Below are 207,500 nucleotides of genomic sequence, written 5' to 3'. Positions count from 1 at the left end.
ACATTAAGATGGAACTTGTACGCGGTTAAAACATTTAATAGAGGGGAAAATGCATTCCTCAAGCATCAGGTAACAAAGTCAAACGGAAAAGGGGGGAAACGAAAGTATCTTAAAATAACAAAGACCTCTATATAATTTGGAAAAGCTTTTAATACTCCCTTCCTCCCCAAGGAAAACTTGAGGCTCTTTGAGAAGCGGGTGTTAGCGAGTGCAGGAGGAGGGAGTTTGTGCTGGGTGGGGAGAGCTGCATTGGTGGGAGCCCAGCCCTCTTTGGAGACCAAATGCAAGGGGGGACATCTGCAGTGACCAACTGGTGACCACTGGTGTAGCCTGTGCTAGGACAAAGACATTGCGGCATCACAATATTCCAGAAACATGGGGGTTGGAAGCTGTGTCTGGAAAGCTCTGGTAAAACCTCTGCTCTAGGCAAGGCCAAGTTCAGAGTGAATCCAAGCTGACCACAACCTTGTGATGCAGAGATGAACTGCATTCCCCAGGGATGGAGGTCCCAGGACCTCTCTGAGTTCTGTCCTGGTGCTGCACCACGTTAATCCTGGTTTGTTTTCCCACTCAGGTCTACCTGTGCATCCCCTGGCTTGCCTTGGGATGCCTAGTCCCATGCAAACACACCAAATTGTGATTGCATCACAGGGAACAGCAAAATCTTTGATTTCTGCTGGAGAAGGAGGAATATTAAGACCTGCTCACCTCTGCCCTGTGAATCCACTTGGTTTGATCAATTTGCCAGGCAGAGGACAGACGCAGTTATGCAAAAATACTCTCTTAGCAGAGTTTTTTAAGTATCAGTCTACTGGGGAGAAAATTACAAAGCACTTATTTAAACTACAGTCCACACTTTGATTATTGCAAAAGCCTTTTCTTTTTTTTTTTTTTCACCTTTGTTTTCAATTAAAAACAGTCAGGATTTAGGTTTTTGCTTTTCACTACAATAAAAGTAATTTGCAAAGATAACAGTATTGTGGGAATGAAGGAACCTTTCAGCTGATCACTAGAAGAAGCAAATATTTACCAAATGGCTCTGATGATGAATTGGAGACTGATGTGGAGAGTATGATCTTCATCCTGGCTACAGCTTTGCTGACTTCATCAAATCTGACCATCTTGGGTTTACAGTTATTTTTTCTCTGAAATGTAGTTTTCCTGGGAAGAAAAAATGTCTTCTGAAGCTTGCACTACTGCATAATTTATTTAAAAGAAACACTGCCTGGCTGATGCCAAGGATTCACGTAGGTCATTCAAGCTCCAGTCTGACCAGTTAGTTCATGTTCCCTGCCCCAGGTTCCCTCCTTCCGTGTCTTTTCCTTCAGGAAAGTTGCACGTGCAAAGCCACTCCCAGGGTAGATCCTCTGCTAAGTTCACAGCTGCATCAAAGCCGTGCATCACAGGAAGATGTGAATTCACTTTCACCAAAACTAGAGAAGATGGAGAGGAAAATGGATGCAGAACAGGTCACTGAGGGGCCAATGCCAGTAGAAGTGTCACTGTCCCGTGCTGTCCCGTGTTGGAGGTTACACACCTGTGGGTGCTGCTGAGGGTGCTCCCTGACCCACACTGAAAGGATCAAGTCAGATCAGCAAAAGCTTTGTGTTTAACTTCAGCTCATTCTGATGGAGCTGAGTAGGGACCAAGCACTCAGTCCAACAGGCAGATCTGCAGGGACATGGATCGTTTAGCAGCAAGGATGAGTGTTGGCAAGCAACCTCTTCAACTGGGAGATGCGTGTTGGTTGCAGCCTCTTGCCCTTCCCACAGCCTTGTCTCCCAAAAATCTCCCCATGACATGCTCAAACTTGGCTCTGTAGCAAGTAACAATGCAGTGATGACATGACACAGAGCAGTGGATCAAAGTAGAAGAATAACGACCAAGAAAAGTTTGTGTGTTTAATTCTCCTTCTCTCTTTTCCCTCACTCTCTGCTGTTATTGTGATATTAGTTAAAGTTGAGGACATCAAGGAAAATGAGGACCCTTCAAACAGCTGCTCAGCTGGAGCCAGCATAATGAGAGCTGAGAGGCAGCTTGCCCCTAGGACTGTTCCCAGCTCTGCTGCTGGAGGTTTATGTGGGTAAAGGTGACCTTTGTGTCCTCTCCCACCCTCGTCACCTTGTCTAGTCTGTGTCCAACATCTCCTGGGGGAGACCATCTCACCATGCACAGAGAGGCTCAGCCCTGCAGGCAAAGGGGCTTTGTCAGTGTGGAGGCTCCATCAGCACAGGGGCTTCACCAGTGAGCGCTGTGGAATCAACTGTAATGCAGATAAAGAGGTAGGAATAGGAAAAACCAGAAAAAACAGCTGCTGAAATTGAGCAGTGGGTGACACTGAGGGAGGAAGAAAAAGCCTCAAACTTTAAAGGCAGTATTAAAAGAGGGCATGCAGAAAGTGAAGTCAATTAGCCAAAAGAATCGTTTGCTGATGGAGGTCGTTCGGCTGAATTCCTAAAAGGATTCATGAATCGACTAAAAATACTCTTGGGATAGCTTGAATATGGACTGAGTTACTGAAGGGCAATGCCCCAGATGACCCAGGAGACCCTTTGCAGTCCTACAATATAAACAATGATGCCATTAACATTTGTACTAAGTACCTGCTCGGGCTCCTCGAAGCGCTCCGGCTCCCATCCGGAGCAGGAGCTGAGCCTGAGAGATGCGCTCTGTTCCCTACCTTAGCCCAGAGGGCATCCTTTAGGTACCACCCCAGTAGTCAGGGAATTATGGAAAACCCTCTTGACAATGGAGGGAGCATGGAGAGGCCACAAAGATCAGTGGAAAAGCCTGATGGGAACTGCAGTGCTGAAAAGAACAGTGGGAAGGCTGGAGAAAATCATTGGCGAGCACAGAGACCCAGGGCACGGGGCCCTTAATGTAATGCTGGGGAGCCACTTGCAAGGTACAGGGGGACAGGGACAGTCTGGGGAATCTGCAGGCGTATAACTGTGGAAACAAAGCTAACTACATACCCAAAAACCCAGATGGAGTTTGGGCACATTAGGAAATACAGCAGGACTGTGTGTCCCACCAAGATGTCCCACCAAGATGCTCCAGGTGACCCTTGCCATTGGGATGTGCCATCCAGCTGTGGAGCAGTGTACAGACCCCACATGGACCAGGGATTGTGTGTTGTACCGACTGTGGTAGGGGAAAAACCATTTTGTCATTAACTGTTTCTCTTCCCCTGAACATCCCTGATGATTAGACCTGACTGAAATGACACCCATGGTGTCACCGCTGGACATTGTCCTGGGAGGTGGCAGACCACTGTCACACCTCACATACATGCACAGGCTTAATGTGAAGGCAAACCTGCAGCCCTAAATCTCTAACTTGTAATTCAAGTACTGAGGATAATAACGAAAACAAGGTTAGATAAAAACATTCACTATCAAAATTTAATTATGCATCCACAGCTGAGGCTCATTATTCATCCTCCAACCTGGAAACAAATTAGTCTAATGAAGCCATGAGTTAAAATGGAGAAAGGATGTAAAGGCTGGAGAATATTTATGTCTGTGCTCGTGTGTCAAAAGCAGCGCTGAGCTCTGGGTGCTACATTTGTCACTGGAATCAGGTGCTTCCTAGACGTGGTGGCGAATCCAGGACCTGGATTTTGCCATGAGCAGAACAGTCGCTCCTCAGTGGAAATCTGAAGCAGTTAGAGATTGGTGAGATGTGGGGGCTCAGTACAGGTGTGGGGGCTCAGTACAGATATGAGGGCTCATCAAAACCAGATGTAATCAGAGCCCAGAGGTCTAAAGAAACCCAAATACCAGTGTCAGCTGCCTCTGAGTCACTCTGACTGGAGGAACACATTTTGTGCTGGCACAAGCTCCCTGGTGACAACCAGAGTAGCCCCATGGAAAGTTTGGCTCCAGTGACCTCTAGTAAATGGGAAACCAAATCTCAGGGGTTGGGAAGAAAAGAAATTGGTAACTAAGTATAGCGGGATGGCAGCTCTCTGTGGGTTTATTGTGCAAGTGTTTAAGTAGACAAAGGCTATAATTAAACTGCCCAGGAATGTTTAACCACAGCAAGGAAGGTCTTTTGCCCTGCTCCTTCCCTGCAGAATTTGGGCAGAAATGAAATTACATCGCAGGAAGGGGAATTGGTCCCCACTTAACCCACGCCCTCTGCCACACCCCCCAGGCCTGGGCTGGTTGCTTTTGCCACCTATAAAAGTCACCCACGAACTGTAACTCCTGGCACAAGTGGGTTTGAGGATAGCTACAGGCTTTTCCACTGCACACCATAGCAAGTCTGCTGATATATAGCCCAGGTCTGAGCTCTGCAGCAGAGTGCAAAAGGTTCAAGCGACCTAGTAAAGACCGTGCCAGTACCAGAGAACAAGTCCCCGTAGGCCCCCGCCTGAGCCATTCTCACCGCTTTATTCTCTCGCTCCCATCCTAATGTGCTTAACTATAAATGACCCCTTTATTTTTTATATCTCCATTTCATTTTTCCCCTTCTTCCAAGAAAGCAGTAAAAGCAGGGAAGCCGAGAAGCAGAGCTCTTATTGTAAAGTGAGTGCTGACACGGAGCAATTCTGGGGACCTCGCAGCTCACGTTGAACATTTGTAACATCACCAGAAGCCTCTGGGCTTCTCCTCTGAGAACCAAGCCCTAATCCTACTCCCAGCTGCCCAGAAGAAGCCTATTAGGATCACACAGGCAGAGGTGAGCTGCTTCTGCTCTGGAGGCCCTGACATTCACCTGCTGAGCTTGGCACTATTTTATTTCCAGTTTTGCTGGGCGTTTTATTCCATGCTGTCCCAGGGTTCTACACAGGGATGGCAGACTGGGGGTGAAGACAACTCGGCTGAGCAGGCCCCCCTAAGCACAACCCCCTCTTTTGTGCTCTTTGTCTCTGATATGCAGAAGATGCTCAGCCACCCCGGGCAGAAGCACAACATCTTGCTGTTTATTAGTATAATTTTTAAAGGTGCCTCATTGTATTTATTTGCTGTGTGGTTAAACATTTATTATTTATATTTAATTTTCCCAGATTCAAAGGGGCATCACTAGTGGCTGAGTGCCTGCAGATTCAGTGCTGCTCCTTCACACACTTATTTATGTAACCTTGGCCTCCGCCGAGGGGCTCCCGTTTCACTATGTGCCATCGGCCTCTTAATTGGCCTCACAGATCACGCCTTCTCCTTTGGCTCACCCAGGTCCCTGTGACTCATAATTTCTAAGATATTAAATGTGGTTGAAACAAAAGAGTTCAGTGAATTAAAGCCAGGAAGTTTCTTACCCCTCCTAAACCTCTGCTGCCAATTCCCTCTCCAGGATGATGGCCAGACTGGGGTCATCACCATTGGTCTGGAGGGCTCAGGGAAGGACCAGGCTGTGTCCTGGGCAAGGGGTGGACATCCCAGCCATTGCAGTGCCTGGCTTTGCACCCAGCTGTGTCTTCTTGATAAGAGCATTTGGCGCTAATTAGTCTCCAAGCAGCTGATTAACCCACGGGGATGTATGGAAGCTGGTTTTGCTATAAGATACTACAAGAGAGGCAGGACTCTCCTTGGGACAGCTTTGCACAGCCAGTCCAGCCCCCTTGGATGGACAGTGGGTGGTGGGATGGGGGAGGCCCATCCTCTGCCTCTGAGCCACCCCAGAGCCCCCTTCCCCACTCCCTAGCACTGTAACTCTCACCCAGCTAAAGGGTGGGGTACCAAACTTGCAGGGGCACCCATGCTGGGCCCCTTACAAAGACACAGACTCTGGGTTCTAAAAAATGCAGTTTCCAGAGCCATGGAGACTAGGAACTGTCAATGGCATTTCCTGAGAAACAAAACCACATTGAGGCGACGGCTTTGGATGTTCCTTTTGTGACACACCTTCCTGCCAATGCACCCCAAGCATCTTAGGGGCACATCTGACCCAAAGATGCTGCATTTCACTTCCAGCCACCAGCCCTGATGCTTCATGAACAAATGAAAATGCACTTAAAGCTAATAAACTTTATTTTAGACAATACAGGTCCTGTAGCAAGGAATTCCACGTGTCAGCAACAAGGCAAAGACATCTGGACAACTCAACCACGTGAGGTTTTCAGTAGCATAACTAAACATCTGGGTGAAGGGGGCTGATAACCCCAGTACATTTTTATCCAGTTGCCAGCTGTTAGAGAAACTTCACTGTCATAGGTAAAGCTATTTCAACATTAATGGTTTTATACCTTCTCCTTAAATATATCACAGGCTATACTTGGAGATGGAGTTTGAGAGTAAACATTGTTATGCTGGAGCTGTCATCTGTGAGTAATCACAGACCTAATTGAAGCTGCCCAGCCTATTAAATAAACATTCTGCATAAACGAGGGAGCAAAGAAATACCCTTTAGTTTGGTAATAGTAGAAATGATGGAAACCAGTACCTGAGTCAGGAACCAGGGGGATGAGGTTGGAGTAGCAGGAGAGCCAGGGAGGGAGGTTTTCCCCAAGCAGCTCACAGCAGCGTGCTGCAAAGCAGCAAGAACCAGAAAGCACCAGCACCCAGCTTTGGAAGGGAGAGCAAGGAGAGTGCTTCCCTGGGTCAGGCCTGGATTTTGGGCACTGCAGTCTGGAGGAGTCTGGTTTTGTTGCATCCAGGCAAACATGACTTCCCACCACCTACTGTTAATAGCCAGGCTAAGGCTCGCAAAATTGCCTAATAGAAATCATCCTCCCAGCATCAACTACTGCCTAATCACCCCACCAAAATGGGCAACAACACAATCTTACAGCGTTTCTTGTGTTCCTTGGGGAACCACCTAATCCTCCCTGTTGTCTGCCAGTTTTTCCTTGTCCTTGAGAATTTCATGTCTAGAAAAGGCTACAGTTTTCGAGAGCTTTCAGCACTCGCTGCTGGGGGCTCTCCTCCTGCTGCAGTGCCAGGGGTGGCACAGGGGCATCCCGGGCTGTGCTCTGGGGCTCGTGCTGCACAGTGGGCAAATCTTCACCCCAGTGAATCTCGCAGCACCCTGCCCCTCCTCGCCCTCTCGCCAGATGCTGCGCGGCTGCGTGCGAGCGGCGCTGCCTCTTTGGGAGGTGATGAGAAGAGGGTGATGCACTGAAGTGACATGCTCAATTTCCCTCAAAGATGGGGCAGCCACAATAACATTTCTCCTGCTGATGGCGTCCATGTGTCTCTCCCTTTTCACTGGAGCTCTGTTACACACCGGGACGTGGTAGGACTGTGTGTGCACCTTCTGTTCCCTGAGCCACCCCTGCCTTTCTGGGCAGGACGAGGCCTGGCCTTCTGTGGTTAGTTTAAGAAAAACACTCTCTCAGTGATCAGGGCCTGTATGAAGTAGATGTATGGTTTCAATTCTGTCCTTGAGCCATGGATCATTTAATGTTGTCAACACATATACATCCTTCTCAAACATCCCACTGAGAATTTCTAGGGACTGTAGACAGCTTAAAGCTAGCGTTACAGCAGCAGTAGCTTCATATTTGCTTTCAGATCCACGTGCATTTTTTAATACTAAAGCTTGCATAATTGCTGCTGAATTTCTAAGCAACTTCTTCAAAGGGGCAGAGGCACATTAGCAGTAGAGAACTGCTGGTGGAGCAGAAACAAGGCTTGTTGTGGGCTTATGGCTTGCCGGCAGCTGCTCAGAGATGGTGTTGGAGGAGCCCTGAAGAAGGGCTGGGTTGGGACCTCCCAGCTCGCCGTGTGCTTGAGCAGGTTTTCTTCCTGACCATCGGGGCACTTGGCGTGTGCTGCCAAGCAGCCACGGATGCTGCCTGCATTAAAAGCATTTTAGTAATGTACTTATTTTGCCAGGGAAGCTTGCACTGACATCCTGCTTTGAAAAAAAAAAGTAGGATATGGCTTTGCCACCTTTTTCCTTTTATTTTCTTTCTTGCGAGTGAGGTCTGGATGTGACTAGAAGCACAGTGAGGTGCTACATGCAATGAACATACCCTGCCAGGCGAAGGGGCCATCACAGGGCTGATTGAGGCAGGGCTATAAAAGGGGAGACAAGGTGGTTCCTCACTACACGAGAAGGATTTTCTGGTCTTTTCCAGCTGGTGGAAATGGAGTTGTAGCTGGGTGAGGGCCAGTATCTTCTGGTTTTGGGTGTTGCAGTCTCTCTCTGATGCCCCTCTGATGTGTGCTGCTGTTGCATGGGAAGGACATCGAGCTCAGGCTGGGATGCCCATCACCACAGGCTCAGTTTCCCCTGGGTAAAGGGCAGTGACTACCTCAGGGAGAGGGTCATCCTCCTCTTTTAGTTGCCAGCTGCTCTTTTGGGTGCTGGGGGAAGGGACCAATGTCTGCTGGCTGGAGCGGGAGAACAGGAGGCTGTGGGTTTGCTGGAGAACCTGCACCAGGCTTCTCCTGAGGGGTATGGATGGGTGTCCAAACACTCCTCTGCCTTTGGAAATGTAGAAGGGCTGTGGGTGATGATGGCTCCCTGCACATGCAGCATCTGGGTTTGGGGATGCAGGGCTCTGCTGCGGGCACGGGAGGCAGCTCCTTCCTTCCTCCCCTGAGAAAGGGCATTTCTGGGGGTGACACCAACCTGACACGTTCCCCTGTACTGAGGGAGCTGTCACGTCTCCACCACCCCAGCTGCTGCAGGGCCTTGCACAGTGCTACCTCCAAGGCACCTGGTCAGCCAAACTCCATTTACTGTGTCTTTATTTATTATATTGGAGCCCAGGGTAATTACTTTACAACTCTGAACATTAAATATCATTTGTCTTTTTCCAGTAGGTCCAAATCTTTATGAATTTTATCTGACGCCTGCTCCCTTCAATTATCTGTCATTAGAAAAAGTTTACTGCTGCTGCAAAAATATCAATTTGCCAGAGGTTGCAATACATTTACTCTCCACCTCTGTAATTTACAAACTTACATTCTATGATTAGAAAGAAAAATGGCTAATAGGAGAAATATTCATGCAAAATCGATACTGAATAAGATGCTGCCACCTTTTGGCTTAACCTAATTCTACATCTGGGGCCAAATTCACTCCTGGTGTAACTGCTTTCCTGGGAGAACAGCTACAGCTGTCCTGGAGCTGGCTGTGAGGGGCGGAGTGGGACGAGGAGACGAAGCATGATCCGGGGGGCCCAGCCCCTGACTGTGAATGGGGTATGGGAAGCTGAGGTTGTGGGGTTTGCAGGCTTTGGTGAGAGGAAATTCTCCGTAGCTCCACGTCTGCAACAGAAATTTCCTTCTTACACACCGAGAGCCAAAGTGGAGGTTCCTGGCAGGTTTGTCTCTCCCTCCAGCCATCCAGGAGGCTGTTCTTGGAGCTGTGTCCTGGATACAGGGACCAGTCTTGGGCTATGGGCTTGTGTCTGTGCTGATACGCTGGGAAAGGGGGACTGGGATGCGCTGAGGCTCAGCACATGGCTGAAGTTGTTTAACCAAGCTCTGAACTGGTTTGATAGTTCATCTTAGCTTGTAGGCAGCCTCCTCCCTGCCTGACAGCGTGCAACACAGCGGGACTGGCAGCACTGTCAGTCTTGGGAGCTCCTGAATGCACTTATTCTTAAATTACATGTCACTGCGACGGGCCGTGGAGCCCAAGTACTGCTGTGCTTTCAAAAGAAAACAAACCAGCGTTTAATTTTCATAGCAAAGATATTCCAAAGTGCTAAGTGCTGCAGCAGAGCAATTGCAACGCTGCTCTGTCTCCTTGCCCAATGACACAGGGGTTTTTCAGCTGAATACCAGCAAGCATGTGATTAAAGGCTCTTAGGATTCTGCCATTGTGGGATTTCCAGCAGAACTTGCTATTTCTCTCATATCTTGCCCCTTTGTTTCCCCGAGTTCAGGGCAGAGTCTGAATTTGGTAATTGCCACCTGGATTTGCTTTGCTGTCTTCCCAAGGAACTTGTTTGAATAAATTGAATTGGCAAATGTATTGTTCAGCTGCAAAGCATTGTGTCAGGAATAATGCAGGTATTTCCAGGCGCTCTATTACTGTTCTGAGCACACTGCCAGGGACAGCGAGCCCAGGCAGGAGAGCTCCCTTTGAGATGCTCCCTCTGCTTCCTCTTCAGAAAGAGGCACAGGTTTTTTTGGTTGGTTGTTCCATCCTCTAAAGCAAGAGCAGAAGGAGCTGTTGGAGCTTCCCTGGCATGTGCAAAACCCCTCATCCAGTGGGGAATTTTCATTTAATAGGACCCTATGGCTTGCACTCATGTTTCCTTCACTAAAGCAGACTTGGGTGCAGCAGTCACCTTGTTTTCCATGGAGCACCTGAGCAGTCAGTCCCACAGGTGTCAGCATTAGGTCTGTGTCAGTAGAGCTCAGGGCAGTGTGGTGGGGACAGACAGGTCCTGGGAGTGAACCCCCCTGAGAAGAATAGGGAATTAAGCTGCAGGATGGGGTTAGGCTGTGGAAACTCAGCATTCAGGAGCTCAGGAGCCTAATCAAGGCACTAACCAGGTGCTGGGCAAGTTCTTTGTGTTTGGGGCTGTCACCCACTGCATCTCTTTTTTGCACTGGTGCTTCTAAGATGGAGGTGATCTGAACATGCCAAGGCATGAAGTTTAAAGTTCCTCAGCGATATAGGCTCACCTGAATCCCTCCTAGGATGTCATCACAATGCTAAATGTTTGATATTTCAAGATAAAGATACTGGTGCACAGCTTTCCCTTTTTCACTGACTTACGGGCATGACTTAGTGCTGGGTCAATGGCTGGACCTGATGAGCTTAAAGGTCTTTGCCAACCTAAAGAATTCTATGATCTGATGACCAAACTCTTTGTGAGAAATGAGCTCTCCTGCCTGCAGCTCCCTGGGGGGCGGAGGCACAGCCAGTGCACACCACCAGGTCAGACCCACCAGCCAGGCACAACCATCATTGTGACACTGGCATCTCTCCCAGTGCCAACAAAGCAGGGACAGGAGCCCAGGACCCCCTTGAGGAGAGCTGTCACCAGTGGGAGATGGCACCACAACCCTGCAAACCTCGTGCCTGTGCTTTCAGGTGACCAGATGTCCCCAGGAGATGCAGGGGGCTCTCACAGGTGAGTGGTCTCACTGCGAGGATGCTCCATGGGACAGGGCACCACCTCCTGCCTCAGCTGGGTCTTACAGAAGGGAGAGCTGCCCAGCTATTTAAACCCCCCCAAAATCTCAGTGTGAGGATTTCAGCGCTCTGCCAGGTGCGCAGGGCCCTGCAGCAGCTGCGTGGCCACAGAGGTGACCCCGCCGTGCGGGTTAGCAGGGACATGGTGCCACCTCGTGGCACGCGGCTCCGAGCCTCACGCGTCCCTGTCCTTGTGGGATGGACACCTTTCCAACGGGAGCGTCACCCCGCGGGTGCTCCACCACCTCCCAGGGCTGCTGGTGCTGAGTGCACCGTGGGCTGGTAAAGGCCACCAGTAAATGGGTGGTTGGGACTGGTGGGTGGGGGGAAACAAGCAGAACAGCCAAAACTCTTGTCCTATCCTCCTAGTTCCAGTATGGTCTGCAGAGCGGCTATGACCCAAATCAGAGTCATCACTTTTGGAGATGATTTCTTTAGAGCTGTCTGCCCACTATGGGATTCATGACCTAAGGGGTCCCTCTCCCCTGTCCAGCTATTCCCCCCTGGATCTGTCCTTTTCCTTCTGGCTCCCGAGCTCTGCCAGGACCCCCCTGCTCATCCTCCCCTGCTGACCTGGGGAAGGCCCACTCCTCCGTACCAAAAATGGCTTTGGTCCCCTCATGTGCTGACAGCATAAACCAAACCCCACTTATGAGGGTTTCAGGTCTATTTCTTAATGCTACAAATCAGGAAGAAAGATGGCTCCATTTATCTACACAAAAATAGGAATATCAAAGGCGTTTGTTACTAAATCATCATCAGCTGAAATGCTTAAGGAATAGAGTCTTGGTTTTCAGTGAAACGCTTTAATTCAGAACCAGCAATGCAATGAGTAAGAAGTATTTGGGGTCTAACTTCCCTTGATGCCTAGGAAATCTGGGGCTCAGTATTGCTGGGTCCTGCCATGCTGTTTGCAGTAGGGACTCAATAAAAAGACAATTGTTATCTCAGGAAATCTGCCATGGAGACCCTGAACCTGTTTTCTGCTAGGTAAGACATTAGTGTTTGATCAGCGAGCAGAAATCACCTGATAAGGGATTTATTTTTCCACTACTATTAGAAAGGCTGTTGCAATGACTCCCACCCTTTGAGTTAGCATTTTCAGAGCTACCCTCTGTACCCATCCCACTGCCAGCTTGACTGCTCTCTGTGCTCCTTCCTTTTGAGCTGGGGCATTCCCAAACAGCAAAGCAAATGGATTAATTCTGCTGATTTTTTTGTTCCTCCTGTACAGATCCTTCCTGGGTGCTCTAAAAGGGGGTTGGAGACATAGTGGGTACCCGAGTCAGTGGGAAATATGATGGGGTTTACCTCTAAAACACCAAATATGAGATTTTCCCCAGAGGCCCAAGAGCTGGAATTGGGAGCATTTTGTCTCTGAAGTTCAGCCGACAAAGCCAAGGGTTTTTTCGTATAACCCAAGGAGATGAGATAACATTCTTTACAGGTATATATCACCAAAAATTAGCCATCAGAGGTGATCCTTTCCAGTTTATTTCATAGTTTAGGGAGAGGTTTTTTAAAGAAGAGACTGTTCTACTGAAGAAGTGAGCTCCTGCTGGTACAATGGTATCTGTGTAAATCCGGCAGCAGAACGGGGGCTGCCGATGAGCCCTTAGGCACTTAGCAAGGATTTACCAAGGAGCCTAAGGGCTGATACACACTTGAAACTCAATGGGATTTAGGTGCCTAAATGCAGTAGGCTGCTTGGAAAATCCCAGCCTTTGAAGTTAAAGTATGCACTGACAAAAAAATGGCTAAAACCCCTTAAAATAATAAACGTCAGACTAATGCCACCATGAAGGCAGTGGGTGCTTGGAGTTGTGCACCCGAAACAAGGCAGTGGGAGGTGGCCACTGAAGGCAACCAAGAGGCTCCACCAGCATGAAGAGCTCCATCCCTGGTGTCTCCCGCTCCATCAGGAATTGCAGTAGGGTTTCTCCAAATAATTTCCCTTTCTGACAGATATCTCCTTGTGTGGGAATGATCCAGGATGTTTGGCTGGGGACATCCAATGTATGGGGAAGACATTAAAAATGCTTTTCTATTTTTTTGTGGAGAAGAATCTTAGGGCATTAAAAGTTGGAGAACTCATCTTCATTACTTCTCTTTAAAGTTAGTTATGAATTGAGAATGGCTCTGCTCATATTTCTCTTTTATTTGCTATCTCCCCAGGCTAAAGTGTTGTCTATTTATCTTACAGATTAGGTTACTTTTTATGGGGTTCCTGCTATTATATTTCACCTCTAACTTTGTTAGTTTGTGTTTGCTATTAAATTATGTTGAATAAAATGGGCGGCTGAAGGACATTTATCAGCTCCATCCTGAAATGAGGTTCTTAATCCTGTTTCTGGGCCTGCCCCTGTAGCCCAGCCCACGGGGACAGAATCAGGTGTGTAAGAAGGGCAGCAGACGAGTGTTTGTATCAGCCACGGGCTTTGCAGGGTGAAGCTGCAGGAGAATCGTGCCTGTAACGCCAGTCGGTTCATGTACAGTGATTTTGGAGGCATCTCTTCAGAAGCGGGTTCTAATAATATTGACATCATCACAAGATAAGATCCAGGACTAGTTAAATCACAGCCTCGCAACTCAGTGCTCCTTTGAGGATTAGAAGAAGTCGCTGAGCTGTCACTCTAAAGCTGATCATGGACTCGTTTAACTATGTCATCCCATAAGACAGCCCTTTCAATTATGTCAACCTGTCTGCTCTCCCTAGACTCTAATTTTAGAGCAGCAGTAGCTAATATTCTTGGAAAACTGATCCGCCTCCACAGATCTCTCCTCTCTGTCTGCTGCTGTTAACGAGTATCCTGTGGGGAGATCGGACTGCTTTACTTCCCGTCCTGTAATAAACCTAATAAAAATAGGTACCATTAGGTTCCTTTGTGTGTGGTCTCTTTAAGACACTTATCTGAGCTATGTAATGGAGATGTCATGTCTCCTCCACAGAGGGATCTGGCAGCACCACAGGGTCATTGCAATAAAAATAAAATTCAGTTTTAAGAGCTTGGTAGGAAATTATGAGCTAAAAAGCAGGACATTGGGATTGGAGTTCAGAGGCCTGGAAAAGGCAAATGAGAGCTGGAGTCACTGGAATGTTAATGCCACAGCGGTGGCTCTGCAGCTGGAGCAACAAGCAGGATGCTGGTGCAGAAGGACTGCACGAGGTGGCCTTGGAGCCACCAGGGACAGTGGACTCATCTGTGTCTTCTGGACGGTGCTGGGAGGAGATTGGGGCACAGAAGGCAGAGAGGAGGTGGATGGACCTGGTTGTCTTGGCCATGGGCATCTCTGTGCTGTGCTGTCATAACCCAGGGTGGTGGGAAGGGAACAGACCCTGCTCTGAGAGACAGGATGGAACCACATCCCTGGCTCCTCATCTGTGTCGTGTCTGTATCTGGCAGTGATGTTGGACAGTTGTTCCCCTGCTGTCCCATGAATGTTCTCTTCAGAAGCCTTTTATCCCCCCTTTAGGATGCAATGTGGGTCCTAAGGCAGACCATGCTGGTGTGGTGGGGTGCATAGTAATGTTTAATACACCAACAAGAGGCAGTCCCATGGACTGGATGGAGAGGAAGGGAAAGACAAAGAGAAGAGTATGGGACATGGGGAAAAGCAATAGGCCTCCTCCCATGAAAGCTAGAAAGGAAGTAGAAGGGATGGATGGGGAAAGAGGAGGCAGAGAGTCTGTGCAGACACAGGGGAGGGAGGTGATCCCCATCCATTCCATCCAGTGTCACCATTCTGGCAGCAAAGGGGCCAGGCCTTCCCTTTGCAGATCAGGTTATGTAAAACTAACACTCCACAGGCTGCCGGGGAACGGTGCCTCCCCCAGACTCCAGCAAGTTAGTTACACATAGCTTTCCTTACACAAATCCACGTTGGCTGCCCCTAATCAAATTCTGCTTCCCAAGCAATTTCCCTTGCTAATTCCTCCCGAATCAGCCCTAACCCACCTATCCCCCTTGTCGCTAAGCTAGCCAGCCTCTAATCACACACTGCACTGTGTGATCCCTTCCCAAGTAATACAGGGTTCGGCATTTTCCTCTGGTTCTCAGCAGCCTAACCTGTCAGGAGCAACCTTCTAAAAATATCACTAAAGACCTCAGCTAATTTCTAATCCTCATTTCTATTAAGACGGCTGCCTGTACTATGTGGGTTTCCAGACTTGGGATTTACAGTCTTCCTTAAGAGCATCTAATCTGCGCAGAGCCATTTCTGTTGTTATCCATAAGCAAACTCCTCCCTTCTCCACCACAAAACATGATCCCTTTGGCAGCGGCTCTCCAGTCTGCAGGGCACTCTCAGCCAGCCAGGGAAGACACCAGCCTCTTCCTCTCTGCTTAGCTCACCCCATTACTTTTTGGCAAGCCTTCCCAGGGAGATCACTGGCCTCCCACTCCTCTCAGGTACTGGGTAGATGTTTTGTATGAAACAAATTAGCCTGTGAGCTCTGCAGGATGTGGTTTTTTTTTGCACCTCCCAAGTTTTTGAGTTGTGTAAATCGTATAAGGAAGCTGATGCATAATAGAGCCAAGCTCTTGAAGCACCTTGGATAACTAGACTTTCTCTTACTATTTGTATTTGGGTATTTTTTGCTGTTTCCTCTTCCTTTTTAAAATTCACCCGTCCCAAACTGCCAGAACCAACCAAGTCAGAAGAACAAAAGAAACAGAGGAGAGTGCTATACTCTGGCTGTCCCCTGGCACACACCAGGGATCTGGCTCAGCCCAGGCAAATGAAGTCTTTTTAATCACAGGCCACTGGCCAAAGAACCCTGGTGGAAGATGCTGCAGGATTGTATCATCGAGCGCCAGGCATGTCTGTGTCCAAAAGGAGCACTAAAGAACACCCAGAGCTCTCCCTGGGCTTGAGAGCACCAGGCTTTGCATCAAACGCCACAGTGGAGGAGGTGGAATCAGAGCCTGCCCTTCACAAACCAAAGATGTGTGGCAGAACCCAGTGCTCTGTCAGCACAGCTGTTCTGTGGAGTAAGGGTTTACATGAGGAGATTTGGTAATCTTATGGGTTCAGGAGAGAAAATTAATTGAAGAGTGGGAAGAGTGTCTAGCCGATCACATGGTATCATTTAATCCAGCAGGGAAGTGCTCCAAGTGGGTTGGCTGTCAGCTGGCACGCACAGCAGGAGTCACATGAGTGCCACGTTGGAGGGTGACGTGGAAGGTGGAGGAGTGGCACATGCCATTCCCAGAGTTTAACAGCGCAAAGTGGCCTGTGCAGGCAGTCAGCACCTGCAATCCTAACGCGCCCCTTCGACCTCATGGCTCCACTCTGCATCTGAGTCATGCACTACAGCAGAGTCAGGTGTTTTCCGGGGAGAGCAGGGGCAGAACAACACTTTGTCATTTCTCAATCCTGTAGCAAATGTCATGAAATCAATAGTCCTCCTCTGTTCCGTGTGAAGCCGGTATTGTCACACACCTCCAAGATCAGAATTTCTAAAATACACCTTGATCTCAAGGTGCCTTGCCAAAGTGAGACAAGCATTTAAAAACAGAGACTAGGTGGGAAAGTTTCTGGTTGACTTGTGCAAACCCACAGCTGCAGCTGAGGCTTGTTCACCCAAACCAGTTAGCACAGTCCACTCAAACCAGTTGCAGCCCATTGCAGCTTGTCCACCCTGACCAGTTTAGCCCATGCTGAAGTCCTGCAACAGGGCCCTGAGCACCAGCCTGCTGTGACAGAGCTCTCATTAAGCTCTCTGAATTTATTTTGAAGTTCAGAAGTACCATAATTTAAGCATTGCAATCCAGAGGGATGGTGCAGCAGCCGAAGCTGTGACGAAAAACCGAAATAAGAATGGCAGTGGCAAAGGGCTATGGCACTCCAGTGATCCCAGTCCGACGTGGGCTTTACTGTGTCCTTCACCCACATGTGTCCCATGGCTATGACAGCCCTGCACTCTGATCCCTTTGGGCACCTGCACAACAGGGAACTCACAGCAGCAGCAATGCTTGTGGATGTGATGCCTTGCGGAAGCTGGAGAGCCCTTGCCTTCATTACCAACCTGTCTCACCTCCACCCTGAACTCAACTGCATGCCCTTCCCTTTGCCCTGTTGCCCCAAGTCCTTTCTCACCCCAATCCCCATCCCCATCCCCATTCCCATCCCCATTCCTATTCCCATCCCCATTCCCATCCCCATTCCCACCCTCATCCTTACCTCCATTCCCACCCTCATCCCTATTCTCATGCTCATCCCCATCCTCATCCCCATTCCCATCCCCATCCCCATCCCCATCCCCATCCGCATCCCCATCCCCATCATCTCCATCCCCATCATCTCCATCCGCATCCCCATTCCCATCCCCATCATCTCCATCATCCCCATCCCCATCATCTCCATCCCCATCCCCATTCCCATCCCCATCATCTCCATCTCCATCATCTCCATCCCCATCCCCATCCCCATTCCCATCCCCATCATCTCCATCCCCATCATCTCCATCCTCATCATTTCCATCATCCCCATCCCAATCCCCAATCCCCCATCCCCAATCCCCAATCCCCATTCCCAATCCCCCATCCCCCGTCCCCCATTCCCCATCCCCCGTCCCCATCCCCATCCCCAATCCCCATTCCCCAATCCCCAATCCCCATTCCCCATCCCCCATCCCCCATCCCCCGGCCCCGCCCCCAGCCGTGACTCAGCCGCCCCCCGGCCTCCCATTGGCTGCCCGCCGGGCACGCGCAGCAGACGGCGGCGGCGGCGGCGCGCCATTGGCTCGGGCGGCCGTGACGTCACGGGGGCGGCCGTGCGGCGGGAGCGTGACTCGGCACGAGGCTGCGCTGAGTCAGCGCCCGGAGCCGATAAAGCCGCGGCGGCTGCGCCCGTTCCTCTGTGCCCGTCCGTGCCCGTGTTCGTGTTCCCATCCCCGGAGCGAGGGTCCCGCTGCACTATGGAGCTCCCGTGGCTGGGCGAGCACTGCTCCGAGCGCTCCTGCAAACAGCTGGGTAAGTGCGGGCTCGGACCGAAGCCCCGGGCTGAAGTCGCCGAGCAGCGCCCGCGCGGGCGGACTCGTCACGGAGGGGTAACGCGTGTACCGGGGGGCCGCTCCTGTCCCCCGAGGCTGTACGGGCTGCTGTGGGTAGTGGCACGCACCAGTGCTGCTGCTGGAGTGCCCCCTCAGTCGGTCTAGGGAAAGAGTGCTAGCTGTTGTTGCTGTGCGTGTCAAACTGCTAAGGGATGGCTTTTCATGAATAAAATTATTTTTGAAGCTGGGCTTTGGATTTGTACTTCAGCTCTTAGCTCTTGACTAGTTGCTTACTAAGGTTTCTGCGTTCGAGGAGCTCCTGAGGTGCTTATGGCTTGTGTTCGTCTTACACTGCAGATAAAAAGAGGAAAACTTATCACTCTTGGGTTTTCAGTTTTAATATTTGTGAAGAATGATCTAACCTCTTTAGAGATAATTGGATTGTGACTAGACAAAAATTTCTTTAGAATTTGTAGCCTATTGTGCGTACCCTTAGAGTTGTTAACTTTGTTCCGTGAAAATCTGTTTTCTTTTTTATTCTTCTCCCAGATTTCCTTCCTCTGAAATGCGACGCATGTGGGGAAGTCTTCTGTAAAGATCACATCCGTTATGATGACCACAAGTGCAGCTCCGCCTACAAGAAAGTGAGTTCCTGTATGACGTGAGTCAGTAATTCACCCTGCAAATTGCTAAGTCATTTGTAAGGGCTGCTCTGAACCTTCATCTGTGGTTTCAATAAAAGTGGATGGGAGAACCACAAGATGCAAGTTAATGATGCATCCAGATTTCAAACATATAGAAACATGACATTTCAGAGGTCACTACTGATAGATTCTAGTTTCTTTCTCTCATAGTACATCTCCTTAGAGAGGAGTGCTTTATATTTTAAATAATGTATTGTGGTCTAAAATTTTCTGCAGTCCAAGTCCTGTAAATTGAAGGACAACAAACATGAAACTACAGAAGAAATAAATAGAACAAGTGGCGCCAAACTTTGATCTCTGGCCTGTACTTGGGCTTTGAGGTATTCAAAGGCTGTAATTCCAGAAAAGCCAAAAGGATATTTAAAGTCAATTTACCAAATATGTTGCTACAAATTGATTTGGCAAAGCATGTCTGCATGATTTTTGGAAATTGATTTGCAGTTACTGTTGTGAAGTGTATCTTTAAAAGTATTAGCAAATGAGACCATGAAACACTTAGGAATATGCTTCTATCACCTATGGGTAAGAGAAGAGGAAAGACAGAAAAATAGGGTTGGACTTGGTTATCTTAAAGGTCTATTTCAACCTAAACAATTCTGTAATTCTGTGATTCTGATCTGTGTTGTGTGTTCTTAGAATGTGCAGGTCCCCGTGTGTCCCCTCTGTAACACACCTATCCCAGTGCAGAAGGGAGAAATCCCAGACATTGTGGTTGGAGCACACATAGATAAGGACTGCAAATACAATCCAGCACAGCAAAAGCAGAAGGTAAGAAAACTGCTGCTGAAGTCTAAACTCTCTTCCTAATGCTTGTGAAGCTGGGCCTTCTGGCAGCAGACTGTGTAAAAACTTGCTCTGCTTCATCTTAGCTCTAAGGGCACTTGAACATTTGTGCTTCAACTTGGTCATTGCTCAGAGAAAGCAAACATTGCCAACTTCCTGTCCTCTCTTACTTAGATCTTCACAAACAAATGCTTAAAGCCAGGCTGCAAAAGGAAAGAGATGATGAAGTTGGTTTGTGAACAGTGTGGTGGCAACTTCTGCATCAAACACCGGCATCCTCTGGATCACGACTGCAGAGGGAGCAGCCAGCCCATCTCCAAGGCAGGGTGAGCTGTACTTGTGGTACTTCAGCTCAAGATGAGATTTCAGGGCTGGTGTCAGGGGTTGGTGGGGAGCTTGGACAGACAGGGAATTCTGGAAACTACAGGTCATCTCAATAAAATAGCCATGAGTTCCTCTTTGCATCTCAGGCTGAATTTCTGAAATGTCAGCCTTAATTTCTGAGCCAAGAGAAAAGGCTTATCAAATGCTTTCCTGAATTTTCAAGCTTACCTGTGTCAGTCTCTCCTAATTGAGAATAATCGCTGGCCAACTCAAGCACCCTTTGAGATCTGGCTCCAAATACTAGAATCCTAAAGCTCTGTCCAGCACCTTGAAGTAACCACGAATAATCAATACCCTGACAAGCCAAGTTTAAACTTAATTTTAATAAAAGATCTGTCTCTTGCAGGCAGACATACCTTGACTGTTCTGTGCAGTAGGAGTGTGAGATGTGTGACAGATGCAGATGATCAAACTGGATGGAAGAGTGGAACTACAGAGTGCATGGGTGCTGAGCCTGGTTGTATTTGTTCCTAGATATGCAGCTCTGATGAGAGCCTCTCAGCCCACCTTCAAGTCCCCGGGAGCAATTGGAGTGCCATCTAATGGGAATCGTCAGCACAACAGGTATCAGCGGCACAAGGAGTAAAAGCAAACATTTCTTAAGACTTGGCTGCTGTCCACACGGGCACCAGTGCCACTGTCACACCTCTAACTGCTCTAGAGTTGGTAGCTGACCTGTAAATGCTGTTGGGAGTGCAGCATAGGGGCTCTGACAGCACAGGTAAATCCCTGCTTCTCCACAGTGATTAAAGTGGCCACATAGCCAAAGCATGAGGACACCAAATTGTTGTATTTGCAGCTTGGTCTCCCACCTGCTCAGTGAGTTTGGAAAAGTGGTGTGTCATCAGAATGCTGAGGAAAGCACAGCAGACACCTGAATTAAATTAAATGGCCCAAGCTCTTCCCTGGCATGTTGTAACTCCTTGTGACTGGAAGTTCGAGCTGTGTAACCAGTGCATTTTTGTCTTTCAGGTGCAGATAGTAGAGGCTCTTCACATCTGGATCAAACCTTTATTTTAGAGTTAATCTTTTCTCTCTCTCTTTAAATTTCTATGCAATTAACTTATTTTTGTATCATAATTTTGTGTGCATTCAATAAACTGTTACCCTTTCCAAGCCAATGTTACTTGTTCCTATATTTGGAATAAGAACTTCAATACTATGAAAAATATTTGATGTAGTAAACTGGGGGATGGTAGTAGGAGGACGATTACAACTGGTACAAAATACAGCCAGCTTTGCTTAGGTCAGGCCAAGCCTGAACTAGGAATCTCCCAAAATGAGAATCTGAAATACAAGCTAGTGTCATATGTCTCAATCCCTCACATCAATGTGAAGCGAGTTTATATAAGCTTCCTCTTGATTTCTGAATGTCATTGGAAGAACTTTATTTATAAAGCTATACCCTCTTTTTTTTTTTTTTCAGGCCCTGTCTGAAGGCTAGTGCTCACAGAGGCATGTGCAGTATAATTCTTCAACACTGATTGCCTCTTAGACAGAAATCTAGATTTGCAGGGATATATTTTGTGGTTTCAGGCAGAAAAGGAAGCCAGAGAAAGTAGCATTAACTGTGTCTCATGTAATGAGAATAAGGCCAAAACACAGCATTGTTTAGGGAGGCTGCTCTTGCTGTCTTCCTGAAAAGCTTGAACAAGTGCAGTCATAACAGATAATGCTCCATCTATTATCCTGATCAGCTCTCCAGGCTCTTTAAAACTGCATGAGTATCCAGCTGCTTAGCTTGAGGCCCGAAATATTGTAGGTTGATGAAATGGAAATGTGCTGTTAATGAACAATGCTAATTCCCCAGATGGGATCTAAGTAGGCCTCTCATCCAGCTAATTGTGAGAAAAATGCCAGGGCTTACTGACGGTGTCAGGGGGTCAGGACCTCAATTTCATGTGTCATTGGAGCCATTCCTCTGCATGCTGGGGCTGCTGGGCTGGAGTGCTGGCTTAGGACGAACTGGAGGGTAATTGCAGCCCCTTCAGTCCCCTGCAGCTGTGAGTGCCCAGCGCTGCTGAGGTGGGAGGAGGAGCACTTTGCAGAGCAGAGGATGCCGAGTTCCTTGACCTGGGAATAATAATCTTCGGTGATTCTGTAAGAGATGGGAGTGCAGTTAATGCATGTGCTTCGTACAGCCTTGAGGGGTACTGCAGTTGTGCCAAGGCTGTTGTGTCTCTTCTCTTTAAACAGTTTAATCCTTGGAGTTGGAATGCTTCTTAAGGAGGAAATGTGGATTTATGGACCTTCACAGGGACAGCATGTAAAAACAGTCAATGCCTTGAGTCATAGGCCTTTCTTAAGAAAGGACAGATGTAATTTCTGGCCAGCACAGAACAAGTATCTGTGCTAGCTCATATTAATGTTTGGCCCAGTGTTTCTCATGCTAGAGAAGTCTTTTTGGAGAAGATCACAGCTAGTTGGCCAAACAGGACATGTAATATAGGTATGAGTTCCAACGTTCATATAAATCTAATTTTTTGCAATCATGCAGCCAAGATTGTGATGTGACAGTATTGTAATACTGTGCTTAACCACAGGATGTCACAATAGGATATGCAATAACACAGTCTTTATTTTAGGAAGTCTAAACATAGAAAACATTCTTTCCCTAGCCACATTGGAGCAAAAGCTTAAATTACAATTTCAGTTTTAGGTACCACCACCCTCTGCTTATCCTCTGTGTGCCAATGCCCTAACTCAGCCATAGCCCATTGCTGTATTTTATATACATTTTATATCTTTTGTGTATAATTTCTAACTGGTTCCATGTACCCCACCGGTGGTTTGGGAAGGGGATTCCATGGTCACAGCCCAGGGCAGAGAGGCTCTCCCAGCCCAGCAGCAATGGCAGGGGGACGGGAGGGCACCTCAGTGTGGGGAGGAGGTGGAAGAGGAGGAAAGCAGAAGCTACCTCTTCCCATCAATGCCTGCAATGGTACAGGGACTTGTTTGCCAGCACCACCTGCTCCCACATCCAGCATCTCAGCTGCTACTGGGATCCAAGCAAAGGGAAGCAACAACGCTGTCTCAGGTTGTCCTGAAAAAAATGTGTCATCTATGTGTGTGTTTGTGGCAAAAATTCTGGCCCTTAAATTGCCAAGAGTAGGTGGAAAAGTTTGTGCATGTGGTATTTATAGAAAATGAAAGCATGGAAACCAACTTGCTGCCTGGAAATTGTCCTCGGAGGTGTTTTCTCGTCCTGTCAAACCACACCCTTGGCCTCTTCCCAAGCATTCCACCAGAGCCCATAGGGACACGGGTAACGCTGGCTCAGACTTCAGGATCTTTTAGCACCTGGCCTTTAGGATCTGCGGGCTCAAAGGGATCACAGCCGTTGTCCAGAGAGCCACACCTCAGTGTATCAGCGGCGGCCGCAGCCCCCACGCCACCCTGCTGTGACCAGCAGCACCCGACTCGTGTGGGGAGCGCCGGGCTGGCTTCCACCGGGTGTCCCACAGTGCGGGGTGGGAGCTGCCAGGCCCCAGGATCCCCGTCCGGCCGTGGGTGGATCCCGTGAGGCCCCGGGGATCCCCGTCAGGCCGTGGGTGGATCCCGTGAGACCCCGGGGATCCCCGTCAGGCCCTGGGTGAACCCAGCCAGGCGCTGGGGGTTCCTACCAGGCCACGGAACGATCACTGCCAGGGCATGGGGGATCGCAGGCAGGGTGCAGGTGGATCCCTGCCACGGTCACGGTGGATCCCGGTGAAGCCCTGGGACGGTCCCGATTTCGGGAATCTGCCAGGCAAAAGGGCGGAGCTGCAGGCGGATCTCGGCGCGGGAAGATGGCGTCATGCGCGCCGCCAGAAGCCGGTAGAGCGTTCCTCGGCACACGTGTTCCTGGTGGGCGCTTTAACTCCGAGCGGGGCTCCCTATTGGCTAGCGGGGTGATTGACAGCCCGACAGCCAACCAGGTGCCTCCATTCTGTCCCCGTAGCCAATGAGAGGCAGGGGGCGGGCGGCGGCGCCAGCGTGGGGCTCAGTTGAATGTGTGAGGCGGCGGCTGCGGGAGGTGCGTGCGGGAACGGGTGGGGGGCGCAGCCCTGGGTTTTCCCGGGGTGGCGGCGGCTCCTCCGGGGGTCCCCCTGCCCGCCCGGAGCTGCGGGAGGGGCGGGGAGGCCCGGCCCGGCCCGGCCTGGCCACGCCACATGTGTGGCGGTGGCTGAGTGGGCTGCGGCGGAGCCGGGGGTGTGCGCTGGGATGTGAACCAGGCAGGTGTGTGGGGACGCGCAGCCGGGTTCGCGTGTCGGGAAGCGAATCCAGGCGAGCTGGTTATGAAGCGGAGCCGGGTCCTGTGCAGGGGAGCTGGGGGTAGGGGCTGGCCTTGGGGTGCCCTCCTGCCCAGGGCATGGCCGTGCCCGACACGTGCCAGGTGTGGCTCCGGTGTCACTGAGGTGCCAAACCCCTCCCGTGGCAGCTTCTGCCGTGTTGGGAACCTCCCAACGTGGGTTTGTGGGTTGCTTTTATATTTCAGAGTGTGTTTCAAGGTAAATATTTGTGATTGAGACGACAGTTGCCTGTGTAGTGAAACTGACGCTGAAAGTGACAGTGTTGGGGTAACTGGGGAAAGCCACTTAAATCCGATTTTCTCACAAAGAAATAGTAGGGAGTTACAACTAGACCTGGTTTCAGAACCGTGTTTTCTGCAACTCCTTCGCCCGTATGTCAGTCTAAAATTAAAGCTAACGAGACAATTCTTCAAGCGTAGTTGTACCACGTTAACCTGTATGAAAACAGAAAAAGCCCTGCAGTTTAAACAGAAGTAGTGGCTTAAAACCTTTTAGTAATCCATTAGGCTTACTTGTGAGTGCACACCGATGTGTATTAATGAGATGACTAATAGTCACATGAATGTATTTTGCGTTGAGAGAGGTCTCATTGGTGTTACCTGAGGTAGACAGTTGATCAAACAGTTTGAATGTGGTGTGTTGTCACCTGCAGAAACCACTGCTTCAAGTATGGGGAATTCATATGTCACTGAGGCATTTTCCACAACAGGGCCCCAGAAGACAAAAGGTGTGGGGATTCCTACAGGAGACTGGCATTTGAGTTTTACAGTGCCTTAACTACAATGTATTCCTAAAGGAGACATGAACATTCTCCAAAATGACCCAAATTTCAGTGCAGACGTACATTTCACAGTTAAGCAGTCACAAATAATTACCATACCAGTGTAATTATAGTATAACTGTCTGTATGTGAGACTGCCATTTAATATTAAAAAAGGTTCTAACTGTGGTTTGAACCTTTCTGTTACAGAACAGCATTTTAGAATGCCGAAAATGATTGTGGAAAACAAAGAAAAGAAAGCAGAAAAAAGAAAAAAGCTGAAGCAACATGTGGCCCAAAAGGATGAGCTGGAAGTGGAAACTAAACCGAAGAAGAAGAAGCAAAAGCTGCAGGTTTGGCTCTTTAATTCAATATGATATGGATTTGTTGTTGCTGTAGATTCTGTTCTGAACATGAGTGTAGTGTTGCATTCAGTTGCAGTGATTCCTTGGATGCAATATGCTTAGAGTGAAAGCTAAAAGGAAAAGAGGAATTGAGCCAAATCTGGGTACAGTCGTGGCAGGCAGAGAGGTGATCTCTGTTTGTTTTGGATGTTTCTGTGACAGAGAATGGATGTGGGTGAAATGTGAACCAAGTGAGGAGCTGTCATATGGCAGTCTCAGTGTAGCTTCAGTCTTCATGTGATCCTGAGTGCCTGGGAAAGCATGAAAGATGTTTTCTTGGAAATTCTCCTGGTTTTTGTACAGAATGTCAAGTGGCCAGAAGGTGTCAGCAGTCCCTTTGTATTGCTGAACATTTTATGAATTGTTTTATGAGAATGGAATTAGGAATCTCAATTTGTTACTTAAGTGGAAACTTGGAGCTGGAAGGTTTTTTGGGGTTTTTTTTTGTGATGGAAATTATGCATAAACAGGACAATCCAATTCTGCTGTTCTTTAGTGGTTTCTGTGGAATGAGGATCAAAGAACTGGAAAGCAGTTCAAGAAGTGGAGAGGGAAAGCAGGTTTTTTTCCTCAGGAATTCTTGAGGATCACCTCAAGAAGCCATGGTCTTAATTCTCTTGTGTTTCCTGGCCTAACATAAAATAGATGTGAACACTGCTTGTTACTTCCTTTATCATGAGATGTATAGGTCAATGCAGATCATATAACTAAAAATTAGTACTTATTTTGCTGTTAGAGTTTAGTTAAGCTTATTGGCAAGAACCTATTTAAAGAACTTTTGCATTCATAAGTGTCTCTAGGTATTGCATTTAGAGATTGGGAAGCTTAAATAAGAAAAGCCAGCCTATTGGCAGAAGCTACTCAGAGGTCTGTACATTTTTGAATTTTGAACTCGGCATAAATGTTCCTAAATAGGAAAAGACTGCATCTTTGTCAAAGCAAAAATAGGAAATTTTGCATTTATAGCTGAATAAGAGGGAACGTTTCTCTTCTCCTTTGCATTATAGACTGTGGATTTGCAGTGCTAAAGTTGAATTTGAGTGAAAATAATTTTCCAGAATAAAGCAGTGTGAAATTGAAATGTCAAAATGAAAATTTTATTGCCTGTGACAGTCTGTATAACTTCATGTAAAACTGCCAAACATTCCAGGTGGGCTTCAAGCCCCTGGCAAGTGGGGCCTCTTTGGACCATCTGATGTCCAATGTTAAGTTCTTAGAACACCCAAATGAGTTTTGTGGGCTGTGCAGACTGTAGGACTGTGAAAGGAAGAGCAAATAGTCATGGAAAGAAGAATCCTTAATACTCTTAGGGAACACCAGTAAGCACAACAGTTCTTGGAATCATAAAAGTTGATGCCAGTGGGTGGCTTGAACATGTATATAGTGAGTTTTTGGGAATGCCATATAAGGTCTATGACAAGCCATTTCTTGGCATCAGCTTTATAAACTGTAACTGTTGACAGCAGGAAAGTCTAAGTTAATAGACCACTTTTTTTTTTATTTGTTTGAAATGAATGTTGAGAATGAAAAATGCGAGGCAGCTCTTAAACAATTTTACTTTAGAAGTGGTTAAAGAAAGTTAATTGCTTGGCAGTTTGGTTGTTACTCAGTGTAAGTACGCCCAGCTTTGTGGGAAATGCTTGGTTAAGGCACACTGGCAATTATGCTTTAAAGTGCTTTTGGTCATCAAACGTTGTCAGCATGGAAAGGGTAGTAGAGACCAAGGTAAAACTGCTCTGTGTGAACAGGAAGATCAGGAGGAACTCTGTGCTCAGTGTGGATGGTTCCAAGTAAGAAATTTGGAACAAAAATTAAGGCAACTGCTGAGAGGGTTTATTATGCGCCCTTACTTTCTTTAGTTTGATTTCTGTTACTTTAAAATAAGCTGGAATTTTGCTAGATCTACAGGAATTCCTGAATTATGGTGACTGGATTCTGATGAGCTCTGATTGGCTTTTAATGCAGTAACTGAATGAAAGAAAATTCTTAAAGTAAGGATGGGTAGGCTCCAGTTTTTCCTAAGGAGTCTCATATGTGGTAGGAAGAAGTCAAAGTGTTTGGTGGGATGGAGGTTTATAGGTTTATTAAGTCACTTTCCTGTGATTGACTTTTTTTTTTTTTTTCAATTCCAGTACAGCAAGTTTAATCTCCAAAGTGGAAAATACAAATCTCTAATTGATTTTGTAACAGAGCTGCAGGCAAGCTGAGGTGTGTTTTAAGTGACTGGATTTAGTGTACACTGATCATTCCTTCAAGAAATTTGTTTCAAAAATTCTTACCAGCCTTAGACTAAGGCATTTTTCCTTGGAACAACTTGACCTTTCAGAGTAATCTTGATGTTTTATTGATTTTCATCTACTCAATTTCTTCTGTTTACACTAAATAGCAGTAAGCAATTCAAGACCAATATGAATGTTTTCATGAGTGATCTTAGAACCACACAGCTCTAAATAAGACATCTCTAGTGGAGCCGAGTTTTAAAGTTTAATTAAGTTTTAGATCTTAATTCAGCCTTGTGGTTTTTCTGATAGATTTTCCTAATGTTACTGTTCTGTTTACCTACTTGAAATAATCCCACTTTTTAAACAGATTTTTTTTTTTTAAATCACTGAACATTAGTTTTACATGTCTTTTAATTACTTTTATAGTTTACTAACATACTTATATGTTGAACTACCAGAATGTTTAAGTTTCTTCTTTCAAACTGTAACATAGGTGAAGAAAAGAGATTTAAAATGTGCCATCTAGCCTGGAGGTTTGAAGCTGAATATTGGCTTCTTAGGTAACAACTTCCTGATGGATCTTTTCTGACAAGTTAATTTTGTTTCAGTTCTCTGAAAAAAAAATATTTACAGTGTCATTAACGTGTCATCTTGAAGAAGCAGAACCCTTAGAAGTGTTTCTTTGCAGTTACCCCTGTTTTGCTTCTGTTTATGGATTTTTTCAGCCTTACTTTCAGCTGCCTCAATGCCGCAAAGCTTACTGGAACAGCAGTCCTGACAGTTGTAGCTCTGTAGGTAGGGAACAACGTGTGGTTGCTTTGTTTCCCAGGGCTTTTTGAGTTCTGCCCAGAATGACCTTACTGTGTCAAAAGGATCTCGTTGTTTACGGGCAGCTCTTGTTGCTGCAGTGCTGCTTGCAGAGCTGCTGGCTCTCTGCAGAACAGTAGGAAATTCTTTCAGAACAGAACATCTATTAGGCAAGACTCAAAATTTGTAATCCGTGGAAAACAATATTAATTTCCTGTTCCTTCCCAATTTAGTCTAGTAAACATTGTAACTTCCAGGAAAATGACAATGACTAAGGGACGATCAATCTTTATAAATCAAATCCCCTTGGGTTGAAGGGTACTTTAGGAAGTGCTCATACAACCAGTGGGTACTTTCTTGTTATCTTCAGCGTTGCAAGTGGTTGGAGGAGGAGGAATCAACATTTTCCTCAGCTAAAGGCAGGATCAGTGGGAAAGGAATTTAATTTTTGAGATTCCATACAGATACTACAAACAATGGCAAATAAACAAGTAGCTCATGGTGGTTCTTTCATCGGAGTGTGCAGGTGCCCAAACAGAAATATCTGTTTACTAAATGGAAAATGGCAAAATTTGTAAAGAAAGGGTTTTTCTGTTTGGCTTTTTGGAGGTTATCATAAAGAACAATATATAATTATTAAGCTGCAAAGCAAACCACAAAAAAAAAAAAAAGATTCTTTAAAATCACTGTTTGGTTGTAGCAGTGGAAAACCCCATAAAATTATGTTTAAGCTGTGCAGATAAACATCTTGGGCATGAGCTCGGTGGAATAACTAGGAATGCTGCTTTGGTATGATCTCTAATGCTGCTTGTAATCAGGTAACTGGGGTAATAATTTGAATGTTTAATGAATGCAAACCAGACATTGGTGCAAACTGATCCAGCAGATACTGCAAAGCTGTCATCAGACAGTGTATTTATTTGTCCGACAACCCACTAATTCATCCCAAAGCTTGTTCGTGAAATAATGAGTTGTGGATGATTTGCAAACAAACTCAGTAATCCTTTATTGTTCCCTTAATTTATTTTTCTAATTAATGGGAAGCTTATCTTGTAGCCATCAAAATAACTTGGTTTATATTTTCCCACCCTAAAAAAATGCCATGAAGTTAACAACTTAGTGTGATGTTGCAGGATTTTCTTGTGATTACCAGGCTACCAATATTAACTGTATCTTATACACATTAAAAGTATATTTTGGAAACTGTTTGCATTGCAATTCCACTGTCCACTCTTCCTGCACTTGTTTGGTTTTGCTGTGCTTGCTTAATCCTCTGTTGTAAGCATTAGTGTTATCTGGGGTTATTGATTTTTTTTCAAGGAATATGTAAAAAAAAAAATCTTAAATATTGAAAAAAAAAAAGGAAATAAATTCCAAAAAGTTAATTTTATTTAGCATAACCTCCTAGAATAAGAATCTCGTCTCACACGGGGTTTTTTTTGACCAGCTTTAAAGTATCTTTAACATGCAAATAGAGTTTTGTCCATGTTATGAAGAGAAGATGACATAATCTTTCATCTTCCCCCATCCCTCCATCTCCCCCTGTGCCTTGATGGAAAGATACATCAGCAGAAAGCAGTTTCCCAGTGATAAAGGGGGGGTGGGAGCTATTTCTCCAAGTGGCCAAGCTAAATGTTAGGATGGATATTACTGTGCTCTCATTAATCTGCTGCGTTTTGTCAGTCTATAATTAAAACATTGGGCCTATTTCTCTTTGCTTTGGGCTGCCTTTCAGTTGAATGTCTATTCTTGGGTTATTTGCTTGGGCTTTTTTTACTTGCACAAAGAGACAAGTTTGCTGGTCCACTGGCTTCTAGTGCCTCTCTGTGTGGTGGCCTTCTGATAGTTATAGGAAATAATTATGAACCTCTAAATCCATGTGGCATTTATGGCTTACTGTGTGACATCTTGCTTGGTTAATCTGCTTTCTTATCTATGCAATATTTCTCAAATTAGGAAAATAAAATAAAAAAAAGCCCAACCACAAAACAACAAACTTTGAGGGCAGCTGGTTATGGGACTGAAGCATTGGTTTCCTGCTAACACTTCTTCATCAGAATATTGATAGAGTTGCTTCAGATTATTTTATTAAATTACCATACATTTATTTATTTAAAAAAGGGGTAAATTTAATTGTGACACCCATGTAGTGTTTATAGAGAATAGTAGGCCTTTTGTAAACAGACATGTCTAAGAAGGTACAGAATCTTGTCTGAAATATGGATGTGCATAGATTAGGCTGAATAATTTTACATTCCTTTGAAAATTATTTTTGTAATGGTACGAATAGATTTCCCAGGAAAGAGTATTCACAGCTGGGAAAACAGTTGCTACTTTGAAGATGGTTTTCCCAGGCGAAAGGCTCACGTCCCCAACTGTGTTTGGTATAAACAATATGTGGTGTCTTTCTTACTTGTGTTTAAAGGAATTGTGCATTCTTCATTACATATTAGCCAGCAAGAGTTTCATGCTAATTCCGGGTATTTGCCTTAATCTGTATCCATTCAAAGTTAATTCCCTACTTTTATTAATAAAGCCAGGTTATTAAATTGATGGGGAATTTGGTGGTGAAACACAGCAGTCCCTTCTTTGCTGTTAAGAAGGGAAATTCTTCCTTCTCTTCTTGGAGCACGTACTTGTTTCCTCTCAGCCCTCGTTCTCTGCTTGATGGTGAGACCTTCCTTGATGGTTCTTGCTGGATTTCCAGTATAAATCCTTGCTTTCATGCCTTAGCTGCAAATATTTAAACAAAATTGAAATTCAGGACAGGATTCTCACTTGTGGGTTGAATTTGTTGAGTGTTCAGTTGTGGAAGGAGCAAAGGCAAGGTCTGCTTGGCTGTGTCACCCAGCTCCAGTCCAGTGAGAACACTGGTTTTGCCCTTTTTCAATTATAAATTTGTTCTGGTTCTGTATTGATGACTTCTAACTCCTCATAGAGAGAGGCATCATCAATGAAAATTGCTGGAAAAGGCCCAAATTGTTCAATGTAGAAAACTTGGCACAAAACCTCAAAATATGTGTAACTTCAATTAAAAAAAAAGTCCCGTTAACATGTTTGAATTCACAAAATGCATTCACTTGGCAAGAAATTAACTTGTAAGCTTGAAAGGATGTTTGCTGCATTCTGATACAGGATAAAGAGCAGAGAAATGGGCATTCAAAGGCAATTATTCTTGACAGGGCTTAAAACTTGGAAATGTGTATAGTATAATATATTAATGGAGGCCTGATTCTTGTGGATTTGTTACTTCCTCTTTATTGCTCTTCATACTGTTTTGTTAATGTTAATTGGTTCAAAAAACCTAAAATGGCATGGATTTGGATATTTAAAATAAGCTTATTCTAAAAAGCAGCCCTGTCATTGATGAAATGCTGCTGCTTGTTTAAACAATGTGGGAGTCTGATATAATGATTTTTATAAAATATGACTTTTTGTGTGTTGATGAAATAGATTCAAAAATTTAAACCCCCCAGTGTTTTGGCCCAGATAAAAGGGAGGTGATGGCTCCTTCCATAGTATGAATGAGAAATGAGAAGTTTTCTCCTTCAAAATGCCTTTTGTGTTTAGATGCAATATTGTGGACCACATGAAAGATCAGTGTATATTTATGTATGTTAATAAATTACAGCATAGATAAAATGGCTCTTGGGTATTAGATCAAAGCCACACAGATTAATAAATACTTGGAAAGTGCTTGTCTGTTATATCCAACAAGTAATTAGAACAGAAAATTAATCTTTGACTTTTAGAACCTGCCTGAAATATCGAGGGTACAAGCATGAAGGTATTTGACAAGGGAACCAGACTCTGTCTTTGAATGCGTTTACCTGTTTCTAATTGAATCCCACAGGAGTTCTGTAGGACATCAAACGGAAGAGCATCAACCAGTGTTTTATTAAATTTCTCAGCATTATCTTAATAATTTGCATCTGTAAACCAGGCTATTGCAAACAGCATATACATAAGGGCAGACAGCTCTTCCTGCCATCTCGGAGTTTGAAAGATGTCAAAGCTGTTCAGAGAATGTACTGAGAGCTTAGAGCTGCATTGCTTAAAAGGGAGCAGAGTGGTTATGTAAAGAGAAGAGAAAATCCAAAGCATCCGTGGAAAAGACATGCTTTTAGTAACTGTTACTGCATCCTACCTTTATATTATGGACTGAATGCTAAAGGGGAGTTATTCATCCTTCCCCACTCGTAAAATAACTCGGTGGTTACAGAGCTGTTGCACTGAACTGTAATACAAAGGTCATTGAAACTGGTCATGGGCTTTTTGTAAACTTAGGAGCCTTCATGCACCTCACTGGCTCATTCTTTTTTCAAAAATACCGTCGGAATAGACAAGCTTTTCCTGTTTTATTATGCAAGTCCCATCTTTCATGGCTTTCAAGCCTGTACTCCAAAGGCATTTTTAAATAAACTTGTGAAGTTGGGTTTTTTTAATTGTAAAATTTACCATGCTTTGCTTAAACTGTGGTTGTCTTCTTTACAAGGATTTGTCTAGATTAAGTCATGATCTAGTTTGGGCTTAGAATAGAAGCAGTCAACTGTCCTGATCCAATAGGTCTTGGAATGAAATCTCTGGCCAAGACACAAAAGGTCTCACTCGGTATCTGTGAGAGTCAAGAAGAGCACAGATCAGCAGGGGACAGGGGCAGATTTCCGTGGTCCTCGTTTTGGGCTGAGGATGCTGTCAGGTTCTGTGTGTTCCAAAGTTGACTCCAGCAGTGCCTCTGCCAGCAAGGCTGGGCTTCTGATCCCACAACACTCCAACAGTGTCACCCATCATCAGGCAGCTTTAATTAGCATAAGAAAATAACGTGTCATGTTTCTCACTGTTCTGGAGAATGAACTTGTAATATCAGAAGTAATTATTCTGACTTTGTCTTTGGAAGCCAAGCAAGTTTATAAATTAAGTTCCCCTGCACGTCACTGTCTGTATCTTCCTCCCACCTTGATACTCAGTTGACAGGTGGATATTTGGAATACTATCACATTGTTTAAGTGAGCTCTTTCCTTGGTTTCTTTCTGAGTTTGCTGTGTGCACTTCAGAGCACAAGAGTTAAAAGGTTTCTGTAGTCAGGTACAGGCTATTTCTCTTTTGTAGTTCTGAATGGAGAGAGAATGAAAGGAAGAAAATCTGATTTGCCATTAAATTACTGTTTCTATTGAGGGAATGCCTGGGAAAGGAAATATTTCTGCTGCTGAGGCAGAAAACAAATCTATCTCCAGCACTATTAGGCAATTCTACCACTGAGCTCTTTCTGTAAAAATCACCTTAACTCCTATTCTAAGGACAATTCAACAATATCCTGATAATTTTCCTGTTTCTCTACTATGTCTTTTTTCTCCCCACAGTTTTTTAATAGTCCTTCCAGAAAACACATTCAATGTAATTTGGAAAGGTCTTAAACCTTTTCGGTGATTTTGCTTGCAGGTCAAGTGAACTGGGACTTGTAAGCAAAGCTGCTGCTTTGGAAAGGCTTACCCTGCTGCATTAAATATTTATTTTGAGAAGGTAGGATTTTACTTTTTGGTAATGAACAGCTCAGTAGTTTAATTCAGACCTTTGAAATGTCTGTATATACCTGTAGCAGAGTGTTTGAACAATGTGAGAAAACAGGTTGGAAACCTGAATATGGTTTTTATCGTGGGGGTTGAACAGTTTCAAAAGCCATTCTAAACAAGCAGGTAGGTGACTTTGTGAGACTCAGGCAAGCATCTTTATATTTTGTAGTGGCAGTTAGTGGACATATGTAAAATAAATGAAATAGCACGTAAGAAGGGGAGTTGAAAGTAGAGCTGATCCTGCACAGTCTGCAGTCCTGAGAGGGCATGGCTCCTGTGTTGGCACGTAGGGTGGCTCAATATGCAGCTGTTTATTCTGAGCTCCTGGCTGTGTCATGCTGCCATGTGATGGAATGGAAGTCTAAAAGGAAGCCCAAACCCAAGGGTTAAAAGTTTGTTGTATTAAATGTCACTGTGGAATAAATAGTTTGGGTAATACTGTTGAAGAAAGGACACCTAAATTATAAATATGGATGGAGGGTGTTCAGATTTTCATATCTGGTGTGTCTCTCTTTAAAACATAGCACAGGGCATGTGCCACAACACACCTCCCTGACAGCAGAGCTTAAGGGTGTAGAGAAAAGGTATTCTGTGTGCATGGCTTAAAAGTGACTTGTTCCCTATCACATGATGTTGCAATTTGAACATTAAAAAGGACAAATAAGCAGTTAATTTGGCCCTGTGCTCTTCTGTGGTGAAAACATTAAATATTTTTCTGATGGTCTGAATAGGTAAGGTAAGACTTAGAGTGAAATGGAAGGATACTGTCCCTTAAATTCAAATCAAGCCCTTATCTTCGTTGTTTTCAATCAAAATCAAATTAATTCATTGGCTCACCTTCATGAGTAGCTATTAAAATTCAAACCTGCTTCTTCATGCACTCACTTGTTTTTAGTTATGCGGAAACAAGTTCCAATGGAATTAATGATAATCAGGGTTGAACTTGACATGCTTTTACTTACGGTAAACCACTCTAACACATTTTTTATGTGACAATCCTAACCATTTAAAATTGTCCAGACAACCTTTTCCCTTTTGCAGTCTTAATAAACAGCTGAGAGAATACAGCAAAATCCTTACACGGGAAAAAATTCAGTTAGACTCTAACACAACTTGATGGCTGGAAAAAAGATTAGAGCCTGCACTGTACAGCCAGTGAATTTTGTTTGAAACACAGATACTTAGTCTGAAACTTTACAAGCATTTTCTTGTAAAACTTTGTGCTCAGGTTTTTTTTCAAGCTTTTGAAGGGAGAGGTGACTTTTCTTGCATCTTGCCCGTATTATATCAACGCCTTGCACAGAATCTGGGATCGCCTGACTCATTGATTCAAATTCTCTGTCACATGCCCTCCCATCCTGTAATGCTTTTCATAAATGAATCAAGCTTTATCTTTAGGCTGACCGACTTTGCATTTTCAAGGCGTGGATGTTGTGTCTTTGCAGTCAGTATTTAGTGTATCTCCTAAAACTTAAAAGAATGCAGTTACAGAATCTCTTCAACATGTTAAAGAGGTCTCACATAACTCTTTTGCTCATATCTTTTTACACAGCTGAGGGAAGCCTGCTGCTTTCAGTTGCACCAGGTCCAGATCGCTGCTAGTTTGTGCTGTTTGCACTGATTTTGTTTCTAGATACTCAGTTATACTCTGTGCATTCAAGGCATTCCTGTGCTAAGGTATTATTTTCAAAAGCAGTTAATGGCTTCAGGGAATTTTTGATTATTCCCTCTCTCCTCTCTTCTGTGAGCTTTTCCTAACACTAGACATTTCATGGCTGGAACTTGCTATAGACTATTACAGCAAAGATTGTAAGCATCTGTGGTAAACAGGTTTTTAAATCTCATCGTTGTCATCAGTCCAGTGTTTGAGAAAGGCATATGGAATTCTTTCCTTAAACTCAGCAATTAAACAATTTGTGAGAGACCAGAGGAAAAAAAAGTGAAGAAGTTGTATCAAAATTCTTGCTCCCATTGCCTTTTTCCTCTGCACTCTAGAAAAGGTTTTATTTACTGGTGATTATGTTCTTTGAAATTAAAGAAAATGACATACCAAGCTGAGATCTTTTTGGTCCATGGATAAGCGAGTTACTGCAAGATGGTGGCTTGCAGAAAGCATGTTGTGTACATAAACACATGGAAGTTGTATGACATTTCTGTAAATATTACTTGTACAGAGTTACTGTTAAAAAAAAGCTTTGGGAATAAATGTGCAGTTTTTTCAGCTGGGAGAGTGCTTTGCATTTAAAGTAAGAAGTATGTTTAAATTTAGTAATTTCAGGCACAGTTCATAAGCCTGTGCCAAAATATCAGCAGTAAGGAATCATCAGGTATTGTAGATTTGTAATTGGGTTTTAAACATGCCATAAGTTGTTTTGGGCTGAGTAAATATTGTTTTCTTAATGCTATAGTAATCTGATCTTTCCTAGATTTCACTATGTATTACTGAGTTTGATCACTTCGAAACAAGCTGTTTTGTAGGATGCCTGAGCAGGCGTTTGGTATTGCTGTTTGTTTATTATTTTAAGCTTCTGCACAAAGACTTTTCTTGATTTGTGTTCTGCAGGAGTAGCAGAAGGGCTTCTACCATAGCCTTGATCAAAAACATGATCACTGTATTGGAAGGAAGGAGGAGGGAAAAGGATCATATTCCGATAAAACCAAAACAAGCAAGAACTACAACTGGGAAAGTGTGTTCCTGTAACGCCAAATAAGTTCTTTATTCGTGGCAAGTGTCAGGGTTGCACAAACCTAATAAATCTGTAAGCTCAAGATGTGTCCTACTCCTCAGAATTGCATTGCCAAGACAATTATCCCTTCCTGCAGCTGGCTGTTGTCTGAAATAGCCATCCTTAATGATGTGATTAATGTCTATTGGCAATCCATGGGACCTGAGTAATTGTGGCTAATTCCAAAAGGGAAAATACTGACGAGAAAGGGCTACGTGTGATGCAGCACAGTGGTGGGAGATGACTTGCTAAGTGTTTTTTAGCAACTTGTGCTATGAGAGGAGATCTATTTGGTGTTCTACAGGGAGGATGGGACCAAAGGACATTTTTCTTTAGATTGTGATTAGCAATTGCTTGCAAATAATCTGCAGTTGCCGCAGATTCCACCCTGCAGTTCCTGCTGGAATATCCAGCTATCTATTTCAAATTCAACCATCATCGTCTTGTGGCCTTTCTGTTTATAGGTCAGGTCTTTTGTGGCCAAAACTTCCACTAGGAAACTTGAGATATTTCGTGAGAAATATGAGTGGAATCATCGTTTTCACTGTTTTCTTTATTGCTTTAGTGGCTTTAGTCATTGTTTTAAAGGTCTACATTTAAAAATCCTTTAAAATCTGTTATTGTGCTAATTAATTAATATACGACATTTGAAAATAGGACAGAGCATCTTATTCTGCTGAGCTCTGGTGCTTCAGTCAATAAGCACAGAAGTGAAATGAGTTTGTTCACTTGAGAGATGCAGCAAGTGATGTTTTAATGATCTTGCATGCTAATTTCTAGGAACTTTATAGCTTCCCCTGAACAAGTTCAGGAGTAACCTGTGCTAAACATCAATCAGATTTAAAACCCAATTATTTGCTAGAAGAAAGGAAACACTGTAGTTTTCCAGTAAGTGGTGCTATCATTTGTTTGCTTCCTGTAATTAATCTTCAAATGATCAAAGCATCCAACATGCATCTTACAGTCTTGAAAGGCTGGTGGTTTCTGGAGGTGGGATGGGTGTGCACAAAGTTCAGACCTGATGATCACTAATCACACTCTCCATTATGTGTGTTCCTCCTTTCTGAAAATTGAGGTTCCCGTCACTTTCATAAGCAATATCTACACAATACCTACAATATCTTTTGCAGAAAGTGATACTTCCTTAAAAACCACAGCATTTTGTTCTGGCAATCAGAAGAGACTCACAGAAAGTGAGGAGATCTCATGTAATGTGCACTCAAATCTGAAGGCAGGTGTGAATGTACTCAGTGTTGGTGCACTGGCATTTTTGACAAAAGGGCCAATTATGTTTGTTCTGGGAGAGATTATTTGGGTCAATCCTTAAAAGACAGAATGAAGCACTACATTGTGCTTCTGTGAAGTTCTTTGAGATGAGCATATAGTTACAGATGATTTTAGTTTTGATCAAGTACTGATGTAAACAGTAGATTACATTTAAGAGACAAAAACTCATCACTGTGCTTGATTATATTAAGATTAAAAAAACCTAATAATGGAAGACATGCTAGAATACAGTGACGATAGTACTATGTAGTTCTTGTAAGCAGAGTCATTTATCTTAACGTGTTTGGGTGGAAAAAAATCAATGTTTTATGCATCTCCACATCAATATGTTGTAATGATTTTTCCTCGCTGTTACGGCAGCTTCATTATTTCAGTGGAAGTACCTTATATACACCAGCAAAGTATCATCTCTGATAATCAGATTACATCTAGAGTCTTCCTAAATTGATAAAATTTTCTCTTATATTGTCACTCATACATGTATAATACAAAATAAAGCTTCTTCAGTGCTCAGCTTTTAATAATCCTGTTCATAATTAAATATAAATCTGACTAAAACATATTCTTCTACATTAAAGTCTTGTCATAAAAACATTTTGAATATAAACCTTCAATACTCAGTAGGGCGATACAATATATATATATATACACACACAAATGCACTTTTTTTTCTGTTAGTAGCAAGCATTTTGTTCACTATTTGCACAACTTCACAGTCATATGTTTTATACAATGACACTAAATCAGACTTCTGATTGCTCATTACTGTCAGGAATGACAGACGTTAAGGCAGCCTGACAGAAGCGATGCAGTGTTGACATTTTTGTTTTCTGTTCAATGTACAGTCGCAGTTTGTCTCTGAAGGTTTCCCCCAGAAAACTGTAAATTAAGGGGTTCAAGCAGCTATTAGAAAAAGCTGCTAGGTTCACAATATGTCCTGTTAAAGGATAATCATGCCTGAAGGATGGGCTGTTTGAAGAGACGGGCTCGCTTTTCCTCTGGAGAAGTTGGACGCTAATGAAGACGTTTTCAGGGAGCCAGCAGATAAAGAAAACCAGGACAACAACAAAAATCATGCGCAGAGCCTTCTGTCGCCGCAGACGGAGACTCCTGTGCTTGTGTGCTTTTATAAGGACTCGAACAATTAATGAGTAACAAAGACCGATGATCACAAAGGGGATAATAAAGCCCAGGGTTATCTCTAGCCACTGGATTTCTTTTACATCTGCAAAACAAAAGTAGACCTCTCCGGTGTGTTGTAAGTGCACGGCTGTAAATGGGACTAGAGCTGCCGAAATGGACGCCATCCATATGAGCCCACAGCTCAATCTAGCGTGCTGCATAGTGCGAAATAGGTTGGACCTCATTACTTTGGCCAGTGCTAGGTATCTGTCAAAACTCATCCATGTCAGAAAGAAAATGCTGCTATACATGTTGATCTGAAGGAACAAAGACATAAAGGTACAGATGATGGTGATATCGTAGTACTTCTCGTCAAGATTAAACACCTCAATGAGAGAATCAGCCACTAGAATGAGATCTGCCACTGCCAGGTTTATGAAATAAAGGTCTGGAATTGTCATTTTTTCCCGAAAGCTAATGTTGACAACCAGTATCAGAATGTTTCCCACAAAACCGATAGGAAAAAGGAATATTGTGTAAAGACACGATAAGAAAAGGCCGATAACATATTGTTGGTGTTCTGATTTATCAGCTAATCTAGAGGATATGCTTTCGTTACACAAATGGGATCCATTCAGGTTAAAAGTTGTGCTGTTACATATAACAGGTGATATTGAGGCAGAATAAGTTTCCATGGTTAAAATATCTGCAGAAAAGGTATTAGTACTCACAGTTTGGTGGCAATACCAAAAAACCCAGGTTTTTGGTTGGTTTCAACTGAATTCCTAGTAAGCATTTTTTATTGGAATTGAAAAAGATACAGACTTTTGTATAGGAAACTAAAATGCTTTAGAAGTCAGATTAATTATCTTAAAACTGACTGAAATATAATACTACAAATAGTGAACGTCTTAATTTGTTTTACAGGACACTATATACATTGCAAATGAGAGAATTTGCACTTCCTGTATGCCTTAAGATCATGTAGGAATCTTTTTACCATGGTGGTACTTGGGTCTCTTTAATACAAGCTTTTCATCAACAGTGTTTCCTCATGCAAGTTGGAAGGCTGTGGAATTCTAGCTCCATTTGTTTTCTTTTAATAATCAATGAGCATCCTTGGACCTGCAATTTGCAAATGGAAAACGATTAATCTCATATTCCAGCACTGTTCCATGTGCCATTAGCTTCTGCTAACCTAACATCACAGCTGAGGTTGTAGGAAACATCATGTTCTAATACATATGCAAAGGTTCACTTAAAAGAATTTAAATTTCTTCTAAATGATGATACATCGTGAAGGCAGGTCTGTCAAAATTGTGCACCCCCTTTAAGGTTCAGTATTAGAAAATGCAGAAACACAGAGAAATCAGATTAGTGAGTTTAGCCTATTAAAGAAAAATTGTATTTTTTCATATATAGATTATATATTTATTCTATCAGCTTGTAAGGCTAATAAATAGCAGAGTCTGTGGCTGAGAAGGCAACAGAGATGAAAAGCAGTTGGTTCCTGCTGCTTTCAGTGGGAGGGAAAGGCAAATTTTAGAAATGAAGGTAATGCAAGCAGCGTATTGATTTACACCAACATTATTATACTCTATTTGTTTTCCGTTGTGATTTATTATGTTTCACTGACTTCCGGGTAGTAATGGAAAATACCAGTTGCCAGATTTGTTTACTTCTAAATGTTGAATGTTATGCACTTGAAGCATTGCGAGAAGTTTACTTAAAAAAAGAAAGAGCCAAACAAAAGACACCCCAAACAAATAAAACAGCAAGAAAATTATAAACCACAGTATTTTGTGTTAAGGTTTAAATATTTTGAACTGCTCTAATCTTCCTCTTACCATCAAAGCCTTGATTTTTATTTACATGAAAACATATTAAAAAAATTGTTTGCTAGTAAAATTCATGCCTATTTTCACATTTTAATGACTTAAATCCTGCCAGTGTGCAGTCTGGGGGAGGAAAGAGCTGACCACTAGTGGAGTAGGAGTGTTAGAATATTTTTAGTCAAAATTATAGCTCTGAGTTTCCTTAAATGTATTCAAGTAATCAGAAATAGCTACAGATGCTTAAATAAAGATATGGATTCCAGAGCTTCTATTTCTTAATGAAACAGGCGTGAGTTCCCAGTACCTGTTGCTGTGTTTTGAATCATTTTAATAGTGTAAATCTTCTTGCTAAAATATCCATATGAAATTACACTTATTAGAAGACGGTTCGGTGTTTGTTTCAAGCATCTATGGAAGTCAGTCATAAACTGTTGTCTTTATGTAAGATCCTTTTATTTGTGAATAAGGCAGTAAAACAGATTTAAATACAATAAAAGATAAGTTAACAGCCCGAGCAATTGATTTTAAAAGGTCGGTCTGTGGTCAGATTTTAATTACATCTGAAAGGCCGCCAAAAGCCCAGCAATTAAAAGCATTACAGGTAACTATGTACTGTGAAACACTTTATTTTACCTTAATTCCATTTCTTCAGAGCTGATTTTCCTCCAGACAGCAGCAGCCTGGTCCTTGCTGGGTGCACACGTAATGGATGTGCCAACTTCCACTGTCCTCTCGGTAAAAACTTGCATTTAGGTGTGCAGAGCTGCAGTGGATGCCACCTGTTGATGATTCAGCAGTAAAACCAAAAATCATATAAAAGTCTATTCTGCTTTAGAAGGTATTAAATAAAGGATAGTTTACAAGAGCAAAATGCAGATCTTGCTGCATGTCCTTGGCAATAAAACAAGCTTTATAGATTCCCAGGGTTGTTCTAATTTGTGTGCAGTTGAAGTGCTGCTGAACAGCCTTATAAGGCTAGAATTAACCCTGTTTCTGCTGGTTTCTTTTTTACTAGAACTACTCAAGCATCTTTTCTCTCGTATTTGTCGGTTTTATTTTGCCTCCTGTTCATTGCATCCTCCTTTCTGCCTCTGGTGGTTTTTTTAAGTTTTATAGTCCGTTCAAAGCTAGAGCTCAGCTGATCAGTAATTAAGAGATTTATTTGGAAATTGCAATGAAGCATATTTTATATAGATATAAAGCAATTATTACTGTTATTTGTGCTATTTTTTTAAAAGCCTCTGGGCAGTCTAAAAGGAAATATTTGATTGAAGACATCAAGCATCTGAGAAGAGTCATTTGCTGAACTGCCAAGATAAATTTCAGTTTTCCTACCTTCAAGTCGATCCCATTTTGCTTGTGTGTATTTAAATTTTCAGGTATATGTTGTCATTCTCTTACTTCTTAGAATTGCTCAGCTCAAGATCACATGGATGAAATAAGCTTACTCTACAGAGAATGAGGAGCCTCAGTTTTGCATTAAACCACCAGTGTTGCTGGTGGAATTTTGCATTTCATCTGCAGGGGGTAAAAAAACCCTACTTGACATTTCCAGTAACACCACCTACTGGTGGCCAGGATTCTTAGAAAGGGAAGAAAGTCAAACCTTCCTCAGAAAAGAGCAATATTTTATTTGTGGAAGTTGCTTTCTGTGATTATGTTGATCTGACACCTGAACGTTTAAGTGTACATCGATGCAGCATTCTGCTGCTGCTGGAATAAGATGAATGGGATCTCAGCATTTAGGACTTCAGGAAGGCAATGTGACAGTTTCAGAAGTGTGGAGTAAGCAATTAACATGTCATTCTAATAGATGTATGACACCAATTACAGTGGTCAAATATTTTTAGATTACAAAGATTTCTGTAGAAAAGTGAAGCAGAAGTGCTTTACATGAATGGTTTGGGAGCAGAAGCACTTTGCCTTCACTGAGGCAGGTATATTATTTGCAGGTTTTTCTGTAACACGCTGTGCATAGGAACAGAGGATTTTGGCTGTGTTACTGAAAAAGTTTTTTAAGATGCTCTTGCGTGATGGCTCTTCCTAAATACTTTTGGAATCAGTTATGATTTAGATCAAAAGAATATTTGCACAGATTGGTGCTGGTAAAATTTTTCTGAACAAGAAGTTTTCCACTGTGTGTGGAATGCAGTGTTTTAATACGGGAGGATGATAAGGACAGAGCCTGAAGTGTTTCGCTTTGGGAAGTGTACAAATATGATTGCGCTGTAGGACTGGAATAATATAAATGTTAGAAAAATCTTGTGATACCAGCTTTGAAGGTCTTAATTTCTTGCTGTCATAAAAGAACAGGATTAAAGAGAGTCTTTATTGTTGTTTGTTGATCATGTGGTTTTGCTGTACTTAGTTCTGTCCTTCAGAGCTTCCACTGATCTTTCAAGGGCCTGAAGGATTTTTTACTTTTTTTCACGTATAATGTTCACTTCTGGGTGTCAGTTGTTTGTTATTGTGGGGGCTTGGATTTGATAATCAGCTGGTCTGTCTGGCCTTGCTTGTCTAGCTGTGAATATCAGCTGATTTGCTATTAAAATCTATAATTCTGAATGCTAATTTTCTTGTTTGAAACAGTAAGAAATATGTCACTTTGCCATACTTCCAGAGTTGTTAGGAAATTCTCTTTTGAAAGACCCATGAAGTAGCTGTTTTCTGTGCGAGAAGAACTATGAAACATAAGAGGTCATATCTAGTATTATGGTAATTTTGTATATTGTATTATTATACTGTAATTAATGAGTTCTGTATTTCTCTAAATATTTTATGAGATGATCGTGCAAATCCTCTGAATCCCGTTTCCTAAAACAGATCACAGCATTTTCAGGCCCTTCTTTATGCAGTGAGATTGTTATTACTGATTAATCTATCTTAATCTCACTGTTTGTCATTTCCATATTCCATAAAATGCTTCAAAGTAATTTTAGCAGCTGCTGAACGTTATACTTTTGCTCTTTCCCTGTCAGTTGCAGGTATTCCACAGGACTTCACAGTGACTGCCTTAATGATCCGTGGTCACTGTTGTGACAGTGTTGAGTCTTAAAGTTCCACCTGTCTTACCTTACTGTGATTGTTGCTGGGGACATGTGTGAAAGCAACTGGTGCAGTAGCATTTGTATCACGTCAGACCCCAATAATCCAGCATTCAGAATTTCCCTGGTTTATTTTTATGCAGCAGTCAATGTGTAAAACATTGTAAATATCTCAGTAAACATGTCTAACACCGGAGAGTCTTTCAGAAGCACTGGTGTAGTTGTGAGGTACTTCTGGTGCACCATGAGGCTGAATGTGGGGTGTCATAGAAGATAGTCTGTGTAATTTAGCAGACTTCAACATATGTGCCATTTACTGTGCTGCTAAAAGGTAGCAGCTGAGGAGGAAGAAAGTGGGAGGTGTGAGTATGGGAGAGAACAATGTTGAAAGGTCTGATGCATCACAGCTCTTGTACCAGCACTCTGTGGCAGCCTCTCCAGCTGGATAAGCAGGATAAGCCCTCTAGGATGCAAGAGACTGTTGGATTCTGTCAGAAATGTGGAAATGTTTTGGGTATGAAGCTGTTGAGTCCTGGAGAAATTAGATCAGGGCAAGGGTATATGGAGAGCTGGAAAAAAGTAAGGTATTGTATTGCATGGCAGGGAAGGAAGCATAAATTAAAATTGTGTTGGAATGCTTACACTGTAATATATCTAATCATCTGCAGAAGAAATAAGATTTGTATAAGAATCTCTCCTGGAACTATCTCTAGAGGAAATACAGATGCTGTTGTACTGTTCATGAGGTTTTGCAAGTACACTGATGTCCAAATTCTCTCTCACCTTTTTCAGCCACTGAATGACATCAGCATCCTTTACCCTGCTCTAGAGCACCCTCATACTTTATCCTGTCCAGCCTCAGTAGCAAATAATCTTTCTTGCAAATAATCAAACTTAGTTTGAGCTGGAATTAATTGTGCTTCTGTGCCTCCAGAAAACCTTGGATGGAGTGTATTTTGTGTATTTAGGTTTTTCAGTTGCCAATAATTCTGAGAATGCATTTTTCTTACTAAAAATAATTTTTAAAAGTTCAGCCTTTTCATTTTATAGGGACAACATCGGTTCAAACTCATTCAAACTATTCTGGTAAAACTTTTTTATTTTTCTTTGGTAAAACCTTCTTATTTTTCTTAAAGCATGTATTGCAAAACTCTTGAGGGATCATCTAAAAATTTTACTAAACGGGGCCACAAAATGTTGTCAAGTGAAAGATCACAGAGTCCTGGAATGGTCTGGGTTGGAAGGGATCTTAAAGACCATATAGATCCAAGCTCTCTGCCATGAGCAGGGACACCTTCCAGTAAACCAGATTGCTCAAAGCCCCATCTCAGGACTTCAGGCTCTATTCAAATGCTATTTAAAAAAATTTTGCAAAACATCTATCATTTTTATTTTAGTAACTGAGTCTGGCAGTCCTTTGCTGGACACTTTTGTACCATGGAAGTGAAATGCATTCTTTCATTCTACGCATCAGTGAATTTATTTGTTGTGCAACATATATGGTGGACTCATTATATAGAGTACTTATTTTGGCTGAATTGCTTGAGCTTTCACCCTGCCCCAAATGTTCTGCAGCTACCTCAAAATCAAGATAAATAATACTGGTGCTCTTTCAGTGCCTGTAAGTTTAATATTAGAATGTAAGTAAGGGCAGGCTTGGAAGGATGTAGCAGCTGGAGTTGTGATTCAATTGTGCACATCCAGTCTCTAGCTCAAATTGTTTGCAATGTTGTTGTTTGCAATGGGATCAGATCAAGTTTGAGCCAGCTGGTTCAGTAATGATGAGTCCTGAGTGTCTATGTGTTCTTTTCCAGAATATATTACCAACTCAGAAATTCATGCTTTAACTTCAGCAGCTTGATCATTTCTCTTCTTCTACTGAACAAAGCGGGTTTTTTTCAAATGCAGACCAAAGTTGTGGAAAGATACAAATATTACCAGTACAGAAATAAAATATTCTTCTTTGAACTTTCCAGTATATCCCTTCAGTTAATTTTGACAGCCTGCCTATAAAAATATATGCTGTATTTCTTCTGGAACATACTGTTCAAAACTGGGTGAAGCCTGGGAGAAGTAAGGGTTCAGCTGAGCTGCTGGTTGCATAAGGGAAAAAAGTCTCAGAGCATGGAGATTTTATTTTGTTCTTAAAAATACTCTTCAGATTATTAATTATTTTAAAATATTACTTTTAATCTTAGCTAAAGCTGGTCTTTTCTCCCTCATATCAGACTATATTAGAAGGATTTTGGGAGACTCTGTTCCTTCCCTGTTGCACATAGGGCTGTTTGCTCTCATATTCTAGCTGGATGCAAGTAGATTTTTCTCTAGGACCACATGTTCATTGTCCTAAACTTTAATGTAAGCTCTGACTTTATCAAGAATGATTCTATGAAAACATTTCTGTATTGCTAAAATTTACACTCATAACTATTTGAGTTATTGTTTTGCATTTTTCAGCTTCTTCCCTCCTGTTTACCTTTGTTTTCTCATACTCAGTTGCAAAGTCTTTTCATTGTACAGAGAGATTTCCTTATGGCAGTATAACCAGCCATCCAGAAAATACTCAGGTTTTTTCCACGTGGACAGGGAGGAGAGCAGAGTACGTGTACTCACATCTCACAGATGGCAGCCAGGAGCTTTACCCAGGAGTGCTCACAGACTCACACACAGTCGTTCATCCTGTCAAGGTGTGCTCACTCTCAGATCCTGGATCTAACAGTGCAGGTTTTATTGTCTGAGACACGTGGGTATGGCTCTGCTCTAGCTGGGTACCTTGCTGAGAGTATTGTGAAGCACCTTCCTGTCCTGCTCAACCTTTCCCCTTTGCTCAACCTTGTGGCACCTCACAGGTGTGTTACTGGCATTCACTTGCCATCAGACCACTTTCCAGGTCCCAGCCAACTTTTACTGACTCGATTTTCTTTTAGGCACCTTTCACTCAGGACTCAGTAACTCAGGACTCAGAAACAATACAATATTTATTCTTTCATCTTTAAATATAAAAGGTATGGAAGCTGTAAATAAAGTAGAATCATTCGCACATAATTCCCATGCTACAAAATATCCTCCTTACCCACAGTGCAGCTGAAACTCTGACTCTCTGAGCTGGGATAAACAGCTTGCATCTTCTGACATATTCTTTCAGTCTGTCAGCTTTTTCACTGATGTACAGCTCTTACAACTCATCTCTTCCAACTCATCTCTTCAAACTTCTTTCTGCAAGGCTGATCTTTGTGTTGTTTAATCTCTCTCTTCTCAGGTGCAAAACAAAACCTCTGATGCCGTCTGAGAATTCCTTTCACAAGTATGAAATTGGCTCTAGTTTTCAAAGAGATGATTCTTACCTCCGTACTTCCTTTCTGACCACGTTCTATAACGATCTGTTTATATGTCGAGTTCTTTAATTATCCATCTGTTCCTGCTGGCAGCAGAAGAAAATTGAACGGGGGAACAGGCTGAGACAATGTAATGCAGACATCTTACCCATTGATTTTTACATCTTGTGGAAATGTTGGTCCTTACAGTCATAGTGGGACTGCAGATTGCCCTTCATTTGCATGCAATACAGTCATGGTCCATACCTTTCAGGATTTGGATGTCCAAGACTAGATCCATATCTCTGGATATGAGGTCTATATTATTATTATTCTTCCATTTCTGCACTTGGCTGTTGTGTTGTGGAACGTGTTCATCTTGATCAATCAGTTCCTGCTTTTCTCTCTTAGGCAGCCCATGCTGATTTACACCAGCTCCCCACACAAATCTGGACCCCATCAGGACAATCTTTCAAAGGATACAACTGCAAAAAAACCCTCTCAGTTCTTGTTAGCACCCGGGTTTCATACAAAGGCATAGATTTAAGCATCAAAATAGCTTTTCTCAGAACTCTTCAAGTTACTTGAGCCTTCCTCATCACAGCACTGATTTTTATAACTTTGCAATCTAAGCTTACATCATTGTCCAAGTTTCAGTCTAATTTTGTGCTTTTCCTGTTTCTGTTCTCTCCACCTTTGTGAGAGGAAAAGATTAAGCCAAAGCCAAATGCCTAAGGTGGCTCCTGGCCAGATTTGGTGGCAGTAGGAATGTGCTCAAAGCAGGCATTTCCACCTTTGCACCTACATCTCAGCCTGCATCAGCTACTGATCCTGCAGGGCTTCATCCAAACTCCTGCACCACAGCTGTTTTATTCTAATTCAGATTTTTTCCTCTTCTTGCACCATTTACCCATCAACTCTCATCTAAATGTACAATGCTTCTGTCTATCTTGTCTCTAGCAGAGCCTTGATTCCTATTAGGAACTGGGGCTTGGGTTTTGTTTGCTTTCTTAAAAGCACACTTGGTTCTACTGCTTTGGGCTGGCTTTTCTCTGTTTTCCAGTTAGTGTATTACTGAATGTGACTCTTCCAACGACTTCATACTTCTGAATGAACTCATCAGGAATGGCTTAAATCAATAATTGCTGTAAGTCTAAATGCAAAGTGGAAGCTGAGAGTACATTAACAAAAAGCTTTCATTCTTGCACAAGTTTTAATTAGCCATCCTGTTGATCTTTCCAGTTCAGTGCCTCACAAAAGACCCAAAGCTTTCCTTTATGGACCCGTGTTTCCATTAATTTGATTTCCTTTTTTTTTTGGCACAGGAATTCAGACAAAAACTTCATTGCTGCTACTACTGGAATTACATACACCAGTTATATACCAATGCTATAGAAATAAGTAGTTTGTAGGTTAAGAAGTCAAAGGAGGAAGCACACCTGAGAAAATGCTCTGGCTGCAGATTTTGACCTTTGTTCAAAGTTGCTTTCTGCCACATTTTTGTTTGCAGCTTTGCTAGGGCATTGATACTACTGCACAAGCACAGTTCTATGGCAACAGTACTCATCTTTCTACCTGACTTTGAAGCAATGCTGGCAGAAAAATAGATGATTTAAATATATATGTATATGTGAGAAGAACCCCAAACAGCCCCAGACCATGGATGTTTTCTCACAGATCACTATAAGTACTAGAACTGACCACCTTTTTTCTTCCAGTACTGCTAGCTGTAAAATAGGCCAAGTTTGGGTTCTAAAGAAGGAACTATTGCCCTTTTTTTGAAGAAGTAAAAAACCAAACCAAAACCCACAAGCTAAAAAGTGAAGTGGATTGACAGTTGTTTAGAACAGATTACTGTGACCCACTTTGATGGGTCGTGACTGTTTCTGGTATTTCAAGGTGATTGTTGGCACTGGTTTTTCTTCGGCACTTTTGTATGACTTTCAGTACTTCATCCTTGCATGGTTTATGAAAACAAAGTATAACTACCAAACTAGCACAGCTCTCACAGAACAACACTATTTCTGCAATGTTCATCACAAGCTCATTCTTTGTAGTTCCAATGCTCCTCTGTAGCTTCAGTGTTGTCCTGAAGAGAACCATGATGTTATAAAAGAGGCGACAAATAAATGCTGTCACGCTGATCACGTACACGGCGGCGTAAGTGCGGATGTGCTGCTGCAAGGCTGGAGCTCCAGCAGGTGCTTCTTTAGCCAAGAGAACAGTAAAACAGAGAATCTGAAGTAGTGATGGGATTCCAAACCCAAAGGTGAATTTAACAATCTCGTATTCAGGCCATGCAAATAGTGGGTCCAACTGGCAGCGTGCTTCCAGCTGATAATTATCGGTGCCAACCAGCACTGCCTCCATCAGGGACAAACAGAAGGTATACGTGAGTACAAACCCGACACACAAGATGGGTCTTTGGGTGGCTTTGCAGAGAGCAGTCCCTGATGGAAATCTCTCCAGTAACAGTGTGAGAGATGTCAAAATGAAAACATACTGAGAATTGAAATAAGCAAAGTTGAAAAAAAAAGACAGGACACTACAGGCAAGGTGGGTTGCTGTTAAATAGTCTGGTCTAGTGATGACAGTAAATGAGAAAAAAATCATTATGATATTGCTGATGGTGAAGTGTAGAAGAAGTAAGTCCAAGCCTTGTCCTTTGTTCTGCAAATAATTCTTTATGAAAATGATCAAAATACATATGCCAGCTGTTAATCCTGTGGGTACAAAAAAGGCAATGTAACAGTGCATGAGTCTGGATATGATATTTTGAGAAGCTATGAAGGCTTCAATTTCTTCTTGGGATGTGAAAGGCTGGCTCTTGCTTGGGTAGCTGATCCACGTCATGTTGTGAGAAGTCATCCTTCTTTCCACACTGTGCTTATTTCCTGTTCAGTGGTGGTTGAACTGGAAAAGGAAGGTGAAACAAGTTTTAAAGTACAGTTTTAATGCCTTTTTTTTGCATTGAATATATTGTGTGCAGCCAGGCATATGAACCATTTGTTCAGAATAAATGCAGTAATTTCTTGGTGGGTTTTACACTCCTGTGTTATTACCCAAGTTAGCTTGAAATTATTTTTAGGCAGAGAAATCTGCCTTTTTATTTTTGATGTGGTTTCTGCTCTCACCACTCCCCCCTTTTCCTCACTTGATGCAGCTCAGTTTTGTAGACAGCCAGGATCCAGCACACTCATGTTGCCTGTGGAATATATGGAATATTGGGGGTGAGGAAGGAGCTGGCTGTGTTTAGGTGGAGCTTCTTTTCCTCTCCATCTCACCAAGAAAGGCCAAGGCAGTTTGCAGGGCAATCCAATGTGTGGGCAGCAGCTCCAGCCACAAAAAGCTCCACTGTCCTGTCACAAGGGTGGGAATTCTGTATCATTTGAACCCAGCTGCAGTCTCACACCACATACTGAGGAAAATGCTAAGATAATCACAATATGAGGCACAAGCCACATTCCTTTCTTTGTTTTAGTTTTGCTTCCTTTCTGTTCTGAAAAAAAGCCTTTCATAACTGCAGTCTGTACCGAGGAGCCCATATAAAATTAATGAGAGTGTTTAAGAACTGTTATGAACAAACTGCTTTTATACTAAAACATCTTTATACATTAATAACCCTGTCATTTCTTAGGTGTAGCTATTGCATAAAACGGCAAAAAATAATGCTGCTCTGCATGCTTGACTTTGAGAAAACGATTACTGGTGCATTATAAACCTGTTGATAAAGTTTTAGCAAGGACCATTTATTACAGCTGCATTATAAATTCCTGGAAATAGGGAATTTTGAGAGTTATATGGATAGGCTGTTAGCTGTAATGACTCTGTGATATGTAGATATAATGATTTTGCTACTGTATATATGCTTGGAGGTTCCTTTTTTTTTAAAGGCAAAAAGCTTTTATGAGAACATGATATGTACTCATGAAAAACTGTAATGGATATGGATATATACATTTTCCAGACCACCTAAAAGCATAATTAGCTCAATTTTCTAAGAGGACATTTCTGTGCACCTTGTACTGATTGACGCAGAAAATAGCACATCTTTTTAAGTTGCAAAGAATAAATATATTTAAACATAAAATAATGAACCCACTATTCCTAATTAATTTGGAACGTCTGATTAAAATGTTCCTCAGTACTGGAAACAGTTAAACAAATGGGCATTTTTACAGTGTAGGGTGTTTTGTGGGGAAAAAGAAAAATCTCTGTTCACAAAGATTCCAATTTTGTGTTAGACTTTGGTGTTTTTACTTTGTTCTGTTTTACATAAAGCTGGTCTGAACAAGCAGGCAAAGACAGGACCATGGAGTTCTCCTTACAGAAGTTTCTGTAAGTCATAGTGGTAAGAAGCTACATACTTAGTTGTACATAATGCCTCTTCCATAAAGGGATTCTAGTGATGTTAACTCTTAAAGTGAAAGTAATTTTAAACTGGTAAAAATTCATAGAGATGCATTAATGTTTTTAAGCAGTGCTCATTATAGATAAGTCAGTGTCTTAATACTGTTTGACAATTTATGGTCGTTACCTCTGACACTACTTCACATTTCTGATATTTCTAATCTCTCCTCAAAATTGGAATTCTAATACTGGTTTTAATTAGAAAAGTTGACTTATCAAAGTGGCTTTGATTAAATGTGTATATAATCTTATATAATTATAATTTCATTTCTAGAAAAGCGTGGAGTTATGTTTTGATTCAGCAGTGTTCTTTGTCCCTTTTTAAAGACAGAGTTTCTTCCTTTCTAGAAAAGGTTATTTTCTGAGAGATTCCACTACAGGAAGGACTGATGCACCCAGGGAAAACATTTTGTGTTACAGGTGCTCTTGCAGGAGGGAAAGGTTGGCTGGTCAGACTCTATGTTCCAGCCTCTGAGCTGGGGTGCACCATGTAGGAAAGAACTGATGGGCAAAACAGGCAGAAGTTTCTGAAGCAAGTTAAAAGTCAATGAAATTTTGAAGCTTAAAAATAGTTTATTAAATATGAGCAATTCTTGTCTGTAAAACTTTAAATTTCACAATTCATTTCTTCTTAAATACTTGGGTGGAGTCTCAAGAAGGAAGGAAACTGTAAATGGAGTTTTGATCTCCTGTTAGGAGAGAGATTTGAAGTGTAATCTGGTGAAGGATTGTGACCACTTGAGCATCTGAGAAAGTCTGTTATCATCCCACACTGTAGATTCAAGGTTAGGAAATATTTACATTTAAAGCTGTTCCACCAGAGCCTTCAGTGTTGCCTGCAAATTCCATCAGGCCTTTTGCAGGGCTGAGTATAAGAATTCAGTTTTGGCACTGTGAACATTTCCATTGTCTTCTCAACAACTTTTATGGGCCAACTATGTTCAGTGTCCTTGCAGGGAATCTCAGAATAATTTAGCAACATTCAGCTTTTCTGGTAACATCATTGCAAAGGAAACAGAGGGGTTTGGGGTTTCACAGGAAATCATACGGCTTTATATCAAATTACAGGAAAAAAAAAAAAAAGATGCCAAAACTTGAATAAATTTGCTCAGGACCTGGCCTTGGTACTGATACCGAGTTCAATTTTGACCACAGCAATGTATTTTAAATTTTATTTAAATACTCTTCGGGCTTTTAAGACAAAGTAAGGCTTAATGCAGCATATTCCAGTAACTGCAGCTTGCTGTGCAAGCCAGTGCATCATCTTGGTTTCTCTTCCTGTGCCCACCTGCTTGCACATTGTGATGTGTTACTGGTAAACCAGCACGGTGTTTAGCAGAGGCTAAGGATGTGTTTTGCCCTCATTTGGTGTCAAGACAGATGCCTGAAACAGTTGCAGTTGTAACCACAGACACTAACATTTTTGTTAAATAATCAACACTGATGCTTCCTCTCCTTCTAAATACTATTATCCTAACCTGAGTGTATGTCTTTTAAATTACCTCATCTGAGGAGGGAATTGAACTAAAAAATAATCTATTCAACCTAGAATTAATATGCTCACTTTGGGGAAATAACAGTGCAACTATAGGTTTATAATTATAATCAGTATAAGTATTAAAATTCTGAGCTAAGGAAAAATTTTTAGGTGTGCTGTTCTAAAGGGAATGTCCCGAAAATCACCTTAGGATTCCCACACAAACAAAATTTTACTGAAAGAGCAAGCTGTTTGCAGCTTTGCTGTGGCTAGTCAGTGTGAGTGTAATTCTTGTTTGAATTCAATAAAGTGTTTATTACAGAAGACAAAATATCTCCTAGCAGTTTGTAGCTAATTCTGAAATATTTTCAGTTTGGCGAATAAAATTAAAATCAATGCGTAGTTATTAACTTTTCCCCCTTAAATTATTCCTAGAAGCTTAAAAGAATCACAGAGATAATGTCAGAGACTCTTTTCGGATTTGGTTCTGCTGTCTCACTGTTTAAAGGAGCAAAGGGCAATTTGGAGCTCAGATTGTGGTAGGAAAGGCTTGTGTGCAGGGGGTGCCATCAGACATGCCCAGCTCTTCCTACCAGCTGATACAAGTGCACCCTTCTCTCTAAAAGGGTCACACCTACCTGTATATTTCTGACTTCCTGACAATCTAATTTTTTTTTTTTCCAATATTTTGTCTCTTCATAATGACTTCAGTGAAATTTGAGGATACATAGCACTTTCCAAGATGCATTGCCCACCACCTCATGAAGTGGCTGCATTAACGTCTTTCAGCTGGAATTATGGATTGGGCTCTGCCAGAACAGCCTGACTCCCTTGCAGCTGATGGATTGGGAATAGTCACAGATGGCACAACCTCTCTGCACGGTTGTTTACATCGGAATGGGTAGCTTTAGAGATTCCTGTGACTGTAAGATGCTCATCTATCATGTAAAGCAGCTCTAAGAAATTGTCTTTCCAGTTTGAAAACATTCCCAAAACATGAAGTTCATGCTTAGAATAACAATGGGATGAAGGAGCTCATAGCTTTTGCTGTAGTAATATTAATGTTTGCAAGTTTTTATAGACTTCTGGAAATACTAATTCAATTTAATTTAAAATAAAAATATATGCTCCGTGGGAGCAGCAGAGGGTGGTTTATTTCTCACGTGTTTTATTTCAGAGTATTCATGCAGCTGGCCACATTTTCTTTTTCAAAATACTTGGAGCTTCCATCATAAAAAAAATTAGGGAATTTATTATGTCATTTTCCTCTGCTGTTAGAAGATCTGGTATTCCCTCAGTTCTTGCCTGGTTCTTGGATTTACTGCTGGGACATAGTTTTTTTTTCAAAATGCACGTAATGTTTATGCTCTGCTGTGGTGTGGGTGGAGGGGGTGACGACAGCAGACCAGTCCTTTACTCTTTCAGTGGTGTTTGTAGCTTACAGTGCAAACACCTCAAGACCTGAATTTTTTTTTTTCTCTCACAACATAGTGTGACATAAACTGGCTTTGTTATTTCCACTTAAGTCACCGGTAACTATGGCAGGAGCCAGGTCTGTTTCTGTTTGTTTTACGATTAGTCAGTGAGGGAAATTTGCAATATGCTACTTGCATTATCTTTCCCTGTGTTGTCATGCTCCAGTATTTTGTCTCTTTATCCCAGGTCCCCCTTACTTTAACTGGCCATCAGTCATATTCCAAATCCTTCCTTAACTTCATGTGGCCTCACTTTTTCCTTGGATTTTTTTTTTCCTCTTTCTATCCCTGTTTCCCTCCTATAATTCAGCAGTTAAAGCAAATATGTTTGATTTTTACTTTCTGAAGCATGGTGAATACATTCCACTTCACTTCCAACACAGTGAGCACAGTGTTCAGAAAGCAGTTTAAAAACAGCAAGTTGTGAAAGGAGTTTCAGTACTGAGGGGACCCAGTCCCTAAGATTTCATTGGGTTTGGGTTCCTCATCCCCACTTTGATGTTTAACTGCTGCAAAAGGAGAGCTTGGTTTCAATGAGACTTGTGTTTATTTAAAGTCTAGAAGGAAAAGCTCCTAAACCAGGGGAGTTTCTCCCTGGCAGCCAGAACTCTTCCTCTATTAAAGGTTTGGTAGGGCAGTCTTTCTGCATTCTGTCACCAGCCTTTAGAAGGAAAATATTCTTTCATCCAGTCATAAAGCAATACATGTAACATTGCTTGTGAAACTGTGCTCTTGGTGGGCATGTCCTGCATCGACTTGAGAAAAACACATGATCCAGGGGGTGAAGATGTCCTTTCTGTTCACACTACGCCTGCCAAGTTAAAAGATGGAGGCAGCTTGCATTATGTAAGAGACTGAAATGTGAAATACTGTATGTTTCTTTCTTGTAAGATCACAATTCCTACTCTTGGGCAAGTATTTGAAGTTGTAAAGACTTAAGAAATCCTACCCTTAACTTACGGAAAAGTACCAGTTCCTGAGAAACCGAAAGCTTTTGGTTTTACTTTTCTAGAATATAAAGGAACTAACAGTAACTTAAACATAATCTCCAAGCAGCATCACTGACGTGTTTCCTGTCCTTTACAATTCCTGTAGTGGGGTTAAGATTATCTGACAATGTCCATCCTTTAAAAGACTGGTTTTAGGCAATGGTCGGAGTCGTTTGTCCAGACCACTGAACAGTATTTCATCATCCAGCTCCCATTGGTTCAACGGGAGTGAAGTACTGACTGGAAAACAGTCTTCACATTTTCTCTACTTAATGCCCAGCTTTAGCACAAATTTCAGCTTTATTCCACATTTCAGCTGAGGACCTTTCCCAGATACAGTATTTCAGTTTGTGTAGTTCAAATTGTGTTGTTAAAGAAGGGAAAATGAAAAGTTTTTAATTACGACCTCAGCTTCACTATTTGAGCCTCTTGAACAAAACATTGCATATTCAAAATAATATAAAGCACTTACCTTTTCAAGGAAATGTTCCACAGAAAAAACAGGCTGAGCCTTTCACTGTGAAATGTCAGTTGAAATACAATTACTGTTTGGAGCTTATAGAGCTTTCTGTTTCTGTAGAAAGCAGAGTGTGTATATTACAATAACTTCTTCAGCTGCTGTACATCACAGTGAAAAATCCGGGTGCTTGCTGACTGAAAAAACATGCAGTTCTGTAAGGGGAACAGGAACTTGGTTGAAGTCATTCAAACCATACACGTTGCATGTTTAGCAAACCTATGGTTTCATCATCATGTGACTTTAAAGTTCAGATTCTCCTCTGCAGTGAGATATTTTAGAACAGAAAAGTAGTGTTTGTCCCTGCCATTTCTAAGTATGTGAGGCCATCCAGTGGATTTTTTTTTTCCTGTTCATGAAGTAATCCTACTCTCACTGGCCAGCCTTTGCAATTGCATTTTTTCCCAGTGCGCTGTTTGAAGTGCTAGAGGTCTAGAAAAGGAAAAGCCTGTGGAATAAATACCACACCACGCCCTTTGCTTAATACAACAAGAACTCAACACAAAGCAGGGCATGTCAAAGCATTAAGATCCCTGCTTAAAAATAGGTGTATTTCTACTTTTCCGAGGGCTTTTGGAACACTCCTTTTATTGTATACATGCAATAAATTATTTTTCCAGATGCTCTGCAATGCCCATGAGGTGTTAAAAGACAAGATTTTGAGTATGGAGGATGTTTCAGGTCTGGCTCAGCATGACCATGTTGAATAGTGTTATTAAAGCCTCAGATATAAATAAGCAAGAAAGGCTTGGCTCATGATTTTTTTTAGTGCAGCCCGTCTGTCTGGGATGTATCAGTAGCATCATGTTTTCTCTTACCAGCACATGGGGAAGGGCATTTCTGTTGTCATCTTCTAGTAACCTGCAATGGCATTAGTGGGTTGAGAGGGTAATTTGTGACCAGTGTATCAGCACTCTGTTTTCATAGCTTCCTACTTGTTGTACTTTAACAAGGGTCACTAAAAACACATGGAAACTGCCAAAACACTTCAAAAAAATGAAATGAGACAAATGTATATGAGTCTAGATTTCAAAATTGAAGTTGTGGGTTACTTGGAGAAGATATTTTAGCACTTGGTCTACATTTCCACCTGCAGGTTAGCACTACTGCTCCTGAATGCTTTCTTGAGACTAGAGGTAAACTAGATGGAGGGTCTTGGGTTGCAGCTGTAGCTCAGAGACATTTTGATTTTCAGGATGAAGGTTCATGTTCTTTGTGAAGGAACTGTCCTCCAGAACAGCTCTTCAGTAGTTCAGGGGCTCTGTGAAATGTGCTTTCCAACGGCCTTTATTCAGAATACTGTAATTCACACAGAGCCTTTGGTTTTGATTATCATATGTAGCAGTTTGTTGGACTGGGTAGGTTGTTTTTTGTTTCCCTTTTATTTGCAGTAGCTCCTCCAAAACCTTGGGGACAGTGGCAGTGTAGTGCAAGTGTTTTGTATGTTGCATTTCCCTGTGAGCTGTACCCTAATCCAGGCTCATTCTGTTGATGCTAAGTTCTCATAGTTAAGAATGGTAAAGAAAAAATGTGCATTGTTGTTACGTGCAAATCAGGTGACTCTTCCCTTTTTCTGTTGGTTTTTCAGTAAAGATGCAAATTTCAAGTGTCACCTTATTCTTTCTAGGACTGAGGGCTGTACAGAGAGCACACCAAACCATGCAGGCATAGTGAAATGATTGTTTTTGAAATTACAGAAAAATTTCAGGAAGGTTTTGGTCATCAACTTAACTTTTGAGCTTCCAGAATGGATCACTTGTGCACTTGAGGCAATGCTGAACAGTTGCAGCATGGTTTTGTTGCTGTATTTTCCACTGAAGTGCTTTGAATAGGTCCTTTATTGATAACTCTGGGCCCTGCTGGGGGCAGAGGGGGGGAACTAATATTATTTATTGGCTGTGAGCCAGGAGCAAACTGCTGAGGGTTTATATCTTGTTGAATTTGCCTTGGGTGGGTGTACACACAAGGCTATTTGGCTGTGCCCTTGGTGTTTATTAGTGAAAGAAAGGCAAATCAATGACTGCACCAATTCAAGGAATATTCAAACCACTCTTTACAAAGGTTTTAGTGACTCTGAGTTAATGAGCAGTCGGGGAGCAAGGAGTAACTCCGGTGCAGATAAGCCCTGACACAGCAGTGTTGAGGCCACATTTCCTGTTATTCAGTAACCTCGGGTGTGACAATGCATGGGCTGGGTAAGCAGAGCTCCAAGGGAACTTATCTGCTGATGAGAAGATGGTATAAATAGAATCAGAAAAGTAAAAAGAGAGAAGCTATTTCTTACACTTCCCATCTTTAAAAAGAAAAAGTAATCGAAGAGAAAGCTCCCATCTTCAAAGTTGCATTCACATTTACAGGCATTAGCTCATACTTTGTCTGAAACTTCTATTAAACTTCATTATTCAGTGGTATTTAGGGAGCAAGAACATGTTTCCTACTTGGAATCAGGTGCAAGTAGCACAGCACTGTTTCAGAACTGTACACAGATTGAGAGACTCGCACATCAGAAAGCATCACGTTTATGTTTGGCTACTGAGAAATTCATTCTTCCAGGATGATGGAATAAATTGAAAGCCAGAGGAGAAATAGAGGTTAGAAAATCAAAGTTTCCCAACTCTGTATTCTTTATTCTGTTTAGACCTTGCTGATTCCCATCTCGATAGCTGCAATTCTGTCTCATCTACAGAAACAAAAACAATTTTTGAGGTATGTTAAGAGCTCCCAGGTGGAGCTTTGGCAGCAGCTTGCTGTTACTGTCACAGTTAATGCATTAGTAAAAGAAAAGCAGAAATATTGCCGTTGTGTGACCAGCTGCATCTTTCCTTAGAAAAAAACAATCAAGCAGTTTGTTTAATTTGCTTAAATGATCACAGGGTACAAGTCATATGAGGATAGTGGCAAGCAGACCAGTGCTCAGTTGTATAAGGGTTTCATAAAGCTGCAGAAAATGGTTAAGTGATTGTGTTTGGGATGATGCATAATGTCATAATTATTTTTATCAGTGATTTATGGATTTATTATTTTTTGGTGAAATTTCTTTTCATGTATTAGTTTACTTGCTCTCAGTGGAAAAGGTGGGTGTATGATAGTGATTTTCAGGATAGGATGGAGGCAGGAGAGGTGAAGTTACAGAAGTGAAATAGTTGTGAGATGCTGTGCCAATATTTCAGGATTGGCTGATAACATGTACAGCCACTAACCACCTACAGTGTGCTGTGGTGGGCAAAACTCGGGTTTATTTTTGAACACAACTGTTCATGTGGCAAAATAAATATCTCCAGTACTGGGTGACAGATGTTGCCATAAAGAAAGCAGATGTGAATGATTTTTTTTTTTTTTAACCAACACCAATAATTTCTCTTAATTGACCCATATTACTGATGTGTTTAGCAGAGCACAGATCCCTGACAGGAGGTTTAATTTGAAGTGAAGGCTCTTTCTTTCCTATCCATGTGTCCCAGATGACAGAACCTTCTCCATCTTTTCTAACAAACACCGTTCAGTGCTTCTGGCTTGTGAGATGCTGCAACCCTGGAGATTTCAGTCTTTTTATTCTCTGGCTTCAGGCATATCCATCCTGTGAAGTATTATGGAGATGGTGATCCTGTCTTGCTCACCTTCCTTCTGAATCATGGTGATCAGTTGTTCAGCAAAGAGCTGCAACGCTCAGTTGAGCATTAGAGCATTTGTTTGCTTGGTGTAACATCAAACAGCCACAGGGTGATCGAGGATCCTGGGACCAGAGGCTGCATCAATCTGCAGTTAGTCCAAGGACTGGGCTGGATTCTGTGGGGTACTGATTATTGTTAGGGAGCTAATCCTGCATGAGAAGCCCGAAGTTTCTTTTCAGACCACACTGTTGCCTTCTTCTTTCAATTAACGTATCTTTTCTTGCCTTTTGGATGTAAGGTTACTAAGAAAACCATCCCTGTGTGGAATGATAGGATTGTTTTGGAATATTAAATGACTGTTACTGCCTATACCCCAGTGTATGATGATGAAAAGCAGTTGCATTGTTACTGGAATTTTGAATCGTGCAATACACTGCAATTTTGTTTCAAAGATGTTTTTCATCAACTGTCATGTATTTCCACCTTAATTTTTCTTCTATTGTTGTTGTGTAAGAAATAACTTGAGTGTGGGATATAAGCCACTGTGCTAGTCAAAGATTGCTATTTGGCTGAGCTTAAATATTGGAAGCTTTTCTTTGTGGCATTTTAAGACATTAAAGCCACTTACATTAATACAATACCTCAAAAGTCCTGGGGGAAAAAACCCCTAATTTTTGAGAGGGGCAGCTCTTCTAAGGCTTTTGTTATATTGATGCACAGTTGCCAGTCACTCTGTAAAACTGTTCTTGTGAAAGGCCTTGCTGTTAATTTTACCTGTGTTTAGTCTTACTTGACAGCAAGCAAATTTGTGTCCTTGATTAAAACACTGTAGAACATCAGGCCTTTGATATTAAAAAGGATACCCCTCCCCCAAAAAACTCAAACCACCAAACCCCAAAACATGAGGGAAGTTGTACAGAGAACCAAGAATTGCTAGTTGGAAGAAAGTTAAAGAAATTTTGTGTATAGATTCATTTTAGAATTAAAAAACGTCGCATGGCTTTATTGTATTATATTCCCTGCATGTTTGGTTTAGGAAGGGGTTTTTTAAGTGTGGTTTTTAAAGTGGAATTCAGATGCTTCTGCTTATTTATAAGGTACACTGAGCTATGTGAAATTGTAAAATTTGATAGTCTTGCTCTCTCTACTTGGATGGGGTTAAGAAAGCCCAGGCTGGTGATGTTTATCCATAAGCACTGGTTATTAATGATTACCTGCACCTCAGAGGCCAGTTGTAAATCAGCATTTCTTCCTTTTCTCCTAGAACAGCCATGCTGGCTGCTGTGTGATTGCTGCCTTCACATCTCAGGGTTCCTTGCCTGTGGTTCACTATTAGTGATTTTATTATTGGCTTATTGGAGCACTGTTTGTAGTGTGAGTTGTTTTACTAACCAGTATTTTATTATTATTACTATACAGTAATGTTTCTATCAATCACAAAATAAATTCCTCAATACGGGTAAATCATCTGTGTAACTCAGCTACAAGAGCTCAAAAATTGCCTGTATTTCAAAATAACATTCTACTAAAGGGTGGAAAAAAGCTTTTTCTAACGGCAAGTTTTAATAAGAGAGCTGGTCTCTGCATAGCAGTGCAGGTGCTGGAATGATTATTTAACTGCACATAGGCTGGACCTGAAAAATTTCAGACTTCTCTCTTAATTAAGAAATCTATTTCATTGTGAACTAGTGAGACCATACTTAATTAGAAAGAATTACAATACTCTCGAGCTGAATGGGAATGGCACCTCCTTTGGTCTTCGAGCATCTTGTCAACCACAACGACCAGTAACAGATGTTTCATGAAACAATACAAGAAACATGTGCTTTTTAATAAATATTTCTTCCTTGTGAATAGTCAGACCTAGTAGCCTGGTTAAATATCCTTCTCTTAGGTTCAAAACTAAAATTAACCATTGTTGAGATTTGTTTCTTGCAACAGAATTGTCTCTTACCTGCCTCTCCCTCACAGCAGCAGTTGGCTGTACAAGTTGAGGTTAATGTTGTTTCCTCCAAATACTTGTAGCAATACCCTCACTGCTTGCAGACAGCACCAGCTGTACAAATCTGTGTTTAACAGAAACTGGGACTGAGTTGTTGTGGTTTTTTAGCCTAAAGATGAATTTAAATCGAACTAATTTTACTGATCTTACTGCTTTTGGGAACTGCAAGAGCATTCTGCCAGTGACCACCAGATGGAGTTTCTAAAACAGCTTTCATAAACCAATACCAGAATTCGTTTCAAAATGATCTTTTAAAGGTTTTGGACATAAGAAACAGTGCAGAAATTCTACCGACTTCAAGATAAATTCTAGCTTAAATTTACAGATTTTGGGGGACTAAAATTAGGCTTTTCAATTCACTTTGTAATTAGTAATTGTACCGGGTTTGCATGGCAAGGTTTGGATAGCAGAGGCAGGGAAGAGGGTACAGGGGTGGCTTCTGTGGGAAGCTGCCAGAAACTTCTCCATGTCCAACAGATCCAATTCCAGCTGACCCCAAGATGGACCTGCCACTGGCCAAGGCTGAGCCCATCAGTGCCACTGGCAGCACCTCTGGGATAATGTATTTAAGAAGAGGGGGAAAAGCGTGCAAGTACTTTTTAAACTAGATTAAATGGATTCACTTCTGGTTATAAATCTTGCTTTAAAGAACTTTTGATAGAAAGGGGTTTTTTTAAAATATATTTTTATACTTAATTAATAAGCACTCTAATGAGAATCTGGTGCTTTAAGGTGTTTTACTATCATGATTTGTAATTGTACGGAAATTCTGCCTGCTGCAGACTGTGAATATTTTTGACAATTCTTGCGGATGTAATTAAAGGTGCCAGTTCTTTAGAAGGAAGGAATATAAGGAAATCACATGGATTTTCAAGGTAAGGGAAAGACTTGGTGGGAAGAAAGCAGGATGACAAAGGAGATAATAGATCTGCTCTCCTGATGGAAAAAGCATGTAGTCAGCATATGTCAAAGTGTTTTGATATATAATGGAAAACTAAAGGAAATTCATCAGAGGAAACATTTCACACTTCAGATTTGTTGCCATGGCAGTCTGCACAGCTGGGTTTGTACCATTAGATTGCTTTCACTTGGAAAAGGTATTGCACGAGATACTCAAGAAATACACAAGGTTTTTGCTTATTAAGAAACAACATAAATTAATCTAGGAGCAGATGTTTCAGATCTATCAGTGTGTTGAGCACTTCACAGCTGCAGAAACTTAGGCAAGAATCAATTCCTCTCCGAGTCCCCAGCAAACAGTGGAACTGAGAGTGGCACTTGGGCGGGTTCTGCTTTTCTTACCAGTCCCATGCTGCTGCAGTGAAGCTCACGAGGTCTCCAGCCTAGACACTGGGCTGCTTTCATTTTTATTAAGCAGTGATAAATAGGGCATTACCTGTGCACATACCCACAGCACAAAAAAAAATTTAATTCAGTCTTAGTTTTAAACAAGGAAAAAAAATGGTGTAACTTCCTTCTGAGGCTTGTGGTAGCAGTGTCGAATTTTCTTTGCAACCTTGGGGCCTGTTCTCCTGTTATGCAGTAGTTGGATGAGTATTTTCTGTGACTGTTCCAAAATGTGGTTGACTTCTGAAGTCTCTGTATTGACAGATAATGGCAGATTCAGGTGCTGTGTCAGCCTGGTTTGTACTGGTGTAAACATCTTGACTTCGTTGTACCTAATCAACCCTTTTTCCTTGCATTTATGTAGTTGTTCACCCTTCAAAAACCTGTGGGCTTGTGAACTTGGTGCCTAGTAACTAACTCTGTTCTCATTGAAAATCCTTCAATCTGTATTGTATATGAGGGGGTTTACTAATCCAGCTGAGAAACAGCCTTTTTGTTGGATGTATCCAAAAGCTCTGTGGAATGAAGGATCAGAAAATCCCTGCTCTGTAGTTGTTCAGAGATGCTGGCTCTCCTATTAAAGTAGCAGAACACACCCTTTAAAACACTGTGTGAAAGTAAGGGCATCCTGTCAGATACTTGGCTTTGATTAAATGGTGTAATATTGCAACTTCCACTTTGATAGTTGCCGTTTTCATTTATTTCTGACTGAGACTTAAAACTCAGGCGTGCCTTGGACTGAGGGTTTCTTAAAAGGGTTTAGCAATAACTATTTTAAATAGAGTTTGCTGTTAGTTGCTGTCTTTCTACACTTCACAGAACACTGAAAGGGAACAAATGAATAATTTTGAAAGTACAGCCAAGAAAATATTTTCATATATGTAGGGTAAACGAATTGATCCACAGGGAGTAATCTTTTGGTTATGTGCAGTGGTTACTGCAATGAATGTGTTGTAAGGTACCTTAGATTCTTAAAAGCTGTGTTTTCTTTGGGATGCCAGAGGTGTGGGCTATTTTATGTTGTTCTGAGAACCAAGAGAATTTCTGCAGGAAACTGATTGTGGCAGCACAAAGGAAAGGAAGTTGTCAGGATGTGGCCAATGTTTGCACTGATCTCCAGGTGCACTGTTAACTCTGTCTCATTAACTGCAGGATACTTTATGCTGAAAAAAATCAGGGGAGGTATGTGCCTTTTAGCTTTTATTCCCAGCCAACTTCATGCTGATAAATAATGAGATTTTAATAATGTCAAATTATGTCCTGGAAATCTGACATCCAAATCATGCAATCTGTTATGTTTTGATTCAGTAAAGCCACACAGGTTTAAGCTTGTCTGCAACAGGTTTTTATCAAGAAAGCAAAAGCAAAAAAAAAAAAATCACACATTTTATTGACCACATATACCTGAACACTTTTTATTTAGAGTGTATTATGAGCCAATGCTTCCTTTATGAAGCTTTCCAGAAAGTCCATTTCTGTAGTATCTTGACATGATATTGGAGTCCACGTCTCTTCATCGCAATAGAACCAGGGGAATTTTCTAGTGGCTGATCACTTTCTTTAATTAACTGAAATTACATCTTCAGAGCCCGACAAAATTTGATTCTGAAATGTAAACTTTTGAAACTAGGACCTCTATGAAGTTGGTCAACAAGGACCTGTCTTGAGCTAGCTGTGTTAGTAACTCACACAGAAGCAGAGCATGACATTTTTGTTAGTTCATTGATTTGACTTAATTAGCACTTCAGCAAGAGGGCTATAAGCCATAGATCAACTCAAATATTAAGTTTAATTCTGTGAGAAAATAACACTGTTAATAATGGCACTTAACTAGTGCTTACTTTCTAGTACACATTATATACATACAGAAACATACAGTACACCTTCCTGTTCAGAGGTTTACATTTAAATGATACAGTTTAAGAAATAATTTAATAAACTCTTTGCAGATTCTTTTTACATCAGTAGGCTGATTTTTATCTTGCATATATACAGTATTTTATTCATATCTATTTAAATGTGTAATAGATAAGCCCCTATTTACAGTCACCAGAAACCTTCAGGTGTTTGAAATGGAAAGGTCCCATTCTTGAGAACTTTGTAAAGATTTGTCCATAAAAGTTCTTCCTAATTTATGATACCTTGTATTTCCTTAAGTATTTTACTGCACTTGCCCCCCTACTGTTCTTTATATAAATATTGCAAAGCTCTCTCTTTTTAGGATGCTGCTTTTTAAGAGATACCACGTGAGAGTGCTGCAATTAAGTTCAGAATTTGCTCAAGAGAACAGCAGCCAGGCAGATCCATGGCACAGTTTCTTTGAGGCAACTAATACATCAAATTAACTTTTAAAGGAGGTTGAGTGGATGATACCAGTCTTGTTCATTAAATTATCCAAGTTGTTGTATGTATGATTGCCATGACATTCAGTGTTTGTCAAGGATACAGACAAATACCCGTTGCAGTAAAAAAGATTAGGAAAAAACCAGATTTGATACCCCACGGGTAAATTACATAAAAATCTGTCTTTCTACATCTCTTAAATAGCAGCTTCCATTTTAGTACATAAATTTGTTTGTAATGTCCAATCACTGAGTAAGATTTGGATCATCGTAAAGGAGTCAGTGTGAAGAAGTAAACATGAGTATTGAATGGTACCAGGTGTGCAAGACCAAGCAGGGATGGGAGAGAAAGGAAAGTTAAATAAATTGTGCAGAGAAGTGAAAACAATGAAGAGAAATTATAGAAGAGCCATGATCTGAAACTCGGAGTTTAACACAGAGAGAAAAGAACAGAAATAAAGGCAACAGTTCTGTTAGAGACAGAAAATAAGATGCCTTAAGAGAAGGAGGAGATGGAAGTGAGGAAGCAACATGGAAGTTGAAATTGCACTTAATGCTGCCTGCTCAGCCACACCGTTCTGGCAGCGTCCCAGTTCTGAAAGCCTCTATTCACACCAGATAAGCCAGTTCCTCCCTTCCTGCATAATGGCAGAGAATTTCTTTAACAGATTTTATATGAGAGATTTAATGTGGTGCATTAAGAAACCTCATTTTCCTCAGATGGGAAGAAGGAGTCTGTTTGCTTGACAGCTGTAAGGAAAGATTTTGTTCTTAAACGCTTCTGTGTGGAAGTGAGCCTGAATGCTCAAGATGTATAGAAATTTATAGAAAATCTCACAAGGAGGGCAAAACCTAGAAAGCAGCCAGTATCATGTATGTCAGCATAGAATCACTATAAATGAGTGTGTGAGCTGGGACACAGTGATAAGGAACAGCTTCATTCCTTAACATGGCTTTCATCAACAGGCTAAAACTGAAAACACCACAGAAACAGGTTATTTACTCTGTAGGCTTTAAGGGTTAAAAAAATTCAATAAAATCTGAAAAGCTATTAAAAAAGTAAAGATTAATGGAAAGTCTTCCACCAGGATGTTGGTAACTTAGAGATGCTTGTAGATAAAGAGGATAAGCAAAGAAGACTATGGGAAGAAATTGCTTGAAGGGAAAAGGTCTGAAAGGTCTGTTCCTCACATGCTTTTCATGTAAAACTTCAGTGTGTACCTCTGCTGACAGACTAGGACCAGTTACCAGACAAGACTGTGCTCTGAGCAATGGGAAATGTTCAGTTCTGGTCTTGCTCCATACGTGAAGCTTGAAAAGTCACATTTTTTTAATGAAGTCACATGGGATTTGAGTTGTGCTGTGACAGATTAAACAACAAAATGATGCTGTAGCATGTATCAAGTGACAGAAATGTCTTGTGGCCCCACACCAGTGGGAGAGTATCAGTTTCACTTGTACCCCCCCCTCCTGTCATTAATGCAACAGCAGCACAAGAACAGGTAGGTTTTGGGTCAGTGCTTTGTAGTTTTGTTGTTGTAACTCTTTATGTGCTTCCTGCAGCATGTCTGCTTTCTTACGTATTTCATATAATCAGTAAAATTTGGTGATCTGGATTGGATTTCTTCATCCCTAGTGTGAAACTAGACTTTACTGTGTATCCAAGAATCCCAATGGAAGGCTTTTTTGAGAGGTCAGCAAAGAGCTGTTGCTGACTGGGATTCCTGTATTGGGGAATTTTATATGATTTCCAAAACTCCAGTGATGTCCTAGATTAAAGAGAGTTTAATTTATTTGTTGCAAACATATCCCTTGAAAATACAAAATGTTAATCATAAACATATTTATTTTTTAAGATAATTACTCTTGTTACATGAACATATGTGGACCATAACCCTTAGCCAGACAATCTTTACTAGTTAAATTCTGATTTAACTTTGTAAATGACTGTGTCCTTCATTTTAATATGTGGAACGAACATCTCTAAGTTCCCTCAGAATTAGTTAATAAATATTTCTAAATTCCTGAAATGTTTTAGGATACAAACAAAGCACTGGAAAATTAAAACACATTTTTGTTATTTGTTGTAGCTAAAAGAAAAATCACTTTACCATACACATTAAAACAGGTTAGTTTGTGTGAGAAAATAATTTCTGAAAATAGTAAGTTAGGCTTCTTTTAGAGGGGATTCAGTGATGGAGAAAGAAATTAAATAATTTAATTTATAATTAACATTTACTATTTGGACATGTATAATTGGATAATATGATCTTCAGTAAAGATCATCTATATAATCTTCATTGAAAAATTCTATTTACTTCATCAAGGATAGCACTATCACTTTGTACAGAAAACAACGTAATACCTTTTCCTATACAAGATACAAGGTGCTGTGTCTTCAGTCAAGACTTCAGTAAACTGCTTAGTTGATTTCTTCAGACAGGAAGATCAGAGCCATGAAAACAGAGTTTATCCTTTGTCACCAGTTCAGTGCACTAAGGTATCAGATGTCACAGGTAGTGCAGCACACAGGCCAGAGCCTCACACCACTTCAGCAAACACCTACTGGAAAATTAAGACTCTTGCATTCAACTGCAATGGAAGCTCCTTCCAGCCTCTTGGTTGGGACTCGCTAATGTCTGAGTGCCAGCACAGCAGTGTCACAGTCCCAGCACTGAGCACCCAGCGCGGCAGTCACAGAGCACCAGGGGTTGTGTCACACCTATGTCATGACCTGCTGTACCACTGTGCGCTCGTGAGAACACCCTTGATTCCCACAGTGTATCTTTTTAAGCAACCGTCGTAATTTGTTGGGGAAGTTTTTGTTAATGTATCTGTAGAGCAGAGGCATGACAAAGCTGCTGGAGAAAGCCAGGAATTTTGACAAAATCGTGGCGAAGTGTAATATTTGAATGGAATTTACAGCTGGAATTCTTCCTCGTAGGTTAGTAAACGTGCTTACCAAGAGAATAACGTAATAGGGTGTCCACAGGGTGAACTGGGTACAGACTGTGGCAATCAGCAGCCTGTGCACTGATGGATCCAAGCGCCCAGTGTCCTGATCCAGTGGCGTGGCCTCCTTGCGTATCCGCAGGATCAGCGTCAGTGCGTAGAGAACAGCGATGGCGGGTACAACGTACCCGATGAACACCATGATGGCATCTGCTGCTTCCTGGTTCTGCATCTTGGAACACTCAATTATTTTGGTGGACACGTGGTTGCAGACGTAGAACAGGAGAGATGAGAAGCTTGTGAGCATGGCACCGCCCCAGATGAACCCACAGACGTGTTTGGTGTTGTACACACTGGACATGTAAGTCCTGGGCAGAGCACGCTCAATGTAGTAGTCCAGACTGAGCAGTGTGGTAGAGTATATGGTAACTAATGATGAGACGTTGAATAAAATAAGAAAGGTAATATAAACTTCATTGTTGGAATTCCAGATGGCCCATTTTGTATTGGCAAGACCTAGCAGGTACATTGGTGCCAGAGTGTTGATGATGAGACCGGCAACGGCAATGTTGACGAAGTAAACATCTGGCATAGTCATAGTAGCTTTGTTGTAGAGGTTAACTAGGACCAGCAGGCCATTGTAACAAAGGCCAATTGGGAAACATATAATGAGGTAGAGTAGGGAAAAGATGGAAAGCACAAGGTCGAAGTCATGGCAGAGATGCTGGTCCTCACTGTTCTCAGTACTGTTGATTAAGGCTTCACAGCTCCACATAGTGATTTTAGCTTTTGTGTCTTCTTTGCTGGTTACCAGCTTTTCTGTAGAGCGAGAAACAGTGAAAGTGTTGTTAAAATATTACATTCTAAATGAAATGCAGAGTACTGTGAAGAAAACATTTTGAATTTAAAGATTACACGTGTCACATAACTGATGTTGTTAGTCTAGAAGAAAGTCAACTGTGATTCAAAATTTCATGAGACTAATACATGTTCTGAAGTTGTAATTTAAATGAAACTAGTGGTAAATTAGTTGATACAGGACACTCAACAGAAGTAAGTTGTAAACTATCCTTAAGTATTGATGTATATATGAATAGTAATACAATTTAAAAAACCTGTCAAACAGTACCTTGTATATAGCTAATAATACATAAGGATAACTACTGAAGAGTGGAAGGATATAAGCTGAAGCACAAATCTTCACAATATGATGGAAAATAGAGATCTCTTAAGATGTTAAATAAGCTTTACCTTGAAAAAAGAGTTTCTTAAGAGGCACATCCAAGGCAGTATGGTGGATGTGTACTGGATCACTGATAAAATTGACAAAGACTAGAGGATACTGGGAAATGAGGTGTAAGGAGGGGGAGTTTGGTTTTGTTTTTTTTTAAATAGGTCAGTTTGTATTCAGACTTCCAACCTTATAACCATTTAGTTTCAAAAAAACAATGGACCTCTGTAGTCCAGGGAACCTAATATCAGGGCAGTCTGAGTTTCCAAAAGGCAAGAATCAGCTATCATTTCCTCTCAAAATAGCTCGAATTCTTTAAAAAAGTATGCTACTATCAGCAGTTGTGGCCCAGCCATCTTTGCTTTATCATCAGTCAAGAGAGAGCGTTTTAACTGAAACCAAGTGAACTTCAAAGCAATTGTGTAAAGTCTCTTTCCAAAGTGCAGAAACAAGAAATAATCTCTGAAGTACAACTCAAAACAGGCACAGCCTTAAAATCATGGCTGTTACTCATGGCAGCCCATGTCAGGGACAGTGCAGAGCGGGTGCAGCAGGTGATTTCCCACGTCATGTACCCTGTCTGTCACATACTCCTGTGGTTTTGTGTGCTTCCCTTTCAGCACCTATAGCAAAGTATAAGCACACATACCTGGATTCTTTCCAAAGAGAGAGCAAGATTTAATCAATCCACAGTAAACATTGTGCAATGAAAATGAATGCTACTAGACAACATGCTACACACTCCATGGAACAGATGGCTAAATTATACTGTGTGGGGTCTGTAAGCATATGGGGACGTGACTGCATCTCCCTGGTGCTAATTCTTTTGACTCTTCAGCCATAGTACAGAATTTGTCCCAAAATCGTGTCAACTTCCATGTTTTATTTCCCACTGCAGTTGTTTTGTGTGCATTTTTCTTCTAAGTACCATAAGCTGAGCCAGAAATCAGGCTAAAAATACAGTAATTTTAGCCAGGCAAGCAAATTTTTATTCCACTGTCCTATGTTGGATTTCCTCAGAGAAGTGGCTTCTGTGACAGCACCAGAAGTTCTGTTGTTTTCAGAGCTTGTTTTCGCCTTTGTGGGAAAACTTGACTTTTTCAGTTCATTGTCTCACACCAGTTCTTCAGCTATATTGTTGTGTATGAGTGGACTGTATCATATCTATGTTGTCTTTCCATCCTCATTCTATTTTTGAGCACCAAAAACAACCCAGGTTGTTTTCAGGCAGCATCTGTTAAGTTTTTAAGAAAGAAAAAGTAAAGCTGTTGTTTTTCGCAGTTGAAGGGAACCAAAACTACACCTCATTCAACTGTTACGACTCGATTCAAGCAAAGCAGCAGACTGGAACTAGGTATTGCAAATATATGCATTCTCGTGAGTGCAAAGGTGACTAAGCACAGGCATGGATACAATCACATAATTCCATTATGTAGGTTTATCCTTTAAGCATGTAGCTTTGATTACTCCAGACTGAGTTACATCAGCCACTGAATAACTTGCCTGTATCTCAGAAGATCAACAGTCTTTGTTACCAGGCTTTGTATTTTACAGAGCAGGGGGATGTCTGGTTTCACAAGTGGTTTTAGTCACTGCCCTTTTTTTTCCTTTACGTCCTGTAAGTGCAGTTAAACACGACAATTCCGTTTTGATGATAGAAATGGCAGACGATTTGCTGTGTTAAATAGTAATCTTAGGGAAATGCCAGTATTTACCTCTGGAATGAGCAAAAATAAAATCCAAAATCAAAGCATTTTCTCAGATTTTCTTGCTGACAAAATTTTAAGTTCCGAGGTGAAGTATTTCTGCCGCTACAGCCGAAATGCCCCGTGTTTAATGCTCACTTACCAGCGAAGGCACTGAACCTGCTCGCTGCGCTGTGCTCCGCAGGCCCCGCTCAGCATTTCGCACCCAGCCGTGCCTTTTGTCCCTCCCAACCACGGCAGAGCCCAGGTCACTCCTCAGAGCCCTGCGCGCAGCACCGCGGCTCGCTCAGTCCCCGCTGCCCCCTTCCCTGCGCGGCCACCGGCAGCTCTGCAGCCCCAGGTTGCCTCTGTTGCATAAGTGTGGAGGCTGCAGCCTCTTGTTTACAGTGCCCCGGCTGCGGCGGCCCCAGCGCTGCCCAGATCCTCCCGTTCCCAGCCCGGCACCGCGCTGGACGCGCAGCCCCCGCCCGGGCAGGCAGCGGCACCGCGCGTCGCGCCCGCCGCCGGCTCCCACGGCCCCGCCGTGCTCCGCAGCCTCTCTCACCTTTAATTCCCGTGTGGCCCTGCCCCGAGCCGCCCTCCCGAGGCACGGAGCCGGCCGCCAGGCCCCGGCGTGGCTCTCCCGGGGAACATGGTGCTGGCCCGGCCAGCGCCAGGCACCGCGCTGGGAGCCGCTGCCTGCGCTGCACTTGTTTTGCCTCTCTAAGTTACTCACAAGTTTCTGCTTGGCTTGGCAGGCGCCTGGCCCCTCCCTTCCCGTGTTTACAGCCAGTTTCAAGAAGCGAGAGGCTGTGCTCGGAGCTGTTGGATCCGGCTCGCTTTGTAGTCCCTGGGTTTTCGGATTTACTGCTTAAAATGCACGCGGGTTTGTTATGGTTTTGTCATCGGCGCTGGGGTTCTCCAGGGATGATGCACAGCCCGTGCCATTCTCCGCAAGTGCAGTCAGCAGCCCTCGTTCCAGAGCGTGGGCTTTATTTTGAACTCGGGGTGAGAATGTGTAGCTTTGAGGTTTCATTTTTATAGGCCATATATCCTGAACAATCAGTATTTAAAAATTCCCATACAACAAAGTGCACAGGTGCTTGTGGTGCTGGCAGACATGAGCCAGCTTGTAAAACCAGGTAGGAAGAAAAGTTTCTGAGCGTTTACTTTGAATTTGGAGATTGTTTTGGTGTTGTGAAAAGGTGTTATGACATAACCCTCATTTTGTGATGGTGTTATGAGTTCTATTCTGCTTCCTTTTTAAAAAAGGTGATTAATCTCATGGATATTTGCATGTCACTTGCAGTTAATGGATGTGAATGTATATATTTTCCACAACTTTAAAATGGATCACTTCTTGAAATAGTTTTTGAACTGCAGATTGGTAATTCATGCCATACTGAATTTTGTACTGTGGTTGTTCCATTGTTCATATGGAAACTTCTCAGACTAATTAAATAAAGTTACTACCTTTGAAGTATGTTTTTAACTGATACTACCAAAAACAGAGAGCTGCCTTTTCCAAATAATTTGTGTTATATTTAGAAATTCCAAGGCTTTATTCCATAGCAAATAAACACCAATGTAGCATCCCTTACTGAAAAAATAAGCAGGTGTTTATGGAATAAATACCGGAAAAACACGAAACCTGAGATTAGCTCAGTTGTTTAGAGCATGATGATGATAACACCAAAGTCGTGGGTTTGATCTCTGTATGGGCCATTCACTTAAGACTTGGACTAGATCCTTGTGGGTCCCTTCCAACTCAGAATATTCTGTGAAGTCTAAAAATGGTCATCCAGTTTGTGTTGAGTTACTCTGACTGCAGTTTGTATTTGAATATTCATTACGAATATTGTAAAACCACCGCAGCTCCCAAATGACAGAAAATACCCCTGTTCCTGTTTGATACATAGTCCACAGACAGAATTGTCTGTGTGCTGCGGATAACTTCATGTTACAAACTGTAGCACCAAGTTTTTGGTGCTTCAAAACATTAGAAGGACTTTAATCATCCTAAGTTCACCAGGGAATCAGCAAAGTAGGAAAGGTATTCATGTAGAAGCACTTTTAGAGTGCTCATACTTGGCCAAAAGCCAATTTCCTTACACTCCATTAAAGCTGAAGGTGGTTTTATTTAGATAACAATGTGCATGAAGCACTTAAGAAAAAACTTATTGCAACACAGCACAAAAAGTTGAGAGCAATTGGTGGCAAAGATTATTTTAGAAAAGATGTGTAAAATGAAGTTTAAATAATGAGAAAAAAATGACAGTTCTGCTCAGTTGTATTACAGAGTCCATAGCTGCAGTCAGGCTTTTTCAGACATTTTCATTCATAATGCAGCACCAAGTTGCAGAGCAGGTTGGGTAAGAGTGTGAAGCATGACCATTCTACGCTCGGATTATTTTATTTGACTTAAAAAACCAACCCTTTATCCAGCTGCAGCAATGTCTCTTTGCTCTGCAGATTTTTTTGTTTATACAATAAATGGTTTGTCTACTTGCTCTATTATCATCTCTATGTGACGTAGCTCTTACCTGGTTTATCTGACCTCTGAATGTGTTTTCACAAGCTGTTGGTATCATTATAAACTAACAGCTAATAAAGTACATAGACAAGGTAAGTCTCTAAACATGCCAAGCACTTGCACCTTTGTCACGTCTTCTTGAGTTCCCACAGGATCTCTTCATTCCTACAGACTGACACCTGGTGCTGCCTTGGGGGAGGCTGGGCCCTGCACAGAGCTTTGCTGGGCAGCACAGATTTGCTTCAGATCTAGGCTGAGCAAACTAAAAATCATGGCCAGAAGTGCTGTTGTGCATATATAAACCATGATTTAGTAGATTGTCAGCACCTCGTCAGGGTTTGGTAGGTGCTTTTTGGAAGTGTCATGCTGAATATTACTTATGGATTGAGTCTTAAAACTTTAAATAGTGGATGATCAATATTTCTGGAAAATAACAAACCTACAGTTTGTTGTACATTAAGGGGAAGAGATTGAATTCTGAAGTGCTGGAGAGTGAAGTGTCACACTGCTGTTACCTCTCAGTCTGGGTGACATGACATTTCTTCAGGCTTACTAGCTTATATACATACCATAGGGATTAACAAGTGACTTGTTGGCTGGATATACAGAAAAGAAAAACGAAATAGCCCAGGTTAGATGTGAGGGGGAAAAAAATTGCAGCAGTGCAGGCAAGTAGGTTTCACAGTGTAGTTTCCTCATGCAGTTGCTGAGTTGCTGCTGTTTGTAAAACAATGATACAGCTCAGATAAAATGCTTATAACATGACTGGAGAAGAAAATCCTGCTTGATACTGGGGGCTGGGCTGAAAAACAGGCCCCTTCCAACCCTATCATTTATGTCTTTGTGGTGTAACCATTGACCAGTTTGGCAAGTGGGAAGTTCATAATTGATACTGGTTCCATTTGTAATGTGGTTAATTCAGTGCAATGTAAGGTGAGAGAAGGCATGATCAAACAACAAGAATACGTGATACAAAGTAGCATGGAATATAATAAGCCTGTGTTGGCTATTTTAAGAAGTACAAATCAAAAAGCAAGAGTAGGTCAGTTGAAAGAGAGGGAGCAAGGAGTTTGCCACTCGTGGCAAGTGAACTCATAGAAGAGCAATCACCCAACCTTCTGGTCCCACTCATTTCACCCATCATTAGGCTCAGGTTTTGGTTTTCTAAACCCTTTCCCTTTGCTGTATATCTTGCTTTAGTAGCAGCATAACAATAGTAAATAATTAAAACAATAAACCCAAGATCTTTGACTTACATAACCCAACTCTTGCCTACTCCTGGCTTGATTCTGCACAATTTGAATGCTGTGAACCCATTTCCAGCTCTATCAGTAATTGCCTTGCCTTGCACCAGTGTTTTTCCTTTAACATTCCTTCTATCCATGCCTAAATTCTTATGTACATTTCCTGGTTTCTTAAAATACCCCTTTAGTTTCACATCTGCCTGGCCAGTGTTTTCCTCTTTATCTCTCCCTGATGAACCCCCTTACCATGGACGTTGCACCTCCCATCGTTACTTGCTCATATGACACACACACAGTATCGTATGCAGCTTACGACAGGGCTTCCATGCATGACACACTTTCACTTCTACTTTGTGACTTTCCTGTGGGACACCTCAGGCTGAACTTTGGTATTTTGAAATCAGCAATAAAAATGACATTCTCAAGAACTGTGAGGGCGCATTTCCGTTGCACGTGGCACGAGTACAGAGATACCCGTGTTCCTGAAATTGGTCTTTGCATTTTGCTTTGGCCGCCCTTTGAGGTTGCTCACTCTGCTTTTCCAGAAATTCTGAACATGTATTGTCTTCAGAACTCCTTGTGGGCACCCTTCTCACTTGCTGGGTGAACTTTGTTACTGTTCCACAGATGTTGGCAACCTCTGTCTCATTTGTTTATCCTTTCGTTCTGTAAGCACTGTCTTTGTGGTAGATCATCTGTATAGCAGCTACCTGGTGATTCAGATCCCACCTGTGCCCTGATAATCTGCTTACTGCCCATGGCCTCTTGGCAACCTGCTAAGTAGATGCTTTTTTCCCATTTTGACCTTTTGTTGTTGTTATTTATCATTGTTGTTATTATTAAATAGATAAATAATATGTAAAACTATTAATATTAACAATGTCAGCTGCACATTTGGTTTCTGTTTAGATTGTTCAGCTCTTTGGGAATCTGAGTTCATGTAAGGCCATGTCAAAAGTAAGTCTGCAAATTGCTGCTGCTGGTCACTAAGCATCAACAAATGAGTTCAGATGGGCATTTGGTTTGGAAGAAAGAGGAAAACTTGATTTTAAGGTATGGCAACTGTTTTTTTAGGATGCACATACTCTGTAATAGGTTAGAACTGCAGAACTTTCTTCTGTTTCAGAGTTCATAGAAGGTTGCTCAGAACAACGTGTGTATCCATCAGAAATGAGTAATTGTATTTGCTTAGGTTCTCTTCCCCCCCTGCTGCCCCCCTCAATTTCTAAGCAGCCTTAAAGCTTATGAGAACAGATAATACACTCCAATAAAGAAAGACAAAAAAGATCAACTACCCTGGAAACCATAAGCAAAACTGCTAAATAGTGTGTTTAAGAGCCCTTTAGATCTGCTGGAGAGTGGCAGTGTCATGGTGCTCTGGAAGGCTGTTATAACCAAGCCCTGTGGGGTAAAAGTGCTGTGCAGAGGAGATAGCCCAGCACTGCAGCCCCTGAAGATTTGTGTGGAAGGAGTCCCTTGTTCAGACACAGATGCTATCTGCCAGGCACATCTGCCACTCCAGATAAACCCTCCTTTTTGTGCTGTTCATTTCTTTGCAGCGGAGCCTCTGGGGGAGCTGGGTTGCCAGTGGCTGTGCCCTCCTGGCAGCTGCTGGGGAACAGCTGCACCAGGGGCTCTGCACGGGTTAACTCCATAAACTCACTCATGTTTTGTTAAGTTCTCCCTGTCCCAGCATCGGATGAGTGGCACTGATGGGCTGCTCCACCTCTTCCTGACTTAGCTTTATCACTGAATTCTCTAAGAGCTTCTATGTGGAAAACATGATATTGTTTCTTTTTTAACGTTTCTGTGCAGCGAGAAAGAATTCACTCTAGAGTGAACAGTGCAGCTTTTAATACTTAAAGACTTCATCACTGCAGAAAGTGAAATACCTTGCTTTTGTGCAGTTCTAAAGGTGGGGATTCCCTCAGGCAAAATGAATTTACAAAGTGGTTACCTGTATTCATCCTTAGCTGCCAGGGGTCCTGAAATGAGATACAGTTTGGAGATGCCCAAATATCCACTAGATAATACTTTTTTTAAAAAATTAAGTTATGTGCAAAACAAAACCCCAGTAATTTTCCTAGTATTCATATTCACTTCCAGGAACTTACAGCGTATTAAATAACAGGAATAATTAGAATGAATGCAGTATTAGAAAATCAGCTTACGTATGGTGCTTTGGGTTCTGGATTTTATAAAGCTGACCAGTTGGAATACAAGAAGTGACAGTTTTTAAGCATCAGCAGAGTAGATGGCGCCGTTCAGAGTGCTGAACAGCCAGTTAGCACTGCTGCACTTCTGCTCCATGCTTTCAGAGCACTTGGAAGCTGAATTTGATGCAGCCATTCTACTTTAAAACTAAGTAGCAACAACCTTAAATAAAATTCAGTGTCAGGATGACTGGAAGTTGTTATGTATATATATTAATTCTTTTAATTGCTTCACTGAAAACAAACAAAAAAAAATTTAACCTTCGTGAGAATTTTCAGTGTGCTTATAACTGGTGAGCCACAGAAATCAAAAGAATTAATTAAAAAATACAGAAAAAGTCAGTTTCTGGGAGAGCACACAAGCAAATAATTTCCTTCAGTTTAAAACTGAATGTAAGTTGCAGATTCTTTTTGTATGAAATACTGCAACTCAGTGGATCTAAGAAAGGTTACAGACACCTTTAGCATCTTTACTGTTGTGATGTTGATGTTCAGAGCAGCTGGGACTTAGTAGACACTTTATCCCACTGTTTTTAATGACAGTATTTAGTTCATTTGTTCTGACTTCAGGAAGCTAATAGACTAGATAAATTTCGTTAATGAATCTTTCATAACTTATAATCATCCATGTTTCAATATAAGGAGTTTTGCCCCCAGTATCTACAGACACTTAAACTGTAGAGCAGCAGGTCAGTTAAGACTAGTTTTGGGGAAAAAACATTTACGAAACTTATGTGTTCCCATTTTTATCTAAAGGTCATTAGATCCTAGAAACTTCTGCTGAGGCCTTTTTAATATTTGAGATAATATAAAAGACAGTTTTATGGTAAAATTCTTTGCTTAGGTACTGTCTTTTAATAAATGCAGACAGGTCATTTGCACCTCTTCTTACAAGATAGCAAGTGCCAGGATCTCTGCATTTCCAGCATTTTGGAATTGCACAGGTTCCAGGTAAGGAATGTTTGTACTTCTGGTTCGTGTAAATCAGCATCGCCCCAGTAAAGAGGACAGATTCTCGCCAATCCAAATTAATGCAAATGATACCAATTCTGGGCTTTGCTGACTGAATTTAGTCCAGGAAGAGAGTGTCAAAGGTGCATGGACTGTGCTGGAATTACTCTGTAAATGAGTTGGCCCGGCGAGCTGGCAGGGTGGAAACAGCAGCTCTTATCTTCTCCCACTGTTTGTCAGCTTCACCCGTGCTCAGGGCTTGTGGCAGGGAACTCTGCTGAAATTTGGCAGCACGGAAACATTCCCCACAGATCTTTTGGTGCCAGTTGCAGAGACTGACAGGAGGAACAGATGGTACTTTTCCTGGAAAATATAACATAATGCTGTTTCCTATTAGAAACACTGGCGAAAGCTGTGACTCGGTGACTTATCAACCAGACCATCACGTTGGCTGGGTAGGAAACTCTTGTGGAACAGATTCTGACTGCAGGGACCAGGTTTCCAGTAAAAGCAGAAATATTGACATAGTTCTTTATCAGATAGCATATATAAGAATTATAAAACTGGTTTGAGTTTAGAGTTTGAAGGGAAAAATCAGCCCTCAGCAGAGTTACAGTAAGGCTGAAATGACTTCAAAATTTGTCACATCTGCTGGAGATAAACATATCTTTCTGTTAATTGCTGGCAAGTCTGAGACATCTTGTTCCTGACACTCCTGTGGCTTTTAATTTTCACTGCTTGGTGAAGGAAATAGCATTTTCTAGCTCCCTCCTGGATGAACTTGCATAATTACTGATTACATCTTATTCCATTTATAATGTCTGAATAAAAGATTTAAAATTTACATTTTAGGGGGTCTAGTATAATATTAATGCTGATCCAAGCTTGGTTATTATTAGATGGTAAGATTTAGAAGAAGAATTTTCATTTACCAGGGGCTTGAGGCACCTTACTGACATGAATGAGTTCTGATTTGTCCATCTCTTGCTTCTCATGTGCCACTCCCCACTCCATCAGTGACAGGGGGTTTTTACCCCTTAGTCATCAAAATGTCCTACCAATAAACTCTATTTCTTATAAGACCCCCCACTGCAGCCATATGTATATTTCAGACTTGAAAACAACCTTTAGCACATTCTGTTCTGGGATGCTGATAAAGAGTTTGACAGGTTTAAGTATTTGATGCTGTCATTTGAGTCCTTGGCCATCCTTTCACAGACCTGTGGGTGGGGATGCTTCCTTAGATACTCTTAAAGGGTGTTGTTTTTCCAGGCCAACATGAGGCTGGACAAATACTTCCCAGGGCCAAAGAACCCCTCCAGAGTAATTCTGGGGGAAGAAATGTGCAAAGGAGTACGAGACCTCTGTAAATCTGGACTCTAAACCTAAAGCCTCCCATTACAAAAACATCTGTGAAGTTACACCTGGAGTCTACTACCAGTAGCCACCTGCTGCCCACACTGTGTCCATCCCATGGTATTTTGGAAAGCCATGCTTAGGATTTGTACAAATTCGTGGGACTACAGCCACATTAATGGCATGGAAATAGATGCTAGTGCTTACTAACTACAGTGTGTCCAGTCACATGCCATACAGGAAATAACTTTTTAAATTCTGAACAGATTTTTTTGTAGAGATTTCTTAAGTGTCCTTCATAGGTAACATGCTGTTTTTAAAGTCTTGCCTGCTTCAGGAAGCAAAACCAACTTCTGTAGCAGCTTTGTTACTTCAGGAGCCCTGATATGTAAAATTACACTGGGTTTGCATGGCAAGGTTTTGGGAAGGTATTCAGTTTTATTTCTCATTACCCTACTCTAATTTGGTGGTTAAGTAATTAATTTTTCTGTAAGCTGAGTCTGTTTTGTTCAGGATGACAGTGGGTGAGTGATCTCTGATCCCTGTCCTTCTCTCAACCCACGAGGCTTGAATTTTATTTTCTCTCCCTGACCAGCTGTAGAGAGGAGTGATAGAATGGCTTTGGCGGGTACCTGGTGCCCAGCCAAGGTCATCCCACCACAAAAATAAATGTATCATCTGCTTCCTCCTGTGCTAATGGGTGGAAGCCTGAGGAGTAATTAGTTTGTCAGAGAGCCAGTTTCTTACTAATGATTGATAAATGGTTGTTTTTACAGAGCCCACACAGGCACTGGGTGCTGAGAACAGTAAAGCACAGTTTGTACAGAGGTCACTGGAGCCTGCTTGTCTGTCTTCACTTACATGAGCCGTGCTTGTTGTAGCTGTTGTGGAAAATATGCAGAATATTCTGATAAGCTCTTATCTGATGTTCAGATCCTGCATGCAGGAGTTCACATGAATGAGTCTGATGTGCAAATCACAAACATTGATGTTTACATGAATCACTTTGTCCAGACATTTGATTAACTTTGTTGCATCACTTCAGAATCGGTCTGACTTCTTTAGAAATCCGTGGAATTCTGTTTGGACTTAATTGATGGAGCCAATCAAACACGTGACAGATGTGATGCTGGCATGACAAACAGGGTGCTGCCTTTTATGCCGCTTTAGCATTTCTCTCAGAACAATGTAAAGTTCAGCTGACAGAGCCCCAAGGGAAAGTAGATGTTCTGTTATGTACGGTAGAAAACAGATTTACAAAAATCACAGTGATGAGTGTAGTTAAAAATGCTTATGGAGGCTAAAAGGGCAGCAGTCATTCTGCTTATTCCGAGCTTCTGCTGAAAGCAGTTAGGAAATGTTTGGTGCTTTGAAGTTTGCCTTTGGCTTACCTTCCCTTGTAATATAAATGAAAGTGCAACCTAATTGTGATTAATTAGTTAATTAGTTTCTGCTGTGCCTATCTGCTTTGCAGTAATATTTCACAGTATGATTTGCTGCATGTTCATTTTTATCCCATGAATAAAATATTAATAAGGATCTCACTTTCATTGAGAACTTTTTTTCTCTCTTAAAGACTAATTGGATTAACTTTTGATCAATTCCTCTGCTATACTTCTCCTCTTCTGTAATACTTCTAGATTTAATATACAGAAACATTGAGATATTGTATATTCAGAGCAATTAATAAAAAAATGTAAAAGCACGTAGTCATCACCTAAAGAAACATTGAGAAATCCGGCCTAATGTGCATGAAAATTGATATGCACAAGAAAAGCTACTGTAACTTTGTTTTGGCCGACCGGATAAAAGTGGGAGTGTGATAAATGCAAACTGTGATGTTTTCCCTAAAGAACTGTTCTCTGAAAACCAAACATTGTTTTCTAACAGTGGCACTATTCATTTTTACTGGTCCAAGGCTTAGATGCATTTATGTAAATTCTTTCTAGGCTCTTAAAAACCAAAAGCAATCTAAAAGGTGAACTGCTTAAAACCTCACCTGGCAGGCACTGCCTTGCTGTCCCTTGGTGGCCAGCAGAAACATTTTGCCCATGAAAGCCAGACCCTTTTCTGAGTGAGCTCAGCAGAGGCTGCAGTCTCTCATTCCTGTGGCAGGAGCAACCAGTGGCAGAGCCACTGTGCCCTTGGCGTGGCACTGGACCCTGTGGCTGCCCTGCACACACGGGCTCAGCATCCCCTAAGATGCAGCCACACGCTCTTATTGGCACAGGGGGCTCTGGCAAAGCCAGGGCCTGATCCTGCCCTAGGCACGGTGCTGTGTACCCTGTCCCTGCTTGTGAAAGGGTTTGGAGAGGCCTTTTTTTTTGGGAAGGACACACTGCGGTTCAGGGAACAGTTCAGCCTTTGGTGTCATTACGGAACGGGAGGCAAACAGTGGCTGCATCAAACCGGGAGAGCTTTGGGACAGGAACAGAATTTGACCATGGGAGCAGCTATTCTGTGCACATTAACAGAGTCATGGACCTGCAGCAAAATGAGCCAAGCTGACAAAAATATGATGTTAGTGAGATGTGATTTTCTTCAGAGCTGCTCATCACAGCTGTGTGTGCCGGGAGTCATATCTCTTCCCACCTTGGAAACACAAGGCTGTTTAGCAAAAGCCTGCAACATCCACTTGGCCTCTGGAGGCTTTAGACAGTAACCAACATTAGACCTGAAAGAGAGCCAGTGTGGGCTTTAAAATATACTTTACTGTAAACCTCAGAATTCTTCTAAGCATTCAGAAGAAACATTTTAATTGGGGGGAAAAAAAATCATGTAAGGAAAATGGTGCTGCTCTGTCATCTGACTTTAATGAGGTGGTAGGTAAATGTAAATTCTTTGCATTTGAATAAAAAGCCTGTAATATCATTATTCCATCTATTTAGCTTGAATACAAATAGTCCTTAAATAATTTTCCTTTTTAAACTGTAATGAAGAAATAATTTATGTGTTTTCCTTCCTCCCCAAAGCAGTAAAGTTTAATATATGATTTTACTTACGACCAAAAAGGAATTGACCCATAAAATGAATGAAGAATTTGTCATTCTTGTTAGCATGTGTATCTTCTTTGGTGTATGTAATATAAATGTTTCATTATTTTATACCATTAGTTGCTTGGTTTTAATTTTGCAGTTTCTTAGAAGCTAAAACTTCACAACAGGACTCTGAGACAGGCTCTAAGTTTAACACCTGAGAACTTTCTGAGTATTGATATTGATCTAAGTATTTCCTTACTTCCATTTTTTTTTGTTCCCTTTGGCTAAGCTTGTATTGTTTATATTAAAGTTAAAACCCCTCAAGTCTCTGTTTACAATGTCTATCACACAGCAGGTCTGCTTGTAGGTCCAATGTAAGTATTTTCCATCAGATATTCTATTGTTGGAAATTGGGCAAATTATTAAATAAACAAGCACTTCTTTAAGATCTGAAGTAACATGTCTTTGAGGAGACAGTGTGGGGCAGCCCAGGATTATGCCTTTTCCTTTTTTGATGGTTGTAATATTTCATACTTATCCCTCATTTGGTTAAGCCGTGATGTATGGTTTGTATTTTGAAACACAGAGAAGAAAACCCAAACTGTGTTGTTGATTTATATTTGATATAATACCAGTGACAGTTGGGCATGGAGTTGAAGGGGAAGTATGCTTTCCTTTTGAAATTCAGACCTCATAAACTTTAGCATATCGGCTTTTTGCAGGAGAAAAATGCAGATATTGGGAGATGGAATAGCACTCCTTTGGTCTCCAGGGAGAGCAGGAGGCAATAATGTGGCTCCTTTGAGTCTGCTGCTCTCTTGCTTTTATAGAGGCAACTGCTTGCTCTTATGGGCCCTGCCAGTCCATCACTTCTTTCAGTCTGCAGTGCCCATAACCTAATACCTTTTCCATTTGCCTGGTTGGGTTTGTCCAGCAGACTTTCCACAAGGTTTGAGTGTAGAGATACAGAATCCCTGACACAATTACGTTCTGTAACTACAGCTTGTAGTGACAAGTGGCGGTTGATCACCTGGAGTTACTTGGGGAACTTGTGGGGCTGTGATTGCTGTGCTTTGACCATAAAGGTCCACATTTTAACAATATCCATACTTACAGAACTTTCCCGGGTATTTCTTATATTTTCCTTCCTCCCCAGAGCAGTAAAGTTTGATATGCTTTTACTTATCAACCTTAAAGGAGATTAACCCTAAAATGAATGAGGAATCCGTGGGGAGACCCATGGATAGGGTTTTGTGCTGAGACTTGGCCCTGGCCACACAGCTGCAAGGGGACTGAGGGAAATGTTGAGGTTTACTTTTGTGACTTATTTTTTAACTCTGCCTCATTGCAAAGTCAGCAAGCACAAGCCTCAGTGAAGGTGGAGCCTCTTCTGTGACCTGCCAGGAAAATTAGCCCGGACCCAGAACACCTTTAAGCAGAAGCCAGATATTTTTGCTGTGCACACGGTAGAGGTTCAGCTGGACAGGAGTCTGGTGTGAGCGTGAGACACACGCAGAGAACATCATGCACTGTTTATTTGTCACCACTAAGCAGCAAGGGATCACAGAAGCCTTGAAGGTCTCCTCACAAGATTAATTTTCAGATGCAGTGTACTGTTCAATGCTTTTGGCTTGATTCATACACTGAATTAAATATGGCAGTTCCCTGTCCATCTTACCCTGAATATGTCTCTCAGTGCTGATGGTTCTGTAAAGTTAAGGCACAGCCGTAAAGTTTGTAATTACAGGTAACTTGTTAATGTGAAAGTGGGATGTGAACAGTGCAGGTTTTTGTTTACAGAATAATGGCTCAGATGTTTAAGTCACCATATGTTTAAGGTGCTGATGTCCCTAATGTGCTGCTACATCTAATTGATAGACAATTCTAGTAATATTTTTTATTTACAGAAGCTAAATAAGACCAAGACAAAGTTCTGTTCAATTTTGTTCGACATTATAGTGACTTTGAGGAGTTCACCCTTCAGGAGTGCTCTATGCAGTAACTTAGGCAGAGTCAGTGATTCAGGTGGAATAAACAAATCACAAGGTTAAAATGAAAGTAGTTTTTCAGGACTGTGGTTGCCAGAGTATTATTTTTATGAGCTGCAGTGGTTTCATTGAAGCATCACTACAGTATTAGTGAATTAGCGGGTGTGTTTCAGCCCTTCATATCCATGTGCAGAGTGTCTGTAAAGAGTGGTTATTCATATAAAGGATTATCACAAATATTCCTCAGTATACTTTTATCTTAAGCTGGTACCTTCAAAGGAATGCAAACAGTTGGTGGCTCGTGATAAAGAGACTGTGGTGTGGGGAAAGATCTCCTGGTTCATTGCACAGAATGAAGCCAATCCCCACTGACATCCCTTCTCATTTTTCAGTGTTACTGTTCTAAGTGTAAAGCAAGGTGTAATATTAATGGCATTAATTCAAGACTCTTTATTTCTGTTTCATCTTAGTGTGAATATGCAGCAAGTTCATATTTGGTCATAGCAAGTCTGAAAATGCTTTGGTAATTACATAAAAAAATGAAACTGAATGTGCAAATCAGCTGAGGTAAGCAAGACTTACTTGCAAATTTTAGATTAGCTGGCTGTAGCACTGCCTTTTATATGGGCACAGCTTTGAGTTGCTTTCATTTTTCATCTGCTATAGTATTTCAGGTTGCAAGAACTTTGACGGAAAACTTAAAAAAGGCGACCACAATTGTACCAGTGCTGCAACCCCATTAATCATACATTCATTCCTCAGAAGCAGCGTCTCTGGTTTGAGGAATTCACCCAGCTCTCCCTGAGGGCCGTTCCAGATGAAACTGGCTGTGGCAGCTGGATGTGCCATGGCCCCAGCACAGCCTCTTGTCTGCTGAGGGCTGCCAGGAAGCGAGGGGCACCTGCTTGGTGGGACCACAGAGGAGCTCATGCTAAGGGCACTGCACTCTGCCTGTGCCAGCTCCAGCATTACAGGAGTGGGAACCTCCTCCATCACAGCTCCTGCCTCTGCTGATGTGAGCTGGGATCCTTATGTAATTTTTAGTGAAAATCCCTCAGACCTGCTAACCATGCTAATTCAGAGAAGCTTTCCCAAAGTATTCTGAGCTTGTGGCTCGCGTCAGTAGCATGCCTTTTATTTATTTATTTTGGAAGGACCATGATTCTGTTTCGAAAACATGGTTCTGTGCAAAAGATCTGATAGGTGCATATCAATAGGAGTGGTAATAATGGGCCAGGCAGGAGTATTTGTGTCTTTTCTAGTCAGTAGGATTTTAAACTTGGGTTCTTTTATATTTGACCCTGGTTTGTATGGCCAAACTGCTGAAATTCCCTGTTAGGTCGTTGCCTGTGTGGATGTATTAGAGACGTTTTTTGGTGTGTCTGTGTGCATCTTTTGTCTCTGCATACTTTGGATAATTTTATTAGCTACTGTTTGAAAATGTCACTAGACATCAAATCAGTTTATTTAGCTATTGTGGGCTAATCCAAACTTACAGGATATAATACACAGCTCCTGACCTTTTCCTGTTACCAGGCTTTCAGCAGCTCTTTCCTTTGCAGACCTCAGGTGGTAGGGAGGGACGCAGGAAGGGCTTTAACCCTCTGGGTGTATTTTGCGGTGCTTACAGGACAGGCTGAAGGCACTGCAGGACAGGCTGAACGAACTACAGCTCCCTTTGCAGCACAGGAGAAGCAGGAGAAAGTACAAGCAAAGGAAAAAGTCCAGGGTATTACTGTCTTCCCTAAAAAAAGCTTGGCTGCAGTCTCCCCAGCCTTAAACCCTTAAAAAAAGCTGTAAAGCACCAAGTTTGCAAGCTCCAGACTGTGGTGGTGAGCAGGATTTTACAGCCAGCTGACCATGAAGTGCTACCAGCTTCTAAAATCTGCTTGACTGCACATTACTTCTTGAAGCCTTCTAGATTTTGGAGAAAATTGTTGCACAAAAATCTTCGAAGAGGAGGTTGCATGATTGTAGATCTATTTCATCTAAAGGTTATGGAGAATGGAAATGGAGTTAAAACAACATTTCTTCTAGCTGTCCCATTTTGCTATCGCCACTTCTGATCTATGCTCATGTGAAAAAGCAATTTATGAATAGATCTCTACCCCAAGAGGTATTTTGATAGCACAAATCTATTGTATTTGTTGTTAATAGCAAATTTTAAAGGGAAGAAGAAAACAGAGGAAGAACACAAGAAAAATGTTGACCTCAATGAATGAAAATTGGACTGTTTGTACTGTGAGAAAATGAGATAATTTGGGCTATAAAATCCCATGCTCAAAGAATGAAAATAAACAACATACACAGTGTGTGGAAATGGGAGTGAGCCATTACAGTAGGACAGATTCACTGAGATCTTTTCTCCATAGTAATTCTTAATAATGTGGGAATATTTTTTTTTCAGTTAAGGACTAGAACTGTCCTGGAGAATGTTCCTGGAGTTCGGCAGCAGTGCAAAAGGATGGTTTACAAACATTTCACACCAGGAAAATAGTTGGAAACCAGTAATATGGTGTTTGGCCACTACTATTATGAGCAGCAACAAATGCAGTTTTTGTTGCATTTGAGCCATTTGGCAGGTTAGCAGCCCATTTATCTGTTACCAAAGATTTCCTAGCCAGGAAATCTACTTTGCAATAATTCCATATTTTAGGCTGCGTCTTCTTTTGCAGAAAAGAAGTGATTAAAGAATAGCATGTCAAAACAAAGGGTTAAACCATCAGTTAAATACAGCACAGTAACACTGCAAAGTTTGACTCTGATTCTAGATTTTGGAATGAATTTTCCTTTAAGCAGTAGCTAAATGGTTTCCTTAGATTGTTCCTGTGTTGCACGAACCAGATCAGATCAGTCTTAAAGTTCATAATTTTCCCCAGAGTGTCTGAAATCCTACTACAAAGAGTCCTTTCGTCTTAAGAGTCTTGACACCAAGTAGAAATGAAAGGCTGAAATAATAACACCACTAACTTGGTTTAATTAATTGTACGTTTCTGTGCTTAAGCTTGAAGAGTGGAAAGTATTGCTTTAAAGGCTACCTACAAAACTGGTGAATGAGCAGCCACTCAGGGTGCCACTTCAAAGAGAAACACCCAAAAGACCAACAGAAGGGAAGCTCTTTTGAATTCTCTCAGTTCCTCCTGGCAGCCCAGGGCTTGCAAAGGAAAACAACCCAGAAATGGTTATTTTCTTTTGTGTTAGTTACATAACCAGCTCCCAGTAAATAAAGCTGGAGGTGGAGCAGCCATACAAAGACCCACTTTGTAACCTGTGCCTGCCATAGCTGTACAAAAGAATCTCACCTGAATTTAGGAGTTTTTCCTTCCTGGCTAAGGGAGATTCCTTACACTGTCTGCAGACAACTTGATAAAATTCAGGAGCTGGGTGTAACTCCTGGTTGCACTGGTGGATATTATGTAATTTGAGCCTTCATGGTTACTGCAGATTTGTACCTTACTGCTGAAGCAGTCAAACAGATCTTGGTTTCTACCATTTTTTTTCAGATTTGTCTGTATGCAATATTGTAGTAAGTAAAGAAGTAGAGGAAATTAACTGCAAAAGGGAAAGCTGGTTTACACAAGAGCGCTCAGTTTTCCCCTTGGGAGCAGTTGAAGCTCCAGAAATTGTGCTTTCATGTTAACCATCCTATGCCACCTTTAAACGGTGCCTTCCATAAAGCAACATTTGGGATGCAGGCTGGTACTTTGTTTATTTGGGAGGCTGGTACTTTATTGCTGCAGATGACAGCCCTGGCTGGTCAGCAGCCTTTGTTCTGGTCTTTGTTCTGGCTCTTTGTCCCCTGCTTGTCCTGCATCCCACCGACTGTCAGCTGGGGGAATCACTGGCTCTGCCTCCCTCACTGTTTCCTTCCCACAGCTCTATAATGGTCTTGGGGTTTGGAAGTTCAGTTTGTGATTTACCAGTTATAAAATCTGAGGATTACAGGTGTGCTCCTTTACTGTGCTCAGGTGTCGGCTGTAACACTGCTGCTGGGATGTTGTAGTGCCCTCATTTAAAGGGTGATTGGGAGACCAGTCTAAGAGTAGCTGTAACTGATGATGTAACAGGTAAAAAGGATCAAGGGAATTTATACATTTGGCAGTTCTAACCATTTTTTACACTTACTTTATGGACCTGGAAAGGAGGGACTTATAATAACTATGAAATTCTAAAATGTCACCTGTGCCCAGCTTCTACAAACTTTATTATCATTACCTCTGTAAGAATTAAAAGTCAGTTCATGTACTCCAGAGCAGCAAATATTGTCAGACAATGTGTAATGGAAATTTCTGAGAGCCAATATTTAACATCTTGAAATGAGAAGCATCCAGGATAACTTTTGAAATCACTCGAATTCACTATATATTACATCAAAATGTGAAGGTAAATATTAAGGTATTTTCATCAGATGGCTTTAAATTAATCTTTGGATTTCCCTTAAAAAAAGAAATGAAGACTCTTTGAGTAATGGAGAAACAGGGTGCCCCTCATATTGCTCTCACCCTGAAGTATGACAGAGAAAAATTACTTGGAAGCAATTTCATTTCCATGTTTAAACTCTTTGTTATTTGAGTCCAGAATGCTCTTAAATTATCTGATTTAGGCCTTGATACTATAAATTAACTCTGTGTAGTTAGATGCATAAACAGAGGCACAACAAACCCCACTGAAATTAATAGGTCTTGTGTGGCCTGGGGCTCTGTCTCATGGGGCTGTTTACTGGGGGGTTGTTTATTTTTTAAGTGTTTTAAAATGTTTCCCAAGTAAGTATGTGACGTTCCATAAGTGACAGATCAGTAGTAGCAAACTTCAAACTCTCTTACAAAGTGGCTTTTCCTGGCTTTGTTTAGGAAGGTCTCTTTGATTCTGCTTGTGTTTAATGTGCTGCTGGGTAACTGTGGAACACAGATCTTCTTAAACCAAATTCAGAGAGTATCGTGAACTGACACCTGCTTAAGTCTTTAATTAAAAGTGGTTTAATCTCTAACAATCTCTGTGTACATAAGCAGAAAGTATCTGTGTTTCATGTGTACTTTGAACTGCCATTCATTTAGAAATCAAAGATTTGTAAATGAAACACAGTATGCCAGACATGATGATGTTTGACTGGAATCTCTTCTTGTTGGCATAGCCAGGTTTTCCTGGTGCTGTCAGGCCCCGGGAATACATTCTTATTAAAAATTACGGAGAGAGGGTAAAATATAAAAGGAAGGCTATCTTTAAAAAAACATGTGTATCAACTATATATAAAATATATGTAAAATAGGCAAGCACACGGAGTGGGACCTGTAGTGGAGAATTGCCAGTGGGATCAGACTTCTTTAGCTGAATGTCTTGCAGGTGAGTATTTTGGAGGAGCCTTTTCTACACCAGCTCTAGGTTTTGGTGTAACAGATTTTTATTTTCTTAACAACACCCTCTGAAAGAGTGGTTGCCCATGGAGCTCATACATGTAATGGGTTTATGACTGGCCTTCAGTGGAGAATTTAAACTTAAAAGCTTGTCTTGCTGTAGCTGATATCTTACTCAAGATATCCTTTCTGTTTTTATACATAGTCTCTAAGATTAGTGTGGTTGAGTATATTGAAAGTAATAAAAAACAGACACAGAAAAATTGTTGCATGTTTAAAGAAAAAAAATCATAAAATGAAAGAGGAAGTGCATCATTTATTATAACACCATGTAGACTAATGAAAAACATACTGCAGGCTGGAAATTTGTTAGGAGCTGAGCTCAAAAAGTTTCCACTCCCAAAAAATGCCTTGGGGCCTCCAGCTGTAAGCCTGTGGCTAAAGAGGCCCTATGGTAAACTGACATAAAAAATAAGTACTCCATAAACAGTCAGCTCCTGTTTCACAAGAGTTGGAAGGGAATTTTTTTAAAGTATTATCTATTGATGCTGACTGTACTTTATCAAAGTGAAGGGAGGCAGTGCATTTATGACTAGAATGTTCAACTGAGAGTTGGACACTGGGCACCAAAATGTTACATTCACTGTACACAGGAGAACATGAGGAAGATGAAATGACTTGCTGAGAGTAACAGAACAGCAGCTGGTACTTGCAGAGCTGGAATTAACATTAAATAATTCCTGGCTTCTCATCCGTTACTCATTAGACCGAGCTGAACAAGTCCCCTGTTCCTCTCTGTGCTGAGCAGGTGCCACCCCTTGTACCCAAGCACATTCTTTTGCTGTGTGCAAATAGCCCCTCAGAGCATTGGTGGTGCTGGCACCATCAGTGCTCCCATGAATGGAATTGGCCACTTGGAGAAGACAAGATGAAGTTTTGTGTCTGTCCTTTAAATCTGAACAGATTAAGTTTAGGTTAAAAGTCTTTCTTAAAGGTGTGCATCTTCCCTGCTGCCCAACAAGGGCTTGGCTTTGCCTTTGTCTTTGCCCTTCTCCCTGATCAGCCCCTGTTAATGACACTCATTCCATGGGCCCTGGGCTTCCAGGCAAGTTTAACTGTCAGTATGCTCTTGCAGGGAGGCACTGCAGCCTCCATTCCTTCTCCACCTGGACTGGGAAGCAGTTTGCAGAAGTAATGCCCGTTAAACCTTCTGATGTGCCTCCAGTCTGTTTCTGCAGAGGTTTCCCTGCCTGGCAAAGAGCCCTGGAATGCCCCAGGGATGATGGGACATTTCCATGGAGTCCAGATTTCACAGAGTTAGAAAGATGTAGTAAATTGGATGTTAACTTTGTATGAGACTATTTAGTTGGCTGGTTTGTGATCTTTGAGAAGCACAGTCTGGGAGTTAATATTACTTATCTTAGCTAAATCTTCAGTTAGGACTTGGTAATCCAGTACCTTTTTACAGAAGTAAATAGCAGGTCTGAAAGTCCCAATTTTGGTAAGTATTTTCACAGTTTTACACTGATGAAATAAGCATGCACAACAATAATCACACTGTATTGCTACAGCTCTACTTACATGAGGTGCAGCCCAAGAAAATGTCACTCTGAGATGGAGCCACTGGGAGGAGAAAAGGAGAAAAAAAAGGTGAAACAGTTAGTTCTAGGTGATTGAAATAAATGAAAACAAAATTTAATCAAATCTGGTAAATACAGATAATTTTTACTTTTTTGTCTTTCATCTCCCTATACCATCTTCTGTGTAGCATTTACAATGCCCAGTGTTTCATCCAGTGATTAGAAAATCTGTGACGTAATTGTTCACGGTGTTTGATGTTGTAATGCGCCACAGTGGGGCTGATGGTTCTGTTTACACTTGTGAGTTGGAGATATTGAATAAAAGCTGTAGATTGATCTAAAAAGAGAACCATAACTTCCTTCTCCTCATTAAAAATGTTGTGCTTGGGGGGTTAAAACTGACATATAACAGTCCTGATGTGAAATATTTGCCCTGTAATATGCAACTATGATAAATGTCACTTTGGTTTGGCACTCTAAAAAGTGGTGGGTTTGGCACACAGTGTCATATTATTTCACTTTACTGAGTATGTGTTTGCTCCTTTGCATGCTTTGGGGAAAAAATACAGAGAATTGTATTTTATGGCATTATAAGAAGTGTAATACATTTGTCCACTCAAAATTTGTGACCGATATTTCAGTATGCAGATACAACTCATCTAAAGGAGAAGAAAAAATAAGTAAAGCACTAATTTCCATATGTATTGCAGTAGAAAAAAAAATATAAACAGGCATACATAAGGCATTAAAGAGGTTTTAGCTGAGATTGATGACTGAACAGTAATATTTGTAGAGAAAGGCAACTGTTATGAGTAGATGAGTTTTCCCCTAAAAAGAAAGATTAGCTAGTTCAAGGGTTCAATTATGACTGAATTTTGAGGTAAGCAGAATACTTTGCTTGGGAAAAAATGGTTTAAGATAGCTGCCTGTGCCACTTCATTCTTTTTTGTAATAAAGTTTTATTGAGAGATGCAACACTGGTCTGTGAAAGATCGGATCTCACTCTGATGCACTTTTTCTCCACTATTAGCACCAGTTATGGCTGTTACTACCACATTTTCCAGTCAAGGCTCCCCAGCTCCCCTGCTCTCCTTGGCCTCTCTGCCCTCTGTTTGACATCTTGTGGTTGGCATTTAAGGACCCAAGAAAAACAAACAGTGCAACCAGTATTTTGCTTGTAATTTTAGTTCCCTAGTTTTATGGAGAATAGTAAATAGAAGGACAAACTGTTACTATTTTTCTGTGGTCTTGATCTTAAGAGAAAGGGATTTTCGTGGCCAGCATGTCTTTGTGATGTGCCACACAGGTGGAGATGCCCAACACCAACTCTGGTGGCTGTAAAACCCTGCAGTAGTGGCTGGTCCATCATAGTCTCTGGCTGGCTTCTCAAGAACAAAAATAAATCTGCCACAAACCCATGCAAAGAAGGAGCAGCTCTTCTGTTCATACTTTCATGCAAATTTAAGCTGCATTCAGGGACGTAGTGGGACAGCTGCCCCATGCTTTAGAGCAGAAACTGGCTGTGGAGAGCTTCTCCTGGCTGGTGCCTCTCACTGCTGAAGTCCCACCTGGGCACAGCTGTAACACATCTGGAGCTCTGGAAGCTCCAGCTGTGTAAGGAGAGGCTGCAAGAGATGGCTTCCCCTGAGTAATGCAGTTCTTCAGGGCGTTAGTGGTGTCCTGTGGCTTCTTCTGCATGGGGGTATGGATATCACTAGAATTAGACATGGAAACTGTTGAATTCAGCTGGCAGAGTTGCACAAGTTTCTTCATATGCATAGCAAGGTGCATTACTGAGATCTGCACTCCAAGGACCACTGCTGTGTGCTCAGGGAGCTCTTAGGGCTGGGCTGGAGAAAGATTCTGTGGTCACCCAGCAGTCTCCAAAGAGAAGCTTTGCTACTGCTGACCTCCTGCAGCTTCCCAAGGACAATGTGTTCCTCCTTAGTTACTCAGGAGCCCTTCTCGATTGATTTTCTTGCTTTCTGATCCTTGCTGTTGAAGTACAATTTCTTTTATGTAGTAAACAATGTTTCAGAATTGATTAAATCACAACATGAATCATAATGGAAATGCTGAGCTATACACACAGCTTTTCACATCTGTAAGTCTGTGGAGATGAATAACAAGTTTTGTAGTGACAGCCTTAAAGTGGGTTTGCAGTTGTGCTGGGAGCAGAACTCGCTGGCTTTTTTTTTAATGTAGGCAACTTGAGTGGAATAAAATGCTGGTTAATCAGTTTGAAATGAAATTGTGGCAAGGACAGAATGAGCATAGCTATTTCTAGATAGCATAAAGAATGGAGTATGATTTCAAAGGTCACGTGTAATTACACTTTTATTCATGAGGCCTGCATTTGATATTCTAACAAATACAATTCATGTATTGTATTCATCACACAGAATTCTGAATCAGAACATAAAATTTTGCAGTGCTACAGGTAAGAAAAATGAAAGCGATAAGGAGCAGCAGCTGTGTAGCTAATGAAGGAGTTAATTCCAACGTGTGTTTTAGGCCATTAAATACTACAAAGCAAAAAGTGCTGCTTTGCCAGCACAAACCAAAGGAAGGCAGTTAAGTACCACTCCCTTCCCCAGGCAGCTTCGCTGGGAATACCGGAGAGCTCCGGCTGTAGTTCCGGCAGTAGCCTGCACGAGAAATGTGCAACAAGATAAAAATCACTGGAGCAGCTGTCGTTTAGCAAGGAAAATCTTCTGTATTCTGCATGTGGATATGAATTTTTCTCTATGCAAAATGTTTTTATCCTTTCAGGTTGGAGTAAGTTTTACAAAGTCATCAAGCTAAGGGCTCAGGTGGTTTTTTTCTGTGTGTCAGGACTCTCCAGAGGCTGGGATCTGCAGGCCATCCAGTTCATCATTGTTCACGCTGTGCTTTTCTTTGGTTTTTTTGGTTTTTTTTTAAGAAGTCTGAAGCGTTTTCCTTGTGTGGTTTCGCAACCCCATTTTCTTTTTTTCCAAACAGCAGGAGTCCTATCACTAGATCAAATTTGGAATTCACTGCTTCCAACAATTGTCTAATGGATCCACATGTTTACACAGCATGACACTGGCATCCAGATAGTGTCATGAAAGTCCCCAATCAGTACTACTGCTCCATGCTTCCTCCCTGCTTAAAAAAAAATAAAGAGGGAAAAAAAGAAAAGGAAGAAAAAAGGGAAAAGCTACAGGCACTTTTTTCTTGGTACTCAGGGGAGCAGTGAATGGTCCCGCTGTTTCAACCACCAGTACCCTCTCACAAAATTTTGGAAAAGACTTTTCCCTTCTGCTGTAACTGAAAATGCCAACTCTCAGGTGTTTTAACAGTATTTATTGTATTGATAAATAGATCTTAAAATCACAGAATCATGGAATGGCTTGGGCTCAAAGGGACCTTTAAGATCATCTACTTCCAACCCCACTGCTGTGGACACACCAGACCAGGTTGGTCAGAGCTCCAGCACACCTGGCCTTACTTCCAGGGATGAATGCTACAAAAATGGGAGACTGGAAAATAGCATTTCCAGACCCAATCCTTTCTTCCTTCCTGAGACTCCCAGCTGAATGAAAACTTTTATCTGTGTAGAAGTGTGCCCCTAACTTGCAGCACCCACACCACTACCTTGATGAAGCTCCAGCTGCTTCTCCCTGCCACTGACGTGTCCTTGAGCTGATGGGAGCATTTGCACGGCCTTATGGTGAATCAAACCACCCAAGGGATCTTTCTGAAAACCAACTTACTGAGGGGCAGGCTCAGGCACTTGGCACTTCTATAGCATGGGAAGGCCATTTGTAATTTACTTGCCCGTGTATTTTGCCAAGTGTTTGATTCCTGTTCCCGTTATTGGATGTAAATAAATCAGTAGCAATTACTTGGCAACAACCTTCCACGGTCATTTGCTCTGAAGAAGCTTAGTCCCTGGTAGCATTTAGTGAAGGAAGGGGGGCTTGGCTAGGACACCAGAACCTTTCTTTTTTTTTAATGCACTCATGGGATCTTTCACTTCCACACAAGCAGCTGCCTGAACTGGCCAAGTGGTCTTGATTTAACGTTGCTTTACGAACACGACTTGTCGCAGCTGCAGGATGTCATAACCTCTATTTCCTTAGCTTAGATTTGAAATCTGGAGCCATGTGATTCAGATGAACCACAACTGCCCTTGCTTTAACTTGATGTATTTGTTTTGAAAATACTGTTGTTCGCTCCAAGTTTTAGCTGCTAAACAAATCAAGCTGATCTTCACTGATAGATGGGGAATACTGACCAGCTTGATTAAAAAACTCCCTAAAAGCTGCAAAGAAAGCTCAGTAATCTTTAGCTTAACAGTGCTAATGAAAATATTTCATTAGTGTAAACTTAAAAAATCAAAACTTGTTTTAAATACAAAAATAATTGTATGTTGTACAGTATTTCAGGGAAGTACAGTGAGCTCACCAGAAACTGTTGCTGCAGACAGGATTCAGAGTAGAAAATGATGAGCAGAACTGGGTTGGCTTTGCATTCAAAATTTGATTTTATAGGGCTCCTGTTCTTGTGCAGCTTAGAAGCAAGCTTTTGCATTTGAAGTAAAGCCAACTGGATTTGTACAGATACTTATCTTATTCTCTGGCCCCATTCAAATCACCAGAAAAATATTAAGGCTGACAAGCCTAACTTGATATGCTTCTCAATTAATATTTTTATGTTAGATTATAGTACGCACAGATTTGCACAAATGCCAGGTTTGAAGTCACTCAGCTGGTTTCCAAGTGGCAGATGCTGCCTTCACTACCGTATGTCTGCTCTCCACAATAGCAAGTATTAATGGCAGAGTTTAGTGTCTTTCTTTGGAACTTGTTGTGTAGAGAAATCCTAATTTAGTCATTTTTGAGACTAAATTTTACAGTTCTAGGTTCACACATACAGTGAGTGTCCGCTCCCCATAACTCCTTGTTATTTTTGGCATTTTGTCTCCTGTTGAAATTCATGTGCTTATTGGCTGGGCAGGATTTTTTGGTTTTTTGTAAATGATTTTTTTAATAGTAACTTATCTAGAGTAAGCAGGCAGAATAAAAGCTGTGCCATGTCCTTTCTGAAGATACTTGATTGTGTGCTTTAGTTGTGTAAAATTAACCAAAAAAAATAAATAGAGAAGCAGTCTTTGCTATGGCTGTAGTCTGTTAAATACAAAAAAACACCAAACCTTCCCCAGCATTTGGAAACCCACCCTTTTATTGAGGAAACTGAGACACAGTAGAAGTGAAAAATCACCTAAAAGGGTTTGTCTGTGCACCCAGTCACTGAAGGTCAGTCTCAATTACTAATATGTCCAGTGAGATTTTTTGTTATTGCTTGTTATATAAATGAAGATTCATTTACAGGCTTCAACTTGTAGAATTTTTTTTTTATGATTATGTTTATAAATGTCATAATCTAATTACGTTCTTAACTTCCACTTTTTACAATTGCTTGTTTGTAGTGGTATTTTGTGAATTTTCTTATTTATTTATTCACAGATGCTCAGAGAGACTAAACAAAAAGTTTGAGAGCTGGGATGCTTTCCCAAATGTAGTTTAGAGCTGCTGGTCAGTCAATGAACTGCTTCTGCGGTCTGAAATAGAAGTGGCCCCAGCAGCACCTGCTGGAACAGCATCTGCAGGATGCTAAGTTTGGCAAATCAACATTTGTGTGTTGATAACATGCAGGTGGATCAGGCTGAGGGCACCTGCAGAGTTGCTTCTAATTGTCAGGTGTGTCTTACGGAGTGGAAGAGTGCTGAGGAAATTGTATTCAAATACTGAAAACTACCTTACAATTAACATGCAATTTCACTTGATGGATTTTAGACAATTCTGCTTACTGCCAAACTGCATGGACTGAGTGAGGTTTCTCTTCCTCTTTCTATTTCCTCTCTCTCCCAGAGTATTGCAACAAGCTGGTTCTGAGTTTAGTGTAAGGTAGTGGAGCTTTTGTGGATTTAAAAGCTGGTGTTGGTGTCTGGAGGCAGTGCTGTGGCCTGGGGACTCGGCTGAATTCCTTAGCAGTGGCTCCATGACCAGCTGGAGCAGTTTCTTGCACTTCACCATCCATTCTTTTTTTGACGTGGTCACTGAAAATTATTTATGCACCGTAAGATTTAACCCATCCCATACCAGACTTTGTGCAATGTCCCAGCCTTGGAGGCTGACCTGCCTTTATTTACACGCGCACACACACAGAGCTGACGTTTCACACGTGTCTCTGTCAGAGCTGCAGAGCTGATGGCTGAAGAGCACTTTCTGTAACCTGCTGACAGCTCCATGGCACCGTGTGTGGCCAGGCAGCTCCAAGGAGGGGACGTGTTTTGCCCCGGGTTTGCTCAGGGAGTTGAACGTGGGCACTTTCTTGCCAAGCAGCTGCGTGAACGTGACCACTCCAGGCAGTGGGATGCCTGCACTGCCTCCTGTGCTGGTACCTGCCTGATGGCACGGGGTTATCTCTCAGCTACCCTGCTGCTGGGACACAGAGCTTCGAGTGTGTCATGCGAAACTCGCACTACCAGAGGTGAGGACTGCGGAATGGAGTTTGAGGAGAGGATGGTGAGTGCTGCCGTGGTCGAGCAGGGAGAAGCTGGAGGTGGGCTGAACGTGTTGTTGAGACAGAAAAGAAGAATGGGATTTTGCAACAAGGGGGAAGTGGTGTGGTTGATTTGCCACATCACAGTTCTCAGTGGCCCACCCATTTGTTTTGACATAAATACCCACTCTTGAGCTATGTCGAGGCATGAAGACGACGCGTACCCTCACACTTGTGATCTTCAGGGTTTGTTACTGCTCTTTGAAGAGTGAGCTTGATGTTTTAATGTTTTGTTTGGAGACTCAAGCATTTAGATTTGTAATTCTGCCCTTCTAGCCATTTCCCTGATTTACCTTGCAGAGTAAACATTCTTTTGTTCCGTTTCCCAGACTTCCTTTTCCTTTTCTTTGCTGTTGGCTTAATTTTGAGATACGACACTCAAGTCAGAGGTGTCTCCTTGGGAGCAAAAAAAAACCCCAACAGCTAAGGGTTTGAGTGAGCTAACTATTTTCTCTGTTTAGAAGCAGCAGCTTACTTTCAAGTATTCTGGAAGTCCTCAAACCCAGATCCTGCCAAAGGCATTGACTTAAACAGCAGCAATGCTTAGGAGAACATGCTCAGGTTTTCTGGCAGCTGTTACAAGCTGCTTAGAAGAAACAGGCACATTGCTTGCAGCAAGCACCCCACAGTTTGGAAAGCACTGCTGAAGGTAAATTTGTAAAGAATTTCTTCTTGTGGTTATAGTTCTCCATTTTCATTTCTTCTACAGTGGGTCCAGTTTCCTCAGAGTTTGATATCTAGGCTCTTAATATCAAATCTGGAATTAATACAGCTGTATTTAGAGACATTTGCAGGGTTCATAGCAATAATTTACTGTGTGGAACTCGGTGTGTTTTAAACATTCTCCCCCTGTGCACATACAGGTTTTTACAGTTAAATTGAGAATTTATAACATGCTGGGTCTCATATTCCACGTCTGTTTGTTTCTAAATCTATACACAGAACTTGGACTAGGTCATAAATTTCTGCAGATGAAATGAAGGCTGATTAGAATTTTAATATTAAGGAAGGAAATGGCCTTGGGTAGTGCACTACCGAGCAGAACAGGCCTTCTGTTAATACACGAGAGTATTACTGTTTTCTTGAACTTTGCCTTCCAATCCAATTATTACTTGTGCCTAGAAATCATAACTCTGGTGCCTCTCATTTGATAATGTTGAATGTTATCCTTGTCCAAGCTTACACAATTTCCAGTAGTAAAAACAAACTGCTAGATAATATACCCCTAAAACTGAGTTATAGGCAATAGTACATGTCTTTGTTGACAAACAAAGCAGTCATGGTGGTATATCGACCCAGTTCTGTCTCATTCTAAATTAAATGAAATAAAGAGTTTTTTCTTGGGACATGCAGTTCCTGTGAAGGCATATTGTGTAACTCACACTTCATGATAAGAATGAGGACAAAGCTTTCAGTGTAAATTTTTTTTTTTTTTCTTTCCGAGTCAAGCAGAGTAACGGGAATCTCTGTGTTGGCTTTCATTTTAAGCACTTCTGTGATAGCATCATGCTCACAGTATGAAATGAGCTCATACAAGAGTAATTCCAGCCAGTTCCCTTATCTCAGAGTAAGGCATCGTAGCTCAGAACGTGTCCTCCCGTGTCCTCCTCCCCTGCCCTTGCTGGTAACTGGGTTGGACCAGATGCTGCATAACTCCCTGGATCTGTATTTACCATCCTTTGGCTGCACACATCTTTGCTGCACATTTACAGCAGAAAATATTATTACTGAAGTGTGGAATCACATTCCGGTGTTGTTTCATGAAAATCAATTCTGATTCCTCGCTCCTTCAGAGTATGTTATTAGCATAGTACAACTCATCATTTTCTTACAAAGGGAATGACAGTTGCATCCTTGTTTAGATGCTGCCCATGTATTTATAGGATATAAATATATGTAGCCAAATGTGGTGGCTAAACTTAGCTGCTTCTCGTGCTGGTTTCTGTGGTTTTGCTTCATTGTCCAGAAAAAGTGACAACATTCTCAACTCTCTTGCATCCATCACCAGGTTTGGTGTGATGTCCACTCTTTGGCAGAAAAAGATCAATGCATATTTGTTTATTTGGGCCTTTAAACTGTATCACAGTCTTTCATCATTTATTATCTATCTCTAAGAAGTTTTGTTTATCGTTCTCACACCATTAAAACGTCACATTAGTGGCACCGTCTGAAACATATTTATCCTGCTCTAAAGTCTCAAGGGGTTGTACACAGGCTGTTATGCAAGTAGGTTTATTTTAGACTTCTTCCCTTTTTTCTTTAATCACTTGTGTAATGTGTTTGAAATGTGTGTCTGATGTTGATTCCTCTTTGTGTTCCATTGATTTTGGGCATTTGATTTTGCAGCTAAAAGGATTGAATACTAAATGTTCTTTTTGCATGTGTACACAAGAGAGTATTTTCTTCTTTAAGTCAGAGAGAGGCATTTGTAGGTTTTAAGGCCTGATAAAGTAATAAAAAATACAGCAAACCCAAAAAGGCTAAAATAGAAATGTATTTTTATAATTTGGGGGGTTTAAACTGTAAATCAGGGCAGAAGGAACAAACTATATGAGAGATACCATTCTAAATGAAAAAATTCAAATTATTACATTGTGTCACCCACATTTTAAGAACAGTAGGGATGAACTCTGACTTCTTTAGTGATTTTTTCCCCCCTCTATTAGCCCACAACTGTTTGAGTAACCAGAAATATACAGGTTTGTGATGAATTGGTATAAGGAATCTGATGCTGAGAAAGAGAGTTGTATTCAAAGATTTTTGTTTCCCCCTTGTTTCTTGGAGTACAAAAATGCTAATGTTTCCTTTCTTTTCTGAACTTCCAGACTGGAACTGTAACTGGTCCCAGGGTAAAGTGCCCTTCACAGATCCTCTTTGTAGAGCTTATGAATTCTTTTGTTTGATTTCTTGCAGTTTTTGGGCACAGCACAGCAAGTTTAGTGTTGCTATCTGCATTAGATTTGGCATTTCAGTAACATTCCAGTTTAAAGGTTCTGGTGTGATTCAGTGCTGAAGGTGGTGTGAGTCTGCAGCCATGGAGAGATTCGTTTCTTTCTGGTGCCATATGTTATCTTTGATCAGGAAACCATTTGAACCGAGATGCCTTCAGATATAATATCAGCAAATATAGAAGTCCAGACCTTACTAGACAGTTTTGCTGCAAGGGAGGATCCAGTTGTGGTTTTGCCTACAAACACTTTTTATCTGTTGAGTTACAGTTTTTAATTACTCACAGCTGTGAGGGATTTCATGTTAGCCATGTGAGCTCTATGAGCATTCAGAACTGACTTATCATTACAAGTTTTCCATGTATTTTTAGTCCTTCCCCCTCTTCAATTCATTCCACTCAAACACTGGGGAGGAGAGAATGTGACTGAAGATCACTTTCTTCAGTAAACTGAAATGGAAAGCCTAAGCCAGTGATCCAGCTGGCATCTTATACCAGAAGCTCCTCAAATGATCCAGGCATCATACAAAATTCTGGCATCAAACCACGCAGTTGGTGACACCCAGTGCTCCAAAACTGTCCAGTACTGCTGGTAGTGACAGACATGGACAAGCCCAGTGCTCCATCATGTCCCAGGGGCAGTGTTCCTGTCACTAACCCTGGAGATCTTCCCACCCAAGGTGGTACCTGCCCTGCCCAATGTGCTCCTGAAATAACCAACCAGCTGCAGAACCAAGTGGACACACGTGTGTGTAACCCAGAGTGTCCCCATGAGCATTAAATGAATTTTGCAGCTTTGTCAGAGGTGTCTCCACCTAAGAGCTTCCAGAAGAACTGGTGGGAGTGCAGCTAACACCTTCACCCATCATTCTTCCTGAAGGATGATGCTATACCCAATGCTTGTTCAGGCAAAGACATCTTAATCTTACTGTAATAGGTTCTAATTACTCATTTCTGCAAGATCCCTGCCTGGGAGTCACCACAAGCCAGATACTCTGTGAACGATTATCCCAAGAAGTTCTTAATTACTGTGGAGTCCCTACAGCTCTTTAAAATGTATTGCCTGTACTGATACCATAAATCCATTTTCTTCTCCGCTTGCTGTGGAGCCCTTTGTACCCTGGATTCTGTGTTAATGAAGGCCCAGAAGTGCTGCTGTGGCTTACTCCTCGTGCTGCTGGTTGTCATCTACAGCTGAGCACGTGCCATGAGGACACAGATACAAAAAAAACCCCTGATGACCCAGCAGGTCAGGTATTATATGGCCTGGTTTTTAAAATTCTGATAATCACTCTGGAGGAAGAGCCACAAAAATGCTATGGAATTGTCTGTCTTTGTAGTGGATTTTGTGGCTTCCTATTTGCAACATTTGTTGCGAATAAATTTTTGCACTTTGGCCAAAACAAGACTGGTTTTATGACTTTACTTCCAAATGTGTTGAAAGCTTATGTTGCTGGGTTATTTATTGTACAGCACGTAAATAACTTTATATACTGAACATATGCTCCAGCAGAATTCACAAATGGCATCTCCCTCAGTGTAACTTCAGAAGTATTTCAGAGAACCTGCAGTTGGTGTCCTACTGCAGCTTTGCAAGGAAGACAGACGATTTAAAAGATTTTGGACAGAATGAGGAAAATTATAAATGTTTGACATTGTGACAGTACCAGGAACATTAAGCCTAATTTGAACTGAAATCCAAATACAAACCTTAATCTAAGAAGCTGAAAGGAAAGTAATGGAAGATACAAGGCTTTTACTAGGGGTGAAGGATTTCTGAAGCCTTTAGAGGTCTGTGTGCTCTTTTATATGGGTTATGTTTCTGACACCTCCCAATGTGGATGTAAAGTAGTTTTTTTATTTAAAAAGGAAAGATATACAGGCAGTTTGGCTGTAGATGTACTCTTTGAATAGATAAAAATGCCTAAAATACCCTTGACAGTTGCTTGTAAGAGGAGATGTATTAGATATTTTTCTGCTTTTATTTCTAGTAAATTTATTGGCTGATCAGCTTAGGAAGTGTTTCAGGCTAATTATCCATTTGCAAGCAACAACTGTGTCTCAAGTCTTTTGATCATGTGCCAGTTTTAAACTGAAAACAAACCTTGATATGACTACACTTTTCACTTCTTCAGACTTTGTCTTTTGTAGTTAAGTCAGAAATTTTGCACAGATTTTAATATGAGTGCTCCTACTGTCAAAAGTCTGTTCCTTTTACCTCAATGGTCCAGTGATGTAGATGTCCTAAACCACCCCTGCTTATTTAAGTGGTAAATGAAGAGTGTTTTGCATTATCAGTTCTTACAGCATGTATGTCTTCTCCTGTTAAAGCACTCCTATTCCTAAAACATTTCCCATTATCACTGGTGTCTTGACAGCAATAACCTCCTAAGCGGGGTCTAATCTGAGACCAGGTAAAAAAAAATATCCTAAAATCCTGTGAGCTCAATCTAACTTCTGTTCTGTGGTGACCAAAGGGTAAAAGAAATCCTTTTAAATAAATTTGTTCTCTTTCTAAATAGATAACTAGCCAAATGCATTTCAAGTATTTGTTCAACTGATCAAATACTGCTTTAGGTTTAGAAAACAAATTAATGTAATGTTTGAGGAATTAGACATTTTATACCTGAACACTTCTCTGTGTCATTACTTCTGCACCGATGGCCCTAAGTACTGTGGTCAAAATAAAAGACCCTTTCAATGAAAATAAGTCAGACAAATGTTTAATTTTTATTTTTTTAGGTCTTCATAAAACAGCTAAACTGGAAGTTCACACAGTCTCTCTTTTTTTTTTTTTTACCCTTTTGAGAAAGTTACACCAGTGTGTCAAATTTAAGTCCTTACTTCTTCTGTAGATACACTGATTGGCTGAAGTACTTCTAAATTACCTATATATATTTGGCAAAAATATAACCTGATAGTTCAACATTAGTTTGAATTTGAGATAAACATGTTTCTATGTGTGCGGGTTCAGAAAGCAGAACAGTCTGTCCTGACACTAAATAAACACAGTTCCCAAGTGGAAATTCTCAATTTTAGGTGTCTGATTAACTTCTAACTCAATGGCTGTGCTTCAAGATCCTGGCACTGTTTGAATCATTGGTATTAGATACCATTCCTCTTCCTGTCCTGGAAGTAGAAACTGTGAACTCCTTTTTCACACTGTTAGTTAAGATTTCCTACTAATTAGCCAGTAACAGGAGTGGACTCAGGGACACACAGGCATGTCAAAGACATTTTTCCATGTTTTGGCAGTTAAGATTTCAAACTGTCAGTTGATTTTTACAATTGCTCTGCTCTGTTCTGCTGGGGCTGTCTCCTATCACAGTGTGTGCCCGCTGGGAGCTTACAGACTTGGGTGATTATTGGATGTTCTGTTTACAGAATCGTGAACCTTTTTTAAAGGTTGCTAGAGCTTAATTCCTAACGGGGAATTTGCTTTGAGTCATTGCTGAACTGAACGGTGTCTTCAGATGTGATGCAAGTCCGAAAGGAAACGCCAAGGGAAGGACAGAGGATGGCAACACTTGCTGTTCTTTAACTGCCTCAACCACATCTTGCAATATATTTGGATTTGTACAGTATATGAAGATAACCTATGTTCTTTATTACATTAGGTATCTTAATGAAGTTATGGGTATGAGTTATTATTAGATGGCAGCATTTGTTTGTTTAATTAGTTAAATGATACAAGTAAAATTTCATTTTGAGCTCAGTCATCATCTGTTAAACTGCTGGAGCAGTTCAATAATTGACTGCTACCATTACCCACTTGAATGAGCAAGCAAACCCATGAGTTTCTGCCACAGAGGACTTGTTTCTGATGTGTTTGTTGACTACTGATGGGTAGGTAGTGAGTGAAGGGGATCTTGTTGCTCATTTGGCACTGCAGGAAGCAGACCAGCATCTTCTCTCTGGAGTTACACCTTGAAATGGCTACAAAGCCTTGACAGCTCCAGTGGCAGCTGCCTGTTTGTTCTCTGGCCGTGCCTCAGAGTTTCTGATGGGCAGGAAATCAGTGTCTGTGCTGGACAGTGAAACACTGCAGTTGAGGGAGTCACAGCTCCAGCAGCCAGAGAACAGCAGCCAAAGCAGAAACTAATCGAACCAGCAGTTCGCTTGAGAGGATGAAGAACAAAGGGGGAACTTCCCTTTTATACAAATACTCTCAGCGTTGTGGAAATGTGAGTCCTGTACACTTAAGACCTTTATTAATTGCTGTACTGGTTGTCTGTTGCCATTTAAAAAATTTACTTGTGTCTGCAAGAAATCAAAATTATGCTTTTCTTAAATAATATGAAACACCTGAGTTCAGGCCCTTGGAAGCAAAAATTATGCTTCCTGCCTTTACTAGACCTTTACCATCATTTTGAATTTAGAGGGAAATAACTGAAAGCCCAAAACAGCAATGCATGATGCTACTAAAGAGCAACAAATACCAAATGATCTGTGGTAATTTGAGAGTTGACAAGCTACAGTTCATCACCCCTGTATGTAAAAGGTAGGATACATATAGCAACATTACGTATTTTACACTTAAGGTTTTTTAAGGAATGGTGTCTTTAGGCAGAGGGTGCAAAAAATGGGATCCCACAAGCTGCACCTGCACTTTCTTGCACCTTTCTATCACCTCCTCTTTTTGCTGGCAGAAATGTTCACAGTGAATCAAATTAACAAACTGAATTGGTATTAAAGTAACCTTTGTGAAGGGACAGAGAGGTAATTTTCACCCAAATGGGTTTACAAAACTGTGCAAACACTTGTACCAAGGTGGGAGAAGAGGTGGGACAAAATGGAGAGTGTGTCTTTTGGCAGCAGTACTGACTTATCCAGGTTTAAACTGTTGCTAAAACTATTACTTGAGATTTTTATTCATAAAAATAAAATTTTTTATTCATAAGTGTAAAGCTTTCTTTGGAGCCTAAACAGAAGTATTTGGTTGTGTAATCTTTCACTGCAAGCAGAATATGCTCCATCTAATTTATAAGCATACTGTTTGTTCTGCTGCAGTCACTATGTGGCTGTATTTCTTCCATTAAGTTAATAATCTCTAGTCCATATAATATGGGTATTCTAGTGTAAGGCAGGCAAGGAAGAAATCAGAGCTCTGTGTAATGACATTAAGCTTTTAGGTTACAGACAGAGTAAAGGACTCACAGCTGCTTAACATATGCCCTCTGCCTGAACTCACTTTATCACTTGGTATCTGACTGCTCTCAACATATAAAAAGTTGATGTGATTTGTAGTCGGTTATACAGTATTTGTCAGGGTGAACTGAATCATTATGTGTATAGATTCAGGAATATAGAAAAATAAAGCTGAAAGAAGAACAACAAAAATTCTGACATCTTTTCCATTCATTAAGCTTTCCTAAGGCAACTGTTTTTGTTTGCAGGAGTTAGTGGTTGCTGGTTCTTCTAAGCAGCAATTGCTGAGTGATTTAGAGTACATCTCTGCTCTTTTGTTTGGATTTCATTTGCAAAACCATTTAGAGTTATAAAACTGTCAGCTTAAGAACATTCTATATATTTTGCCAGTGAGGGCCTCCTGTATGCAGAGTTTATGCATTTCTCTCCATTTTGCATGCTGTTTGAATTCTCAGTATGTATCACTGTTCTTCTTTGGGCTGGTTGTTAGAATAATTCCCAGTGCCTTCTTTAGAGCAGCAGAAATCCTTGAAGTAATTATGAAATTGCATCTCAGATTAGTCATTAGATATTGCTAACCACAACATCTCCCCCTTGGCTAAACCTAGCCCAGCAATGCAGTAATAGAATGTTCTGCTGATGCTTAAAAACACTTGAAATTTAGAAGCCCTAAATGCAACTGGAATTGAATCATGCACCTAAACATCAGAAAGCATAGACCAGAACTGTTAGTTATGTTAATTACAGTAGTTAAACCATGGTATGGTACCTTTCTAAACTCTCAGACGCCCTAAAATAACTCCAAGCTGGGAGCTGAAAAATGTTATGCAAACTTTGTTACCTACTACTTGCAGCTTTGCTCACTGTTTGTCTCCTGCAGAATTCCTTTGGTGGCTACGCTCAGCTTTGCATTGTGTGGAAGCTGTGGGGCCTGGGTCTCTCATCATTCTGCACAACCTTAATCTCTCCTGGCCTTGCTGCTGGCCCTGTTTCATGCACTTCATGTATTTATTTCATATTTTCTATTCCTATTGTTCATAAGGTATGGCAGATTTAAGTCATCAAGTACTTAAATTACATAGATGTGGCTGTGACAACTTTCCGTAACTTGGAAGTTGGAATCTGCCATGAATGTCACCTCTGAATGTTCCTGGATGCCCGGTTGGGCATGTACAGTGGGAGGTAAGTCAGTGCTTCAAAACTGCGTTGGAATTTTTGGAGCCAAAAGTTTTTAAGGGTCAATGACAGATGTTAGGAAAGCCTTAAATAACTGACGAGTTCACTCAGTGAATCTGGAAGAATCTATGCAGGAAGTGCAATGTTTTGTCTTTGCTATCTTGATAGAAAAACAGGTTCTGATTTTCCTGGCTTCCCTAACTTTTCCAGTGTTCCCTGTTCTCCTTGACTTTACAATTCAGTAACCATGCTTCCTGCATCCCTGGCAGGAGATCATATCTCCATTTTCTACCTTATGACCTTCCAGTACAATTTTAACTCCCTGTATTCCAAGGGAAAGTATTAATTTTTTAAATAAAGTTTAAAAAAAAAAAAAGATGAGGAAATTTCTTTGTCAAACTTGATTTTTTTTTTATTTCCTTGGAGATTGCAATTTTCCTTAACCTGTTTTAGGAAACATATTGCCTTTTAATTTATTCTTCAACAGAAAAGTATCATACCTGCTTGCTCATTTCACATTCATAATAATGGAATGTCTCTCATTAAGGTAGAATCCGTATTTTCATTTTGATTGGAGTTTAATTTTTCTGTTTCAAAGTATGTTTTGTTGTTTGCATTTACAAAAAGAAATACGAAGCTTTTCTGTTCCCATTCAACAAAGAATTCTGACATCTTGGCTTTTTTCCAGACTAGTTAATTTTTATTTAAATTTTGTTTTGAAGATCACGATTTCCCTTGAGATGGACCTTCCATTTGCTGTAAATCTCTCTCTTCCTTTGCCCTCTTTTTTTCCTGCCAGGCATAAACTACTTCACTTTCAAAGCTCTGCCATCTAATCCCACTGTAACCATTATCACTATGCACCATGGAAATGCTGACTCTTGGTTCACTAACAACTCAAACATTTACCTTTGACCATCTGCATTTTCTAATGACCATCTCCAGTCCTGTGCTGCCCTGGATGCCATGAAGAAATTCCTTGTTGTTCCTATCTTAAAACTTTCTTTTGATCCCTGCAAAATTACACAGTAACAGAACAGGTATGTGATAAACTTAATCCTCCCGTTAGTGGGTGGGTCCAGGCTTTCTTGTACTTCACATATTATCCCATCTGTAGTTACCCTCTCCATTTTGTACTTAACTTTAAAATTATGTGGGCAGCTGCTGTTTCCTGTTGTCTTTATACCTGGTTGATCATAGCTGTAAAGTGTAACTTCAGCAGGAAAAGCTTGGCTCAATCCATGTAAATTCTAGTATTTGTTTTGTACATATGCTTAAGGTACTTATTATTGAAATGTAGATTAATACAATTTTGTTCTAAGATAACTTGCTAGATGCCTTAATTCCAAAATAACAAACACCACCACCACCTTGTTTTGTGCTGCTTTTACAATGATACCTTTCAGTGTGGTCTGTTGGAATACAAACAGGTTTTATGGAGCATTTTTACTGAACAGTCAACAGGTTTTAATTTAGCTTCTTAAATCATGATTGTTTTTCAATTTTCTGCTGTACCTCCCGAATGCATAATGAAGGCACACCTGATGCTGTAAAAACCAAATGTCATTTCAGTATTTTCAGCTGTGTGATAAATTTGGAGAGCTTAAAAGTTGGTCTCATAGATGTGTAGTTACCAGAGAGCTCACAAGAACATTAGAGCGTTGCTGAATAAATAGGATTTTGGAATGGATTGCACTTTATTTTCAGAGACCTTCAAAATGCTGAAATTATGGATGGAATTTTTGTAAGGAACTTCCAGGAGACCATTTCAAACTCAGAAACAAATTCAAATTCTTTCTCCCTACCAGTCATGTTAAGTACCACTTGCACTTGCTCATGGGGATTTGAAGAGCAGCAGGCAGACTTGGAGGAAAGTTAGATTGTGTAATTCATGCCAGCTCTTAAAAACATTCCTCCTTTATCATTCTTCTTGAGAAAGAACTTCTTAAAACAGGATGTTCAGTGGCAATTGAACTGTGCCTGAGTTTTATAGTACAGCTTTATCGTACTTGTTTCTCTAAACGTTACCAAATTCAGTATACTGGTTCTGTATATTACTGGAAATTATATATATTTAGAAGAAGAATCATTTCACAGAAATTAATTGTCACAGTCTTAATCATCCATCTCTGGTTATCACTAGGCAGGAAGTCAAATGCAAAAATCAGTAATGGCCATTACATTTCTTCCTTATTTTGTGTTAAGATGTCTCTCTTTTCCCAACCAAACTGAGGGTCCAGTTCTCTGTCTCCAAAACCATTTATCCCATTGTAAAGCAAACCAAGTGGCAAGACATGAGCCGAGGTTGTTGATACCCTTGTGCTCAGGATGGAGGTGCAGGACAGCTGAGACGCTGCTCGTGTTCCAAGGGCTGCTGTGGGTGTCTATTTTAGGGTGATTGAATCATGAAATGATCACATTCTGCTAAAGAAATGAATCCTGCCCACTCTGTTTTTTGGAGTGTCTTCTCTGGGGTCTTGTTCATCACAAATTGAAAGTTGCGTGTTCCTGCCTACATGTGCGTGTGCAGCTGAGGGTATATAAATGTAGGTATGGATGAAACCCATTCTGGAATACTTAGCTAGGTTTTGAAGAAGATCTTAGTATAGCTGACTACAAATGGTGCTGGTTTTACTTAACAAGGAATTAATGAATAAAAGTTTTGTTGAGGTCTGGGAAGATACGTGGTGTTTCAGAGTACAGTGTATATATATATATCCCAGGACATTCATTCCCTGTAGCTATACATCCTGTTAACTCTGCAGCTGAAGAAGGTGACAACTCGTTGATAAGGAGGTATGAAGTTTTTTATGGGCTTTGATGACCTTGCTGTTTCTAACAAAAATGTCTTTGCTAAGTCAGATAGAAGGATTCCCGTTCGGATTGTAAGGAAAGCCACCTTTCCTAGGGATCAATAACCATTTATTTTCTATTTAATATTTAGTCTTCAGCTTCACTAGTCTTTCCCATAAATGGCAAAAATGTGCCTTCTCCAGCTGCATGTTAATTATGTTCCATTTTTAAGTCAGAACATTACAGAGAAGCTGTCAATTTGAGACTGAGCAAACTAAATATACTCAGCTGAGTGAATCCAGCACTGTGAACATGAACCACTGGTATAAATAGGAAAGGAGACACCTTGAAGCTTTACCATGTTCAAGAAGTGTCAGATCATGTTCTTTGAAAGGGATGGCAACACTCTTTTTCCACCAGTGCAGGCATGAATAATTGTTTCACCTAACACAGGCTATGCAGGTGTTCAGCAGACTCTGGTGTTGGCACCTTTACTGTTGAATTTCAGTATTTTTTGGATGGGCATTCAACTTGTTTTGCATAATCCCAGATCTTTTTCTTCATAAAGACTTATATGGGGGAGATTGAAACAAAATGTTTGTCCTTCCACCTTTAAAATACTTTCATCTACTTTGCTGACTGTTTCAAAACTTTATGGACTGTTTTCAAACAGCTCTTTTGCCAACAAGCATTGCTGTAAGGACAACTGGCAGGAACTATTAGGAGCTCTTGATTATGATGATGGTGTGTTTCATTGTTGAGGACAAAGTACTCCTGATGTTATGGGACCTCCAAGACTGGTAGAAACACGACAAATTGCTTCCCAATAGTTCTTTTTTGTTGGACCTAACTTAGCAAAGCAAGATGGGATTCTTCCAGATCTCCGTACTCCAAAGGGAGAGTCTGAAGGATAGGTCACTGTGCACAGAATCTGCTTTAATAACATTGACATGACTGAAAAACCCTGGTATGACTGCTAGGATGTCTGTATTTGATCACAGCTTCTGATTGAGAAAATGCATTTGTTTCTTACATTGTGTGTTTGAAAAGAACATATTCTGTTAAGAGTGGACACTCGTGCCACTTGGCTTCTGAAAAATGCATCACTATGAACAAAAATATCCCACGCTTTAAACATAATGTGTAAATTTTTTTGCTGAGGGAGTAATGGGGAGGAATATCACTTGAGCCTGAGAATGTCAGTGCAAGTGATACGTGTTGTGTAAGTCCCACCTAAGCTTTCAGTGTCTGAAATGTTAAATAAAGACTTTAATGAGTTCCTCTGCATAAGGATAAATTTAGCTCCAAGAGCAGAGCAAAGCAGACTTGTTGATTGGTGTGGGAATGATTGCTGTGATTCCTGAGCTATGAAGGTGCTGTCATTTCTGCAAAGGATCTTTGCAGGGGAGGCAAAACAGAGAACTGATTCTGCAAAATGAATTGTGGGTCTGTGGGTATGCCCAGAACTTTATATAGAGTCCTATTCTATTATGAATCATAACTTTGCTTTTTTGTTGTACATTATTGCTCTTTAATTACACCTTTGGCTATAATTTTGCGATTGCTTTGTGTGAAAAGTTCAAAACTGGATTAATAAATTAGTCTAGAAACTTCTTACTATTTAAATACTGCCTCAGCTATTTTCATAGCTTTATTAGAATAGTTCATGCTTCAACTTATGCCCTTTACTTTTGGTCATGGGGGTGTTCTCCAGGTCATTCTTTGAGTGGGTGAGTCATCCATTTCTGTGTGATGTGAAAATAACAAAATGACCCTTTAAAAGTGTGTGTTTTCCAAGGAAAGAGCAACACTGCACCTGCAGATGCACATCTGCACTTGCTGTACTAAATTCATGCATTCTGTCTGCTGGTACTGAGCTGGAGGAGATGCTGGGAAGTTTCTTCTCTGTACCTTCAGAGCCAGCCAGACTTTGTACCCTACAGCCTGGGGATAAAGAGGTGCCGAAATATTTAAGTGGAAGTGGAGGCATCCAATCCCTCCCCAGCTCTCTCCAGCAGTGAGCATGTGTGTTGCTGTCAACATCTAATGATGACCGGCATCAGGGGGACAAGCATTGTTGCTCTTGCTCCACAGGCACCTATTTATTATCTGTCCCAGTGAATTCCTGCCTCTGCTGGAGAAGAGATGTAGCTATCATCATTTTTGCTTGCCTTGCAGAAGGCAGGCTTTGATTTCACTCTCCATGTCTCACTGAGGTCTACATAAATCATCTGAAATTGGCCAAAATCTTGAGAACAACGTTGTGATCTACAGCTGTTATCTGTGCCTTGCCCATGTTTGTTGGGGATAAAGCCTGTTTGCATGAGGGTAACGGCAAATACACACGTGCTGCATAAACCTGTGTTGGTCATTCCTACACAACGTGCCAGAAATCCCCCTTGGCTGTGTTAACAACTAATTGCAAAGCTCTTTTTGACAAAACAATCAGCCTAGCCCCCCCCCCCCCCCCCGTGCATGTGAGTTGTGATGCAGAGCAGCACACGGAACTCGGTGCAAGTATGTTCTGTATGTGGCTGCTATGGTGATTGAAATACATAAATAAAATAGATAAATATGGACCATATTAGAAACCCATTAGTGGCGCTCTCTCAGATCGCAGGCAGCCTCCAGCGTGCGGTGTCAGCCGTGTTCCCTTGCTCCGAGCGGGCCCGCGTGGAGCGGGAGCTCCTGGGGGGGCTGGACTTGTGCAGTGGCCCTGTCCTACCTTGTCAGCTCGCAAATTCAACACAAAACGGGTAAACAAAGGGCTTTTGTGCACGGTTTATAGTTCAGTGAGGATTAGTGGCCTGACACGGTTCTCAGACGGGACAAGCTTAGCGTTAAGCCGCCCGAGGTTAACGAGGGCGGGCATGGGGCAGACTGTGCAGGCTGGAGCAGAAGGGTCTCTCGGCTTTTGGACCGGGACACAGGATTGTCAAAAGCAGGTTCTGCTTACCTGGGCCGGCGTGTCCGTCACGTGTTCCCAGCGTTCCAGGTGCCTTAGGATGCGGATGATCTCAGGCACTTGCTCGCAGTCCTTCCCGCAGCTCCGGAGGTCCCCTCTACCGGCTTGGACATCCTACCCTGTTCGTGGGCTCCGGCTGGATCAGATTCCTGCTTTTCTTCCCGCTCTCACCTTTTAGCATTCTCTGACCGTAAAATCCATCCCTTTCCTGAAATGCAGAATGATGCACTTGTCCAATGAAGTTTTTTCCAGGCGGGATTCAAATTCCAAACAAGCCTTTCATTTCCTTCGCGCTGGGGGGAGAGCAAAGGCAGGGAGGCGAAGGAAAGCGCTCGCTTCCTTTAAATCCCCACCAGTGTCTTCCCAGCGCTGGAAGCGAAGTAGCTTGTCATGGTGATCTTCGGAGTTTAACTTTAGAGGGGGAGGGAGAAAGTGGAAAGCAAACTGAATGCTGTAGTGGAGATTTCTCTCTTCCCCCACTGGGCCCCTTGCCGACTGTTTTTATTGATTTCAATCACTGGAGGCTCGCTGGCTCTCAGAAGAAACACTGTGTAATGTGTTCTTTCCTGGCTTTCATTAAAGAAACTCAATGCAGTGCGGTCACGCTGCCGAGCTCGCCTGGCAACCTGCCTACACCCTGTGGTACCTCTTTCATTGGAGGAGATCGAGCTCGTGGTTTGGGGTTGGTTTATTTATTTTTTTTCTAATTCTCCAGCAAGGATTTCAAAACAGCCTCTGCTCTGCTTCTACCTCCTCTCGCAGCCCAAAGCCTTTTTAAGCCTCGGAAGAAATTGTCAGCACCACTAAAGGGGGGGGCGACTTTGGTGGCAATGGAAGCGCCGAGTGCTGCGACAGTCTCGTGCTCCTTCTATTAAAATTCCTCTGCGTTTCTGGGGAGGGGTTAAAAGGGATGTGTGTAAGCCACAGGGATGTGGATACAAATGATTTCCAAGGGGGTTCTTTTTTTTTTTTCTTTTTTTTTAATTCCATGTTCTCCTGATTGGTTAACATGGTTTAATTAAGAGTAGGGGAGTAAGCTAAATCCTTCAACAAATATGTGCAAATTCCTGGCCCTACTGTAGTTGCAAATGAAGCAAAACTGCATTCCCCAAGCTTGCAGTTGTCTCAAGTATTTCTGTTGTACTCAGGGCTGTGATACTGGTGGAGAAAAATGAGAAATACAATACGATCCTAATTTATGCCTTAGAACTTAATCTGCCACAGCACAGGAGTATGTACTTTATAGGAGTAACAGTCTGTAAAGTGGAATTCAACAAGCTGCATTCTTTAAGTTGTGTATTCTGTGTGCCTGTAAATGCTTTCATGTAATTTAGTAAATTGTTCAATTCCTTCTTATTCAGCAGTTGCTAATGATAACATTTTATGTGTTCTTTACAGTTGGCTGTAAATCTGAGACTGCAAAGATCACACAGTTGTAAATTAAACCACATTTCAAGCTCATCAAGCTGCATCTATTCTAAATTACAGCTGCAAATTTAGGGTGCTACCTGATCACTTGTGTTCCTGAGATACAATAGCTGTATACACAAGGAGGCTTTTTAAACAACAAAAACCAACAACATTTACATGACCACAAAAAGAATCCTTTCCTGGAGCAGAAAGATAAAAATGCTGTTCTTACTTAAATCTGGTTTCCTGCAGAACTTGTTTGAGGCTTCTCTGCCTGGGTTGAATCTACAGAAAGCTTTCCAAATCAGCTTAATATAAATTGTTGCCAGTGTTTTTCTTGCAAGGAGTTGAAATTCTAAAACCACCTAGCTTTTATGAAAAATTTTATCTTTTTCTTTGAGCAGTATATAACTTCTAAAAGTTCAGTATATAACTTTGAGCAGTATATAACTTCCTCTGTAAGCACCACAGACATTATTTAAGGAGTACTTCTACATGTTGCTTTTCATTTAAAATTTGCTTTCTGCATGGTAATGAAATTTCATATGCCCTCTCTGGTCATACTTCTTCTTTTCATAGGATGCTGAATGATAGAAAATAATTATTTAAATTCATTATGGCCATGAACTGTTCTATGCAAATGCTCTAGCTGTAGTTGTAGCACAGCTCTTTGGCCAGCCTTGGATAGTAAATCATTTGTCAATCTTTCTTTTACAAACCTTGTGTCTAAGGGTCTGCCAGCCTTTCTTCTCTGTGGGTTTTGAACTGTGTTTATAGATTCCGCTTTTTGTTTTTAGGCTGGCAGATGGCCAGTTATTTATCTGGGTTCATATGTATTGTGTGAGGCAGAAACAGGACGTTTTGCATGCTGATACCGTTCACGGGGCATTTGGGGGGCAAAAGGCTACTCCTAAGCAGAGGCCATTACGTGATGTGTCAGTAGCTCTTGGTCAGTGAACAAAGCCCCTTTTGACATTTTTCCATGTAAAAAGTTATGAAATAACATGAGCTTCATGAACAAACAAGGCGATACAATGCTCCTACTATGAAATAAGCCATATAATCCATTTCCCCTCCATTTTGAACTCTCTGGAGTTCAAAAATGTGGTGCTCTTTTTATATGTTTGTCACTGGTATTTATTCCTTTGAGTTTCTGCTGTTGCTTGCCTTGCTGTTGTACAGACTTGTGGTGCTGCGCTGGGAGAAAAGGATAAAAGTGTATTGGTGTTGCAGGAGCTGGATTCACTGGTTCTAATAAATCGTGAATTTGGTGTTGTGGCTTGGTCTGTGGTTCCTTCTATAGGTTTGGCAGCAAAGCCAAAACCCTGATCAGGCAGGAAGTTCAGACCTACAGAGACGAATCCCAAAGGCAAAATTTAATAGATGAATATTCTGCTCATTGTGGCAATTCCTCAGAGTTTCTGACTCTGTCAACATTATTCTGTGCTGGCAGTGGACAACTAGGGATGCAAACGTGGAATTTTGAAGCAGTGACGAGTGCGGAGGAGGAACAGAAGTCTTTAGGAGATGTCTTCAGTTCTACTTAAGTGTGAGTCTGTCAAGGACTGGAAACAAATTTAAAAATGCACTTAGTGCTCTATGGAAGCACAACACAATTAGTGTGCTGTTATTAGTGCAGTTATTCCCCTCTTGGTGCTGCTTGCTCAGCTACTGCATTTCATAGTCCCCTGGCAGTACAAGCTTTTACGCAGATACAAAAGCTACCCTCAAAAACTGCACCTGTTTGGTTCTGCCACTCTTGTTGCAGCAGAAAAAAAGGGTCAGATATCTTCAAGAGAACCTGAGCATCTTTTTTGCTGGTTTCTCTTGCAGTTCTAGTTATTTTTCTCTGTTCTGTATTGCTTAGCAGGGCTGCTTTATACTATTAAAAGTTTCCCTTCTGTGTGAGCTGGCTCCCCATTTATGATCGTAAGCTCACTTCTGAAGATCATTCATAAAATGTTTCAAATTTGTGCAATATTTCCAGATTACAAAGAATGATGGAAAACTTTAAATGGTATCTAAAACTGCCACAGCTGAAGCCTCCAGCTATTTTGAGTCAGATGTCTTGGACTATTTAGAGCATATTGCTATATTTACCCGCAGTTCAGAAGGTTGGAGACTGGCACTGGTGAAAGGCACTGTACTGGCACTCACAGCACTTTGCCTGGAGATGGATGGGGTATGATAAAAACTTTGGGAATTTGCTCAAGGGTGCCTGAGCTCACATCTTCCTGCCCATGCAAAGCTGACATGGTCTTTTATGAGTGTAAGTGTGAAAGATTTGGGGGTCTGGCTTTTGCTCAAAAAATGGCATCCAGTGGCAATATCCCTTTTAGCACCTTTTCAGGCCTTCTGGAAAGTTTCCAAGTGGAAGACTCCCACCTCTTTAATCACAAGAAAACACTGCCTCTCCTCTGAATGTCATTCATTCAAGTGTGCTGACCTGGCCTGACCTTGTTTAGATTGAGATCTAATAAGCCCACAACCCAAGGTGGTGTGGTAGCTCTCAGCAGGCTTTGCAAATAAGCAAGTGTTGTGTTTTTCTGTGTGCATGTGGTTTAAATTTATCATGTCAATAAACAAGTGTCTCACATGCTCAAATAGAGACTTTACAATGTTGTAGTTAAGGCTAAATTGTAGTGCTACAAATTGTGATGTCACTTTATAAATATAGGAGGAGACAACCTGGAATATTTATGACCTCAAAACAATGAAGTCCTGTTGGTTGTTTTTTTTTTTTTTTAGTTTAAATAATGATATAACACTAAAACTCTTAATCCAAATGGGTCACAAACATCTTCCAGAAGAACAGTCACACCACTGGTTTTGGGAAAACAAAATTAAAAACTAAGGCTGTTGATTTAAGGAAAGGAGAGGTGCATCAACAGATTAATAAATAATAAATACTGCTAGGACTTAAACTGCAGTGGGAGGCTTGGTTTTTTTTCTTTCAAGTCCCAGGTTTGGAGGAAGGGGGTTTTTTAATACAAATTGTGATAAAATCACCCTCAGCTTCAGTGGGGACTATACCACCAAACGTAGGCATTTTCTGAAACACATAAAACCTGAGGTTTTCAAGTTAAAAACCAGTCTAGGACAGATTGTGGCCCGTCCTACTAAATTAACCAAATCAACATGGATGGATAAAAATATATTTGGAACTAGAGAAGGTGTTTGAGCTGTTGTAAGGACGGTGTCAGTACATGTGCTGGGAGTCCAAGGCAGAAGCCTGACGTATCCAGCTTTCCCTGGGTGATGCTGTGGGCCAGCAGAAGGTACCTCCAGCTGTAAATCCCGACTCTTTCCTGCCAGGACAGCCCTGCAGGAGAACAATACTCTTGTGTCAGACAGCCCACGGCCCATCCATGCTGGAAACAAATGTTGTTAGGGCTCGGTATTTACGTTGGGACTTACAGGGAGGGAGCAACTTGTTTTGTTTTTAATGGAGCGGTCAGGGAGAAGGATAAAAAGCTTTTTGATAATGCGAGGAATGTGGGGGGAAGGGGAGTTACTGAGATATGCATTTACTGTAAGTATGGAGAGGCAGAGGCCTCTTTATCAGGCTGGCTCTAATGATGTGCCACAGTCACTTTATTTGAAAGCTTCATGGCTCACAGAAAAGTAAACAAATTCATTACATTATTTTTAAAAGAAGATTAACTGTAGTGTGTCGTCTGTTGGACAGCTGCTGTAGTAATCTTTTACAAACACTTTATAAATGACCACCCTCAGTGTTTTCCAGGGCTTTGTGTGGCTGGATTGTTATTTTAGTAAGTACCAGGGTGGCTTTTCAAATGAAAACGTTGTTTCCTGTGTAACAATCCAATTCTACCTTCACCCTAAATATTATTTTGTTCTCAGCATGAACTACAGAATGTCTTCCATACAAATGCAACATATGTTGCTTTTTTTGCATGTGTTTGCAATGAATGCTGGCTTTTCCATAAAAGTAGCTAAAAAGTATTTTAAACAAGAAAAAGCAACTCCACTTTAGTGTCCTACTTCCATTTGTTCTGATTTCTGCTTCCTTAACCTTTCTTCAGTCTGTGAAAACACCAAGTTGAAAAGATGAGTCAGAGTAAGCTCAGATGATAGGTGAATTGACACTGAACAAATGTTTAGAGCCCAGCAGGTGTCTTTGGCAAGTAAGATTGTGTTCAGGTATTGTCTTGTTTAACATTCTTTGGTCGAATGTCAGCAAGAATAACCTTATTTAGCTCTCTGTCTGGATTTGAGTGTGAGAACACTCGACTGACACAAAGGAATGTAACACTAAGAACTTGTGAACTTACACAGTGGTTCTAAGCAATCTTGCCATAAAGCAGTTATCTTGTGCATTCAGGTTTCAGTTACAGGTTTTTTGAACAGGTGAGGGAGGAGCAGAGAGAGGAGGAAGAGTACTTTTTCTCACCCATCCATGGATGTCCCAGGCTCTAGCAAAGGACCTTGCCTGGCGAGTACCTCCCTCACACATCTAGGAATGCCTGGAGTGAATCCTGTCTTGCTACAGAACAGCATTTTACTTCTACACAACGTGATCTCACACTGGATATTCCAGGATAAACTCAGTGTTTATAGTCAGATAAACTATTTTAAGCTCTTCATCTGTACGTGAAATATTTATTTTCATTTGGGATATACTGATGCATATATTTATGGTAATATGGTTTCAGATGTGAATAATTAACTGTTCTGTCTGCAACCTTAAAGAAATGTCAGCCTTTGTGAGGTATGTATCTGTATGTGTTTATTGAAGATTGTCCATATGTTTCCTCGAGATTGCTAAAGGATCTCCAAGAGGTCTTGGATGAAGGTGATGGTTGTCACAGCTTTGCCCTTGGCATAATCGAGAGGAAGCCTCTGCATGGCACACAGAGGTTTTCTCAGTCCAGGGAAGTGTGTGGTTACACAACAAACAAACTGAGGATCTTAAGGAAACCCTACTGCTCCCACTGAAATGTGTGTATGCTGAATAAACATCCAAACCCTCCATCCTCTGTGAAACAGCCTCTGCTGTTCACACACCCTCCTCAGGTCTGAGTGTGGGAGAACGAACAGCAAGAAATGTTAGAAATTATGTTTAATACATAGCTGGAAGGTGCTCGGGTTCCAGCAGTGCTCAGAGCAGCAGCAGCATCTGTAGAGGGCAGTTTGACAGATCTCTCTGAGTGCAGCATTTGCAGTTCTGGGAATTGGGCAGAGCAGAGAGGTGATGGAAGTACAGTGAACAGTACAAATATGAAACCTAAACCTTCTGGTTTTGAGTATTACCTGTGCCCTTTAATTACATTTATGCGTATTTTTTTCACTTTCCTATAGAAAGGTAAACACTTCATTTAAGTGTTAATTATTTCAGGCTACAAAAGAAGAGGAAGAGCTTATTGCAGAAGAAGAGGAGGAACTTACTCCAGAGGAAAAGAGAAAACTGGAAAGAAAATTAAAAAAAGAGCGCAAGAAGAAGGAGAAACAGCTGATGAGGGAAGCTGGAATCCCCATTAAAAAGGTGGAGCCCAAAAAGCCATCGGGATCTGAGCGGGCCCTGGCCTATTTAACCAGGTAAGAACAGTAAAACCACTGCAGGTGCTGCCTACAGAGGTAAGCTGTAAACCAGTAACCCAGAACAAGCTGTACCAAGCAATAACACGTTAAAGGAAATTGGCTGCAGTTAAGTACTAAGTTAATGTTTCATCTCAGTTGACACCCTGGAGGACAGTTGATCACCCCATTGTATTTCAACAACAGAGGGAGGTTAAGTATGGTGCAAGCATTTTGTAGAAGGGCAGCTCCTGTCCTGAAGATCTTCTGGTTGTTGCATAAATATCACAGGCGTAGCTGCACTTACAGAGATGAAAGGCACAATGCAAAAAGGATTGCATTGAGCAAATGAGTTTTGTTTCTTGAGTGTGCTGTTCTAGGCAGAGGACTTCCAGTTGTTCTCTTTATATAAGCAAATTCCATGGAGTGGTTAAGCATTATGGAGTCTGAATTTAACCACCTGCAGAATGTTTGGATATTTGTAGATTAAGACAGGATTTTGCCACTATTTTAAAGTTATTAAGTGTACAGTGCCTGATTTTTGCATACCAAAGTGCACAGCAAGTATAGTGGCTGATTTCTGATTGGAAGCAATTACTTCATCCAGTTAGCACACCTATTAGAAGACTTAAAATTCCAGCACAAAGCAGAGTCTGTGGTTAAACTGAAGAACTGCAGTGAAGCACTCAGGGTACCCCACAGACAGTAAGAGGCCGTGTATAAACAGGAAGATAATGTTTATTTTTTTTCCAAACTGCAAAATACACCCTGGCTGTAAGACCTCCAGAAGACTGGCATGTTACAAATAGAGGGTTACCAGATGGAATAATTCCAGGGTTGCATCCCTGCCTGTGCTCAAAACTGAAGCATCCAGACTGTCTGAATTGTTATTTACCACTCGCAGTGGGAAGGGAGGAAATTAATTGCATTCCAGGCAGAGGGACATGTGCATCTTTGTTACATAACCCTCAGCATGCAGCGATAGCAAAATGACAATAATATTTTTGATCTGGAAAACAGCTGGAGTAGTTCACCGCTGTTTTGAACTGCAAATGGATTGACAGTTAGCTTTGAACCATCTGCTCAGCCTGTTCTCTGGTGTGTGTGCTCTGTAAGTGGTGGATCTCCAGATAATGGATTTCAGGTTTGGAAAGTAAAGGAACGAGCTGTGAGGTTTTGCTTGTTATTCCACTTCTACCTGTATTCATTTTTGTCTTGTTACGTGGGAGAATATGAAATTATATTCAAACTAATATTTGAACTAATTTGATTCAAGAGTTTCACTTAACCTGTACCAAATTACCTTGAAATAGAAAAGCAGCTCTGTCATTTGGTCTTGTAATACAGAGTCTATGGGCTGTATATGCAGCAATAGGTTGTGAAGGATTATTTCAGCAACAGACAATCTGAATTTTGTCGACTTAACAGGGATAGTTGTAAGATGTTAAACTGCCAAGCAAACACAGCCAATAGTCACCATTCTAGCCCCAACTGTGCCAGGACCATCTTGCACCATTGTAAGTTACAGAAAAACAGCTTAGTCCTCTGACACCTCAGACCTTTTTCCAACCCAGTAAGACTGCAAAAGAAATAACTGGATTTAAAGGAATCTGAGAAGTAATACACTAGCTAGGGAGGGGAAACAAAAATCCAGGTTCTGGAAACACATTGCAAGCTCTCCAGCATATTCAGTGGATGAAGGATTTCAGTCTATGTGCATTTGCAGGGCTACAGACATGTATAATCTGTGGGTAAGTAAATCATATAGATGCAAGAGATTAATATAATTGGAAGTAAACAAAAGAGTGCTGTGGATTTGTGTTTTGCCCCACCTACAATAAAAGCCTTTTATTTCATTTTATATTACATGACATAAGTGTTGGTAAGTGAAGTGGCATCGGAACTCCCTGATGCAGCATGAATCTCCTGCAGGACAGGTGGAACTCGATGTAGCATATGATAACTGAAACAGTCATCTTTATTAATTGGGGGGCTGTTTGCAGCAGGAGAGCACAGCTGTAGGAGGCACGAGGTGACTTTCACAAAGCTCTGCCTCATGCTGTCAGTCGAGGGGAGTTCATGAAGAGAGCATTGACGGGAGGGAATAAGGCACCCAGTGTGCAGGGCAGGGCTGCTCCCTGCATCCTGCTCTTCCTGCTGCTTTCAGAGCAGCCCTGCAGCACTGGAGCTGCATTCCAAGGGCTGCATCGAGGCTCTGGCTCTCTCTGGCAGCCCTGCCAGCGTGTGCCCCCTCTGCTGCAGTCCTCCCTGCTGGCACAGTGTGCCACAGGCTGAGCAGGTCGTCCGGTGTTCCAGTTTTGTTATTTGAGTCTAAAAACAAACGATGCTTTCCAGTCTCCAGAGGGATCAAATTATCATTTTATTGGAAGGCCATCCTAGCTGGGAGAGGCTTTTTTCCCCATGCACATGACATGGCCACATGCAACAGCAGCTGATGCCAGCTCAGACTGCAGCACGCAGCTACTGTACATGAGGAGCTGGAGGGTCTCCCCTGTGAGCTGGGTGACTTGGACAGCCCAGGATTTTCAGCTCCTTGCTCATTTGAACAAGACCAGGCTGAGCATGAGCAGGTTTGCACTCCTGATGGAGGAAAAGCAGCCAAATGTCTCCTGTTCCCCCCCCCCCCCTCACTTTCTCTTGGCCTGTGTGAAAAGAAAAGGGGGAGAGAAAAAAAAGTCTTTGCTTCACCAATTTTTATCTCATCTTTTCCTCGGTGAGATGAGTTCAGGTGGTTCCCAGCACAGTTCTCTTCCAAGGCAGCAGTTGGTAGAGAAAAGTCACTGCTGTCAGATCCTCATCTTACCCACGGAGCCGACAGGAAGATCTGAAGATACAGAGAGGATTAAAAGTAGGGAGCTGAAGCAGAAAGGTTATAAAACTCTGAAAAGGGAAAAAAGAAAGTGAAATAATGGAAAAACCCCAGAGTGGTACTGAACAGAAGAGAAAAAAACCCTGTACGATTACTGCAGAGGAATAGGGGAAAGCAGGAGAGAGGAAGTATTAGTGGCTAAATAAAGTGCTCAAATCTCTTCCTTTTAATGATGACATGCCTTGTTTCTTTATGATGGTAAGTGATGATTCAGATTTAAAGGAAATGTTGGATTGTCTCATTGCTGCATTTCTTGGGAAAGCTAGAATAAAAATTCATCCTTTTCTGAGTATTAGGTGACTTCAAGTGAAAAGATGTTGCAATTCTTGAGAATGGTAATTAGGTTTAATTATAACCTGACTGACCTTCTGTGGTGTTAAAATGTTGGCAGAACTTGTTTGTCTTGGCAAGCCACCCTCTCCTAGAAGCTGCTGTTCTTGTGTTTGGCTTGGAAAGTTCATTGCCATATGGATCTGCACATATGGATTTCTCCATCACCCATCAAAGGAATAGAGAGAGATCTGAAAAGAACTCACTAAAAGAATGTGAAATTACAAGATTGATATTATCTGAAGTAGAAATAATAGATTAAATTATCTGGATGTGTGCTGTGAATTACCTAAGCCTTGCAGTATTATTTATCATGTGCTAAAATTTGAAAAATAGGGTGCTGAACTACAATTTTTTAAAAAATTATTGATGTCTTACTAGTAGTATATGTCACTTTTCTTTATATAGATCTTATTTTTCTCAAGTCTAATTTGAATTCAGGCAAGATTCAGAGAATGTCAGAGGTTCCTTTAAAGTAAAAAGATGCTTTTAGAATAATAGAAACCAAGGGCATGTTACAGAAACACAAAAGTGAGAGACAGGCAGAATTTCCCATGGCGTGGGGAAATGGTCTGATTCTGCAGACCCAAGGTGGTTTTTGCTGAGTGTGGTGGCAGCACTGCTGACAGTCCTGGACAGCCCAGGGCAGTGGTTTATCTGCTGGGTTTGCAGAATGGAAACAGATCTTGGTCCTCAGTCAAACGTTGTTACAAACAGTGCCAAGCCTGGGAGATTTTAAAGCTGAAATGTTCTTCCTTTCAAAGAATACAGAAATCTGAGGGGTGTTGCTGGAAGCATTTATTTTTATAGTCTGGTATTTTTTAATATATGTCATATGTTATATAGATACAGAAACAGAAATAACATGTAGAAAGTATATCAAGTTTTTACTCTTCTGGAGCAGAGGCTGTCTGGAGAAGGGAATCAAGAGGTAGATCAGTGTTCACTCAGAAGCTGCTGATTTTTGAAGGAACGAGGAGAGGCTTGTGCTGGGCTGTAAAGCGAGCAGCAACTTTTGAGATTTGTGGCCAAACAGCTCAGATGATGGTGGCCCTTCAGGAAATCACAAACCCATTCATCCAACCCCATCTGGGGCAGGTGACTCTGTTGGAGGAGCTTCTGCACAAACACAACCATGCTCATTGATGTTGAAAACCGGTTTCTAATTTTAAAGTACCTCGAGCAGCCTTCTGTCACATTTAGTTTCCTTTGTTGATTCATAATGTTTTGAAGTTGTTTTACTGCTTACAGGTTACTTGTTTAGCCATGGTCAGTGATGGCTTTTGATGGTTGATTCTGAATTTTAGTCCTTCTCATTGCTTGCTGGCCTAAATTTGTATTCATTTCAAACTTGGCACTGGTGTTGATGTTTCACCATCAACAGTTTAAGCTTTTAGATATTAACTGATGCACTAGAAATCTAAACATACACAGGTTTTTTTTTTTTCCTTCCAGAGACTGACTCTTTGGGTTGAATAGCAACTAACATTAGCATTTAGTGGTATTTCTCCTTCCCCTGCTCTCCCAGATGGAGTTCAAGTTTGCTTCCTGACTGGAAGGTGCAGCATGTATCTAAGCTCACCAGTTACCTTGAATTTCATAAAGTATTGGAGAACTGCTCAAGTGATGAATCTCAATTAGCCAGTAACAAAAATAGTGTGTGAACTTAAGAGAAACCCTTGTAATTAGACACAGCAGCGTTCCTGAATTCCCTTCAACAACTGGGGCTTTAAGGTGTCTTGAAAGAGCCACATTTCCTCAAAGATTAGGGGAATAGTGAAGGGGAATAGTTTTGCTTTAATAATCCCAGGACTACTTTTTAAAGGTTCTGGGGCAAGCATTAACTATGGATGTAATTAATCTATTCCTACATGCTTTTAGTCATTTTGTCATATTCATTAGTTCCATAAGAAGGCTCATGAATCCAGAGTCAGATACAGGATAAATGTGCATTTGGGGTTGTTCTGTGGCTGTTTTATATGAACTTGGGCAGGCACTTGCTGCTATCTGATTTCAAAGGCTTGCACTTTTCCTAATACTCTAGAGATCAGTGAATTTGTTTTAGCACTTCTCCAAGTTTCTATATTGCTTGGCTTTTAATTTCTACCAGGGCCTGACCTGCCTCTAAGTGGGATTCCTCTCCTTGACCTAAATCAGTGTGTCTGTAAGGTTGCAAGTTTTCCATTTGATGTTAATAGTTGGGCAGATCTTCATTTTCAAGGCAGCCACTGTCTCTGTTTGTAGTAAAGGAGTCTCAGCTTACTAAGAGTGAGTTACCTTATCATTATCCTATACACCTTTGTGTAACTTCAGTTATACTGGGTGGCATCTGATGAAGCCACCTCAGTTTGTTTGCAGTTCCCTAGCAGCCCTGACATTACTCACAAGCTCTACAAAGCTCTCTGTTGCAATGCCCACACCTTTCCTATTTTTAGCCAGCAGTTATTCTGGTGGGGGTAGGTGGAGGGGGCGTATTCACTCCACAGATTTTGTGCTGCTTAGAGCTGTTCCGTTATCGTGCTCAAGCAGATTATCTTCTGCAGAAGACAGAGCTTCCTGGTAGGGTATATGAAGCAGCAAACCTATTAAGCAAGGTTTTTTAAACCATTGTATTTCCCCACAGTTTGTAAATACTTCTCCCATCCTGGTGTTTACATCCTGCTTGTGGCTGTGTTGGGTTTCTCAGTCTCACTGCCCCTCCAGTGAAGCAGCACACCCATGATCCTTCATCTGTTACTGCTCCTTCCAGACCCTCATGTGCTCTCTTGCTCTTCTTTGAATTCCTGTGCCTGTGATCCTTCTGGAAATGCAACACCTGGAAACAAATGTGGTTTTACTGGAGCTGCCTTCCAGCTCCTGCAGAAGGGACTGAGGGTCTGTGATTTCTCCCTGCTCCCTGTCACTCTGGCTTTGCTTTGTGGGCAACAGCATTGGATTCTTTGAGCCATAGAATGTTGAGATTTCACATGGACTTTTCTGAACAATAAGAGCATTTTCTTTTTTTTTCACCCCCTCAAACTGTTACTGAGTTTTGTGTTAATGACAGTGTTGGCATGAATATACCACTATAGCCACAATACATTTTTCAGGGTTTCTCATCCCACTTCAGCGTGCAGCAAGGCAGACACACTCCTGTTTCAGAGTTGGCTTTATGGTACCCATTTCCAGGTGTCAGTGTTCTCATTATCATCTGATTATTCAAACTGTGCATTTAGGATTCTGGGACTGTCACATTACACTCTCAGTAACAGCGCCATACAGCTTCTGCCTGTTTAATCAAGATGTCTGGTGGCAGCCTGAGTCGATGATTTTCATTCCCTGTGATAGAGTCTTTGACTTCTGGATTCACTTTTCTGTATCTTGATGGCAAGTGATACGGAGATATGTGTTGGAGACATGCCAGTGTTTTTCTAACCCCCACATGACATCCACAGGATGTCAGATTGTGCAGAAATTGCTTTTAAACTGTTATTAACTTCCTGCTAGGTTAGCTGCTTTTTATGGTTCTAATACAACAATTTCACTGCTTTGCAAGAAGCACATGAATATCTTACTCTTTATTTAGTGAGATCATGCAGATTACTGTTCCTTATCTATATCTCTGGTCTTTTTCCACTTATAAATATTGCAGCTATCCAGAGTGAGTGAGCCAGACTTTGTGTGAAGAGTGCACACCAAAAAAAAAAGGTCTTCTGCTCTTCCATTCAAATCCAGTTTTGCAATGCAGATGGTTAAAGAGATGCCTGCACTGGCACTGAACAGAGGAAGGTGCCTGTGCAGGAGTACTTGGGTCTGGAAACTGAGTAACCAGTTTCACACTCAGATGAGCCTGAATTAAGAAGTTGTGGCTCTCTGCAAATGAGCTCAGGCACTGCATGGTGCTGATTTTTAAGTGACTTCCAGAGCCAGAGTGGGCACCAAGGCTTCTTGAGCTGCTGCTGAAGATAAACTTGTCAGTTCAAGGTAATGCTGACAAATAATAGTATCATTTACTACACAACTCTAAAAACAGCAACCAAAAGAAGGAACAACAACAAAGCCCCCCTTTTAAGTGGCTCAGAGCCAATCTTGGCTATTTTTACCAATAATTTCTGGGAAGAAAACAAACCTTATCTGTAATACTATCCTGGAAATGCTCCAGATGGATAGAATTACTTTGTAAAATAATTTCATTCTAATAATCTCTAGCAAGTCCTCTCCATAGTCATGGATTGAATTGTGAAGATCCTGGATACTTAAAATATTTTTGGATGTATTTTGCCATTTCCAGCTTGTTGGATAAGCAGCTCTGGTTTCTAGAGACAAAATAGGTGTTTGGGAGATTCTGATATGTCAGCTTCTAAGACTTTTAAGCTTAGTTATACCTGGAAGTTCTGAGATGTTGCAAGTATTTCTGTGGTATTCTTAACTCATTCAGAAGTAAGTTTTAGAAACATTAATGATTGCATGATTTTCCAGCCAAATTAGTAAATGCTTATGATGCAACTCATTCAACTGAGCTTTGGAAAAGCAGCTGGACTAACACAACTTTCCCTGAACCAAACATTTTATGGTTTAGCTATTAATATTATCCTGCATAAACTACTTTTCTATAGGGAATGGTTTTGGAGTAGCTTTCTTTTTGATTAGCACTAATGTATGGCTTGAGTGGAGAAAGCAAGGGAAGCTCAGGTCCATGCTAAATTTCTCTCAGTCAGAGTCAGTAGCTGTTCCATCTTTCAGAATCTGCTCCTTGTCCTATTTAGTTTATGCGGAGGAAAGAGATTTCTAATTTCCATAACCATAAAAGGTGACTAAATTTAACAGAAAAATCAGAATAGGGAACTCTAATCCTGCTTTATGGCTCTAAATCAAATTATTTGTCTTTCTAAATCTTTGAATTAATTTTATGGAAGGTCACAAGTACACCTCTCAAAGCATATTTCAGTAAAAGCTGCAGAGTGATTTACTTTGGAACCTTCTGTCTCTTTGCACTTCTACCATTTTTTCAGTGTGAAACAAAGCTGTCAAAATATTTACTTGGGCATTTTGTTCAAACATTCTCATATGGAAATGCTGTATTTAATAACATCATTAACATGAATTCACAAATCCTTTCATCTGACATCTATCATTTACAGGATCAACTGAAAAATACCTGACTGCTCAGCCCCATCTTTAAAGGGGTTTTTATATGTTTTTTAAAAACCATACTGTCTCTATCTTCTCCCCACCACAGTAATGATAATTTGCTTTTCCTTAATACCCTTCCTGATAGCATATCACAACTGTGTTTTGATAAATGAAAAGTCTTTTGACACTGATTTATTTATTCTCGTTATGACAGCTTTTGAGAAAGTGCTATGTTACCCCATTTTTCAGGTGATAAATTAAACAGTGATGAAGTTTGTGACTCACCAAAGTCCCTGTACTGTCCAAAGGTCTCCTTTCAGACAAGTGACATGAGGGAAAGTAGACATAACCTTCTTCTCATCTGAGCACAGGCTCTGTTGTCTTTGGCCCTGTACCAGTGTCTGCTCCCAACAGACCTGCAGGATTTTTCTCAGTTGCTTGTTTTGAAAGTGAAGTTTGCATGGATTTTGTTCTGTAGTGGCATCTCAAGGCAGTCCTGAAGGCCACTGGTCTCTGGTGGGCATGCAGGCTTAATGGATTAGTATTCCAAACCTTTCCATGGGTGTCTTGGGAGGGGTTTCTGTCTTCCACGGTTGGGGTGTCCTTGCAGTTGTGCTCCTTCCCAGTATTGCTGCAGGTGATCAGAACAGCTTTATTCCACTTCATTGCTGCTGATAGAACTAGGAACAAAAATTCCCAGCTTTGCCATGGATGTATGGTGATACTTCAGATGACTTTATGCCTGAGGAGGCTTCCAGTGCATTGTTGGTGAATTGTTAGGGTTTTTTTTTTCCAAAATTTAGTTTGCTTTTATTTATTGATAATTTTATCAGCAGGATGGTTACAACTTCTCATAATTCTTCACATATATGTAGTCACAACTATAAGTTGTATTAGTAATTAACTGCTGGACTGTAAAGTGCTTCCTCAGACGAGGAAAATTAGATTACACGCATTAAATCCATGAATACTCAGGTAAAAATAGTTAAGATTTCTTTGTCTGATTCTCTTTCCCGTAAAAGAACATCTTGATTTCCAAACCTGGTTAAGGAAATTTAATGTCTCCTTTTTTAATAACTCATTTCCAGTAAAATAAAATTTAGTATAAATGAATTTTCTTAACAGTTTATTAAATGTAGCCATTAGATATTTATCACTGAGATCCGGCTTTCATCTTTCCATAGTATTATACAAAAGAGATTGTATCTAATTGAATGATTAAATAATTAAGCAGCTTTAATATATTATTTCATCTGATACTAATTTTAGAAACCTTGTGAGACATATTAGGGAGATTCAGAAGTCTTTAATAACAGACCAGTCTGCTTCAGGACTGGATCCTGACAGTAAGAAGACATCTTCAGTCCTCACTGAAAACCTCACACAAGCACTTTGATCTTTTCCATTTGTCTTGGGGGAGAATTTGGCACTGTTCAGGTCCAATAAAACCAGAATAATTAAAATAATCCATTTCACATATAAATATTACAACAAACTACCTCTTGATATTTTTAACTAAAAGCAGATGGCAAGGTTTATTTGCTTTATTTTGGGAAAATTTCATTTGCAGTGAGCTTGCATTGAGGGAGTGTGAGGCACAGCTTTTTCTCCAAGCTTCTGAAGTCTGCTCCCCCCAGGCTCCCCAAACTCCTTGCCTCACTCCTGGCTCCAAGCCCAGGCATCTCATCCTTAACCCTCCTTCTGGCTTTGAGAAAAGGCATTTTGTGCTCACCCATCTTCTTCCATTCAGACTAGGTTCTTGACATGGCAGAAACGCAAAAGGGAGTTTTTATGTTTTCTCTGTGTCATAAAATTCAGATCTGGGAGAATTAACACCGCTACTCACTTCCTCAAACACATTCAAACTATTCATCCAGTGCCCAAATACTCGTAGTAGTGGTGAGGAGTTTCGTAGCTCTAGGGAATCATTTAGACTAGTCAGCCAAAGCCAAAATTAAAATTTAAAATGCTGTTGGCAATGATTATTAATCAATTAGCTCCAGGGAGCTGTCAAGGCTTCCTAACCAGAGTTAGAATAACAAGAAATATTTTTGAAATAATAAAACTAGATCCTTAATAAAACTTGTCTCCTCCTTCACACATTTATTAATATGATGATGCCTAAAAAGGTATCAGTAATTACTTTCATATGAGTGAAATTGAATTGGAATGAGAGCCATCTGCAGGAAGCAGTAATTGGTAGATCCATTTCTTTAAGCATACACGACTTAAAATCTTAGTAGTGCAACACATGTCACAGGGTATTAGAAGAGGGGAATCTTACACTGTCCTAAACACCTTGGTGTGACAGCAGATTTTATTGTGCAGTGAGAGATAGCTGAATATCTCAGCTAAATTGAAAAAATGTGAGTGGGCTGTGAACTGCTGAGTGCTTTTAGGTTGATCTTGATCTTGATGTTGTCCCTTTTTAGAGCTCTTCTGCAAAAAGAAGAGTAAATCATTCTGTAAGATTACAACTTGGGAGATTCAGATGCCATGGGGTCTGCAACACTCCATCTCCATCCGCCTCTGCCATAGTTCCTAATGAATGCAGCCGTGGGATGTCCAAATTGGGATGTACCAAATGACAAGGATGGTTGACGTCTTTTTTGTTTTGGGGTTTTTTTAAGGCTTCTATTTATATTCTTGTCATTGGTCCAGAATAGCCCCAAATTGTGGTACTTCTCAGATGCACCGTAAGAGCCACTTGTGTGATGGGTCATTTGAAGAGGGCTACATTGAGTAGCAAAAATGAACTCTGCCTAACTAGCCAGTAATAAAAACACATGGATTTCATTTAAAATTAAAAAAGCCCACAAATGTAATTGCTGCAACAGTGCATCAAGGGCTGGTATCCAAATTAATAAATAGCAGTTCTTCAGTACTGTCCTAAGAGAGCTCACTTTGGTAAAGGGGCTCAGTAGGAATTTGACAGTCCAATATTTGGCAGTTTGGCAGCTGCATACCTGCAGGACATGGCCACCAGAACAGGCCAGCTCTGTAGAGGAGTTACAAGGCCAGTCCTGCAACACAGGCTCAAGGTTCAGCTTCCATCTGAGGGAGGGATTTTCCGTTTCCTGGAGGGTGCATGAGGGAATCCTTGGACACCACAAGGGATGGGATTGATTTGAGGCCAGTTCTTTGTCAGGGTTGTCAGGCAAGGAGAGGACACTGGTGGTGTCTCTTCACAGATGCTGCTGCCTGGCCATCCTCCAGACAGCTGGGCTGGGTTTCACCCCTCAGGTTCACTGAGACCATGGTCCACCCTCTAAGCAGCTCCTGTTCCTCAAGGAGGTGGGGAAACCCTATTGGGAAACGTGCAGAACAGGATTTGAATCTTGTGGGGAGGAGAGAAGGCCAGCTGGGCTCCCTGCAGCTGGGACTAGATCTGCTGGATGCTGAGCCAGAAAGGAAGAGCGTGCCTGGTTCTGGGATGTAGGGCAGCTCAGCATTTGACATCTCCTTAGCAGAACGAGAGCACTGCTTTTCTTGGTACAGTGAAATGCTGCTCTGGACTTTGGAACTGCAGAAGAGCAGTTGTTGGCTGTGGAAATCCCTTAGGCCTTCAGGAACACCCAACCTGACAAATCGAAGACATCTGGGTACAAAAAGACAGCCCATTTTCAGCAGTGCTGCTGATCAGTGGCCCAGCTGCATCAGGCACCTTCCCAGGGTGCCAGCATCACTTTGCAGCCTCAGGGCAGCCTGAAACAGCCCGTGCAGAGCTGAGGAACACAAACCTGTACTCAGTGTAACGAGCAATAAATTGGTTCTTGGGTGTCCTGGCTGGTTCAAAGCAAAATCAATCAGCCAACATCTTCAGTATCCAAATCCTCCTCCAAGTGGCCATTTCTTCATCCCTCCTCAAAAACTTTCACAGATAAAGTTTCACATGAAGTTTGTTTCTCTTCCAGCTTTTTTTTTTTTTTTTTAGCATTGCTATATGGAAAACCATGACACTTTCATACACTTCTTGTGTTTTATTAATAAAACCCAAAAGTTTGGGTGGTTTGTTGTTTGGAGTTTTTTTTTTGTTGTTGTTTTTTATTGGGGTTTTGGGGGTTTTTTTTGTTTTGTTCTTTTTGTTGTTGGGGTTTTTTTTGCGGGGGGGTTTTTTGTGGGTTTTTTTGGTGCTGGTGTGCTTTTTTGTTTTGTTTTGTTGTTTGTATGAACCTTTAAAGTTTTAGAAGCTGATTTAAAATTTTAAAAGCAATGAAAATGAGCTACTCAGCTTGAATCTGTGCCCTTGCAGGAGTGTTCTGTACCACAGTCAGAGATTTTTTGGTGTAACAGTAAGGGAGAAGAGAATTGACCATATTTGTTTTTTCTGGGTAGCATGAGGGTAGCATATCCCCCATCTGATCTTCAGAAAGCATTTATATAAATGGACTTTTGCCAACTTTTGGAAAGGATTTTACGTGCAGCTGGCTCCTTACATGCTTTTCATACAGAGTGTGAGGCCCTCTTTATCTCCTCGTACCCCCCAGGATGTTCTTCATGGGAGGGAGGCATAACAGTTGTTTTCATTTTCCCTTTCCCTTATTTCTGGTTCAGGCATCAGTGTGACCAGAATTAAGTGCAAGAAAAGATGGACATCTGGAGAGGAGATGGGACTTTGGGATAGCACTTGGTTGTATATTCCTTGCAGGGCTGTGAAGGGCTCAAATTTTTTTTTTTATTCTTCTTCGGTGATAGTTCAACTCCTGCTTTGTGTTCTTTTTATGAATGTATGTAAAATAAAAAGCACATTTAGCTTAGAAATACAGTAGTAGTAGCTATGGGCTTTCAAGCCTGACCTTTTTGTTATTACTGAAAACAACAGCAAGTTCTCAGCATGTTATTACTGCTATATATATATATATATATATTTTCAAATCAAAATGCAGTTTTGCTGCAGGTGGGCTAATGCAGATATCAGCAAGTAAATAACTGTATCAGGACAATAATTTTTAAAGAAATTATGAAGGTTTTTTCCCCCAGTGGAATGCTGTTGGCATTTGCAGGTGGGTTGGTGTCTATGAGAAGCTGAATCACAGGGAAGCACCCCACGTGTATTGTTCCAGGTGTAAGAGATAGGAGCTCTGCTCACGACCTGCTGCATGGTTTTGAGGCATTGGTACAATTTTCTGGGTCAACTTTTCTTCCCACCAGTCATCTGTCTCATCTGTTTACACTTGAAGCTTTTCAAGGGAACGTCTCACGTTGTGTTTGAACAGAGCCTGTGGTGGGGGAGGAAGAGGATTTCTAGCTTGGCTGAAGCTGCAGGATGCAAACATAATATAAAACGTTACAAATAATGGCAAGTGATAAAAGTACGTAGAATAAAAGATAAGCTGTGATGAACATTTTATGTAGATTTAATCAAAGCTTGGCTTTATGGCACAAAGGCCCCTTCCTTTCACTTTATAAATACTTTCTAAGAAAATCCTGTGACCTGTTTGCTGTACAGATACAATCTGTCCTAATGCTGGACATCAGGATGAAAATGGGACACTTAAAAGCACATTTATTTTTTCCTGCATGTGTGATTCCTAAATTGAAAAAAAAAAAGCTTCCTCCTCTTGCCTTTTCACAAGTCTATAGTTATTATACTGTGTCTAAACCAGATGGAAGAATATATTAAAAAATGTTTTTAAACCACAGATTGAAAAATGGTGCCAGGATTTTCAACCAAAAATGTGGCACCGATTCTAAAATCTGTTGACAATTTTAGAAAGTTTTCTTTTGGCAAACGAGCTCCATTAGTGTCTTTTCTCTCTTCCAAGAAAATAAGGAAAACCTTTATCTGAGTCACAATTTAGTTAGATTCCAAACTGGATTTGAGAATATCAGCATAAATATATTAACTTTCTCCAGGAGCTGGGAAATAAACAGACTCATCCATAACATGAGAAAAACACAGTTAAAGGCTACAGTTGTCTCTTATGCCTAATATTGGGTCTTGCCACAGATCTATGCTTCCAGGATTTTAACTACAGCTGTTCCAGTCTAGTCTCTGAAAATCTATTCAGAATTTAAATTTTGCCTGTTCTTTCCAAATGAGGACAATCAGCATCACATGCACCTGAACTGACATTTCTTCTTACATTGGACTGAGCGATGAAGTTCACCATGAGGCAGCTTTCTGGGCATGCAGTTTTGTGTGGAAAACCAGACTTTCAAAAAACACCTTTGTAAAAGTAAATCCCTTTTAAATGCCCCTTAGAGAAATAGAAGAAACTCTGAGTACCCCCAATAAAAATAAATACTTTTACATTTCCCTTTAAATAATTGTATGTGTTATAACTGGAGGAAAAATTATTATTCCTGCTTCACTCTATGCACTGTTGGGGCATATGTTAAGCTTCCATGCATATCCATATATTTTTTATATATCTATATAAAACCTTCATCCACAAAGTGCCTCTTCTCCCACAAGAGCGAGCTTATGCCAAATTTTTGCTCCCTCCATGCTGCTTGCAGGGGTTCCAGGGAGCCTCTTTGAGGTGCAGTGTTCCCTGCTCACCTGTTGGCCATATGTGCATTGGGCTCACCTCTGGACTGACCTGATAACAGCATTCAGAGTTTCCAAATTCGGGCCTTATAAGGGCAGTGAGTTGCCTTAAACACCAGGGCATGGGGTTTTAAAGGGGCTGCTCTTGTATGCACTGCACTGTGAAATATTCCAGCAGATCCCTTGAGTGCCAAGTGTTTCAGCAAGGCTTTAAATATCTTTAAGGGAATTTTTTGGAGTATGGTTGTTCTTTATTGAGGAAACACCTGTTATCCACATTTTACAGGTAGGGCAATGAGCTCAGAAATGATGCTGTTTGCAGAGAGTTTGGGGAATAATGCACCTAACCTGATTCCTGCAAGCCTTAATCGTGTGCCATAACTCCTGTTCAGCCTTCCTTGGGGGGTTTGTAGAAGAACACAGGTGATCCTTAAGGACAGGTTGCAGGCTGGTGAATAACTGGTGTATCAGCACAGAAAAGAACCCAGATGAATGAGGTGGGAAGAATGGGACCATTTTTGTGTAGTGTAGAATGCTGCTTTTAACGTTTTCCATAGATCTTTTCAGTTTAAGCCCTGACTTTGTTGTAATGGGCCAGACCCATGGCTTTGTCTCTCCTTTGAGGGAAACTTGGGAATGTCAGGCATGGGATAAATCACAGGAGAGCAGCAGGAGGCTGTGCTCTGAGCTGGTCCTCAGGGCTGGAGAAACCTTTCAAGTTAATTCCCTGATGCTAAACCCGGGCTGTATGCTGGTGAAATCCCAATTTGGTGGCAATCTGCTTTTCCTTGGATAGATAGCCAGGCTGAAAGGTGTATCCAGGGTGGGCTGCTCTGCCAGGGGCACTCACCTGGAGCAGTGGATGTATGTGAGGCTACGTGTCCTTGCATCTGGCAAGCTGCAGTGCTCTCGTGTGCTCTGGAAGGTGTCAGCAGTCACATCCCTGTTAGTCTTTCTGTTTTCTTGAAACTTGTCTCCTACCCAATGATAATTTTTTCAGGTTGAATCAGTAAAAGGGTTGGTTCTCAGCACAGAGCTTTTCTGCACTCAGTGATTATTTGCCAGTTGTGACAGCTCTGGAGAGCTTTGTCCTGGCCAGTAGTCTCAGCAGATGCATTGTGTTGACTTCCTGAATCCAATTTAAAACAATAATGTTTTTCTCATACTGTGTCTCTGGAACCAATTTTCCTGCTTTCCCTTCCCCATCTCCTTCTCCCTGGACATCCCAGCGAGAGCTCTGCCCTGCACACCACCCGTTGCCTTCTGTTTGCCTACTTACACTGCCTCAATTTCTGTGTTTTGGGAATAGATTTATGGGAGATGCCTGTAGACACTAAAAGTCATTTATGAGATAGACTAATGAGAATCTTGGGCAGCTTTTCTACATAAGACTCTCCTGCTAAAAAACAAAAGCCCAAATGTAAAATTTCCTAAGCTGCTTGATTTATTTGATTCATTTCCTCTGTCTATTCAATTTCAAAGCCATTTAGGATGATCATTTGCACAAACATTTAAGTTCTCTTTAACTAAAGTCAACCAGTGTGTTTTTTCAATGAGCGGGAGCTCATGAGAAAGATTCAAACATTAGCTGTTTAAAGAAGGCGATTAGCGTTTGTACAATGGATTGAAAATTAGCCCGAGGCACACTGGAAAAATACATGTTTTACACATGTATATTTTTCATCCAATTCCATAGTTTGTATTAGATCCTCACACAGATAATTCTAGAAGCTACCAAGTGAATTCAAACTGCGAAAGAGGTTGTGATTGTCTATAAAAACAGGGGGTTTAACTGTAACGTAGTTGGTCTTGCTCTGTATATTTGATCAGTCAAAGGAAAAGCCTTTTCTCCTGCTGTAATATGTCAAGGAAGCTTATCTGCATGTAAACAGCAAAATGAGACCTCTCGTGTGTTGCAAGGGTTGAACTTCTCTAGTTTAAAAGTTGAGCATTTCTAAAAATGTACAAATGATGTCATCCTGATAAAAAGAGATACTGCTCTCACTTTGTCATGGAGCGATACTTTCCATAGATTTTAAAGCTGTCACAGGAGTAGGAAAAAGCTGTCATAATCAGAGGAATCAGTGGAAAAGTTTTATTTTAATAACTGTTTGGGGGAGCAACTGTCATGGTATCTGCATTAAAGATTGTGCACCCATTATCAGGAGTGTTTTGCCCACAGTTTGATAGGAATTCGGGTCAAGAGAAGGACCATTTTTCTGAAGAGGAAGAAACAGGAGTTGTTGATACAGCCGTGGTTGGCGTACCAGTTAAAAACTTAGGAGTATTTTCTGAAAATACAAGTACACCTATAGCTATTAAGGAAAATACTGGTTTTTCTTGTTGTAATAATTTAGTGTTTGATTCTAATAGGACAGGTCACAAAATGAAAGAAATGGCTTGTGAGGCTCTGGTGCCCTAATGGACACAAATGTACTTTCTGCAGTTGATTATGGTAAAGTATTTGTTGTTTATGTGAATTATTGTGGTGTATACAGAGCAGAACCTTTCAGGAAGACATACTAAAGCTTTTGTTTGTTTCTACAAGAGAATTCACAGGAGTGGAAGTCCATATGGAGTCTTGGATGCAGGAGTACAACCACTTGCCTTAACACGTAGAAGAGAGCATATGGTTTTGGTAATAGGTTAATAAGAGCAATTAACCTTATAGTGCACTCATTTGTTGGTCTCAGTTGTTTATAAACTAGGTAATAAAGATATTTTAACATCCTATAGTTTTATAGGAGATTAAATGAAATCAGGCTGTATTTTTCAAGTTTTAATGCCAACAGTACTCAGGTGATACTGTGATAGAAACATAAAATTAGCAGAGAGCAGAAGATTCAGAGTACTCTGTGGTGTGTCTGACCAATGGATATCATCACAAAGGTTGAAATACATAGAATGGTTTAGAGAAATAGACATATTTTAAAGGTTTCCATTAGCAGAGGGCCTGTTTTCCTGGGATGCAGTCACAGATCTGTCACTCAGCTTGTTCTTGTCACCTTGCAAAGACCGTAATGTGAACTGTTTCCAGGCTTTATTCATGTAGAAAAGAATTTTAAACTTACCTCCTTCTTCTTGAGGATGAACCTCATGAAAGAACACGCTAAAAAAATCAGCAAGTGCTGTCATTGCTTTATTTTGTTTCTTGTGAAGGACTGGTGGCAGAAGTCCCAGTTGCTCAGTTAGGAGTTGCTGTGTTTGCCTGGTACAGATGAGCAGGTGGTTGTTGACCCCACGAACTGCACCCACAAGAAAAGCCTTTTTTACCTCATTCTCTGTTGGCTCCTCTCACTTCAGGTGGTGCCATTTGTTGTCCAGTTGGGCACTTTGCTGCAAAGACAAGTGACACCAAGGGTTGTGTGATTTTGCTTTGCAAGTACTGTGGTTTCTAGCTGGGTGGCAGTGGGAGAAGGGATGGTTTCACCATAATAGTAGTTTTTTATTTAATTCTGTAACATTTTCAGTCAGCTTTTTGGCCTTTTGCTTTTGTGCAATATTGGTTTTTCAAACTTCTGCCTATTTATTGACAGAGTTCCAAAAGAAGCCTCTAAATCAGCTCATCTGTAGGTTTAACTTGAGCATGTAAAGGATGATATATTGTGGTTTTTCATGTTTTGTCTGTCCTTCCTGGTTTACTGTTAATTGTCTGATTTCTACCTTATATTTTGGTTATAAGCTATTTTATTATGTTTAACTAATGATAAGCTGTGGTTCTTTATCTTGAATTTGAACATCAAGACAATAATCTTTTTCTTTAGATTTTCTTCAGAGGCTTCCATGAAACCTTTCTGTACAAATTTGTTGTCTCATTTTGTTCTCTTTCATTGAATTGGCTGAACAATGTATTTGCTGGTGCAGCATTCACCAGAGATGAGGACTCTTTTGCTTTATTAGACTTGACAGTGTTTAAACAATACTAATTCTCCTACCCAGCTGGCTTTTCAACTGATCTCTGTGCTCTCTATTGCTGTGTAAAACAAGCTGGAACATTAATGGCATCTTGCATGCTACCCTCTGGAGACCTACTTTTCTTTAGAGAAAAATCAAATAAATGTGAAAGTTTCTGGGTTTTTTCCTTATATTTTTTTTCTTTCTTTTCAAGTGATACTTTAGCATACTGTCAGATTTTGTATGTGTTACAATACATATTTTCAAGCACATAATTTTAAAAAGTAGTCTTCATTTTATAGCGAGATTTACTGGTTTGCTCATTTTTTTATAGAAATAAATGCCTCTTTCTTCATCTAAACCAGAATATACCAGCTTTAAAAACATGTTCAAGATGCACATAAATGTGCTATTTTAACCCAGCTAAAATTTTGCATATTGAAAATGTGTTTGCTGAACAGCCAAAAAACATTTGCAGATGTTAATAATTTGTTTAGCCTCTCACTTTTAACAGTATTCAAGTATTCCTCATGAAAGACATAACCCCCCCATTTTTCCAGCCTATAAATATAAGCATTTAAGTCACACATTTAGACAAGCCCAAGCCTTAAAACATTTGCTCCTGAAGGATGAATTTTGTCTGCTCTAGAAGAGCCATCTGTGATGGGCTGCAGCCATTGCTGAGGTGACCATTGTAGCACAAGTCTCTCAGAGGCTGCTTAATTTCATATAAATTTCTGATAAATGTGAAATACCAACTTTCTGAAGCCCAAACTTGATTCCTGTCCCCTCCACCTCCCCAGATACTGAGCCCTGCAGCAGGGGTAAAGATTTGGGGTGCTCAGTTGTCCTGGTCAAACGAGGGCAATGACCTCTCTTAAAGGATGGGCCAAAGCTGGGGAGTGGGACTTGATATTTAACTTCAAGGAATCACTGCTTTCTGAGGAAAATTTATAACCTTCTTGGCTATGATATCTTCCTATGATTTTTTGGCACAGAAGCCAGGTGGCCTTGTACAAAACACGTGCCAGTATCTGTGTCCCACAGTGCCATGAAACTCCGTGTCGTGCATACAAAGAGTCACTTGGAAGAATTGTAGGGAATATTTTCTAAATAAAGAATGGTTTGATATCACAGTTTAAGCAATTTTTTTTCCTTATTTTCTACAGCTGGTCTAAAAACCCAGAAGAATGGAAGTTTCAAAAGACAAGACAGACGTGGCTTCTCCTGCACATGTATGATAAAGACAAGGTTTGTATTCATGCTGCTTTTTCTCAGAACAAACATGACATAGTCTTATTCATTAGTTATAGCTATTCTTTATTAACCAAAACTTCCTAGTACTAGCCATGCACTTGTCTCATAATTTTTTAATAATTTACAAATTAGTTTGTTTTTAACCAAGATGCTGAAGCATTTTAATTGCTTATCATTGATCTTTTTATTTTGTTGGTGTTCATTGTCCTGTGTATGCTAGATTTTTATACTTGATGGATATCAAGCATAAAGAGAGCAGATTCATGTTTTATTTAAATCTGGATTTTGCTGAGAATTTGAGTCATATCCTTAATTTGAATTTCCTAATGTGGAACCCAATACTGCAAACCGCAGCTCTCATATTGTTTCAGATATCTCTGGCTCCACAGAAGATGTACATCCATATTGCCAAGATGTTAAAATAGCTCTCTCATTTAAATATAAGTGAAACCCGATGTTGATTGTGAAGAGCATAAAGTATAACCAGAAGCCAGGCTTGCATCCATACAGAAATCCATTCATTTCATAACTTAAAAAACAACATAAATTGAATTTCCAATAAGTGTCTGACCGTTGTGGTATCAAATGAGGATTTCAGGTCATTCATTTTGTTGTGCAATAGAACAAACATCTGCCCATTTGCACAGTGCCTAACTTATTGGTTCATTTTGTTGATATTCAGTTAGGTTTTGCTGATTTTTTTGTGTGCACTTGAACATTTACTCATACCAATCTTCCTGACTCAAATTAGTCAGCAGCTCTTAAGCCAATCACCTGACTCTGGGTGTTACCTTTTTAGACAGCCAGATAATTAACAGCAGAGTTTCATGAAGGCAAAAATGTTCACATGGTGTAAATACTTTAAAAAGATGAGTTGCAGAGTACAAATTTGATTTTGGTTTCTGCGTTGTTTGCTCTGTCTTCTGTTTTTTAAGTTTCTCCTTTAAAAGTCTTTATCAACCTCTCAAAATCAATGTATGCTCTTCAAAGCTACCTAGAAATTGTTTGGCAGGCAGAGGGATGATTTTGCTTTTTTTACCTGTTTACTTTGGGGTTTGTGTTGAAATACACTGGGACACAATGAACTGTAAGTAGCATTTGTTTTATGTATCAAAACACAGATTATCTCCTTATTTCTCAACATTGAAATGAAATTTCCTTTTATTTTAAATTCTGATGGAAGTGCTCTGGTTAATTTAAATTCACATATTTTGTAGTTTAATAATCAGAGAAGCATTGAATATGAGCTTCAGAGAATGATTAACATCTGCATCCAGATTCAGTGAAGTTAGTACAACTGCTCAAGTGCTGATAATTAAGCGTATGATGAAGTCTCTTTCTTCATCAGGACCATAGGGAGGGCACACCCAGCTTCTTTTGAATATTTTTTTATACCCAAATTCAGCTTCCTGTCCATTACAGAATAAAATCTGTTGGTAATCCAAGCATGACTAAAGTACAAAAGGAGACATAAGTTTCTTTCCTTCCTAAGCCACATCTTTGATCTCACGGTGTCACTTGGATGCCTACTGAAGAGCCATGCAAAGGCCTGAATTGAGTTTCCTGTACTGATAGGCCTCTTTCTCTAAGACATAAGTTGAGGTTTTGAAATTGTTTGCTAGATGAATGGTTTTTTAAGCTCCTTTAAAATCCATCTGGTGGTTGGCTGACAGCTTCCCAGCCAGGCCTGTGTACCTATGGTGTGTAAACTTCTCCAGCACCCAGAATAAAATAAGCACTAGGTCATTTGTTGGTCTTTATCATCTGGCACAGCATTTTTAGGACGTTACTAGAACAGTCTTCAGCTTCTGGACTTCAGGGCCTGGAGGGGTGTCTGAAGCTTCTACAGAAGGTGGCCCAAAATGCAGCCTGGAGGCAACGAGCTGAGCTGCTCTGGGCTGGTGTCTGTGTTTGCTTTGCAAAATATGTGGGTGTCTGCAGGTCTCCAGGTCTGAACACTTCAGAGTTGCACAGGATAATTTAAAAGTGATAACTGTTCTTTTCCTGGTACTCTTTTGTAATGTTTCCTGCCTTTTCCCTAAGACAGGAATTATTTCACTTGGGGTTATTTCCATATTTATTTCACTTGGGGTTATTTCCATATTAATCAGCTCTAGTGCATATTAGGAAGTTAGGACAGAGGCAAGATTTGGTGTGTGAGAGAGAAGAAGACACAAGAAAATGGTCAAAACAGTTTAACAAAAGAATAATAACAAAATCCCATAAGCCTTGCTTCAACTGCCAATGCTGTGGTGGGAGATCTTGATCTCCAATTTCAAACCAGCCTTGAACTGACCCTGGAGCAAGGATTGTGTTCCTCCTTGAAAAACCTCGCCAAGACCCCTGAAATGACTGCTTTTGTACTACTGTATTTGAGGAACTAGAATTTGGATTTCATTAACTTTCTTTGCTGGTACTTTGTGTGTTCCAGTCCTTGCTGTGGCTCTACTGTCTGTGTAAGCCAGGAGGAAATACGATCTTACCTTGCCCATAGGGTGCTGTGTTCTGAGCTCCTGATGAAATAAACCTCAGAGCTGTGTTATGTTAAAGGAAAAAATCAGACTTTTTGAACACTTGAGCACCCTCAGGGCCAAATGCTAAATGTTTTCTAGGCTTCAGGCAGCCACATGTTAAGTCTGCACACTTAGTATTTCTAAATTTAGAGCAGGCTTTCAATTGCCCCCTCAAGCATTTAGCTTAAATGATATAATAATAACTGTAGTTCCACAGGTATGTCTGTGCCATGAGGTCTGAGAACAAGAGTTGTAAATTACAGAGATAACTTGGCCAAGGTTTGAAACATGGAAATGTTGCTGAGCTTTAAAAGCTTAGTACTGAGTATGTGTATTAAAGGAGCGCTGTCACACTGGAATTGTTTGTGTCTAAATGGGTTCATCTGTTATTAGTACCAGCTTACTGTGAGCGAAAACTTCCAAAAATACAGATATCTTTCACTGTGTTTGATTTGTATAGCATAGCAACGCTTCATATATCATCCATTTCAGTGTTAATCATTGTAAAATTAATATTTCTTTTGTAACTGTATTGTTTCTTTAATGCAAGAGTGTTTGTGTGAAGAATTAGAAGGTTTTCCATAGTGTACAAGTTAGGAGGCTGAACACAGACTTTAGTTTTGATTTATTACTTTGTAATACCCCTGATTGATGAAGGCAGTGTTGGAATATTCTTTCTTCCTCTTCTTTTGGAGTGATAGAAGTTTTTAGTGATCAAAGTTCTGCTGCCAAATGTCCATGGAGAAGTAAGTTGTAAATTAAGTGTCTGTTGAAGCTCTGTCTTCTCTGAAATGTTGGTACTTTGCAGAATTGAAACCGCCCTCGAATAATTAGTCTCGAATCCTTTAAATACTTACGTATGTGTTTAACTTGACTCATGTCAAGTTATATGTGTAAAGTTAAACATGGAGAAACATATTTGCAGGATGAGATCATTTTAACATCTCATGATTCACAGCAAAAAATACCCTGTTATTGGCTGGAGCCTGTTCCACAGATACACAACACAAAGTTAAGATCAGCGTAGGTTTGCTCACCTATTTTGAAAGCACTTCAGTATGAAGTACTGAATAAATCATTCCAAAGTCTTTGCTAAGTTATTGTCAAGATTAATATAATGATCATTTAAATTGTATGTTGTACAAGATAAGCTAAAACTTAAATCTCTGACTAGTTAATTAGAAAGGGAGTGAAACAGGGGTAAGGCAATTGTAGATGACTAAAGTGCTTTTAATGTTGGACACGGTGGTAGAGCCTATCAGTTTTAGTCAGCATGATTTAAAAATTATTTCCATATGTCTGAATTTCAGTTTGCTTTTCAAATTAAGTTCTATTCCTTTGTATAAGCATTCTGTCAAAGTGTGCAATGGTGGGTGGTATCTCAGCAAACAATTTTTGGGTAAGGGCAAGGGGAATTCCAGCAAAATTCTTTCTTCAGACATTTGCATGCAATTCTCACCGATTTTAGTAAGATTTGCATCTGTGTTTCCAAAAGGAGGATTTGGCTAATGTGTTTTGGTTTTTTTTTCCACCAACCCTCAGAGCCTTGGGCTCCCTGTCAGGCAGTGTTTGCATTTGCTGATGAGCATTTCCACATCTGCTGAGCATTTCCTCTCAGATGCTTTGCCCATCCAAGCACATGACAGTCCTCTCACCAGGGTCCTTCCCTCCTGGTAGCTTGAACCTTGGCAGGAAACATTTCCACTTGGATTTCCACTTGGAGTTGGACTTTGGCAAACACCAAAGCCCATGCCGTTTTCCTAGTTGTCTTTCAGGTGTTGCTGTGATGTGATTGTAAATAAGTATTGAGAGGGGAGAAAATAAAGCTGGTTTTCCTTCCTTTTGTTTTTTCTTTTAAGGTTCCAGACAAGTATTTCACCATTTTACTGGATTATCTGCAAGGGCTTCAGGGCAATGCACGAGACAAAACTGTGCAGAAAGCAGAAGCTTTTATGAAGGAATTTGATGGTTCTGATGGAGAAGACCCAGACCTGCTGGAGAAGTGCGAGCGCATCAGACAAGTTCTGCAACTGCTGTCCTGAGAGTATTTTTGTGTCATAATTGTTGTCTGGTGGAGGGAAGGAGAGGATGTCACATACAGAGGCTGTAAAGGATTTATAAAGATAATACTAAATTTTATACTCATAATTTTTTCCAATTGAAAATATTTATCGTGTTTGGAGGTGATGAAATAAAAATAACATATATAGCCCATAGTCTTGCTATTAATCTTACTGCACCTCTTTAAAAAAAGAAACCTCTCTCTGTCTCATTAGTTTTTCTCCATCTCCCCCTGTAATTACTGTTAAATATGAGGAACTTTGCAGCTCTTAATAAGAAGAGCAAAGAAACCCAACATCAAGCCTGGAGAGTCTTTTACAATGGCAGCTTTTAAAATGAATGTACAGTACAGTGTGTGCTCAGCCAGCTGTAATCTCTCACTTTCAGCTTCAGAAGGATGTCATTTGGATTTGGGAAAGATCATTTTCAGTCTGTTGAACACGGGTTGTATAACACAGTTGCTTATTAGTACTTCACACAGTGATCTGGAGATACCATCAGCTTTGTTAGTTTTCTTTTTATATTTTAAAGTTTTCAGATGCATTAGGGCAATTGTTTAGATACTCAGATAATGCACAGATGGGAACAGATCAAATCCTTGACTGTATGTGCTGTAATCATCAGACTGTAGCTAAACTTGCCCTATGATCAGAAGCACTGTGCTGTATCCAGCCTGCCAATATTGCATTTTCCTCTTCTCCTGCACTTGGCATCCAAAAGAGTTAATTCAGGTTCATTCCTTTTGGCATGGGACATTTGTCTCTTATGAACGTGCTGAAAATGAGGCTTTCAAGTAAAAACCAAGGACATTAACTACTGAAAAGTTGGATGATTGGCTTATTTAATAACACTGGTATTCAGACAGAGTTCTTGACCTGATTCTTTAATATTTCTGCAAACATTGTTCATACTTTATTAATAACAACTATATGAAATGTGTGGTGTTTCAGAAGAGTGTCTGTCTTTGGGAATTACAGCTTTAATTTGGGTGGGTGAAGGAGGGGAGGATCTATGGATATGCAGGCCTGATTTTTCAGTAAGAAGCATTTGAGTGGATTTGACAGTCTTCCTAGTCATGGCTTAGTACAAATCATAAAAAAGTATGAAATATATTACTAATAACAAATAACTTACGCTTTTTGACTTGCTGGGGAGGATGTTTTCAGCCAAAAAAAGACTAAAAACCAGCATGCCCTGCTCTAAAAGAATAACTGGGATGGAGTTTAGCACAAGAATGGGCAGAATTGAGCAGCAGTGTCCAGGTTCTTCACTGAGCTGTTGACAGTGCCTCGGGGCACAGTCAAAGCCTTTCTGAGCTGTATAGCATTGATCTTGCAGTGAGAAACCTGGTGTAAAGGATCTGTAATAAAAAGAAGTGATCCTGACATTTAGTGAACTCGTAAAGATCATTGGGTCATATATTTTACACGGGAGAATATGCAGCTGGGAAAACCTGCTGTCACTCCAAGCAGAAGCTGATACTTTTTTCTTTTCATGAGGGAAAATAGGAATTTCTCAGGGATGAAGTTTGCAAAGTGGCTTTTTGTGAGTTTATCATTGCATGTTAGATGTCAGAGAAGAATTTTTGTTCTCCCTCAAGATATTTGAATGTCACCGCTTTTGATTTCTCTGTCACACAAAAATCTGGGTCCTCGTTGTGCACTTGAGACACCTTGTAGCTCAAAAGCACAAGCACATTGCAAGTGCACTTTGGAAGAGAATTGTAAAGAAGGTGATAAAGGTAAGGTCTGGGCAAAAATGTGGGAACCTTCTATGATTTTGACATATTTGGTGAGATACGCCTTTCTTGGATCTTAGTTCTGACAGTGTGTAAATGCTGACAAATCTGTAAGAAAAGAAGCTTTGTAGATCAAGAATGTCATAGTTAATTTTATATCAGTTGATATGAAAAGCACACAAGGCCTGTCAATCTGGAGTCCATGTGGACAGTAGTATTTGGAGAAGAACATTGAGAGGCTCTCACCAGCACCAGGTAATAGACCTCTGGGAGTAGGTCCTGCTTGTCTCTCCTCTTCCTCAGCTGCAATTCCAGCTTTCCCTTCAGTCCCACCAATTGCTGGGTGAAGATCATGGTCTTGGGGTTCTGCTTCTTGCAGTTACAGAAAATCCAGAAGCTACAGTTGGAGGTAATTGCTGCTGTGGTTGTGTTTGGCAGAGAAAGCAAGGCATGGTGCTTTCTGCCACGTGCTTCTTGGTGTGGGTACTGTCCAAGGGTCAGAGGGGTCTTGAAACTGGGTAAAAGATTTGTAAAACTGCTGCTTGGTGGGGTTGTGTCTCGCATGTCAAAGCTCAATATGAAATATTCTAAGAGTTGTCTAATACTTGATGTTGTAGTACAAATAGAAAAGGGCACTTTAATTCCATTTCATTTATTTTACTTCACACCTTTTCTTCAAGAATCTTCAGCTAGTGGGCAAACAAGTAATCTTCAAAACAGGCAGGAGATGCAAGAACCCACATTTTTGGGGGATCTGTATTGCTAGGCCCATTGTAAAGAAAAGATTGTGAGGACCCAGACAGCTTATCCACAGACTATGCAAATGCTGTAGTGCCTCTGGCAAGCAAATCTTGCCTTGTCCATGTACTATCCACCACACCAGCCTCTGCTTCCTGCTCAGCTTGGCATTTTCATCCCTAAATTTACATTATGTGATGAGTAAGTATAGAAAAACCTCCTCCATCATGCATTTAAAATTATTTATCTTAAATTATTAAGTGTGCAGTCAGTTACTGAATTCCTGTAGCTGGTTGGAGCTGTGTGGGAAGATGTAATCTGGCACTTCATTCACATTTTGTCGTTTGGTCATGTCCAATTTTCAAATCTCAACATTGCTGGTATCTTAGACAATCATCTGGGTACAGATAGGACAAAATCGTGTCTTTGCCTCTGTTTGAATCAGTCTGCTGTGTTACATAAAATTGCATCCCAGGCTGGAAGTAGCAGTGGGTACAGAATGACAAATTACATCTTCATCTGCCTGTGCTAATCACCTTCTAGTCAAGTTAATCTGCATTGTGTAGCTCTGGCTAGCAGAATGCATGTCCTAAGAGAATGCTGAAGTCAGGACTTCCAGGCAAAATAAAGGAACATTAATTACTTAGAATTGCTTAAAGCTGGAAGTGTGCCTCTAATGGAAGTACTAATTACTCAAAATTTGACAGTGTAAGAAGTTCCCTTTAATTTGGCTCATCCTTGCTATGGGTTGTGTATCTATTTGGTTCTCCACTGTCTGCCCACAATTTTAATTTGTTATCACCGTTGTAAAATTACTGGGTAAATGGATTCTGTTTGTATTGGGAAAGGGCATCTTGTAGTTGTTGAATGTGTGGTTTATTTCCTTATTTCCTCTTACTGGAGAACTGCTCTGCTGTGTTTCTCTTGATTTTAAAGCAAAGTGACTATTGACTCCTCTCCCATTATTTCAAATAGCTCAGAAATGCACATCTTTGGTTTGAACTTGGGGGTTTTGGTTTTGTTTTGTGCGTTTTTCTAAACCTTGCCACCAAGTAAGGCAGAATAACAAACGTTAAAATCTGCTCCCATTTCTGCAAATCAGTGTCAGAAACAACAATCATAAAAGAGATTTAAGTTGCAAAGTCAAGCAGTCAGAAAATTAGAAAGCATAAGAATGGAAATTGTCCGTGTAATTTAAATTTTAGTCCTTCATGCGTATGTGCTGTGATGCAACTTCTTAATTATGTCATCAGGGCTGTGTTTTCCTTTGTGTGCAACTGATAAGTCATTTATTCAGTGTTTTCCTTGCAGTTCTGCTGCTCTTCTCATTTTCAAAATGTAGATCTACAAAGCAGTCCCAAAGCCAGAGAAGTAACTTTGCAGTTGGGCTTTGATCCTACACAGAAATAAGTAGTAACTTTCCTATCCCTTTGGTGTAGGAACCAGTCATAGATGTTTCATCAAAAATGTTCCCTTTAAAACATGTTTTAATGTTCTGATTCATTTACAGTCAAAATAGCAAATTGATGTTACTTAATTTAAATCCAGTTTTGTTGACATAAAACTTTCCAGTGGCTTCTTCTGGTTTGGCCTTTGGTTTCCTTTTATGTCTCCCTTTCTGTACAGCTGAATGAGCTTGTTATTTCTGTCTCTGCAAATAGGAATATTAGTTGTTTACAGTGATTCCAGTCATACAAGGACACAATTAAATGTCCTTGCCTGTGTAGGACGAGCTCATTTTCTCAGTGATTTATAATTATGTTCTATTTTAAATTCTTTGTAAGAACCTACATAGTCAACAACTTAATGTGGTTTAAAATAATTATTTTTTTTAAGTATGGGTTTTTTTCCCCTGCAAGGAGCAGGGAATAGCAAACTAAATAAAACTAATTAGTAAATGGTGGGGGAAGGGCAAAGCAAAACAGTGGTTTATCTTTCTTTGTCAAAACAAAGCTGAATAAGAAGCTTGTGCTACTGAGAAACTTTAACTGGTGTCACAGACGTAGAGGGAGGCCCCTCTGGGTACAAACAGAAGAACACTCATACAGTTGCTCTTATTGATTTCTTTTGCCTTACATGCAGAAAATTTTTGGCATTCCCCAACAAAACCCACAAAAACACCTACGTCAACAAGTCAAATAGGTTTCAAAATCAAATACTTAAAGGTCAAGAAATGCCACATGTATATAAATGGCCAGAAGAATTAAAATTCTACCTCTCTGTGCCTCCAGCCTTGAGACTGAATGAAGGGGGATTGTGTTAGAGGCAAACAAGCAAAAACCCTGAAATTATGTGAGCATATAGTTATAATTACCAGTTACCCTTCTGTTCACTGGAAGGTGGAGTTACATTCCCTATTAGCTTTAGTTATTCTGATTTTTTAATGAGTATTTGCTGCTAATTGAAATACCACATCTGTGACAACTTACATCTATTCTCCTCATGGTCCCATGTGTATTTTATAAAATTGTAAGCCATGGGACACAGGATCCTTCGCTCTTACTTGCTTACAAAGAGCCAGACCAGCCATGGCACTGTGAAAATCATCATTTGCTGTTGAGCTCCTTTGGACCCAAAGGATGTTGGCACTGCTGTTTCCCTGGATTGGTCTGGAGGTACAACAGGCTTTGGCAGCGTCCTTTGCATGAGCCAGGCTTGCTTAAGCTCCATGAAGTTGCCCAGATCTGGCCCGGTGATGCTGCTGATGGAATTTGCCAGGCGAGCAGTGACGTGAGTCCGTGGAGCGCCGGGAGCTGGGAGGCTGCGGGATCCCAGCTGCTCAGGATGCTCAGCCCATGGCTCAGTGCTCTCCATGGCCTTTGCTGCCTCTTCTCACTCTTGTGCTGCGGGGAGTTGCCACCATTTTATTTGTCTGCTTTCCATGGGCTTAATTGGACTAAACAAGATGTTTTAAAGCTATCTGGAGAAATTGAAAACTACAGCTACAGCGATGGTGTTTCTCTGGTAGCATAGATCCGTGGAAACAGACTTCATGGGTTTCACATAGACAGGACCCTTTATGAGAAGCAGAAGCTCTTGCAGGATCCTGGAAGGACTGATCAGCATCCTGACTTACCTTGTTCAACAGGACTGGTATTTCTGTGAGCTGTCACAAATAAATGCTCACAGATAGGCACAAGGACAGGCAGCCAGGAAACCATGTATGGGCATCGACTGCCAGAGGGCAGGGATGACAGCAAGGAATGTAACCTCCTGAAGTTCCTTGGTTAAGGCAGCACGCCACCTGGCACAAATCCTGGCTGCCATAAGGTTAAAAATAACAAATAGCATCTCTATTACATAAGGAAGTCTTTTGTCCTTGTTTAATGGGGCACTATGATACGCCACAAAGAATAAATATGGAGCTTCTCTGAAGTCTTACTTGTGGTTAGTGCTTAGGGCCAAGGCAGCTGAAAATACCAGGGCTGATTGCAAGCAGGGTCCTGTGTATGAACTGCTGGCATTAAACAGGCAAAATCTGGATGAAATTCCAGTGTCTAAGCGTGCTCAGCAGCAGCCTCAGCCCAGTTCACTGCACTGGTGACATCTCAGTGCCAGGAAGGACTTAGGGTCCCATTTTGTGATGATGCCGTGACTACAGCATAAATAGAGAGGATTTGTGTGTTCAGAGCAGCCTCAGAACCCTCTGGAGGGCTGCAGTCCATGGGCCACCTTCTGGGCTTCTTGCAGTAAAATGGAGCAGCTGTGGAAGTTACTGTGGATGATGTTCAAACTCAGGCCAGCAGTGCCATCGTTGTCACCCACCTGACCTGCCTGCAGCTCCCTGCCAGTCCCATGAAGGAAGTGCCTGCTTTGGTTTCAGTTAAAGAATGAACCTGAAGCGATGGTAAAGCTCAGGTTTTCCTTTGCATCCCATGAGACGCTGTCTGTGATTATCCTGCAGCCTGTGTCCAAGGTTCTCCTGTTTCAGTGGCAGCTTGCAGGACTGTCAAAGGCTATGCTTACTTCCAGTTTGACTGCACAGCTTTGCCTGAACCATCCTTTCTTTGGCTGTGATCCCTCTCAGGTCAGTACAGCTGTTACTTGTAACCCTTACCAAAAATTTTTGGCAGCTTTCAGTGCCTGCTGGAAGCAGGAGCATTCATCAGCAGATGTTGCTCACACTTCCCTTTTAGGTCCCCAGCTGTACCCATACCACCTCCATGACCCCAGCTGTGCTTCCACTTTCTGTCTTTGTGTGAAAAGTTCCCTGGGGACATGTCCCACCAAACAAATTCAGACCTTGCATCTGGACATGCTTTTGTTTGGAAGAGATGAGGCCACTCTGAACCTCATCCCAGACTGTGTGTCCTGTAAAAATTGAGTGAGATGGTAGAAATTATTTAAGCACTTGAAAAGTGTCTGAGATGACTGAAAAGAAACTTTCAAACAGATGGTTGTCAGTGCCTTGGTAAGGCCTGTGAGGCTCTGCCTCTTGTTTGGGGAATGGCACGTGTGTTGGTGCTTTCCAGCATCCAGTCTGTGTGTGTGCCTCCTCTGGCTCCTGGGTGCAGGTGCCAGGCAGGATCATGGAGGGTCACTGTCACTCTCTAGGCTGTCCTTTCCTGTAAACAAACTCTCACTGGCCGAATTACAGGGTTGCTCATCAGCCCCTCAGCAGTGGGAAGCGTGAGCACGGTGAAGGAACAGTGGCATGGAGATGCTGCTCTTAGAAATTACTAATTCCTTGCAGAGGACACACACCTCAGTCAGAACTCAGACCACTGCCAGATATTTTTATGATTGAAAAGAAGAAAACACTTTAGATAGTTTGAATTTCCAGTGCTTTTAACATGCTGTTTTAATCTCAGAGATGGACATTCTGCAGTGGGCAGATGGTTGCATTATGAATATTGCACCAGCATCCTTCTTGCCTTCCTGTGCAAGCTCCTGAGCAGATTATCATTTACTTTACCTGATAGATGGAAAAGTTCAGCTGGCTAAATTAGCAACGATGAGGAGGAAGACAGCTTATCAAAGTTAGGAGATGCATAAACTTAAAATAGGACAGGTATTGCTGTCTGGATTCTGAGTCTGATAAAACTCATTCAAAAATTACCCCCTGTGCAGCATTGTGCACTTTATTGTGTTACTTTTCTTTTGAGCAGCCAGGTCTGCCAACTGTAGAGCACAGAATGTGGAAGGAAAACTACAGTGAACTTGACAATTATTTCCAGAGATTGGTTCAGTCCTAGAAAATACTCATTGGCTCACTAAAAAAACCAGGGGTTTGCCTGTTGTTTGCTAAATCCATTTTTTATTATTGCAGCTGTCTTTGGACAAAGGGAGGGGGGAAAAGTGACCGCAGAGAGCTCAGGAGTACATCTCTGACATTGTTTAATGAGAAAACAGTGACTCTTGTTGAATCACCCCACTAACACAGAGCAGACAGAGCGTCTCAGTTCGGTTTTGTTTGGCTTTTGTTTTGAGGGGTCTCAGCAGAAGCTGAAAGGGTGGCAGGTGAGCCTGGCTTTGTGCTCTTCCCCACATGGGTGCTGCAGGTGGTTGCTGCTCCAGGGGAATGAGGGGAATGTGACCAGTGCTGTCCTTCTGCAAACAGCACGTCCTCACTTTCCTGCCCTGCTGGTGCCAGTGCTCCCTCCCCCTCCTTGCTAATGGAACGGGATTGCAGCCGGCAGAACGGATCAATCCTTTAAAAACCTTTATCTGCATCGTTGCTGTGGCCGTGGGTCCTGTCTCCCTTATAAAATTGCTTTAATGGTCAAAATAAACTTTTGACCCACTCTGCAGCTGAAGGCACTGGTGGTTTGGATTGTGCACAGGAACAATCCAGAGGGTGCTGGGTGGGCTCTGTCACTGGTCCTGGAAAAGGGCACCTGAGTGCAGGTAATGGGGAACAGAAACTTCACATGTTTTAGACAGGAAGCCAATTTCACTAACGTGGAACTGTGTGTAGCAACAGCAGCCCACGTGCCTTGGAGTGGGGTAACAGAAGTTGCTGATACTTGTATTTTGAAATTTGTTTTGTTTTGTTTTGAGAACTGAAAGGTATTTCCAGTTCAGCCAGTTACAGGAAGGTAATTGTTGATCCCATAAAACTTTTTACCACTGAGATTTGAAAATGACAAAATACCACGTACTGCTACTGCAGCCCCACGGATTAAAATGTGCTGTAGCATTTCAGAGTGATTTTTTTTAACATGTGGAAATAATCAAATAATTGTCTCAGAGGAAAGCAGACAGATGTCCCAGCTGGCTTATCTAGAAAACCCTGCCATTTCTCTCAGACATGACCTTTACCTAGGTCATCCTGCCTTTCTTGCAACTCAGCTAGATCATTCTGATGGGCACCAGCTTGACATAGCCTTGAAATGGGTTCAAAATCCGGCCCAAGCTGTTTTGTGGATAGAAGAAAGTAAAAAGCTTGTAGTCCCTTTCTGATTGTCAGGATGCTCAGGCTGTAATTCAAGTCATTAGGCTTAGTACATAAAGCCCTTCGTAATCCAAGTCTTAAGAACCCGAAAGGTCGCTTGTGGTCCAATAATCCTGAATAGTAAATGTGATGAGCTAGCAGTGACTGTCCTGATCCTAAAGCATCTCTCAAAATAAATGCTGGTCTCTGCCCCAAAAGCATATGCCCCTTATTTCGAGATGAGCCAAGAGGCTGTGCAAGGAATAAGCAGCTTGACTGCTGAACAGTGTTGGGCAACACTGATTTGTTTGAAATGATTTCATTAACTGGACTGAAGGAATAGACAAGAGGATGCTGAAGGTTTTAAAGACACACCCTCCTCTGTCTGCAGTGGTCCACTGGAGAGATCTCTGCTCATCACCAAGATCCCTCAAATCCTCCCCAAAATCTGCCACTGCAGCTGCTCACGTGAATGAAATGAGCAAAGGTTGCTTATGATAGGAATGGCTCCTGCCCTGGTCTGAGAGTGGTGTCAGAGGTCGTTCATGTTCACACGAGGGATGGGGACAGTGGGAGTGGAACATCTGGCCAGAGGTGCCACAGCTGGCATTAAGCAGGCAGAGAAGATCTGGCAGATCCCAGGTAGCCATTTCCCAGCTGTAACCACTTTGCAGGGATCCAAAAGGCAGTGGCTTCATGGAACAGCCCAGAAAGGGGGTTGGTGCCTGGCAGTGCAGGATGGCAGCATTGAAGGAGCCCCAGGGTGGTTCTGTGGGAGGAAAGGACAAATGGACTGATGTGGAGGATGCAGGACTGATGGGATAATTCACAGGGTCAATTAAACATGAGCATTTAAGGAGCTCAGTCCTTTACCCACCTCCTTGACACCTCCTCAGGAAGGTGCCAGAGAGGTAAAGAAATGGAGGACTGGGAACACTGAACCACTTATGGGACCACTTGTAGGGTCTCCTCTTGGTGCCTGACACTCCTTTTCGTCCCTGATTTTGTGCTGAGGGCAGTTAGAGGTCAGCTGGGAGTAGGGCTGCATGACTTTGTTTTTCCTCTTAAATGTCTCCTTGCCTTTCAATTTGTTCAGTATTTGAACTGATTTTCATCTTTATATTGTATTTATTTAATGGTGCTCTGGATATGGTTATTTTTGTGCCCTGAAGGGCCTACTTTTCCATTCCATTTTAATATATAACTTCTATTAACATCAAAGCTTGCTGCATGCATAAAGGGGCACTGAATGGCTAAACTGTACTTAAATACCTGTGACCTCTTGGCTCTTATGTATGGAATGATTATTAATGCTTCGTCCTTGCCGTGTTTCATCAGAAGATGCTGCCACACAAGGCAGAGCTGGGGAGGTCTGATGATCCCTTTATTACAGATGGGTAAAACAGAGGAAAAGAGATTAAAAGATTTGCCAGGAACACGGAGCAATCAGTGGCTGTGCTGAAAATAGAAACCAGGCTCCTGGTTTCCATTCCCCAAATCTGGCCTCTAGACAACACGACTATATTAAAAATGTAAATGCAAACATAGACAATCTTTCCTTTTTCAAACCTTCCCTGCAAATGTTTTGTGTCCTTTTGACTCTGTTTCGCAGAATAACCTGGTAGCACTTGGATCAAAGAGCCAGGAACCAGCTGGGCTGTGCTCACAGGATACTGCAAAGGCGACTGGACTGGACCACCGAAACCTCAGAGTGACCAAAGAGCTCATGGCAGAAGGTGGGAGGAGACTCGTGTCTATTTTGAGACAGGAAAGTATTCAGTAGCTGTAGGCTACTGTTCAAAATACTTTGATTACTGTATTTAAGGAAGCCAAAAGTGATAGTGTTGTAACAGCCAGTCCCCTCAGCCTGTGTATTCTAGAGAATATTCTCTCTTGTAATGCACCGCAGATCCAAAGCTGGCAGCAGAAGGACATGCAGGCATTTTAACTGTTTGCTATTAAGTCTGCAGATGATGGGTAAATCAAACACAACTGAGGTTTGAAATGCACAACCAGAAGGGAAGAGTGAATTGTGTCTCACTGAGGAATGGCACAGCTGCAGGGCCTCCTGCTCTCCAAGCCAGAGATGCTGGCAGTGCCATTGCTGGGCTCATTCCTTTGGGCTTGGCCCAGCTTTATTTCTGTTCCCATATTCTTCCTCCATGCTGTAAACAGACTTGATGATCAAAAAAATAAAAATAGCATATGGATGCAACCCAACCAAACAGCCAGAGTAAACTTCATGGGAGAAACTGGATTTAGAAATGCACCCCTGAGTCATGCCAAAGAGTCCACGTTAAAGGCTTTTTTAAGAAGCAATTAGGAAGCAGTCTCCTTTTAAAGACACTTCCCAGGGCTTATTACAGGGACTGAACATGCAAATTAGGGCTAAATTCTGCCCATCTCCCTCACGTGCATGTCTTTGTGTGAGCAGCATTTCAGATGTGGCTGCACTAGTTCAGATCCCTGTGGAGCCAGGGACAGCCGTGTGTGGCTCACTGCTGTGTCCAGAGAAACTTTAAATCCAGAGGGAATGTGGACACATCATCACTGGAACACCTGAAAGGGAAAGTGAATGTTATTGGAGCCGCTGCAGCCTGTCCCGAATTCCTGCTGTTGTTAATGGCAAGCTTAATGTAAACTATGGGAAAACTCAGCTGAAATCAACGGGATGAGAGTTGGCCTTGCTGAAGTTGATGCATCTTCCCACATCCCAGAGTTCAGCTCCTTCTAAATCCCTTTCCACTCAACATAAGCCCAAAATAAGTGAGATGAGATGAAACGCAAATCAAGATGGCAAGCTGAGGACATCCCCTCTCTCTGGAGTTAGAAACTGCCTGGATCTGAGGAGTTGTGGGTCCAAGTGGTTGCTCATCTGCCCAGAGAGTGGGGCCGTGGTGAGGAGGTGGGAGTGTCTCCTTGAGGTTCACAGGCCTGGGGTAACAGTTCAGCTCACCTGTACAGGTGGGCTTAACCTTGAATATTTCAGTGTCTGGGAAAGCCTGTTCAGAAAAGATCTTTTGTATCATCTTCATGTTCATCATTGATATCGTAGCAAGAAAAAACCAGTTTTCATTAGCAAAACTGTTGCCTTTTGCCATTTCTGCTGGCTTAGGAGAGCAAAGTCTCACTGCTGAAGACTGAATGTGATGCAGTTTTCAATGTTCAGCCCAGCAGCTTGTGAAATACATCCACATTTTGTGAGGTTAATAACACTGTAGTGTGCACCGATGCTGAATTTTTTACTGGTTCAGGCCATATGTCTCTAACCTAATTAGACTTTTACTGGCTAATGGTTTATGGAGCAAACCTCTAAGGATTTTGTGTCTGGTTCCTGAAGAATCACTCAAGAGGGAATGCAGCTGCCTGGTGCTGTGCTCCTGCTTTGAAATGGGCAAGTGCCTCATTCACTCACTGCAGGCTGATGCCTGTCTGTGCTGTTAACCCAGGCAGATAATACTGATACATTTTAACTTGAAATTAGTGATTAGCTTAAATATTAATCTGTAACCTCCAAAGGAGCACTGTGCCCCTTTGGCTGGTGATGCCGTGCAGTGATCCATTAGCATTTCTGAGCCCCACAATTTGGAAATCCCTGAAATGCTTCCAGGGCAGTCAGGGTCTGTTTAAAGCAGCTCTCAGATGGAGATGAGCTCGTTTCTCAGTATTGCCACTGCTGAGACCACAGGTATGGAACCGCAGGCTGGATTTTGCAACTGCAAGTCACATTTCAAGTTCTTCATGGGTGATAAAATACCCAAATTGTGATAGATTGTGTAATTTATTATCTGCTGGGGGCATGTCTACTCTGTTGCCCCTTTTGATGCACCTGTTAGTGGTGACTGTGGTTCTGATCATGTTCCTGTCACTGTCTCATGTGGCCTTTGAACCAATCTTTTTTCTTTTCCATCTGGATTTTTCTTCTCTAAACCAGGGATAATGGCATCTCTTTAGCTGGAGTGCTCTTCACATTCAAGTGCTGCTGCTGGAGCAGAGCTGCCCTCCCTGAAATGTGTCACAGACCCCACGCAGTGAGAAAGAGGATGGGGCTTTTTAAAGACAATCTACACAGGACTGTAGAAGCTGGTATCACACTTAACACCATTAAAACACTTTAACCTTCCTCTGACAAATGCCTGACCTGCAGCTCTGAACAGAAAACCCAAAACCTCTCAAACCCAGTAAGAGCTGGTTCCCCCGAGCTCTGTTCTGAGACCCGAGTTCACAATAGGCAGCTCCAGCCTGGAAGGCAAAGCTTGCACATGGATTAATGGCTTAAAGGAGCCTGCTGGGTTCAGGGTCAGCAGCATTTTGGCTGTGGGAGGCTCAGAGGAGTTTGAAGGTAAGTTTGGGGGTGTGGGTTTGGGCCAGAGCTTGCTCAAGGCTGTTCTGGCTCAGCTGTGCCAGCGGTCGCGGCTGTCGGCACGTGTTAATTAGCTGAGGAGAAGGGTCTGGGGCAGCTTGTGCCGCCTCAAAGGGCCCTTCAGGGGAACATCTAAAACACAGCTTGCAAGAAAAATAAATGAAGGAGGGCTCAGTTTTTTCCTGTGGCCACCTGCGAGCTGTGGCCGTGAGCAGAGAGTGCTGCTGAGGCCACCCACGCCGGGGGGCTGCGGCTGCTTCCCGGCTGCCGTGTCCAGCAGGATCCCACCAGTGTCCCTGGCACAGCCCCCAGCACCCCTGGGCTTGCTGTGAGGCCTGTGTGGAGGCAGCAGTGGGGAGGGAAAGCCTCCTTGCAGAGAGAGGGAATGGCATCTTCTGGGATGCAACCTGACAAACCCAGGCTGGGACCTGGCCTCGTCCTCTTGGCTCCAGTTTGGAGTGCAGGAGCACGGGGCTGTGCAGGTGGGAGGCGTTGCCTGCTCGTGATTTCGGGTTTCCTTGGGAAGAACTGCCAGTCTTGGGCTCTGTCCATGCCCCCAACCCCACCTGCTCCTGGCTGGCTCCAAGGGCAGGTGCAGGGAGGGAGACCTCAGTTTTTGCTCTCTGATCCTCTTTGTCCAAGAGTGTCTGATTTGCATGGGCTCAACCTCCAAATAGTTCTACCCAACCCAAGCAATAACTTTCCCAACTGCAACCCTGTGGGTGGTTCAGTCCCAGAGCTCCCTGCCTTTTCTTCTGGGCTTCCCTTTCTGTGATGTCTCTTGTGACTTGTGACATGACCCTGCCCTGACAGGGGAAGTTTTGGGTTTTTTTGAGAGATCATTTACTCCTAGATAAACATTAATTTTCATTTTAATTTTTAACCTATGCCTCTGAGGTGACAATGCTTTTGTAGACCATCTAAGAACCTGTTATCTTTGCCCAGCTTTGCCTCTTTCGTTTGCTTCACCCAGCAGGTAATGAGTAACCTGTCCTCCTGCTGGGCAGGCTGAGGGCTGGCAGAGGTGATCTGATTGCTTCCTTCTCCATTCTCTTTGGGAATCACAAACACATTTTTAGTGTCAGAGTGACATCTCTTTGCCTCTTGCTTTTGGTAATTCTTACGTTATGTGACAATGCCATTCCTGCAGCATGTCCTGCTTTACCTCTTCTCTGCATGGACCTCCCAGAAATGCTGGTGGGGAAGGGTAGGAGCTGAGCCAGCCCTGGAGTGGGGCTCCAGGCACAAGGGCTCATTCACACCAGCCCAACACACGCCCCGGGGCTGTCCGGGGCACGGCCCTGTCTCCTCAAAGCCACACAGGCAAGTCCTTGTCCAGGCAGGGATGTGGATGTGCATATCCAGACTCCCAGTCTCCTGCTCTCACCACAGATGCTGTTGCTTGTGACACAAGTGGCTTTGGGGTGTTCCTGGGTGGTGCAGAGGACTGGTGCAAGCTGAGGTCATGTCCTTTCCAGTCAGCCCAGGCCCCTCCTGAGATGGGGAGAGGGAACAGGTTTAAATGGGTGCTGTGTCCAGTGTAGGTGTGACCCTTCCTGCCCTTTGGAACAATCCCAAAGCATCCTCAAGGCTGATACCATCTCAGAGCACGGTATGGAGCAGTACAACACCCTTGTGATTTGAAAGGACTCAAACAAAACAGATGTCAAGTGCACTTTTCCTACTGACAGGGCCATTGTGAGATCAGGGTAATTTCACTAAAATGCTGTGTCGTCCCACTTGTCAGATGCTGCCCGAAGGCCACTCTTCACCCACCCAGCAGGACTTGTCACTCGCCTTGGTGATCTCCACACTCTGCTTTTTCTCTCCTTCTCTCGGTTGCAGAGAGGCACACCCGGTGTTCACTGTCCCTCTGGGGTTCCCAGAGGTGCTGCTGGCTGGCAGCAAGGGCAGGCAGAGCAGCTGTAGCCATATTCTGTCACACGGTGCCAGCAGGTTGGGCAGATAAGGATGTGCTGGCTGTGCTGCTTCTCAGATGTGTTGTTGCAAGTGCAAGGGTTTGTAAAAGTCTTGAGCTGAGATTTGAGCTGTGTCCTTATTGTCAGGGCTACTCTTGTAGGGCTTGGGGGACATTGTTTTCTTAAGAAAAATACATCTGGGGGTCTTGTTGTTTCTCTTACCAGTATTTTTGCTTTTTAGGGGCTCTTGGGTCACATTTCAAGGCTGGGTTTTTTTGCAGTGCAGAGGGAAGGAAATGATTTTTGACAAGGCAAAGGCTGAGGTCCTTATGCAATCCCCTGTGCAGTTACTGGGAGTTCAGACAGAGCATGGATCACGATGACTCATGATAAAGGCTGCAAGAACTGGCAAGAGTGCAGCAGCACGGGCTGTTTGTACCTCAAACAATTAGTTCTGTAAACAGAATTTTGACATGTTTCTGAATTGCATGTTAAAAACTAATACACTGCCCAAGACTAGACATTGGAAAACGAAGGGAACAATCCAAGGCTGAATGAGAAAGATTTGATGACCTAATATGTATATAATGCATACAGCATGTGGGGGGGGGGGGTTCATCTTGTTGCTAAGAGGGAGGCCCAGAGTGAGGAAGGGTACCCTGTGCTATTTCCCAGTGACTGGATGAAGATCCAGGCTGTGTTCAGCCCTGAGAGCCCTCCTGGGAAGAGAGGTTTCTGCACTGTACCCAAACACCTCCGTGCCCTCTTGACTGAGCACTTTTTTTGGCTGCTGGTCAGCCAAAAGGAGGGAGTTCCCCAGCTGTCAGCACAGCTGCCTCCCTGCCTCTGCTCCTGTCCCCCTGCACAGTTCATCCTCTAAACCACAAGTTGTTCAGTGAAATCCCTTGTGCTGTTCACAACAGGGATGGAGCAGTGTCATCTGCTCCCAGCCTTGCTCTCTGAAACAGCTGGGTCATTTTTCTAAGGAAAAGCAAGTCAGCCTGAGACAAATCCCATGCATTGAGCTTCTTACTGTGTCAGGCTGCAGAGAGAGAGCTATAACCAAGCCAAACCCAGAGCTTTGGTGCGAACAGCACACAACTGCCTAAAATAATGCCTAAAATAATGCCTCCTGCCCAGAAAGACTCTGCATACCTGGGATTTTGTGGGGGCTTTTGTTTTCTTCTTTGCTTTTGTCAGTATTTTTTGCAGCAGTACCCAGAATGAACCACAAAACACCAGCATTCTCTATTTCCCAGGATTTTCAGTCCAAACTAAGGTGGAAGAGAGGAGGGATATCAGGTCTCTTCAGGGAAGGCATAGCCAGAGTTCCTTTCTTTAAAAACAGACCAATGATAAAACTACTGAAAAACTGACTTTATTTGTGGATGTAGAAAGACAATTAGCCAGGCTCATTCCAGTTATCTTCTGCTGGATGCTGTGTGAACATCCTGAAGTAACCTCCTGTCTTAGGGACAATTGCACGTGTATTTGGGGGTTTCTAGGTTCAGGTTTTGCAGCAACCAGCAGAAATTCTAGCCAGTTAGCAAGAGCAAGAGATTTGTGAATCTTATTCTGCAGCCAGTTTATCTATAACATTGAGAAATAGTGTAAGTAACTTCCCTGCACATAAAATGCAGCTGCTTATTGTGCTGTGAAATTTAACGATGCTGAGTGTAATTGATTTATAATTCATGCAAAAGATAAAATCAATATCCACCGTCAAAACAGCAGTGTTTTGGCTTACTAAACATTTGGAGGTTTCTTTGCGAAATGCTTTATCATTTTGCTTTATTACCTCTTTAAAAATGTAATTTCATTGTTTCATGAGTTTAGTATCACTTTCTCTTAATTGTATTTTTTTAAATTCATGTTTATAGGCTCTATCTAGACAAGTCTGATAGGCCCCATTTATTTCTGTAGAGAATTTTAACTAAGAGGAGGCCCTCTTAGACATTAAAATTTTTTAGTTAGCAAAAAAGAGACTCCAACCACGTCATGTGGTTCCTCACATAAATGATGTCTCCATTAAGACACTTGAGTGTTATAAGATAATGGATGAATTTATCTTTTTTTTTTTAATTTTTTTTCCTGTTTTCTTTTTAGTTGTTTAATTTCTACCCATTCTCCTCAAACCTCCCAAGATGATACTGAAAAAGGTAGAAGAGGTGGGTGTAATCCTGAAGAAGTGCCTCAAGGCAAGGAAAGGGAGTATTAAGGAGTGCAACCTGATGAGCTACATTGATGCTTTGGTATTCAAACAAGAGGCATTTTAACCAGATGATGATTCCTGCTGTACCTTCTTCAGAGATGCTGATGAGATTATTGTCTAACAAACACGCTCTGTGACTGTTCATACAGAAATATTTAAATTTTGGGTAATCATCCTCCTATTTTAGTACTTTAAATACTTCATACTGAAGGAAAAGCAAGAAAAATTTAGTCATCAGCTGTCACCTACAGTCCATTCCTTGCTGGAGAGCAAGAGAGAGGCAATGTCACTTTTGCAGCACTTTCAGGCAGGCACATCCCTCCCTCCAGGCATGGGAAGAGGCAGCAGAGTTACAGAGATGCAGGAATTCCTATGGCGTTTATGCATCCCCCTCACCAGCTCCCACGTGGTGGATTTCACAACAGGAGCAGTTGTGTGGGAGTCTGGATCAGCCTGCGTTTGCCCTTTTTCTCCAATTGCATCCGCATTCTTGGGCCGGGCAGTGTGAACGGGGAAAGTGTTTCCCACCAGCAGCAGGAAGCAGGGACAGTGGGGCTGATGTGTCAGTGGTGTCCTGGGCCTTCATGGCTCTCCTGTGGCTCCTAGAAAGGCCTGGCACACAAACACAGACAGATAAACCCCAGCTCCTCAACTTACAAGGGTATTGTTCTGCAGCTCTCATCAAATTTCTGCCTTCCCAGGATCCACAGGCAGCGGCTGGAAGTCCTGAGCTGGTCATACAACCACTGCCTAAAGCAGACAAATGCCATGTGATGTTGGAAAATGGATGACTTTGTGCAACTGGATCATTTCGGGGGGGGGCAAATATTTCTCAAGTGTGCAAATATTTCTTCTGAAAACTGAAGAAATTCTTCACTGGAATGTCAGTATGATGCAACTTGTTACTCACCTGCACCCCACCCTAATGTCTCTGGAGCCAGGGTTACCTGTCCTAGTTCTCTCTTTTCATGCTAACAACAGAGGTTTTTTCCTTCATATATCCCTAATAAGAGCGATACATGTTTTCTTTATGCAGATCATGATGCCCCTGCGCTCGCCCTGCTCATGGCTGGCACTCAGACAACATCCTCAACATTGCAATGGGGCCATCCTGCTGCTGCTGAAGGACCCTAAGAATCAAAGTAAGGCTTTGCTTTGCTTACACAGTGTGCTGAAGTATTCTGCAGTGACTTTGTAAGTGATGCTCACCTGGAAAAGCTTCATAGCCTCTCATGTGTGCCAGAGCATCCAAAATCTGGATGCTGTCCACCTCCATCCAAGCACTGAATGCTGCCACTCAAGATCAAAGCACCTGAGAGGTTGTTCTCTACCTGCCCCAGGGGCTGCAGACCTCCTGTCCCGGGGTATTCCAAGCAGCATTCAGCAGGAACTGGGATTTGCAGGTGTTTTACCACTGGAGCTCTGTGCCCTTCCTTTGCTCTGCAGGAAAGGTTAACACAGACTGAGTTCTTGGCCCTGGCTGCTTCCCTACCTTTGAGGACTGGGAAAAGCTGTCATTTCCCAATGCAGTGATCTGTGAGGTGTGGAGATTTGTCACTCTCCTGCCACACATTCCCTGGTGCACCTCAGCTGACACCCCTTTACAGGCTGCTTCACCCCCAGGGCACTTGCTGCTCTCCAGGTGAAGGGGGTGCAGCACACCAGTGACCCCACTGGGCATAACAGCACCAGGACTGGGTGAGCCTCAAGCACAGGGCTTTTGGGGGGAAGAGCCAGTTCCCTAATCCCTCATCTCCTACACATTCAGTCCAATGCCAGTGTGACTTCAGGGCTAGGCACACAACTTCCCTTTTCCCATAGCTCAGTCTTCATAACCTGGAGTCTGTTCCTTGTTCTCTTCACTCCCTGCTGTCCATGCCCTGCAGAGCAGTGCTGCTCCTGAGCTACCAGGACATTGTCTCTGCCTTGCTGGAGGCCAGCAGAGAGCAGCTGGGCAGCAAGGGAGCCTGGCCCACGTCTTTCCTCTGCTTCGTCACTGGGGAACAGCCAACAACTGTTGTGGCTTAATCACAGAATTGGTTTGGTTGGAAAAGACCTTTAAGATAATCAAATCTAACCATCAACCCCAGCACCACCACCATGTTCCCCACTAAGCCATGTCCTCAAGTGCTGTATCCATGTGGGTTTTGAACACTCCATCACACCTCTGGGTTTCCACCTCCCTGCTGGGTTAGGGCCAGATCACATATTAGTCAGTAATTCCAGTGAACTGGGTATCTTCACTAATGAAGGGTCTTACTGGCGTGTGTGAGCCCAGGAATTAGTTCTTCAGAGGAACAAGTTGGCTGCCAGACACAGCCCCCAGGGAGGAATGCTGAGTGGGCAAGCCAGGAGCTTGCGACATCCACACATGCTACAGCCGAGCGTGGCTGTGCTGCGGGGAGCAGCAGGGATCCCTCTGCTCACCCTTGTGCTGCCAGACAGAACGGGGGAAAGGGGAGATGCCAGATGAATTTAACCCCAGCCAGCACCTGCACACCACCTGATTCTTCCAGGTTATTGGGAAATGAGTGTCTTTGCGCCCAGCCGTGCAGCAGGTGAATGCAGGTGGACTGAAGGGGGGGCATAAACCCTAAAGGCTTAGTTCTGACTCCTTCCCCAGCCCAAATTTGTGCTGGCAGGGTGTTTTAGCCCAGCAAGGACCACAGGGCTGGGCCGGCTGGGACTCGGAGGGATCGTGGTGCCATCTCGTGGCAAAAATAAAGTAGAAATTGGATTGTGTGCAATGCTCGTTGCTCTGGCCAGTGCAGAGGAGCTGCAGGTGGAGTCGCTGCAATCCTTGTCCCTGGTCCTTGCCCTTCTCAGGGCAGGAGCCCCTGGTCCCAGCACCACACAGCCCTGGGGGTTGCTGGCTGGGCCGTGGGACAGTGCCACAAAATGAGTTGGTGTTGTTCAGATCTGACTCTAAACATCCAGGTACCTGTCCTGCCTCAAGGTGTTTGCCTTCAATCCAGCTGAGACTTGCAAGGCACAAACATGTTTTGCAGCTCCAGGGAAGACCCTCAGGGCCACTGAGGAATGTGGAAATGGTATTTCCACCACTGAGAGCCAATGTTTTCTGCTAGATAAATAGATAGCTGAGTCATAATCAATGTTCTGCCATCGCTTGGCTGAGCAAATAAATGGGAGAGAGGTACTTTATTTCGTGGAGATATATTCAGCTGTGTAATTCAGTGTGCTGGGGAGGGATCACTTCTATCCATCTGCTGACACAGGCACAAGTAGGATGCATTTTTCAAAGGAATCAAAGGAACCTGCTTTCCTTGGATGTTTGCAGCTCTGAAGGCTGCTGTGCCGTGGAGGAAGGGATCCATCTCTCTACTTGAAAGCTGAGGACCTGAGAGCCCTCGGCAAGGGGCAGGTCTGAGGTTCCACCAGTGAATCCTGCAGAGTTGAGCCCAGCCCACTGTTGTCCCCTAGAGCACTACATTGCTGCCTTACCTGTCTTTCGAGGTCACACTATTTTCAGAGGGGTTAAAACAGGAACAGTCCTGACCTTTCTGAAGCCAAAGGCAAAAGTCTTTTTTTTATTATTTCAGCAAGACCAAAACTTCCTTCACAGGGTTTATATGCGGTTTGCTGCCCAGTTGCTTTACCTGTCTCTCCTTGCCTTCCCATCCAAAGCACTGAGCAGAGGGCCAGCACCAGCATCAGTGAGGCTGTGGTGGCAACCTTTGGTTCAGCCTCTGCAAGCAAGAGGCATAGAAGTGAAGAACTGAGGCTGTCCCCAGGGCTGACTCACAGCCCATAGCTGAGCAATTTGCCCTGATGAAACCACCCTGCAGCTATGGAGGGTCTCCTGTTGAGCTGGTGTTCACTAGGATGAGCATATGCAGAACTTCTCAGCCATGGGATACATCTAACATTTTATTTGTTGTCACTCTGGGCTCAGGACCAACCTTTCATGGTGTTTGCATTTCTGTGTACTGCAAAGTTGGGTGCCAGGCATAGGAAATGTAATGAGGACATGGGATCAAAACTTTATTGGCTTCCCATGAAGGGGAAACAAAGAGTATGATAAAACACATAAGAAAATGCATGTGGAGGAGTGGGAAGTCACAGGCAGATAAATGAATGGGAAGCTGCCTGAGCCGTATGTCAGCTTGAGTAAGGTTGTGGAATATAATGGAATGTGAGTGCCACAGAGAGAAACAACAGCCAGGCTGAGCTACAGAGGAAAGGAAGCCAACCCAAACCAGGTCTCGTTTAATCCCCGATCCCAATTCTCTGTGCATGTGTGTGTGTGCAAAACAAGCCCTGTGAAATGAGATGGCATTTGCAGGGGAATTGCACGGCTGGTTCCAAAGGCCAGACCATCCCAGACACCGGAATGACTGCTGATGTGGGCTCTTAACATTAACCAGGATAGCTGAAGAGAGGGAACAGTCTTTGCTGCTATTAACAAGGTCAGGAAGGACAGAGATGCGTAAAACTAGCAGTGGGTGTAGTTTATTTTTCTGTGTCATTAGCCTTTTATGACTGGATGCTGGTGCAAATCTCACGTGGCCTCATGATTTAAATTGCAAACTTCGGAATGTAGCTCCTGTTTCATTCAGACTGGGGAGCAGTGTTGAGCTTGGTAGCAGCACTTGCTTATCTGAATGGGTTTGCAGACCCTGGGGCATCTTCCAGGACACTGTTCCAAGGCAGGAATAACTTAGTCCTCAAATCACATGAACCAATCTGTTTTTTCACTCTTGGTGTTTGACTTGGCTGCCTGGTAGGTGAAATCCTGATAGGATTTTGCTGTGAGATGTGGGAAAGCTCAGGAGGTACCTATGGATGGCTCAAGCAGTGTCTTTCTGTGGCTTCCAGCAAACTGTGGTTTGTTCTTCCTCAGGATTCTGGGCAGATTTCTGTGACGTGGTGAACCTTGGGAGCCTGGGTATTGCCCCTACTGCTCATGGGCTGCATCCCCTCCACCAGACCAGCAGCTTGGTCCCTTCATCAGCTCCATGCACAGTCTGTCTTGAGAAGTGGGGTGTGATTGTCAGCACCATGGTTTGTGTTTGCATCTCCCCCACAGCACGGGAGCACAGAGCAGCCTGTGGGGGGCATGGAGCAGTGGAGGGGGAGTGGATGGAGACAGTGGGAAGGGGATGTGGTGGTGAGGCAGCATGGGGGGATGGTGAGTTGGAGCAAAGTTGGGGTCTGGGACCCCCAAAGCTCTTGGATGAGGCCGTGGTTATTCCCGCAGGACAGCACAGGTGGCCTGAGGCTGAGGCCGTAGTGTGAAAGTCGTTTGGGGGACGGTGAGGTCCAAGTCAGACTCTGAAACTCCCGGCTGGGGTCGGAAAGTGAATGTTTGGAGCAACCCTACAAAGAAGACAAACAGCTCCATCTTGGCCAGGCTTTCTCCGATGCAGTTCCGCCGCCCTGCAGGTGAAAGCAGAGTGTTTTACCTGATGGAAAACCCGACTGGAATGTTTGCCATGCACACGTTATCGTCCAAGATGCTGCAGTGGGAGCAGGAGGGAAACCTTGAAATGCACTAAAGCATTTTGGAGTAGAGGGGCCTGTGTTGCTAAAGGCTCCTGCCTGGTCTCTTTTGTCACAGCCACAGCCATCTTACAGGGTTATTACACATTTGTGGTGTGCCCTCTCCTCTCCTTAGCTCTTCCAACCCTCTCAGCATCTTTAACCCTTTCTTTGGAAAAGCAGCCTGATAGAAGAATGCCACCTTCTTCCAAAGTGGAATGGTTTGAAACTCACTTTTCCTGTGGAATTTATCCTCACATCCCACTTTAAGAAAAGAGTGTGTTTCTTCTTTACCACCCTTCTTTGTGCTATATTTAGCAGTGGGAGAGCTGTGCTCTGAGAGCAGCCATTTGCCCAGATGCAGAATAATTGATTCCATTCTGTTTTCTGGTTGCTTATTGACGGAGTTAGGGGCAGTATTTAGACATGAAGACCTCATTAGTGTGTATTGTAATGAAATGGCCCTGCCATAGCCCCAGCTCTGTGCAGAGCAGCCTTTTAGTTACCTGTGGAGAAGGGCAGGAAAGCTCCTTTCTTTACAAAATTCCCTTCAGCATCAAGAAAGTGGTTGGGGTTGAACTGATGTGGTGTCTCCCATTGTGTCTTATCCAGCAGCACTGAGGTAAGTGATGGGATTACAATTATACCCTGGAAGAAAAGTACATGAAGGCACAAAAGATAGCAAAGTGCTCTGTTTTGGTTCATTTTCTCACACAGACTTTGGTGTCCTAGGAGATTTGCTCTACCTGCGGTAGGTGGAGACCACGAGGGTTTTATCCCATCAGCCAGTGGAGAGACATCAATGAGACTGTCCCACCAGTGCCAAGGATCAGAGCCAAACCCCACATGGTGCTGTGGAAACCTCAAGTGGAAGGCAAGATCCTGCAAGTTCTCTGGCAGATACTTCACTGTATCTTGCTGCAGATGGCAGCAAGGAGGTAAACCAGGGTTGTCATGGAGTGGGGAAGTCCTGAGCATGAGAGGGACTGGATTGAGTCCTGTGGCACACTCCGAGCTCAGTACAGGAACTCTTCTGGGCATGATTTTGGGCTCTGTCTGGTAATTCCCTCTAAAGAAACCATCCTCCAGTGGCACTGGTGAATCTGGGGAGGGTGGTGGATTCCTGGGAGGGAGCAGTCACCTACCTTGGGAAGGAAGTAGCCCCTGAAGTGGGTGTCCACAGCAGTGCAGCGGGGCACGTGTGGCAGGAGGGTGATGAACCTCTGCACCTCGTGCAGCACCGCGTTGGTGTAGGGCATGTTCTTCCTGTCCTCGTATGTGGCCCAGCTCCCCGCTTTCACCGTTCTCCCAATCTCCTCCTGGACCTTTTCTGGAAGGAACAAACGAAAGGGATGTGTCCCAGCAAGGAAGCCAACTCCCTCCTTGGATTTGGTTTGGGGGAAAAAACCCCATTTTTTCCCAGAGTTTGAAGAGAGAGAGGATTCTTAAAGCAGCAGTGTGGATATGTTTAATTCAGGCATGTGGGTGGGTTGTTTTCTCAGCATCGTACTGGATTTCCACTCATCCTCTCTCCTAGCAAGTCAAAGGGGCTACTTTATTGTGACTTTGATCAGCACCTAGGTACATTAGGGATTCATCACAGTGAAGGGACAGGATTCAGCTCTTAAGTCAAAAGAGCTTCTGTGGATCTGAGGCCAGGCCTCTCCCTTCCCCATTTCAGCCTTGCCATGGATGGAGTAGGTAAAAGCTGCTCACTTTGAATCTCTGGGTATTTCATCATGAGCAGGATGGACCACTGGAGTGTGGTGGCAATGGTCTCTGTTCCGGCCATGACCAGGTCAAGTATGGATGCCATTAAGTTGTCGTCATGGAAAAGGCTGTCTTTCTTGTTCTTCTCCTTGAAAAACACGAGATGTAAGAGGAGTCATAAAACCATCAGTCTGAGTATTCAGCAAGCTCAGGAAACACTGCATAACCCAAAGCACTGCTGGCTGTGGTCTCGTGTTTGTGACCTGGGTGATAAAATAGACCTGATCTTGAATGCACAGCATCCCCCAGAGACAGAGCACCACAGGTGGAAGGTCTGGACTGGAGTTTTGGTTCAACACCCATGTCCCCTGGAAGCAGGCTGAAACCCAGAGCCAGGTGCTGTTCACAGACTCAGCCTCACAGGTTTGGAAAATGCCTGGTCTCTGCCCTGTACAGAGTAGATTCAGCTCATCCTACCTCTGAGGGACTCCTGCCCAAGGCCAGGTTTGAATCCCCCACAATGCTCAAAATCACCTTTCAGGCCATTTCTGCCTGGGCTTTAGAATTGTGCTAACTCCTCCTCCACACAGCTGAGCAGAATACTTAGTGCCTAAGGTCAGCCTGGATCCAGCTGGAAAGAAGAAAAAGCTCAGAGCCCAAATATTTTGTGTTGAATGAAATCAACTGATGTGTGAAACTGCCAGGCCTCTACTAAGTAAGATGCAGGGCAAGGTTAGGGCTTGTACTGATGATTTGTCATTCAAGTACTTACTTTAAGGGGATCATTCATCTTGATGGAGCAACAGTATCAATGATTAATTGATTTGTTTTCATAAAAAGAAAGGCAGAGTCAGCTTTCATGTGAATTCAGGCATTTTCTACTAGGAGCAAGTAGGTGATCTCACATTATTAGTGCTGCTATTTCAGGAGTGGATGAGAGTAGCTTTTGTATATTAATTTTGATAGAAAAATGTACCAATTGTAAGAGGCTAGCATCTGATTTAAATACCACTGGAATAACAGCATGGATTTCAAAAGATTTATATGACATGACTGGAATCAAGACTCAGCAACTGTTTCAGCTAGAAAATCCAAAGGAAACATTGCAAACAGCCAACAGAGCTAAGCAGTCCAATACCTCTTGTTGCTTGAATATCAGTGCATCGATGTAGCTCCTCACACTGTTCTCGTTGATGTCCTCCCTGCTCGCCTTCATGTATTGCCTTAAAATGACACGCACATCTTCGATTTTCTTGAGCATAATCTTGTGGGTTTTGAAAAGAAATCCAAGGAACGGGTAGAAATTGAAATACTAATGAGAAATTAAAGAAGAGAAGCGTTAGGCCTGCAGAAATATCACACAGAATCACCTTGGCACATGCTGAAACAGCTTTTTCCTAAGGCACAACATATCAGTTGAGTTTTGTCTTTAGTAGCAATATCTCAGCATCCCAGGGACTTCCTGGGCAGATTTTCATAAGCTGAAATAGCCATAGTTCAGTTTTTATTTCAGCTCCACACAAATGTGCAGGTTGGTCAAAAGGAAAGTAGGCAAGGGGAGATTTTGGTGACCAAAGTGGCACACGGAGAACTGTCACGTTTTAGGTATGGTGGCTGGTTCTGAACATTTGAAAGCTGCTGAAGTCAATCTTACGGTCGGTGTGGCTCACATGCCAGTGTAAAAAAATTGTTTATCTGTGGGACAGGCTACTTACGTTTAAATATGGGGATCCGAGAAGAATCATAATTTCATCTATGAGTCTTAAGAGAGTGAGAAACGTTGGGTCCTTGTAGTCAAACCTGTCCCCAAAGAGCATGACGAAGGTGACGTTGATGGGAGCGCAGTTGAAGGATGGCAGGCTGAAAGGTTCCCCTGCAGCAGGAGCAGGATGGGAAAGCTGTGAGCCATGGAGCAGCTGTGACACACAGGAGGCTGGACAGCCCCGGGATTGTCCCCAACTCACCTTTGAAGGATTTGATCATCTCGATGAGGAAGTGGAGCTCCTCGAAGATTCTGCCTTCTATCATTTGTTTCCCCATGCCGAGGTTGCGCATGCTGGACACGGTGAACCTCCGTGTTGTCCTCCACAGCTCCCCGATGGAGAAGAACAGACCTGGGGAGCCCGTGAGAAATGTGCTGGGTTCAGGCACGGAGGAGCCCCCCACACCAAACCACACAGGGCACTGGGTGAGCAGGGAGCTCCACAGGTGTTTCTGCTGCCTGTTTTCCCATGGATTTAGGGGCTAAAGGTCTCCCCTTTCTGTGCGTCTCGTCCCTGTATCCTCTCAGCTCCACTCTTCCCATCTCACTGAGCCTGTAGTTTGGGAAAAGCAAGCTCCCTCCCAGCCCAGTTACCCCAGCCCTCTCCTGAGTGGCAGATGGGCAGCTGTGGCTTTCAGATCAGTAATGGCTTGGCTGTAGAGCTGGGGGAGGTGTTGGTCTGAGTCAATCACAGGACATTTTTGACTCCACTGATTGCAAGTCTAGGGCCTCAAGCACCTTGTATCTCTGAAGCTTCTCCCTTCATCCTATTCCAGTCATAAAGGTAATTTATCTGTGTGGGATGGGATAATTCAGTCTCCTCAACCCTAAATGGTTTTATTGAGATTCCCAGCAGTGCTGTATTTTTAGCAGTGGTGAAAATACTGACATTTTTGTGGAGGTTTCTGAGCTCATGCCTCGATGATCTCTAGCACCTCCAAGCAGGGATGGCTATTTCATCCCATCAGAGTGCTGTAAAGAAAAAACTGAGTCAATAATCCAAAAACTACCTCAGATTATGGTCAGTTGAAAAGCTGTATACCAGCACTTCACATCTTCATCGTGGCTGTGAGGCTTTTAAATATGTCTGCTTTTCTGTTTAAAGCAGTGTAGTTTTAATTTGGATAGCAAAACCTTTTGCTCTAAAAATGTCGAAGCAAATTTCTAAACTTCAATTTCTAATTTTTCTTTAATTTATGCAATTTCATCTGGATCATTCCTTTTCTGAGACCATCTTCACAGCCAACAAAATGGCTTTTTCTGAAGAAAAAATGTTTCACGGGAAAATTTGTGACCATTGTTGCTTAACAGCCCTTGAGAACTTCCATCTTTGGGTCACCTCTGGGTGCCTCAGACTCGGGTTGAGAAGGTAACTGTGAAAGGACTTATGGTGCAATACTGATAGTCTCCCACAGGGATGTTTTACATGTAAATTAGCTCAAAAAAATACCTTTCTTCCCACTGATTCCTTTTATTTGTGTAGCAATAGATTCACCTATTGATATTATGGCTGGGTAATTTAGTTTCTAATTCCAATCCCAGCTTCAGCCTGTGACCAGCATATAAAGCTGCCTTTTGGTTCTCAAAGCTAAAGCCTCAGATGAAGCAGAGGATGGACAAAGCTAAAAGTGCTCTGAAATAGTCAGGGGTGGAAAGTTACCTTGGCAAAACTATGGGATTGTTTGTGGGGGTAAATTTCCAGCCTCAGCCTCTTGCTTCTGCCTGAACCTGTTTCAGGCTGGTCAACCTAAGAACCTTTGTGGGGAGGCAAAGGTGTGGGAACTGACATGACAAAGGCAATGGGAGAAAGGCAAAAACCCAACAGCTCTGAACAGCCAAGCCAGGTAGTCCAAAGTCTCCTGGAAACGTGTGGAGGGTTCATAAACACGGTGGTGACAGCGAGCCGCTTGCACCAACATCTCACAGAGATTAACCCCACAATTACCACAGTGCCTTTAAAAATCCCACCCCTCCCACCCTTCAGCTTTTAGGATATGGATGGGCTGCAAGTGCGTCAGCAAAAATGATGGAAAGCCAGGAGTCATTGCGTGCAAGGAAAGCCAAATATTTTCTGTTGGCTTGGCTTCAGAAGGGCCCAAGGGGGATGTTTAAAAGCTGGGCTCAGGGGACGCACAGTTAGGCTGTATTTCATCACCATCATCATCATGGGCACTAAGCAGCAGTGTCGTCCCTCCCACCCACCCCCACTCATTGCTCTAGTACCGTTTCTGTTCTGAATTTGGTCAAATATTGGGATGGATGGTCTGTCTACAAACTCCTCTGTGTAGTTCACAAGCGCCTCCCGCACAACTTCGTACCCGGTCAGGACCACAACTTTCTGGAACCCAAAGTGGAGGGTGAAGATGGGGCCATATTTTTCTGCAAGCTGAAAAAAGAGGTGAGCTGTGATGGTCAGGAAGGGAGGAAACCTGCATGGAACAGCTCTTGCTTTCTGAAAGGACATTTTTCATTGTAGATCCTGCTGGGAATGGCTGCAGAGCCACTACCTGTAGAAGGACGCCTGTGAGCCAGAGCTCATCATGGTCAAACATTTTGTACAGATGCCTCACTGGCATCTGTATGGAATTCAGGCTTCTTGCTATGAAAGAGCCCCCACCCCATCAGTGCATCACTAATCTGTTTTTCCTGTTAAGGAGAAAATAAATGGAAACCAAAAAACCCACCCAGAGTTAAAGACTAGACCTCAAATGGCAACAAAAGTTGGCAAACCAGAGATAGACCAAAGAAGAGAAGGCAGTTCAGTGCAAACAATGATGCTGTCACAGAGGAAAGCTTTGGTCTGATGCTCCTGATGTCCTAAAGCACTCCTGCATCCTGCTACCAGAGCAGAGGAGCAGTGCATCTTTCACAGGACAAAGGGGGCACCCAGCAGTACCCACCCAACAAACCCCAGCTGGTGCCAGCTGCTTAGTGCAAACACCACTTTTTGCTCTGCGTGGGGTGAGATGGAGGGATAACCCCTCTGGAGTAATCCCAAAGCAAAGGCAAACATAGGCAACACCAAACTCAGCCTAGCAAGGGACAGAAGCATGCGGAGGTAATTCCAAAGCGCCGTTCAGAGGCTGCAGCCGCGTCTGCCCAGCCCTGCTGGGTAAACTGACCCCAACCCTGACACTGCCCGTAACAGCTCCAGGTGCTGGAGCCTCACCCCATGGCAGCAGAAAGCCCCAGCAGCTTCTCCCGCAGCACAGCCCGTGTTTGCTGAGCGCTGGGGTCACAGGAGCTGTGTGGACAGCTGGCTGTGACCCCCACTGCCTGTTTGCTCACTCTCTCCGTGACCCCGGTGTGGGTCAGCCCCAAGGGAGTCATCTCCAAAGCCAGGTGGGAATGCCCGGCAGCCCCAGGAACAGCCTCGTCCTGCACACAAGGACAGTTTACCACCGCGAGTGGGGTAAGTTGTCTTAATTACAGGTTAGGGGAAGAGCTCACAGGTTTTTCCCTCTGGTTCCTTAGCACAGCCTTCCCATCTCTCTCTTGCACTGCCTTCTAGACTTTAATGCGTATCCCATTCATCCAGAGAGAAAGGGATTTTGCAATGGAACATCTGGATTTGGCCCTCTCCGCGGCAGTTTTGGGGTCACTGCATTGTGGAATTCCTCTTGCCAGATCTCTGGGGCATAGAGGAGGGAAGCAATTTAATTCATGTTAGTTATATCCTAATGCTTTAAAAGATTTCTGGGTGTCCAAGCTGTCAAATTAATATTTCAAATCCCACAAGCATTATAGACTTCCTGTACATCATCACAATTACATGAAGAAATCCCATATTACCCAGAGGTCTTTCTTTAATGGTTGATTGCTCCTAAATTACATTGCATCAACACAGACATTGACTAGAAGAAGCCCAGAAAGATATTATAAAGCTATTTTCACACCTTTACAATTTAGTTTGAATTTAAAAAGACAGAAAGTTCTCACTGATACATCCCAGGCAGCTTTAAAATCTATGAGGGTCTGGGTTAGGGGTTTTTTTTCCTACCTTCATTAGTGATTTATCTTGCCTTCTAAGATCCACCAAGTGCAGGTTACCAATGATCGGAAGAGGAGTTGGACCAGGAGGTAATTTAAAAGCTGAATTTTTATAGCCAGTTGAAAAATAGACTACAGCTAATAATACTGCTGCACACAGCAGACAAACTAATGCAGGATCAGAGAGAAATGAAATTAAAAAAGACATTTTTTTTTAGTAATAATCTGGTTTTTGGGGTTAGAAGCAATAAAAATGCAGTGGCACTGTTCAGTTTCTGCCAGCTGGCTTTCTGTTTGCTCTCTGCAATTGCTACAAGCACTCAATTCTTATTAAGGTTTGTAGAGTACCTAAATAAATACTGCATACTCCACCCTCTTTAAACACCTCAGAGAATGTGGTCTAAGCAGTTTGCAAAGCCTGTCCAGAAGTAAAGAGAGTTTCAAATTACAAACCCATGCATGTGTGTGCAAGAACATATACATGGGAAAAGGTGCTTGGCATTCCTCTGTAACCTCCTCCTCCCTGAGACCTCAAGGTCCTTCATTAGCGGTACTATGACCCTCCAAACACTCTGCTGACACAGGGAAATGAAAAGGCTCTTGGAATCCTATCAGAGCCTTCAGGTTTAGGTAGGATTTGAGATCTCTGAGTTACTAGAGAGAAAAATCAGTATAGTTACAGGAGACTTTCGCTTTCTTGATGTCAAGTGGAGATCAAAGGTCATTAATAATGGTAAAGCCCAACTATCCCTGGGGGGTTGTAGCCCATAAACTTCTTCATAAAGTCAGCTCTGAACTGCCTGGGGGGGATGTGAGTTCAGACTTTGTGTCTGAGGTAGAAGACATGTAATAGCTAGCCATGGAAAATTAGCTTGGATCAAGTGATCATGAGTGGATTCATGAGTGCAATGGAAAGACAAAATTAGATTTGAAGCTTCTGTGAGGACTCGTCATTTTGCAAGGGCAGCTTCTAAGAGATAGAGGGAAGAAGCTAATGAAGTTAATGAAGCCAGCTGACCTGGCAGGCTCCAGAAGGGAACAAGACAGGAGAATGCAATGATTTTAAGTCAAAGATACTAAACACCTGGAGCTTGCATCCCTCATAAAGGCTTAAATCTTGTAGAAAATAATTGAGGTCTACCTGGTTGAATAGTGGTTTTCAGGAGGAAGTTGGGCATAACCAGCCAGAGGAATAAGATTGTTCAGGGAAGAAAGGGCTGTCTTACACGATGAGGAAGCGCAAGGCTAAAGGTACATTTGTCCAAAGGTTAGATCATATAAAGGCCATTATTCAGCAAATATGGGCCCTCAGCCTTGGAAATGCAAAGAAGGCAGGGAAGGAGGTGAATCTGATCCAGAGCAGGGCATAGGCAGCAGGGTCCTGGAGCAAACAGCTGCTGGGCACTCACTGGAGCTGCCTGCGTCGTGTGGAGATGTTGCAGCACAAAAGCCACCCAGAAGCAGAAGCAGCAAGTGTGTCGCAACATTTCTGGGATTTATTTTTTTATTAGTTTCCAAGAAATGGGCTGGAGGCAACAGTTTCTCCCAGAGCATGCTTAGGATGACTCAGCCCTGCCTGCTCCAGTGAGCTAAGACGCAAAGGGGCTGTAAAGACAGGCAGGAAGGATCATGGCTGGCACAGGATGCAGAATGTGGGCACTGCGACAAGAACTTGCAATGGCACATGCCCTGTGCCTGGGCAAAATGTTCCTGCAGGGTTTTCTTGGACCAGCAGCACCCTGCAGGGCAAAAGTTACATGTTGCTGCTGCTCTCCTGGTATTTCATCCTTGCCCTGGGAGCCTCTGAACTCATAAAAAAGCCTTTCAGAAAGAGACTTAAATTATCTCTGAAAAGCCAGGGGGAGTGTATTGTGTTTTTTTTTCAAGCCAGGCTCTGAGTGCAATGCATTAAAATGACAAAGGTAAGTAAAAGTCTTGCGATGACAAGAAATTCCTGTCTCACTAATGTGTCTGGTACGTGTTTCGCTCCGGAGCTGCGCTGCTACGTGCTGCCCTGCCTGAGCACACAGAGCCGAGCACAAAACACCTGCCAGGCACTGACACTGCTCTGGGTGCATTCCTGGGGCAGCCGGGTCCCTCAGGGTGCTCGTGGCCCGGTTGTCCTCCATCCCTCGTGCCCATGTGGCACTCTGCCACCTCTTGTGACCTGGGTGGTGCTGGTGAGGATGGGGAGCATCAGCCACCTAAAGGCAACCACATCACTGCCAGTCAGCCAGCCTGGGCCAGTAAAACAGCAGCCCTGCATCCTGTAACTTAAATCCCCCCCCCCCCAAGTCTCTGCGCCTTCCCTTCAATGCCAGTCCCATTCTTGACCAGCAGTGCATCCCAGACAGCACCCTCGGATAACTCCTGCTGGATTTTATTGTGATGGGTTCCTTGTGAGCATGGGCAAGAGACACAGGAAGCACTGTAAGGGGCCACATCAGAGAGGCGTGCAGAGCCACACCCTGCCTCACACAGCAGTTGTGATGTTCTGGGGTTAGAAATTCAGCCATTTCCTTTGAAATGTCTGTGGCTATGAGTATATTGCTCACTTTTTGTGCTGCTGAACATGTCCTGGCTGCAGGCTGCCCCGGGGATCCCTGTGCTCACCTCTCTTGTGCGGGTGTATTAAAGGTGGTGCAGCCCAGCTTTATCGGTTTGACCCAAAATCAACTTCATACTGTCACACCAGATAGAGCAACAGAACAAAATATTTAATGATCAAGTAGGTGATAAGGTCAGGCTTGCAGTAGTTAGACTGCAAATAGAGCAACAGCAAAACAAGTGCAAGCAAGCGCAGCAGCAGCAGCTTCCTTGTCGCAGAGCCTGCTGAGCACTCCCTGAGCTGTGCCCAGGAGCTGGAGCTGGGCCTGTGGTACAGCCCCTGTCCAAGTGCAACACCAGCACAAGTACAAGCTGGAGTATAACTACTACAGTGCTACCTTTAGTCGCGTGAACTAAAGCTAGTGAGGCCCGAGGCCACCCTACTTTGTCATCCCTTTATATTCTTCCTCCTTTCTTTCCTTCCATTTGCAGCACAGATCAGCTTTAGATGACAGCAGCTTTAGTTTTATGTTGGAGGTTTACCATAACTGCCCCATTTTCAGTCGAATGGACAATACTGTCCCTATTCATCACAACACACCTGCTAATTGAGACTGAAGTTTGGAATTAGAAGCCTGTGGATGATGGTTCACCCTGCAGTCAATGCAGAGAGTGAGAAATTACCTTATGCCAGCTGATTCATCCCGTGAAGGATCCTTTCTCTGAAGGGTAGAGAAGACCTCCTGAGCAGGTACAGCTCCTGAGGTGCAAGTGCAGCAGGGGGCTGAGCTCTCCCAGCTCTCTGGTGGAGCGTGGCAGTCCTGCTGCCCAGCCCCAGCTCCATTGCCCTCACACCGCCTCAGGCTTGTATCGCTTCAGCCACACCGACTCAGAAACTCTTCCCTTGCCATGGCTTCTCATTTTCTGCCACTTTAGGGATCTAAGATGGCCCAGTAAGGGATTGGACAAGTGCCAGAGCCAGGATGAGCCAGGAGAGGTGAGGGAGGGGTAGAAATGCCTTTCTCAGCAGAAGCAGAAAGCTGCTCAACTGGCCCCATCATAAATAGGCTGTTAAGCATAAAGTGCCTGGTGTGAGTTGGAAAGAACCCACTTCCCAAACCACTTAGATGTTTCCTGATAACTGTCTCGTGCCTGGGTCTTGGCATCAGCCCATGTTACACCCTTGTGTCTGGGACTCTGTAATAAAGATAAGGCAGGTTGTATCGCACAATGGAAGCTCAGTCTGAGGCTCAGCTGAACAACCATCCTGAGGAGACTTCCAGATCCATTGAGTGTCTCTTGTCTCCAGCTGGGCCATCGATAATCAGCTCTGCTCTAGGGTTTGGACTTTGGGCTGAGAAATTCCCCATAGGGGCTGTCAGGGGAGAGTTCTCATGGGTTACATCTATAGAGGAGGTTTGAAGGCATTTCACTCTTTCAAACTGTCCTGAAAACAGGATCTCTGATGTGCTGTTCTGGGAATGAGTTTCTGAGAGCAGGAAGGGTTTGCATGATACAGACATTGCAAGAGCTGTTGGAGAGAATGTCATGAATGAGAGAAAGTAACAGTGCCTGGTGTCTTCCTTCCCCTAAAGCTCAGGGCCAGACAGCTTCTCCCCACTGTAGCTAGATTTGCTTTCAAGCTTGAAGTGCTCACTACTCTAATGCCATGTTGTTTGATCATTCACAGGGCACAGCACAAACCAGGTGAGGCATGGGAGTCAAGGTAAAGCCGACATCAGCAGTGAGATCCAGGTCTGACTTATCCACTCCTGGAGGGGGCTGGAAAACAAATTTGCGGAGCAAGCCCGAAAAGAAGAGGAACAACTCCATTTTAGCCAGTCCTTCACCAAGGCAAGCCCTTCGTCCTGAAAACAACCAGGGGAGAAGTTAATGATCAGCACTGTAACTGTTAATGTTGATGTCTGAGACCTTCTAAACTGGAGGTACAGTTTGGAAGAGCCGGCTGCTGAGATGGGAAATCTTCCCTTCCTTCTCTCCGTATATTAGAGGTACTACTGACTTGGTCTCAAACTACACAGAAGCCTGTTGGTGTATGAAATTGTTCAGTGACTGTGGGTAACTCAGTGTCTCCCAGCTCTCCCAAAGAAGAGGTGGTTACCTACAGCAATGGTGGACAGGAGAAATGACCAGAAATCCCTTACCCTCTGTTCTGTGTCCCTGGCTTTCATACTTTCCTGAAATCAGGGGGAACTGCCATTAGCCTTGTCCCAGATGGTACACCCACACCCCTCTTACCTATGGAGAATGGAATAAATGCTTCTCTCCTAATGAAGTTCCCACTGGCATCCAGGAAATGTGAAGGGTTGAACTGATCTGGGGTTTTCCAATGTAACTCATCATTCAGAGCGGAGGTCAGCAGTGGAATAATCTCAGTACCCTGAAAGAGATCAAAGAAACTCCTGGAAGAGGAGATCACTCCCCTACTTGAGCCAGACTTTTTTTTTTTCCAATGTGAAGAGGCAAATAAGACATGACAAATAGAACTGGAGAATGCTCCCCTGCCCCATTGTGGCTCTGTCTGTTTTCAGTAGCTGCTGTTTTATTTTTTTGGACCACAAAACATTCCTTTCTTACAGAGTCAGATCTTTCAAGAAAGGTGCTGGGGTAGAGGTTCCACAATTGACATAAAAGATTCAAACCAGTGTGATTTAATTAAATCTCTGGTTAATCGTGATTCAATCAACTGCAGCAGACCACAATCCATTGTAAGTTTATAATAATTATCCTGGATCCAAGACAAAGGGTCACAGCACAGATTAAACCATGCATCACCGTGTCTTTAAGTTATTTATGTGTTTCTTCATCTGCTTTAAAGAAAGCTGTGAGGAATCTGTGCAGCATAAGCTGCCAGCCTCAGAGCTCACCTTAGGAATCACATAGCCTCGGAAATTCACATCGCTGGGAGTCGATCGTGATACACCCATGGGGACAATATTGGCAAACCTCTGTATTTCATGTATTACTGCTTCTGTATAAGGCATTTTTTTCCGGTCCTCCAACTTAGGCAGCTCTCCCGGTTCAATGACATGGTTCATTTCTTCCTGAATCTTTCCTTGGAGGGAGGAAAGGATTAAGAAGCTGATAACAATCTCATCTTGCAACTGGAATGGCTACCAGTTTGGCAGAGATGAAGAAAAGGGAAAACTGTAAATATCTGGGAAGGGCAGAAGTGGGTAAGTCAGGGCATGGTGTCGTTCTTTCAGGTTTGTTGTTGAGCTAAGGCAGCTTGAATAGAGTCAGTACCATCCATCCCATGCCTGACTCTCATTACACACCTTTGTTACCCTATAACCTTCAACAGAAACCAGATCAGAATCAGCTCCTGAGGAGACCTTTAGTGATGTCAGCCCATAGCCTGCAGGTGAATAACGATGGAGGAGCTTTACTGTACCTGTAGGCTGCCCCTTAGCCTCTCCCACTTGGCTGGGCTGGTTTATTGCAACCCAGCTGAATAAAATTCCTTTGTAAAGTCAATGGTTTTTATATCTCCCAGAGCACTCAGAATAATTACTCCAGGCAACACTGAATGAGTTCCACTCCCTTCCACAACCAAAGACTTAAGCATGCAGCAATAAATTGTACAAGAGACTTGTCCTCCTTACTCTGAATTTCTGGGTATTTCATCATCAGAAGCAGCCCCCAGCGCACGGTTGTGGATGTGGTCTCAGTCCCAGCAGCAAAGAGGTCCAGAGTTGAAAACATCAGGTTTCCATTGTTGAATGCAGTGTGGGGCTTCTTTGACTCCTTCAAAACATGTGGGTAATACAGCAAGTGACACCCATATGTGACTGTGTTGCCACCATTTTTATCTGCATTTTAGCTTTCTGTGGCTTTATATGTGCTGGAAAACTAAACATTTAGTCTTTTAGCATTAGGGCCTATGCTGTGTGGAATTTGTCTGGTCCCAAGCATATGTGCAATCCCCAGGCCCAGATATTAGAAATAATTCCAATAAATTGGAATTTATTTACTGCAACACAGTTTATCACTGTACCATTCTCACAGGAAGGTTTGGGATGATCTCTTCCTCATCTGTGCTGAGTGGCAACTTATTTCACCCACGTGGGACATCTCGACAACGAAATCCCTTTAACCAGCAGTTCCAGAGGGGCCACGGAGCGAACACAGCACAGCTCCCTGTGAGTATGATATATTCTGCTTGCTGCAGTTGTTCTGTTTCCACTCACTCCCAGTCCCTGACAGATGGCCAGTCCTAAGAATAAGCCAAAGCTAAGGGAACAGAAAGACACTGAGACTCAGCTTTAAAGTACCTGTTTTTGCTTCAGCAGAAAGGCATCCACAAAGCCTGTTAGGTCATTTTCATTCAGCTCCTCTTTGTGTTCCTGGAAGAGCTTCTGGAGAAAAGCGTTCAATTCACTGATATTTTGTAGCACTGTCTTGGAAGCTCCAGAGAGAAATCCAAAGGATGGGTAGAAATTATATAACTGTGGAGCAAGAGAGGTCTTACTGTTAATTGGCGTTTTTGAACACATACTGGTATCTCAAATCTCACTTCTGGTCCCTTGTCCTATGCCCTGCCATTTCAGGCTGTAATTGCCCCCCTTCTACAGTCCAAGGAGCTCTGGATTCCTGCAGAAATAGTATTCTTTCTGTAATACAAGAAGGCAGGTTTGGGATTGTGCTTCTGCACTTCAAAGAGGATAAAATTGTTCATTTCTGAAGACTTTGGTTTGTTGGTTTTTTTTTTTTTCTTTTTCTAATAAGCTTCACAGACTAAGTGCAAGAGCCTGGGAATCTGTGCACTGCAGATACAGAACCACAGATGTGTTCTGTACAGGATGACTTGCTGATAATGTTCTTGTTCTCAAGAAGAAAGATGTGGGAGGCCAGGAGAATGAACCCAGGAAACTGGATATCCCCCAAAAACCTAAAAGCTAAAACATAAAATTAGGCTCTTACCAGCACCATAGGGGAGCCCAACAGCTTAGTATTTTGATTTATCAGCTTCAGCAAAGCTAGAAACACTGGATCATCATATTCAAACCTCTCTCCAAACAATATAGAGCAGATGACATTGGATACAGCATTGTTGAGTATCATTTTCGTATCAATTGGTTTCCCTGTATTTCAAGCAATGAAAACAAATAATGATGTGATTACGTTCCTTTCAGTCTGGTTTCCTATGGAAATGTAGTCCTGAGCTCCCAAAGAAAACTCATTCCCCACCCAGAATGCATAGCAGGGAACTCTGTTTCAGTGTTTTAAGGCCTTGGTTCAATAACTACTGCAGTGCATGCTGAACTTTAACCACGAGATACCATTTGCTCAGAGTTAAACTTTCATTAATCTTTATTGTTCTGCTAGACCTGTTCTCTGTCTCTGGCTGAAAGATTTGACACTCACCATGATAGGATTCAAAATATTTGATAAGGGCATTTACTTCCTCCAGGATTCGGATCTCAAGGGTTCTCTTTCCCATTCCAAAATCTCGCAGCGTGGACAAGGTAAATCTTCTCATAGTTTTCCACAGCTCTCCGTGGCTGAATGCTATGCCTAAAATAAAAGTGTAACATCCTTATGGCCCCTGGGGTTCATAAACGTTTGTAAGGCTTTCTTATGCACTGGTACCTCCTAAGATCACAAAAAGTGATCTCTAAGAGGACATTGCTCTCTGCTGTGAGAATATAATGAACAGAGACAAAACTTATCCAACCAAAACGTCAATTACCATTTCCTTGTGTCATTTTCCTAAATATGGGTATTTCTGCCCTCTCTCCAAACTCTTCAGCATGATTTAAGAGGGCATCCTTGATGGTTTCATATCCAGCCAGTACCACAACTCTCCTGGGTCCAAAATGCACAGTGAAGACGTTGCCATATATCTTGGAGAGCTGTCAAGGTGAATAAATATGTTCATTCAAAGCCAGATCTGGACTCAAACACTAGTGCTGGCCACCCTAGGTGGTTTCTAGTCCAAAAGGAGCCTCCCAGCCCTGCCTGATGTCTGCAGGTAATTCAAGTAGTGAGCAACAGCTATCGATTGCCAGCATCTCTGCTTGCACCCTGTTTGCACAACAAGGTGTCTGCTATCAGTGCTCCTAGCAGGGGAGTCAGGAAAATGCCACAGCATTCCTGTGGTGTTCTGCAGTAACAGGCCAGCAATACCACGTTGGGAGGCTGGTTAGAGAATGCTGTAGCAGGCAGGCCTGTTTATTGTAGTGCTGGTGACCTGAGGCAAGCGGGTGTGCACACACCTTTGCTGAAGCCACAAACACTGCAAAAACAAAGCCAGACAATAACTCTTTCTTTCAGGACAGCACTTGTCTCTAATTATGTCAAGGTGGGTAGTGTTGCAGTCATCACGAAATTATTTGCTGGCCACCAGAAACTTGAATCCAACTAGGAAGCATATTCTGGTAGATAATGTCACAGGAACGTTAGGCTTTTATAGCAAATTAAATATGAATCATCTGTTGCCCAGAAAGGTGGCTTTGACAAGCTAATCATTCACTCGGTATTTTAGGCTTCGTTCAAACACACTGCAAGCCATCCGCTCCAAATGTCTTCTTGTTTCTGCTATGCCTGGGTTACCATTTTCTATGCATTAGATACATTCCACAAATTGAATTTCAGATTAGAAGCAGCTCCTGTTATTACGCCAGACAAATTGAATTTGTTTTCATCAAACGGTGGTTTGACGGCTTGGGAGATAACATTAGTGCTGGTTCTTTCATCCCTGGCAGCTCACAGGGTGTGTGGCAGAGCCAGGGGCAGGGAATCACAGCTGCCTCCGAGCCTTCCTTTGGCCATCTCCTTGCGTTAGTGCTTCTTGGCATCCACTCTGGTTTTGCTCAGCAGCACAAGTATTGAATGTGGCAGGCCTGAAAGCCCAAATAAAGCTTCTTGGTAGATTATAGGAAATCAGTCTGGTGCCATCACATGACATTTGTATCATAAAATCCCCCAGCACTGCCAAAAATAGTTCGTAGTTTCATACTGACATCCTCAAACATACCCAGGATCAGATGGGAACTCAGGACCAGAAGCCCGTCAGAACTGATCTCTACACAATCCTCTGCCCCATAAATCAAGGCAGATGAGCACTGTGTGCCTGCTGTAGGATTTCTGTACTTTTGCAACACAGGATGACCTTTCTTCTACAGCTAACTGGAGGATTTCAGTGTCTGCACTGCCCTCTCACTGCAGATGTTCAAGTGGCTGAAGGAGTTCTCTGGGGACCAGCTTTCCCCCATCATAGTGTCCAGTAAGCAGCACAGACACAGGGCATGTGACATATCACTCACAGCACCTCAACTGTCTCTACAGAAACCAGATAAAATCTGAATTCCCCCTGACTTGTCCCCAGCTCCCTATGGGAACACAGCAGACACTTTCTGAAACAAACATTGCCCCTGGCTTTTTAATATTTAAGTCTTTTTTTATTTTTCTCTTCTAGAAATATAAGTATCCATGGAACTGTGTAAGAAAAAGCAATTTGTTTAGCTAGACATATAAAATCCATGCATCAAGTCCTTAACAACCCTGGGCAGTGTGTGCAGGGGAAGGGCTGGGGAGGCAGAGCTGTGCTTTGCATTGCAGAGATATAATTAGTTTTGGAAATAAGTGTGCATAGGACACCCCCTTTCTCTCTGCTGTGGGGATGATGCCTGTTCTTGCTTCATCCCTTCCATCCACCCATTCTTCCTAGAGGTCTGGTGGCAATGAGACATCTCTTGATGGCAGCAGCCTGGCCCAACCTGCAGCCTCTGAAGGGCTCAAAACACCAACGATTTGGAGTGGATTGCAAGGGGGGTGTGTGTGTGTGAGGGGGGTCTACGTTTGAGTGTGTATAAAGAAAGGAGTGTATTATATTTATATATAAATACAAGTATGTGCATGTGCACCTCTGAAGGTGAAGTTGTTCTGCCAGCCTACCTGTATGCCAAATATCTCCTTGCTGCCCTCCACACAAAGCAAACACAACCACATCTCTATTTCCCCAGCTGCGTTTCTCGCTTCAGGAATTGCACATTTGCCCCCTGCCTGCTCGCTCAGCCCCTACCTCTGTCAGCGACTGGAACGGCTTTTTCAGGTCCACCACGTTCAGGTTTCCGATCAGAGGAAGAGGTCGTGGCCCAGGGGGCAAATTGCAAACTGACTTCTTGGAACTGGAGAAAAAGTAAAGGAGAGCAAACAGCCCTGCTGCCAAACAGAGCAGTGAGCTGGAGCCCACGTACTGCAGGAAACTCTGCACAGCCATGGCCAAACCCAGGTGTGGGCATGAGCATCTTGGGGTCCCTTTATAGCCCTTCTGTCCTTGCCTGAACACACCTTCTGGGAAAGTGCCTTTACACAGAGAAAAGGGCTCTGCAGACTTGTTTACGTCCACTTAGACCAGATGTACTCAATTTTCCTGCCAGATAAAACACCCTCTTTTATTCTGAACCATGGATTATCATAATCTGGAGCTCTTATTTCAGCTGTAACACTTGGATGAGGTATTTGTTTTCCAGTGAAGATCTGTGTTATGGGCGTGTTGTTCTCTGTGTGATTTCAGGGCCAGAACTCAAGGACAGGACCCATGCTGGACTGCTGTCACTGTGCCCGGTCACAGGACTCAGCTGGACCACTGGTGGTGCAATGGAGGAAGCAGGACACAGGAGGGAAAGCCCACAATAATGCAGGTCCCAGGGTGCAGCTGGCAAGGAAGCCCTCAGGGAGGACAAGACTGACCATGGAGAAGCTGGAATGGTGGATTCAGGACTGCTGACAGGAGCAGATCTATTTACAGGTGACAGTTCTGATTCTCTTTGCTTTCCTGACACCTCTTTGAACAAATCAGTGTTTTCATTGCAGTGTTTTCATTGCAGTGTTTTCACTGTTATTGTCTTTGTCCCAAAAATCCTCTACCAGCAACCCCAAAATGCTCCTGAAACCACTTCAGTCACTATTTTGCAGTTTACTGCCCATAGAACTGTGTGCCTGGATGGCCGTGTCTGGCTCATCACCATTTGGTGATGACTCTCTCTGTTCATGAACAGCTGCAATCCTCTAGGAGAAACCATCCCCTGCCCCTGCAGGCAATCCTGCCTAGATTGGGCAAGAGATCCTGAATCCTTGTAACTTGGGAGGAGCCAGGATCAGAATCTGCAGCTGGCCAGGCAGAGGATGGAGGAGGGAGGCTGCCTGGGCAGCTGCTGCCAAGGAGGAGCACATGGCAGCAGTCCTGGCCCTGCAGGTACTGAGTCATGTCCCAAGCCAGGGCACGGTCCTGCAAGAGCTCACGTGCCCGGGTGACAGCTCCCCAGGAGCCACCCCCACACTCTGCATCCTTGGGGGGTGACAACAAAGCAGAAGTGACCACGAACAGGAAGCCACTGTTAGAGATGGTGGCTCTGGGGGAAGGAGCTGATTTGATGCTCTATCGCATATTCCCCAGTGGGGATATTTTGCTCCCCAGTTGCAGATTCTGGCAGATTACTGGGCCGTGCTGCTGTTCAACCCTTTAGAAATCTTTAGTTTAATAATTCTTTTGCTGGAATTCTCCAAGGCTCCGGGGTGCAGGCTACACTGATGGAAAAATGATGATTATTTATTAATAATAATAAAAGTACATTAGCCAAAGGCAAGGGGAATCAATAAACTCTAACTAGATTGACAAGAAAAAGGAGCCTGCACGTCTGCCTGCTCTCCAAGGCTTGTTATCAGGAGTGGAGTTTTTCACAAGGGGGAACTTTCCTGTGCAGAAGAGGACCAGGCAGGGTGGGCAAAGAAAGGAGGGCAATGGATGGTCACGTCCATCTCAACATTTGCTGCACAGTTATGAGGTCTTGGCCTGCACCCTCCTCTCCCAGACATTTCCAAGAATATCCTGCTCTGCCAGATTCTTCTCTGAGCAAATGGTGTGACTACTGGGACTCCTGAGACTTCATAATATGCAGCAAAGGAAGGAAAAAGCCCTACATGGGGCTAGTTGGGTACCAAAGGAGGAAATTTGTTGTTTCTGTTTACATAAAACTCTGTTGGAGTAGAGCTGGCTGCTGCCAGAGTGAGCAAAAGCACCTTCCCAAGGACTTCACTCTGTGGTAACAATACAGAGTGAGAACCTTTCTCAAGTATTGAGCCCATGGACTTGCAGCCTGCTGGATTGGTGTGCTGTGAGAAATGATGGATGAGCTCTCCAGAGGGAGGGAATCTTTGCAGTTTTAAAAAACAGCCAGTGTGATTCCTCACCTCCATTTCTTCCTCACATCCTTCAGCTTCCAGTATGCAATCCTGAACTCAGCCTACAGCTACAGGCTTGCAGGTGAGGATCCCACACAGGACTGGGGAGAAAACATTGTTCTCTGCTCATGTCTTTGTCTTTCTACCAGCCCAAGGCAGAACCATCTTCAGGTAAGCAGACTTTGTAGGCACAGTTCAGGGAACTCATCAGTTCCTCCTAGAAAATGAGCCTGCACCTTAAACAGCACAGTAACTCCTGTGTGCTCATCTGGAGAAGGTCACATCACCTTCTAATGGGACACAGGTTAGCAGTGCTACAGTAACCGTAGGATAATGCAGGGAAAGAGTTGTTATAAGGCCATAATTCAGTCAATGACTGCTGATAACATAATAAACCATGAGAGTGAACACCAAGTGCTTGTGTGCCTTGCAAGGCTCTGCCACTGATTTACAGCCTCCAGAGATGCCTATCAGCCCATGCATTGTTATCAGGGATATATAAAGCCTGAGCACACCCTATTAAACATTAACATTTTTAAAGACCCAGATGTGTTAAAACTCAGGCTGCTCCTTGCTAATGGATTTTGCTTGCCTTGACAAATGCCAGTGCAAAAAGAAATCAAAAGCTTTCCGACTCTGACCTCTTTCAATTTTTCATCATTATTGCATTGTTTTATTGGATTACACCCACTTCTTCCCACCCTGAAAATCTTTGTTTCTACAGGATCATTACAGGGTAGTGATCAGTATCTCAAGTGTTCACTTTGCTCATTTTTATACAAACAACTCTTTAACTTCTTTTCATTTACCTGTCAAATCAGTGTGGGTTGCAAATCTACTTTGGGAAGAAAGACTCCTGAAAAATATTTTTTTAAATCATTATTTCATTGCAATTTTTTTTTTTTCTAGGAAGAGATTCATGGTTGGTTATTTTTCCGTATTCTGAGCTGAAAGATTATATGTGACTGGTCACTGGGAGAAGAAAATAAAAAAATCTGTGCATGAGATTAGTGCATTGTCCCTGCAATGAAGGTGAGAATATTTCCCACTTGTGTTGAGTATTTACCATTCTTGGGAACTTTGTTGCTTATGAAAGCCTTCTTTTTGTACTGAATGGATGCCATTCCTTCAGGAGTCTCACTCAGTGAGAAAGTACATGGGACATCCTTGGCTTTGGTGCTGGTACTGTACTTTTAAATATGCTTATCTACAAAAATATTTGCAGTAAAATCCCTTGTAACTGTAGCTAGAACCATGATCTTCCAGATCTACGTTTACACCAAGTCAAGGCAGCCTGACCTGGGAAGTGAGTATTGAGTAGGTTGGGTTATGAAGAGCTGATTTTCAAAAGACAACTGATAAATCAAATGCCTCGACATAGCTCCAAGGATTTTTTGTTCTGGGTCTCTGGCTTCTGTCTATCTCAACAAAATACTGCAGAAATTGTATTAATCCAAGAGACATTTGAGGCATATCATGAAGGGTGATTAGTTGGTATCTACAGAAGCAGGGTTCCAGCATCTTACTTTTGGCCCCTGTCTTGATGCAGGTGGAGATGTGGATTTAGATGTACCAGAATGGCAGTGAGCAGTTTGAGATAAGGGTTTATTTCGCCTCTCAGTGCAGCATTGCTATTTCTACAATGTTCTTCTCTAACCTGATGAGGTTTTGGCTCAGTAATAACAGAAAATGAGCTATCACTCTGTACATCTTTGTAGAGCATATAACATATTAAGGCCCTGACCTTATTGGCATGAAGCTACAATTTCCCTGTAAGTGCAAAACAATAATATTTCATTAATCATCCACAACAGAAATCCCCATTCCCCAGACTATTCTGCCAATATTCTGCATTTTTGCTTGTCTAGTAATCTGAATTAAAAGGGAGAAAAATGGTTTACAACAGCCTGTGGCAGTGATGTAGCAAGAGGCCTTATGTAAGAGCTGGCAGCATTCACGAAGGTGAGGTGCAGGAATGAGTGATCCTGGAAGGATGTTTCTCTGAGGTGTGTTCTGTGCCTGGCCTGGGAACAGCAGTCTCAAGGGCACAAATTCCAGCATCTGAATGTGCTTGGTCTTGTTCAGCTCATTAACTTCCTACAGCTATCCCAAGTCAAGCTACAAAATCCCCTGGTGCTTTACTCCAAGCCTTTCATGGCTCGTCAATAAATTATTTTCCGATTAACTACCTGATAATTTGAGTCTGCAGGCTCTTAAAAGAGGCAGCATGGTGAGAGAGGGAAAATAATGGAAGTCATGGACGTCACCCTGCCCGTAAAAAAGAATAAAGGTTCTTCTGTGAAGTATTATTCAATTTGGTGCTTCCAAAAAGTAAGGGTGAGTGTGTAATAACTCCTTCTGAGGAGACATTTGTCCAGCTGATGGATAAACACCAATAGTGGAATAAGTTTTCAGCACTATCTGACAACATTGGAAAAGAACAGCTGTAAATGTTATTTCAGTCCATAATTAATGATGAAAGGCTCCAATTCAAGCAAATGATTTTTATTTCTTTTTTAGTCTATCAATCTGTGTAACTTGAAAGGGGAAGATCCAAGATTTTCCCTAGTTTGGGAAGTCTTCTAATTTGGGCATTCTAATTTTTGGCAAGGGCTCAGGACTCCATACTAGAGATACTGTGAAACACTACGAATTATCTGATCTCTCTTGGCACCCTTTTGCTGAAGCAGCTATTTCAGATTTACCTGATGCTGTCAAAGTCTCTCAGTCCTTTGAAAGATAATATGTGAAAAGCATTTAATTCTCTGTTTGTGGCACTGCTTTTTGTGGCCCTGCTTTTGTTGAGTTCTTTTGCACCTGGTTGGTTTAATCCGCAAATGAGGTTTTTTTCTTCACAGTGATTATCTAATGGGAGTTTCATTCGATCTCCTTGGGAAAAATATATCCTAAATTGCTAAAGCACATGTATTAGATTGTATGACAACCTGTACCTTGAAAGGAAATTCTAGAAGATACAACTGGCTTTTGCAATAAAAACATTAAGTAATCATAACCAAACACCTGCTACTATACCTGACCTGAATTTGAGTAACTACAACATTTAAGACTCCAAAGAAAGACCCTGAGTTAATGAATAGGTAAAAAAAAAAAAGGATATAATAAAATATAGCAAGCTGATGTAGCCTTTGCAGGGAATCATAGAATGATTTAGGTTGGAAAAGATGTTTAAGATCATTGAGTCCAACTGTTCCCCCAGCGCTGCCAAGGCCACCACTAAAATCATGTCCCCAGGTGCCACATCTACATGGCTTTTAAATACCTCCAGGGATGGGGGCTCCTCCACTGCCCTGGGCAGCCTGTGGCAATGCCTGGGGAAGTGAATTTTCCTAATATCCACACTCATGCCCAGTTGGGTGTCATCTACAAACTTGCTGAGGGTGCACCCGATCCCAACATCCAGATCATTGGTAAAGATATTAAACAGAACTGGAAAGGGTTGTTGCTGTCTGCCTGGGAATAATTCCACTGGGGGATCTTTGCACATGTTTTTCCTTTGACTTCTTCCTTCATCACATGGAAAATCAGCAAGTTGGCCACTGTGGCAGAAAGTAAGGAACGTAATTCGGGCAGTTTGCTGAAGTGAAGTGCCTTGACACTTCAGTTAAACTTGTCCAGATAAAGCAAAGTTACTTCCCTGCTGCTCGGTCATCTGAAATCTGGGAGACAGTTTGCTGCATGTATTTATGAAAGAGGAGTATCTCCCTTTTACCATTAAGTGTTATAACGAAGTCAAGTGGAAAAGTGCTATTTACTGTATAATAAAACCCATCTATTGTTCATAGCCCTGAAAACCTAATAATCAAATCTTATATTTCAAGCTGTGCAAACCAGTTGCTTATGTAATAGAACATGGTGTAATTTTCCATTTACAATTTCAATACTGTAATAAGAAAGCAATCAAAGCATAAACAAAAGACACTTTAAACAGAACTGCAGTTAATATTTCCATAATGGCTGTCCTTAAAAATTGAAGCTATTTCATTTTTTTTCCCCTGCCTTGAATTCTTTCTGCTTAGCTCAGTCTTTTAATTAAAAGAAAATCAACTTAGATAAAATACTGTCTTAATCCAATTGCAACTATGGGCAAAGAAGAAAAAATACCAGCATAATTCACGGTTAACACCCGGTGAGTTAAATTAAAGCAATTTCTCATCCTCCTTTCAGAAGCAGACTGTGGATCTGCAGAGTTTGTGCCATAAACCTGCAGGCAAAAAGGGTGTTTTTCTTCGTTGTACATCTTGAGGATCTGGAAGTTCACCATTTCCCAAGCATCTGCTGACACCCCCTTGGTGTCACTGGTCTCACCAGCGTTTACACCACATGATGGGAACCCACTGCTCTCCCGCTGCTTGCAGCAGGCACAAAACAACTCAGCGCTGTCCATCGGGTTTGTGCACAACTTAAACCGTGAGGATTCATGCGGGATGAGGAATCTCATCGTGGCCACCACGGGTGGCTGCTGGTTGAGCGGAATGGGAATGGCCCATCCGAAATCCTGCTGGGTTTCTTTCTAAGGGAAGTTGGTGCTGCCTTCCTGCCGGTGCCATTCGCCAGGCTCTGGGGTCACATGCCAGCCGCAGCTAGGTCCAGAAAATGGGCTTTTAAGTCAAGAGCCAGAGCTCAGCAGTGACACGTGAGGGATTTATTCTTTGGGCAGAAGGGAAGGAGGAGCCCGGCCTCAGCCCTGGATAGAAAAGGGAAAGGTTGGACAAGGCTGGATCCTGTATGAAGGGATTTGCTGACACCAGGCTCCAAGTTTGGCTCTTTCCCCCTCCATTTCCCAATGCACAAATGCCAAGCACAGACCGTTTTCCCGGGCCCCTCCCCAGGCAGGCAGCCCATGACCATCACAGCCACCCATTCACTGAAAGGAATCACAGACTCACAGAATACCCTAAGTTGGAAGGGACCCCCAAGGATCATCAAAGTCCTGCACAGGACAACACAGAAGACATTCGGAGCATTCAGAGGGGAATGAGGACAATGACACGGGTTTTGTGAGGAGGAACCAGTCTATTTCGCAGCCCTGTGTGAAAAACGAGGTCCACTCTCCTGTGAGAATTTAAAGGGTTTAATATAAAGACAATAAGAGACACATAAAATAAAGCAAGGAGGTAATGGCCGGGTGCCTTGGCGCTCTGCCAAGAGCACACCTGATTCTTGAGGTGAGTCCTTTTCATACCATTTTTACTGTCTGTTCTTTATGCATATTCAAACTTTTCCCGGAGCTGTTCTGCGTGGCCACTCCTTGGTCCCGCCTTTGTAGAGCATGCGTATTCTTCTGCCTTGTGGTTTTATTTCTTTTGATTCTTGGCCTTGGGCTCGCCAGGTGCGAGTTGATAGTTGAGTGGGCCTCTTAATTTCCCAGACAGTCAGGGCTGATTGCAGCTTTGGCCTCTTTGCCCCCCGGGCAGAGCGGTGATTAGCCACTCTTGGGCCTCATCCTCTGTTTGCTTGGAGGTTATCTTACTTGCTTACACTTGCTAGTATTCTTGCTAAAAAGAAAGAAAACTACATCCACACAGCAAAAAGCATTTCTAACATTATATAATATCTACCTTAATACTTGCGAGAAGCCAACATTACAATATATGTTTATAACACCTGGGTGCACGGACGGGAGCGGCTCCCGCTCGGGGCCAGGCCCAACATGGCGGGCGGCGGCGTCTCCATGGCGACGCGCGCCTCGCTCCCGCCGCCGCTCCGGTTGCCATAACAACGCCCACGCCGTTTCCATGGCGGCGCGGCCCCGCCCCCTCCGCGCGCCGGCGGTCACGTGAGCCGCTCGATGCGCTCGGCGCGCGGCTCCCCCCGGCGGCGGCAGTGAGTGGGCGAGTGACCGCGGGGACCGGCGAGTGACCGCGGGGACCGGGCCGTCCGTGTCTCCACCCCCGGCGGCGACATGTCCACCGCCATGAACTTCAGCAACAAGAGCTTCACGCCGCGGCCGCCGGACAAGGGCGCGTTCCCGCTGGATCACTTCGGTGCGGTAGCGCGGCCTAGCGCCGGGCCTGCCCCGCGCCCCGCCGCCCCCGGGCCGCCCCCGGGCCACCCCCGAGCGCGGCGGTAGCGCGGCCCTCGCTCTGTGTTGCAGGGGAGTGCAGCGCCTTCAAAGAGCGCTTCATGGAGTGTCTCCGCCGCAGCGGCTACGAGAGCGCGGCCTGCCGGCAGAGCGCCATGGCCTACCTGGAGTGTCGCATGGACAGGCGAGTGGCCCCCGCCACACCGGCCCGGCTGCGGGCCAGCCCGCTGGGCCCCGGGGCGAGCAGAGCGGGGATCCCCTTGCGGGACCGGGAGTGGAAGTGAGCCCGCAGTCACGCAGGAATTTTTGTCCCGGAAGGAAACAGGTGCCCCGTGTGGCACCAGCAGGTTTCCTGGCGTGTGGTTTCGATGTTATCCAGCCCGTAGTGCGGGGTAACAGCGAGACCCGGGCAGCTTCCACCCTGCACAACGGGCAGTGTGAAGCTATTCTTTTGTTTTCAACTGCGGTTACAAGTTAAACTTTTAACTCGTAGCCCATACTTGGCTCACCTTGTGCGTGGCCTTCTCAATAAGCGCTATGTTTTTAAGATCCCTGAAGGTGCTGTGTATAACTTAACCATGAATTATCAGAGCCAATGATATTTTTCTTGCATATACTTCATTAGTGCTGACTTCAAGTGGAAATAATTTTGCCTGTTAGCCCTTTAGAAATATGTTTCAAGCAGGAGAGTTAAAAGTCTAACTTGTTCCTCAGTTCAAGTGAAGAAAGTGTTGGTGTTTGGTTTTCCAGGGGTGTTTCCATTCGTGCGTTGCTTTGCAGTGCTTCCAGCACAGGGGTGAGTCAGGGAACTGCTGGAAATGCACCAATTTCCCTGTATTTAGGGAAAATACACTGCATGGGCTGGTGGTGAGGAGGGCTGCAAATCAAAAACGAGTTTGAAAAGCACTACAGCAAAGTCTAGTGGCACCACAAATGCTGTTCTAAGCCATATTCACTTGAAAATGTAAATGGCATTGGTAGAATTTTAGGAAGCTCTTATGCAATTAAAGATAACCAGGAGTCAGGTTGGTTTCTGAGGAAACTTAGTACCTAAAATGAGGAAACAACACATTTAATTGGAAAACCGCTGTTAAGGGGGAAATAAATAATCCCTGAATGTTGCTTTCTTAAAACTGAATTTTCTGAGGTCTTGTCAAACAGCAGTCACTCTGTATAGATGTCTTGGATTTGTTTAGGGTAAATAATAGTAAATGAAATAGAAAATGCTGCTGTTCTCATGGTTATAGGCTGTGTACTCTAAAATATGTTTTTGTTGCTTTCTTCTTTTTTACTTAGGCAACTTATGGCTAATGAACCACTGGAAAAATTGGGATTTAAAGACCTGATAAATGAGAAATCAGAAGAAAAACCTGAAAAGTCGTGATGAAGACAGATAACTTTGCTCCTCATGAAGGGAAAGCATAACTCTGAATGTAGTACATATTGTACATTCTGTTCATATTGCAATAGGAAGTGTTTCCTGAAAGAACCTTTTTTCCAAAGTTTAATTTTCCTAAAATAAGATTTTTCTTTAAATGAGCAAAAGTACTGCCTTTGTCTGCTTTGCTCAAGTATTTCTTAACTTCTTTCTTTTAATTTCTCTAGAGGCAAAACAGTTACAACCCAAAGTGTTCTCCATGTCCCTGTAAAAACAGTGAAGTCTTATTTTAAGAGGACAAAAACCAAACAATCCTTTATTGTGTAGGGCTTGAACTACTGATTACTCCTCTGTGGGCAGTACTGATATGCTCACAGCAGTTATTTTCCACGTGGAAATAAAGCTGTTGTACTTTAAAATTGCTTTTTGTTAAATACTGGCATTAGTCCCTATCCCTGGGGTCATCTCACCCTGCTATGGAAGACACTGGGGTCCTGTGGGGGTACTCGGGGTGGGGTGATTTTTCAATCATTTCATCTTCCACCATTGTTGGGAGAGTATTTCTGGTTCCACACACCAGTCAGGGAGTGATTCTGCCAGCAGTGTTCACCTAATTTTGTCATACTTTAAATGGGAATAGTGGTATTTCTCTTGCATGTTCTAATGCATCAGAGTCTTTCTTAATTAATGTTGAGTTCAAGCAGAAATAATTTGGCCTGTTAGCCCCCTAGAAATGTGTTTCAAGCAGGCAATAAATTTGTAAATCTTCTGGATGTGTTTTCCACTGTATGTTCTGCCCTGTTATTGCTGCTTCTCTTGTTTTTCTTTTAACCCAGGGAATAATTTCTCTGTGTATCTGGCTCTGGCATGTTAAGCTTTAGGGTTCAGGGCCTGCAGAGAGTCATACATGCCCTGAAGGCAGTTCTCCCACACTTCCCTCTTTAGCTGGTGTCCCCTCTTTGATATATCTCACCTCCCTGGCTGGCTGCTTTTGCTTCTGCTTCTCTCCACTGTGCATCTGCTCATACTGAGTTCCAGGAAAGGGTGAAAGAACATTTTCTGCTCTTCATACTGATCATTGGGGCTGAGATTTAAATTGTTGCTCTGTCTAATCTGATGGAACAGAGTGCACACTGCTCAGAGCAGGTTCCTATTTGAAAAAGACATTTGCCTGCTGCTGCATATTTTTATTCCACTTCATTCTACTGTTCAAATTATATCCTTTGGTGAGATTAGTACATTTATAGGAAAGAAAGCAGAAATTGTATTGCTGCAACAGATACTAAAAGACTTTATATTAAACCACTGAATAAGGGCTTTCTTTCAGTGATGCCAAGTTAGAATTAAAATAATCTCCAGCATCTCCAGAAGAAAGAAATCAAATTTCATGCTTCTGTGCTCCCTGAATATTATAAGGCAAAGGGAATTCCTGGTAGGTCTGAAAGAATCCACCAGTGGTGGGGGAGTAATCTGGGCTGTTATCAGTGGTGGTTTCATTTTTGGATGTTACTCTGCACTGTGGTTTGGCCAAGCATTTCCTTCATGAATTCCATCCGTGTTTCCCTGAGACATTGATGCCAGCTCTGTCCTCTGGGTTGTTACAAAGTTTTTGAGGTGTTGAGTGATTGCCAGCCTAACAGAGAATGTGGGGGTGAGAGGTTTGCACCTTTCACCAGCCTAAAGATCACATCCTCATCCTGTCCAGATCCATGGGCACGTTCCATCCTGCTTCCCAGCACAGTGAGTCAGCTGCTGTCCCCTTGTGCCAGAGCTGTGAGTGGGTAGCTGAAAATTCAGGGAATGGGCAGAGGCACATCTGTCCTGGCTGGAAGCATTGGCTGCAGAAAGGAATATGTTCAGTGGAGCTGTAAGGTGAGCTCAGAGCTGCTGAGGGACATCAGACATTGAGATCTAATGCAGCTGGGAAGTGGTGGGGAAAAAGCCATTAGTGCCAGAGCTGGGGTCAAACAGTTTTCCCAACTTGCTCAATGGGACAAGTCCCTGCAACATCAGAGTCATCAGGGAGAGTTCCCAGAATGCTCTTCAATTAATTCCTGCCAACATACAGATTGTTAATTAAAGTCTTTCAATTTAAAACCTCTTTATTGCAGCTTGTGCTTGTGGTTTGTGCTTCTTTAAACTGACAGCAAGTTTTAAGCTAAATGAAAGCAGTAGGTTCATAGCCAGCTTTCCTGTGCCCATGCTGAGGAGGAACCTCTCCAGGAGCCTGTCATCAAATTGGGAAGAATCTGTATTCTGGAAACGCTGAGCTGAGGTGTGTGTCCTGCAGGGGAGGCAGTTTGTCAGGGCACTGATTTCTTGGTGGAGCTGTTTGGAGTTGATGAGCTGCTGTGCTGTGGGAGTGGTCCCACACAAGTGCATCAATCTTCCTGTGAGGAGCCTGCCAGGTGCTGCTGCCTGTGCCAGCTCTGCCGTGAAGCTCCACCTGCTGACAGATCCTGCGACCTGGAGAAAGGCAAACCATTGGGAATCGAGGTTCAGCTGGGATTGATGTACAGCCTGCCAACCTGGATGTAATTGCACAGGTGTGGAAGGGATAGCCCGAAGCAGGAGGAAGTGGTGACTGTGTTGGAGTGAAGATCTATGTGAGCTGTTACCATAGCAATAGAAATCAATAAGCCAGGGAGTTGTAATTGTCTTTTCTGTAGCTTTTCTGCAGCAAAGCCTCATTCACACCCTAATGAGGCACCCAGCTGCTTGGGATCCGTCCCAGGGAGTCCCCGGAGGGCTCTGGATCAGCAGAGCTTTGCCCATGCATTCTTTGCTCAGATTAAAATCCACTCAACTACAAAAAGCTTAACCTTGATCACAGCAGTTATTTACAGAGGGAACATTGCTGCAATTTAACCATCGTTACATCTTCCTGGGAGACCTTGAGCTCTAGGTGTATCTCTCCAAACTACTACAGTGACCTGCAGAACCAGGAAGAAAGGGTTTAATAAACATTTCCAGAGCTCTGCGTGTGCTTTCACAGAGAAGCCTACGCAAAGACAGCCTCCTGTGCTTGCTCTGGAAATAGGCCATGGTCCAAAGTCCTTTGTAGGAGCACAATGAGGCCGTGCCTCAGTGCTGAGGAGGGGTTGTTGCTGCATCTGCCACCTGGAAGGGCATACCTGGCACAGCAGGAGAGTCGCATCTGTCAGCACCTGTGGAGTGAATGTTTGCGGTTGTGAGCAGTCGGAGCAGGCAGTGGGTGTGGCTGCTGACTTTCACTCTTGGTCCTTCCCCTGAGCGTTCTCCCTGCTTTGTCTTGCCGGCTTCAAGTCCAAGGAATTCCTTGGGCTGGGTATTACACTCATGGTCAGTAGTCACCAGCTTGGTTTCCTTGGGAGACCACATTGTCGCTGGTGATTATTTGCCCTTTGGGGCAGCAATCCAAACAGCTTTTACTTATTGCTGCCTTTGGTTTTGGCTGAACCAGGTGAGGGGCAATGAGTTAAAGCACCTCTTAAATTTTACCTCGTTGTTGTCTCACTCCAAGCAGATAACTGAGAGGCAGCACCATTTTTACTGAGCCTCTGGAATGAAACCTGTGTTGTAGGAGGCTATGAGAGAAGGAACAGCCTGCTCCCATATAAAAAAATATCTGGAGCATCACTTGTTGCTGCTCTGAGAAGTGCCTTGGGTGTTCCTGGCTCCACTGGAGAGCAGTATTTTTCTATGTTTCTCATCCATAATTCCTGGGATGGGAGTGATACTTCTGCTAGTGTGCAGGAGTGCTGTCATGTCTGGTAGCATATCTATCCAGTGACCCCAGAGGACTTCAGTATTTTGTGCCTGGAGGAGATCCATGCTGGAGGAGATCCTTCTGCTAAATTGGGAATGTTGTATATTACATCAGGTTTCCCACAAAAATCAAAGCTCTGACTCAGGTTAATTTTAAAAAAGACTGGAAGTGCTCATACAAGGGTACACTTCCTCTTCAAGGGTATTTCAATGAATATTGGACATCTGATTAAACTAACCCTGCTTTTTTTTTTCTTTTTCTTAATGATTCTGCTTTTGTGAGTAACTGGCAATATTGCATTTTTGTCAGGATGCAGCAGATTTTCTAGCTTACAGATTTCAAGACAAAATGCCTTCCTTCTGGAATGAAGGTGCCATATGGCTTGAAATGCATAATTGATCACTGCTCAAAATAGGAGCTTCATAGAAAGTCACCTAGAAGCCCAATGAGTGCGTGCAGGGGACTTGATAGACCTTGATGCATTTTTTGTTTCCTGGAACTGATGATGATACAGGGACAGGTTTTTATGGCTCTCCTTAGAGGTTCCGATGCCTGTGCTCTCTCATTATCCAGGAGATTTTGGGATTTGCATTAGCAGGTGCATCAATCTTATGCTTGGTGATTCCTGCTGGGCTTGGCTGAATGACAAGCCTGGCATTCTCCATATAGCCCAACAAAGGCCACAGTTCTCTCTGAGGTAAAACAGTTCAGCTGATCAAATCTGGTGGGCTGAATCCAGGCCTTGGTGTCCCACACTCCCCCACCTCCAGTGGGATGCCTGCACAGGCAGCCCTTCCCAGCTCCCACACAGAGTGGGAGGGATGTTGGGGTCCATCTGGCCACGTGTCCTGCTGCCTGGCAATGAGCAGCACCATAAACCAGCTTGTATTGTGGATGCTTTTCTGTCCAGGTCCTTATGAATTATGGTAAACTCAGATAGGAGCAGTGGTGGAAAGTAGCCTGGCAAAGAAAGAGCAGGGGGGTGAAGGAAGCAAGGAGACAGGATGACCCAGGCTTTTCACTTCACCTCGATGAGTTTAAAAAGCAGGTGGTGGGGGTGCTTCTGCAGCCCATTTGGGTAACTGAGTCCTTTGTCTATTTTAGTAACCTTTGAGAAGTTGGCAGCTCTCATTTCTGGAGGATTCCCAGTGTTCTTGCTGCTAGCAAGCCCCGCTCAGCAAGAACCTGCTCACACACCCAGTTCTGATCCTGCTTGCAGAGCTGCTGAACAAGGGGAGCACGTGGGAAGGCAGCAGCATGGGAGGGGGTGCTCTGCGAGGGACTCAGGCCCCGTTGTGTCTGCTCAATTTACATTTCTCAGTTATTAAACCATGCTCTTGTTTTCAGCAGGGTTTGGAAGCATCTCTCCTTAGTGGGCAGGGCAGGAGAATGAGAGCACTACTGAATCTGGGACACCAGGACGGCCCTGAGGGTTTGATGTAATGCTGTGTGCTGCAGCCATCTGCTGCCAATCTACTGAGGGCTCTTCCCTTCTGGGTTGCACTGACAGCCCCAGGTAGCACGGCTGGGTGGATGGAAAAGCATTTCACCACACTCAGGAAGCCAGTTTTTGGGCAGGCAGACCCAGATGGGGGAAAAAAATTCCTGCTGCCACTCAGGATTGCAGAGAAGCTGCGGATCAGATCAGTGCTGAGAAAATTGCTGGTAACTCGGGACGCTGAACCTCCCACTGATAAATGAGCCTTCATGGCCCCATGAGCAAGCACCAAGTAGGAATTCCCAGGGCTGTAATGAGGCTGGCTCCTTGCTGGGTGCTGAGGTTGCCTTCCCTTGGCTTTTGCCCTTTAGTGTGGAGGTGGGAGTTAAGCCGTGCTGACTTCAGCCCCTGGATTAAGCAGGTTGCCTTTAGCCTTGTCCTCACCACCCAGCCCGTACAGAGCACGGGCTCCAGGGTGTGCCCGTTGTTTGGCACATCTCCTGTGTCCATGTGCATGCTCACAGTGGTTGCTAAGGCAGCACAAATCTGTGCCCCTTCTCTATGCCTTCCAGTTCCTGTCTGATCCAGAGGTATAGGTGTACTGGGTCCATGCAGCCCAGTCCCAGGGCAGGATCTGTATGGGCAAGCAGAGGCAGTGCCATGGATCAGCTCTGAACAGCCTGTGCGCACAGACATCAGTGTGAGCGGTACAGGTGGGTGGAGTGTGGGGTTTAGTTTAGTTTCCCCATCCCCAAACTGCGCTGCAGAGTCTGGTGGAGAAGAGGGACCGTCGGCTGCCAACAGCTAGGATGCAGCATGGAGGGGAACATCTCTGGCAGGAGGTGCATCCTGACCTCTGTGTGAATGGAGATGCTCAGGGAGTGCATGGGCAGCACAGAGATTTACAGGAACCAGGTCACTGCAGGGCTGTGCTGACAGGAGGTGCAAGTTCTGGTCAAAGGGACAGACTTCACTGGGTGCTGAAAAAGAACCAGGCAGGTGAAAAATGAGAACGCATCTGGAACATCTACGTGCATCCTTTTAGCAGGCATGGCAGGAGACTTGCAGGTGTGGTGGTGCCAGCTAGAAGGACTAATTTGAGCACAGAGATGTCTGGATTGATGGCTTTATTTCAGCTTATTTTAGCAAGTAATAGGCAGGGGGGTGATGTTTATCACTGAAACTGGAGCTGGCTGTACTTTAGATCACAGCTCTAATCGGCTGGACTGACTGGGACAGTAAATCACTTCAGCAGCACTAATAACACAGGGTGACGGGCGTAGTAAACCCTCTATGGCAGCAATAACCTGGTCCTGCTGGTTCTTTCACTCAGGTTGGTGCTTCCACTCTGGTTTGTTTATTAAAGCTCCTTCACAAAAGTCACCTGGGTGATTGCTCCGACTCAGCCATTGAAATGGCTGCTCTCCTGCCATTCCCCAACCTGGCTTGGGCTCTTTTTACACCCTGCTAAAATTGTTTATTTTTGCACCTGTTTAGAAAGGATTTTTGGCCACAGGGGTCTCATGATGTTGTTTTCATGGCTTCTGGAGCAGGGCTGCTCTGTTGTTGCTAGAAATAATTGCTGTTAATTAATTCTTTGCTGATTTTTCTTTGGCAAAGCATACTGAAATAAACAGATAAGTGAGCAGCATGCTCTGTATCTTGATGTTGTGGGAGCTTTTAGGAAGCATACAGTGACATCCAAACAATCTCATCAGCAGCGAGAGAAAGGGCAGGATGTGGCCCTCAACTTTCTGTGGACAAAATTAATTGTGGGGAGGCTGAATTACCATCTCCAGCTGTTTGGCAGCTCACTTCAGGCCAACATTTTTAATCTCTTTCTAGAGAAAAACCACAGTCTTGTTTCCATCTACTGCTTTATTCAAATCACAGCTGAGCAGTGCTACAGAAGGGGATGTGCTCTCAGCTGCCTGAGCTGGACCAGCAGCTGAAGGCAGCAGTCTGTGACACAAGACCGACTGCTGGGGCCAATAACTGCTCTGTTTTCTCTCTTCTTCTGTGCCCTTTTAAAATGGTTTGTTTTTTTTTCTTCTGAGTGACTCAGGCTCTGCTGAAGAGACTTCCAGACCAGAAATGAAGTGCTGGGCTTCAGCCCCTCTGTCCCGTGGTCCTGCCCGTAGCATCTCCATCATCCTCTTTGCTCTGTGTCCCTGGTTGGAGCAGCCCCTGGTTCCCAGAGCCCAGAGCTGGCAGCAGGTGGGTTGGCTGCTGGAGTCCCCACCCCAGAACATGACATTGCACAGCTCAGTCTCCTGCTTGAATGTCTCCAAGCTGTTCCTGGAAGGATGAGCCATTTGAGCCAGGAAGAGATTAAATTATTGGAACTGAGCAAAAGCAATTTCCATGGTAAGTGCTGCCCTGCTGTTTGCACACCGAACCTGTCCTGCTGTGTCTCAGACTCAGACTGAATTGATGACGTCCCACTCTGAATAATCACTTTGACTTTTTTCGGACGAGCTGATCCCCTGATGTACGACTGTCTTTACACACATGTTGGCTTTCTCCATACAGAGATTCCACAGGCCTGAGTCTCTTAATTAGGATAAATCAAGAGTAATGCTAAAAGCAGTGGTCTACCATGGATGTAGGTGAACTATTGACTTCCTTGGTCTAATTTCATCTCCTCTGTGAGCAGAAAAGAACCTGTCATTGGACAATAGAAATCAGCATAGCTCCAGCTGGTTCACTGCCTGCAGCTGCCATGGAGCCAATTCCCTCAGCTGCCCCCTCCATGTCATATTTTACATCGTAGGAAATGGGTTTGGTGCAACAACAGGACTGTTGCAGAGCTGTTTTTCTTACATTGAGATTTCCCCCGGTGCTGTGGAGCAGACATACAAATATCCAACATCTTCACACCATCAATTACCCCCTCACTCTCTCTCTCAGATGTATTTTGGCTCCCGGCCATGCTGTCTGAGCAACTAAGCAGCCCCTGCAACCACGTGCTGACACCCAAACCAGCCCATTGCTGGCCAGAGGCAGGCGGAAAAGAAACTGAAAGGCTGTCCTGAGCACATGATGGGCTGGTGGTTGGAGAATTTTCCTTTTTGTGGTAGCATGGCTGTGAGAGAGCAGTGATCAGCTCTAGGGTGTTGCAGAAATCTAGAAAAAGAGATTTTGGTCTAAACCCCGCCTTGTCCTCATTCTCCCCAGTTGTGCTTCCCTACAGAGGATCTCTGTGGTCTGGTTTGCATGCTGGTAACTGCATGAGTATTAAATCATGGCAGTAAAGGACTCCGCTTTTTTCACACTGGTAACACTGGGCTGCAACAGAACTAACCACTATGCAAATGGAAATACACCCTGATCTGCAGATCACTCCGCAGTGAGATACTTTTAGAGCTGCACAACTCTTTGTCTTCTTTGAGGGCTGCTGCAGGTGCAGAGCAGCTCTGCAGACACAGGACATAGCAGTTCTTTTTCCACCCTCACACCATTATCTCCTGCATCATCCTCTTCCACTTGATCAACACATCCTATCCATACAGATGCTGTGAGTGTGCTTTTCCCTGTTCCACACAAAAACAATCCCACAGGCTCCATAGAGCAATTTGCTCAAAATGAGAGAAAGTTGGCATCAGTATTGGATTTTTGGTTCAAGAATTTTTAGCTGCCCTGGTCTGAGCTCTCTGCTCTGTGGCATTCCTCCCTCCCAGCTACAGCCACTCTTGATTTAACTGGATAACCCAGAAAACCCTTTCTTTTTTTAAAGAAAAACCTCTAGGATTTATTTCTTCCTTTTTCTTTTTTTTTTCCCTTTTGAACAGGAAACTAATGCTGCAGCGGAAATGAGCTGCTTTAACATAGGTGCGGGTGCCAGTGCTGTAGCTTGTTCACACAAACCTCCAGCTGCAAGAGCTGCCTCCGCTGTGGTGCTGAGGAAGCCTATGGAATCCTGCCTGATGTATCTGCTGCTCCAGAGTTTTACTTGAATGCAGTTGCCATGGCATGAATTATTGATATTTCTGTTCAGGTTTGCTGTTCACGCAGGAATTTGTAATGCTTCCCCACGTTAACGCTGTGAATGCGCTCCCGGGTCACATCAAGGGTTGTGTTTAACACCCCTTTACTTGCATGGTTGTGGCATTGATTTAGCCATTGCAGGGCTAGGGCTGTGAAATTAACTACACCCCAGTGTAAACAGCTCTTTCCTAACAAAAGGCAGTCTCGGGGTGAAAGGAGCTGATAGGGAAGGGCAAGGAGAAGGTATAGTTATGTCTGTGCATTTTCAGGACGTCACCACCAAGATGATGGAAAGGCTTCCAGGAATCTCTGAGTGTTCTTTGCCCTGACCTCAGTATCTGGCATTTCCAGAGGCTGCCCTTGCTGCCACCGTGCTTAGCACCTCAGGAGATCACATTAATAACGTCCGTTTCTAAGGCAACAACCTTGTGATTTGGAAAGACTGAGTTAAAAGTGTGTGTGTTTACAAACAAACACATCTTACACATAAATATGTAAGTATTTACATACATATGGATATGAATTTATGTCAGACCTCCAAGTCACTTAGCGGTGGAGAGACAGGAAGCATCTGAATGAGGGTGATGTGTTGACAGCGACAACCCATCTCCAGAGTTTGGTCAGAGACTTCACAAGAAGTAAGAGCAAATTCATTTCAGACATTCCCTGAAAGGTGCTACCCACAGGAAAAGTGTGGGGCAAAGCTCAGAGGAGGGAACAGTCTGACATGGACGGGGCTGAGCAGCGATGCCCATCAGCCTCCACCAGCCCTGCAGGGGCAACCTTTGCTCTTTACCCCGTGTGAGATATAAACTCAGATGCAGTCCCTGCTCTATGCCAGGAATCACAGTCCTCAGGATTCAATGTCCATCAGGAGAACCTCAGAGCCTGCCCTGGATCAACATTGTGCCAACCAACACTGGGGCAATACCCAACCTCTTCCCCTTGGATAAACCAGGAGTAAATTTACAGAGATACCCTTGTACGTGTGAGGTAGGCTCAAGCCTTTGATTATCCACTGAACAAAAGTTTATCTTCATTTCTGGCTCATTTAGTTCCAACTTTTCTCCCTGTCTCTCCACGTTCCCTCCACCCACGTGGGCTGTTTGTTTCCCCATGTGAAGTCTGGAGTAATTGTGATGAGACTTAAATGCTGAGGATGCTGCTGATCGACCCTTGCTGGCCCTGCTCTCCTGCTCCTCCTGTCCTTTATGAAACTCTCTCCTCTCATCATTGACAACAGGCTCTGTTTTATTTGATTTTATTACAAGATATAAATTTCTGTCTGCAGCCCTGGCTTCCAGCACGCGGAGGAGAGAGAGGAATTGCCTAGCAACCAGGAGAACAAAAAATTAAGAGAATCAATAAGTCTTAATGGAAAGCTAAACAGAGACTTTCAAACCAAACCCCCTCCCTCCTCCCAGCCCTGGCCCGTGGTAAGTTCATGATGATGTGCAGCATCCTGGCTATTGCATGAAGCATTCAGCAAATGCCTCTTCTGGAAAAGCCAAACTGCAAATGAAAACCTGGCCTAACCTGGGCTTAGGTAAAGCTCTGATCCTGCAGCATTTACGCTGTCAAGCTTGAACACAGCACAGGTGTGGAGGGTTAAGACACTGTGCTGAGGTGGTTTCACTCAGAGTGTGTTAGAAGTCAGTGCTCCAGGTTCGTGACTCAGAGGCTGAAGAAGGTGAGGGTCTGGATGCAGCAGCTCAGTTTCCCCACAAAAGGTCTGTGTGGAGGATTATGCTTTTGGTTAGGATGGGAGTGAATTTCCAGACCTTACCAAGCTATGTGTGTAAAACCAGCAAACCCAGCACAATGTGTGACACAGGGTTGAGTCAGCAAGGAACAGTCCAGCATCAGTTTAAAACAGTCAGAAACCAACCTGGATACAGTCACTTGTCTGGCAGCACAAATGCAAAGGTCATTTAGGAAAATGTATTCCAGGGAAAGGGAGCATTGTAAAGGTACCAGGCCATGATTCTGCCTGTATTTAGAGGCTATTTTCTCCAAGAAAGTGTTCTCAGGAACCTGCTCACACCCTCGTGTTTGCAGGATCAGGATGGTGATTTGGTTGTGGAAGTTTTCCAGGAGCTGCTGGCAGCCTCCTCCTGCAGATGCTCGTGCACACCCTGAATCTCATGGGCAGCACGAATGGCATGAGCCGAGCTTGCAGGAGGGCTCTGCTTTGTTGGAGGAAGCAGAGTTGGATGATTTAAATGGGGGCTTGCTTTGCAAAACCAAAATTGGTTTTGTAAGCAGAGATGTGTGAGCCACAAACAGGACATAGCAGCATCACAGGTGACCCATACTTGAGGGGAAGGTTTCAGCAGGGGTTAAGGATACACAGCTCTGAACCTTTCCTCAGCCAAAGGCTTCCCACATCCTGCCCCTGAGTGCCACTTTAGTCTTTGGCTGGCAAAACAAGGAGTCTTCCCCATAGAAGGCATGAGATGCACGGCCATGATGACACAGGGATGTTTTCTCCCCCAATACTCCCTTGACACCACGGAGGGTGTGAAAAACGTGGGAAGATGCCTGGAGGATGGTTCTGCCAAGACACAGACATGGAAGGTGGTGGTGATGTGCAAGGACAGCAGTGAAGGAGGAGCGTTTTGGAGTGCGTGGGGCTACTAGTGAAACCTTCACAAGTGCCCCCAAAAGATGCTGGTGTAAGAGGGGCACCCCAAACGTGCTGCTCATGAACCTGCCAAGGTGCTTGAGTGGCAAGGCCCCGGCCAGTGATGGCTGGGGTTGCTGCCAGCCGCCACCTCCCACTGGTGAAGACCCTCGGCTCCCACCTGCCCCTGCCCCACCGCTCCCACCGGCGACAGCATCCCCTCCGCGGGCAGGAGTTAAACCAGGGAAGGCACCCCCGAGTGCTGGGGACACCCGGCGGGATGGGATGCCCTGAAGGTCGGGGACCCCCCCTCGGGGGTAGGGGCCGCCCGGGCGGCGCGCTGCCGCTGGAGGTCGCGGGCGAGCGGGGAGCCGGCAGTGCCCGCTGAAAGCGGAACCGGCGGCACCGGGCGGCTCCGGCAGCGGCGGGCGAGAGGCGCCCAGGGCAGAGCAGGGCAGGGCAGGGCAGAGCAGGGCAGCACCGCCCCGGCGCGGCGCGTCCCGGCGGCCGGAGGCGCGTTCGGCGTGCGCGGGGCGAGCGGGGCCGAATGGAGCCGCCCGGGCGCCGCCCGACTCT

At 42.9% G+C, this 207,500-nt stretch overlaps 8 protein-coding genes and 2 long non-coding RNA genes across 16 annotated transcripts; 5 read left to right on the top strand and 5 right to left on the bottom strand.

The window, feature by feature from the left end:
* Positions 1–17,826: 17,826 nt before the first annotated feature.
* ZFAND2A (zinc finger AN1-type containing 2A) lies at positions 17,827–21,035 on the top strand. Of its 4 annotated transcripts, XM_042037545.1 has the most exons (6): positions 17,829–18,023; positions 18,593–18,687; positions 19,384–19,515; positions 19,705–19,856; positions 20,389–20,478; positions 20,887–21,035. In XM_042037545.1, the coding sequence occupies exons 1-6, from the start codon at positions 17,969–17,971 to the stop codon at positions 20,894–20,896; spliced, it is 534 nt and encodes a 177-aa protein (XP_041893479.1). In that variant the 5' UTR covers positions 17,829–17,968; the 3' UTR covers positions 20,897–21,035. The 4 variants fall into 4 exon arrangements, with proteins under 4 accessions (XP_041893480.1, XP_041893478.1, XP_041893481.1 ...); XM_042037546.1 differs by having other exon boundaries at positions 17,827–18,023; positions 20,261–21,035; XM_042037544.1 differs by having other exon boundaries at positions 17,828–18,023; positions 20,389–21,035.
* A 2,926-nt stretch (positions 21,036–23,961) lies between these two features.
* On the top strand, positions 23,962–25,319 carry LOC121669066. The gene is made up of 2 exons (XR_006017597.1): positions 23,962–24,132; positions 25,177–25,319. It is a non-coding gene; the product is annotated as an uncharacterized LOC121669066 (long non-coding RNA).
* A 12,894-nt stretch (positions 25,320–38,213) lies between these two features.
* GPER1 (G protein-coupled estrogen receptor 1) lies at positions 38,214–42,453 on the bottom strand. The gene is made up of 3 exons (XM_042037552.1): positions 42,275–42,453; positions 41,573–41,718; positions 38,214–40,229 (listed from the first exon to the last, which is right to left on the bottom strand). The coding sequence occupies exon 3, from the start codon at positions 39,797–39,799 to the stop codon at positions 38,726–38,728; it is 1,074 nt and encodes a 357-aa protein (XP_041893486.1). The 5' UTR covers positions 39,800–40,229; positions 41,573–41,718; positions 42,275–42,453; the 3' UTR covers positions 38,214–38,725.
* A 4,490-nt stretch (positions 42,454–46,943) lies between these two features.
* Positions 46,944–56,493, bottom strand: LOC121669063. Its single transcript, XM_042037541.1, has 2 exons — positions 56,121–56,493; positions 46,944–50,210 (listed from the first exon to the last, which is right to left on the bottom strand). The coding sequence occupies exon 2, from the start codon at positions 50,163–50,165 to the stop codon at positions 49,149–49,151; it is 1,017 nt and encodes a 338-aa protein (XP_041893475.1). The 5' UTR covers positions 50,166–50,210; positions 56,121–56,493; the 3' UTR covers positions 46,944–49,148.
* Positions 56,494–64,499: 8,006 nt separating this feature from the next.
* GPR146 (G protein-coupled receptor 146) lies at positions 64,500–113,494 on the bottom strand. 4 transcript variants are annotated; one of them, XM_042036830.1, is made up of 3 exons: positions 113,141–113,494; positions 91,531–91,572; positions 64,500–69,238 (listed from the first exon to the last, which is right to left on the bottom strand). In XM_042036830.1, exon 3 carries the CDS (start codon positions 69,192–69,194, stop codon positions 68,190–68,192), a length of 1,005 nt encoding a protein of 334 aa, XP_041892764.1. In that variant the 5' UTR covers positions 69,195–69,238; positions 91,531–91,572; positions 113,141–113,494; the 3' UTR covers positions 64,500–68,189. The 4 variants fall into 4 exon arrangements, with proteins under 4 accessions (XP_041892764.1, XP_041892765.1, XP_041892766.1 ...); XM_042036831.1 differs by lacking the exons at positions 91,531–91,572; positions 113,141–113,494 and adding an exon at positions 71,901–73,739; XM_042036832.1 differs by lacking the exons at positions 91,531–91,572; positions 113,141–113,494 and adding an exon at positions 71,499–71,780.
* A 126-nt stretch (positions 113,495–113,620) lies between these two features.
* On the top strand, positions 113,621–146,583 carry CUNH7orf50 (chromosome unknown C7orf50 homolog). Its single transcript, XM_042036834.1, has 4 exons — positions 113,621–113,831; positions 119,919–120,118; positions 139,986–140,067; positions 144,446–146,583. Exons 1-4 carry the CDS (start codon positions 113,739–113,741, stop codon positions 144,626–144,628), a joined length of 558 nt encoding a protein of 185 aa, XP_041892768.1. The 5' UTR covers positions 113,621–113,738; the 3' UTR covers positions 144,629–146,583.
* A 19,385-nt stretch (positions 146,584–165,968) lies between these two features.
* On the bottom strand, positions 165,969–175,587 carry LOC121669034 (cytochrome P450 2W1-like). Its single transcript, XM_042037490.1, has 9 exons — positions 174,962–175,587; positions 173,185–173,347; positions 171,164–171,313; positions 170,915–171,072; positions 170,338–170,511; positions 169,206–169,347; positions 168,635–168,819; positions 167,996–168,137; positions 165,969–167,387 (listed from the first exon to the last, which is right to left on the bottom strand). The coding sequence occupies exons 1-9, from the start codon at positions 175,157–175,159 to the stop codon at positions 167,197–167,199; spliced, it is 1,503 nt and encodes a 500-aa protein (XP_041893424.1). The 5' UTR covers positions 175,160–175,587; the 3' UTR covers positions 165,969–167,196.
* A 2,391-nt stretch (positions 175,588–177,978) lies between these two features.
* On the bottom strand, positions 177,979–185,902 carry LOC121669033 (cytochrome P450 2K4-like). Its single transcript, XM_042037489.1, has 9 exons — positions 185,546–185,902; positions 183,212–183,374; positions 182,887–183,036; positions 182,443–182,603; positions 181,794–181,967; positions 181,125–181,266; positions 180,387–180,574; positions 179,758–179,899; positions 177,979–179,366 (listed from the first exon to the last, which is right to left on the bottom strand). The coding sequence occupies exons 1-9, from the start codon at positions 185,741–185,743 to the stop codon at positions 179,179–179,181; spliced, it is 1,506 nt and encodes a 501-aa protein (XP_041893423.1). The 5' UTR covers positions 185,744–185,902; the 3' UTR covers positions 177,979–179,178.
* Positions 181,206–188,712, top strand: LOC121669035. The gene is made up of 4 exons (XR_006017590.1): positions 181,206–181,661; positions 186,041–186,274; positions 187,743–187,878; positions 188,617–188,712. It is a non-coding gene; the product is annotated as an uncharacterized LOC121669035 (long non-coding RNA).
* A 4,781-nt stretch (positions 188,713–193,493) lies between these two features.
* LOC121669041 (cytochrome c oxidase assembly protein COX19) lies at positions 193,494–195,897 on the top strand. Its single transcript, XM_042037500.1, has 3 exons — positions 193,494–193,712; positions 193,823–193,934; positions 195,047–195,897. Exons 1-3 carry the CDS (start codon positions 193,631–193,633, stop codon positions 195,132–195,134), a joined length of 282 nt encoding a protein of 93 aa, XP_041893434.1. The 5' UTR covers positions 193,494–193,630; the 3' UTR covers positions 195,135–195,897.
* The last annotated feature ends 11,603 nt before the right edge of the window (positions 195,898–207,500 follow it).

The sequence above is a fragment of the Corvus kubaryi genome, unplaced genomic scaffold (genome assembly GCF_017639235.1).
Source record: "Corvus kubaryi isolate FWS band 111438036 unplaced genomic scaffold, C.kubaryi_AGA036_p1.0 37387, whole genome shotgun sequence".
NCBI classification, from domain to species: Eukaryota; Metazoa; Chordata; class Aves; order Passeriformes; family Corvidae; genus Corvus; species Corvus kubaryi.
Note: the sequence above shows the minus strand (reverse complement) of the source record. Positions and strands in the feature narration are given on the sequence as shown.

Bases quoted from the DNA above. Each gene is read 5' to 3' on its own strand.
- ZFAND2A (XM_042037544.1), top strand. From the start codon at position 17,969: ATGGAGCTCCCGTGGCTGGGCGAGCACTGCTCCGAGCGCTCCTGCAAA. The intron at 18,024-18,592 runs GTAAGTGCGGGC...TTCTTCTCCCAG, and splicing joins GCGCTCCTGCAAACAGCTGG to ATTTCCTTCCTCTGAAATGC. The intron at 19,857-20,388 runs GTGAGCTGTACT...ATTTGTTCCTAG, and splicing joins CAGCCCATCTCCAAGGCAGG to ATATGCAGCTCTGATGAGAG.
- GPER1 (XM_042037552.1), bottom strand. From the start codon at position 39,799: ATGGAAACTTATTCTGCCTCAATATCACCTGTTATATGTAACAGCACA.
- LOC121669063 (XM_042037541.1), bottom strand. From the start codon at position 50,165: ATGACTTCTCACAACATGACGTGGATCAGCTACCCAAGCAAGAGCCAG.
- GPR146 (XM_042036830.1), bottom strand. From the start codon at position 69,194: ATGTGGAGCTGTGAAGCCTTAATCAACAGTACTGAGAACAGTGAGGAC.
- CUNH7orf50 (XM_042036834.1), top strand. From the start codon at position 113,739: ATGCAGTGCGGTCACGCTGCCGAGCTCGCCTGGCAACCTGCCTACACC. The intron at 113,832-119,918 runs GTTGGTTTATTT...TAATTATTTCAG, and splicing joins GATCGAGCTCGTGGTTTGGG to GCTACAAAAGAAGAGGAAGA. The intron at 140,068-144,445 runs GTTTGTATTCAT...TTTTCTTTTAAG, and splicing joins ACATGTATGATAAAGACAAG to GTTCCAGACAAGTATTTCAC.
- LOC121669034 (XM_042037490.1), bottom strand. From the start codon at position 175,159: ATGTCTTTTTTAATTTCATTTCTCTCTGATCCTGCATTAGTTTGTCTG. The intron at 170,512-170,914 runs GTAAGTAGCCTG...ATTTCTCATTAG, and splicing joins TCGGATCCCCATATTTAAAC to TATTTCAATTTCTACCCGTT. The intron at 168,138-168,634 runs GTAGGTGACTGC...CTTTTCTTCCAG, and splicing joins GGGGCTACTTCCTTCCCAAG to GGTATAATTGTAATCCCATC.
- LOC121669033 (XM_042037489.1), bottom strand. From the start codon at position 185,743: ATGGCTGTGCAGAGTTTCCTGCAGTACGTGGGCTCCAGCTCACTGCTC. The intron at 183,037-183,211 runs GTAATTGACGTT...CTTTTATTTTAG, and splicing joins GAAAATGACACAAGGAAATG to GCATAGCATTCAGCCACGGA. The intron at 181,267-181,793 runs GTACTTTAAAGC...CATGTTTTGAAG, and splicing joins TTCTGCTGAAGCAAAAACAG to GAGTCAAAGAAGCCCCACAC.
- LOC121669041 (XM_042037500.1), top strand. From the start codon at position 193,631: ATGTCCACCGCCATGAACTTCAGCAACAAGAGCTTCACGCCGCGGCCG. The intron at 193,713-193,822 runs GTGCGGTAGCGC...TCTGTGTTGCAG, and splicing joins GTTCCCGCTGGATCACTTCG to GGGAGTGCAGCGCCTTCAAA. The intron at 193,935-195,046 runs GCGAGTGGCCCC...TTTTTTACTTAG, and splicing joins CTGGAGTGTCGCATGGACAG to GCAACTTATGGCTAATGAAC.